General features: G+C 38.0%; 1 protein-coding gene and 1 long non-coding RNA gene across 5 annotated transcripts; one reads left to right on the top strand and one right to left on the bottom strand.

The window, feature by feature from the left end:
• Positions 1–54,407: 54,407 nt before the first annotated feature.
• Positions 54,408–245,754, top strand: LOC127942148 (follistatin-related protein 4-like). Its single transcript, XM_052537756.1, has 16 exons — positions 54,408–54,587; positions 72,572–72,704; positions 81,923–81,956; positions 133,098–133,325; positions 181,773–181,954; positions 187,854–187,974; positions 213,217–213,383; positions 216,458–216,578; positions 218,410–218,571; positions 228,632–228,766; positions 232,155–232,181; positions 233,930–234,048; positions 235,169–235,318; positions 236,274–236,381; positions 241,419–241,528; positions 241,693–245,754. Exons 2-16 carry the CDS (start codon positions 72,576–72,578, stop codon positions 242,393–242,395), a joined length of 2,496 nt encoding a protein of 831 aa, XP_052393716.1. The 5' UTR covers positions 54,408–54,587; positions 72,572–72,575; the 3' UTR covers positions 242,396–245,754.
• On the bottom strand, positions 66,191–69,905 carry LOC127942150 (uncharacterized). Of its 4 annotated transcripts, none has more exons than XR_008149269.1 (8): positions 69,461–69,905; positions 68,543–68,758; positions 68,334–68,417; positions 67,531–67,641; positions 67,347–67,444; positions 67,149–67,213; positions 66,834–67,046; positions 66,191–66,745 (listed from the first exon to the last, which is right to left on the bottom strand). It is a non-coding gene; the product is annotated as an uncharacterized LOC127942150 (long non-coding RNA). The 4 variants fall into 4 exon arrangements; XR_008149267.1 differs by having other exon boundaries at positions 69,471–69,904; XR_008149270.1 differs by having other exon boundaries at positions 68,543–68,639; positions 69,471–69,903.
• Positions 245,755–288,358: the final 42,604 nt, after the last annotated feature.

Here is a 288,358-nt window from a genome sequence, read left to right as displayed (position 1 = left end):
TGGAAAGGTTGCGCATTGGAGTGGAAAAATGCATCTAAAATCTCTATTTTAGAATGCATCCCTAAATCTTTTAATTTCTATCAATTTTTTTTCTGCATTTTAGTTAACTAAATCATTCAATAGCCTATAGTGTATATATTGTACAGAACATTTCCTTATTAACAAATTGCTAATCAAGGTTACAGTAAAGTCAGTCCATACAGTATTTGGCTTTCATCAATAGTATACTCTATTTACAAAAAAATGACATGGTAATTTATTTTGAATGACAATGAAATTCTGTAAAATCAACAACAACAGCAAACACTCGGGAGAAAGTTTGTGTGTTCATTGTGTATACATTGGGTATCAAGTCCAAAAGTGTTCAAATACCTTTTGGAGCCACTATAAAATTAAGTTTAAAATATTTCAAGCGCTTTTCTGTATTTCTTTCAGCAACAGTGCAATCAGTTTCATTAGATGAAGTGGCCGTCTGTTATTTGTGAAACATTCCTGTTGCCCTGTGAAAGAATGGAAAACTTTGGCCTTCATAGAGCAGCATATCCTGTGATTTATGATAATTCAGGGATTACAGAACCTTATTTGTGTTATCGCTGCAAAACAGTATCTCCTTCCCATTAATCTAAATCCCTATAATTACCCTGGGAATTATTAGCTTGCAATATTACTAAATGCACAGATGCAGGCACTGTTTGAAAAATAACACAGGCTCTTTCTAAAATAATAAGTGTTACCTTTGAAAACTGACATTCTGTTGACTTCCTAAATTTAAGCTGCTTTTAGGCCATGGGTTGTTTCTGCCGTTTTCTCTGTATGGTGAAATACTGACTCTGCGACTCAAATGTGAATATTTAATACGCACATGAATTATTCAGTTGATTGTAAATGGCTTCGGAAATCTTTTGTCCTCTTTGCTCGAGATGTCCTTGTTGAGGTGCTTACAGCAACACATTCACAGCCTACAGACACACTGCTGTATGGAGAACACCGAATGTGTTCATGTGATCTACTGCTGGTTAAAGAACATAGATGGAACAAATGAAGAATGCTGGGTAACACTTTAGTAAAGGCTCCAATTCACACTGATAACTAGTTGCTTATTAGCATGTCTATTATTAACATATTGGCTGTTTATTAGTGCTTATAAAGTACATATAATGCATGGCATCCATAATCCTACCCAATACCCTAAACTTAACAACTATCTTATAAACTATCAATAAGCAGCAAATAAGGAGCTAATTGAGGCAAAAGTTATAGTTAATGGTACAGTTAATAGTGTGAATTGGACCCTAAAATAATGTGTGACCAAATGCTGCTCGTGCACTGAAATTATATTAATAAACTTATGTCTAGCTTTAAAGAAGTGCACTTGTTTGATGTGTTACTAACATAATAAAGCACATGTAAAGTACTTGATTTTATTAATTTAAAAGTGCTTTATAATTAGTATTCATTAATCATTAACAAACATAATGTTCTATTAACTTATTAGAATACTTTTTCTACTAACCCTAACTGAACTGTCTACAAATATTCTAGTGAGAGTTAGTTGACATTGCAAAGTTACTTAGTTAGCAGAATCCTGAAAGTGGACTATCGAAATAAAGTGTAACCCCATATTTGGTTTCTGGATTTTTTCCTCCCTTATGCAAGTTTCAGTAAAAATGAGATTCAAGTATATTTTAGTTTGCCATAAATGCTCAGTACATTCAGTACATTCACTTAAGAAATACACTTTTACAATATTTCAATTGACAATAGAAGTAATTAGGAAATTAAATGCACACAAGAAGTTCAAGTAATTGCTTTTAATGTTTTTTGTTTGCAATTCATGTGCAAAAAATTATAAAGTACATTACTTCTGAATTAAATCTTTTTACAAGTATGCTAAGTTACTTTTTCACAGTACTTCTTTCTTCTATGGAACACATAATACCAAAGAATGCACTGGCACCTTATTTTTAGTCGAATTAACATTTATAAAAAGTTTACGGATCAGTTATGGCTGTTTCTCAATGAACAGTATAATTCTAACCCTAGACTTTCACATTTGTGTTTTGTCCACATGTTGATTTTATTGCTCCATGTGAAGCTCACCGGCTTACATGAAAGTTTAAGTATGTGTTTCTTCTTGTGAGGAAAGGAGATAGAGATGACCGAGAAGAAGCCAAGAAACTTGATGAAATACACTTCTGCTCCATTAAACAATTGGCAGCTTCCTGCTAGTGCTGCCAATTGATTTACTTAATGTTGGTTGCTGCAGTTTATTATGCAGGCCTGTCTTCGTGCATCTGATGTGCGGCTTCACTGCTGTTAGAGAAACAGATGGTCAACAAACCCAATTAACCTTTTTCATGCTGTGCTCTGGTCTAGCATACCCATCACACACACCCCAAACCTTGTTTACTTGAACAAAAACTTAATTATGTATATCTGTAACATGTAGTACATATTGTGTACATATTGGTAGGTGATTGGTTAAAAGAGCATGCAAAGTATTTACTAGGCAATGACACAGTGGTGACACTTTAGAATAGGTAACACCTATTAGTTGCTTATTAGTATGCATATTACTAGAATATTAGCCATGTATTAGTGCTGATTAAGAACATATTAATGCCTTATTCTACTTGACCTAATCTTACCTAATCTTACCCAATACCTAACCCTAACCTCGTGTTGAAACTCCTAATATGCATCACAAAAGTAATAGAAGTCATGATGCTCCAGGAAATCACTAATATAGATAAAGGTGTCCAGCTACTGGTGTAACCATAGACTGACTATGACTGGATAAAAAGAAAATAGAAACATTTTGACTGATTAAAAATGAAGATAATAAACACCAAAATGCGATAATATATGGTTTATCTGTGTTCTTCAAGCCATCTTGGATATTTTTATATTAAGTATATTTATAATCCATTGCTAATTGACTTAGACTTATCACAGTGGAGAATTTAGTTTTTGCCTCATTGTGTGATAAGAAGCCACATCAGATTACGAAAGAAAGTCTTGACTGATGATGAATAAAAACATGATATTAAAAGTTTTCTTTTGTTTGAAGACAGGTTTGTAAATGATTCTTATTAGGTTTGGGGGATGTTTGCTGTGTGTTGCTTTTTTAAATGCATGTTTTAAGAGACTAAAACTCATAATGCTTGCAGAGATGGAGTAGCATCCACTACGCTGTTTATTAATTAAACATCTAAAAAAAAGTTCAGCCTTTACCATTTAATAATCACACTAAACAAAGGTCACTAGGAGTTCACTGGGTTGTGCAATGTCCCCACTTGTGGTCCAAGAGCACCATCTCTGGCTGTGTCTGGCTGGGCATAGGCAGACCACCCCATCCGTTCTGGCCCCGGTCAAACCTGGCAGTGAGAGGAAGAGCAAGAGGCCCCATGACGGGCGACTCAGAGAGGGAGGAAGCTCCTCTTTGTGAGATGTTGAAGGTTGGAGAATATGGAAAATCTCGATGAGAGAGCAATTTTCTCTGTCCCTGGGTCCTTGGAGGGCACGGAGAGTTGCGGATGGACCAACATCATCACACCTCATCCTCCTCCATTGTCAGCAGGCAGCAGCGGGTGGTTCGAGAGCATCAACAAAGGCCCTACTCACGCACCCTCTGCCAACCTGTGGAACCAGGTAAGCATCGCATCACACACTCAGACCCCTCTTCGGTCCACTCACAAGTCACCCGAGTTGGGTCCCTGCATTCCATCTCGCTACCCCTCTTTGGGTACAGAGGTGGTTCCGCTGTTCCCACTTGCATGGTATCTGGGTACCTGGCTAGCACCACCCAGCCCATCTCGCTGGCTTCTGTGGACCATATGCCTCGGCTATGCTATGTTTGCCCAGCATCCCCCCAAGTTCAATGGCACCTGTCTTGCACTCCGAGATCACAGTCCTACTTGCGAAGAATGCGATAGAGCTGGTCCCTCCAGAAGGTATGAAGCGGGGTGTTACAGCCCCTACTTCACTGTACCCCAGAAAGGCGGTGGGTTATGACCAATCATGGACCAGCGTGTCTTGGGCCTTCACTGGTTATCTTTCAAGATGTTGACTCAGAAACGCATCTTCGGGTGCATCCGTCCCCGAGATTTGTAGCGATCGACCTAAAGGATTAGTACTTTCATGTGTTGATCCTTCTGCACAACAGACCATTTCTATTGTACGCGTTCGAGGGTCCTGCCATTTGGGTTGTCTCTGTCTCCCTGTGTCTTCATAAAAGTCATGAAGGGGGCTCTTGTTCCCCTCAGAGAGCAGGATGTTCGCATCCACAACTATTTAGATGATTGACTTATCCTAGCACAGTCTTGGGATCAGTTGTGTGAGCACAGGGACCTGGTTTTTCGTGTCAACTGGGAAAAGAGCAAACTCTCCCTGGAGAGGATATCTTTTCTCAGTATTGGATTCAGTCAAACAGACAGCATGCCTCACAGAGGAATGTAAACGTTCGGTGTTGGACTGCTTGAATGTCGTGGGGCCTGTGCGAGTATGCATTTTTCCCAGTTAGCCTTTTTGCACAGATGCTGTTTTAAGGTCAGAGAGGACAAGGAGCAGCTCCTGCTTGTGGAGCCGCATTGGCCCACTTGGACCTGGTTCCCAGAACTAATGCTCCTCGCAACAGTCCCTCCTTGACAGTTTCCACTGAGGAAAGATCTACTGACTCAGAGACGGGGCACCCTGTGACACCTGTGTCCAGACCTCCACAAAACTTAATGTCTGGTCCCTTGACAAGTCGCAGAGGTTTTTGGTGACTTACCAGGAGTTAGTGGACACCATCACTTCAGCATGAGCACCATCTATGAGACATGTTTATACCTTGATGTGGAACCTGTTCATTGAGTGGAGATGCCCGATCAGGGTCGTGCTTTTCTTTTTGCAGCAAGGGTTTGAGTGAAGGCTGTCTCCTTCCACCCCTAAAATCTATGTCGCTATGATTGCTGCTAGCCATGACCCCGTGGAAGGGAAGCAAGCATGACCTGGTCATTAGGTTCCTTAGGGGGGCGAGAAGGTTAAATCCTCCCCAGCCATACTCCATACCCTCTTTGGACCTGTCTCTGGTGCTTAAAACACACAGCAGGGCCCATTTAAGCCTTAACATTCAGTTGAGATAAAGTTTATTTCAATTAAATTTCTTTCTGCTCCTGCTTACACTGGCCTCCATCAAGAGGATAGGGGACCTTCATGCATTTTCGGTCAACGATTCGTGCCTTGAGTTTGGGCCAGCTGACTCCCAGGTAATCCTGAGCCCTGGCCTGGTTATGTGCCCAAGGTTCCCACTACTCCCTTCAGGGATCAGGTGATGAGCCTGCAAGCACTGTCCCCGGAGGAGGCAGACCCAGCCCTAGCTTTGCTCTGGCCCGTCCGGGCCTTTAGATGCTACATAGACTGGACAAAGCTTTAGGACCTCAGACTCTTTATTTGTTACGGAGGCAAGCAGAATGGAAAGGTCATCTCTAAGCAGAGGATGGCCCACTGGATAGTGAATGCCATCACCCTGGCTTATCAGGCATGGGGTGTGCTCTGCCCACTCAGGTTGTGAGATGACTCTACTAGAAGTGCTGCATCCTCCTAGGTTTCCTCCCCAGTTTAGTGTCGGCTTGCTAAAACTGCTCCAGAGTGTCCGTACTGTAGACCCTATCGAGCTCCTCTGTTTCCTCGGCAGCCAGACGTGTCCGGTTCCAGGCATTCACTTGATGAATCCTTGAGAACCGGTAAAAGGCTAGGTTCCATATGTTAGACCTGAGTGGATCCCATATGTGTAAATCCATGGTATAGCCTCAGAGCCATTTCCAAGAAGTTTACAGTGACCTCTATTCTTCTATTTGAGCCTAAACAGATGTCATATATGTTCATAAGTGCTTCTGAAACCTCCTTCAGCAACAATGGAGCTTCTGCAGCATCCCTATTCCAAGTGGAACATGTAAGTTTTCCCAGTGTAATCCAATCTCAGTGAGTGGGTAGTGCTATGGTCTCGGTTACGTATGTAACCCTCATTTCCTGAAGGAGGGAACGGAGATGTCTCGTCCCATTGCCACGGCTGCTGTACCACTGCGAGTCGATGGGTCACTGGCTCGGCTCCTCAGGGAAAACCTGGTATGGGTTGCACCTGCTGCCTTTTTATGCTCATGTTGTGATCAGCATCAGCTGGATGCAATAATTGCATGCCATTGTGCATTGGCTCGTTTAGTTTACACTCGAAGTAGACTGGTCTCTCTAAGCGAGATCACAATTAGTCGGTCACCGATGTGACGTCTCCATTCCCTCCTTCAGGGAGCAAGGTTTACATATGTAACAGAGACATTACTTTTTTTCATTTAAGTTAATTTTCATTCATTCATTATAATATCAATTCATTAATTCATATAAGTTTTCATAGAATTTTTAAGTTTTATTATAATACATTATGCATCCATCATAATGCTTTAAGAATAAACTTATAATGTATTATAAATACAGACTTCAATGAAAGTGTTACCCAAATATCCTTTATTTATTTAATCCCATTTTATTAACCGTGTCTTTGCTGCTGACCTTTGACAATCCAATTAAACCATACTAAGTGAAGAGGTTTGAACTCTTTTCCTGCGTCCTATTCTTCATGTAATCCAGAATAGCAGCACAGCTGAAAGGTTTGTTTGAGATGCGTAATGCAAGTGATGTAATGCATTACATTCCATAAAAAGTAACTTGCTTAAGTAACGTACTTAATAATAATAATAATAATAATAATAATAATAATAATGCTTTACAAAAAGAAAGGAGTGCAATAATTTTGGCTAAAATATTTGTAGTTTTTAAAATTCCAAGCCTACAAATAAGTGTATTTGTATGATAGCACTAACTATAAAGTTTAGCTTTCTGCTTTAAAAAGCATTCTTTTTATTTTAATAATTTAATGGATGAATGTATATCCCTTATCTGCACTCCTTAACTCTCACCATGGTATAGCTAAGATGATACCATACCCTGATTTTTGAGCTATAATAATTACATAAGCAATTATTTTCATATTTACCATAATGATATATTACATTTTACACACCGAACTTATTTCTAAATATTTATTAATAAAATATATACCAAACTTTTTTTCAGTATAAAATGAAAATCCTTTACAAAAACTGTGCATGCATTTCTATCTGAAATGTATCAATATTGTATGCTGGATAGCAAAATATTATTTACCAGTTCTTTTATATACCGGATGACCTTCATTAGTGCATATTGAGCTAGTAAATAGGATTATGCTTCTCCAGCAGCTGCTTGTTCCACCAGTTTCTCATGACCTGAGCGGGGAAAATAAAGGTCCGAGAGGCCAGAAGAAACGACTGCCCAATTATAGACTGGAAAGCTGCCAAGATGATTGATGATGCTTTGAATGTCCTTGATATCTCTGATAGTTCTGCCTGGGCTTTTCAACAAAGACCTTCAGTGAGCTTTGATCTCTGTACTTATCAGAGACTAACCTTTTTTGTACTACACTTGTAGCAGAGATTGGACAAGGGTCACCATTAAGACCAAATGATCAAGTAGATACCATATAGGGACCATAACGTTAAAGTCTTATTTTAACATAGTTCACTTCAATGCTAGAATGAACGTAATTCCAAGGTACATGCATTTAACAAAGAAAATATAGTTTTTTGGTAACACATTAGTATAGGGTCCAATTCACACTAATAACTATTTGCTTATTAGCATGTCTATTGTTAACATATTGGCTGTTTATTAGTGCTTATAAAGTACATATAATGCATGACATCCATAATCCTACCCAATACCCTAAACTTAACAACTACTTTTAAGTCATTCAAACACTGCGAGTGTATCAGAAGTCTTTCTCGTTGGCGTCAGTATTGTTGAGGAAGTAATCCTTTACCAGCTCTCAAACAGGTTCAAATACAGTACTCAACCTGAAAGGATAGAAACCTTGTTTATTGTCACTGAACTTCAATAGAAGGTGTGTATTTCCGAGCAAACCTAATGTGTTTCAGTAGGAAAGTGGGAGTAGTTTGTGATGTGCCACAGGATTGAGTAGAGATCAGGTCTGCTGGCACTCAGCATGAAGTGTTTTCCATTACAGTGAGCGCTGGGGGAAACATCAATGAGGTGAGACAGCTTCTGTGCACAGGTCTCTCTGCTCCCACCCAAAATCACCGCCGTTACATCAATGACCACACAAGGGAGAGGCCCACAGGATGTTGTTCTATTCTTTCAACTTATAAAAGCAATTGTTCTGCCAGTTCCTGCTCCTCTGTCTCTCTCGGCTCCTCCGAGTAAGCGTGGATACTCTCTGCTACGCTCCTCCATGTCCTGCCTTTGTCCTGAAACAACTCCCACGACACGCTGCAGGGAGACTGATAGACACCGGCTCTCTGCTGAGGGACATGAAGCAGTGAAAATAGCCTTCCTCCCATAAAATTAAGCCACTCTGGCAATCTGTGAGAACGGCTCCAGGGAGTGAATGGTAGCGGGAGATTGCTGTGGAAAAGAAGCATCACTCGTGTGATGGAGATTCAGGTAGCCTTATTGAATGAGAACACAACATACTGTATAGTCACACTAATTATAGAGGAATGCATTCATAAAACAGGGCAATGTTGTGCTGTCATTTATTATTATTATTTTTATTTTATTTTAAGAAAGTGTCTATAGTGTTCACATAGTATGATGTTGTGAGAATGTGGATGAAAAAAACATCTTAATTTTATTTAAAGGCCCAAAGTGAGTGAAATGCAATTTGGTGCCGATGCATATATTTACATAGACAAAAAGTGATATGCTTGTAATATAAATAAAAAAGATCCTTATAACAGATACTTGCATGAAATTATATAAACATCAGTCATCATTCTTTAACTCCTATTAATATTTCTAAGTAAGATGATATTAATGGTTAGCATTATGATCAAAGCTCTGTAGTTTCAAAACATACAATGCAATGCAATTCAGTGATGCAAACGCTCAGCATCAATATTATCTTTTTTTGCATGATAAATTGTTGGAAATATTTATGTCTCTGTCCTCAGATTACTCCATTGGCATGTTTTCTGTAATCTGTTCTAGTGGACAATTTGTACAGAGCTACGTGGCATATTTTCAATAATGCAGCTCGCTACAGTTTAAAAAGTGTAATGACATTGTAATTAATTTCATGAGCACTTTTATACTGGTCTAATCACAACACATGTTTTCCTGTTTAAACCTGTTCTGTTTTGTTTATCTAAAAGCAAATAACAGTCCCCATAGAAAAAATAAATAAATTATGCTTTGTTTTGTTTTATTCATTTTTCTGGTGTTTTAAAAAAGTTATTTAAATAAATTATACTTAGGTTTGTTGGTTAGGGTTAAAATAACTTTAAGTGCTTTCTTTCTCAGAGACAGGAGAAGAGATGTTCTGATCTTTACTGTGTACAGAATTTTCCAAAACTCAATGGAACAGAAAGTTTTAATAATCCAATTGAATCTGATCTGAGAAAGCAGTGACATACAGTATGAGATTATTCCACCACAGGGTGTCAGTGCACTAAACCACTAGCATTCAGCATCTTCTCTGTGTGTGTGTGTGTGTGTGTGTGTGCGTGTGTGAGACCAGATGAAAGAAGATCTGAAGAACTTAACCCTATTTATTCATATTAAATGCATATTTTAATTTACTATTTTGATGTAAATTACATTTATTCTTGATCCTGCAGAGTCTGACATATGAAATAATAGTCTGAAAATCAAGTTTTTACTATTTTACTACTATTTTGTCCAGAGTCCCAAACTGAGTAAAAATATGCAATTTAGTGCTGATGCTGAATAATATTGGCAAAAAGTGATGAAATGCTGATGCTTGTAATGTAGATCAGTGAGATCGGTTGCACTTTATTTTACAGTACATGTACTTACATATACTTATAGTATACTTACAGTGTATCTATCTAAGAAAGTTCTGGTAATACAGGGTAACTACATGGGGTAGGGTTAGGTTTAGGGGTAGGTTCAGGGTTAGTACATAGTTATTGTAATTACTATAATAAGTACATAGTATGTACATGGGCAACAAGACTGTAAAATAAAGTGCTACCGTGAGATCTTTATAACAGGTACGACATAAGTACATTGTAAAGACACTTAATATAAAGTAGGACCCTTAAATGGCTGCGATGCTTAACTGTGTTTTGTAGTTTTGTTTAAAAGTGGGGGTTTTTGTATGTTGTTATAAAAAGAAAAAAATTTCTACTGAGTAACAGTTTGACCTTCTGTCACCTTGCATGTCTTAAACTAGCAGTGCAGCTTGCAGGTAAATCTTTAGGTAAAAACTCAATCTTTGGCTACTTTCAAAACAAACTGTAATTAGTCTGGACTTCCTGCAGTCTTTGAATGACAAGGATAATCAATGGCTGTGTGGAATCAGCCTCAATGACTTATAGATTAGTGACCAGTTTAAACATTGGTTTTAATTAGCAGTAGTCAGGGAGCCTGGGGCCCGGGGACAAGGGACAAACGAGCATCATGATTGCACTCACAGCTTGCCAGGAGACCTACCGACAAAGTCACCTTAAAGAAAAGCCCTCCTGATTAGACAGTTACTCTTCACATCAAAGTCCTCTGCCATACACACAGTGTTTAAAAAGCTTTATATTAATGAAAATTTGCCAGTAAACTGTGCATTTCTATTATTATTTAGTGCTAGGCAATAACTAATCATGATTAATCGCATCCAAAATAAAAGTTTTGGTTATATATGTGTGTACTGTGCATATTTATTATTTATATATAAATACACACACATGCAATATATATAATTAAAAATATAGGTTAGTTGTGAAGTTTAGGTATTGGATAGGATTGTAGAATATGCTTTATAAATACCAATAAACAGCCAATATGTTAATAATAGGCATGCTAATAGTTAATAGTGAGAATCAAACTTTATACTAAAGCATCACCGCACATGTCAAATCAAGTCACCTTTATTTATATAGCGCTTTATACAATACAGATTGTGTTTAAGCAGCTTCCCAGAGTTAATGAAATACTATATAGTTTGTCAATAATGCAAGAGGTTAATACAAGTCATTTTACAAGTTAATGTCAGTTCATTGATGATTCAGTTATGTATTCATCAATTAATTCACAATTAAGTGTATTCTTTTAAAGTAGCTATATTATTAGTGTAATAAGTCCACTTTATAAAATATGCTAAATTAAACTTTTACACAAGGGTGTGTGACTCCCAGTCGTCGATCTGTCATACAATCAGTCAAGTGTGTAAGGAACAGGGATCCAATGACTTTGAAATCTGTGTAACGTATACCCAGAATTAAAGGGGGGGTGAAATGCTCGTTTTCACTCAATATCCTGTTAATCTTGAGTACCTATAGAGTAGTACTGCATCCTTCATAAATCCAAAAAGTCTTTATTTTTATTATATTCATAAGAGAAAGATAGTCTGTACCGATTTTTCCCGGAAAAACACGAGCGCCTAGAGGCGTGACTTGTGGGCGGAGCTAAAGAATCACGAGCGCCAGTAGGCTTTTGAGTTGAGAGCATGTGAAGCTGTGACACAGATCCAGAGGCTGAAATTTAACAAGAGCAGCATCAGCAAAGGCGGTATGCTATGTGGTATGTACTGAAACTGTATATATTTGCTTAGCGTTTTTGGAAAATGACTAAGTTCCACTTTATGTCGTCTTTTTTTTTTTTTTTTAAGCTGTACATGTGGAAAGTGCAGTTTGATGACAACATCGCATGTTGTTTACTTGATGTGCTTACGCGCTGATAGCTAAGTTAACAACACAGAGATATTTGAAGCAGTTTTACTCACCGCATGTGGTTCCAACACACAATCGTGACCCTTTTCCGTTGGGACTGCATTATCCTTAAGAAATAAACGATGTGCAATCCGAAATGCAGGGAACAAACAAAAACACTTGCACAACTCCGTTGATGCTCTGTAAAAATAAACTCCATCCACTGGTCCCTTAATGCTGTTTCTCTTTTGGTAATCTGTGCAGGGTTGTCTTGCCCTGGCAACCAAAAACACACTTCTTTTGTGACTTTTCGCGACGCTCTCGCTCTGATCAGTGATTGTCTGTGCTCAGCCTCTCTCAGTGCTCTGCTATATGGGAGCGCGTGCTCTTCCGGCAGAAGTGCCTCAGGACCCATATAAGGAAATTCCGCTCCATCTAACGTCACACAGAGCCATACTCGAAAAAAACTTTCCGAAACTTGTGACAAACCGGAAGAGGTTTTTTTGGAACAAAAATACTCCTTCAAACGTACAACTTAATTTTTGAAACTTTGTCCATGTTTAGCATGGGAATCCAACTCTTTAACAGTGTAAAAAACTCAGTATGCATGAAATAGCATTTCACCCCCCCTTTAAAGATAAAAATACGGGATGATACACTCAAAATGGTGCAACGCTTTGCTCGATAACACATCATATACAGATATAATCATAATTCAAAACAGTAGGCGTGTAATGATTCATTCGTTTTATCGATGCATCGATTACAAACCCTGACGATGCAGTGCATCAATCTTGAAACATGATTCTTTAATCATGAAAAGCCGATCTCAGACAGTAAACAATTTAAATGAATCAAATGAATAACGTCTCTGGCGCAGCTGATGTGTGATCTCTCCCCAGGACTTGTGGCCAGTAATACTAAAGTGAAGTAGTTTTACTTTTCTGTAGTTTTTCAATGGCTCTTTGCATCTTACCGACGGCGTTACCTGAGCAGTCGAAAGCTGCGTATTTACTGCATGGACGGAGCAGAACTGTAAGTGTCTAAAGTATACACATAGTTCCATTGAATGATAAATGTGAAGTATGAAACCGAAAGTATGAAGTATACTGTTAAATAACCACAGCATTAACAACAAAAAAGTATAATTACAAATGATTGATTATTGTCCAGCAGTGTATTTAATTAACTCATTGCAAATTCATATGTGACTACAGCCCTAACCTAACCCTAACCCTAACCCTAACCCTAACCTATACATAATATTTTAAAGATCTTTTTTTAAATCTTGGCTTACATAAATTTTATGTATGCCATGTCATGCCATAGCATCATTAAACTAATTTCCAACAATGGACAAAAGTGTTTTCTCACCTACGGTTCTCTAACCATAAAGGCTGCTGTGTAATTTGCCTCCTGACTAATCATTTAAATAATTTAAGGGAAGCATTTCAACAATCCTGTGAATGCACTTAAAGAATGCAGAATCTAATCATTATAATCAAACTTAATCTAATTTCACAAATATCATAAATAAATATGCAAACCAATCACTGAACCAAATAATTGTGTTTAAGTTACTAAACACTGGTGATGTAGCTGAGAAACATAATGTCATCATCATATCCAGAGACCTTCAGGAAGTGTTGATTCTGCAGGACAATAATATTTCCTGGAAGATGTAATGTCACTTCCTGTAATCAGTAAAAGACAAAAAATGTAAGTAATTTTCCCAGCTCTTATAACAACACAATACAAAATTAGATAATAATGTTCCCCAAACCTGTCTAAGCAAAAGTTCCCATGGCTGAAAAAACTTGTTTGTATCATAAATGTCAAATGCTTTATTGTCTCTGCCAGGTTTTATAGCATGGTGACCTTTCTGCCACACAACAATGCTGCATCTTCACATTCAGTGCTCTGTCACGTCACATTAAGCCACATGTGAGAGTATATCAGTGGAAATAGCTCACTGAGATACAGAAAGGCTGGCTTCTCATTTAGTATGCTAGGTAGCACTGCTCTGCACACTGACAAGTGCACGACTGCTCATTTGTCTCTCCGTCCATTCTTCCCTCCCTGTTTCACCACTGCAGGGAATTCAGGATGACTCCACACGTCTCACCTTTTTACACGGTCCATGCCAGGATACACAATTACATTTCCCTGCAAATATTTGTTTTATTAATGTTGCCCAACAGAGTAATTAATCTCCTCACAAAGGTACCATCTGGATGACCCAAAAATGCAATTAAACTTCCTGTTTTATGATTAAGATAAATACGGAGGCGAGGTAGGAAATGGCAAATGTGTGAATGGGGGTTGATATCACACATGAAGGAATCGGCTTCATTTCTTTTTTCCCTCTTTATGTTCTTCACAACTTGTTGTGGAGGAGAGGATGACTTACTGAGCTGATGTAAGAGATAGTCATTAATGAAAACGAATGGCCTTGCATGGAAGCCAATGCATTTCCATTATTAGAGCCATTGCTGGGGCCGGGGCCAGACATGCCAACTGGCAAGCTGTTTGTGTTGCTCTGGCATTCAAAAAGTCATATACACAGCTTTGGTTATATTCCAATCGTGTCAATCTTATGGGACTACACATGCAAGGTAGCAGCGTCCGCAATCAGTCAATCAACTTGAAGATTTCTCACCCAATTCATCCAAGATCAGACGATTTGAGCCGCACCCTATTCATTTTCGATTGCTTTATGCTCTTTTATACATTTTCAAAAGAATATATAATAATATACACTGGAAGCTGATACTCTCTTCAGGTTTTTGCACTAACATTTGCATACCCAGAAATGATAAAAAAAAAAAAATGGACCATGTGATTCTCACACTATATAATTTTTCAAAGTGTTTATTTTGCAACATTATAAAATGCAATAAATAATACAAGAATACTATTTATCTTGACTTTCCGCCAGTGTTCAGTGGTCTTTTTAAAGGATCCATATACTAATAATTTCTCAATTGGCAATTTTTTATTTCAGCTGTTATTAGAGAATATCCGTCTCTGTCTGTTGATTATGCTGCTAGTCACTATAATTAAAAATGTAGAGACAGTAGAGGCTTGGATCCAATTGGCAGCAGAAGTCTATTAACACACTTTTTTCTTCAACTACACATTTAAAAGGCACATTTAAAAACAGCTTTTCCCCATATTCCATATCCATGTCATGTGATTCGCTCTTGTGCAGCAAAATGTATAAGTATCAAATAGAAATAGGCCTTCTGTAACGAATTGATGCATTTTTGTAAGAATCCATATTTAAAACTTTATATACCACAATCTAGCTTTTGCTAAATATTGTACGCTCATTAATTCTGGCCGGTGCCGTAGGGGTAGCATAAGGTCTGGTGAGAATATGCTAGTCTCAAAGAGCAAAGTTTCCTTACTTTAGCAAAGGAAAATCAGTCTCCTCTTGGCTTATATCCAAATTTCCTAACAAAAATGCATTGATTAGCTACAGAAGGCCTTTATTCAACCCCCGGAGCTGTGTGAGCTACTTTTTATTATGGATGGATGCACTTTATTGGACTTCTTTTGAAGTGTTGAACAGAAACTTATACAACTACAATTATAAAGCTTGGAATAGCCAGGACATATTTAAAATATAACTTTGATTGTATGCAGTGCCGCTGCTAGCCATTTTGGTGCCCTAAGCATAATTCCTTTATGATGCCCCCCACCACGACCCCGAGAAAGAAAAAAAAAAACTTTCACCCACGCGATCAACCGGAATGGTCCATCCGGCATGGGGGGGTGGGGGGGCATAACTTTCTAGACTAGACTAGAGCAATTATTAAATATCTTTCTTGTTCCCCCTTTTTTGTTACATATACATGGCTAAAATGTGGCTAATATTTCTATATACTAATGAAATAATACCAGCATTAAAAAAAAAAAAAAAATTAATTAGCCTATTTTTGGTGCCCCCAATCACAGTGCGCGATGCGCTTGGTGGGAGCGGCGGCGCTGATTGGATTCATCTGAAAGAAGAAGGTCATCCACACCTAGGACGCCTTGAGGGTGAGTAAATCATAAGCTAATATGACAAGGTTTCAACATGTTTGTTACATTTAAAAAAATGTTTTTTTATTTAATTTGATTTTTTATCTGACATTGCACAAAAATAAACAAAATGAATGTTTAAGGTAATCATTAACATATCTGTAATAATTAAATATTATAAATGTGATAATCACTAAACTAATAAGAATAAATATAACACAAAAAACTAAAACTGCAAGATTTAATCACAGTGCCATTTGAGCATTTCTTATTAATAGACTTTGTTTCAGTTGACAAACCTTTAACGTGTTTGTTATATATATGCACACAAATTATTTGTTATTTTTGTTTTTGTTTTAATGTTTTTGTTAATCATTGACATATCCAAGACTGCATTAATCACTCTCTCTCTCTCTCTCTCTCTCTCTCTCACACACACACACACACACACACACACACACTGCTTAGCATTTAGTATAAGCTAAATAACTGATATAACAGTGGAATTATGAAAATAAACTGGTGTTTAAAGTGTTAAAATCATGAAAACATGAATGATGATGGTAGTAATGATCAAGACAGAGATGTTGGTAAAAAAGAGCTAAGTTAGTGAATGTGAAAATATATATATATATATATATATATATATATATATATATATATATATATATATATATATATATATATATATATTATTAAGGAACTTTTTTTTTTCATTGCTGCAAGGATTAATACAATATAGGAGTGAAGTTCTCTTGGGGGAAATGCACTTTGCTCTTTCCTTATGGAGCAGAACTATCATCTGTCCACCACAGATGGGTGCCGGCCAACAGAACAGCCAGAAGACCTTGTCATACACCTTAAAACACAGTTGTCCCTGGTTAGGACATTTAGTTATTTTGCTGCACCTATCAAAGAGCACTGCAGAGGCGGCAGAGTAAGTTGAGCATAGCCAAGGACAATCTACAGTATAGTTTGCTATTGACTTGTTGCAATGACCTCTAATAACCTTATTTGGCCCTGAAGAGCACCCACCCTCAACATTGCCATGCCTTCTGTTTACTTACCACCGTTATCACCTAATCAATAGTTCGCCACTCATTCAATTTGACAAGCATCTCCAAGAGAAAGGGCTAATCGTTTAGCAACAGTGGGTGTATGATATTGACTGATGGAGATAAAGTTTGTCCTACTCAATCATGCCAGAGGGATAGGGTTTGTGTTATTAAGGGGTCACATCAAATACAGCATGTCTGTGTCTTTTGCTTCACAGCTGTAATGTTGAGCACATGCAAAAGGGAACAATCAGAGTGATTTGCCCTAGCCGCTGGGAGAATGACACATGGGAAGGGATCTGAAGAACAAACATCTGGCTGATTATACACTGACAAGTGAGTCAGAGAAGATTATTTCCAGGTCAGATTTACTCCTGAAAGTACATGTTGTTTACCGCCATGTAGTTTTGAGGTGTTAATATCACTGTAAAAACTTGTACACTGGATAGTTCAATCAATCTTCAAAATAAAAATTAAAAAGTCAAATTCTAGGTAATTTAGTAGGAGTAATTTAAAATATTAAACCGCAAGAACCTATAATTTCCAGCTTGGTGGTGAGCAGCTGAATTTGATCACCATAGATGCACTTGAAAAATGTGTGGTTTTGGTGGTGATGAAAAAAAGATTCAGAATTTCAGAATTAATAATTAATGGATGTTTTGGCTCTGTGTAGTGTTTTTTATTGTATATATATATATAGTCATCATTTGTGTGATTAGTGTTCTTAAATTCAGCTTCTTCCTTTTCAGTGAAAATACACAATTAGTTTAGGTTTAAAGTAATAACTGAAGTGTCTTTAGCATTACTATTAAGATGATTTTCAATGTATGACCCTTAAAGCCTGAACCTAATCATTTATCAATATAAAACACTGTAGCACTATTCCAAGTCTTCTTAGACCAAACTATTGCTCGGCGTGAGGAACAGACCCAAACACAGTCTGCCATAAAGCTCAAATCACAAGCACGTTAACAAATGCTGCCTTAAAAAGCTTTACATCACCCTTAACTCTCCTGTGTTTTGTTGAACGATTGCAACATGCTGAATTTTCACTCTTTTTCTGAGAGCATAAAACAACCGAGAGGGGTTGTCATGGCCTAATGGTTAGAGAGTTGGACTTGTAACCCAAAGGTTTAAGTCTCGGCAGGGATTGTAGGTGTGGGGCGTGAATGACCAGTGCTTTCGTGCACCTTTCATGACTGAGGTGAGACACTTGAGCAAGTACCAAACCTTTAACTGCTCCATGGGTGCCACAGCAATATGGCAATATGGCCGTTGCTCTTGGTGTGTGTTTGTGTTCACTACTCGCTGCTGGTGTGTGTGTGTGTGTGTGTGTGTGTGTTCTTGGATGGGTGAAATGCAGGGCACAAATTCTGAGTGTGGAACAGCATTCTTGGCCACATGTCACTTTGACTTTCATTAACTAGATTTTATCCTGACAAATTGAAGTGATGTTTACTGCACATACCTGGCAACAGAAAAGTGGACCACACCAGTAATCAGGGTGATTGAGCAACCCAGCAATTGTGAGATTGGCCATTTCATGATTATTTTGACCATTACTGCTTATTGGCCTCTGTTGATTTTTGAAGGAGGACAGCACTCAATCCAGTTCAAATCTAGCTAGAAATCAGCTTACTGACAGACTGAAAGGTGAAAGCTGTTTTGAGCAACTAGAAGAATCTTCCTCCAATGGACTTTCCATTGGTTAGACTTAAAAGAGCAGATTATACTGTAAATGGGAGACTTTTATTAATTATTATGAGTTATCATCTAACAACATTGGTCAGTAGATGCAGACATTAAATATGTATTGATCTACAAGTCAGCAAACGTTTCAAAATATTAAATATATGCTAGCTAAAATATTAATACTGCTGATAATGCCAGTGTGCAAACAAGTATAAATAACAAAATATGTCATACAGTATTTTTGGAAAAAGAAAGAAAGAAAATAAGCTAAATGTGTGGTGACAAAGTAGTACATATGTACAGTTTAAATTATTGTATTGTGGAAATTTTATATTTCACTTATAGGGGTTGATTAAACCAGTTGCAGAAACATCCTGATGTTGAAAGTAACACGTGACTTCCAAAAGAAATCACTCAGTCTCGCTGTTCAACTGAATGAGAAGTCGAAAAACTAATTAATAATTTTTACGGTCATCAGATTTCTGATGTTAATATTCATTTAGTTGACTTGCAGGTTATATGTCATAGTGCTGGGTAGTAACTGATTACATGTCATCTGGATTATCTGATCAGATTCCAAAAAATAAGTACTTGAAATCAGAGTATATTACATCTTAAAATGCTCATAATCAGTACACTTACTTTTAATGGATTACATATTATTTATACAATTGCAGTAAGTTATTATAGTAAGTAATATATAGTAAGTTACTCTTTTAAAATTTCCTTTATTAAATCCTACATAGCATTTAGCTTGAACTATGTTCACAAGTGTCATCTAAATAAATATGCAAACCAAAAACTGACACAAATAATTCTGCTTAGTTACTAAACACTGGTGATGTAGCTGAGAAACATAATGTCATCATCATATTAAAATACATATTTATTTAAAATAACTGAGGAAGTTAATATTCCAATGATTTCATGATTTGCATGTTTATAGTATAGTTATTGTTACTAATCACATTGACATGCAGGTTAACACATTAAACATTTCTATTTTTAGTGTTCAAGTGTATAAATTATCTTTCTTTTACGTTTTTTTTATTATTATCAATTTGTTATATTTTATCAACTTTTTTTCTCAATGTCATGATTAATCAATGTTTTAAACAAGTTAGATAAAACGTGATCTAAAAAGTAGTCCGAACACACACACACACACACACATGTTTGTTTTTGTGAAAAGTGTGTTCATCCCATAGGCGTAATGGTTTTTATACTGTAGAAACTGTATATTCTATCGCCCTTCACCAACCCTACACCTAACCCTAACCCTCACAGGAAACTTTGTAAATTTTACTTTCTCAAAAAAAAACTCATTCTGTATGATTTATAAGTGTTTTGAAAAATGGGGACATGGGTTATGTCCTCATAAGTCACCCTCTCCTTGTAATACCTGTGTCATACCCATGTCATTATACAGAGTTGTGTCCTGATATGTCACAAAAACATGCCCACACACACACACACACACACACACACACACACCCACCCACACACACACACACAGACATTATTCACTCAAAATGATACAAAACTGCTTCAGGTGAATGTTAATTAGTGCACAATGAGCAATGCAAAACAGATATTTTAAACACATATTATATTCGTGCACGTTGTAATATAGTAATACTGAAATGAAACAATTGCTACACAGAGAACAAATTGTCTCATTACTTTGTTAGAAAATATGACTAAATGAAATCATTTTTAAGCTGTGGTTGCGTGTGAGACGCTGTCAGGTTATATGCGAGTGTGCTTTATCTATGCTTACTAATGTGCTTGCAATCTAGCAAGTAAGTGTTTTTAGTAATAATAAATGTGTTTATAGAACTATATTTTATATCAAAAGAGATATTGTAAAATACTGTCTCTTCATTTTAAATGGACAGCAATATATTCAAACATGTCTGGCAGCTAGACAAATGTGAGTTATAAAGTTATTATTACAGCTAAGATTGATTTATTTTGCTGTTGGAGGCTGTAAGGATCTTTGAAATAGCTTCAGTGCTTGTGCGCCTGATAATATTTTTTTTAAATATCCTTTTCTTAAAGAACCACCATTTAAAACTTTCCCTTTTAATTAGGGACAGTAAGGTTAAACTAAAGGCCCATTTACTGATAAATTAATATCTGACTGATGCTTAATGTGTGCCTGTGTTCATTTAGTTTCAGCAAAACTGACATTATTCATAAATGATTTATATTTTCATTGACTCAAGTGAGTTATGATTCAGTTCTTATTTTAACTAACTATTAAGGGTTTCCCTCAGTAAACTCTTAATTTGTTGTTTATTAATAGTTAGTAAGGTATTTGGGTGAATTAAGGGATCTAAAATATGCTCATTCGGAATGAGACATTAATAAGTGCATTATAAGTATTAATAAACAGCCAATAAACTAGTAATAGGCATGATAATAAGCAACTAGTTAATAGTTAACTAAACTATTTTCCCCAAAAATCCCAAAAGCAAGCATGAAACAGTGCTGTTATACACTCACAGTGTCAGTCATCTCATTTATTTTCATTTCCACTGAAGCAAACAACAGCAAAATCTGAAGACTAGATATCAGCGTCTCCGGCGAAGCTGAGGAAAGGGTCACTTTATGCAAATAAATAGCGATTTTTAGGAGTGCTCACATGACCCATATCCTTTCAAAAACTAATCATTGCTTTTAGCAACTTTGACCACAGTGACACTTTTAAGAAAAATTACGAAAAAGAGTCTCTGAGATCCCGAGTTTAAAAACTGGAACAGCCTATAAACATGTGTTTTGAAAACATGTTACATGTATGGAAGCAGACACAATAAACATCTTCAAATGTACTGCATAAATGCACTATATTAGTAAACTTACTACTATTGGACTAACAATTGTTATTTATGAAATATGTTGTATGACAACCAAGAATTAGGAAATCTATTTTAAATGTTAAATCTATCTTTAGCTCAGCGCTAAAAGCTGCAACAGTAATTATCTATGTATAAACACTCAAATATATATCAATTTTGGAGCATTTTAATATTTAAGCTAATAAAACATAGCACAACTGTACTATCCACAAAGAGTCTGTTGTGACATTTAAGGCATTTAAGTTAATGTTAATAATGCTGTTTCTTGTATATTGACATTTGTAAATGTTTTTTCATTAATGTAGTGGTTGCTTTTAGGAGCAGCAAAAATAAGTAGATGTATAGAGACGCTATTCATTACTCTGAGCATGCATGAGTCGCACAGATTTATAAAGTCTGATGACGGTTTAGAAAAAGCCTTCAGAAATGACTTTTATTCATCTGTACGGATGAGGAACTAGGTCATATTTCACATCTGCTTAACATGCAACAATAGGCACAATGGCAATAAATATATAGACGTGTATGCATTACAGTTTTCATGAAACAATAAATGCAGTGATGTGAATGTGCAGAGACACTGCTTTAACTGATGAGGCTCTCATTATGCACCACTCAACCACTGATGCTCTGTCTGGTGCTCAGTAAAGGATATTAATCATTAAGTTATTTCTACAAGGTCCAATCTCTCTGGAAGCCCTTTAGCAGACTCGTTTTATCAGATAAATCAAATGGATGAAATCAAAACAGAGCGGGTTTTTTTAAGTCTAACAGCAACATTAGCCAAACATGATTTTGTGATTTCCTTGAATATTACCTTTTATCAGTTAATATAGCACATATTGGCTTGTGTTTAATGCTTTATTTCAGCTAAAATGGCTTCGGTTGAGTTGATTAGATCAGTGAGAGAAACTTTATAATGTGGAATGAATTCCTCGATTTTATTTGATTTTTTTTTAAGATAAAAGAGCTTGATGCACATGAGGCGAACTGTACAGTACTTGATGTTCTGACCTTCTGCAAACGTCTGACACCACACAGATGACCATCTCAGATTACACTTAAACTTTCCATCAAGCCATCATCTTCTTAAAGAAGAACTACACAATCTGCCTGTTTCAAGAATGTGTGAAAAAGCTGTGAAATATCCTGCTCAGTGTATGAAATATTGCATTACACTTAATAAATCTGATCAGTGTTGGGGGTAACACATTACAAGTACAAGTAACTAGCAAAGCATACTTTTACATTTACAAGAAAAGAGTTTATTTTTCAAGTTGTGCAAGTGACTTGCACAACTTGCGTTTTCCCATTTACTCACTGACGCATAAGCACATCCTTCCTAACACTTGGTGTGAAAAGGGCCTTTACAGTTACAAAAAATATAACTTCATATCTGAAAAACTGGAAAAATATAAAAATATACATTACACAATTTTTTTTTTGCACAGGCACTACTCATAGGACTCAAAGCAAATCGACTGCTGTGTGAATGTGTGAAACACAGTATTAGGCCCAATTCAGATGGTAATGGTTTTCCTCAGGGGGATGCAAGCAATTTTCAATATTTACAGAGGTTAGTCTGTGTTTTTATTGCCATCCGAATCCAGAATGTCAGTGTTTTTCTCCCACTACCCAGGTAAAAATCCCCGGCCAAATTACCTACCGCTTTTTGACAAACACTATGGCTGTGCAGTAATATGATTAACATCTAAATTCACATCTCTGAGTTTACAAGAAGAAATCGCTTCAACACGATTGACCACTGCCGAACACCGTACTGTAACTGTTGCACTTCGCTGTAAAATGCATGCATATTTATTATTGAAATGTTGGAAGGTGTTTACAAGATTAATGTTTCATAACTTCTCCACCACAGAGAGTGGGAACTGTTAAGAACAAAAATAAAAAAGGGAAGAAAAGCATGTAAACGTGAAATGGGTCATTATTAAGGCTGCAACAGGAATACAATAAAATTATACAATAATAAAATTATGTTTACTTCATGTAAATAAGAGCATGCATTAACTTATTTCTAATAATCTCCATTTTGGGCTAAACAATACCTTTGAAACAAGCATATGCAGTAGGTTTGTATAATGTAGAAACAATTACAAGTCTTTAACAAGTTCTCTTTTTTTCCCCGGGAATCTGTAACACCTCATCTTTATCCTGAGGAAGGGACATGCAAGAACACGCTCGTTGACGATCGCTTCCCCTTTCCCGTGAAGCGACTCACACCAGATTAGGATGCAGTGGAGTTTAAGCACGCTAACAAGGAGAGAGACTCTGACACTTCATTAACACCCGTACCTGCACGCCGTCTAATGGGTTTCGCAGTGATGATGGCATGCTGACAAACAGATGGACTTACAATAAACAAGTGAAACCTGATTTAAAACATTACAACTGAAGTAGAAGTAAAACAAGTTACAACGTTTGAGCTGTTGGTGGGCGGGCTGCGACACATGTGCTCTATATATATACATCAAAGAAGACTGTATTCCTGTGAGACTGAAGTGCTAAGTGGCAAAGAAAAAATAAAACACTAGCATATGTGTTTTAAATTGTTACTTTAGTCGAAACTACATTGTTCTACCCAACCAGGGGAGCGTTTCCCAAAACCATAGTTGCTAACTAAGCTGGTTGCAATACAATTTCCCATTGCCAACCAAGTTGCTAACAGGTTATGCTTTTGGAAAACACACCCCAGGTGTATAATATCTGACCCATGCACAAAAAATGCAAAGAAATGCTAAATATATGTTGTAAACAGAAACCTTGATAAAATATATATTTGTAAACTGATTAATATATTTAGTTTCATACAGCAAAATACATTTCAAAATGTATTTCAGTGGCAAATACATTTACAGTATAGCCTACATTTATTACATGTTATATGTGTTATAGACAAGTTTTTATTCAAATGTGACATATTTAGTTTCATTTAGTATCAGTGAGATACTATTAATAGTTTTTGTAATGTTTAAAAAAATAATAATAATGTTCATGCTAATTTAAATTACAGTTTTAGTAATTTTGTTATGTGTGTTTTTGGATTTTCAGTAGTTTTTGTTGTATTTAAATATGTCTATAAAGGTTTTTATAAGTATTTTTCTAGAATTTAGTTTTAGTTATTTTAGTGCAAAAATTTAACTGAATGAAAATATGAGAAATGTTGCCTTGGAAACTAAACACACACACACACACACACACACTATTTCAGTTAACATTTATTTTATTTCAAGTAACAATTAGTTTTAATTATTTTAGTTTTAGCTAATTATAATTACCCTCATGTAAATGTATTTTCTTGCATTGAAATATATGGAGGGCAAAACATATAGTTAAACGCTTAAAGAAATATATTTATATTCTTAAGACATATTTTTGAAAATATACTAAAATATATTAACATGTATATTTACATTATATTTATTCTTGTATTCTTGTCAGTTTGCACTTGCACTTTACATTAACTCTATAGTTCAACTTATGAAAGATTTGACATGGTGAAAGAATTATTTACCCTGATTATCATCAGTAATTAATGTGTTTTCTTATAGCATATTGCTACTTCATTAAATAAATATTCCACACAGTTCCCAGATTAAGGGTTAAAGGCATGATTTTGGTTGACATGCACTGTAATGATGTATTTGTTACAAGTCAACAGAATAATCTGTATATCAATACAATATTACAGACTGGAGGAGTTTTATTGCTACAGTCACAGTTGAGCTGTGTAAAGATAAAACTCTGTCCTAACATGCCTTATTAGTTATCTGTGATAAACCACAACAGGACAAATGGCTGTATTACAACCACTAACCTCTCATTTAACAGCAGCCGCTCCCTCTGCTTTACTCCTGCAGCTAAAGCTTTAAGGCAAAATGCTTCTCGTGATGTATTTCTCGAGTGCAAACATTTCATCCATCACTGTGCGCTTGTGTGTATAACTAATGTGCGAGAGCTGAATGGCCTAGTTCAAATGGCCACGTCAGCATCCCCATTGCAGTGTGCTTGTGTGAATGCAATCACATCTTCATATAGCGAAAACTACATGCATCTTTATCATGGAGTCACAGTCCACACTACTGACACACTTTTCTGCACTGATCTTGGGAGGATATATGCAGAATAGAGTGAAAGATGGTAAAATGCCTTGAGTATTGCTGTGTTACTGGTAGATCAAATTATCATAACATAAATATTTGTGAAATTAAAATGAGTTACAAACTCATATTTGAAAGAATCTAACAGAATTCAGTGTGACGTGCTCAGCACCCAAGAACTGTGTTTCTCTAAGTGACCCTGCATGTGGTTTTGTTTTCAAGGTTTTCAAGTTTTTTTCGCCCACATTATTCACTTTTGGGTTTGTGTGTGTGTGTTTTCTCAGGAATTTTGTCATGTTTAATATAGTTTTTCGGGTAACAAAATGGTCATCATAATGGTACAGTCTGCATGTTGAGTTTTCTGTGGCGATCAAGTAAAAAAAAACTGAACATTGACTAATGTTCCTGGTATGAAATTAAATTAAATTAAATAATAATAATAAAATTTTTTTACCTGAAATTGTTGTATTTTTATTTCAGCTAGCCCCCAAAGTTTAACTTATGGCACTAAAATAACTTACATAAAATAAGAAGGTAAATAAAAGGCCTAAAATATAGACCTATTTATGAATAAATAAACACACACACACACACACACACACATACACTGAATATGCTGGCATAAATTGGGTTGCGAATAGCAATATACATTGAATTTAATGTTAAAGACTGGATTGCTGTATTAAAACACTGCTCTTCGTGTTTCCTCTTAGCCGTACCATTATTATTTAGGATTACATATTCAACAGTCGTAAACTTCTCATTGATCTGTTAAGTCTGAGCTTAGACTAGGCTGTTTTGCATGCCATTATTTGCAGTAAATGTAAATGTGCAGTAAATGTGAAGATGTGAAAATCTGTCATCTAATTTACTTCCATTATACTACCAGACTGAAGAAATTCAAATGAGGCCAGCATCCCTCACCATTCCTAATCCATTTGTACCCACTAATTAATGTAATTTACTTGTTAATACACTGCCAATTATGTGTGGGCTCTTGGCAGGAGTAATAGGAGGGGTGTTCAAAGCCTTGGGCAGAGAAATCTCCTCTCTTCATTGATTTCATTGTTTGTAAGTATGAGAATCTATGGTTGGAGGCTAAATGCTGAGATGACAGTATGTCAGTGATGGATGCTTGCCAAAGGCCTGATGGATCTTTCTGGAGTTTGAATATGAGGACATCTCAGGTCAACTTTATAGTCTGCCATTTGATTTTGATCAGCTCTCACTTTACACGCCTTGAGCAACTTCTATTTCATCCATTTACATCTGTCCCCAAAGTGGCAAGCTACTGAAACTTGACAAATTATGTTTATTTTAGAAAACTTTGCACTCCGCCTCAAGTTTCCAGGTCTCAACGGGCATTACGTTTAGTCAACACAAAATAGTTGTCTTCTTGCCTTGATTTATGTTAGGCTCATTTCTCAAAGTCAATGATTTAACCAACTTGAACATGTAAAGGTGACAATGAATGTCATTTAAGTGACAAAACAGGCTAATGAAGTACTGCAAAGCACCAGATCTTTCAGAAATGCACGCTCAATGAAAAAATTGTGCAATGGTGCATTTATTTTGGTTTCTTTATTTAACCTGGTTAAAAAAAATTGGAGATTAAAATCTTTGGTAACACTTTAGTATAGCGTCCAATTCACACTAATACCTAGTTGCTTATTAGCATGTCTATTATTAACATATTGGCTGTTTATTAGTGCTTAAAAAGTACATTTAATGCATGACATCCATAATCCTACCCAATACCCTAAACTTAACAACTACCTTATAAACTATTAATAAGCAGCAAATAAGGAGCTAATTGAGGCAAAAGTCATAGTTAATGATTAGTTAATAGTGAGAATTGGACCCTAAAATAAAGTGTGACCAAATCTCTTTTACAAGAGTATACAACATATAACTTAAAACAATTATGAGTCATAACATATGTGTAAATATATATAACATGTGTAAATATATATAACATGTATATATAACAATATTAACTCAAACATAAAATGAACATAAATGTATTTATTTTGGGGACCCATTCTGACTATATGACTTTTTCATTAATAAACTCCAAAAGTTTTGCTTATAAATAATTAGTAAGGTAGTTGGTAGTTTAGGTATGGAATAGTGTTAAAGGATCTAAAATATGATCATGCAGAATAAGATATTATGATATATTGTGTTTTAGTAATAATAAGTAGTAATAAACAACATATATGCTAGTAATAATATGCATAGGCAACTAGTTAGAATTGGTCTCTAAACTAAAGTGTTACAATATATTATTTACATAATATATTCAAAGCTCATCATCACAAACAGCTTTTCCCACATTCGATTTAAGATTATAGGATACACTTGTACTGAATAAGCTGAGAGACAAGTAGGAAGGAGTTAAACCATGGATGGACTTGTAAATAAAACAATCCCAGCTAAAACTTCTCTGCATGGACAGAGATGCTAAGCATTCATATAAAGCAAATCTCCATAATCCAATAATGGTAAAAAAGGTTGCAGCGACAAAATATTTCCTTGCTCTAAAATAAAGTTCTATTTCTCAAATAAAACCATAATTTGAGCTTGAGTTTAGAGATTTATTTACCAATATTAAGCTTAAAAGAGAACTAACAACCAAAAATAACGCCCAGATATTTAACTAGTAACATTCAATTTCTGTTCTTTGGAAGAATGTATTAACAGAAGGTTTCAAAGGTAGAGCTTTCAAAAATATAATTAATTTAGTTTTATCAATATTTAAATCCAGTTTAAGTTGGCCCAAACGAGAGTGTTTAATATCAAATGCCGACTGCAGGTACTGAAGGGCTTGTGATGCTGATGATGTGCAATAATACATAACAGCATAAAGATGATACCTAGCATTATAATTGTTTCTATCGCGTATTTTATTTAAATATGATGAAAATAAAATGGGTCCATGGACTGACCCCTGAGGAACACCAATACAATCAGGCAAGATAGAAGAAGTACAACCCGGTACACACTGAGTTTCCTGAGTATCAAATTGTTTTGAGATGTGCTGGACACTTTAATTATGGAGCATTCAGAAATCTGTCTGTAGAAGGGTGGCCATGTTTTTTTTTTATGACATCAGTGTAAGGTCACAAAAAAGAAACGTTTCCATATTTTCCTCCTTAAATTGGTTTTCAGAGACATAAAAAAAAAAAAAAATTACAAGGGCAAATTTTCTAACCTTATTAAATGTATGTCATCTTTCATATTAATTCATATAAGACTATTCATAAAGTACCATTTAGATGTGTTTACACAGACTCAGAGATGCTATGAATACATTAACACTACAGCTAAAATTGTACAAATAATGTTAGGAGATTAAAGTTTTAATATAAAATAGAATGAATATTGAACTCTGAAATCATACTTTAAATATGAAACTACATCCAAGTGATGTATTTGAATAGTATGCGATTTTAAATTTATCAGCTGTCTATATGAATGGCTTACTGAATCAATGATTCACTTATTTTGTTCAATAATGCTGAATCATGCATTACCATGCTGATCTGATACAACCGTTGGCAAAACGGAAACAGAAACAGAACAGAAAAGTTAACTTGGCAATAAATATCTAAAAAACAACACCATTTATAAATTTTACATAACATTACATTTATTCATTTAGCAGACGCTTTTATCCAAAGTGACTTACAGAGGAGGACAATGGAAGTAATCAAAAACAACAAAAAGAGCAATGATATATAAGTGCTATAACAAGTCTCAGTTAGCTTAACACAGTACACGTAGCAAGGGCTTTTAAATAATATAATAAATAAAACGAAAACAGAATAGAAAAATAAATAATAAGAAAATAGAAACACAAAAATATATATATTTTGAGAATAGAATTAGAATAGTAATTGCTAAAGATAGAGGGTCAAATAAAGATGGAAGAGATGTGTTTTAAGCCGATTCTTGAAGATGGCTAAAGACTCAGCAAGTCATATATTGTGTTTCTCTTCAAAGGTTTGTTGTATATTGCTATTTCCTATTTTATTTTTATTAACTGTGTCTTGTCACTGTCATTCTGTTTGAGCTGTGGAAGCTTTTGTCACAACCAATTTACAGTATGCACAAATATCTGGCAATAAAGCTGTTTCTGATTCTGAAAACATTCCATTTTGACAATATTTTGTCTATAAAGGAACATCACTCAATATTAACTCAAACATAAAATGGACATATATTTATTTATTTTGGGGACCCATTCTGACTTTATTTTTCATTAATAAAGTCCACATTTTTTGCTTATTATTAATTATTAAGGTAGTTGTTAGTTTAGGTATGGAATAGTGTTAAGGGATCTAAAATATGATCATGCAGAATAAGATATTATGATATATTGTGTTTTACAAGTAATAATAAACAACATATATGCTAGTAGTATGCAAGGGCAACTAGTTAGAATTGGTCTCTAAACTAAAGTGTTACCATATATTATTTACATACCATTGTATAAAGTATATACAGTAATAGCAATCTTAAAAGGAGGGCAAATGAGAGTCCAGCTCAAGCCTGTGCCAGTAGAAAAAAAAAAAAACTTCACCTTAAAAAATATGATAGCAACATAATGTTTTACATTCTTAAGTTCACAAATAAAACAAGAACATCTTTCATTAACTGATGTAAAGTTAATATACCAACCATTTGAAGAAGGCTACTAATATTTGTTTTGAACCATTTTAATACTCTGATAAACGCCCAAAACAGGTGGAGATGAGAAAGTCACATGATGAATCAAAGCTTATCACAAACAGCTTTTCCACAAGTTGAGTACAGAAACTCTTCTAGAAGGTGGGCTCAGTGTCATTCACACAAATACTAGCACACATTATACAATAAACATTCATTTAATTTAAACATTTAAACATTAAATGCAAGATAAAAGCCTAACGTACTCCTCTCACAATAAAAAAAAAAAACTAAGAAGAAAAATCATGCAGGGAATTCTGGGAGTGTCAATAAAACAAAAACAAATCCTATTGTAAATTATACAATTACTTTTTCTTTTTCACTTCCAAAAACTGTAATTTTAACAGTATTTTACATTAGCTTACATTAAATGTAATTACAGTTATTCACCATACATAGTTTGGAAACTTACTGTTAAAAAAATCATTGTTTTTTACTGTAGCATTTTTACAGTCTTTACTTTTAGTGTGGAGAATATGCAAACATCAACCTATTAGAAAACATTTTGTGGATCTGGGATTTTAGTGATTAATGAAAGACTTAATTCACAAAAAATGACCGTTTTTCCACTTGAGCAAGTGTTGCACCAAAAGAAATGAATAATACATCTGATGAATATGTTTAAATGAAGTGCACTCACATGGAGTGGTCTGATTAAAGCCTTTTTACTCTACATAAGGCTGGTCTCTTCTCATGTAGCTGTCATGATGAGATGATAACATGACCAGCTGAACGTAGATTACTTTAACATGAGTGTGACTTGAATTGCTCCTGTGTAACGCAGTATGTTTTATTCAGAATAGAGGCGAGGGCCTGAAACATTATTTGTGACATCATCCTGAAAAATGTTTCAGAAGTTTTAATGAAAAAAATTACTGGCTGACATGATGGAACGGAGAACAGTAGACATACTGTGTGTGTTTAAGAGACCAAGTGGATGGGGAGTAAGGAGCATCGGAGGAGGATGCAAGAACGTGCTACAAGTTCAGGTGATAAAAGATACAATTGGAAATGTGCTGACAAGTAAGAGAGATGGTGTTGAGAAGGTAGATGGAGTATTTTGAGGAACTGATGAATGTAGAAAATGAAAGAGAGAGAAGGTTTGGTGAAGTGGAAATAGTGAAGTACAGGGGATTAGTGAGGATGAAGTGAGGGCAGCTGTGAAAAAGATGAAGAGTGGAAAGGATGTTGGTCCAGATGAGATACTAGTGGAGGCATGGAAATGCTAAGGAGAGATGCGAATTAAGTTTTCAACAACGTTGTTTAATAAAATCTTGGAAAGTGTAATAATACCTAAAGAGTAGTGAAGAAGTGTACTGGTACAGATCTATATAATAACAAAGGAGATGTGCAGAGCTGCAGTAACTACAGGGGCGTAAAGTTGATTAGCCACACCATGAAGTTATGGGAAAGAGTAGCAGAAGACTGAGAGGAGAGGTGATGCCAGGAAAGAGCTCCATGGATGCAATGTTTGCTCTGAGAGTGTTGTTGGAGATGTATATAGAAAGCCAGAAAGAGTTACATTGCTTGTTTGTATGACAGGGTGCTAAAAGAAGAGTTGTGGTACTGTATGAGGAAGTCAGGAGCGGCAGACAAGTATGTGAGAGTGGTGCAGGATATGAATGAGGACAGTTTGACAGTGCAGGAATGACACAAAGTAAGGGTGGGATTGCATCAAGGATAGACATTTCTTGTTTTCATTGGTGAAGGACAGGCTGACGGATGGGATCAGGCAGGAACCCCCATGGACTATGATGCTCACGGATGATATTGCGATTTGTAGTGAGAGTAGGGAAAAGGTTGAGGTGAGTTTGGAGAGGTGGAGGTACGCACAGGAGAGAAATGAAAGTCAGGAGCAAGACAGAGTACATGTGCATGAATGGGATAAGCCCAGCTGAAAGGGCATGCATTTCCCAAAAGCTAAATATGAAGGCATTTTAATCTATGTATTTTGTGCATTCTCTAAAAGTGCTGTTTTTGAAGAGTGCACATTTGCACAAACACCCAAGGGAACGTATGACGCAAGAGGGAACCTGTGATGAATCAAACATCAAATAAAGGGAACAAAAATATTAAATTAGTCATCAGGCATATTCAATGCAGCAGCATCTTAGAGATGCCTAATCTGTTAAATAGCAGAAGTTATTCCTCCACCACATGCTTGTGACATCATTAACAATGGCCCTATGTTGCTGAACTAATGTGGTTCAAATGACGGAGATGCGACCATAATACATCTAAATATATTTTTGCTGTATGGGAATGAATAGTTGTATTTAATGTTGAGATACAGTTACAAATGAATTGCTCACTGTTTCAGTTAACATATTAACTAAAATAACTAAGCAGAGCTTATTGTAAAGTGTTAATAAAACCTCTCACAGCACCAATGATTTAGCTTTAATTGCGCTGCATAAATGATAACAAAATGACTGAGTTCTTCTTAAGTGTTGTTTCCCATCTGCTAGTAATGCATCTGCTTGACTTATCACCAGACATACAACATAAACACCATTTGTCAGACAAAAAGAGTACGTCCTCAAGCATAAGAGCACGATATTATAGAGATGTTATTACCCCACATTCCTCTGGGGATAACGAAATAAATTACAATGGACAGAGGAGCATGTTAGTATCTATTAAGGTGAGGTGTGTTGTGCTTTTGTGAGGTTATGAGGCTCTTTATGTCATTATGTGAATGGTGATAATGAGCTGTAGTGCACTGATGGTCAATATATCTGTCGTCATAAAGATGCGATTAGTATAACTATTGATCTGTTATGTTTTGAGGAGAGATGGGGGCTCTCTGTTCTCTCAGTCTTTAAGGGCAGTTATGATAGAACGATTCTTCTTTCAATATCTAATGCATCTGTAGGCGTGACATTCAAAATGGACCTATAAATATACCTTTTGGTTTTGCTAGTAAACGTACTGCAATTCTGGTGTGTGCAAGTCATTTTAGGAAACCTTTTTTCTCTCTCTCTCTGCAATGTCGTCTTTTTGTTAATGTGAAATTGTGATATAAATACATGTGGTTAAACAATTTTCCCTCTTGGAAGATAGAATATGGGTAATACTTTAGTTTAGGGACCAGTTCTCACTATTAACTAGTTACTTATTAATATGCATATTACTAGCATATTGGTTGTTTATTAGTACTTATAAAGCACATATTAATGTTTTATACTGTATGAGAATATGTCCCTTAATCCTACCTCATACCTAAATGTACAACTACCTTACTAAATATTAATAAGCATCAGATTTGGAGTTTATTGAGACAAAAGTCATAGTTAATAGTAAGTTAGCTAATATTGAGAACTAATCCAACTGTGGGGACCACATTTTCTATTTTCTAGGTTGTGGGTGTGATGAGTATGGTGTGCATTTTCATTTTGATCTTAAAACGTTAATAAAAAAAAAATAAAAAAAAAAAAATATATATATATATATATGATGACATCATTTTGCCTAAACTAACCCTTTAAGGAAGAGTGTATATTTCCTTTATATAGAGGGACAATAGTTTTAGATAAATTACGGGACGCCATTAAAGTGCTTTCATGTGCACCAGCCACTTGCTAGTCAGTCTTAGCAATCTGCTCAGATCGCGGCCGAGCTGAGGTCATGCGTACTGCACAGTTTCCCCGAAGCATCCCGGGCCACAGAGTCTCTTTGCTTGTCATTAGCTCAGTGCTACACTGATGAGTGCTGACAGACATCTCGACTTCAGCCCTTCATGTGGATCTCTCAAGTGCCTTTGGGAGTCCCACGGTTTGGATGCAGTTCCAGGTCACTAAGTCAAGGTGAGCAGCCCACGCACACTCACTGTCACACACACGTTACCTCCATGAGCTTGAGGAAATGTCAGTGTATCCCAAGAGGAGCTGGCTAATGTCAGGGCAGGCAGCTGGCACGACGCAGGCCAAACAGAGTTCTGGTCCAGCTGTGCCTGGTCCTGTGATTCGCTGCTAAAGGGGACTAATTGTGACGTTATTGATTGCTGTACCGAACCTCCACTTTTCCCTGGATAAGGAAGATTGATGGACTTGTCATTTTGTCATCAAGGTAAAAATGTCTGACCCTCCTGTTTTTTGTGAAAAAAAAAAAAGTGGGTTGCACTTTTGGAGCACGTACGTGTTTGAAGTTGAATCCAGAATATGCATATTTTGTTGTGTATTCATATGAATGTTAAGTTTTATGTGTTTCAATTTATATTAGGTTAAATTCATTGTTTGGTGCAATGTATTTTCTGTGTTATGTTGAAATGCAAATCACTTGCTGCTCTTGAGGCTGTATACAGCAAATTTTAGTGACAGGTTTGATAGTTTTGTTAGGTTTAAGGCTGGACGACAGTATATTTACAGATTTAACTACATAAATTAATTTCAGATGTAATTACATGCTGGTATATTTTAAATATGAGTACAATGTAAAAACATGTATGTGCACAATAAGAGCGTTCTATCAAATGACTGAGTAAGTACATGCACGTACAATATAAAGTGGGTCTGATTTGTGCATTAAAAAATTTAAACACATTATTGCATGCAAAAAAATAAAAAATAAAAAATATCTTGGTGATGTAATTACATATTGCAATATTGCAATGCATATTGCAATACATATTGCAAACAAGAAGAGACAATGATGCTCGGAAGACGACAATCCAAGATGGTGGTGAGGAGGTGAGGAATCCAGATGATGGCGGTGAGAAGGCAGCAGGAGAGGATGGCACAGGAACTGCTGGGAATAGAGCTGAAGGTAAGTGTTTGTGGCAGAGTTGAAGTGCGTAGAGTCAGTGTTGGGAAAGTTCACTTTCTACATGAACTAGTTCAAAGTTCAATTCACAAATTTTAAAATGAACTAGTTCAGTTCATAGTTCAAACTACAAAATTTTGAACTAAGTTCACTAAGTTCCAAAAATGAACTAGTTCATAGTTCCTTTTTTCCATATGTTGCTGCGAGCTATTATTTTTCAAAATTATTGCCACAGCCCATATAGATTCAGAGACAGCAATTATTTTATCAGTTTTAACAATGAAGCTATGCGTCAGACTTCATCTTCATATCCAATTTTGAATCCTTATCCAACCAGGGTTTACATTAGCATTGAGAGGACAGCATTTCCCCATTGTTGCTTTAATGCTTTGTCTCCCATTCTCATAAACCTTGTCATAAACATCATAAAATTCTTTTAAATGATCATACGCCTGGTTACTACATGCTGTTGTCGCCTCCATGCTTTGCTTTTTTTTTTTTTTTTTTGATGACAATTAACGGAGATGCCCACAAACTAATCAGTGCAGATGCGAAACACACAGACTTCACCACAAAGTGCAAACACAGTATCCCCCCCCCCCTCCCAAGAGCTCCCAGAAGGGCCTACCTGCTGATTGTATTCATCAATAAGGGAGTGATCCAATATGTCCCTAAGGCGGACTGTCACCGGACTAATGATCTTGGTGATAGTAAACGGGCCAATAAATTTGGGAGCTAATTTATTAGAGACGGAATGCAGAGGAAAGTTACTAGTAGAAAGCCACACCTTTTGACCCACGACGTAAATGGGAGGCTTTGACCGGTGGCGATCGGCCTTGGCCTTAGTGTGCTCCCTCACCTGGAGCAGAGTCTCGCGGGCTCTGGTCCCGGTGCAGTGGCACCTCTGGACAAACGCGTGAGCGGAGGGGACCGCGACTTCAGATTCCAAACTGGGAAAAACTGGTGGCTGGTAACCTAAACTTCACTGAAACGGAGAAAGGCTTTTAGCTGACACTGGCAACGAATTGTGGGCTCCACCATAGAGAGTTGTTGACTCCCGGAAGAAGGATTCTTGAAGACTAAACATCGCAACGTTCCCTCTAAATCTTGGTTGGCTCGCTCAGACTGTCCGTTACTTTGGGGATGATAACCCGAAGACAAGTTAACTGATGCTCCTAGCAATTTACAAAACTCTTTCCAAAATTTGGATATGAATTGAGATCCACTGTCAGAAACCACGTCTACTGGGAGGCCATGAAGCCGAAAGACGTGATCTAGGACAGTGACCGCTGTCTCCTTGGCTGTAGGTAATTTGGGCAAGGGAATGAAATGTGCCGCCTTCGAGAACCGGTCCACTACGGTCAAAACGACCATCATGCCATTAGAGGGCGGGAGGGCGGTGAGAAAATCTAGACCGATGTGGGACCAGGGTCTTGAAGGGACAGACAGCGGTTAAAGAAGCCCATCAGGAGTTCGGTTAGATTACTTACCACTGGCGCAAACTGAGCAAGCCAAAACAAAATCGCGGACATCACGAGCCATACGTGGCCACCAGAATCGTTGTCTAACCAACCCATTAGTTCTACTTATCCCTGGGTGACAAGCTAAACTAGAACAATGACCCCACTGGACAACCTCGGACCTTAACTCCTCTGGCACAAATAAGCGAGTCGGTGGACAACCGGACGGAGGCGTTACCCCTTTTAAGGCCGTCTTGACCTTCAACTCGACCTCCGATACGAGTGCTTAGACCACCGGGCAGGCGGAGGGATCAGACAGACGTGATAAAGAATCAGGTTTGATATTTTTGGAACCTAGGCAGTACGATAAAGTAAACTCAAAGCGACCGAAAAAAAGTGCCCACCGAGCCTGCCTGGAATTGAGTCTTTTGGCAGCTCTAATTTACTCTTAATTCTTATGATCGGTCCAAACAATAAAAGGAACCCCTGAAGCTTCCAGTCAGTGACGCCACTCCTCTAACCCTAATTTGACGACCAACAACTCTCTATTACCAATGTCATAATTACGTTCAGCAGGAGATAATCGATGACAGAAAAACGCGCAAGGATGTACCTTATCGTCCGAAGCAGCACGTTGGGACAACACTGCTCCTACCCCCACCTCTGATGCATCGACCTCCACCACGAACTGCCGTGTGGGATCAGGGGCCACAAGGATGGGAACCGAAATGAAGCGGATCTTGAGGTGCGTCAGACCACCTGAACGGAGTACTGGGAGAGGTCTCATAGGCTGTCAGAGGTGAGGCTAGTTGGCTGAAATTGTGAATGAAACGCCGATAGAAATTGGCAAACCCCAGAAACCGCTATAGGGCCTTACGGGAATCTGGAGATGGCCAATCTTTAATGAAAGTAAATAAACAAACAAACAAGAAGAGACAATGATGCTGGGAAGAAGACAATCCAAGATGGTGGTGAGGAGGTGAGGAATCCGGATGATGGCGGTGAGAAGGCAGCAGGAGAGGATGGCACAGGAACTGCTGGGAATAGAGCTGAAGGTAAGTGTTTGTGGCTGAGTGGAAGTGCATAGAGTGGATGAGGTTCCGGGAAAACACGAACATCCAACGCAGACAACACTGAAGCCGACAAACGGGGTAAAAGACATGAAACAACGATCTCACAAACACAAGACATGAGACAAGCCAATATATAGGGGATAAGTAATGAGTAACAGCTGTTGCTGATGACAATTAACGGAGACGCCCACAAACTAATCAGTGCAGACGCGAAACACAGACTTTTGACACAGACCCTCTGACCTTCGACAATGAGCAGGTTTTTCTTGGCAGCTCGGAGAATAGCTTGACAGGTGGTAAAACGAAGGGCGTTCAAAATCATTGTGTGGTCGTTCCCTCCATTCTTGTTGTCAGTATACACTCGATAAGCGAGCATTGTTTCACACTGGAGGCTGCCAAGGGAGGGAAACCACTTAGGGAGTGATTGTGTCAGGTATTGGACTACGCTAGACCCTTGCAGTCCCTCTTTTCAGCACGTGATTTAAATGTTGCACCATCGACTTCTGTCCTCCATGTCTACCAACTTAAAGGGGGGGTGAAATGCTCATTTTCACTCAATATCCTGGTAATCTTGAGTACCTATAGAGTAGTACTGCATCCTTCATAACTCCAAAAAGTCTTTAGTTTTATTATATTCATAAGAGAAAGATAGTCTGTACCGATTTTCGGAAAAACACGACCGGCTGGAGGCGTGACGTGTGGGCAGGGGTAAAGAATCACGAGTGCAAGTAAGCTTTTGCGTTGAGAGGGTTTGGAAGCTGTGACATTATCATGAGGAAAAAAACATCCAAAACAAACCATGGCTAACAGTCAGATTCAGCCGTTTATTTATGATCCAGAATCAGATCCAGAGGCTGAAATTTAACAAGAGCAGCATCAGCAACGACGTCTCTATGTGGTATGTACTGAAACTGTATATATTTGCTTAGCGGTTTTGGAAAATGACTAAGTTCCACTTTGTCATCTTTTTTTTTTTTTTTTGCTGCATGTGGAAAGTGCTGTTTGATGACAACATCGCATGTTGTTTATTTGATGTGTTTACGCGCCGATAGCTAAGTTAACAACACAGAGATATTTGAAACAGTTTTCCAACACACAATCATGACCCTTTTTCGTTGGGACTGCATCATCCTTAAGAAATAAACGATGTGCAAATCCGTCGTCAAACTGGGCCTTGTTTGTAAAACAAGCATCTTCGAAATGCAGGGAACAAACACAAACACTTGCACAACTCCGTTGATGCTCTGTAAAAATAAACTCCATCCACTGGTCCCTTAATGCTGTTTCTCTTTTGGTAATCTGTGCAGGGTTGTCTTGCCCTGGCAACCAAAAACACACTTCTTTTGTGACATTTGGTGACGCTCTCGCTCTGATCAGTGAAGTCTGTTGTGCTCTCAGTGCTCTGCTATACGGGAGCGCGCTCTTCCGGCAGAAGTGCCTCAGGACCCATATAAGGAAATTCCGCTCCATCTAACGTCACACAGACCCATACTCGAAAAAAACTTTCCGAAACTTGTGACAAACAGGAAGGAGTATTTTTGGAACAGAAATACTCCTTCAAACGTACAACTTAATTTTTGAAACTTTGTCCATGTTTAGCATGGGAATCCAACTCTTTAACAGTGTAAAAAACTCAGTATGCATGAAATAGCATTTCACCCTCCCTTCAAGCTGCATCTGTTGAAGTGTCGCATCTTGAGCAGTTAGCAACTTTGAGTTACCGTTAACATCTGATCGTATTTTCTCCATCTCCGTATTTATAGTTCCGATGCTTTCAGACAAAGTCATTAAGTGGGTCTGGATAGCACCCAGTTTCCCTTCCAAATCTTTACTCATGTGCTGCAAGATAGTCACGCTGTCTCTCCAACACTGCTTCAGCAATGGCTTCCATGTCAGACCGCTTGCCTTTGTTCTTGGAAGTATTAGATGCAGACTTTTTGGAATTATTATGAACAAACTGAACAAAAATAAAGCATTTCAACGGAGATTAACCAATCAAACGAACAATTCTGAGTGAGGATAATCAAACTACGCCGCCATTTTATCCAGCTGATCCTCTAATGTAATGTTACATAACTAAGAATAAACATTCTTAATACATACAAAATAAAAACTGTATGTTTTAAACTTTTCAAAAACATTCCTAAGTAATGTCAGAATTTTTTTTTGAATATATTTTTGTTAGCTTAAAGTTGTATTTTTGTTCAGTTCACTGTATTTTAATTAAAATGTTTGATGAAATTGCCTCCCTAGCCAAATTACATTAATGTAAATGCATGGAAGACATTGTGGTAAATTGTTGCAGTTCATTGCATACCTGGAATATTCCATTTAATTACTCATACTGCATGCAAGTACCAACTGTCACAGTGTATAAACGTTTGTGTAAACCCCAAATGAGCCTTGAAATGTGTGCATGCTCAGAACTGTTTGTCTACCCAATGATTTATACATGAGGTCTTTAGTGTTTAGTGAAGACTGTAAGCAATCTGCTCGGACAATGTTTGCAATTATCTAAGAACTACCTGTAAATATTGGTATATCCAGCCTATTTGCAATTATTGTAAGCAAATTACCCACAATCCGCCTATAAGCACAAACAAATTACTCTCCTTCATTTGGAATCATTTAACAAATCAGAGCTTTGAAGAGTTTCTGGATTAGGTTGTAAAAACAAAGCAGTCCTGGAGTGAGAAGACTCTAATGAACAGAAAGACATTCATCTCATGTTACTAAACTGAAATGCTAAATTGTTTTCTAAAAGGGAGGATATATCCAGAGGAGTTCAATTTGGTGGATCTACCCTTGTGCAATTTCAAGGAAAATGTAAGGAAAACAACATATTTACATATTTTGAAGAAAATGAGAGTCAGTGTTGTGGATGATGGAGTTGACCCGATGATTTTCACAGTAGTTTCTAACCGATTGTAAAGAAGAATTGTTCATGCTTAGTTCATGTTAACTAATACAGTTAACTACTGTTAACTAATTAACCTTATTGTAAAATGTTATTTTTCTTTCCATCTGGCAAGGAGGGAGTATGTACTCGCTTCTCTGTGATCACATGGGGTCTCATATATATAAAACGTTGAGTAAATTTCTTTCTAAAAGGATGCATAGACATGAAAGTTTTTAGATTTATAAACTGTAGTCAGTGGAAGATTGTGTGTATATGCATCCCACCCCGTCTTCAACCCAATATCCATATACATAGCTGTTCAAAAGTTTGGGATCGGTACAATTTTTTCTATTTTTCTAAATAAGTCTGTTCTGCTCATCTAGTCTGAATTTATTTAATCAGAAATACAGAAAAAAACTGCATTACTGTGAAATATTATTGCAATTTAAAACAACTGTTTTCTATTTTAATATACTTTAAAATATAAATTATTCCTGAGATGCAAAGCAGAATATTCATCAGAGATTACTGCAGTCTTCAGTGTCACATGATCATGTGAAAATATATATTTTTTCACCTGGCATACAATTTTTTTTTAGGATTCTTTGATTAATAAAAGTTAAAAGGAACAGCAAGTCTCATTATTGCATATTTCCATCTTGAAGTGGCACAAAAACTGGATCTCATGATTCATGAATATATGCAGATGTGGATTGTTCTGCAAACAAGCAAATGACAGTTTAGTTTTACAGCAAAAAATGGTTCGGAAAAAAGAAAAAAAGTGTTGAAAAGCTAACAGATTATGTTTACCTCCCGAAAACAGCTTATCAAAGCATCATTAAGCCAGTCAGCGCTCCCTCTCCTATATCAGGAGCTAATGATCCGTGTAATGTATCTGCTTTCCCCACGGATGTTTTTCTCTATGTACAATGCTATTTGGCATGAGATGTGCATCCAGACATGGATGACCTTTTATGAGGATTCAAAGTCCTTGCATGAAGAGCATGCCCTCTGTATTAAGTGCAGTGGTACAAAAGGAAAACTTGGACTGTAGCTTCTGTTTACAAATAAAATCAAGGCAAAAATCCTGAGCACTCAGTAGTACTTTTGAAATAGTGTGTATGTATTAAATAAAATCTTGACTTGTGAACTGGGTGTACATATGGTGAGAAAATTAAGCAATTAACCTTTTTTTCTTCAAGTGTGCCCTTTCACTGGAGTTGTGTAATTAGATGAGTTAGTGAGTGTGAAGATAAGGTAATCACATCACACCCCTGCAGACCAAATGCAGCAAATGCCACTGATTGCTGAGCACCTCTGCCACCTGCGCATCCACAAACTGACCCGCCTTCCATCAGCTGCGGCACTTTAGTTTGTTCTATGAAGAACATGTGGTCATTGCCCATGGCTGAATCATATTTCATATACATTTCATTTGAATTTCCTCTTGATGCACAGGGATATTAATGCATGGAATTATTCTGGCACTGTGTTGGGTATAGCAATGCATAGAAAGTGTTAGTGAAAATGCATTTTGTGGGAACTTACAAACAGCATTATACCATTATGAGGAAACATCCTCCATAAGATATCTGTGCTAAAACAGTAAGTAAACAAATCTTGATTGTCTAAACATGTAAAACGTAATTGTCATTGTCATGACATTGTACTTCAGAAATAATTCAAACCTCAAGGGATAGCTGACCAAAACATTTTTATTCTGTCATCATTTACTCACCCTAAAGTTCTTCCAAACCTGTATTAGTTTCTTTCTTTTGACTCTATTTTCAGATATAATACAATTACTCTCAAATAAAAACTGAAATGTCTGCATGCAACTCAGTTGCACATTACGTAGTTTTCACAATCACCTGTCTTCATGGCAAATTTATTCAAACATACATATATTAATAAAAGTAAATAAGCTCCTTCTAGTGTTTATTTTTTAATTTTTATGGCTTATTAATGAATTGTAAAAACAGGATAACTTTCCTGAGGTTAATGCGGTGGCGAGTTACACAGCCTATTGATCAAATAGTTTTGTACTAGCACCTTTCCGCAATGAGATGTGATATATTTCACTGAGTTGTACTGTAAAAAACCTAATTTGGACCCTGAATAATTACAGGATCATTTCAAAGTTGCCATTTCTATTAATTTACAGCATTCTTCTTATCTGACTGACTGTAACATGCTTGATTAAATATAATCAGGATTTTGGGCTTTTCACAGTACTGAGACTACTTTGCTAAAAGTAACAAATTATACTCTGTGCTGACAGGGACATCTTAGTTCTTTTAGATCTCAGTGCAGCATTTGACACAATAGATCACTCTATTTTATTAACCTGTTAAATGTCACTCACATTTTTGAACATAGACTTGAAAGTGCATGATCCAAACTTACATTATGTACATCTTGTACATTTTGTAACATGATTTTGATGTACCATTTTCATGGTAATGCAATGTTTGAATTTAAAATGGGTTTCAAAGGATGATTTTTGGGATTTTAAGTTTTCAAATGATATATCATTTCTGATGATTTCGAAAGTATGACAGAGAAAAAGACAACAAAGACGTTTTTTTTTTTTTTGACAAAGATCAGAACTCCTGATATGATGTAGGTTTTTGAGGTTTATGGAAATATATAGTTTGTCATGATTAGATTAGGATTTAATTGTAATATAAAGAAGTAAATGTAGGGGGCCCACCAAGGGGCCGGGTGACAGTTCACAGGTTAAATCATCTACAGAGAGTGGTCGGCATTCAGAGGGTTAAATTTAAGTTGGTTCTCCTCATATATTAAAGGTCGTACATTCTCAGTTAATAAGGGTAACATTATTCATCTTTAACACTGATCACACGTGGTGTCCCACAAGGTTCTATTTTGAGTCCTCTGCTCTTTTCTTCCTCTCGGCTCTATCTTTCAGAAACATGATGTCTCTTATCACTGTTCTGCTGACGATACACAATTATATCTTCCTGTCAAGTCTAGCAATGGAAACTCTATCATAAATCTTATCTCCTGTCTGGACAAAGTTAAAAGATGGTTGTCAGAAATGTCCTAAAGTTAAACGAAGACAAAACTGAGGCCATTGCTTTTGAATCTTCATTGTGTGTCGCAAATATTGGTAACCAACTAGGTTCCCTGTCTTTAACACTGCACAAAAGGGTCAAAATCCTAGGCGTTGTCTTTGATTCTGATGCATTATTTGAAAAGCAGATGAAAACTGTCATTAAATTAAGATTTTTTTTATCTTCGATCCATCGCCAAATTAAAACGGTTCTTCTCAAAGAAGGACCTTGAAGTAGTGATCCTTGCACTTATCATATCCCAACTTGATTACTGTAATTCATTGTAATTTGGGTCTATCTCATTCCTCTATACGTATATCGTTTGCAATTTGGACAGAATGTGGTAAGTTGACTTTTGATGAGCTCTAGGAAGAGAGAGCACATTACTCCTGTTCTCACTTCCTTGCATTGGTTACCAGTTAAATATGGAGTTGATTTTAAGGTTTTGCTGTTTGTTTATGTATCTTTGCATGCACTAACACCTCAGTATATTGCTGATCTCCTAAAACCATGTCAAGATCTCTCCGCTCTCATAATAAATTGCTTCTTTCTGTTCCCTAAACCCGTTTAAGGGTGACCAAGGTTTTGCAGTTTTGGCTCCTAAAAAGGGGAATGCGCTTCCAATTGCCGTAAAATCCTCGACCATGTTGGACACTTTTAATTCTAGATTGAAGACTAATTTATTCCATTTAGCCTATGGTGTAGCCTGAGAATACTTAATTTTATTTGAGTTTTTTATTTGTTTTTTTTTTATTATTATTTAATTATGTTTATAGTTTGTACAGCACTGTGGTACAATTTTAAATGTGCTTTATAAATAAATGTGAACTTGAAAGTGCAAAAAAATTTATCGCGAAAGTGTGTGCAATTCGTTTCTCTGCTGAAGACTGAGAGATTTCGTTATTAAAAATATTATGAATATAAATGCATTTACAAGGCAGAAATAAACACTGCTGAAGCAAAACTTTGAGAAGGCAATGGAAAGAAAATATATGACTATGCAAATACATCAAAAGAATTTAATTATTTGTTTAGTTTCACAAAGAGCTCAAAAGAAAAAATATCATACGTTTTGTCATTTTAAAAGTTTTACATATTAAAGCTTATCTATGTTTATAAAAAAAAAAGTAATCACAGCACTAATTGTTTGAATTTAAAGACAGAATACACACAATTTGAAATTGTTTTTTATCACTAGCAACAATGCTCTTTGCAATTATTGGATGGGAGGTGGCTAAAATAATGTTTGGTTTAGATAAAAAGAAAATGCGTATTTGGCAACCCTCGAATGAACTACTAATTTTGAATGACAGGATAATCGGCCCTGATCGTCCGCTGTTTTTCCAAGTATCGATACTGATTATTGCCGAAACTAATGTGCAAAGTATTAATTTTCCATTCTACGCATGTCAGTGGGGACCAACTGAACAACGTTTGTTGTTTTTTTTGTAAAAACATTCAGGTTTGAGGGTAAGAGTAAATTTTGACACAATGTACTATCCCTTTAAGTAGTTTAAATAATCATCCACAGTTTTCTTTCTGTAGAGGGTATATTATTCGACCAGAAAGAACTCGTTATGGAGTTCATAATAGCATTCATTGTGAAATATAGTACTATATGTTCAATGCTCTGTGTCTAATAGAAGACATTCTACTTTTCAGGGTTAGTGAGGTCTTTAAAATTGATAATAGCTAACCTTTATTTTCTATTTTCATTCTTGGCAGTACATCTTATACTCAATGCAATGTGATCGGTCGTGCAATACATCATTGGGTGAACTTTTTCAGTGATTTGGCATAATGACAAGCACCTCTCTTTACATAGGCATGGTGGAGCTTACCAAGACTAATAAGATGTAGTCTCCAATAAATACAGAGAATGTAAGTGTAACTAATGGTTAATTATATACTGACAAACAACATCATCAAGGCAATTAGTAATTAACTGCAAGTGTCTGTAATCTGCTTTCTCAGTTTTGACTGAGAAAAGATGGCAGTTTAATTGTTTTTATTTTAAAACATCACCATGTTATATTAGCCTGAAAATAATAATAATAATAAAGAAATTTCAATAGTTTTAGTATTTTCTATCTTTTTTGTTGTATTTGTTAGCTTGTAAGCATGCTGGATGAATGAATGAGGAGTCCTTTTTGTTGTTGTTGTTGGAAATAAAATGTGACATGAAATAGTTTACTTTTTTGGGGGGTCACTGTATATAAACTTTAAAAACAGGAACGCTGTCTCCTATTCCTTATTTAATGAAACTGCAACTCTACTGTCATGAAAAACCGTGTTAAATATGTTAGTTTCTCTAAAGACGCTTTATGGTGATATCAAGGAGGTTCATAATGAAATTGGATTATTTTGGGAAGCTGCTAGCTTTTTCTAGGTTAATGGCTGCTATGGGGAGAAATGGTGGGAAATTGAGAGGAAAAAAGAGAAAAGCAAAGGAAATCAGTAATGTGATGATGTGGGGCCGGAAAACAACGAGATATAAGCAAGCAGAGGCGAGTGTGCGTTAGGGCTGTTTATATGTGTAGGTCAGGCCCAGAAGGGTAGATCCTCATATCATCTATAAGACTGAGCCGCAGGAGCTGTCTGTGTTTCATCAGGCCCTTGCTTTCATCTCATTGTAATCTAGGGTCTAAAAGCCATCAAAATCAGAAAGGCAAAGCAAAAGAAACAAAAGGAATGAGGAGCATTAGGCAGAGACTGTGAATGTGCATCAAATCAGAAGATGGGGCTGATGTTCAGAGATGTCGTCCTTAAGCTTTCTGGCATGCCGCTGTGCTTTGATTACCCATCCCGCAGACGAGAGCCTTTTACAGCAGCAGCGAAAGACATATTTTCTGCCTGATTCTCAGTGTTACAGTGAGAGGGAGTGCTAAAACACACACAGACTACAGAATAATTGCTCAGTCATATAGTCAAGAAGATAGAACAGTCTTGGAGCTCAGTTTTTTCATATAAGGAAGCAAACTTGTAACAAAACATTTAAACAAATCAGTTTCATCCAATCACATATGTGAACTCAACACACAGTTCTGTTTCCATTACCATTTGCAATGTTCATTTAAGTCAAAGTTTACATAAATCAGGAGCAGTTTAAAGTTGCCTTCTGTGAAATCCAGTCATTTCAATGGGAACCCACACATATAATGCGATAAGTTCAAGTTGATCGCACTGATTTGACATGGACTGAACATGTAATAATCTAAAGGACTCTAAATCTAATCTTTTTCCATGATGAATAAACTTTGCGCAATAGAAATATTCCATGTATGTTAAAGGTTCTTCACAGAACCATAAATGCCAGTAAAGAATAAAAAACATTAGCTATGCTTACATGCAACCTATTAATTCCTTTATAATCGGATTGATGGCTCAGTAAGACTGAAAAGCCTTCATATAAACACCTCCATCCGATTGAGCATATTCTAAATTTATTTTGATCTGATTGAAAGGATGCTGTAATCTGTTTGACAGTTTTAGCCATGTTTACCCTTAAATCTGACTGTTTTCTTCTGACTGTCAGGGTTAAAAATACTTAATGTGACGATGTGTAATGGTTTTGGGAAAAGAGGGTTAATGCATTATTGCACTGCATTACAATATTGCACAACTCCATAAAAAAAGTAACAAATTTTGTTTAACTTTTATATTTTTTTGTCATTCGAGCTTGGCTTGTTCATTAATTTTTTTTTTTTTTTTTTATAAAAAATAAAATAAATAAATAAAATACCATGGAAGTCAGTCGCCACAATCAACTCTCTGGTTACCCACAGTCTTCAAAATATATTATTTTGTGTTCAGCAGAAGAAAGAAACTAATAAGAAGATTACTGAGCAAGTACAGAAAAAAAGAAAGAAAAAAAAACCCATCCCACCACCGTTTATCCGCTTCAACATCATACATTTTGTTTTGCCAAGTTGCCTCTATCATATCCTCCCTGATTTGGATTGCTTTAAAGGTGCCTCCTTTAATATCTAGGGATGTTACTGTAGGTTTGTAGCAATCAGTGTTTCAGTATTGTCAAAACAGCCCTTTTAGAGGAATTGGAAACCTGCGAGAAAAGTCCTCAGGAAAGTTTTGGGGCAAGGGGCTGAAAGTTTAGTAAAAAGCCTTGATGCCGAGGAAATGTCAGCGCAGACTGGTGTTTCTCATCAGCAAGGCTTCCTCTTGTAACTCAGAGAAATGTTGTTCGATTCAAAGAGCATTTCAAAGGGTTTTAGCTTGTGCACCTTGAACAGCTGTTGACTAACAGAAGAGCTTTGATCTGTGAAGGTTTTTCGGATGATGAGAACATTAATCCTTGGTTATTTTGGAAATTTCAAAGAACTATCAGGACTTTAAGACATTGCAAAAGAGATGCTTTGCTTCAGCTTGTCATGTACACGCAAGACACAAGTGCTGTCTGAGAGTTACAGTAAGACATCCTGCATCAATCTGACAGTCATTCCTTTACTGAATAGATCAGCTTCAGCTCTATGATGTGTGGTGGCTTTCACAAGTTGAATATTGGTTACAAGATAGCACTAAAATATGCAAGTAATACATCATTTGCATAAATAAGAAACATTAAATGTTAGGGTTTTTGTTAGCCCTTATGGTTGTCTCGCCATTCACAATCCCATATGGGCTATAATATATATATATATTTTTCAATTTGAGTCCCGCGGTGCGTGAGGACAAAAATTAACTTTTCTTTCTGGGTGCAATTTGTGGAAAATTGTTTAGGCCACAGCGATCTTATGCACTACTTCTGTCTGTAATCCTGAGCTTTGAATAAAAATGAAAGGAAATTAAAGGAATGTTTCCTCCAAAATCTAAAATTTGCTGAACAATTGCTCACCCTCAGGTCTTCAAAGATGTAGATAAGTGTTTTTTTTTTTTTTTTATGGGAGCAAAATTTGATAAATTTATCATTACATCTTTTATTATTTCCATCTTTGTCTCATCAATGGATGCTCTGCAGTGAATGGGTGCCGTCAGAATGAGAGACCAAACAGCTGATAAAAACATCACAATAATCCACAAATAATCCACAGCACTCCAGTCCATCAGTTCACATCTGGAGAAGACAAAAGATGAAACAAATCCATTAATGTTTTTTAACTTCAATCCGTGACTTCTGGCCAAAATTCATAATAACGCTTCCTTCTTTGAAAACGTCCATCCCCTGTTGTCTCTCACATCAATATCCACACATATATTTGTTTAGAGCTGTTTTGGCTTGTAAACAATTATTGATCTGTGCAGATTTCACTCCTGATTCAGATCAGACCACTTTTTCATTGGAGGAAGCATTACTATGAATTATAGACTCATATTTTGTCCAGAAGTGGCAGTTTGTAGTTAAAAACATTTTAATGATGGATTTGTTTCTTATAAACATGCAGTTTTTCACTTCTCCAGATGATAACTGATGGACTGGAGTGCTGTGGATTACTTGTGGAGTATTTTTATTTCTGTTTGGACTCTCATTCTGACGGCACCCATTCACTGAAGAGCATCCATTGATGAGCAAGTGATACAATGCAACATTTCTCTAAATCAGATGAAGTAACAAACTCATCTAAATCTTGGATGGCCTGATGGTGATTTTTTTGTAAGCTATTTTTATACCTTTTCACACCGTATGTACACTGTTAAAAAAATAGATAGTAAATACTGAAGAATCTATGATTGGATCATTACTGCAGTGATTACTTTTTTCTGGCATTGTATATGTTTGGCAACAGTTCTTTTGAACATTATCTGATGCAGTGTGTAGCTTTTAATTTCTTTGACAGCCAAATCTGAAGATGTGTCCAAGATTCATAAGGCTCAAATTGTGAAATAGTCACAACCCATAAATTTACCACAGAGCCATGACCTTAACCTCACTGACAGTCTTTAAGCTGTGAGAGAGTCGACTTTACTGGCTTTCCCATTGTTACTAACACATATTGGTGAAAAAGTAATGCAACTCTTGATTGATATGCATGTTGTTACGCTTGTTGAAACGATGGTACAATGAATGCACACAGTAATCAAAGATAAATGGTTAAACAAAATATTTGTCACAGTTATGCTCTGTTTCATGACTTTTTTAGTTTGTCAAACCTTGTTTTTCTCTTTTGTTCTGGTTTCCTTTATTTTCGCTCCTCATTTGTTGTCACAGTTTACAATTATGTTTCACACTTGTTTCTAGTTTCATTATTATCTGCCTGTGTATATTTGTTCATTTCCTTGTGTTATGTTTAACATGTTCTTCTTCATGGATACTCTCCATTGATTTTGTCTAATATTTTTAAAAAGTGCTACTGTTACATCCATTATTTTTATTATTTATTGAAAAACCACACAAATGTTTGGGGTTCAGTCATTTTTTTTATTTTATTTTTTTGCTTTTTAAATAATTTGGTACTTTTAATTAGCAAATACTGTACAGTATATGCAAAATTTATGAAGTGTGATAGTTAAGTAATAAATGTAGAAAATATTGTTAGAAAATATTTTCATTTAGAATTAATTCTGTTGTTTTTAACTTTTTATTCATCAGATAGTCCTGAAAAAAGTATCACAGGTAAAAAAATAAAAAAAAAATAAAAAAAAAATTCCAACACTGATAACAAATCAGCATATTAGAGTAATGTGACACTACAGACTGGAGTAAGGATGATGTATGCTGAAAATACAGCTTTGCATCACAGGAATAAATTATATTTTAAAGTATATTAAAATCGAAAACCTTTATTTAAAATTTTAATAATGCTTTTTTCCCTTTATTTTTGATCAAATAAAGAAACCTCTTTAAAAAAAAAAAAAAAAAAACATTAAAAATCTTTCTGATTCCAAATTTTTGAAGGGCAGTGTTCATTTCCTTCCAGAAAATTACAACTTTGGATCCATCAAGTTTCATTTCTGTTTGCTAATAGATTGATAGTGCTATGTTTTTTTTTTTTTTTTTAAGAGTTGCTATAATTAGAACAGAGCATTCTCAAGCCACTCCATTAATTAAGCTTCTTTTAAGTGTTTTTGAAACAAACGTCTAGTTTACGTTATGTAGCCCTCGTTCCCTGAAGGAGGGAATGGAGATGTTATGCCATCACCTTCAAGGAGTAACAGAACAAGCCAAAGTACCTTGGTCTGCAGGATTTGCATCGCAAGCTCCACCCTGCCGTTTGGGTAAATAAAAGAGCAGCATGAGCAACTCACATTGAAGTCTTTGCTGAGGAGCCAAGCGATGTGACCCGGCCGTTCAGCAGAACAGCGATTGTGGCAAAGGGTCATAACGTCTCTGTTCCCTCCTTCAGGGAATGAGGGATACATACATAACCTAGACGTTCCCTTTCAGTTGGTAATGTTCGACGTTACGTCAGAACAGAATGACGAATGGGGTCCCTTACAAAACGCCACAATGGGTCTTCCAGTGACCCGTGCAAATGATAGCACCCTGTCGTAAGGCAAGCACGAGCGAAGGGCTATACCGAACACAAGATGCAGTGGGTAGCATATTCCAGCTGGTAGTATGCTAACAAGGTTGCCTGTTTGTAGGAGGTTTTTAAAAAGCACATATCGTCATGAAAGCTCATCAGTTGCGCATGTTTTATGTCTTGCCAATTTAAACATTTAAAACAGTGTATTCAAACACAAGACACTAAAAAACTCAACTGATAGTTTGTGTGCCGAGTTCGGTGCGCACACGGAGAACCTTGCAAACACCAAACTGAGCATTTCTTCACTTCCTCGAGTGCCTGAACAAACAAATACACCTTGCCAGTTTAAACATACAAACACAAAAATACATGAAAGGCTTAATTCAGCACCCGTGCGCTGTTCTGTGCACACAGCGTGCATGCAGAGATCTGCGTCTCACAGCCCTTGAACACCGAATTGAGATTGGTCTCTTTTTGCTCTTGAAACTACACATACATACAAAAACTTGTCTTTGCGACTATCCTCTCAAAAATAGTCGGTTATGTCTTAAGTGAAAGTAAACAGTTGAGAAAGAAATCAGATGTGTAATTGAATCGCTTAGCCGAGCATGATTGTTCAGATGAGCCAGCAGGATGGACTGGAGAGCTGTGACCAGGCTCCCAGAAACTGGACCAGTGGGGTCAGGGGAATTACAGGCGTACCCACAGTGGGGCAGCGAGACAGAACAGACGGCCCGGACATGGGAGGTGTGGGGTCCCTGAGTGCGGGTGGAGTGTGAACACTCGTCTGATTCTGAGTCATGGCAAAGTGGGCGTGAGAAGGAAAATCGTTCTTGAATCAGTTCTGCCTGAAAACTGGCAAAAGAAGAAGGGGGATGAGAGCGGCAAGGAACAACATCACATACTGTCATCTGTGGTCCCTTGGGACCCGGGAGTAGAGGAAACAGCTCTTTTTTAATGTGTGTGTGTGTGGCCGTGGGGCCAGTGGTCGGAACAAAAAGGGAACGAGAACAAAAGTTTCTCCCCTGGCCCTACTCTGGGGGAAGGAGTTGTCCTGCTACCATCTGCTGAAGAGCTGATTTCCCCATCTCCGGGTTGCCTGTCTCAGGAACGCTGCTTGGGCAAAGTTCTCAACCACATCGCCGAAGAGGCCAGACTGAGAGATCGGGGAGTTGAGGAGATGAGTCCAATCGGCTTCCCTCATGTCTGCCAGGTTCAGACAAAGGTGGCGCTCCTGGACAACCAAAGTGGACATAACCTGACCCAAGGAGCTCGCAGTGACCTTCATTGCCCTGAGGGCAAGGTCGGTAATATTGCGTACCTCTTGCAAGAACTCTGGGTCAGCACCGCCCTCGTGCAGCTCCTCGAGCACCTTGGCCTGGTAGACCTGGAGTGTGGCAATGGCGTGCAGGCCAGAAGCAGCCTGTAATCCTTTGCCACAAGCGTTGATGAACTTACAGGCCTTGGACGGGAGCCCCACTGGTGGAATCAGTTAAAGTTGCCTTCCACAAACTGGTCACTTCCTGATGCACCTCCGGAAAGAAAGTAACTGGAGGGGGGCACTGGCAAGCGAGTGCAGCCCCCAGAAACCAGTTGTCCAGCCTCAAGCGTTCGGCTCAGCTGCCCAGGAAAGCATGGTTGTCAGCTCGGGATCAGACTCAGGCAACGCTGGCGCTCCGTAGGGAGGCAATGCAGCTGAATGACTGAATTCCACCTTGTGATGCACTGATCGACATTTGGTCATCCTCGGGAGCCCCGAATGAGACGTTGGGAACCTGGTGAGAGGATCTCACCCGGAAGCTCCTGTGGCTGCAGTGTTTGTGAGGGGGGTATGACCCGAGGAGACTGTCTCGTTGGGGAAGCCAACACCGTAACCCATAGATCACCCTGCCCACCAGCCGAAGTAGCCCTCTTACGGGAAGAGGAATTAGATCTGGGTGTGACAGAGGGGACTCTATAACGCTGAGATAGTCATGTCCCCACAATGAGAACGCGAACCATCCATGAACACAGCCTCAGTGTGCTGAAAGCCCAGACATGTGTCACAGTGGTCGTGGCCATCACGAGGAGCCATACATTGACCTCACCCAGAAATGCATGAGCGGAATGACATCAAAAAGACACAAAAGACAAAAGACGCAAACACAACCCGTATTCTCTTTAGAAAATCTCTTTCAGAGGTGTTGAAGCACTCACAAAGTAAAGAAGAAGGCAGGAATCTCTTCCATGAACTGCTGAATCGCGCCATCACATCAACAACTACTGAAGACTTGCTCTGAAAACAATCAGGTGAAACCAGCAGAAATATGTGCTCGGCTCCGAACGAAAGCTTGAATGCGAGTTGCTCGCGCTGCTCCTTACATACCTACTCAGCGTACCATTGGCCCGTTCTGTTACCGCTCGAAGGTGATTGGGCTCTCGAGCGAGACTCCATTCATCAGTCCGTTTTGACGTAGTGTCAAACGTGACAGACTGAAAGAGAACAGTGCAGCCTGTCATTTGCATCACTTGCTTTGCTGTTTTGAAGTATTTTATGTAATCTAATAAAGCTATTTTCTCTTTTGTGATGAATCTTACAGAGGGCATGAATATTTCAGGCAACTCTGATGGCTCACCCTGTGTAATCCCCTGTAACTGTGTCACCTCCTCTCTGCTTCTGAAACATGATGCTGAAGCAGGATACACAGTCTTATAGGGACACTCTTCTGTTGCGTGTGCACTCAAAATGCTTTTTAAAATAATTGTATTTCTCATATACCATGCCTCTCTGTACAGTTATTTATTTATGCCATTACTTGCCAATGATTTTATTGATGCGTTTGTCTTTTCTATTATTTGTGGATGTAGGAGACACCAGGCTATCAACAGTATATCTCAGTATTTACACACAACACACACACACACACACACACACACACACACACACACACACACACACACACACACACACACACACACACACACACACACACACACACACATATATATATATATATATATATATATATATATATATATATATATATATATATATTAATTTTTTTTTTGCTCTTTAAAGATTTTGTATTTTTGTACTTCATAATTGAATTTACTTTTAAATGTTGCAATTAAAAAGACTAGAAATGTTTATAATAAATTTGAAAAAAATTCATAAATGTCAAGTTGGCATTTGTGATTTATATAATTTTATACAAACTATAGAAAAGACAATTCCTGTTGGACGAAATGTTATATTTTTTGTTTTCATAATTGTTCTAACTTTGAATTTTTCCATTAAACGACATTATTTGATACATTTACATTTAAAGACACATTCTGGTCCACAACATGAATACGTGTGTATATATATATATATATATATATATATATATATATATATATATATATATATATATATATATATATATATGTGTGTGACGTCGCAGGCGGTGTGTGCGTGTGTGTGAGCGAGAGCAGAGAGAGAGAGAGAGAGAGAGATGAGAGAGAGAAAGCAGCTGAAATAGGGTGAGCTGGAGTAGCGGGTCACTCTCAGTTGAAGGATGAAGAGAGATCGGCTGTGTTCTTGCCTTCGCGTGGACTGTGAGGGTCTGTGAGTCTCTGGACATCTATAACGCGCATTTCACGCAGCATTTCAGTCTCAGCGCAGGAACACGACAGGTAACGAGCTACAGTCACTTTACTCGGGATGCTCGCGCGTCACGATGAGCACGAGCGGCTTTCCGTCTCAGTCGCGCTCTGCGTCTGAACTGGATTCACATTCTCGTTTTATGTCGTTAGTTTGAATCGAGTACGTCAACAAGAGTTTTCACCGGACTCCTGGTTTGTGGAGTCAGCGTTTATGTGTCTCTGCCTACCTAGACAGCACTTCTGGGCATCCGAGGCGCGCGGAGCTGCTGCGGGCATCGTTCGCACCGGCTCTGATGCTCAAACATGCGGTCTGTGAGACAGCTGTTCAAGCACTGGGTTCACGGTACAGCCGAGGTGACCGTGCTGTGCATCCGACTCAAACTCTCACACATCGGGCAGATTAGAGGTTCAGAACATCAGCGCTACACCAGTTATCTGTAGACGAGCAAGTTTTAATACAGCTCATGTTTAATCAGAATTGACCTTCATTTATTCTAGAATAAGCTGTTTATTTATTGTTTCATCACATTATTCGTAAGCATATAAAAGTTTATTATATATTGAACACATTCTTTTAGCTATATATATATATATATATATATATATATATATATATATATATATATATATATATATATATATATATATATATATATATATATACACATATATATAATTTTTATTCATATACTGTACAAGCTACTTCGGAAATCACATAATTTTGTGGCGGAATAGGTGATTTACTATTTGTAACAGAAGAAAAGATAAAAAAAAAAACATTATTTTCTATGTACATGTAGAATATTGTTGAATTGTTGTACAACAATAGTTATGACTCTCCTAAATAAAAGTAGAAGAAAGTAATCTCTTTCTAATTTCATGGAGAAAATCTGGTCTTTGCATTATGTTATTTAGTTTACTATGTTTATAGCCTGCGTCATTATTTGAGCTAGTATGATGGTGTTTAGTGTTTGTGTGGGATACACTTTCATCTGTCTTTACTTTTGCTGATATTGAAGTCATCATGTTGCCTTCCGCTGTACTGTGTATCTGTTATTATTATAGATTTCAACAGCTCAAATAGGTTAGTATATAGTAACTTTATATAATTTAAGGCACTAAAATGCTTGTAACATCATCATTTTATTTTGTAATGAAATGTTCTAGCACAGCTACGCATTTTCATCATAAATTGAACAGGAAAACATTTTTACAGCGTCTCAAAAGAAAGACAGTGTACGTTTGGCATAATGGCTAATGAAATAGTTTTTTTTGTTTTTTTGTGATTTTTATTTTATTGTTATATGCAATGCTATTATTACCCATACTAGTATTGCTTCTGAAACTGTGTGTGATGGCTCATTCAATTCAGCTTCAAAACACAGACTTTACACTGAATTAAACAGAGAGCCTGATTATTATTCTCAGTCCCAGTTCATCGCTTGTTTCAATCCGTATTTAGGATTGCTCAGCTGCGGTTCAACGTGTAATCTGCAATCCAACTGGAAGCTCTTGAAAAAGTCACACAAGTTATTTTCGACCTTTGTAATGCTATTCACGCTCCTGCTGCAATATTTAAAGTGGTTTGTTTGGATCCGTGGTCTTGTTTACATGAATACTGAGGAGCTTCTTTTCATTTTGTTCATTCACGATGTGTGCTAAACTTTTCTGCAAACCCTCTTTAAACTCAACCTGTATATGTTTCAGCTGTGAACATTGCAATCCCCCATTTTACATAATCTGCACAAATGTAGAGTTAATGTTCATGTTTATTTTGTATTTTATATTTTTATCTTCCTGATTTTATCTTTTATATTTTATCATGAAATCCGTTGGCGCTGTTGTTGTCATTTTTATGTCATTATCCAATTTGAGCTGAAATGTAAGTGTGATCATTTAAGTTATCCAAGCTGAAAATCTAGAATGGCATGGTTTTACACCAACAAGAAAAGACTGAAACATATTTCCACCCAAATATCCAGAAATGTAAAAATGCACATGTGCACTTCACATATGAATACCTACCGATGCAAATGAGGTCATCCTGGATTAACATACAAAATGCCAACAGACAAACAATAAGGTGCGACACTGTGCCATGTTTCAGTTTGTGGCGTGACTAACAAGGCTTCTTAAGATGAGAAAGGGAAACTTGAAAGTGATTTTCAGCTGTAGCATCCAAAGTTTGGTAACACATCTGAGATAATAATTAAATGCAAATGATTGGTAACCAAGTTTTAAACAAGAGCCCAATTCTCACTATTAACTATCAAGCATGTGTAGCCTGTTTATAAGTACTTATAAAGCACATATTAATGCCTTATTCTGCATAAACATTTTTCAGATCCTTTAATCCGTCCCTTATCCCTAAACTAACAACTACCTTACTAACTATTAATAAGCAGCAAATTAGAAGTTTACTGCGACAAAAGGCATAGTTAATGGTAACTGATTACTTTAAAACTTTAAAATAAAGGGTGACCGAGCTGGGCATTATAGATATTGTACATTTGATCATTTATTGTGAATGCAATTTGCTTAGTGGGCCGTGCACACGTTCTGGTACTTTCCTGAAGTTGTCCAAAAAAAATAAAAATAAATAAAAAATAAACCTACGATGTGTATCTTAAATGTGAAGCACATTCTTATTTACAGAATTATTTGGATTAAATCAAGGCCAGTTGTTTCTTATGTTGGCTAAGCTAAGCATGCCACATCCAGCTGTCAGAGACACATGTGACCACAGTGCAATGCCATTTTATACAGGGTCATTGTGTGTGCCACAATTATTTCGCTCAGAAAATATAATCACGAAATTTGGCATTTGACTAAAATATCTCAACACAGATCACTAAACTCCAGCTTACATGTTTTCTGCTGTTTCAGCTCATCATCATTTTTCTGTAATGCGGAGAGAGCGTGTGCACATGGTGGCCAAGACGAATGGGAAGATGAATTACTAAATTGAAAGAAACAAAAGAATTAAAAGTTCAGCCCTGTCTGAACTGAAGCGAAACTGAACAGACTTGATCAGAATGATGAAACTATCTTTAGTCTTTTAGTGCTGCTTTACTGCAGATTGTTAATCTCTCCATACAGTAGTTGGGTCTTGACTAGACTATAAATCAATACAGCATTAGTATAGCAATGGCTTGATCTTGGAGTACTTGGTAACACATGCCTATTATTTATAAATCATTATTGCAAAAACTGGTTAGCAAAGATTATCCAAAGTTTTGCTCCAGACTAAAACCATAACACAGCTCAGACTGAATCTTCCAGCTTTGTGTTTCACTACAGTCCAAGATAAAGTGCATGAGGATCTTTATTTTGACTGGGAGAACAGAGGTAGCAAAGACAAATCACCAGCATCAGGACTCTTATACACTTTATGTCACATTATCGTTATCATAATAAAGCCACAACAATGTCCGCATACTTTCAAATGCTGCTGAGTGCTGTCTGTATACGGGGTAGGTTAAAATGAATGCATACTGTATGATGTACAAAGAGAAGTGTATATCTTAACAGATTTTCTTGAATACAAACATTCCATGTAGTTTCATTCAGTAAAAAACACATGCATAATAATTATAATCTAGCAAAATGGTGTTTAACACAATTTTATGCATTCTCCCAAAAGCATTTTTTTCGTTTTGCATTAATCTTAAAAGATAAAAAAATTAATCTTTTTGCATCTCTTATGTTAATTTGTTCTGTATATTTACTAAAAAGAACACATCCTCTTATGTGTAGTTCTGTATTATTTTATACACATTTGCACGATTAGGTTTGTATGTATTATTTCTATAATCTCATATTAATTTATGCAGCATTGCTGATTTCAGTGATTGCTATCAGCCTCATCTGGGAGATTGTGATTAGTTCATTATAAATGACCTACTGTAGTTAAATACTTTCTTAGTGAGTAAATCATTTTATTTATTTATATATTTTGTAACAGTACATTTTCAGAGCAGACAGCTATCTAAATGGATTCAATAAAAGAGCAACTATTCGTTATTGATTTGTTTCTCCTCCAGGTATTGACTATCTGAGCTGCTTCAATTTCAAATACGACCTGTAGCATATTTTCAGTATTTCTACCCGATTTAACCCATTGAAATAGATTTGTTAGAATAAACTGAAGGATATAGGTAAGCTCAGTGATGGTAAATAATATTTTTGACTCAAATAATACCAGCTCTTGGACATACTTCCTTGGGAGTGAAAACGAGTAGCTTGTTACTGACAGCTAATGTGTTGTTAATAATTTTAAGAAGAGTTGTATATGAAAATATAGTTGATTTAAGGTGGTTATAGGTTGTTATATGTGCTTCTATGCCGCTAAAGAATCATGCACACAAACGGGGTGTGTTTGTGTTTGTCATCTGACGCATAAACCCCAAAATGTAAAGTGATTTCTCTCATGCTGACAGCAGTCAAGTCAAATTTATTGCCCTCTAGTAGTTAAAGTGCAAATCTATAACATTGTTTTGATCATGACATGAGTTGAGCTTTTTGCTCTGCTATTCTGCGCCGATGAATCTGATAGTTACAGATGATTGCTTTATCAAGTCAATAGCCCCTTTCACACATACAGTCTTGGTAATTACTAGTAAATTACCGTTTAGAGACCTTTTCAGAAATAGTGGTAAATTCATTTTGGCAATTTACCGGTATGAGAGGTTGTATCATTACCAGTAAATTACAGGTGAAGAGGTCATTTCCAGTTAATGATGTCACAGAATCTAACGGTATTTTGAAATTGATGTGTGAATGATGCTTTGCCGGTAAAGCTCCTTTCACATTTATGAATTTACCGGTAAAGTCGTTCCTGTAATTTCATGGCAATTTACTGGTATTACTGTGTGAAAGGGGCTAATGACAACATTCAAACTCTCAGAATTTATCACTGTTATATCACTGTTTTAAAGGCACTTTTTTCCACATTAAACATTTAATAATGTCACTCTGTTTGAATATTGCAGCAGGTGTTTTATATGCTCTCCAACTCAAAATGTATCTTTATCTAAAAATTAAAAACTACATTTTTCAACTGGACTAATTTAATTTATAAAATTTAATTCACACTTATAGAATATAGCCAATTGAAACATTTAGATGTGAACACTAATCACACAAATTCAGTTAAGACAATTGAAAAATTTGATGTGATCAGTCAAGAGTTCAGATATTTTTTACAGTGTGTATGGGATTTAAATCCTGCCATGATTCAAAACTGAAAATACAGTGCTGAAAGGTTGAAACTAAGTGTTCGAAAACTCAAAATCTTACAAAAAAAAGTTTCGCAAGTTCGAAAAATAAGATTTGCAAGCTTGCAAAATGTAAAAAAAATAAAAATATCTCTGCAAACATTATGTTGTTTTTGAGATTTCCTTCTTCAGAACTGCAACTTTTTTTTACGATGTTGCGCAAAGAATTTTTCAGAGTTTCAAATTTGTCAGTGTTCTCCCACTGTATTAGATTGTTTTCCAGGTTTGAAACCTTGTAAATGGTGATCTGAAAACTGGTGTCTGAATGTGTGAAAAAAAGTTTTGAAACTCTGAAAACAGAGCTTTGCAGGCTTGCAAAGTGGTAAAAAAAAATTTAATCTCTTCAAACATCATTTTGTTTTTGAGTTTTCCTTCTTCAGAAGTGCAACACTCTTTTTAATGGTGTTGTGCAATCATTTTTTCAGGGTTTCGAATTTGTCACTGTTCTCCCAGTGTATAGTTTTTTTCAAGATTTGAAACTCTGTAAATAGTGATCTGAAAACTTGTGTGCAAATAGGTGAAAAAAAGTTTTGAAACTCTGAAAACAGAGGTTCGAAAGGGCGAAATTTATTACATGACATTACATTTGCCCTCCTATGCAGACTATTTTTTCAGAGCCGAGTTTACAACACCCACTTTGCGGAGATACGCTCACACAGTTGTGAGTTTGCGACTCACGTGATTTGTGGCAGTGTTGTCACGCAGCTCTGCTCTGAAACTCGGAAACTCAGACTAAGCGAAAATGAAGCTTCGCAACCTCGTAACAAAAAAAAAAAAAAAAGCCTGGAGGGAGGGCCTTCTGCTCTTGGCCAATGCTTTGCTGTCTGCTGACGTACAGTCCAATCACAAGTCGTATTTATCTGAAAGGTGGGATTGACCGACTGCTCCGCCAATGACAAAAGCGCACAGGATACGCAAACAGAGAATGCGCAGATTTCTGGCCACAAGACGTCCCGGATGGCTTGCGGTCTGGTTCTAAAATAAGGTTACCAACTTTTCGCTGGAATTCACCGTACAATTGCCATCAGTCTGCGTATAAATAACACGACTTTACACTTTCTAGTTGCGTGTAATGCATACGCCAAATGCCATTTTTGCGTGCATATGATACGCCAATACTTCACATTAATTTCGGTGGAGAGCAGATGCGTCCAAATAACACGCATCATCTTCAGCGGCAGTGACGTCACCAGCGAGGCTCGTCCAGTTCACCTGATGCGCGTACACCTTCAAACAGGTAAGCAAGGGTAAACATCTTTTTTTTCTTCTTCTTTTTGTAATGATATCACGTGGTTAACCGTATTGTTTTCATTATTTCATTATTTCTGCATCACGTTAGACAGGGTCGTGTTTTAAAGGGCAGTTTATGCTCAAATTATGGGTCAGTGGGCTGCTCAGCTAGCCTACCATTGTCATTAGCCTAAGCTAACCTGTAGGCCTACTGTATATAGACCTGTTGCAGTTTTAAATAAATAATGATGTGACATGGGTCTTCAGCTTTTAGACATGACTGATACAAGCACAATAAAGCACCCAACCCAATATCGCGTGATAATCGTGATCGTGTAAAAAGTCCACACATTTAGCATATTTTTACAATACTAGTCTAACTTTTGCTTGACCACGTCATGTGTAGCCAATACACAGTAACTACAGCATATTTACCATGCTTCTCCTACTGTAACCGTAGTTTTACTGTGGTATTTGTAGTTACTAACGCACAATAACCACAACATTTACTGTACTATGGGTTTACCATAGTAACCATAGTTTTACTGTGGTATTTGTAGTTACTAACACACAATAACCACAGCACTTACCAGGATTTTACCACAGTAATTGTGTTTTTACTCTACACTATTTGTAAAGCACAGTAACCACTAAGTTTGCCATGCCTTTAATATCTTTTTGTGAAGTAATTGTAATTCATTGTTTTTTCTGTTTTGCAGTTACGTCGGATTACATGCTCCACAACAACCTGTAATCCAGCAGATCTTTAAAGAAGCCATCTCTTGTAAAATCTCTCTCTCTCTCTCTCTCTCTCTCTCTCTCTCTCGCTCTGCTAGAATTAACAGGGAACTTCAACTCCATGCTCCCAATGCTGATATTGAAGAAGCTGTCAAGGGGGCTGAACAAGTCCTTCAAAGGTTCAACCCCTCACAGGTAATGTTGAAGACTTTTAGTTATAACTGATTTGCTTTAATGAACGCATTCTTATATTATGTGTTAATCAAATATTTTGGTCACAGATCATTTTAACACACTGTCTCAACATGTTTATATTTCAGGAAGGCCTGTCATGAGATTCGAATTTGACCATCTTGTGCATTTATGAAGAAGACCAAAAGCTGCAAAGGCAAACACTTGCAATGGTACGTCTGTGCGTCTGAACACCTTGACTGAACCTTACTGCAGATACATTTTTCTCAGCATTTGATGTTTCTTAAATTTTGGTTCACATAGCCTATCAGGAAGAACACTCAACAAAGAGCATGTTGTAGTAGTAATAATTCATACAATAATCATATTATATTGCACAAGCGTACTTGTACAAAATTCTACAACTTTTACTCCTACTGCTGTTATTGGCCATTACCACAGCTCCCATCAGATTGTGCCCATTGTAAGAGTGTTTATATCATGAAGTTTAAATGAAGTCCATTGTATTCTTTATTAATCTTTACAAATTGGTGCCGCCTCTTCCTGTTTCAACAGTACATGATATCTGTCCACACCTCATAGTCTGCCTTTCTTTCTATGGTGATGTTACTGAACACATCTGTCTTAGAAGCAAGAGAATGGAAATCCTAGTTTAACTTTTCAAGTGCTACAAATCAGATCTTCAATGAATTTGGGCAAATCAGATCACTTAAAGCTGTTCACACAAAGACCAATAACTATAATGAGAAGTATTTTAGCATCCACACCAACAGAAGATACTTCTCTGACTACGTTTACATGCTGTTAAAATTTGGGTTATGGTCGGGTTAAGGTCACTATTTGGGTTTCTGAAACATTCATATATTCCGATGTAAACAGCGACGCACGGTTAGCGTCTGGAAGTAATACACAATATGCGTCATTTCCGATTCTTCTTCCTGTATCCAAAGACTCAAAAGACCAAGATTCCTTGCGAATAGAACATGCGCAGAACACACATTTTGATGGGGATATGCCGAAACGCGTTTACAAGACCAAATATTCGGGTTAGAAAAGGTGTACCCCAGGTATAATATCCCGGTTTTTAAATATAAGCATAATCCGGGTTTTTGCCGGTGTTTACATGGCCGTGCGCGACCGGGTTATTGCTAATATCCCGGTTTTTAACGGGTTATTGGCTGCATGTAAACGTAGTCTCTGTTTACTGTTGTGCACACTGCAGTTACAGTATGTTGTATTCTGCCATTTGTTGTTGTCAGGGTTTTTGTTGTTCATCATGTGATAAATTATCTTTGTTTCTTCTTGCAGGATTTCTCACAGATTACTTAATCATTCTTCATCAGCTCTTCACAATATCAGCCCATTCAAAAGCTTCCAGATCTTCCTCTCTTGTGTGACACATCTGCTCACAGTCCTTTACTGCCAACCTCCAGTCTTAGCATTTCTGCTTGTATAAATTTTTCCTCTACATTCATCACTCCCATCTCTACTATAAGCACTCCTGTCACTCTCACTATATATATATATATATATATATATATATATATATACATACACACACACACACACACACACACACACATAATAATAATAATAATAATTATTATTATTATTATTAACCATTTATTTGTTTTGCATTTATTCACAATAGAAGCAAACAATGATTACAGGATATATATTTTTAAAGGTGATAATTGTAAAATATTGAATCATTGTTCTTAATCATTTTTGCCTATTTGTTTGATAAAGGGAAAAAAATAATATATGTTTAACTGTAGCCTTGATTATTCTTTGGCATCTTTTGTCAGGATTTTTGTAAACAAATTTCCTTTTTATTTTTGAATATTAAATTTATGTTTTTTGCAGGGAGTTTCTGTTGCGATTTTGTTTGTTTGTTTTCACTTAGTTACCTCTATGCATTTTTTTTTTTATCAACTTTTTTTTCATAGTGGAATAAACTGGAGAGAGACTGTTCTGGGCACTGTGTTTGGGAAAAAAACACATGGGAAAAGTTTGACATATCAATAAACACTGTAAAATGACTAGACAATGAGTGATTGATGTCATGATGTTTTTTGTTTGTTTGTTTTCTATTCCTATAGTTCAACTGGTGGATCTAAGAATGGCAAGTTTTTAGGGTCCATTTCCAGGAAACGTAGATGTGATAAATTGTTTACCTTTAATACACTATAAATACATTGTAAATATTACAGAAGGAAAATTGAGTAGTAGAAAAATATTGTGTTTAAATAATATTCAGAGGTGTTTTTTTAAGCAAATGAAACATTTTGACATTTATTTTTCACACAGTATATGCAAACTTTTGAGTTTAAGTACTGTACACTAATATTATTGTAAACAATGTAGCCTATTCAATACAATGGGAATCATTATGCCTTCGTTAAAACACAAAACAAAAAAACACCTTTAATCAACGTATTTCTTGCTGCATCAGGGTAACTGCAGCTTCTGTCCATTCACTACAGGAACCCGGAAGCTCCCGGCATAAATGACCATATATGTACAAGTTAGTGTGACGCCTCTGCTCAACTGGGTTGCCATTGGCTTTGATGTTCCCTTTTCTCTCGCAGAACTCGCTGTGATTGGACTATCTTTTAACCCAAATTAAAAACCGCTTAATGTTGCAAAGTCCGTTTGACTGTAATTATTACGTCAGTAACACCTTCAGTTAACAATGCACTGTTGCTATGTCGTAAGAAAAATTACCTCTTTACCGAGATCGTAACCCTAACCCTAAGCACAACTCCAATAAACTACAAATACCAGCGCTAATATTTGTCGCGTTCAAACGATAGAATGGCAGAGGCTTATGGGTAATGTAATTTAAAATGTTTAATAATAAAAAATGGAGAAATGCTATATTTTTTAACAAAGGGTCATCTAAACATGTTCACTGTGTAAACATTAATGACATATTTAAGAGGCAGGCTGAAATTTGATATTTTACTAAGTGCACTTTTTTAAACACCTTTATACCACCTTTCCATATATGTTTGAAAACTCTGTCCAACATTATTTAATTAGCATAACATAAGTAGTTGTCCTGCCAATTTTTTCTTTGACACTATAATCAGACTTTGATTTACAGCCATTTGAAATTTACATTTTTTTTTTGCTCTTCTAGGGGACTCTACTGGGCCCTTGAAGATGGAAGGGCAGTAAAACATACACATACCTTTTCTCATCATGGACAAAAGACTGTGCTGAGTCATAATTTTTAAGACAAATTGCCAATATGTAAGTTGTAAGTCATGTTTATCTTAGAATAAGAATAGAACCATAAAAATATACATCAGTGCCTATTTGGAATAGGCTCCAAATATTTAATTATATCAGGTGCAAGGATACTGTATTTAAAGTAAAGAAAGACAACAATTAAAACAACCAATACATACTGTGACACTTCATTGTACTTTCACAGTGTCAATGTGTCATTCAGTAAGACAAGGTACAGAGAGTGTGTAGTTTATAGTGCAAAGCCATACAATTCATGCAATGCAAAGAATCATAATATTAAGAGCTAATTTGTGTCTCTGTGTAAAATACTCCTCATATTTGTCCTCCTCGGGTACTAAACATCAGTAATGTGCATGCTCATCTTGCTTATTATACAGTACTGGATTCATGTTGATCTTTCCCTTGTCCATCACCTTCAGTTGTGCATGAAATTCCTGCAGCATTATAGTCCATGCAGTATCTTCTAATGCAGCTTTCAGCCTGCCCTTCATCTAACTGAATGTCATTAATGTAACCAAATGTTCATTTCTTAATTAAAACACATTTATCTATTGTTTACAAAATTAAATGGTGTATTTACCAAACACCATTTTTAATATAGAATATTCACCCTACTTTATTATCCAACACCATGTGCAGTACTTTACTGGAGGATACAACATAATACGATATTAAATGATAAATTAATTTTTACGATATTAAAAATGGGTTATGTTAAAACCATGTTTTTCTAATCAGATGAAGCCATGCAAATGCATGCATGGTGAAATGTCTTGAGCACCAAAGAATCACATCAAGTTTTTAGAGCTCTCCTGCTTTTCTTCCTCTTCTTGCTTGTCCATGTCCTGGACATATCATAATCTTCCATGTCATACATTTTTTTGCAGTTGTTATGCAGCACCCTACAGCACAACTGATGAACAAAAGACATGTAACTAATTTAAATCAAATGTCTTTATTGTCACAATACAATGAACACAAGTATACAGGTGGTGAAAGTCTTGAGTGCAGACTGCAGCGTGACAGTATGGATGACAAATTAATTAATTCATGAATATATATGAAATACAAATTCTGAATATATATATGCAACATACATATATAAGGGACTCAATTCAGGTAGAGAACAATATGTTAAAAATTATGCTATACAGAGAGCATGAATTGAAAACAATAATAATCACAGTACACATACATCTCTGCAGTAAAGCACGGTATGAATTAGTGCAAACAGAATGTCAAGGTGCATAATAATATTGAGTCCAGTCAGCATAACTGATAAGAGTGCAGGGCATATGAGGTTGGTGGGGTGCCTATGGTTTTACTGGTATGAGTTCAGTTCAGTCTGATTGCCTGTGAAAGGAACTTGTCTCACTGTCTGCTGGTGTAGGTTCTGTGATAACGTCTGCCTGATGGTAACAGTGAGAGCAATCCATGGCTCGGCTGGCTGGAGTCTCTGACGGTCCTCCTCACACTCCACCTGGTCTAGATGTCCTGGAGGGCCAAAACATGTATTTAGGTTATGGTAAATCAATAAACAATATATAGTATTTTTATTTATAATTGTTGCACTGGACTTAACATTGATTCTTGTTGGGGATATTGGCCAAAAGAATCCCACCACAACTAGCTCTCGTTGTTTAGCTGTGATGTTTACTTTTACAGGCCTTAACATCTGAGCTGTCGCAGTAGAGCGGTTTGTGAATGCAGTCTTCACAGCAGATAACTGATGGGTTCAGGTAGCAGTGATGCACTCGGTGGCCATTCAATTGATATCTTCATCAACTGGCTTCATCTTAATTCAAACAAACAGACAAAACAATAAGTCAGCAATAACAGCAATAACCATTCTAGAGTAATAGTGTTGGTGAATACAGTTGCAGGTGTCAGTACTCACCATATTCAGTCATTTCCTTCCCAAATCACAGAGATGATGCACAGCTTATTTGCTTATTTTAGGAGCTATAAAAAAGATGTATATGTGAAAAACTATAACTGCAGACTTGAAAAGTCTTTTGAGAGATCAACATCAATGTTGTACCACACATAACTGCATTGAATTCAGACATACAAATGGAAATGTGAAACTTTTCACCTTTCTGTCTTTTCTTTTGGGGCACAAGAAGTCCATGTTCACTCCTCATTTCTTTAGGACTGGCTTGACTGATTTTCTTTTGCGTTTCTGGTCTTCAGCTGTAAAACAAGAAAATATTTATTGACCCCATGTTAAATCATTATTGTTGTTTAAAAATATAAATAAAGCAGTTATAATTATATACTTCAAGCACAAGTTCCTTGGCAACTCTAGTAGGCTCCTGAGTTCATCTGTACACATCAGATTCAGCGATCACATCAGATTCAATGCCATCATGCAAATTCTCAGTTTCTGCCTTACAACAGAGCATAAAAGAATGTGTGAGTGAAGGAGTACAGGATAAAGATGAAATGAGAAAGGCAGAATTTTGTGTATAAATTTAACAGAATGAGAGGAACATTTAAGAGATTTAAGAGAACAGTACTGTCTGTTGGTGTGGATGCTAAAATACTTCTCATTATAGTTATTGGTCTTTGTGTGAACAGCTTTAAGTGATCTGATTGCCCAAATTCATTGAAGATCTGATTTGTAGCACTTGAAAAGTTAAACTAGGATTTCCATTCTCTTGCTTCTAAGACAGATGTGTTCAGTAACATCACCATAGAAAGAAAGGCAGACTATGAGGTGTGGACAGATATCATGTACTGTTGAAACAGGAAGAGGCGGCACCAATTTGTAAAGATTAATAAAGAATACAATGGACTTCATTTAAACTTCATGATATAAACACTCTTACAATGGGCACAATCTGATGGGAGCTGTGGTAATGGCCAATAACAGCAGTAGGAGTAAAAGTTGTAGAATTTTGTACAAGTACGCTTGTGCAATATAATATGATTATTGTATGAATTATTACTACTACAACATGCTCTTTGTTGAGTGTTCTTCCTGATAGGCTATGTGAACCAAAATTTAAGAAACATCAAATGCTGAGAAAAATGTATCTGCAGTAAGGTTCAGTCAAGGTGTTCAGACGCACAGACGTACCATTGCAAGTGTTTGCCTTTGCAGCTTTTGGTCTTCTTCATAAATGCACAAGATGGTCAAATTCGAATCTCATGACAGGCCTTCCTGAAATATAAACATGTTGAGACAGTGTGTTAAAATGATCTGTGACCAAAATATTTGATTAACACATAATATAAGAATGCGTTCATTAAAGCAAATCAGTTATAACTAAAAGTCTTCAACATTACCTGTGAGGGGTTGAACCTTTGAAGGACTTGTTCAGCCCCCTTGACAGCTTCTTCAATATCAGCATTGGGAGCATGGAGTTGAAGTTCCCTGTTAATTCTAGCAGAGCGAGAGAGAGAGAGAGAGAGAGAGAGAGAGAGAGAGAGATTTTACAAGAGATGGCTTCTTTAAAGATCTGCTGGATTACAGGTTGTTGTGGAGCATGTAATCCGACGTAACTGCAAAACAGAAAAAACAATGAATTACAATTACTTCACAAAAAGATATTAAAGGCATGGCAAACTTAGTGGTTACTGTGCTTTACAAATAGTGTAGAGTAAAAACACAATTACTGTGGTAAAATCCTGGTAAGTGCTGTGGTTATTGTGTGTTAGTAACTACAAATACCACAGTAAAACTATGGTTACTATGGTAAACCCATAGTACAGTAAATGTTGTGGTTATTGTGCGTTAGTAACTACAAATACCACAGTAAAACTACGGTTACAGTAGGAGAAGCATGGTAAATATGCTGTAGTTACTGTGTATTGGCTACACATGACGTGGTCAAGCAAAAGTTAGACTAGTATTGTAAAAATATGCTAAATGTGTGGACTTTTTACACGATCACGATTATCACGCGATATTGGGTTGGGTGCTTTATTGTGCTTGTATCAGTCATGTCTAAAAGCTGAAGACCCATGTCACATCATTATTTATTTAAAACTGCAACAGGTCTATATACAGTAGGCCTACAGGTTAGCTTAGGCTAATGACAATGGTAGGCTAGCTGAGCAGCCCACTGACCCATAATTTGAGCATAAACTGCCCTTTAAAACACGACCCTGTCTAACGTGATGCAGAAATACTGAAATAATGAAAACAATACGGTTAACCACGTGATATCATTACAAAAAGAAGAAGAAAAAAAAGATGTTTACCCTTGCTTACCTGTTTGAAGGTGTACGCGCATCAGGTGAACTGGACGAGCCTCGCTGGTGACGTCACTGCCGCTGAAGATGATGCGTGTTATTTGGACGCATCTGCTCTCCACCGAAATTAATGTGAAGTATTGGCGTATCATATGCACGCAAAAATGGCATTTGGCGTATGCATTACACGCAACTAGAAAGTGTAAAGTCGTGTTATTTATACGCAGACTGATGGCAATTGTACGGTGAATTCCAGCGAAAAGTTGGTAACCTTATTTTAGAACCAGACCGCAAGCCATCCGGGACGTCTTGTGGCCAGAAATCTGCGCATTCTCTGTTTGCGTATCCTGTGCGCTTTTGTCATTGGCGGAGCAGTCGGTCAATCCCACCTTTCAGATAAATACGACTTGTGATTGGACTGTACGTCAGCAGACAGCAAAGCATTGGCCAAGAGCAGAAGGCCCTCCCTCCAGGCTTTTTTTTTTTTTTTTTGTTACGAGGTTGCGAAGCTTCATTTTCGCTTAGTCTGAGTTTCCGAGTTTCAGAGCAGAGCTGCGTGACAACACTGCCACAAATCACGTGAGTCGCAAACTCACAACTGTGTGAGCGTATCTCCGCAAAGTGGGTGTTGTAAACTCGGCTCTGAAAAAATAGTCTGCATAGGAGGGCAAATGTAATGTCATGTAATAAATTTCGCCCTTTCGAACCTCTGTTTTCAGAGTTTCAAAACTTTTTTTCACCTATTTGCACACAAGTTTTCAGATCACTATTTACAGAGTTTCAAATCTTGAAAAAAACTATACACTGGGAGAACAGTGACAAATTCGAAACCCTGAAAAAATGATTGCACAACACCATTAAAAAGAGTGTTGCACTTCTGAAGAAGGAAAACTCAAAAACAAAATGATGTTTGAAGAGATTAAATTTTTTTTTACCACTTTGCAAGCCTGCAAAGCTCTGTTTTCAGAGTTTCAAAACTTTTTTTCACACATTCAGACACCAGTTTTCAGATCACCATTTACAAGGTTTCAAACCTGGAAAACAATCTAATACAGTGGGAGAACACTGACAAATTTGAAACTCTGAAAAATTCTTTGCGCAACATCGTAAAAAAAAGTTGCAGTTCTGAAGAAGGAAATCTCAAAAACAACATAATGTTTGCAGAGATATTTTTATTTTTTTTACATTTTGCAAGCTTGCAAATCTTATTTTTCGAACTTGCGAAACTTTTTTTTGTAAGATTTTGAGTTTTCGAACACTTAGTTTCAACCTTTCAGCACTGTATTTTCAGTTTTGAATCATGGCAGGATTTAAATCCCATAAGTGTGCAGGTAATAGTTTAGCTTATATGCCGCTGTTGTTTTGACTTGTTGTAATAAAGAAAACGATACCATAAGAAGGGTTTTGCAGTGCTAATATTAAATATAAAGATTGCGATTCATATCAGATAATGATGGAAAGAATAACTAGGCAAGTCTGTTCATACATTAGGAAAACAGACCCTAGCAGTAACTGGTTTAGAAATTGTTTCCAACAGTGCATTGTTTTGAGAACCTAGTGAATGCAGAGTTGATGAAGACCCATAAATAATCATTATTACAATATCAAAGAATAATGAGTTTGTCATTGTCACGATCATTAGATGGAGTGCCCATTTACTTCAGTAGAGGGTACTCCACTCAGGACGATTCCACCCATGTCACGTGGGCCCCATTTACTGCATGGATTCCGATGTTCTCAGATCGGATTCAGGCCTCATTCATATGTTGTAATAAATCGGATATGAATCGGATACGTGCATTTGCGTGTGCCATGTAAGCAGACCAATCGGATATTCCCCAGTAAATGCGAGTCGCACGTAATCAAAAAAGTGACGTCAACTCATGTGGACACCACCAACTGAGATCACATGACTTATTATAGGCGTGATGGAGGACGAAGGATACACACAGTGGAGCAATGCCGAGGTTTCATGTCTTTTCAGTCTTTGGGGCAAAGAGATTGGTCAAAAATGCAGGGTTGTTACAGAAATAGAGCGAGATAGAGAGCTAGCCCTGGCTGCACGCTCACCGTCTTCAAACAACACGAGTGCTGTCTTGCTCTCTCTCCCTCGCGCATATTAATCAGTGGACACGATGGTGTCATAATCATTTAAAATGAGAATGTAAATCTGCTCTCCCCATTTTTGTTTGTAAGAAAAAATTTGATTAGATTTCATATCGCAATATATATTGTAGAAAAATAAAATATTGCAATGTAATTTTTTCCCAATATCGTGCAGCCCTACTGTATAATTTTATTTACATCTGCATCCATTGTATTTTGTGCTGTTTTACTTCTTTTTCCGGGTCAGAACGTCTACGTTTGGTAGTTTCAGCAGTGTATAGTGTAAATGCAAAAATCAGATACGGGACACTTTTAAAAGATGATGTAAGCAGGTCGTAAAAAAATTGGATATAGTCAGAAAATTTGATTTGGGCATCAAGACCTGCAGTGTAAATGCAGCCTTGGAAAGTAGCACCTCTCATACTGTCGCACCACACCCGAACTACATTCCCCATGAGTCACTGCATCACAATCACCTTGCCACACCTGCATCTCATTCATCAGCCAATTTCCTTGCCACACCTGCACCTCATTTACTCACACATAAAAACAGCACAATCACTCTCACTCACTGCGAAGTCTTGTTTAGCCTGTCTAGCATTTCCGAGCGTTTTCCCTTGTGTTTGTTTTTCCTGTGTCTGATCTTGGATTGTGTTACCGACTCTGATTCTCTGCTGCCTGCCCCGATCTCTGTTTGTTACTGTTAATGATTCTGGATATCCCTAACACACCTGACGCCGTTCCTGATTTCTGCCTGTATGACCATTCTCTTAATAAAATTCTGCACATGGATCCTAACACCTCTGGCTCCTTGTTAAGGTCATGATATTGCAGTTTCACCATCTGAGTTTTTTTTTAATATAATGTGTATTTACAGATAAACACAAGTATGTCCACAAGCATGAACAAACTAGATTATACAGTTATACTGCTAAATGAGCTAGTGTTGATGTGCTCTGTATGTTTGAGTGCTGGTATTTGATGCTTGTCATGTATACGTTCTTCTCTTGACAGGCTGATGCTGATGGGCTGGTTGGGCATTTGGGCTTTGCCTGTCCTGTTCGGATCTTCCCTATGGCTGGCTTATGGAGTCAGAGCCAGCACTGGAACCAGAACTACAATAAAGGAGGTTCAAGAGGGACTTCAGGTAGTAGTACATTTCATTTTCTTTTGTTCATGTGCTGGGAGCTAAAAAGTGTATTGTTTGAGAAATATTGCAGACTATGTTTGTCAAGCAGTGTAAAAAATCATTATATTTTAATTTAAAGTCTTTTGGAATTATATGAAGCTTTGTTTGAGGAACACACTGAAGTTTAAGTTCCTGATAATCTTTCTTTGAGGGTCTTGTCTAGACCACATTCACATTTGTTGTAGTGTTTCTAAATATTTTTCTGAAGCCTTTTGCACTAAGCTAGTTGAAGATATTCCGAGTTCCCTTTCGAAAGGGAACTCCACGCTGCATCCTCTAGAGGGCGCTAGGGGAACGCCTCCTGTGTGACCGGTGTCTGAAGCATGAATGATATAACGACAATGAACTTGACATTGGCAGGCGGAAGCTTATGACGTTAGCAAATGAGCGACTGCAGGTATATAAGGGGCCCTGTAGAATACGTCATCCTCTTTTTTTCCTTCAAGTCATGTGTATGGAAGCACGTGCGTTTGACTCACGAGAGAGAAGGATGCACTCACTTTTTGCATTCGCGGAATTACTAGAGCAGAGGTCTGTTACTCCAGTTTTTTTCAGTGTTTGCAGGAGCGCGTTTGCCTCTCGGTGGAGTTGAACAAGCTTAATGCGATAAATTCACGGCGGATGTGATTGCATTGAGAATGCCTGATTCTCTTTGAGGATTTAGTGCCTCTCACCCGCATTTCGCGTCTCATGGCTGCCGAGGCAGTTAATCAGGCCGATGATCTGATGAGGAGTGCTTTCTCTTCCAGAATTCTATTTTGTTTCTATTTATTTTACAGAAGAAGAACTGTGTATATTGTGGGATACCTACATTATTGGTGAAGGAGGCTCCTGACTTGGTGTAATAGCTAGTTTTTTAGTAGTTAGGCTCTTTTATGAGCCTTCTCTGAGCCTCTTCATCCTCTCAGCCCAGGTACATGTATTCCGGTCAGCATGGTTTCTGCTATGCTGAGCACTCTGATCCCTAGTATTTTTAGTTTAGCATTTATTTCAGGTTGTGAGGCTCTCTGTGAACCTCCCTGATCAGCTGTTCTTGAGCATGGTACCTCCCCTCCCTTTCAGGGTCTCTATGCTGAGATCACAGTTCCTAGTGCTCTCTCAACAGAGCTCTGTGGCTGTTAGGTTGTTAGGCTCTTGTGAGCTTTTGAGTACTCCCCTCACCTGAGGGCCTTTTTTTACCAATTACAACACTTAGGAGCATGGTTGGTACTCCTAGCTTAGTACTCTAGCTTTGTAGTCATTATGTGGTGGACTCCGCTCCCTAGAACTCCACTTAGGCAATACTATTAGTATGTAGGCTCTATCACTAGCCTCACTAACTGTGTCTAGCATTGAGTGTAGTCAGGTCTTCTCTTGGTTTAGAGAGTCATTATGCTGAGACCTCCACTCTTAAGAGCTCCTAGACTAGGACTGAGTGTTATTAGGCTTCCTCTCACTAAAGAGAGTCATTCTGCTGAATCCTCCGCTCTCCATAGCTCCGCTTAAACAGTACTATTGGCTCCTTTTTTGTGAGCCTCACTAACTGCCTCTGGTGCTGAGTGTAGCCAGGTCTACTCTCACTTTAGGGAGTCGTTATGCTGAGACCTACACTCTTAAGAGCTCCCCTACCATGGTCAAGCTTTGTTAGGTTTCCTCTTGTTTAGAGAGTTATCCTGCTGAAGCCTCCGCTCCCCAGAGCTCGGTCATTGGCTGTAATATGAGTTTGTATGCTCTTTCTTTGAGCCTCGCTAACTTCCTTTGGTGTTGAGTGTAGCAAGGTCTCCTCTCATTTTATGGAGTCATCATGCTGAGACCTCTAATCTTAAGAGCTCCCCTACTAGGGTTGAGCATTGTTAGGTTTCCTCTTGTTTTAGAGAGTCGTCCTGCTGAAGCCTCCACTCCCTAGAGCTCCACTTAAGAAGTTATATGAGTTGTAGGCTCTCTCTATTTTGAGCCTCACTAACTGCCTTTGACCCTAGGTGTGACTAGGTCTCCTCTCAGTTTAGAGAGTCATCGTCCTGAGGCCCCCACTCTTAAGAGCTCAAACTAGGATTGAGTTTTGTTAGGTTTCCTTTCATTTAAGTGAGTCATTTTGCTGAAGCCTCTGCTCTCCATAGCTCTGCTTAGACCGGGAACACATGCTAGGAGAAAATAGTTAGCTTGAATGCAATATAAGTCGCTTTGGATAAAAGCGTCTGCTAAATGCATTAATTTAATTTAATTTAGAAAGTACTATTGGGATGTAGGCTCCATTTTTGTGAGCCTCGCTAACTGTCTCTAGCGTTGACACTAGTCAGGTCTCCTCTCGTTCTAGAGAGTCGTCATGCTGAGGCGACCAATCTTAAACGTTTCTCTAGTAGGGTTGAGTGTTGCAAGGATTCCTCTTTTTTTTAGGAGGGTCATCCTGCTGAAGCCTCTGCTCCCCAGAGCTCCGCTTAGGCAGTAATGTGAGATGTAGGCTCTTTCTATTTGAGCCTCACTACCTGCCATTGGCTCTGAGTGTGGCTAGGTCTCCTCTAGGTTTAGAGAGCCGTTATGCTGAGGCCTTTACTCTTTAGAGCTCCTACACTAGGATTGAGTAGGTTTCCTCTTGTTTAAGAGAGTCGTCCTGCTGAAACCTCTGCTCTCCAGAGCTCCGCTTAAACAGTACTATTGGTATGTGGGCTCCTTTTTGTGAGAGGACAAAGTGTGGAGTTCCCTTTCACTGCGTCCCATTGCCATGCTTCTGCCATTCCTGCCTGCGTCTCCTCAGACAAAAAAAGAGGATGATGTATTCTGCAGGTGCCCTTTTATACCCGCAGTCGCTCGTTTGCTTACGTCATAGGCTTCCGCCTGCCAATGTCAAGTTCATTGTTCCCCTAGCACCCTCTAGAGGATGCATTATCTCGTACACTAATCTCAGTGAACCATGGTTACATGCATAACCTGAGATGTTTTAGAATAGGTTTAGACTTAACCAAAGTAAGCAAATCCAAGCCAGTTTACATTGGGCTTCACCAGACTCACTAAAAGTGTGCCATAAAGCTTATATCTGTATCTGTTACAATAGCCATTTTCTTCAGTAACGTATTACTTAGTAACGCATTACTGTAATTTGATAATTTTTTTTAGTAAAGGAGTAATCTAACACGTTATAATGTTCAAAATAGTAATAAGAGCATAGTTACAAGCCGTGGTCTCTATACGTTACTGCCGCGTTACATTGCTGACAGAGTGCCGTGTATTATAATTTAGAGATTGTAGAAAAGATGTAGCACACGCACAGTCAAGTCAAGTGCCAGTGGATTAAGAGACCTTCTCCCCTGAGACCCAATGCAACAGAGTGCAACACGTGGGACAAGACTTGATAGGCGAGTGCAGAGACTTGTGTGTGTGTGTGTGTGTAGGATTTGGGAGAATAAAATGATTCACGGAACGCCAGTAAAATAGAAATATCTAAATATCTAAAAGAAATAATTGCTATTCATCTATTGCACAAAAGCAATATGAACTAATATAAAATATAAACGATTAGCAGGCGCAAGTGTATGCAGTTTCTGTTTAGGCTATAACACGTCTTTGCAGCGTTGAGCAATGCAGTGCTGAAATTTGCATGCTCATGTATCCTCTCATTATAACACACGAATTGTAGACATTATGACATATGAATTATGCATATATTTATTGTGTTATTAAAGAGATTTGTGAGATTGCGATGAACTGAGATGTCTTTAAGAGATTATAAATTCAGCGCTTTTTGCTTGCATTCTGCCAAACCATGCATGCAGCAGCCGCTTGTTTTAGTGAAAAATAACAGTGTTCTGTGAATGTTGATGCTTTAATAACAATTTTTTTCGGGAGCATGTATGCTGGGATTTCATAAATTTCATAGAGAGAAAAAAGCTCTGACTATGATATATATTATGTGCAAAGAAAAGGTTAAAATCACATTACATTCAAGCATTGTAACATTGGATTTATTTTTTTTTAGCTGAAGTTAAATTCACTAAACTAAAAATGTAACTAAAAACAAAAGCACAAACTAATTGCATTATATTTTGATTACCTCATTACAACCAATACAAGTAATACAATTACATTACAAGTAGTAATGTCGCTGTTGGGTTGCTGTGGTAATGAGGAATGAAGAAATTTGAAATCCAAACGGAATTTATTGTATCAGCCAAGAATACAGAAGGACACTAATGCTAAAACACAGACTAGATCGTACAGAGAACTAAAAGACACAGGGAGTATAAGTAAGGCAACTAAACAAAGCAGAACTGAACCAAACCCAACCATGACAAGTCACCTTAAAGTTTATAAAAAAATACACTTACTTGTAGGTTTAAAATTCTACACATGGCACATTAATTGTCGAACTACAAACTTTTTTATCAATATGTATATTTTAGTCTGAATTATTATGCTCCATTGGCAGTCGTTCACTGATGTCTGCGAAGTTTAATAGAGACTCGCATGCAGAAGACTCATCCACTCCTGACAGCAAAATGGAAATATTTCTATGACTTTCTAACATTTACAGATGAAGCATATACCTGTGAAATTTAAGTTATGCACAGAAGAAAAGAGCACATCTCTAGGTTACACATTAAGCAGCTGTCTGTCAGTCAGTACTGTCTGTCAGTAGCACATGAGTCTCTCAGAGACATAACATATGCATTTAAAATATTCTTTAAAGGCTCTTAATATAAAGCATGTCTCATGTTTAGGACACACTGGATTATGCGCTTTCCCCAGGGAAGCTCACTCTGTGTCCTTAACTATTTTTCAGATGCGCTTGTATCAAACTATACTGATTTAAACGGTATTACCTTATTTAATATCATTTATACAAATTTATTGTACAAACATCCCAACTGTCATTTACATTTATGCATTAACCAGACGCTTTTATCCAAAGCAACTTGCAGTACATTCAAGGTATACATTTTTTTTTTTTTACCAGTATGTGTGTTTCCTGGGAATCAAACCCATGACCTTATGCGCTGCTAACACAATGCTCTACCACTGAGCCACAGGAACTAGACTACTAAAATGTAGTAATAATCTCATTTGTGTTCTTCCTTGTAACTCTCTGAATGGACGAAAATACCTGAACCGTATTAAGTATGCAGGAGTAGTTGTGCAAGTAGTCCATTAATCACCAACCAAAACCAGACATGCTTACAGGACAAACAGCACTGATATTTAATCAAATGATGCTGAACGTTTAATGCTCAACAGCAATTTTCAGCATTTTTGAAGGGCTAATAAAGCCCTTAATGAGCCTCTTCAGTCGGCAAATGTCATGTCTAATGTAGATGTGGTTGTAGGAATTGTTTGTCCCAGATGAGATCCTGAAGAGTAAATCATTCACCAAACACTGGGTGTCAAACTGATTGTGAGGCGTGCTGGGACTTTTATCTCTAATGACTTCTCAGTGCTGTAAGACGAAGACAAGAGGCATAGCTAAACACCAGCGCAGCAATTCAGGATCGATATGTGTTATAGTTCAGCTGCTGTTTAGTTTCAATCTAGAGTAATCTGTAACATAAAATCTAATTAAAATTTTCCCCAAAAAACTATTTCCACATGTAGCAGCATTGAGATCACCATATGTCTGGAACCAAACCATATAGGGCCATAAAAAAGGACATGTTAAAAGAAACATTTGTTGTAAAATAAACATTGTAAATAATATTTACAGTTACAGCCATGAACATTTTGGAAAAATAATATTTATGGCATATGTTCTGTGCAATTGTATTGATAGAGGGAAACGAGATACTTTCTAGTGTCAACATAATTTGTTCTTCAGACATTCATCTTTATAAGAAATCCACTGAAGTATTAGATGAATGCAAAGTGATCAACATTTAGTTTTTTAAATGTTTACAATTTTACATTTTACTCTTAGAACCATATTTAGATCCCAATATCTCTGAAACTGAACCATATAAGGTCTTAAAAATGTTGATACTGAATGAAAAGTTTGTTAAGGACCAAAATCTAAAAAGATATTAAGATGTCTTTAAAGCTGCAATATGCGATTTTTGTAATTGACCAGAAGAGGGCGCATTTCCAACAATAACAAAGGCGAAGCTTGATGACGCCATGAAGCAGGTGACGATGGGAGATGTCGTTTTTAATGCGTTTTCACCATAGCAATGTTTCTAAATTGGATAAACGAATCATGATCACGGATTAGGTAATTTATTCGTTTTTGTATTACCTGTATATCTGATCGTATTATTTTATGTGATACTCCTCTCTCCCGGGTCCTCTCTGACGCTCCTCGCACTGGGGCTCGAAGCCTCGAACCCGGGTCTTCGGCATGGGAGGCGGACGCACTAACAAGGAGGCTAAATGGCTACGTGTTTATGGTTAATGCCGTGTTGTTTAACGTGCTCAAACCAATCGTTCTAAAAGTAAATTTGAACGAACATTTGCAAGTAATGACTAAATATATTTTTAACAACGCATATTCGATTGTATTTAATTGTACTGCCATAATCTCGGTCACCACACGTGATAAAAATCCTTACCTTAGTACAAAGAGCAATATAACTTTGTTTATAAGTGCTATTATTGAAACTGAAACAGTCCATTTGCCACGTTATGTTATTTTCTCACAGGTAACGTTATTGATAAAAATAAATGCTACAGTGACAGAATGTACAGGCATGTGGTGTAATTCATATCTATTAAAATCATATTTACAGTAACGTTAGCTATTACGTTACTTGTACAATAACAAAATAAATAATTGATTTGCTTACCTGTCTATCAATACACTCGCGAGAGCAGAGTCTCTGTCAAGTCCAAGATTTTGGCGCATCCCATCTCGTAAACGCCTGACCGATATTTATCCTGGTTTTATTCCTCCGTTTGTCACACAGTCTCCGTGTATCCGAATATGGACGCTTACGTTTTACAATCGTGATCCATAACAACGACAACCAAACCATACGCGTGGCTATAACATAACCACCACTTCCGCATTTGACCATGTGATATTCCGGTGTGGTGGAACATCACATGGTCTACACCGGAAACAAAGTATAGAGCGGACATTGCGTCACTGCGAGGCGACATTTCTTTTCCGGGACGGCCAGTTATTTAAAATCAGAATTTCTCTGAAATAAAAAATCTTTGGAGACTTTTGAGATGTTGTAAGTACACAACTGGAGGAAATATATCACACTGTGCAAGTTATTTTCGGAAATTTTATTACAAAATTCCTCCATATTGGAGCTTTAATACAGACAAGCAAACTTTGGCATATAATGCAAAAAAGGGACTAATTCTCACTGTTAACTAGTTCTTTATTGTCTTGCATATAGTATATTGACTGTTTATTAGTACTTATAAAGCACATATTAATGTCTTATTCTGCATGATTATATTCCAAATAACTCAATCCAAACCATACCTAAACTTAACAACTACCTTATTAACTAGAAATAATAAGAAAATAAGGAGTTTATTTAATAGTTGGTTAATAATAAGAATTGTCCCCAAACTATAAAGTGACCCAACAAAGATGTGCTTTCTTCATCATTTATGTATTTCTTACACCAAATCTAATTTGAAGCTAGGGACCGGATGACCCAATTGTATTCATGACTTTCAGGTGGTGCAGAGGAAAGTCACTACACTAAGTTACACTACTTCTATAAAATTAGCGTCTACATTTACAGACATTGAGCTTTGCAAGAAATACTTATTTAAAACAGACTCACAGCATGGAAATAAACAGAGATCTGTAAGTGCTGCTGTTTGTTCAGTGGAGCGTATGCTGTGAAAAGCCCTTAGCTTGAACCCAGCACCAAGTCAATCTCTCAGCCTTTTAATGTACTTACACCATGAACAATATTTATTATTTAAGGTTATAAAGATATTAAATATGAATGTATTTATGGTGTCGGCACCCAGTGGTCATATTTGTAACCAAGTCATATGTTTTTAACCTAGTTTACATGTTTGTACAGTATGTTGCAGTGATGTTTGCAGCAGTGCTTCTCAATTGCTTTCAAGTCAAAACCCATATTTTACATCAAGTAGCGAGTGCAACACAACATGCAGCCAGAACCCTTTATTGCACAAGGGAAACTAAATATACCTGACAGTGCACAAGATTATTAACACAATATAGGTTTTGGCTGAACAGTAATTGAACTGAACGGCAACACATTTCTAAATGTTGTAAAAACAGTAACAGAAGTGAACATTTTAGTCTGTGCAATACTTATCTTTTATTATTTTAGCATTAAGCATTGTTTCAGTCTGTGACCTTATGAGAACACTGCTATATTGTATGCACAAAGTTTAATATAGTTTTGGAAACACACATATATTTGCAGTCCAGCTGATGGTCTACTAAATTTAATAAGAATTTTGAGAGTGATTTTGAGCAGTGAATCTTATTTACACATGTTAATTATTTTTATTGTTCATGGTAGATGTGCCTCATGTTGTAACCTTGTTGTGAACAAATTGGAATAATGATGATAAAAAAAAGTTATTTACACATTCATTAAGTCATAAAAACACTGTTGAAACCATCTTTGTGAAATGCAACTTCAAAGGTTTACTTCAAAATTGAGTGACATGTTCAATAATGTCAGCTTGCACATTGTTAAAACAATTATGATAGTGTCATAGACTGATAAATATCAATAGTTGCTCAGCTTAATGTGCAAACTGTACTTGTGTGGCTTCTCTTTGAAACAGCCTGATTTTATTGCTGAGATCTGCAGAAAACACATCAGATGAGCATGAAGCAAGTCCTACAGTGTTATCAGAAACAAATATGGCCAGTTCTGGTATCTGTGGGATGAAACTGTCTCACAATTAGTTACAAATGTATGCACAATTTGTCCATGAACTTGGTAAATATTGCAAACATGTCTTACTATCCAGAACCAAATGCATTTCAACTTGTGCAATAAATAAATAAATAAAAGGCTCAGATGTATCTAAAAAAGCCTCTTATTTGTTTCTTTGTTTGTTACTGTAATGTATGTGACATAATCTGACAATCACACATAAAGTGGTCTGTACGGTATATTTTAATTTCAGATTTTCTGGTGTACTACATGTAATCCTGTAAACTTTAACCAGTGAAATAGTTAGATTTGTATGGCAATCAGATGGGGCTGTTCCTACGTATATTTATGGGTTTTACCTTAATATTTTCCCCTTTTCTTTTGCAGCAGTTTGGAGGTGCTGAAAATAAGGTCAAGAAAAGTAAGTGCAACCTTGCATATTTTTGATGAGGATCTTTGTGCATTCTGGTTTAAGCAAGTTTTGGAAACTTCTGCTTTAGCCGTATGAATCCATCAGCTTCTTTATGTTTGTCTTAAAATCAGCAGCTCAAATGTGAGTGGCACCGTGCATGAGATGGCTAATGGAAAGCCAGCGGATACTTGAGGGATCTAATTAGAGATCATAGGGTTTTACTCTAGGGAATTCAGGTTGAATGTAGGTATTACAATGGCTGTTGTGAGTCTCAAACAGACCAGTGCTGCTCCACACATCACTTATGTGTCTCTGATTGTAGTGCTGTGCAGCAGTAATGATTTCTGTATTGATTACAGAGCGTGCTTTGACCTTGCCAAATCAAAAATAACCTTTGCACATCTTTGTGCCCATTGTATTGGAATGACATGATTGTCTTTGATGTAGCTCGCAAACTAATACATTCAAATACATGAGGGTTACAACTCTTCATACAAAATCTATGTGCATAAATATACTGAATATGCACATGTAATGTACTTCAAATCTAAGTGTGTGTGTGTACAGTGTGTGTGTGTGGATATGTGTGTGTGTGTATATATATATATATATATATATATATATATATATATATATATATATATATATATATATATATATATATATATATATATATATATATATATTAGTACTAAATTGCAACCTCATCAGTACAAATTTTTAATACAAATGCATTTTAATGCATGACATGACAGTTTCAATAGAAATGGCATTAAAGCTGCAATATGTGATTTTTGTAATTGACCACAAGAGGGCGCATTTCCAACAATAACAAAGACTAAGCTTGATGATGGGAGATGTCGTTTTTAATGCGTTTTCACCATAGCAATGTATCTAAATTGGATAAACGAATCATGATCTCGTTTTTGTATTACCTGTATATCTGATCGTATTATTTTATGTCATCATAATGAACTGCAAGGAACGTGAAACTATATGTAACCCCTCTCTCCCGGGTCCTCTCTGACGCTCCTCGCACTCGCGATGAGTGTGGCTCGAACCCGGGTCTTCGGCATGGGAGGCGGACGCACTAACAAGGACGCTTAATGGCTACAGCCACTAGCGTCTGTCGCTAGTGCGTCTCTTGAGATCGGGGAGTGAGGTTTACCTGCACAGCACTACTTGCTGGCCTCACGTTACATATATTATCCCCTTACAACTTACAGCTATTTGTTAAATGATTTGTTGGGTTAATGTTGTGCAGTGTTACGTGTTTATGGTTAATGCCGTGTTGTTTAACGTGCTCAAACCAATCGTTCTAAAAGTAAATTTGAACGAACATTTGCAAGTAATGATGATATTTTTAACAACACATATCCGATTGTATTCAATTGTACTGCCATAATCTCGGTCACCACACGTGATAAAAATCCTTACCTTAGTACAAAGAGCAATATAACTTTGTTTATAAGTGCTATTATTGAAACTGAAACAGTCCATTTGCCACGTTATGTTATTTTCTCACAGGTAACGTTATTGATAAAAAAAAATGCTACAGTGACAGAATGTACAGGCATGTGGTGTAATTCATATCTATTAAAATCATATTTACAGTAACGTTAGCTATTACGTTACTTGTACAATAACAAAATAAATAATTGATTTGCTTACCTGTCTATCAATACACTCGCGAGAGCAGAGTCTCTGTCAAGTCCAAGATTTTCACGCAGCTCTCTCCATCTCGTAAACGCCTGACCGATATTTATCCTGGTTTTATTCCTCCGTTTGTCACACAGTCTGCGTGTATCCAAATATGGACGCTTACTTATTACTGGCACTTCAATACTCGCCAAAGAGTAATCGTGATCCATAACAACAACAACCAAACCACATGCGCGGCTTTAACATAACCACCACTTCCGCATTTGACCATGTGACATTTGACCGGTGTGGTGGAACATCACATGATCTACACCGGAAACAAAGTATAGAGCGGACATTGCGTCACTGAGAGGCGACATTTCTTTTCCGGGACGGCCAGTTATTTAAAATCGGAATTTCTCTGAAATAAAAAATCTTTGGAGACTTTTGAGATATTGTAAGTACACAACTGGAGGAAATATATCACACTGTGCAAGTTATTTTCGGAAATTTTATTACAAAATTCCTCCATATTGGAGCTTTAAAGTATTTACGGGGAAGTCGTGGCCTAATGGTTAGAGGGTTGGACTCCCAATCGAAGGGTTGTGAGTTCTAGTCTCGGGCCGGACGGAATTGTGGGTGGGGGGAGTGCATGAACAGCTCTCTCTCCACCTTCAATACCACGACTTAGGTGCCCTTGAGCAAGGCATCGAACCCCCAACTGCTCCCCGGGCGCCGCGGCATAAATGGCTGCCCACTGCTCCGGGTGTGTGCTCACAGTGTGTGTGTGTGTGTTCACTGCTCTGTGTGTGTGCATTTCGGATGGGTTAAATGCAGAGCACAAATTCTGAGTATGGGTCACCATACTTGGCTGGATGTCACTTCACTTTCACTTTCACTTTATATTTCACTTTATATTTTAGTTTACTATAAATGCTTGTCAGTAAATTTGGCCGTACACCTTAACCTCATTTCAAAGAAAATAGAATTCATGATTACCAGTAATTTATCCCTTCAGCGTATAATTTGTAGAAACTGAAAATGTTAAAGGAGGAACTGCCTTTAATGTTTTACTGTAGCATGGTGATTCACAATTGAACTATATCTGCAAAGGATCTCTTACTTTTTTTGGATTTACACCTGGCTTAGCATAGCAGATCAAAGCTTAACAACAATCAGTTGGAGAAAAAGTTTCCCATCATTTCCGGACGGACAGAGAGACAGACGGTGTCTCCAGTGTGTCAGAAATATGCAAATGATGTGTTGATTTCCCCTTAGGGACTAATTATTCACTGGCTTCAGACTAAACTTAACAAAACACGCAGTGGCATGTTTGATTTCTCTTTCTGCGGCTGGCGTCACGTTACCTTCTCATGTGCGCGCGTCTGCGCATCGCTGCACATTATCTCACTTTCCCTTCCTTCCAGAGAGGCTTCTTTGTTGTCATGTCTGTGCGTCTCTCTTCCAAAGGCTGACATTAATCAGACTGCCCCAGTTTCTGAACACCACGCATATACCAAACCACCCAGCCACTTGAGCGGATGACCAAACGATAACAGGTCAGGCTGACAGCCTTTTGGCTTCCACACAATCATAAATAAATAACGTGCCGCAGGCAGCATGCCGAAAAGGTCACTCAAGAAAAAAGACAGGAGAAAGCTTGCGCTTTTGTGGCAGACACAATGCACAATCAAATCTCCGTCAGGATTCATTTGGCCTCGAGTGCTTGAAATTACAACTAGAGATTTGTTATTGCCCTGAATTAAATGATATCATGAGGCAAAACCCATTAAGGCTGCTTTGATTCTACACTAATTGAAAGGGAATTCGATAAGGCGCAGCACCTCACTTATGCGTCTGGGTCACGGCAGAGCATAATGGATTGAGAGTTCAGGAAAATGGAGGCATGGTCTTGTTAGTCTTAGATCCCAGCGCTGAACTAATAAACCAATCACATCCACATTACAACAGGACAAAATGTCTCTGTGATGTAATAAGGTACTAACTATGACAGCAGCTCTCTATATTCGCATCAAATGATGTCGTAAATGGAGAGCAGATAAAAACTGACCTTAACACCAACTATCTTCACAACCAGTTCATGACATTTGGGTCTGTTGAAGCCAACGTGAAAACACAACGCAGGCTAACATTTGTGTCTTATGTGAGTTACTTGACAATGTCTTTTTGAGTTATGTGGCCTTGAAATCATCTACGCAGGCTTTGGGTTTATTCCAGAAACATCCACCGAAGCTCTCCGACATTCAGGGCAACAGATATTACTGTGCAGTATCAGTCATACATCACTGTCAGATTACTGGAGAATAACTCTCCATAGGTGTGTAATTATATTATCCTTGGGTCCAATAAAGTTTTCACGGCTCACAGTCCATAAAATTCAGAAACCAAAATCAGCAAGCCATCAGAAACTAATCATAATGTTGAATTATGATGGCCGAAGTTGAGCTTGTGAGTCAAGGTGAGAATCTAAAGGCATTTAACTGTTCTCGTTCCACTTAATGATTCTTAGTGCACGATTTCCAATTCCCTTTGTTAAAACAGGACTCTGTTCTGAATGTGTATTTGAAACTAAATGTTGTCAAATTGACAACTAGTAAGTAATTAAACTCATTTATGTAAGTGAATTTGGAATGAGAAATTATAAGGAGCAGTTTGTGCAAATTACCATCATGGAAGGTAATTTAGGAGGCAAAACACATGGTAGATATGTTGCATGTACAGTACATCCGTCTCTCTCCTGGACAAGTTAACCCTACAAGGAGAAAATTCAGAAGTCGTTTCTAATTTCAGATTTAGAATTTAATTGGAACACAAAATGTTTTTAGACAACAAATTGTTTGCGAGAAAGGATTCAAACATCAGAAGGACAGAAGATGGTGACTGATATGCTCTGAACACAGTTATAAGCCAATATAAAAAGTAGTCAATAAAACATGTAGCTGCGAGCAGCAGTTATAGACATGTATTAATGTTTTTAATGCATAATCCAGAAAAACAGAAGACAGATGAATGATTTTACATGATCTCTTCATATGAGCTCATATAGCTGTTATTTGTTATGTTTTGTGTGCAGTGCCAGGATGTCACATACTGCTGTAAATTAATAAGAGAAAGATGCAGCCTAATTTCAGTGAGCTGATACATTACATGCTAATAGTTTGGTATGAAAAATAATTTGCAGGTAATATAATCAAAATTATGTCAGTTATTAGACCTACTGAAACCACTGGGACCAACAGGACCCCCAAAAAATTTAAGTAAATAAAAAAAAATAGGGATGCATGATATTGATTTTTTTATGTACAGTATGATGTATGAGCTGAAACTTGCAAAAGAAAATGCATATCTGCAACATCCTAACATTCTCTCTATGCACTGGATGCATGAAAGCAAACTTTGCAAATTGGTAGTGCGTGGACTCCATCAGAAATATAACGCCGCATCACTTTACTGTGTGCAACGCATTCAGTGACAGAATTGCTGATTATATTGGGATCTATGTATTTTGACGCAACATTGCACGCCATTCGCGTCTGGTGTAGCTGCCAGTTTACACCAATGCTTCTAGACTAGATGGTGTATCCTTTCTATATCCACAGAGCTTTACTTCAGCTACTTACTCAGCTTTCTGTAGCACAGCTGCCAAACATGACGTAACATTTTGACACAAATTGACGACATTATAAACACACAAACAAACATGCACACAGTAAAGATCTACTTACTTATGTTATTGGAGATTGTGTAATAGTATTTAAAACACATCTGATATTTTTTATTTGTCCAATCAAATGTCATGAATGTCTTGTGGCATTCAATTATGCATTTTTATAATTCTTTATTGGTTAGTGTGGGCTGTTATTTCTAGGCTAAATACATGGTTTTAAAATATATTTATTATCTACAATACATATATGTATATAAATAATACATATGTAATATATAAGAGGGTCAGTACAATTTTTTTTAATGGGTTTAAAAACAAATCTTTCAGCTCAGCAAGGCTGCGTGAGAGCGCGAGGGACCTGGAAAATGGGTAAGGGGGGCGCTGGCTTAAAAAAGGTTGAGAACCACTGTTTTAAGCCCATATTGGCTGATTTTGATAACTTTCCGATAAAATTGTGCACCACCACCCCTCCCCCCCCCAAAAAAAATAGACAATTAGATAATTTGAACATTTAAGACCTAAAAGACTATTCTCTATGTGTGTGAATAACAAGAAGTAAAACTAAATCACTGCTTGGCACCTCAATACAGAACTTAGATGTTTTGTTCATTGACAGGATGCTAGTTTTCTAAATCACATTTGGTCTTCCTCTGGGTCTCAGGGAGCGTAAGTCATGGCTGTGACTCTCATCTGTTGAAGTACTTTGCAGCTCTGTGTCATTCTGCAGAGGGCACACTATATTTGCATATCTCTGGGGCAGTGGAAATATTAATCAGAGACTGTCACGTCGGGTTACATGACTCAGTAAACAGAGTGAGTGTAATGCCTGTGCAGGTCTGACATGTTATCAATACCAAGTGCTGCAGCATTGAGCCATTCCTCACTTTTAGGTATAATACAGTGTACTTCATGAAAACAATGTTGGTTTATTGTGTGTGTGTGTGTATATATACATATATGCACTGAAATTTTATAAATCAGAAATTTTACTGACAGGTTTTTATTCTATTTTATTATATAATAAAAAAGTTGTAAAAGTTGCATTATGTGTTGATTAAAGGTTTGGGCAACTCGCTTTTTATTTGAGTTTTGATTACTTAATAAATTTTATTAATGAATTGATTAACTCTTTCCCCGCCAGTATTTTTGAAAAACGTTGGCAGTCACTGCGGCAATTTTGATGATTTTCATTCAGATTTGATGGACTCATATTTGAATATATTTGAATATTTGAAGATGCAGTATACAAAATAAAGATCATAGCCTCTACCTTTAAACAAACAAAACAAAACAAAAAAACGGTTATATTCTAACTTAAAGCATTCTGTTTTTATCAAAACTTGGTAATTTTCATAAAAAATTTTGGTCAAAAACTACATCTAGAAAATAGTCAGTACGATTATCAAAGCATAAATCCAGTTAATCGCATCCATCAATGCCTCCGAAGCTTGCACAGACATATAATACTTCCTGAATCAACATTTTACTCTGTGACCTTATGCAGTTTTTATTTATATTCTATTGTTGATGATCTCATAATTCTTAATATGTATCTGTTTACATAAGAGATAGCTTGTGTTTTTGTTCGGGAGGTTTTGTACTCATTCAGAAGATGTGTAATAGCGCCCCCCCTCCCCTTGGTATAACAGTAAAAACACGAAAAGCCGTAAAAAGTCTTCAATGGTGGGGAAGCACTGTCTTCTAATTGACGAGATAACTAATCAATGGCGGGGAAAGAGTTAAATAAAATTGGTGGATTAAGGGATCTAAAATATGATCATAAAGAATAAGACATTCATGTGCTTATTTTAAGTACTAATAAACAGCCAATATGCTAGTAATATGCATGCTAAAAAGCACAGGGGCCATGGCCACCCCTGTATAAACTCTGGCCACCCCTAGGATGATTTGCATTTGGTACTATTAATTTAAATGCAGAATGTAAATTCACAATAGTTTAAGAAGTGAAAAAAATGTGCAGCACTCGCTGCAGCCATGGTTTTGCGTCTCTGAGCAACATTAAATTGTTTCGTTCCTAAATGAATCAACCGTTTAAATGATTTGGTTCAATCGCAATGACTCACTTATTTACAATGACTCGCTGCCACCTATTGGCGGTTTTAATTTCACATTTTAAGTACCTTTTCATTTTTAAAATAATTTCAAACATCAATTTTCAATGTTTTATCTTTAAAATATCAAAACATTATTTATTCATTTGTAACTGCAGGTTAAAGTATTCCATGTTCCACAGAGCTGCATTAAACAGTGTGTAAAAACATCTAAATGGCACTTCAGATTCAGCGCTCTGCATTGAAAAAGATCAATTTTGTTGATACTGATTGCATTTGCTTGGTAACAGCCCAAATGCAAATATTTGACCTGAAAGATGGTGCACACTTTCAGAAACAATGGTGTAAAGGTAAAACTAAAAAAATCAGGAGTCAGCTGTCAGCACAATTAGAAATAAGACATCAGCATAATAACACACAGCAAAATAGTCTAATTATCGTTATCTATAAAATCCCAGAAATCACAGAGATATAACTTTCTGTCTGTATTGCAAACCCTTAATCTTTAATTTTATTTTAATGTGCCACCCCAAAATTTACTGTGGCCTCATCTGGCCACCCCTGTTAACATTTTCTGGGGGCGCCACTGAAAAAGCAACTAATTAATAGTGAGTATTGATCCCTAGACATAAGTGTTATTTTGTGAATTAAGACTGGTGGTTGGTGAGGTTGCGAACACTGCTCTGAAGGAATATTTTCTTTCCCAAACATACTTCCCATTGGTTTATCCTCCCTGAGGGAGGACGAGTCCAGACGACAGCATGTCAGACATGCACCACATTGACAGTGAAATAATGGAATAAAGTTATTGTCTTGTTATTGTCTTCTGTCTTATATGTCGATATTGCTCGAGCCTCATTATATCCCCCTGAAGGCATCCAGCATGTATTTGTGTTATTACAGGGTTTCATGGCTGTCTTCTAACACCTCTCAGATATGCAAATTGAGCAGCTGAATGCATTGTCCAGATGCACGCACAGCAGAACAGCCCACCTTTCATTGTGTCACTTTGTTCATTTCTATATTTGACAGGCAATTACCAGCATCTTCATTTGCTGCTTTAGGACTGCACTATTATGCATGTGCACTTGCAGCATTTTATTAGGCAGAATAAGTTACCATTGTGTTCAGTGTGTGAAGCAGAATGGAACAGCATTTAAATCCTCAAATTTGCTGCTACAAAGTTGTTGCTAAACATCAATCATTACCCTAACAGTGACATGGGTTTACTGAAACCATTACTGTACATAATTATAAATATTATTATTTTTTGTAATTATTTGCTTGAGATGGCACAACTGGCATTTATTGACATTGGATTTTTTTTTCCTAGCACCATATGAAACCATTTGAAATCTGTTTGGTACATCCCTCGTTCATGTTTAAAGACTTTGATAGGGTAGGGTATCTCAAATCCCAGTATCTAGCTGAGCCCTGCGAGCAGAGGAGAGGAAATCAGAGTGAAGAAACACTCATCTGTCGTTTGAGGCTCCTGGGAAATACCTTTGTTAAAAATGTACTTCATATTCAAACACAACCCGGGCAATTTGTGCAAATATCATGTGTAATAGTGGGCAGGATCGTACGGACCCATGAGAGGGGTTCTCGCCCCATCTCATCAGTTAAAGTTTCAGAAGTGGGTCAGCAGAATGAATTAGTTGTGTCATTGGATAAGGACACTGATGGAGGAAGTGAAAGCAGATGTTTCTCAATCATTTTCCTTGTGTGGTATGTATTCGGTTGTTCTCAGGATTGTTTGCTTCCTCATCAGTACCTAAGCAATTATTTTTAAGCTCTCTTACAATATGGTACTACATAATTACCATATTTTTATACCATGGTGCTGCAAAGCACATAAAAAAATATCATGGTGCTATTGTGTACAGAACCATGGTTCCCTTTCAGTCGGTCACTCTCGACGTCACATCGGTGACTGACAAATATGGGATATCGCTTCGATTGACCAATCTACTTCGAGTGTAAACTAAATGAGCCAATGCACATTCGCATGCAATTATTGCATCCAGCTGCCACTGATCACTGCGTGATTACAAGAAGGCAGCAGGTGCAATGCATGCCATTTTTTACATACATTACATTTTTTACTTACACCGCTCTGCCTATTACATATGAGACAGCTCTAGCACTGGCTTTATGGCAGAGTCCCGAGGTGGGTGTGGAAGCGCGGCACTCACCGGGTCCAACTTACACAGGCCTGTCGCCAAACCCTCACTCCGTACATCAACCGACAAGGTGGTCTGCGCTCTCGTCGCATGTCGCAACTCACCCGCCACCTCCTGCTTTGGAGTCAGAAGGTTCTGAGGCCACTTCGTGCCGTTCACATTCCAGGCCTGCTCAGTTGTCTCGAGCAATGCTCCCGGGAGAATGGTGACTCCATCCCCTGACGGTCCAGCTGATTTGGAGGCAGTTCGAAGCAGCTTAGGTAGACCTCTCACTGCCAGATGTTATACTCCCTGACCGAGGGAACTCTCGGCCCACGGGACCTATGCAAGTATGTGTTTCTCCCAGTGAGCCTTCTCACACAGACACTGTGCAAAGTCCAGGGGGACGAGGAGCAAGTCTTGCTTGTAGAGGCGTATTGGCCCACGCGGACCTGGTTCCCTGAACTAGTTCTCCTTACGACAGCCCCTCCTTGGCCAATTCCTCTGAGGAACAATCTACTGACTCAGAGATGGGGCACCGTTTGGCACCCGGAGGTTCTAGGTGACCTACATCACCAGCGAACAACATCACCAGCAAGAGCACAATCTACGAGATATGCTTACGCCTTAAAGTGGAACCTGTCGTCGAGTGGTGTTCTTCTCACTGAGAAGACCCCCGAAGATGCCCGATTGCAGTCGTGCTGTCCTTTCTGCAGCAAGGGCATGGAGCGAAGGCTGTCTCCCTCCACCCTCAAAGTCCAGGTTACTGCTATTGCTGTGTACCATGACCCCGTGAATGGGAAGTATTTGGGTAAGCATGACCTCATTGTCAGGTTCCTTAGAGGGGCCAGGAGGTTAAATCCTTCCCGGCCCCCCTGTATACCCTCTTGGGACCTGTCTCGAGTGCTTAAATCACTACAGCAGGGCCCATTCGAGCCTTTGCATTCAGTTGAGCTAAAGTTTCTTTCATTGAAAACTCTGCTCCTGCTTGCACTGGCCTCCATCAAGAGAGTAGGGGACCTGCATGCATTTTTCTTTTAGTCGATGATTCGTGCCTAGAGGTCGGGCCGGCTGACTCCCAGGTAATCATGAGGCCCTGGCCTGGCTAAGTGCCCAAGGTTCGTACTACACCATTCAAAGACCAAGTGGTGAACCTGCAAGCGCTGCCCATGGAGGAGGCAGACCCAGCCCTGGCTTTGCTTTGTCCCGTCATGTGCATTAAGGTGCTACGTAGACCGGACACAAAGCTTCAGGACCTCAGACCAGCTCTTTGTCTGTTACGGAGGTCGGCAGAAGGGGAGTGTCATCTCTAAGCAGAGAATGGCCCACTGAATTGTGGATGCCATAACCCTGGCTTATCAGGCTCAGGATGTTCCCTGCCCATTCAGCTCACTCAACTAGAAGTGTTGCAACCTCCTGGGCGCTGACTCGTGGTGCCTCGCTGACAGATATTTGTAGAGCTGCGGGCTGGGCGACCCCTAACACGATCGCTAGGTTCTATAGCCTTCGTGTAGAGCCGGTATCCTCCTGTGTTCTCACCTCAAATGGGTAGTGGCACTGAGAGGCCCCGGTTAGTGTCAGACCTCCTTCAGGAAGGATGGGGCTTTTGCAGCGTCCCGGTTCCAAGCGAACCGGGTACATTTTCCCAGTGTTATCCAATCTCATCCAGTGAGGTAGTGCTTTGACAATGGTAAGTGGAGCTACTTGTTCTGAACCCCGGCCAACACCTAATAGGGGTGCAGGCGGCTCGCACGGGGCACTGGAAGGGGCAGCACCCATAGCGCTTTGATAGGGATCACATATTCGTCGGTCACCGACATGGTGTCGAGAGTGACCGACTGAAAGGGAACGTCTCGGTTACGTTTGAAAATGAAAACTCTACATGGAAGCCAAAACTGAACTCTAAACTTGAGCTGTGGACACAATTCACTTGCATAAGTGTTTTTGTATTTTGTGTCATTATTTTAATAACGGATTGGAGCACTAAGCTATATTATATTTTATGTAAATGTGCTTTGTCACTCGCTAACTTGCTCTAGGGCCCTCTCTGTCCCAATCAGAGCAGTGTAAGGCTTGTGGAACATTTAAATTTTTTTTACAAGTACTGTATGTGTGTTCCCTGGGAACTAAATCCACAACCGTTTGCGCCACTAACACAATGCTCTACCACTGAGCCACAGGAGGGGAGGGATTTGCCCCAAACTTGATTGCGATTAATCGTTTCGTCATCATTGGCAAATTACTCTAATATTAAATGTTTATTCTTAGAAAATTACAATGTTTTCTTACCTTATGTCACAGTGTCTGGGTTGTTGTTCCCCGGGGTTCCACTAGATGTCCTCCTTCTCACGGTGTCTGTCCCAGATCACTTCCTGTTCCCTTATATGGTCACCTTCCTCCTTGTTACGTAATTGATTGTTCACCCCACCTGTCTCCTGTTTCCCAATTATCCTTCTGTGTATAAATACCCAGTCTGTCTTAGTCTATGTTACGGAGTCCTTGTTTAATGTTACGTATTATTCGTGTCCGTCAACTCTCGTCTTGCCTTGCTTTGTCTTGCCCTGTGTTCATGTCCTGTTTATGTCTGCTTTGGATTATGTTTGGTTCTGACCTCTGCCTGGACTGTTTACCCCTTTGGATTTTCCCTCAATAAACGACTTGCCTGCAAATTGGTTCCTTCTCCTGTGTTTCCCATAACACGTAACGTGACAGAAGGACTCCGTCACTAAGAGAACCAGCGGTATGTCATTTTTCCGCTCCCCAGCCAAGATGGCGGAGAGGCGAGCCAAATACCTGAGGTTAATCGCCCTCCGCCAAGAGGGCAATGAGGTGGGTGCCCTAGCTCAGGTGTTCTGGTCCTTGGCCGAGGACATGGGCTACAACGATGCAGCCCTAAAGGACTATTTTAATGACGGCCTGGATGATCCAGTGTCTCAGGAGGAGATGGAGCAGTTGGAGACACTGGAATTCTGGGAATTTGTGCGCTACCTGCAGTTTCGGTATCGGTGGGATGCCCCAGCCACTCCTGTCTCTTCCGGCAGGGTGGTCGTCAGCCCAGCACCACTGCCCAGGAAGGCCGTCAGCCCAACGCCACAGTACAAGATGGCCGCTAACCCAGCGCCAATGCCCAAATTGGCCACCGGTCCAGCGCCACAGTACAAAATGGCCGCCAGTCCAGCGCCACAACACAAGATGGCCGCCAGCCCAGTGCCACAGCGCGAGATGGCCGCCAGCCCAGCGCCACAGCACAAGATGGCCGCCAGCCCAGCGCCACAGCACAAGATGGCCGACTCAAAGCCTGAGTCTCCAGATAAGGTGCACGATGCTGTCCCGGAGGCAGAGGCGGTGCCCGATGCTGTTCCGGAGGCCGAGGCGGTTCCCGTTGCTGTTCCAGAGGCCGAGGCGGTGCCCGACGCTGTTCCAGAGGCCGAGGTGGCACCCGATGCCGAGGCTGTTCCGGAGGCCGAGGTGGTGTCCGAGGTCGAGGCAGTGCCCGTTGTTGTTCCAGAGGCCGAGGCGGTGCTCGATCCTGTTCAGGAGGCCGAGGCGGTGCCCGAGGCTGTTCCCATTGCAGTTACCGAGACGGTGCCAGAGGCTGTTCCGGAGGTCGAGGCGGTGCCCGACACTGTTCCAGAGACCGAGGTGGCATCCGATGCCGAGGCAGCGCCCGATGCCGAGTCGGTGCTCGAGACTGATCCGGAGGCCGAGGAGGTGCCCGAGGCCGAGGCGGTGCCCGAGGCTGTTCCCAAGGCAGTTACCAAGGCGGTGCCCGAGGCTGTTCCGGAGGTCGAGGCGGTGCCCGACGCTGTTCCGGAGGCCGAGGCGGTGCCCGACGCTGTTCCAGAGGCCGAGGCGGCGCCCGATGCCGAGGCGGCGCCCGAGACTGATCCGGAGGCCGAGGCTGGGCCTGATGCCGAGGCTGTTCCTGAGGAGGTGCTCGATGCCGTTCAAGAGGCCGAGGCACAGTCCGTTGCCATTCTGGAGGCCAAGGCGGTGCCAGATGCGGTTCCCGAGGCGGTGCCAGATGCGGTTCCCGAGGCGGTGCCCGATGCTGTTCCCGAGGCGGTGCCCGATGCTGTTCCCGATTCCGAGGCACAGTCCGTTGCCATTCTGGAGGCCAAGGCGGTGCCAGATGCGGTTCCCGAGGCGGTGCCCGATGCAGTGCCCGAGGCCAAGTCCGATGCGGTGCCCGAGACCGCTCCCGAGGCCGTTACCAAGGCGGTGCTTGACGCCATTCCCGATGCAGTGTCCGAGGTCGCTCCCGATGTCTTGACCGTGGCCCTGACCACATGGCTGTGGTGGTATTCCGCTTGGACCTGGGGGGCTTTCGTCCTGACCACATGGCTGTGGTGGTTTTCCGCTTGGACCTGGGGGGCTTCCGTCCTGACCACAAAGAGGTGGTGGTCATCCGCTCCGCCCTGGGGGACTCTGACTTTGACCACAAAGCTGTGGTGGTCTTCCGCTCCGCCCTGGAGGGCTCTGACTTTGACCACAAGGCTGTGGTGGTCTTCCGCTCCGCCCTGGAGGGCTCTGTCTTTGACCACAAAGCTGTGGTGGTCTTCCGCTCTGCCCTGGAGTGCTCTGGCCTTGACCACATGACTGTGGTTGTCCTCTGCTCCGCCCTGGTGGGTGCCTCAACATACCCTTCATGGACTTCTGTTTTGTGTTTTTTGAGTTCTGTTATGTTTCTGTCTGTTCCTTTTAGTTTAGTCTGGCCCTCCGTCCCTCCCCCTGTACCTCCTCCAGTCCTCCTCCCTCCTGGTCTCCCTGTTTTATGTATACATTTCTGGTGTTTGTCCCCCATGTGTTCCTTTTCTGGCCCTCCGTCCCTCCCCCTGAGCCTCCACCTGTCCGCCTCCCTCCTGGTCTCTGTGTCATGTTTTGTCTTGGAGCGTCTGGGAGCCGCTCCGTAGAGGGGGGGTACTGTCACAGTGTCTGGGTTGTTGTTCCCCGGGGTTCCACTAGATGTCCTCCTTCTCACGCTGTCTGTCCCAGATCACTTCCTGTTCCCTTATATGGTCACCTTCCTCCTTGTTACGTAATTGATTGTTCACCCCACCTGTCTCCTGTTTCCCAATTATCCTTCTGTGTATAAATACCCAGTCTGTCTTAGTCTATGTTACGGAGTCCTTGTTTAATGTTACGTATTATTCGTGTCCGTCAACTCTCGTCTTGCCTTGCTTTGTCTTGCCCTGTGTTCATGTCCTGTTTATGTCTGCTTTGGATTATGTTTGGTTCTGACCTCTGCCTGGACTGTTTACCCCTTTGGATTTTCCCTCAATAAACGACTTGCCTGCAAATTGGTTCCTTCTCCTGTGTTTCCCATAACACGTAACGTGACACCTTAGATGCACTTAAACCTGTTGTAGGGGACTCCAACACAATATTAGGATACTTTAAAAGACAACGACATAACCTGCTCTTTCAGAAAAATGTAGATGGTATTTTTTTATCATCTTGTCTCTCTTTAATGCATATTAAAGCAGAGTTTACAGTGGTAACCAAGGAAACGCTGTACCTGCTGTTCCATGAGCGCCACCTGCTGTCAGATAGTGAATTTGCATCTTATTCAGCCTGTCTGCTGATTTTTTTTCATTCAAATATGATTTATGGACAGTAGTATACTGTAGTTTCACAAAGCTCAAGTCAGACCATTCAGATTTCAAAATTATACAATGGCAACCTAATTTAAATCAAAAACTGCTCATGTTGCATGCAGCATCTTTGTTTGGACTGTGACTAAAATGCAGTTGTTGTCTTTCATTTTAAATGGAAAGAGCACAGGCAAAGCCTTAGTTTGTTTATATGAAGAGATTTCTTTTATTTGTGGTATTTCTATAGGATTTGCTTTAAATTTTCAGTTTAGTTTTGTTATTTGACATATTTCAATTTTGCAAAGAAATGTGCAGCTTTTTCCTTAATAATTAGAGAATAACAACATTTTTGAAAATCTTTTCACATTTTAAAATTAATGTTTTAAATATCATGAATGCCCATTTAAAACCCATTAATCCCATACCGTTATTTATGCAATTGTAATTGCAGTGTAAACACATTCCTGCCACCTCTGAATTTTCTGTTGAAATAGACCTAAATGCCAGCTCAGATCCAGCTTCTGAAAATGTCTGTTTGTTTGTGTGTGTGTGTGTGTGTGTGTGTGTGTGTAATGGGGGAAATCTCCCTAATTGCAATTTATTAACATGACATTGATGATGGGACATTAATTCATAATGGCAATTCACAATTCACAAGGATGTGACACACACACACACACACACACACATACATAGCTCTTACGGTTTGGCTGTATAACAATAATTTAGTGCCGAATCAAATATTAATCCAGGTGTCTGTGAATATTTCAATGCAGAGTTAGCATGCTAGAGTTAGCACATTCTGTTCACAGCGGAGAAGTGGGCTGGATTTCCCTCTGCACGTTTTTGCTGTGTTTACGCAGGTTTTAATTGATGAAACATTCAAGAGCTAAACTGTCTTCAAAATGTCCCTGCGGTGAACTGGATGAGCCTCATTAGATGCTATGGAAGAGCTGAAGCACGGGGAATGCAAACTTGCCACCATTCAGACAAAATTGACTTTTTGAATCAAAAATAGGTCATTTGTTTGATTTAAATGTAGATCAAATAGATCCAATCCAGTTAATCTCAGCATTTGATATGAATAATGAGTTGATCAGTTTAAAAAGGGGTGGTGTAGACCTGAAATAATTTGATCCAAAGCAAAAAAAAAAAAAATTGCATAAATGCTTGAATCAGACATTTTTCTCAATCAGATAAAAAAATATCTTGAGCACATACACTGTTATAATCTGTTTGTTTACAGATGTTTTTGTCAAACATATATATATATGTTTATTTACATACATTACTTAGCTTCTGTAATCTATGCAATTGATTTATTTTCTGCTCCATGCTGCCATGCATTTACAGACCCCTCCTCAGCATACCAGTGAAAGTCATGTGGTTTTCACACAGACGTCATCTTCTAACTAGCAGAACAGACTACTGTATTGAATTCATGCTCATGGATAACAGTGATGAGTGTCAAAATAAATCTCATGCTGGAGCGCTAGACACATCAGATGTCTTGATGTCTGAAGAGCTGCTCTCAGCACACTTGGGTCATCATGGAGGATTTATTCAGACGGGTCCCATTCCATTCATTACCAGACGTTTAATTATATTCATCTATAATTGATATCGTATCTCAATATTATTTAGTCAGGGACAGAAATATATAGAGATTTTCAGGACAGGCTATCTCACATGATTCATTCATGTAATTTTTCATGGCAGTATAAATATTTAAAATATTTGTCCTGTAGAGGCCAAAATGTGGGTTTTTTCCCTTCATACTTCCTCATTTTATCAATAGCGGGTGGAATCAGAAATCTTGCAGCATGTAACATTTTTTAAAAGTTAGAATCAAGTAATTGTGCAAAAATTAGGGCTTTATTAATCAAAACTGTGGACCTGTAAATCATACTTTTTGTGAAAAGGAATAAAAGTCGTTGGAGTTTTACTCCCTTTAGTGTTCATTTTGACTGGAATCTGCAGCGATTCATATGTATAGATACAAATTTTCAGTTTTCAGAAAAATGTTTAGAAGCACATATTTCATATGTCCAAAGTCTTCCAGGTCTGAAATATTTTTGTCCTGCAGAATCAACACTTCCTGAAGGCCTCTGGATATGATGATGACATTGTGTCTCACAGCTACATCACCAGTGTAACTTAAGCAGGAGTATTTGTGTCAGTTCATGCATATTTCTTTACATGACATTTGTGAATATAGTTCAAGCTAAATGGTTTGACACACCGTAGGATTACATAAAAAGTATTTGTAATTTAAAAATTGGCGTTTTATTTATTTATTTATATTTGTAATATACTCATATTACAAGTACTTAATTTTTGAAATCTCATGTAATCATGTAATTATGTAATCACTTATATTCCTAAGAAGAAATTTCTTCTTAACTCACAAGTTCTTCTTAAGACGAACATTCTTACCATTCTTAACATTCTTAACTTAACATTCCTAGAAATTTCTTTTTTTATTCTTTAGACTGTTCTTAAGACAAAACTTTATTTAAATTCTTGAAAACGATCTTCTTAAAAATATTTGGTTTTAATAGTAACATTTATAATACGACATAATCTTTAACAGTACTCAGCATATACAACCCTAACGGCACACAAATTAATGAAACAGATTGCTTCATCTTGAGACATGCTCTTTAAAAGTTACTGTTCAAAAACACAGTATATTAAAAATGTGAAGCCAAGCACCCATCAAGTTGGTTGCGACGAAAACCGTACATGCTTATTATGATTATTACAGTAATCATCAGGCAGCGCAAAAAAGACTATTCTTAAAAAAATTGTATCAGTGAAAAAGGTTTATCATTGAGCCTTCAGTAATAAACTCTTTATTCAGTCTGATAAAGACATCATTTTCCTCTTAAGGATATATATTTTTTTTATTAGTAACATATTGCACTTAGGAACATTCTTAAGAACTTCTTGGATATTTTCTTAAGAAGTGTCTTCCGGCCAAAATAAATCTGGCCCTTCACTATAAAGGAACATTTGTACAATGGAAAGGTTTAATGGAGGTTAAATGTTCTTTGTGGTACCATCAATGCCAATTAATATTTAATTTTATGAGTGAATATAATTTTAATTAAGACTATGAACTGGGTCTCCTGAAAAAGCCACATTAAGATAATCTTGAATAACATCTTGTCATGCAGCTCTGTTGGATTGCTGAAATCTGTAAGATAATTAAGAGTCTAGTAAATAAAGATTTGGGCAGGTGACTGTACACTTCCTAATTATGTGAAGATTACATTGACGATTTCAAGAACTTTTGTGAGGCGCTCAATGCTAATGAACACTGGTTCAGTGATGTTAACGGTGGATGTTTTACTGGATAAGCTGCACATCTATGGTGATCTGAGTGTGAAATAAATAGTTATGGTCTATTAGCTCAAGACAGATTGGTCTCTGCAGTGGAGAGAACATCCTGAGACGCAGCTTCTTTACTCAGTAGTGTCTCAAAACTGTCAAACACAAACTGTCTTAGTTTCTTTCTTTTTGGAGTTTGTGGAAGTTATTTATTTATGCATTTTTAAGAAAATTGCCAAACCAAAAACATTTGTTTGACAAAATTCACATCATTTTTTTAATTATTTTTTTTACGTGTTGTCTCCCTGCACAAAAAAAAAAAAATAATAATAAATAATATTATTAATAATAACTTGCCAGTGGTAACATTTCTGGTAACAAAAACTTTGAGTTATAACATAACATTGTTGTGTATATGTTGCCTAATCACAAGCTTGTTCAGAAATGGTGATGAAAGCTTGACTATTAAGAAAATAACATCTTTCTCCTTAAACGCCATTTAAATAAACATATATTTGAATATTATTATTATTATTTTTCAAATGCAATATTAAAAAAAAAAGTCCATCCCTAGCCCTTATTACTAGTTGAATGTATCGCTGCAATTTGGGGATGAAATGTCAACTGAGTGGCGTTAAAAGGTACTGTAGCTACAGTTACTGCAGAAAAGCTTGCATTGTTACTATTTTAAATTTAAGTATCGACTTGGTACTCAAGTAACGGTGTTAGGACAACACTACTTGCTTCTAAGTCTTTGAGATCTTTTACTGTGGCTTGTGTTTCTCCGGACCTGTACAGATGATATACTGAGCAAATCAGAAAAGCCATGCACATGGAGTTGGTGATGTGACACAAACATCAGAATGTATTCGATTACAAATAATGCATTATGGTAAAAGTGTTTTGAGGTCACGACATAACATTGTGCACAAAATAACTCATTTTTTAAATCTCAGCCTCTTTCATTATAATTTGTATGAAAATGAATAAAAGTTGTTTTATTACAGTTAAAGTTGTATACTTCTTTTTACTTTATTGCAGTAGATGAATAATAATGTTTTTGTTTTTAGATATTGTATGCTTAGATGTTTCTATTTTATGGGTGCACCGACCCATCAAGTCTTGTCCTGTGCCACACTGTGTTGCGTCGGGTCCCGCGGGAGTGCAGGTCTCTAATTTGGACAGCGTAGCTACTGTACAGATGCCACCCACTAGCTGAGGGAGACGCTGCTGGATTTACAGGAGGTCTTACAGATCCCCGCTGAGACAGACTGACTTCCTCTCTAATCCAGGGTTATTTTATTCTGTGGTTTGTAAGTGACAACGCTGTTAAGAACGGCAGATCAGAGGAGAAATCACAGCCATTACAGTCAGGTTCTTACAGCTGTAATAGCTTTCCAGTGCACTCAGTGCAAGTGTGTGAATGCAAATACAAGTTCAATTTCATGTGTCACTGGGATCTGTAACGTGATGCACTTTGATTACCTTATTGCAGTATTACATTAATTACTTAAATTAATTAAAGTATTGCATTAATTACCTTATTAATTTGTGTCTTTTTATATAATTTATGTTGTTTATATCCTGCCAGCTTATGTCGATTAATTATATTAAAAATATATATTTTCTTTCAATGTGTAGATATGTAACTCTTTGAATGCTATAATTTAAGCCTTTATTTTCTATATACTTTTTAACATTTATTATCATGTTTTCCCTGTATTCATTTACCATTTCATCTTTAGTTAATTTAAAGGAAAAAAGCGTTCTTCCGTGTCCATTTTCCCTCCCTTGTTCTTTCACTGTTCTCTCTATCAATTCCTCTCTCTGTCTTTTTCCCTCTTTCACTCTCCCCCCCAATCTTGTACCCCTCATCTCTCTTACCCGTTTTGGCTTGAAATAATGTTGTTGATTTTTTTTTTTTTTTTTACTTGAAAAGCCAAAGACTTGAATAAAGGACCACCACTGGGTCTGGTAAACAAGTCTCTGAGAAGTCACCCGGCTGAGGCACAGACTCCAGGAGCACAGTGAACACCCTGTACTCGGGTCTGTTAAGGACAGACTGTGACTAGGTCATACTCCAGTGACTTACTGAATATCTTTCTTTTTATTTTATTTCCCTCCTCACCCCTGCCCCCTAATTATCTGGAGTCGATTAACACGTATACCCGTTACGAGTCATTTTCTCCTGATAACCTGCCCATTTCAGTACCGGATCCTTCTTCTACGCAGCCATGGTGTTGTAATTGATGCAGTATGTGGTCTGGCATTGTCATGTTGGAAAATGCAAGATCTTCCCTGAAAGAGACGATGTCTGGATGGGAGCATATGTTGTTCTAGAACTTGGATATACCTTTCAGCATTGATGGTGTCTTTCCAGATGTGTAAGCTGCCCATGCCACACTCACTCATGCAACTCCATACCATCAGAGATGCAGGCTTCTGAACTGAGCGCTGATAACAACTTGGGTTGTCCTCGTCCTCTTTAGTCCAGATGAAATGGTGTCCCAGTTTTCCAAAAAGAACTTCAAATTTTGACTCGTCTGACCACAGAACAGTTTTCCACTTTGCCACAGTCCATCTTAAATGAGCCTTGGCCCAGAGAAAACACCTGCGCTTCTGGATCATGTTTAGATATAGCTTCTTTTTTTACCTATACAGTCTTACCTGGCAACGGCGAATGGCAGTGTCACAATTTGTACAGTGTCCCAACTTTTTTGGAATCTGGTTTGTGTATAGAATATGTATAACTCATTATTTTAACAAATTTCAAAAACTGAATAATCAATCAAAGCCTACTAATTAATCAGTGAAATAATCAACTATTAGTCGATTATTTTTAATAATCATTAGATTAATGGATTATCAAAATAATAATTTGTTGCAAACCTGTTCTGAAGTCAAGTGATTAGAGAACTCCAGGTGTGTTAGAACTAGATTTTGTTTCAGAGAGCTATATATTTACACACACACAGACACACACACACATACACACACATACATGTATTGTATATATATTTGGCGCTCTCGATCTGCTCTGCTGCAAGTTGCTGTCTTTTCTATCCTGCCAACAGATGTTGAAGGAAAATAAAGAGCCGTCCATTTGATGGAAGCCATTTGTCTGGGATGATACCAGCGCAGCAGTCTGTGTCACGTCTCTCTGAGACAGTCCGTTTGTGTGATAACTGATATTTATAGCAGTTCCAGCGCTCTGCGTTTGGCACGTGCATCATGAGCTTCTGTGCATTTCACTCCACACTGTTTGCTTTAATGACGCCTCTCTGGAAAGGTGCAAACTTTATGTGTCATTGGCACCATGTATTGTGCTGAGCTCAATGACAGACCACAGCGATGGAAAACAGAAAGACCGAGAAGATACAGGCAGAGAGGTTGGCAGTAGCTGGTTTACATCTAATTTATGATAGTCCTGGATAATCACATCACTCTTAGTGAGGATAAAAAAGCACTAATCTGCTCGAGATCTTCAGAAAATAGATCTGGATACTGTCTAAAGAAATCTCTTTGCAGATCTAGATCTCCAGAAGCCTGCGGTCACAGGGAGGCATAATAACACTTTGATTATACATGCAGCTCACTTGGGTTGGTTTAAAGCATTATGAGTGGAGTCTGTGAATTCTCTCTCCATTTTCAAGATGACGCAAGTATACAGATTTTGTGTGGATTGTCAGTACATTTCTCACTAGATCTAGTAAATTGAAAGCAGTGCTGAGTAGATAACTTACAAGTTGTATTTTGTTACTGATTCTAGGTTACATGACAAAAATTGTAGTTTCAATGTGTAAAGTAATTAAATAGTAGATGGAATTAGCTAGAGAAATGTAAAATACTGTAGAGATTCAAGCTAAATAATAAATGACAGGGTTTTAGAAAGGAAATTTAGAAATTTTACGATTTAAATCGAGAAATTATTAATAATTTACTGCCATTTTGTAAATAGCATCTAATCATGTAATCCATAAAAAAACTGCAATCTAATTAAAAATTTAATTAAATTAATGCATTTAGCAGACGCTTTTATCCAAAGCAAATTACATTGCATACAGGCTAACAATTTTTTCCTAACATGAGTTCCTTGGGATTCGAACCCCCAACCTTGCGCTTGATAACGCGATGCTCTACCATTTGAGAAAAAGAGAAGGAGATCCCATAATGCATTGCAGTGAGCTCATTGAAATAATTTTAACACCAAAAAGTAGTGAAAAATGGATTTGGCTCAATTAAAGATAAGCTGTTGTATCAATATGTACAGTATATTTGTATGCATTATCAGTAGCTTTGCGAGTCAAGTGTGTGTGTGTGTGTGTGTGTCTGTTAGCGTGCTGCTGCTGCCTGTGTTGATCACTGGGTTTTGAACAGACTCGTATTGGTCTTAATTATATGAGCATTGTAAAGACTGGCACACAGATCAAGAAACACAAAGCAGTGCAGGCTCCTCAAGACGAATGGCAGCCCCTCCAGCGCTCTCAGGAGCTACGCTCGGCCCACCTGAAGGTCAAATCGATGCGAATGTGTGGCGCTGTAGAGACCTGACATGCAGCGCTCTTTTGGGGAAACAGGACAGGGTGTCTGCTGATAATATCTGCTCTTATCACATGTCACACGCTCCACTGGAGACCTATTGTTTAGAGTCACGTGGCCCATCTGTCTCTGTTGCTGTCCTATAAGAAGATACGGATCAGCCCACGCCATGATGAGGCATCTAAAGGGGCCGATTAGTTGAGGCCGTCATGTACTTCATATGACTGGGGCATAGTTTGCAGAAATGAACTTTTAATACAATTCTAAATAGATTTTTACATTTTATGTCTATTTTTATATTTATAAGGCAATTTTTGGGCCTAATTAAATGTATGTGTAAAATTATTTAATTTTATCAAAAAAATTCAAATAGTAAGACACTATACGGCTGTTACCAATCAAATGAAATCACTATCAACAAAATTTGTGTTTGAGGTGGCACAGGCAGTTTAATGCAATTAACTTACAGTTACAAAAGCATAAATACCATTTTGAGGTCTTAAAACAAATTATTGAATACTGATATTTAAAATGATTTTGAAAAAAAAAAGAGAGAGGAAAGTATACTTTAAATATAAAATCAAAAATAGCAAACCACTGCATGAGTGAGTCATTGAGTCATTCACTCAACTGATTTCTTCAAACGGCTGATTGATTCAGTAACGAAACATTGTCTTGTGCTGCTCAGAGACACAAAACACTTCTGCTGTGGCTTTGTTTGAATGTAAGTCACTTAATATTAATTTGATGAACAGTTCAATAAACATCAGATTTGCAATCATGCTGATATTTGGAGAAATAACATTACTCTTCGTGTGATATTAACTATATCAGATGATATACATTTATAAGATTTATTCTCTACTTCCCTTTCTTTTTCTTTTTGTTTCTTTCAAAATTCTTATTTTTTTCTGGATTCCGATTTTTCATTTCATTTTTCACATTTTCTTTACTCCTTTTTAATGGTTTAATTAAATTTTTATTAAAAGCATGTCAAAAAACATGTCTAATTAATTAAAATAATAAAACATATACATTTTAACATGTTTTAGCATGTCTAATTATTGAAATGGAATTATTAAAATTATTTAATGAAGTTTATTAAAATAGCCTTATACATTTTTTCCCCCTCAGAAATTCTGTAGTCTGTTTACAGTTTTTTTCTGGTGATCAGATGAAGGCACAAAATATTAATTTAATTTATATTATCTTATTGAAAACTAAGCAAACTTTATTAATTTTTTTGGTAAACAAAGGGGATTTACTATTAAAATTAAAACATGGAAGAGATGTTGTGTGATTATTCGTTAAAAAATAATGTTTGTTTCTCTTTAGTAGTAGTAGGCTATGTACATTCTGTTGAACAATATTAATACATTTCTGGCAAATACTTGTCTTTAAATTAATTTATTTTGACGGATTGTCGTGAATACCTTTACAGTTCTGTGTATGTAATATGACGTTAGTTTTATTCAAATCAAACGGTCAAATTCTCATGAAGTCACTCTCAGAGCAGTTCTGGGGATGTTGTTCTTGTGTTTACGTCCTCATTTAGTGAGACAACGTTTTGACAATAAACTCGCACTCAACATCCAGAAGACCAAGGAACTGATTGTGGATCCCTGGTGGACTAAGAAAGACCACACACACACACACACACACACGCACGCACACACACACACACACACACACACACACACACACACACACACACACACACACACACACACACACGTTTGTTTTTGTGAAAAGTGGGTTCATCTCATAGGCGTAATGGTTTTTATACTGTACAAACTGTATATTCTATGAAAATTCAAAGGAAACTTTGTGCATTTTTACTTTTCTCAAAAAAAAAAAGAAAAAAAAAAGAAAAACTCATTCTGTATGATTTATAAGCGTTTTGAAAAATGGAGACATGGGTTATGTCCTCATAAGTCACCCTCTCCTTGTAATACCTGTGTCATACCCATGTCATTATACAGAGTTGTGTCCTGATATGACACAAAAACAAGAGCACACACTCACGCACACACACACACACACACACACATAGCGTGTTTCTAGTTTCAAATACCTGGGTGTCCATATCTTTGTACAATTACAATAAAGTTTAGAATCTAATCTAATCGAATAAAAGTCATACAAGTCATCTTGAATTTATGGGGAATCCCGAATGTGTTTTAACAGACAAAATCACACAGTGAAAGTGTGAACTCTAAATGTGCTCGTGCAGTAGTCTAACCTACATCATGTAGCGTAATGTAAACAGTGCATCATGCAGCTGCTTTCTTGGTGACTTTTCAGGGTGTCCAGATAGTGAGCATTGCATCTGTAGTCTGAGAACGAGATAGTGTCAAAAAGGTAATTTTTTTCTCTTCTTTGCTGTCTTGATCATTTTGTATCTGCCAAGTCCATCTGTGTTTTCCTGAAATCCTCCATGCTCAGTGCAGATGGCAGACGAGGGCCTGGATCTGAGTCCATGTGTGATGCAGCGGCTGACGGGAACGCTCTCCACTCACAGTCACGCTGGGAAATGTGTAATGTGTGCTCTCGGCTCGACTCCACAGTGTTTACCGCTAAGCTTTTGTGCTTATTCTGATGTAAAAATGCTCAGTTTTGCTTTGATAAACAAGTTGTCGTCCTTCGGCTGTGTTTTTAAAGGCCATATTGATTTATTCACATCTGCATTAAGCATTATGAACCCTCTCTCTGTGCCGCACAACATCATCGATCGTTTCAGGCACCACAGGGGGTCTTTAAACATTTTAAGGGGCCCTTAGTGCAGATACAAGACACTTTAAATCTGACAGCTCTGAATAAATGCAAATGCAGTATTCCTGAAGTCATGCCACACTCCCGTCCATAGGATGTAAAGCCGCGTTTTTCTTAAAGGTGAAGTGATTGCGTGGAGACATTCTCAGTCTCAGTACAAAGTACATACTCAAGGCTGTGTTAACATCTGTGGTAGTCAGGTAATGAATATTAATGCAGACAGTTCATTAACAAACTGTCACATTTTGAGAATTTCCCTCAAGGCTAGGAACACATTTGTGGCACATGAATAGAGACACACTGGCTGTGAGTGTAAAGCTGCAGTTTAGAGACGAGTGTCATTGTCTTCTGGCATTTTCTTATGTCTACAATACTTTCAAACATCTTTAAATGGATGCTAGAGTCAGTTTGTGCTTGACTTCACTTTTCATTTCTTGTGTGATGAATGAATCTTTAGGCCAGGGACTTATGTTGTGTAAAATATATAATATGATGTTAAGTGCTGCATGAGTACAGTCTTCTTCTGTACTGTAACATGGAAATTGTGGACAGAATTTACTGTGAATTTTGGATCAGTATTGTATACTTAATCAAATCACATATTAAAGCACAAAATCAGTGTAGCCTGTAGAAATCACAACAGTTATGCATTTTGACTTCAAACATGCAAAACTATTTATTTATGCCATGGTCTGTCTGAATATTAAATTAGTATTGGCTGGCAGGTGTGCATTAAAAACATTTAATGCACAGGTAGTTTCAAATCATTTTAATCACCATTCTAAATTAATGCAATGGTTTAATTGATGCGCACACACACAGAAACATTAAAGCTGCAGTCGGTAACTTTTGACGCTCTAGCGGTTAATAAACAGAACTGCTTGCGTCTTGTGGAAGAACATCGTAGCCGGAACTACTTCTCTCTGTTTATGTCTATGAAGAATCACAAAGGTACTGGGTTACTCCGCCGCGGTTCCCCCGAAGCAATCTAAAATAGTCCGAATATAAACACTTATTATAGGTGCACCCTAGTGATTCAGGACAAGCTAAAAACACGGTTTGGAAAATGGATTCATGGTGTACTCGCTTATTATATACATTTTTCTACATTTTGAACACAAACAAAGTTACGGACCGCAGCTCTGATTGGTTGTTTCTTAACGGGAGCAATGGACCACTGGGAGGAGCCAGAGGAGCTTGATTTTTTCACAGACTATCTGTCTCATATTCTACTGTCAGGAGATAATGACAGGTTTAACAAATATGTAAAAAAAATATTTTTACAAAAGTTACCTACTGCAGCTTTAAGGAGCACAGAAACTTGCTGTAAACACTGCCCTGCGACTAGCTTCTACTGTATACTAAATTGCTAAATATACCGTGTATGGAAATATATTTCTCAACAACAAGAAAGGTAAATCTTTTTTATGATGTAACTAAACTCACAGACCAAGGTAATTCACACACACAACTGTCATCTCTCTCTCTCTCGATAATTAATTCAAATAAATGTGATCTTACTGCACTTCATCTCTGTGTCTGATTTGAAGTGTGCAGAATGCTAGAGCTAACGATCCATAACTGATGAAAATAGCTGTCATTTTTACCTTTCTGCTCAAATATTGCACTGCAAGCATCTTCAAATGGATAGTTCACTTTGAAATAAAATTTTGGTATGTTTTAGCTTACCTCAAGGGAATCCAAGATGTAGGAGTCTTTGTTCCTGCAATAGTTTCCATTTTGATATTTTTAGGTCAAACCGTTCTTCAAAGCCTCAAACTCAAAGAGCTTGCACAGAGGAGTCCAAATTAAACAATTCCCCACCGTAAGTACACATTGATTTATTAACAGTATTTATATTGTTTTTACCTCTTGTACACAACCACGTCCGACTGATCTGAGGGCGCGTGTGCTTTCTGGTGTGTGACGTGTGCGCGGGCTCTGGCTTAGTCTGCGCAAACACGGAAAGCACTGGAAGTGATCTCTCGCGCGTGTACATCACTCACTGTTGACACAGATTTCGGAAGTGTTACCTTTTACTGTGAAGATCTAAACATATTTAGACGTACAGGATAACGACTGTTAAGCGCCACACCAAAAAAATTCACTCCATATTTATTTGAACCAGAATACACAGATCAAGTACTCAGAGCAATGGAGGAAGCATCCGCTGCAGCAGCACAACTTCAAGCCACAGAGAGACAGAGATCTCTTTGAAACTGGCGTTGTTTTAGTAGCAAGTGTTGTGAGATGCCAACAGAAGTGGAGAGCATATGTTGTCACGAATGGAACATAGCAATGCCACAACTACAAGACGACGACTAGGACATTGACAGTATCGCATCACACACCTGCCTGACTGAAGATCCTGAGTTTTCTCCGCTGTTGAGACGCAGTGTTTTGCACATTGTTTTTAGTTTGCCACGCATAAACTGGAGGCGATGTCCAATGCCAGAGGGACCCAATGGCACGCTGTCAATAGAGTGAGGCCATCCTTAAAAATATTTTGGTTTGCAGTAACACTAAAAATAAAAAAAGGGTCGGTAGGTAGGTCTATATTTTTTTCTGTCTATGAGTTTCAATGTAAAAAAAAAAAAAGTAAAATTTTGGTGATGGTGCTTACGTAGGTATGAATTTAGACAAATTAGCATATTGTGACGTCATTGACTGGATCTTCAACCCGTGCCTTCGGGCTCATCATTGCAAACCTCATTTTGATGCAGGCTATATAGACCACAAACAAATTGAAATCTTTGTCAAAAACATGTTTATTGCATGAATTTCAGGTGAGAAGAAAAAAAGGGGGTACTGTTATACTGTTTTACTTGTATCCACCGCTAGGTGTCAATGCAACCTACAAATGAGAGACCGTTTACTTTGCTTTCTTGGGTTGTCACTTTGAAAAAAATCCTGTTTGATTTGAGAAACAAGTTTTCATTGAATCGATTGTACAATTAAAGTTGAATGTTTAGATGCATTTTATACGGCAAATAACACCAAATATAGGTAAATCCACAGACAACAGGCAGGAGGAATGTAAAGATTCAATATATTGGTAAAGACAAATATTTCTGATGATTTATTGGTGTGAAGTTACGTGCACAATGACAAACAGGAGTGCAACAATCTCGAAAAACAATAAGCTGATTGGACTGTCATAACTCAAAATATTTACTGTAGGCTTCAACATGGCTGTTTACAATTAGAAATGTAAAAAACAAACAAAAAAACATCGCATACGTAGGCGATTCTAGCCCGAATATGTATCTGTATGCATGAGACTATCTGAACACTGGCACATTTCACATTTCTGCTGTAAAAAGATAAACATTGTGCAGAAGTATTATTTGCTGTTATGCGTGTTTCCGAAGCTGCGGCTGCTGTGTGACGCGTGTTCCAAAAAAAAAAAAAAAGAAAACTGGACGTGCTCAGAGAGAAGGCCGTTAAAATAAATTTCCTATTTTTGTTTTCGAGACTTGTGTTGGTTGATCCAATCAATTCGAAATCAATTATTTTGGAAAATATCTGGGCACAGTTTTTCCAGAACTTCGTGTCGAGTTAAAGCGGTGTCAAGTTGTATTAATGAATTTTTTAGATGTATTATGGTGCCCGAACCCGTATGACTTTGAAAAGTGGCCGCAAACATTTTGTTTACTGCAGAAGCAGCCATTATTACCAAGCGCGAACCGTTGACTCTGACACTGAATGAGACAAAGTGAACGCACAGGCCATTGTGTGACATCCGTGTAAACATAGATGACGTCACAGGTTTTTTTTTTTAAAGGGGGGGTGAAATGCTATTTCATGCATACTGAGTTTTTTACACTGTTAAAGAGTTGGATTCCCATGCTAAACATGGACAAAGCTTCAAAAATTAAGTTGTACGTTTGAAGGAGTATTTTTGTTCCCAAAATACTCCTTCCGGTTTGTCACAAGTTTCGGAAAGTTTTTTTCGAGTATGGCTCTGTGTGACGCTAGATGGAGCGGAATTTCCTTATATGGGAAAATATCTTCTGCCGGAAGAGCGCGCGCTCCCGTATAGCGAGGCTGAGCAGCACAGACATTTCACTGATCAGAGCGAGAGCGTCGCGTAAAGTCACAAAAGAAGTGTGTTTTTGGTTGCCAGGGCAAGACAACCCTGCACAGATTACCAAAAGAGAAACAGCATTAAGGGACCAGTGGATGGAGTTTATTTTTACAGAGCATCAACGGAGTTGTGCAAGTGTTTTTGTTTATTCCCTGCATTTCAAAGATGCTTGTTCACAAGGCCCAGTTTGACGACGGATTTGCGTATCGTTTATTTACGCAAGGAATATTTACGCAATATTTACAAGGAAAAAGGGTCACGATCGTGTGTTGGAACCGCAGGCGGTGAGTAAAACTGCTTCAAATATCTCTGCCTCCTTGTTCGTGCGTCCGCCTCCCATGCCAGAGACCCGGGTTCGAGCCCCACTCGGAGCGAGTCGTTGCTGCTGCTGCTTTCGTTCAGTTTCAACCTCTGGATCTGATTCTGGATCATAAATATACGCTGAATCTGACTGTTAGCCATGGGTTGTTTTGGATGATGGGTTTTCCCTCACGGTAATGTCACAGCTTCCACATGCTCTCAACGCAAAAGCCTATTCGCGCTCGTGATTCTTTAGCTCCGCCCACACGTCACGCCTCCAGCCGGTCGTGTTTTTCCGGGAAAAATCGGTACAGACTATCTTTCTCTTATGAATATAATAAAACTAAAGACTTTTTGGCTTTATGAAGGATGCAGTACTACTCTATATGTACTCAAGATTAACAGGATATTGAGTGAAAACGAGCATTTCACCCCCCCCCCCCCCCCCTTAAGAAAGAACGTAGCCTTCGACTGTATGTAGGCCAAGGCAATTTATATATTAACAATACTTACTAAAATATGATTAATATTATTTTATTGCTTTTGTATTAGTTGTAAAAAAAAAAAAAGATGTAAAAAAAATAAATAAATTGGTTGGTTGGTCAGTCGGACTAAAAGCAACAAAAAAAAAGTCCTAAATTGACAGGGTCGGTCGGGTTACAGCAAACAAGAATATTTTGAAGGATGGCCTGAGTACCGTATTTTTCGGACTATAAGTCGCACCTAAGTATAAGTCGCATCAGTCCAAAAATACATCATGACGAGGAAAAAAACATATATAAGTCGCACTGAACTATAAGTCGCATTTATTTAGAACCAAGATCCAAGAGAAAACACTCTTGGTTCATGTCAAATTAATTTTGATAAATAAGTCGCACCTGACTATAAGTCGCAGGACCAGCCAAACTATGAAAAAAAGTGCAACTTATAGTCCGGTAGGGTAATGTGTTGTATTTTTATTATAATTGCAACGATTATAGGGTGCATTATAAACCAATTAATTAATTACAATTACTACATTATATTTCAGACAGTGCAGATTGGTTGCGTATCGTGTGTTAAACAGTAAACAATGAGTGATGTACATGCGCGAGAGATCACTTCCAGCGCTCCGTGTTTGACTAAGCCAGAACACGCACACACGTCACACACCAGAAAGCACACGCGCCCTCAGATCAGTCGGACGTGGTTGTGTACAAGAGGTAAAAACGATAGAAATACTGTTAGTTTATAATAGATAATCCACGGCTAGCTGCGCAATAAATTATTTTGTGAGATGTGGTAACCATTTAAGCGGAATAACTCCGCTCTGTTTTGGGCCGCATCACTACATCGACTGTGCAAAACTTTCTAATAAATCAACAGCCCATTGTCAGTTATTCTTTACTTAATGCATAGCCATGGATCCCTTACTTAAAGAAATTATAGCCTCTTCTGGTTTAATAATCACACTCAGCTGTATTGCGATTCCTGTTTTTCCATTCTCAAATTAAGATCTTATAAATTGTTACACAGCTTATGATATTTAAGACTTTTCAAGGACCTTCACAGACTTTTTTTTTTTTATTCTAGTTACTTTTAAGATTTTTTATATCAATTTTTTTATGTGCTCCTAATGCATTTTACTGTTCTATTTTAGACGTAAATGTGAGTGAAATACTTGCACTGTTGGCTCAGCGAGGCTCCGTTAGGAGGACGAAACATGCTTTGCTCTCTCCTCGTCTTGAATAGTTCTCAGTCAGACGGGCCGGTCTAAATGCAGTCAGGCGTTCCAGGCATCGGCAGTAATTGAGCTAATGCTGTAACGCATGTGGACAGCTACACGGAGGGGCCTCCAGGCTTATTTAAACTTTATAAGACAAGAGAGTGCCGCCCCCCTAGCCTTCTGGATGAATTATGTTTTTGCTCGCCGGTGCACTTCTTTTAACCCTGGTTTCTTCTGCATTATTGATGATCAACAGGGTCAGAATTTGCTTTTAGTGCTCCCTGATGATGGCTTCATCCGGGAAGCCACGGCAAGTGCTCTCATAATATCATGGCTGCAAGAGAATAGACTGGAGGTTTCTCAGTGACTTTCACGAGTATGTGTGTGTGAGACACACACAGAACAGAAAGAACTGGTGTTGTTTGTATTTTTTTCCATTAGAGATTCTCTCTGTCACTCTTTCAGCGGGGTTTGTAATGAGGAAGCTTTGGCCTCAGACTGCCTTCATGTCATGTCACTGTGATCACATTTATGTGATGAACGCACATGAATGATGTCATTATTTAGCAGTGGGAGAGATGAATCATGTCGAGGAGGGATGGCCAATTTTTTTTCCCGAAAGACCTTGAGAATGAATGGAAACTTAACTTGTTTTTTCATAATAAAACTACACAGATTGTTACCTTTAAATTTAGGGCCCATGAAATTTAATATATTCTGTGTTTTCCATTAGATTTTTTTAATGGGTTTTGTGTTTTCGTGTTTCGTGTGTTTTGGTGAAAGGCAGGTGGTGTTACAGTTTAGTTCTGCCAATCAAAACTCATGTAATTAAATAAATTCTCCCTATGAAGTGTCTCTTAGCAGATTAAGATGAACTAAAATCTTGACAAAACACACACGCATAAACACTAACCAGCGGCAAGTGCTTCAGTGTTTGGCCATTTGGTTAAGACAGCTGTAGCTAATTTGCAGCTGGGGCGTTTTTAAGTAATGGCCAATATTAGGACGGTTTTTCATGAAGTTTTTTGTGCTCTATGAAATAATTATGCAGGCCAAAGAAAAGTAAATCATCTGTGACTGATGACAAATGCCTTGCATTTGCTGAAAGTATTCATTTCAATAGCGTCCATTAGTAGCATATGAGCACCGTCCTCTTTGAAAGCATGTGTGGTCATTCATTAATTTCCTGTTTGTTTGGCCTGAGGTTTGTTGTGTCTGACTTTTCTTTTACAGCCCACTCTGGTCATTTTGGTTTTACACTAGGGAACGGCTTCTTTTAGATTTCCATAGAGGTGTAATGCTCTCATGCTGATCTCTCATCACTTATTTACCGTCACATCAATTATGGATTGTGATTTGATTGAGAGAGAGGGAGAGGGAGTTCACGTTCTGCTGGCCCTCCATGAACCCGTAAGTAAGTTTGCTGATGTGTGGAAGAGCACAATGTCTTTTGACAGAGAGCAAATCGTGAACTATTACAAAAACAACTTTTAGAAACTTTAACCCTCATTTGATCTATAGAGGATATTCTTTTCCCAGAAAAGGCTAGTTAATGTTTAGCATTGGGCTAAAACGTACTAACTTTGCTCACATAGGGTACAACTTAAAAAAAAAAAAAAAGTATATACAAGTTATAACTTCAAAATAATAATAATAATTATTATTATCAATTATTTTTGTTTGTTTTTATTGTTATTTATTTTAGTGATTAATCTCCTTCCCGTATCTTGTTTCACTTGTGGTGTGAATGGTCAAAAATGACCGGCCTACTTATACATTTCTTTCAGTAAGTTTCACTCAGAAATTTTCACGAATAAGTACAGTACTGGCAAAAAATGGCAAGTAACACATTGAATTAAAACATGAAATTAAACATGAAAAAAAAAATACTATGGAAGTCAGTGGGCACCAGAAACTGTTTGTTTACCAACATTCTTCAAAATATCCTCTTTTCTGTCTATTTAGGGATGTAATAATTCACTCAACTTACGATGCTATACAATGTTAGTTTTCACAATACGATTTTTCAAATGAATCATTTTCATTCTTCAAAATGAGAAGACCGATTATAAAATGAAAAGGTGCCATTTTATTATTTCTTAGCCAAAATGCTGCACCTTTCTGGTCAAACTTTATGTCCAGTTTTCACTATGAACAAACCATTAACTATGATTTCTAGTCAATGAATTCCTAATTTTCTGCTTATTAATAGTTTCTTATGTAGTTGTTAAGTTACGGTATTGGGTAGGATTAGGGACATATAATATAGTCATGCAGAATATGTGTTTTATAGTTACTAATAAACAGCCTATTGTTAATAATAGGCATGCTAATAAGCAACTAGTTAATAGTGAGAATTGGTCCCTATACTAAAGTGTTACCATAAAAAAAAATATATATATAAAATAACAACTAAATTGAAATTTTAAAAACAAATCACAGATCAAATAAATAAAATAATGCAAGTAAAATAAGTACTTTCATATAAACAATCCATGCTCGTTCCATGTAAAAATAAAGACAACCACTGTATTTTCCTCATGATCCAAAAAGCATGCAACATGAGCATTTTTTGAGTTACATTGCATAATTTCAAGTTTGAAGCAAAACCAGAAAGGTCTGACTTTAGCTTTGTGGAACTATACTATGTAAAACATATCTGCATGAAACAGAAACACCAGACAAGCTGAAAGAGTTGCAGATTCACTCTCTGACAACAGGTGGCGCTTGTGGAACAGCTGCAATAAAGCATTTCCTTGTTTACCGCTGTCAGCAAAGCAGCACTGAGCTTATAAACACTACCTTAATATGCATTATACAGAGACAAGATGAAAAGAAAATAGCACCTAGACTTTTCTGAAGACAGTCAGTTCCCCTCGAAGATGCATTCAGATAAACCGCCACTACCAAATGTATCAAGATTCATTTCACATCTCAACCAACTTGAATCGATATGTATTTTTACCATTTTTAAATCGACTTGGCATGCATCATGACATCCTTCTCTTCAACAGAAGAAAAAAAAATCATACAGAATTCATTTAAAAAGCTATTTCTACCAGTTCTTACTCATGAAAATAAGTTGTGTTGGTATATAGGCTGAAATATTCAAAAATATTCTTATTTTCTGTCCTTTGCATAAATATGTTGGTTTTGAAAGAGAGAAGGATAAGTGTTTTGTGACATGCTGCAGGTGCATTCATCTGAGAGTGCAGTGCCATCCGCTCATGGCCCAGCTGCTGCTAAAACAGACATGAACTCTGGCTGCTTGTCCCTGTGATGCAGCGCTTTAGCTCACTCAACAGCAGCCGCTCCGCCGCAGGAGCCGAGTCTCAGCTGTGCCGTACCGCTGCCAGCACACATCAGCCTCCTGTCTTAAGGGTTAGATTGAAATATTCATCATGAATACAACACAGCCATACACGTAAGTCTGGACGACGTCAACCTACAACAAAAGTCAGTGCTGCACTGGAGAACCAAACCAAAAAAAGTCATTTTCACCACATTTCCAATTCTGCATTCGATGGTGGACCAGGCAACACCGGCTGAGTGGCATCGAGGAAAAAAAAAAAAAAAGAAATATAAGTTGCGGTGAACATTTATCATATTTAGAAATATAGAGATGTATCCTCCTGTGTTGGCAAAGGTTTATAATTGATGATGGAATGATGCACATTGTTCCCAGATGAACATTAAACACAACTCAGACTCACAGCATATGCAAAGATAGAGTCAGAGAAGAAAATCCCACTGTAAACAATCAGTTAGTAGTACCAGTAGTACTCAAGGAGTTAGATGTCAGAGTTTGTAATCATAGGTTTTAACTGAATATTTTAAAGTGCTTATGAAAACTGACAGAGAGAGATGAGAGATTCTATCTTTAGTCCAGTGGAATAATTTATAGGATATTACTCACTGAATCAGGTGAGCAGATCACAGTCTGCAGTGTCCATTGTCCTCGAGCAGAATAACAAGAAAAAGCCAAGAAGTGCAAAATTTTGGCTACAAAAACAAATGGTTGCACTTTACAATAAGGCTCAATGGGTTACCTTTAATTAAGACATTAGGAACACAAACAGTTTTTGCAGCAATTGTTAATCAGATTTTTTTTTTAAATCATAAATATACTTTTTATTGTTAATTTGTGTTTATTGCAATACATTAACTGTTCATTTATACAACTTAATATATGTTAAGTTTATTTGTTAATTTCCACATATGCTAAATTTTAGAAATGTAACAGATTTAACAGATTGCACCAGATTGCACGTTATATATGCTATATATAATTTTGTATTTGACGAATACAAATCTTGAATCTTGAATCTTGAAATCATTCTGATCGACTTAAGTACGTGTTGTAATTGTATGTCGAGGTGAGAGGAATGAATGCATAGAGCAAAATGTGAAGGATCTCTGTTACTGCTTGTGAATGGAATGTTAGCTCTGATGTTTTCTATTCGTAATTGTGTCTTTTATGTTAGTAAATTCAGGAATTTCAATGAATTGTGTATCAGCCACGTCAGAGAGTCGTGGGACGGTGGGACAACTCCCAAAAAAGTGGGTCATGGGAGCTGCTGAAAAGATAGCATAATAGCATATGCATTTCCCAGTGGTGCAAAAAAGAGAGGACAATTATGAGTGACCAATCCAATCAAGCCACAACACAGTTTTCCCTCGGTGGTCTGCCAGAAGATATCACTGCTTCAAAACATGCACCACCAAACCTTCTGTGCTCGAGCAACAGGAACAAGAGCTCGCCATCGTTTGATGAATTACATCTGCTGTTCAAACACACATTTCATATTCACACATTTTTCTGTTAGCATAGAATGCAGTGTTAATAACAGAAAAGTGAAGGACCTTTGTGAGTAAGCTGTAATCATATTTGGTCCTGATTTTTAAAAGAGGTGTGTTACAGCAGCTGAAGTACAGTGTAGTTTAAATTATTTTCATAATTCAGTTTTACTCACGTTACTGATTTGAATCAGTAAAGGACATATAATACTTTATTCTGCATGACCATTACCATGTAGTAAACATGCATCATATAAAGTGAGAACACAATTTTTGTCTATAAAAAAAATGAATTTTCCTTAGTTTTTGAGGAAAATAAAAAGAAAAGGAAAAGAGGGGAAATATTTTGGTAATAGTCACTTGAATGTAGCTTGCGCCAACAGTACACAGAAGCAGTTCCGGGGAATGACGTATGAGGTCAACGTTTGTTAACAGTAGCAAAGGAAGCTAAGTTTCCTTACTTTAGCAAAGGAAAAGTCTCCTTTTGGCTTATATCGAAATCCTCAGATATTCTTCTTTACAAATCCTCATTTTGTACCTCTAATTATGAAATGAAAAATTATAAACGCAACACTTGTTTTTGCCCCGATTTTTCATGAGATTAACTTTTTTCTATGTACACAAAATAATCTGTCTAAATCTGTGTTAGTGAGCACTTCTTCTTTTGCCGTGATAATCCATCCACGCAGGTGTGGCATATCAAGATGCTGATTAGACAGAAGGATTATTGCACAGATTTGCCTTAGGCTGGCCACACTAAAAGGCCACGCTAAAATGTGCAGTTTTATCACACAGCACAATGCCACAGATGTCACAAGTTTTGAGGGAGCATGCAGTTGGCATGCTGACTGCAGGAATGTCCACCAGAGCTGATGCCCATGAATTGAATGTTCATTTCTCTACCATAAGCCATCTCCAAAGGCGTTTCAGAGAATTTGGCAGTACATCCAACCGGCCTCACAACCACAGACCATGTGTAACCACACCATCCCAGGAGCTTCATATCCAGCATCTTCACTGCAACAATCGTTTTGCCTAACCAAATAAATTTCTTACAGAAACCGTCTCAGGCATATGTTATGGACAACGAACACAGGTGCATTTTATTGATGGCATTTTGAATGCACAGAGATACCGTGATGAGATCCTGAGGGCCAGAGAGATCCCCCCCCCCCCCCCCCGGAACCCCCAATACAGTAAAACTACACAATTCAAAGCAGCCTTTTATTGTGGCCAGCCTAAGACACACCTGTCCAATAATCATGCTGTCTAATCAGCATCTTAATATATGATCCATGTGAGGTGAATGGATTATCAAGACAATTTTTCAAATAACTCTGTCTGGATTCGTCTGAAAGAAGGAAGTCATATACACCTAGAATAAATTCAGGGTGAGTAATTTATGGCCTAATTTTTATTTTTGGGTGAACTAACCCTTAAATGCATTAGGTACCACAAACTAACAGGTCACAATTTTACAGCATTTGTTAATCAAGGTTAATTTCAATTTAGAAATATACTATTCATTGTTAAATTATGTTAATTCATAAATTAACTGTTAATTTATACCACATAAAATGTTTTTGAAATATTATTTTTAATTAATAAATACTTTCTAAATGGTTGTTCATTTCTAGTTGCCTATAACTAATTTAAATGTGTGGATGATACATGTTTTTTTTTATTTTTATTTTTATTTTTTTACATTTTTATAAAAATAATATATTTATTAGCGGTTAATCAATATAGAATTGTGTTGATAATGATATTTTATATGGTATCAGTCAACTTCTAATATATGCCAATATTATATACCTATATAATATTTTGTGCTGCCAAATGATTAATGATTAATCACATAAAAAATAAAAGTTTTTGTTACACAATAATATATATGTGTGTGTAAATACACACACATACAGCATCTATTTTGAAAAGATTTACACATATTCAAGTATATATTTATTCACATAATTTATATCATATATAAATATATTTAATATATAAACATTACATATTTTTCTTAAATATATACATGCATGTGTGTGTATTTATATATACATAATAAAAATACACAGTACACACACATATAGTATGTAAACTAAAACTTTTATTTTGGATGCGATTATTCATTTGACAGCAAAAATAATATTACATAAAAAAAAATTATAGGAAGATTCTGATAAAAAAAAAAAAAAAGAAAAAAAACCTTTGTCGCCCACTCCTACCAGAATGTAAAAAAAAGAAATCATTGATTTAACATGACATGAATTTGCTGGTCTACATCCCACAGGTTTCCATCCACCTTCAGAACCAGGTTATGCATTAATATCTTTTATGCTTACAAGATCAGACACTGAAACACATTTTGGGCCAATATATAGTTTGCTGAAGTCTGTAAAAAGAAGTGCAATGCTGTTAATTTCTGTGAGAGAGTGAAAGGCTGGGACACAGCTGCCTCTGCGGCTGCTCTCTGGACTTGTTTACAGAACAACAAACCTCCACCGGTCATTCGCACGCATGACCCGCCGTACACAGAAAAAGCATTTCTCATTCTCAAAGCACATAGTCTCATTTCTTATCTGTAGCAGCATAACTGTATTATAACGATTCAGTGATTAATAAAATGAAAATCAATTATATTCTCTCTAGCTCTCTTCTTTCCAGAGATGAGCCACCCCCTCAAAATCTGTTCTCTGTCTGCGGAGGTTATTTATTTAGAGTTATAATTATAGGAAGCTGTCTTACCTTCTGGGCTTCTGTAAGCCATCTCCACGTATTTTTAGCAACGGTGCAGGAATGGAAATGGTATCACTAGAGGAATTCTGTAACATAATTATTACAGGAGCACAGAGAATAATGAGAAAAGATATGCTAGGGATCACGGTACCTATGAACCGCTGTCTGCTGTTATTAATTATTGTGAGTTCTCTCTTAAGCGCTTGGGGAAATGTCATTTACGAGGGACTGCGCCAACATTAATGTGCACAGACAGTATGTGGAGCACAAAGAGGGCGACTCATTAACATAAGTGAAAATAATGGCTTTAAGAACATTAACAGTGCTGATGCCAGCTTTTGCTGCCATTCTAAACACATGAGTAGAAATCCAGTAACATGTTGTTTTTCTTTTCTTTTTTTTCCTTCTTTTTTTTTTTTGCTTGGTCCCAGCCTTGTGCTTTCCACGTGACCTTCTATTTGCACATTTTGATAAAAAATATTTTTTTTTTTTAAAGTAAAAAAAATACAAATAATAATAATAACTTTAAAAAATAATTATAACTTTTTAAAAATGAAAATGACTAATTAATTACATGATGTGTTGATTAATAAATCAGATTAACCATGAATTAATCACACACTAATTTGGGCTGAGAAAATAAATTAAAAGTCATTATTGTGTTAATTGAGAAAATCATTGAATGGACATTACAACAAAAAGTAGCTTTAGAAAGGAATATTTTTATTCAGCATAGAATGTATTGCACAAACTGAGATTTAGAGGTTTATTAATATTTCAACTAATAATGAATTTTTTTATTTTCTTTCTTTATTATTATTATTATTATTATTATTTATCAAATGTTGCACTAAATATGAAACTTAAACCATCTGTAGGTGGCGGAGAGTCACTCTCTTACTGAGTGAATCATTAAAGTGATTCATTCAAACAAAGCAGATTACTGTCTTGAATGAGTCACTAAATCATTGTTAAAACCTGTGAATTCATTCATTTAAATGTGTTAATCATTCTAACGCATTATTTTTCCATTATTAATCGCATTAAATAATACTACATTGACAGCCCTAATAAATATATTTTATATAGTTATGTATATTCTTTGGTTTATTGTACCAGTTTGAAATATACATAAGAAAGAAATGTTTGGAAATAAAATAAAAAGATGTTTCAAAAGCAAAGGGTGATCACGCTTATTGATTCTGATTGTAGTAGAAGTTAATAATAATAATAAAAAAAAACTAAAATACTTACTTTGTGAACTTTTTTCATTATTGCGTAACATCTCCAGGTTACATATGTAATGTCTTGGTTACGTATGTAACCCTCGTTCCCTGAAGGAGGGAACGGAGACGTTACGAATGGGATCTCGCCCGAGAGCCCAATCACCTTCGAGTGGTACAAAACGAGCCAATGGTACACAAAGTACCTTGGTCTGCGGAATTTGCATTGCGAGCTCCGCCCCGCATATAATGAGCAACGCGAGCAACTCGCATTCAAGTCTTAGCTGAGGAGCCGAGCCAATGTCCCGGCCGTTCAGCGGAACAGCGATGTGTCAAGGGGACGTAACGTCTCCGTTCCCTCCTTCAGGGAACGAGGGTTACATACATAACCAAGATGTTCCCTTTCAGTCAGTCAAGTTCGACGTTACGAATGGGGTCCCTTACAAAACGCCACATGGCTGTCTTCCAGCGACCCGTGTGAGTGATAGCACCCTGTCGTGAGGCCAGCACGAGTGAGGGCCTATAGCTCGCACAGAATACACTGGGTAGCATATTCCAGCAGGACATATGCTAGCAGATTGCCTGCCCGTGGGAGGATTTACAGAAAACAGGTATCTGCGCCCAGGTGGAAGCTACGCTCCTAGTTGAGTGAGCTCTCACCCCTAGGGGGCATGGCAGGTCTCGAGCCTGATAAGCCAGGACAATAGCATCCACTATCCAGTGGGATAACCTCTGCTTGGAGACAGCCTTTCCCTTCTGCTGGCCTCCGTAACAGACAAAGAGCTGGTCTGAGGTCCTAAGGCACCGAGTTCTGTCCACGTAGGTGCGGAGCGCACGTACTGGACAGAGCAGCGCCGGGGCTGGGTCTGCCTCCTCCAGGGGCAGTGCTTGCAAGTTCTCCACCTGATCCCTAAAAGGAGGGGTGGGAACTTTGGGCACGTACCCAGGCCAGAGTCTCAAGATAACGTGAGAGTTAGCCGGCCCGAATTCCAGGCACGCTTCGTCAACTGAAAATGCCTGCAGGTCTCTGACCCTCTTCACCGAAGCCAAAGCCGTCAGGAGCGCAGTTTTCAAAGATAAAAACTTTAGCTCTACTGAGAGCAAGGGTTTGAAGGGAGCTCTCTGCAGTGCTGATAGAACCACTGCGAGGTCCCAAGAGGGGACTTGCTGAGGGAGAGGCGGATTGAGCCTCCTTGCTCTTCTCAGGAACCTGATGATCAGATCGTGCCTCCCAAGAGACTTACCTTCAACAGGGTCATGGTGAGCCCAAATGGCAGCCACATAGACCTTTAGCGTGGGAGGAGACAGCCTTCGAAAATGCGCTTGGGCGTTAGCATCTTGAACGGGATTCTGTGAAGAGCTCGGTTCAAGGCACGTAGGTCCAGGATTGGCCGGAACCCACCTGTCTTCTTGGGTATTAAGTAAGGGCTGTAAAAGCCGGACTTCATGTCAGCTGGAGGAAACCGCTCTTTTAGAGAAGGTTTGGGTACCACCGGCCGCAGGGCCCGTGGCAGAACAAAAAGAAAACGTGAACAAAGGATTCTCCCCCGGCCCTCCTCCGGGGGGAAGGAGTGGTCCTGCTACCATCTCCTGATGAGCTGACGTCTCCAACTCTAGGTCGCCCGTCTCAGGAACGCTGCTTGGTCTGGTGTTTGGCAGGTTTAGTGGCAGAGACGGGTTGTGCCGCCCTTCTGCGACCATCTCCTCACTGCGGCCGGGGTGAAGGCTGCTGCTGTGGCCGAGCGGGAGTGGAGGAGGCCGCAGGGGGGCGCCCTTGGCGACGAGCAGGCTGAGGTTGTGCCGGCGGCGGGGTGGAAGCAGCAGTGGGCTGCCGGGGCAGGATGTGTCTGATGGCCTCAGACTGCTTCTGGGCGGCAGAGAACTGCTGGGCAAAGCTCTCTACCGCGTCGCCGAAGAGGCCATCCTGGGAGACCAGGGAGTTGAGGAGCTGAGCCCAATCAGACTCCCTCATGTCTGCCAGGTTCAGCCATAGGTGGTGCTCCTGGACCACCAAAGTGGACATCCCTTGACCCAAGGAGCGCGCAGTGACCTTCGTCGCCCAGAGAGCGAGGTCGGTAGCAGTGCACGCCTCCTGCAAAACCCCTGGGTCAGCACCGCCCTCGTGCAGCTGCCGGAGCAGCTTGGCCTGAAAGACCTGAAGTGAGGCCATGGCATGCAGGGCAGAAGCGCCCCGCCATCGAGGGCAGTGAAGGCGGAGGAAGAACCAGAACGGTTTCAGGCAGTTAAAGGTGCCTTCCATGAACTAGTTACTTCCTGGTGCCCCCAGGAACCAATCATCCAGCCTCGAGCACTCGGGACAGGGTGGAGGATTCCACTCAAGCCCGATGCTCTCTGCTGCCCGGGAAAGCACGGCCGTCAGCTCGGGATCGGACTCGGACAAAGCTGGCACTCCCGAGGGAGGCAACGCAGCCAAACCCTCATCTCCCAAGGACTCAAGCCCGCCTTGTGATGCGGCGATCGACATACGGTCCTCTTCACGAGCCCCGAATGAGATGTCAGGAGCCTGAGAGGGTCCAGCACACTCATCCGAGAACTCAACTGGCTGCGGCGTATGTGAGGGGGGTGTGGCCCGAGGAGGTTCGCCTGTCGGGGAAGCCCACACGGTAACCCTCAGATCACCCTGGCCACCAGCTGAAGTAGCACTCTTACGAGAAGAAGAGCTTGAACGGGGTGTGGCAGAGGGGACTCTATACCTTTTAAGTTAATCGAGTCTCGATCTCAACGCCGAGATGGTCATGTCCCCGCAATGAGAACATGAGCCATCCACGAACGCAGTCTCAGCGTGCTGGAAGCCCAGACATGTGACACAGCGATCGTGACCGTCACGAGGGGTTCAAAAGACGCAGATCAAAAATAGGAAGCAAACCTTCAACCTTTCTCGGAACTGTGAAGTACCGGCTGTAGAACCCAGACTCTGCTACGTCCTCAGAAGGTGTGTACTACTGTTCTATTACCAGAGCCTGTTCGGGACCCACCAGAGTCGGGGTAACCCCTTTGAACAGAGGCAGAGGATAACCAAACTGGATTCTATAGCCTCTCTCTACAGTGTGTAGGACCCATTGAGACACATTTAGCAGTAGTTTCCATGCTGCTAAATAATCTACTAAGGGAATCAGTGTCTCGACAAAGTGTGGACTTTGAATCACATGTGTTCCCATAGTGTTTTCCGATGCAGCTCGAGTTCCTGAAGGGGAATTATATTTACTATAGTCAGAAGGATTCCAAGCATCTTGAAAAAGTAGCAGTTTCAGAAAAGTTGCAAATTCTTTATTATATTTATAGAGTATAATACAATGTACAGTAAGTGTTATCAGGATTTATTAAAAGCAATAAGCAGAGCTCAATGTAATGCAAATGAGCAACAAAGCCATGTACTGACTACCAGAAAAGGTAATTCTCTAATTTATTACAGGCAAATATAATATTTTTTTTATAGTTTGTTTATATTAATATTATTTAATAGTTTGGTTAACATCAAAACATGTTTATTATTTACACACATACACACACACACACACACACTTACAAATGTATGCAGTGTATAAAGCAAGTCAGTATGTTTTCTGCACATCAACATTCTGCTGTCAAGTCAAAATATTATTTAAACAAAATTATTTATCTTTTTTAGGATGTAATAGACCTTATAGGATGACATTTCGATTGCCAACTAAAAATAGGAATTTCAGCCTGTCTGCCTTCTGTTAAATACAAGATTTCAGTAATTCCTGGTGTTCTGTTTGTTGTATTACAGTAACAAATAACACAGATTTTATTGTTATAATGCAAATATCCTATTCTTGTTTTGAGTATAAATTTGCTAGATATTACTACTATGATTAGTAGTCAGCAAATCATTATTCAGTCTATTTTTACTATAGTGATTATCTTGTCTCTGGAGCTGCAGGCCTGCAGTCTTTAATATCTGCATTATGATATTACTATTATGGAAAGGAAATGCATCATCATGAGCTCACACCCGGGTCAGAGGTGCTACAGGAATGTGTCCTTGGTCTCGGCTGCGTGGGACAGGTGATTTGCGGGTAGTTTTGCTTTTAGATAGAGGAGCTGCTGCATCAGCACTGCTACAGATGAATTGATATTAAGCGACAAGCCAGTTTACAAGGACAAATATATAACTATGCAGACATTATCATCAAACATCTACAGGTTAAAAGCAGAGTGAATTGTTAAGTCTATACTGTTTATATAATACAATTTCTAGCATATAGTTTGTGTTTAAGCACATATAATAAAGTCCAAGCAAGTTTTGTGCTCCAATAAAACAGGAATGAAGCAAGAAAAAAAAAATGATGCATTTATTGTGTTAAATATTGTTAATTTCGACAGCCCTAGTCACACCACATCAGCCAAACATTCACATTATCTTTCTGCTTGTGTGGCCAGTTGAAATAAGATGAGAGTGTTCTGTTAGAGATTCTTCTGTTATCTGAAGAAGTGGCTGAAGAATTATTTGAGGAAAAATCTCAAAAACATTAATAATGTTGTACTTTTATACAGAGAAGCACGCTGGATGATAACAGAATGAAAGCAGCACATGCTCGGAGTGCCACTGCATTGATATTCAGATATCTCCTGTGCTGTCAACATCATTTTGCTGTGGCTGGTCTCAGAGAGAGATTCAACCATGACATGCTGCCTTACAATCACGCTCATCTGCTTCACAATAAATCCAATATCCCTGAAGACTTGATGACGAGAAAGAACTGTTTTCTTTATTTATTTGTCACAGTTGCTTTGAGAGGGCCATGTCATGTGACCAGGATATCTCCTGGGCCCAAGCAAGGTGGGGGCCCATGATTGGCTGTGGAGTATTGACTGGAGCACCAATTTCGAAATGAGCGCTATTATTAGCTTATTAGCGCTATTATTTAGTGGAATTTTGCTGTAAATTCCATTTACTACCATTAGAGACTGAAACATCATATTTGAATTTGGTTTACCAATCAAATGCATTTTAGATTAGATTAGATCAGATTCAGCTTTATTGTCATTGCACATGTGGGAACAAGGCAACGAAATACAGTAGTACAAGGGAAAGAGATACAGCATAACATTAGGAAAGAGAAGAGAAAAAAACAACACCCAGACTATGCTTCTTTGGTTGCACAGTGTGAGAACAGGAAAAACACCTCAGCACAAAAGCACATAATCAATACACAATAAACACATGACTTTGCAACTGGGGACGGAAATTGGGGGGTCTAGGTAATCCAGCACAGGTAATCAGTCATCCGGTCCAACAGCCATTTATTCTGTGTTTGACTTTTGAACGAACTGTACACATATCTATTAAGTGATCGCTGCACCTGATGTCCGCATTCACATCCACTCTTCACTTAGTTCTGGCATTAACCTGGAAATAGTCATGTAAAGAACAATCTTTGATTAGTAAAAATGTCAGCTATTCTAAAGCATATGTGTGAGAGAGGCTCAAAAGAAATAGAAAAAATTAAAAAAACAAACCACAGATAAAACATAGTCAGTAAAATCCCCAGCTATCAGGTTATTTTACTAAAGCTGATGATGGAGTAGAAGTTGTGGAACAGCAAGTGGACCAGGCACATGGAGCAGATAAAAACACAGCTTCATCATCCACACAGATTTTAGGTTAGTTTGATTATTACCTTGATGGATGTATTTGGCTTGTAGTGTTTAAACAAACTCTACATGTTCGCTTAAGGGTTGGGAAATACCCCCGTAGAAAAATGTCAATCATTTTGCGCGTCATGATGCAAGTTTATCAGTTTAATGCGTTTCAATCATTGTGGTTTAAAAACAAATGATTTTAAACTATACATGGACATAACGCAGCGGGGCATAATTCTTGTTGGTAAATGTGTGCGTTAAGATACACACGGCGTGCAACTGCTCGTACAGCACCTGACTAAACTTGAGTTCTTTTATTCGCCTTGTTTTAAAAAGTTCAGATACACATAGTTATGTGTCAAAATGCCCATCTTTGCGATTATCCTCATCAACACAGTAATTTGTGTCTTACATAAACTTAACATTTTAAGATAAAGCAAGTGTAGTAGTAGGCAATATGAGATCTGAGATTTTTTTCAAGTAGGTTGATTTCATATGTATCTTTCTTATATTATAATTTGGTAACACTTTCCTTCCTGAGTTCTGTCTCTTGTGTTTTGGATAGACACATTCTGTGTGAATGGCCTCTTATTCTGCATGAGCATATTTTAGATCCCTTAACCCTACCCCATACCAAAACTAACTATTAACAAGCACTAAATTATGAGTTTATTGAGGAAAGGTTATTGCTAATAGTTAGTTAATAGTGAGAACTGGTCCCCAAACTAAAGTGTGACTGAACGTTTTAGTACACAGTTCTGAAAATAAGCATTTTTTCTTAGTGTGAAGGAATTTTAATATCATTAAAAAACTTTTGTTCAGTGGAAAGATTCCATGGATGTTAAAGGATCTTCATGTTAGTATTCGGTGGGGGGTTGGTGGTTAATGACATTTCATCATATGAGAAACTTGACAAGCCAAATTCTGTCTGGCAGAACTTTACAATTCATGTGCCCTGGAGGTTGGAGGGTGGTCTGTGGTTAATGTCAGAGAGGAAGTTGTTCATATGATGTAAGCTTTTAGGGATTACACCACTGTCGCTCTTGTCTGCATGACTCCCTGTGAAAGGAATCAATTAGTCACATTTTCTTGATGACAATGGGATCAGATCCAGAGCAATCCACGGCCGATGAACAATACTTGCAAACTGTGGATGCCTGGGTGATTCCAATGAATTGTTTGAGCATCTGTCATCCAGGCCTGGAGCGATTGCTGATGGACCAGCAATGACTTTCAGCTTCTTAACAGTCCCAAGAATGGTCAAGATAAACAAACGCATTAGCTCTACTGCTGATCGGCTTAGCTGAGTTTGAGAGCTTTCGGAGGAACCTTTAAGACTCATGTATCAACATTGTCTCACTGCCCACACTGAATGGATTACAAATCAACTCTTTAGCTTCTTAAGTAAATCAGAGTGGAGTGCAGTTGGGAATTGTCAGCGAGCGCATGCCATGATTGCAAAGAGGACGACATCCCTGCAGAATTGCTAATAGTGCTGTAAAAGGAGCTTTTGTATTTTGGACCAGATTGTTTAACTTGGGGCAGAGAAAGAGCTGGGAAAGGCAGGAGATGTTCGGACAGCAGGCGTCCCAAGAAAGAGGAAGTCCTTTTCACAGAATCAGAGCTCAGTTAAGCACTTAAGCTTCAATGTTCAGGGAAAACAAATGATCTGGTAATTGTCTGCAACCTTGACATGGAGAAAGAAGGTCACGATGTTGGGCTGGGTGTTCATGTCTGCTGTTGCTTTATGGATGTGCGGTAAATAATTAGGAAACCAAATGACAAAGGCTGGGACCTTAAGGGGAGGCACGCATTTTTTGCCCTGTTGATCAGGTTTTATTATAACTGTTAGCCATACTCATTTAAAACCCAGTTTTAAAAAAAAGTGAGCATTTAAGGTCACTGTGTGTGTTGTTGTGTAAAAATCAGAAAGCACCACATGTGTTTTTCTTAAATAAAGTTAACTTTGGCTGCATGTGATGTTATACCAAATAATTCCAGCTGAACAAAACTTAACGCATGGATGAAGCCAATTTGCATCCTAAGTTTAGAAAATATTTTATGGAGGAAATAAACCAAATCTCCTCAAATTTTTCTGATGCCATTTAAGACTCACACTAAATTGAATTACACATGACATATATATATTTTTTCTTTTTTTAACCATAGTTTGTCAACAGTTCAGTAAGCTTCAGTAAGACTCTTTCAATCGCCCTCCTTATGATCTTAACACTAACCCCATTTGATATTGGCGAAACATATTTGGCAAAAGCTCCAGTGTGCAATTGTGTTCAGGAGAGCCTCAACTGTTCACTCAGCACTCAAAACGCTGAGATTTTGTCAAGTGCTGAGTTCTGTAAGCTTGTCTTCTCATTATAACAATGTGTAAATAAAAGATTCATTGAGCAGTGCAGACAGCTTCATTAATTAATGGAACGTCGTGAGATTGTGATGAACTGAAGTGAATGACAGCTTTTAGTGATTATTCTCTTTCTAGGCTGTATAATCCTGTCTGTCTCAGAATGGATATATTCTCTTTAGAGAAGAAAGTATCGTGTTTTGTGTCATGGTTGTATTTGTCTTGATGTTTGAAAATGACTCGCTCCTAATCTCTAACAGTCAACACATTCTACTGTCTGATTATGTGTACTGTTTAACTTCATTTAACTGCATGTAATAGAGAATAGGTGACACCGATCCAAGTTTGATGCCACTAATAGGGAATCATTTCCTGCCTATCAGCTGTCGCCCAAAGAAAGTACTAAAACTGGCATGGACATTGCACAAGCCCAAAATCCAGCATGCGCCTCCAACAGAAGTTTTCCCTTACTGCACTCCTGCAGCGCTGGAAAGAATATCCAGATCTCAGCAGCTTTTCCAGTGCCAATGGAGGAATCATCAGGGAGCGAGCTTTTAGACTTGGCTGGAGAAACTTTAACATACTATCTGGGATCGAGTGAACCAAAGTGTGTCCAAACTGCTTTACAAACATGCTGTTCTGTTTTTTGTTTTTCTACTACAACTCTGGTTCATTTTGTAATGTGAGACCCAAAGAGGATGTTCAGAGGAAAATGTGATGGGATTTATGTTGGTTTGTATGTTTTTTATATTGGGGTTTTATAATTAAGGGGCAAACTAAGATTTATGGTAAATGTAATTACTGTAGTTGGACTTTATGCATACTTTAAAATAAACAAACGCATCAGAATTTACATTTTCAGTATGAGTGTGTAATTCACATTGTATTATAAATGTACATCTACGACAGACCTTGTTTCACTCAGAAATAAAAAAAAATCCCTATTATAAAAACCCATATGAAAATGTTGAGGGATCCCACAATGTAAATTGTGACATTTATAAAATTAACAGAATTAACAGTAAAAAAAAAAAAAAAAAGCAGCTGTGGTTGGCAGAAAGGTTGTGAAAAAAAATACAGTAGCAAAATTTTAGGTTTTACATATTAAACATAAATGTACAGTTAAAACCTATATTTCGTTTAAAGGTAATGTAAAAAACACAAAAGCACCACCATGGTTACACACATGACACTAAAATAAGCAATAAACAGTCTTTTAACAACATTAGATGTCACATAAAACCCTAATGTACATAACAGGGGAAAAAAACTAAGAAGAAACATTTAAAGAAAAAGCATAAAATGTGACCGTGAATTTTGTCAATTAATGTTTTATCAATTAATACTTGTTCTTTTTCATTTAAAAATGTAAATATAACAATATATGTATAGCAATACACACACTGACTGGCCACTTTATTAGGTACACCCTTTTGCCTTCAAAACTTCGTGGCATAGATTCAACAAGGTGTTGGAAACATTCCTCAGAGATTTTGGTCCAGATTGACATGATCGCATCACGCAGTTGCTGCAGATTTGTCGGCTGCACATCTATGATGTGAATCTCTCGTTCCAACACGTCCCAGAGCTGCTCTACTGGACTGAGATCTGGTGACTGTAGAGGTCATTTGTGTAAAGTGAACTTATTTTCATGTTCAAGAAACCAGTCTGAGATGATCTGAGCTTTAGGACATGGTGCAATATCCTGCTGGAAGTAGCCATCAGAAGATGGGTACACTGTAGTCATAAAGGGATGCACATGGTCAGCAACAATACTCAGGTAGCCTGTGGTGTTTAAACAATGCCCAGTTGGTACTAAGGGGCCCAAAGTGTGCCAAGAAAATATTTCCTGTTCTGATCTGACAGGAGCGGCACCCGCTGTGGTCTTCTGCTGCTGTAGCCCATCTGCTTCAGGATTTGATGTGTTGTGTGTTCAGAGATGGTGTTCTACATAATTTGGTGTAAACTAGTGGTTATTTGAGTTACAGTTACCTTTCTATCATCTCTAACTGCTAATCTGTCCATTCTCCTCTGACCTCTGACATCAACAAGGCATTTTCATCCACACAACTGCAGCTTACTGGATATTTTTTTATTTTTTGGACCATTTTCAGTAAACCCTAGAGATGGTTGTGCGTGAAAATCCCAGTAGATCAGCAGTTTTTGAAATACTCAGGCCAACAACCATTCCATGTTCAAAGCCCCTTTCTTCACCATTCTGATGCTCAGTTTGAACAGGTGTACCTAATAAAGTGGCAGTGATACGGTGTGTGTGTATATATATATATATATATATTTAAGCTTGTATCTATTATATAGTATGGCACCTTACTCTTAACCAATTAATAGGTTTTTACCATAGCAATTTTACAGTCTTTTCCTTTTAATATCATAATGATAATATATGAAAGTTTCATAAAAGCTAAGAGGGATTGATGACATTGTTTCACAGGCCGGTAAATCTCACACAAAACCATGTTGATTTTAACATTTAGCCTTTTCTCTCTGCAGATGAGGGTCCATGCAGGAGGACATACTGTGGCCGGGGTCGGGAGTGTGTGTTCAGGGAGGTAACAGGCCGTGCAGAGTGTGTGTGCCAGGAAAGCTGCCACACTTCGTTTGTGCCTGTGTGTGGCTCTGACGGACGCTTTTATGAGAACCACTGCGAGCTGTACCGCACCGCTTGCCTGAAGCGGAGGAGAATCTATGTGGTCCACAGCAAAGACTGCTTTTTCAAAGGTGAGATGCATGTTCCTCACTGTAGCGCTGCAATGCGTGAGTGTCCAGTGCTTGTGATTGATGTGCGGTCAATACATCGGCTGCTACTCCAAATGCATTTTTTTTATTTTTTTTTATGGGGGATGTTCTGAGCTCAGTCCAACTTAATTTTCAATGTGGACGTAATAAATTCTCTGTGAATTATGATTAATTATCCACTATAGATAGAAAAATAATACAAAAGTGTGGTAAACAGTAAAACTATTTATACAAACCATTATTATAAGTGTTACTGTTGTTGTTTGTAGTAAATAAAAATGTAATATTTTCATTATTTTAATATGAAACAAATTATTTTTTATTTTTTAAAATATATATATTTTTTAAGATGATATTTTATTCAGAATACAACATAGATGATGTATCAAATGTTTAAACTGAGAAAATGTTTGAGGGGAAAAACAAGGACATGTTTACCACTGTGTGCATCTCCTTTTCTTTTTATAACAGTCTGCAAATGTCTGGGGACTGAGGAGACAAGCTGCTCAAGTTTAGGAATAGGAATATTGTCCCATTCTTGTCTAATACAGGCTTCTAGTTGCTCAACTGTCTTAGGTCTTCTTTGTCGCATCTTCCTCTTAATGATGCACCAAATGTTTTCTATGGGTGAAAGATCTGGACTGCAGGCTGGTCATTTCAGTACCCGGATCCTTCTTCTCTCGGTGTTGTAATTGATGCAGTATGTGGTCTGGGATTGTCATGTTGGGAAATGCAAGGTCTTCCCTGAAAGAGACGGCATCTGGCTGGAGCATATGTTGTTCTAGAACTTGGATATATGTATCACACAAGTAGCCATGTAATTTTCAACCACTTACTGTCTTAAAATACCTTTTGTTTGTGCAACCACTTCCTTCCACCTCAGTAAATAAATGATGACAGAGTTCAAATTTTTGGATGAACTATCCCTTTAAAGGCGCAATATGTAATTTTTCTGATTTTAAATATAGCAGAAATCCCTATATGTATGTTATATATATATTTTAGTTGTGTACTTGCATTATCCGACAGTTTCCACGAACTTTCAAATCCAGAGAAAATTATAGTTTAAGTAGAAGACACGGCACGTTTCATTATTTCAGTTTTGTCGCCCGTCTATGACGTCATATAAACTTTGACCCCTCTAGTTTATCTAACTTCCCGCGGAACCGCCAAATATTTTATATTTATATTGTTTATATTAGTATTTAAACCTCAATCAATAACTTAGTTATGGATCATGATTATGCTTTGCCTGCACGTTCTGTGAAGCGCAAACGTACGGGTGAAATAAATGACCCGAGATGGTTTTGGGACAAGATAAGAAACAAGACACAGATAAATATTGGAGTTGCATTTCCAAGATAGAGTTTCGTGACAAGCTGAAACTACATAGAGATGCCGAACTCGCTTGCATTCTGATAAACAGGTATGCACCCATTCAGCTAACTTTATCTACGATAAACGATGATGTCTTATGTAAAATGCAGACGGACTAGCTCTCATGTATAGTATAATGTAAATCTACATTTGTTCTATATCTAGCTGGATAATGTAGCTTCAAATGCAGTTCACTATCTTGTTCGATATCATAGTATAAACGTAATTATAATTATTAACGAAAGGCGACCGTGTTTTTTTTTAAACATATTTCTACTAGCTAGATGAAATATTGATTTGATAGGGGTCTCATAATTCATATATCTCTCCGTTGGAAAAGACGTGATTGTCAAAATACTAAGTTAGAATGAGTGAAGAATAATAGCGAGCGACAGAGCGCGTGTTCCAATGAACAATAACTCCCATGAGCCTACGCTCTTTCCCGACGTCATCAAAGTACGTCTTATGTTATTATTTTGATTGAGTGACCCCTGGTGGTCAAAAATCCCATACTGTACGTTTAACCTGTTGGCACGACTATGCTTTTATTATAAAACAGTGATCGGGAGATGAATTCATCACAAATTGTTAAAGCAACTATTAAAAACATCCAATAGCACACTGGGTCCCCAAAAGCATTGAATCCATGAAATATTGATTATCAACTGTTTATTGAATCCCTTAATCGTTCCAAACCTGTTAGCCATTGACTTGAACAAATTAAAAATACTATGGAAATCAATGGATACCATCAACTGTTTGGTTACCAACATTCTTCAAAATATCTTTTGTGTTCAACAAAAGAAAGAAACTCATACAGGTTCACCCAAACCTTACATTTCTGGGTGAACTGTCCCTTTAACATCATGCCCAAGTCTTATTTTCAGGATATCTGTGCTGGAAATCAAGACACAAATACAAGCCATGTTCATAACGATTCACCATATGAACTCATCTCAGCTATAACATCACAAACTGTATTTATGTTAGGTGCTCGTCTCTAGACAGCACATATAAGATGTGAGTTGTATTCATAAGCTACAGATTTGATCTGTAGTGGTGTCATGTAGGGAATATGCCTTGTGATAAGACAGTCAAGGTTTATGGCCTCTAACTAAATGAAGGTCATTCTAAAGCACAAGAAGCACTTGACAATGTTCCACCTCATAAATAATAATAATGCACAGTGCCTTTGTGCACAGCTGAGGTGTGCGGTCTGAGGAGATCCATAAAGTATTTCACATTGAGAAGGAAAAGAATAACGTTGACACACTGCACCTTTAATCCAGTTTACAGAGAACAGGGAAATCACAAGGAATGCCTCGCTTATGTATTCCAGCATGTGTAAACTTAAGGAAAGGAGTCTTGTGTGTATATTTGTGGAGGAATTTATACATCACGCCATGTGTCAGGGCTTGGTTTTATGGTGATTTTTAATCCTGAAGGTTAAATTCAGTTTTTCTGCTCATACGCAGTCAAGATCACATTTATAGCTCACAGCTCAGGAGATTGAGGGAGCTCTGGGTTACATCTCAATAGTTTTATGTTTTTATTCTTTTATTTGTTTATTTCTTTCAGTTTTGAAGTCTTCAGACGTGATTTAGACACTGAGAGTGTATACAATGATTGAATAGCAGTAGAGATTGTATATTCAGTATATGTTTAAATCTCTGACTTCTGATTGCAGATGTTGACGAATCTGAGCACAGTTTGAGACATTATTGAGATCCAACCCGATCTCATGGCAATTCTTACATTTTTCACAAGGTGGCTTATTCGTACGAATTCGTACGACCACACTCGTACAAATTCATACGATTGTTGCCAAATCGTACGTATTTTACGATTTGCACAATTCGTATGAATTTGTACGAATGACCTACACCTAACCCCACCCCTAAACCTAACCGTCACTGCGGTCGTATAAAATCGTACGAATGAGGTCGTACAAATTCGTACGAATAAGCCACCTCGTAAAATACGTACAAATTAGTCATGAGATAGCGTTGTGAGATCTCACAGGTGAGATTACTGGGGTATTTTAGGGGGAAACATCTGAGATTCTCCATTTGTTCATGATTTGGGTTTTGTTTGCTCTGTCTGCTCAGTCTTTAGGTCATTGTGGGGATTTTTTCCCCCTTTTTTTCTCTCTGTGGTGTTGATGGCTATGAAATAACTCCAGGTGTCATTTATTTTTTTAACACCATATTTTATATTTTCTCATACATATACATCTGATTATCTCTCGGCATGAGGAAACATTTCTGTCTTTCAGTTTATAAGAGGCCGATTCGCTGCAAAGTGTGAGTTTGCAAGTGTCATTACAGAGTAATCTGATGGACATACAGTACCATACCCAAAACAGAAAGCTATTAAATGCAGATATATTCCCTCTACACTTCGGAAACTGTGGGTTTCCACACAGAGGCTTGTACACATCTACCAGTTAATTTTGAGAGAAAAAAAATCAGTCTTTATAGATTGTTTATGTTGCTAAGGATGTTGTGCAGTGATTTACAGAACCGTTGAGTGAAGCGGTCATAGCCTTGCTTTATGAATAAAACAGCTGTTGACCAATCAGAATCAAGGACTGGAACTGTTTTTTTTTTCATTTATTTATTTTTTCTCTAAGTTTTATTATTTGTGGAGCCAGAGCCTTCATAATTTTGTACATATCATGTAATTAGGCATCTTTAAACACCTTACTGATGCTTGTGAAGGATATCCTTCTCTCTGCCCACATGGAAAAAACCTATATAAACATATATGTTTCAATATATGTTTTGATATAGGTTTTTAATATATGTGACATGTATAAAATTGGCCGTTTTCCTTTATTTTATGTAAATATATGTACATATATGCACACATATATATGTGCACATACATATATGCACACATATATTTACATATATGCACACATATATGTACACATATATATGTGCATACATATACCTACATAGGTACAATATATGCACGTATATATGCACCTATATGTTCACCTATAATAGTAAAATTAAAATCCATAGCTGCTAGGCAACAAAAATAAAAGTCCAAAATGTAGAAATGTACATTATTTATTTACTCAAGATCAATCAGATAGTACAAAACAAAAATATGAGCTAGGCATCATGTATGTTAGTCAAAAATGACCAGATCCTGCCATTAGCTATATAGAAGACATATCTTGTATGTATAGGGCTTATATGTGAATATGAAGAAGCAATACAGGAGACCTATATTCCCTGTATATGCAAATACCTCAATTTTTCCTATATGTGTAATATATATGCATATATGCAGCGTATATATTATCATATATGTGCATATACACTGCATATAGGTTTCATATATGCGCATATATCCACATATAGGTTCTTTCCATGTGGGTGTTCATGCCTGTCATTAAAAAGAAAGACGCTTCCTCGGGTCACTGTTCAGCTCAACTTTGATCCCAACTCTCTCTCTTACAACATACAAACAGCAGCACAATCACACTGCGCTGGAGAGGTGTCTTTCATCTCTGCAGGCCGCCGGAGTGCCACAACAAAGCTTGAGAGCGTTTGACTGATGCTTGGCGCGCAGCGGGACGCCTCTGCAGCTGGGAGAAACTTGAGCGTGTCCACCATCAAAACACCAAGAGGTGTACAAATGAATCTCTGGTGGTTGGAGGGATGCTGGGAGGAGTTTCTGCAGTGTCAGTGACAGAACTCCTAATGATCCCTCTCTGCTCGTGGAGACATGTTTTTGAGATATATGAAGTGACATGTACATTCACAACATAAATACTATCACATTGAACTACAGAATCAGCACTGTGTCCTCTCAAGACATCAGCAGAGTACTTTTTTACAAGACCCTATATAACATTGTTTTATTGGGTATTGTGGACTTTTATAAATATTTAATCTCCTGTCAGTGGTGAGAGCCCATGCACTTATACTTATGTACTGATTAAATGAGTACTTTTGTCCATGTAGTGCATGGCCACATACACACTGCAGGTAAATTCAGCTTTATTTCACCTTTTAGTGCTTAATTCTGTTCTGTACACACACAGTTTAGTCATTTACAGGAGTGACAACTGCATTCTGCTGCTGTATTGACTTAAAAAATGCAGGTAGTGGCAACCGCTTTTGCAGCAAACTAATAATGACGTATTTAAACACATTTCAGAGATGTTTGTCTCTTGTGTATGCACGGTGCAAGAATTCACAGGTAAAGTACAATTTAGACTCATTAATATTGCCAGATCTTGCTATTAAAAAAAAAGAATAAGCCTATAAGAAACTCAAATTCAAATGTTTTATCTTGAAAATAAGCCACATACTAAATATCACGATCTGCACTTGGCTGCTAAAGATCTGCTGTAGTGGACCTGCACCTGCCTACTAACTCCATAAAATGGATCGTTTTGTGGGTTTAGCACAACAATATGCACAAAGACACTTCAAAACAATAAGTGGACATGGCAGCACCTTTCATAAGTATGCTTTGTGAAGCATCCTTCCAAACATAAGCGAAACACACGGCTCTGTTGACAGTGGTTTCATTAAAATCACAGAATATAATGAGTCTTCTGTCACTGTAATATTACTTTGGTCAAAAATAGTGGATAGCTAATGCACGAGATGGCAAAACGTTTCTATGATGTCAGTCAGGTCAGTTTTGAGAGGGTGTTCTGATTCAGAGTTTAAATGCGGTTGTAACTCCTTTTTTTTCAGATGGTTTTATGAAACACACTTCCTCAGTTTTGTATGGTAGTTTAGAAATTAAAGTATCCCCTTATGCTATTTTAAAGGTTCCTACTCTGTTTTGGAGGTATTTTACAATATGTTTATATGCATCCAAGGTCAAAAACACTTGAATGAATTTCTTATTCTATATGTGTCTGAAACATCTTTACCACTGACTTTTCACATCCTCACCCTTTACATTAGCGACTGATTTTTATTAAAAAAATTAAATATAATAATAATTAATAAAAAATGTTAACTCAAAACTAAATATGCATACAATGTAGTTTTGGATGTTTTTTATTTATTTAAATACATTAATACATCAAGTCAAGCTTACTAATGCCTCCAAATCTGCATAAAAAGTTGAATTTTGAAAGAATTTTTGAAATTCATAAGAAATATGAATTTTGGCAGAGAACAGCTTATAGAAAATACTACCTGCCTATTGCATGGCATGAATTTTTACTCACTGTTTTTACATTTACATTAACATTTGTCTCCCTGGACCACAACGCCTGTCTTAAGTCGCTGGGGTATATTTGTAGCAATAGCCAAAAGAACTAACAAACAAAAAAAATATATATTGATTTTTCTTCTATACCAAAGATCATGTTCCATGAAGATATTTTGAAAATTGCCTACTGTAAATATATCCTTTTTTTTATTTTTTATATGCATTGCCAAGAACTTTATTTTGACAACTTTAAAGGCGATTTTCTCTGTATTTTTATTTATTTTTTGCTCCCTCAGATTCCAGATTTTCATATAATTGTATCTCAGACAAATATTGTCCTCCTAGCAAACCACACATCAATGGGAAGCTTATTTATTCAGCTTTCAGATGATGTATAAATCACAATTTCGAAAAATGTACACATTTAGTAATTTAGCAGACGCTTTTATCTAAAGTGACTTACATTTGAGGACAATGGAAGCAATTGAAATCAACAAGAGGGCAACGATATACAAGTGCTATAATGTAGTACACGTTTTACAACATGCAACAACAACAGAGAAATCTGGACCTAACCAGAATAAAGTCAGATATATATATATATATATATATATATATATATATATGCATATTGTGCATTATTTTCAATGTGTTTATTGCTAGTGCAGCAAAAATAGACAGAACACAACTTACTGTATTCACATGCAATGCATCTGCTTGCCATGATAAACTCACATGCTTGTTGCTGCTGCTCTGTGCAGTCATTGTAAAAACACAGAGTGTGAATTTGTAAGTTTAATATAGAAAAGCTAAATGTTTTTGAAAGTGTGACGGACCAAATCGACTGGCTTGGTTTGCTTAGCTAGGGTTACTTGTAATGTGTTTACTTGTAACACTGTGCAGGAAATAAGCCTTGAATCATTGACGACTCACTTCAGGCAGTTCAGAATCGATTCTTTCTTTTGTGAGACTAACTCCATTTGTCATGCACTTTGATCTTTGACACTTTGCAGACGTTTTCCACTGACAACAGTTATATTACACACTGCGTGATATAATAGGGGCACTTTAACACGGACATAAAGTGCCACTTAAGCAAATATATAAGAGACAGCATGTTGTGTTGAATTTTCCCTTAAAGTAATATATCCAGGTTGGTCAACTTGCTTTTGTTTTTATTATTAATGAGCCTAAAAGCATCTCTATCCTTCTTTCACGATGGTGAATAAACAGGTCACATGGCCATTAACTTTATTGCTCCCATGAGATGTGTTGCATTAAAGTGTTTGCTATTTGAAATGGATGCCATGTTCTACTTATAAATGTCCCCTGTTCCCACTTAAGTCCCCTGCCACGTAAACATCACTCTCATTTGCAAGAGACTCGAGAAAGCTCAAATGTGATGCATATGTATGCACTAGAGTGGACCAAGACTGATAAGTAGCTGTTGCTTATCATAAATGTTTCAAGAAAGCTTCTCATTATCATATTTATGCATATTCAGAGTTCAAAAGACAGCAATCCAATGAAATGTATTTGCAGTGTGTGTGTGCCTTTTTCCCCTTATATAGTGCTGAGATATATTGTAAATTAAACAAGGAGAGAAGTGAAATTATATTTTTTAACTTGCATTCTACGCTGTTGGTGTAAAATATCAGCTTGTGTTTGCTTTTTGCAGCTCCACTTACTCAGAAAACTTCAGCCGCTCTCGAGTCACTGATGTTTCTACTTGTGGATTCTGGCCTAATTAGTAAATTAAACTGCGTGTGAATAGTTTGCATATAAATCCAAAGGACTAATTTTAAGACAACTGTTTTCTATTAGGCATTGTTGTATATTAGCATCATTTGAGACTTGAAGCCTTCAGTTGCATGAATAGAAAAGGCTGAGCCTGAAGGGCCAAACAGAGCATGCTCATTCCAGACTGTCGCTTTCAACAATCAGCTCCAAAACAAGCTAATCTGCTCTGAAAGCGCATCCTAACATCCGCTTCAGAGACTTTGACAGCGCTTGTATAATGCGTTTATCTCTCTCTATGCCTCTCACTCATGACGTATCGGTCTGGATTTTCAAGTGATGGCGTTCACCCAAATGAGCTCTAATACTTCAGTCTCGGGCTATTTAATTTGAAACGCTAATTTACAATTTTGAACGGTGAAACTAAAGTGCTATTTTTAACATATATGTTCCTCTGTCATCGAGTTTCCTCTGTCTTTCTGAAGTCTTTGAAACTGATCACCTACAAGACCTTAGACTATAAAGTTATAAAATGAATGTGAGAATCATTTTTCATTCTTACACTGAAGAAAATTTATTAAAAAGAAATATGCTAAATGCTAATCTTGTTTTTGAAAATAAAATAAAATATATAAATGGTGCCGTCGAGCGATTAAACTGTTTAGTCTCATTAATTACATGATTTGGCCATTAATGAACTGAATTAATTGCACATAAATTTTGGCTGAGAAATTACACCCAAAACAACATTTTAAGTCATTATTTGGTCACACTTTATTTTCAGGTGTCCTTATTGCAGTGTAATTATACATTTAAGAACTGAGAAATATTAATTAACTAAATCTACTTACTATGTGGTTAAGGTTAGGATTAGGGTTTGGCTTAGGGTTACTTGAATGTAATTATGCATAATTTATAGTTGTTATAATAGTAAGTACATGTTATGTGTAACACCTTAAAATAAAGTGTGACACATTATTGTGTTAAATGAAAAAGGATAGAACAGACATAACAACAACAACAAAAAAGATTTAGAAAGACATGTTGATTCAACAAAGAAAAAAATAAGATATATAATCGCATATATGATTTAAATGATACTGTAAATACAAAACTAAAAGCACCAGTAGGAGGCAAGTCACTCTCTCAATGAGTGTATCATTTATTATCTGATTCTTTCAAACGGCTGATTCGTTCAGAAACAAAACAAGTGAATCTTTATGAATGAGTCACTGAATCATTGGCTCACTTTATTAGTTCAACACTGCTGATTCATTCAGTAACAAATCACCATTGTGTGTTGCTCATGGACTTGAAGTTTGTTTGGAACTATTTACGTTTGCAAAAAACAGACAATACTGACAATTTTGTGTCTAAAACAGTAATAACTTCCTGTTTATTAAATTTTTTATTTAAAATCAATGCATGCAGATATTGAGGAAAAAATACAGCACTCTCGCTTGTGATATTGCTACTATTTCATATGATATAAATATTAGACAAAAACCCATACAAGGGCTTTTTTTTATCATGTCTTGCATTTTAGTGCATATAACTGCATTCTATAAGCTCAATCAAACAAGTTCATCAGTAACTGCATCACTGTGAGATGACATAGAGATCTAGTCAGCTGCGTTAAATGCGTTAATCATTATAATGTGTTCTTTTTTTCAGAATTAATTGCACCAACTGTGCATGTTAGATTGACAGCCCCAATTTAAAAATATATATTGCATAACTAAATCAACCTAAATACATTCAAAAAAAATTTTTTTATGAGTTAAATCAGGTACAAATTGCTCTTTAAAGTTACGAACGTAGGTTTCCACTTTTTACAAAGTTAAAGATTGTGATCGATCCCAGTTTTGGGTTGTTTACATTGCTGTACAGTACGTCTCATTTATAATCCAGAGTGCATCACATAAAGAACAAGTGCTGTTGTTCTAGGGAATATCACAGGTTTGTCATCTCATAAAGGTTGTTTCTCTATGAGTCTGACAGTTGCATATGAGCACTTTCACTCCTTTCATTCATTTGACTTGCCAAATATCAGTCATGCAATAAAACACAAAAGGTGAAAGCATATGGCAAGATGAACAGCACAGTTGAAAAGTCTGAGCATACTAAACAGTAGATATCTGACAGGCTTTGATTTCATTTAAAAGTTCAGAGAGAGTCAATTTTGAAATTCTGTTGCTTTGTGTTATACGGCAGTCTGTTAAAGTCATTGCATACTTGACTGCCCGAGTCTTTTGTAATGCTGCGTTTCCACCGAAATTACCCTGAACATTTGTACCAGGAACTCTTTCCCCTCAAGATCTGTTGATTTCTGCATTTCCACCGCGGTGTAAAGTACCAGGAAGATTAGGCAAATAGACTGGTTACGTAGCTCTGCGTGCGTTTCTCAATACAAAGTATGCTGATTTTGGACGTGCATCCTCGGTAGTTCAGACTTTGCGCATTCGACTCGGGAGTGTGATGTCCGCGACGACGCAAGTCTGGTAATACTGCAAACAGCAGCGTACTTGATAACATCAGTCAGCTCGTCTTGGCTACTGCAATTTTCCTGTCTGTATATTTAAAATAAAATGAAATAGGATATCAAATACCACTGCCTCCTTTGGTTTTCATTTAAACATAGTAACAGCTGCAGAAATGTACTTAGTTCAGGGATATGTGTATATATAGTCATTACAATGAAACGAAATATTATATAAATTTGCCTTTTTTATTTTCATTTTAACATATAGATAAATTGAATACAGACCAAAGATAACCTGTTAGATTTACCCCGCGGCTGAATTATGTTATGTTTAACCACTAAAGAGACATCAGAGCCAGCGGCACACATCAGAAGGTCTATCCGAGGTGAGGCTGCTTCTCGGCGGATACATGAGGACTGAGCTCCCGCTGATCGAGTGGAGCTCACCGTCTACGAGATCGGTGAAACACATTTTTAAATAGGCGCTGTCTTTATAAACAAACCACAGATTTGAGTATTAAACAACTACATTCTCGCTTGAAATACTTTTCAAATTACATTTCATGACACATTAACAGTAATATTTTGAAAATGTTGATCTGAATAAATGGTGGTTGAACTCAACCAATGCTGCGTGAACTCAACCAATCAGCATGTTTAGCGCTCAAGTCCCGCCCCCAAAAGTTCCGGAACTTTGAAAAAGTACCACCTCGCCAGCAGGGACTTTCTGAGGGGCGTTTTTTTACCCGGAACTTTATTTAGTTCCTGGTTCCTGCGATGGAAACACACCAAGTACCAGGCCAAAGTCCCTAGTTCCTGGGTAAAGTTCCTGTGGTGGAAACGCGGCATAAGTGACTCTTTCTATAGGAGAAAATAAACCTCTCACTATCTCTGTCCATCTTTTCTAAGGGATTTAACTATGATATTAGATCATGCTATTACATAGCACAGATCCACCAACTGTGAGCAGATAAGAGAAAATAGCTCATTCTCTTCCACAATCTACTTCAACATCAAACCAGCATTAACCTTGCACTTGTGTACTTCAAATCTTAAAAGTATAACTTTACATCCAGATAGAATAAAATTAATGCTTATAAATTTAACACTTATGTTCCTTTTTAAAAAGTGCACTTTGTAATAATAACAAATTCAAAGTTTACTTTAAATTACATTGTGCTATTTAAAGTAAATCTATCATTTTTAATATTTTGTCATGCTATATAGCAGGATACTTATTTTGATGTGTTGTCTAACATACTAAAGCACATGTATAGTACATGATTATAAATTCAACTGTTGTGTTATTTGATATTACATTTTAATTACAGATGTGCAATTGCAAATATAATTAAATGCATGACATACAAGTTCCAATAGACATGACATTAAATTATATTTTAGTTTACCACAAATGCTTGTCAATACATGCATCCAGTGTAAAAACACTGTTAGGTTTAGCTAACTGCATATAAATTAGGGTTAGGGTTATGTTATCTTTATTGGAAGATAAACTGAAACTAATAAGGTGAAGAAACCTGTCATGCATCATACAAATACATTAGTTCAGACAACTGCAAAACTTACAACTGCATACTAGTATACCAACCTTACTATTTTTAGCATAGCTTTTAATGTCAGAAATAACGATAGTAGTCTACTCGTTCATGGTTTCCTGGGAAAGTATCCTACACTGTCAGCTGTGCACAAAGGCTGTATCTATAAAGTGGGACAATTCTGACTTTGCAAGGACAGCCTAGATTCTGACTCACAGCCTGTAAGTATGTTTTTTTTAAGATTTCAAGAATTTGCCACTGACGATTCAAACACAAGTTTTAAGCAGTGTAGAGTAGCGCTTGTTGTTTCTCCAATCACAAATGCAGAGACGGATTTATTTCTATGCGGCTATAATATAATCGCTATAATCAGTAATTGTGTCCCCACTGGATGCAACAAATGCCTTGTTGGTGATGGGTTTTAATGTTTTTGTCCTGTCGCGTTAGGACACGGCATCACAGTATGATGAGGGGCATAACATTTCCGTCATCACAATACACTGGATAGCTGGCCAATCAGAGCACTCCTCGCTTTTCAGAGCAATGAGTTTGTAAATATTGACATGCTTCACAAAGGCAGGGAATAGAGGAGAAACAATAATGTACAGTATATGGAATTATTATTATTTTTTTTTATTATTACCTTAAACTGCATGAAAACATTTCATTACACCAAATAAGTATTTATTTATTTTTCTTAATTTTAGCAATGTCATATTACCCCTTTAAGACAGTGGTTTTCCGGCACCTGCACCAGCAATGTAAATGCATTCATTGTATCTCTGAGCTACATTAAACATTCTGTGTAAATACATCTATACAGATGTAGCTTCTGTGCCATTTCAGCAGTGCAAAGATAGATTTCGTTGACTGATTTCATTTGATTGATATCAGCCCTAGTGTCTTTATTTAAATTGCATTTATTGAGTAAATGTAATAATTTACATTTAAGATTATGTGTATATTTAATAAGATTATACGGTTAGAAAATGTGCCCTTATACAGGTAATCAATGCCTGGGAAAATCATTCTCCTTAATGGAAATGTTTATTTCTGTCACTGGTTTAGGATTATTTTTCTTCAATTATGTTTGTCTTGTAAGTGTTATAGAAATGACAACCCTAATGTCTTTTGTCTGTGTGCATCATGGCGTTCTTGTCTGTCTTGGGAGAGTACTGTAATTGGTCTACCGTATCTAGTTTGGTTTGCACTCTTCACATGACACACTCCTCAAACAGTGAGAGATCAGCACAGAGTGCTAATGCCTTCCGCTGAGAGAAGTGTCGCCTCACCATTCCTGACATCCATCCCTACGGGCCCAGCCAGAAAAATGAGCACTAATACCTGGTGACATTGTGCTCTGTGTGCTCATTAGCAGGGGGCAGCGTTTCAATCACGCTCTCCATCTGAGCATGAGCTCAACAGAATGCTTAAAACAGCCTTCCTCTGCCAAGCCGAACAACACAGTCTCTGGGAGGTTTTGTCTTGTTGTTTTCCTGCGCTCCGGTGACTTTCATACATGCTGCCGAGCGTCTGGATGCTGCATCTTCTTGCTGTGATGCAGAGCACATGCTGCTGTTTGCTGTGTTTTTCTGATAAAAGTAATTAGGTATTTTTGGTTATTTCATTTGTCCCAGTTACAGTATGTAACTGAGATTAGTGTTCATATTTCCTGAGAGTGTGTTCAGCGCCCTGCAGGGCGACACATATTGATCAGATGTTGGACATGCTGCCTGCATGAAAAATAAACTGAAGCCATGATTAATCTCATGAAAACACCTTACTTTCCTTGTCATTAACATGTGACCTGAATCTGTTGTCCCCATCCTCATCAGAAAGACAAGTGTAAATGCATTATGAGCCCTCAACAGTCTGCTCCTCCTCTCTCCAAATGGTTCACAAAATGCTTGCAACACTCAACTCACTTTTGCAGAAGCCATTTAAAAGAGGTTTTCTCTCTCTAAAACTCTTCTTAAAGGGACTGAACACAAAAGAAGAGATTTTGAAGAATGTTGGCAACTAAATAGTTGATGGTAGCCATTCACTTCTGTAGTTTTTAATATATATATATACAGCATTTTCAAAGACTGGGTACAATGAGGTGACATTATTATACACACTCTTCAAGAATCAAACCTTAAAAGGAAATGTTAAAGTATAAAATCTTTACAATCACCAGATGATGTAAAACACAGTAGACTCTTTAGGAAAAGGATCATCTTCTGTGTGGTTGTAAGAACAACAATGATGTGCAACTGTAAATGCTAACAGTAGAGCACATGTAAAGCCTCTTTAAGACAGATTGCTTGTGGTTTGTGAATAGGATGCATGCTTTTGTGCAGCAATAACATATTTGTTTTGTCAATTCACCATTGTAAGTTTCATTGCTATACTTAAGTTACTGTTGTAACATGCTCAAAAGATTCAATTTCTGTGGTGTAAAATATTAAATGCTTTATACCTTGAAAAGAACAACAAAAAACACAGATTTGCAATGCTGGCACTTTCAATAAAAAAATAAATGGACCAAATCCCTTAAAATATTCTCTAAGCCACTTCCCTCACTATTCCCAGAGACTGCATTTGCTTTTCTCTCCTAAACCTTAGTCTGTTTTTACTACCCTCTCAACACAGAGAAACACAAACACACACACACACACACACACACACACACACATAACCCCCACCACACACACACACACATCCACATTTATGGCCCCAACAGAGGTGGTGGACATTTTTGCTACCTTTGCTATTCTATTTCAGATTTTTCCTTATTTTGCTATTCAGCATTTTATTCTTGATATTTTCTTGCAAATGATTTTGCCAGTTATCTTAAAGTGTAATGGCATTGGCACATCTGGTTATGGGCTGCCACACTAATAAAAACAAAAATTTATTTATAAATATATATATATATTATATTGCACATATTCATGTAATAGAATATATTGATCTATAAATACATATACAATACCTATCTTGACTATACAGCTCTCATTGGTGAAGTGTATAATGGCAAACATTTTCCTGAATACTTCTTCGGTCTGCCATTGATCAGACAAACAAATAGTCCTGCTATAGACTAATACCATTGGTTGAATCAGTGTTAATAAATCAAAATATGTTCTATATAGCATACAAAATATGTACTTTGAATGTGCTACATTTGCCATGTTGTCATTGTCATGTGACCTACGCTGGTAGTTCAGAATCTCAGCAGAATTTGTGTTTGTGTTTTTGTTTTTTTGTTTTTTTTTCTCAATTATTTAATTAAATAATTAATTTATTTTATGAACACTGTTTTAGCTATGGTTGTGCGGTAGGTATATCCGGTCGTGCTCAAGCGACTGAGTACCAATGATGTGATGATGTAAAAGTGTCAGTGTCTTTCTCTAGAGTCATATTCAGATGTATTTTGCCCTTTTTACATCACAAACCCAAGTTTTTGGAGCTTGGTTTGAATATTGCAGGGTATTTTAGTGGAACAATAATGTGCCAAATGATCCATGAAAATATGCTTAAGCAGACTTGCAGCATTAGTCGTTTGGAATATGTTTACACTGTTTTTGTTGTTGTTTTGGTCAGCCTTTGCAATAAATTGCTACTGCACATGTTTTATTTATATTGTTGAGAAGTGGTTAGGTGTAGGGCAGGGGTGAGGTAAGGTGCGCAAAATATCTGTTAACATATACACTGCCGTTCAAAAGTTTAGGATTTTTTAAAGTTAATTTAAAGAACTCTCTTATGCTGAACAAGGCTGCATTTTTTTGTTCGAAAATACAGAAAAATTGATTATTGAGAAATATTATTAAAATTTAAAATAATGGTTTTCTATTTTAATATATTTTAAAGTATTATTTATTTATAATGAATTTATCAGGAGTGCAGCAGGCATGAGTAGTGAAAACATGGAATGGAGTTTAATTTATATGGACTCTGATTGAGCCATGTGGAATGGATTTGAGGAAGCATGGAAGTCAAAACGTGGAATGGAGTTTAATTTATTGGGGGATTTCTCAAGTGGAATGGATTTGACTGATGGTGCATTGAAATGTGAACAGACATATGTTCATATGACATATGAATTATGCTGCAACACATGGCATGTTGTAATTACTGTTATTTTTTAGATGACAACACATGACGTTCTACTTGGTACAGTTCATACTCTTGGACTTGAACATGCAACAGCATCAGCCACATGAGTATTTACTATTTTGGGGGAATCAGACTACAAATGACTGACTGACAAGTGTCTTTGTATATTTAACTGGGGCAGGAGACAGTAAGGGCTGAGCAAAATAATAAAAAAAAATTTCCCCATGTCATAGAATAATATAAATGCTTAAAACAAATGCATTAATACAACTTCAACAATTTCAATTTTTTTTTACAGAATTTCTTCAGGTTAAATAAACTTTTATTTTGGCGGATTGTTGAGAAGGTCTGTGAGTTTCAGTGTGTGTTTGATGGTAGTTTTGTGTAAAGCTGGTGCAGTGACTCTCAGAGCAGCTGTGGAGATGAGATTTGTGTGTTCATGTCCTCATATACTGAAACAAGCATCACATGTGTTTGAGTTTGTGTATCAGACGCAGTGGCAGCTCCAGGATTATTTTTGTTGGGGTGCTAAGGGGGGCTTAATAACTGTTCAGAGGGGGTGCTAAAAAACTAATTAAATTGAGAGAATGTAATGAATGCATAAGCTTCAGCTATTTAAGCATGCAAATTCAGTTTTTTATATACAGCTACTTCGAAACAAGCATAGGCCTTTTTTATTTGTATGTTTTGCCACTGTTATTAGTAAATGGACCAAAATGGAGACTTTTGAAAACGATGGCGTGGCTGCCCACATTCGCTCTGCGTATCCTTGATGACCGGGTAAACAATAACATCATGCTCATTGTTGTACCTGCATGAATGGTCATGTGATGTGTTTTTCGGTTGTGTATTGTGGATGGAGATCATTTCTGAAACGCATTGAAAACGCAAGTGTAGACCAGTGTTAATTTCGTTGACTAAATATTTTCGTCATTATTTTCGTCACGAATATATTTTTGCGGACGAAAACGAAACGAAAACAAAAAAAAAGTCACTGATGGAGACTAAAACTATGACTAAATTGATTGACATTATCGTCAACGAATAAAGGACGAGACGAAAATAGAATGTGACGAAAATCTAATCAGCAGACTGGAGAGATGCGAGGAATCAACAAAAGAACCGGCAAAACAGAACAGACTGCATGAGAGAAGAGAACCAATCAGAGCCTGACTTATTGAGACGTGAAGCGAAGGTATTCGGTTTTTGACTGAGCTCCCGGGAAGACGGCATTCGATGCATTCGAATAGGTGATGTCTAAAAGAGTGACAAAATGTCCACAGCTGGGAAAAAAGAAGGGGAGACTTGTGGGCTTCACGTGTGACGACGAACAAAACAAAACAAAGTGTAAAGCATGCGGAGCGATCATTCGTGGCAAGAACACAACCAATTTGAAAAGACATTTACAGACGAGCCACTCTGACATTTTCTCAAAGGTAAATTCACAACGATGTTCTTTTGTTTATTGAGCTAAGCAAGATTGGAAGACTGCTGTGCATAAATGTTGTAGCATTAAATATTACGAACTGAAAAGTACTGTAAAATAGCCCCTTCTTCAAGTTAGATGAGAGCACCATACCTATACGTAAAATTATGCGACATACATTTGATTAATTCTAATGTTTAGTATATTTTATAATGTTCTACTTGTTGACAATATCACAAATATTTCTAGATTAGTCATGTGAAACGTGACTGTTCACATCCTATCATTATACATACTAATCTAGCAATATTGTGGTATTTAAAACATACAATATTGCTAGACAAATGAATACCTTATAAAATCTTGTACTTTTTTTAATCCACCTATAGCTGCCAACTTATTAAATATTTACTTTAAATTAAAAATGTTTGCACTTTTTTTCCAGCTCAGCTGTGAGCTTTAAGGTCCTGGACCTAACTTTATTTTTCTTTTATTGATGGTCAATTGGCAGCTAGTAATTGTTTACATTATCATGACAGTGTTTGTTGCTGCATAAAAGCTTTTGAATTGAAATAAAGACACAGTTGTGTTGTAATAAAGTTGAATTTGTGTTTTATATATTTTGGTTAAGTTTGTTTCCTATACCAGCAGTAAAAAATGGTCTAGTAAATCGGTTATTGATTTTAGTCTTATTTTAGTCGACTAAAATACCAAGGAATTTTAGTCGACTAAAATAAGACTAAAATTAAAACAAATCAGATGACTAAAACTTGACTAAAACTAAAAAGAATTATAGTCAAAAGACTAAGACTAAAACTAAATTAAAATTTTGTGTCAAAATTAACACTGGTGTAGACGAGGATCGTTTTCATTTGAAATGAAATTAAATAATGTCAGTTGTTTATAGACAGCATATGTCCTCTTAGCAGCTGGTTGGGGAGCAGATTAAATCTTATAAAGGTTAAATACTGTTATGCATGATAATGATGTACCTCTGAGAATCAAAGTGTTTTTGAGTCCATGACTAGGAATGCTGTTGGAATAACTGCTGCCAAAACCCTGTGAATAAAAATTGCAAATACAATTTACTATCAAGATTTTATTTCTGTACATCTCTATTACAAATTCTCAATGCCTCCCATAATTTCAATTGGAATTATTCAGAATTGTTCTTAGCCTGATGAGGTGACACTAATGTTTATGGCTACACTTAATCATGCAGCAGGAGATGCTCGCCGTTCCAAATCCATTCCGATTTGCCTTTCTGTCTGAACATACTTAATTTTGAACGCCAATTATTTTTGGCGGGGGAATAAAATAGTTACCTTTGAACAACCTTATTTTCCAATTCAGATAGCTTTATACAGGTTCATACACAAATCCCACTGTGGATGACCTCATGTTTAGAAGATCTTTGTGAGAGCAGAGCCAGGGCAAAAATCCTACAGGTTTCTCCTAATGAATCTCAAGTAACTTTGCTGTAGCATTTGCAATTCACTGCCAGATCCTCCTCTCCAGCAGTTTAGCTGCATAGAAAAATGGCATACAAAACACAACAGCACATTGTTAGTGTCTGATGTTTTTCCCTTTAAATCAGGCTTGGCGCAATGTACAGGTTTAATATTAGGGTTGGGGTAAAATAAATAAAAATGACAAATACAAAACAATATTACTAAAACATTAACTAAAATGTATATGAAAATGAGCATATAAAACGAATAAAAAAAATAGATAAAAACTATAATAGCTTCTTAATGCTAATAAAATAACTGATAAAATATGTAATAGTAATAGTCTAGTAATAGTAAAGGTTGCCTCCTTCTTAGCTCCTATTTGTTTTTGTTTTTTTGTTTTTTTATAAAATGCAGGTTTAATGCAGTGGTGTTCAAACAAATGATAAGAAAAAAGGAAAACACTTTTTATAATGCATTATGAAGATACTCAAAATGGCACTCTAATACATTATATATTTACATATATAATTGTAACCAAAGTTATAAGGCATAATATTGTAATAATATAATATTGTAAAAAAAAAATCCATCTGACATTGGTGTTTGCCATATGTTTTAATGCATTATACATTCAAAAGGTGACTGTGGTCATAATTATCAATGAGATCATATAATGCATTGTAAGGTGCATTACAAGGCATAATTAAAATATAATTCATTATGTGAATTATAATGTGTGTGCGTGTGTATGTGTTTTGGAGTGGTACTGTACATTTCATGAAATATATGTGAAAAGGGTTTTTGGAGATGATTTATTCAGTGTTTGTCACATGGTGTTCTTTATGTTAGTTCTACTGCAATGTACTGTACAGCAGTGTTGGGTATAGTTACTTTGGAAAGTAGTTAGTTAAGTTACAACGTTACCATCAATTAAAAGTAATCAGTTATGATACAGCGTTACCTATTCATAAAAGTAACGCGTTAGAGTACTCATGCGTTACCAAAAATTAAAAGCCGTTTGCAGCGGCTCACACATGACAGACACAGCCCCCGGCCCCTTTAAATGCACCTAAAAGTCGTGACTACCGACAATGAATAACGTCAGTCATCCGACTAAATTAACACTGCAGGATAACAATAACAGGAAAGACAGTCAGCAATCGGCTATTCCACATGGCGTTTTATTTATTTATTATCACAGAACATATTATTAATCAAAATTCGCACCTACCCAGCCCGGGTAGCCGAGGCTAATGTATATTATGAGCACCACAAGATAACTCCTGATTTTTCTTTAACTTTACATAATGCAGTTATCAAAGTACAATTATGCTTACTTGTAAACACAACCTTAAACAGGCTTGCAGATTTAAATCCATTTAGAAATGATGAACAACCAGCCAGCCAACGATCTAACAGAAATCCCTTACGAAAAATAACCATGGTTTTATTATAGTAAAACTGTAGTAACCCATGGTTTTTTGGCGTATTGACTGCCATTTGTAAAACCACAGATTTACTACAAATACCATGGTTAAACTATGGTTAATATAGCAAAACCATGGTTAATTTGTGGTTACCATGGTTTAACTACAGTAACCATGGTTTTTTGGTTTTATTTGTAGTTAAACCATGGTTAATTTTCGTAAGGGATTAACAGCTGCCTGTCAAACAAAAATGATAACAAACCGAATTAAATCCTTCACTGCCACACAGGCAAATGACAAATCGCTTAATAGGCGAACTAATTATTATTAAAGTGCCACTCACAGTCACAAGCCTAAATTCGCTTTAACACAGTCCTCTTACATTTACTCTTCAAAGTAGTGATTAAAACGTAGCAGAAGCAGATTTTCGAAACGTTTGTCCGACAGTCGATTTCTTTTTCGTTGACAAATTGAAAATAATGTGCGTACTTCCATAAACCAAACGCTGTCCTCTCTGCTATCTTGCCCCCCCCCCACACACACACGCACACACACACACAGGGTCAGGCGCAGGGCACAGACGCATCACAGCCATTGACTTTACGATAACAGAGCTTCGGCTCCGCTGATACTGTACATCCGCAGGTGGCACAGTAGACCTAGGACTACTGTCTGACAAAAAGCAGGCTGCAGTCGGGATTTTCCTTTCCTTAAAATAACGGATTACTTTTTTAAAAAAATAACGAAGTTACTGATTACTTACGCACGAAACTAACGCGTTAAGTTACAAATTTCAGGAAAAAAGTAATTAGAGTACTCTAACGCGTTACTTTGTAATGCGTTACCCACAACACTGCTGTACAGTAGCATCAAAATCTACTAACTAACACTTCTGACAGCCTATATCTCTGCCGGGCATTGTACAGGGCACTTGCAGGAAAACAGTGTTATTTGAGGCAGGGGAAAAATTAAAGGAGAGATAACAAGACCGAGCGCTATGGTTTGAATAGATCATAACCGTATGACATTTTCTGACCTTCTTAATTATATTGTTTGATTTTTTAATTACAGTTCCCAAAGCGAGTCAACGAAACAGGCAGACTTATTTTAGTCTCTGCATGAATATGTTTTACAATCAGGATTGTATCTACCGTTTGAGAGGAAAATGTTTTTCTCCGATTATGAAAAGTATATGGAGGAATCCTCTTCAATGTGATTACCATCCTTGAAGCCTCGATTATTATAAAAGGCCAGCAGTATCACTGCATTAGGAATTTTAATTTCCCCTCTGAAACCTCAATTTATTGTATGATTTATCAGGACTATCAGAGGGAGTGCAGGCGAGAGCACCAAAGACATGGAAAATCATCGTTCAGCAAGGATCAAATAGATCTAACACATCAAATAGACTGCATTTTGCTTAACGGCGATGTTAAAAAGAACACAGACTTGTGGAAAATGTGCCATCTTCTACTTGTCTGGGGTAAAAGCTGTCTCTGTGATCTTTTGTTCTCTAGATGTGGCTTAATGTGCATCTGTGGGATTTTACAGCAGGTGAATCTGGTAGGGTTACATGGTCAAAAAATATGATCATTATTGTTTGAATTATTTGTTATTTCATCAGAATTATTGCACTTTCACGTTAGCTCAGATCAGGAGAACATCAACTTGCATGATTTGCTCGCAGATTTAATTGCAGCAAATGGCAAAAACAACCATGTGAAGGAAAACAGTTGTATTACACTTTCATTTGAGCAGAATATCAATAGAGATCACTAAACTGCAGATTAAATGTGTGCTGGTGTAAAAGCGCTATATCCGTGCTTTTACCATAATGTAGAGAGAGCTTGTGTGCATGGTTGCCATGGCTGGGAAGATGTAGTAAAACACTGAGCTGAAAATCGATCTATGAAAAAAAGCTCTGATTGGGGGATTTAAACTCTTGACATCTGGCAACCGCAACATGAACGTTACCAATGCAAGATAATGCAAATACCCAATTAAAATGATTTTTTTCATATATGCTTAATAAATCGAGAATGGCAGAAAATGTGATTCAAATATGATTGATAGTGCATCTGGTCAGTTAGTAAAGAAGCAGCACACAACCCTGAACAAAAGATTTGAGAATTTATTCCTGTTTGGAGCACAAACAAGTCGATGCACATACTGAACATTAAGACATAACTTGAGTTTTTAACACATTATTATTCCTAATTAGCTATAGTTATGAATACATGTAATGTAGAAATATAGCTGAATTTAAGCTAGTGTCGGTTACACAAATCAACAGTCTGTAAAAAAAGCATTAACAGCATAGTGAGGATGTTTTGTAGTTTGTGTGTTCCAGCTCGTCTAATGGAGAACACTTCCTCTGCAGCTCTCCAGAGGCCAGACAGGAGTGAAAAACACAAAGGTTTAGGAGATGGCCTCAATATGTGACCTGCTTCTGGCCCGAGGCTTTCATCCCTCTTCCAGAAGCGGCTCTGGCCCAGTCTGGGTTCAGATGGTCCAAGCCAAGACCAGCGCAGGCAGAGATATACTCTTCATGTGCTGCTCTATGTATTATTCATGGCTGGGTGGTTCTAAAAGGGACAAGGTTTTTATTAGAGCTGGTAATTTAACGCTTTAATTAGATTAATTAATTATGGAGAAAAATAATGCATTAAAATTATTAACACATTTGACACACTAGCCCTCCCTAGACCTATATGGATCTTCTGCCATTTCATACAGTCGATTGATGACTTATATGAGGCAGAGCAACAATTTACTGTGTGATGGAGCCTAGAAAATGTCCCTAAAATTCAAGATATAGAGCAAAATGGCCGTTTGAGATTGAGTCTCATATTTACATCACATAGTTAAGAAATATTACACGAGCTGTAGGCTAAGTGCAATATCTCACGAGTGCAAATGTGATACTCATCTTTTACAACAGTTCATTAAGAAGTTAATATTGTGTTATTTTAGACACAATGTTGTCTGTTTTGCTCAATTTTGCCAACCAGAAGATAAAGACAAAACAGAACTGTTCATCTCTGAGAAACCCACAACAGCATTTCAGTATTATTACTCATTACATTTCTTATATATATACTTTAAAAGAATACACCAAAGTGTGAACTGAATTTTGCGCTTTCAGACACTAAATTGCAATTTATTGCAATTAAATGAACATTTATTATTTATTAATTATTTATCATAGTATACTGCTGGATGAACACTGACAAGCATTTATAATAAACTAAAATATACCATAATTGTAATTTCGATTTAAACTTGTATTTCATATATTTAAATATATTTGCAGTTACACATTTGTAGAGAAACTACAAATCACACTAAAGTTAAAATTATAATGAAGTACTTTACATCAAAATAAGTTAACTTCTATATAACATAAATATGATTTCAAAATATTAAGTACAATGTTTATTTCTGACATTATTATAAAGCACAGTCTTGAAAAGTGTCATGAAAGCATCTCTCTTTAAGTGCACTTATGGTGTTTTATTTCATATTATATTATATGGAAGTACAGTTTTTTTTTTTTTTTTTTTTTTTTTTTTTTTTAATAGTACAGTGTTTTAAATATATTTTAAGAAAATGATGCACATTCAATATAATTAAGCACAGTTATTTTTGCACACACCAACATCAGTTTAATGCAGCTTTACAATGTACCCAATACCAAACTTCAAGCAAGTTCTTTCTCATCGTGACTTGTCTGTGTATCTGTCTCTGTTTTGCATCAGTTACTCACTAGTAGTGCTGTCACTGTCAGTGCATGCTGACTAGTAGCTGGAACATCTGCACGCATGTGTCTGGAACAGCTGCTTCAGCGCTGCATGTTGTTGATCACTAATAGACTTTCCTACAGTAATCATGGCATCCATAGTAATGCTTATATAACGTGTGAAACCAGTCCTGACATGAAAACTATACTGGAGTGGGAAATCAGATCTGATGACATACTGTATGTAGTAGAACATATATATTTGTAATTGTTTAAATGTGTTATTTTAACTCTATAACTGCTGCTGATTTTATTGCGGTTCTTCTAGAGGCCTGACAAAAACGAAGAGAATTGATTTTGTTTTTACTCTCTCTCAAAGCGTGCCTTGGCAAGATGTCAGCCCTAACCATTTGCCGATATTTGGGATGGGTCTGATCACTGGGACATCCTGTGATTACATTCCTGTTGTGTTTGAGTGCTTTGAGTTACACTGGAGAATTACTCATCAGTGGGAATATTGTCATTGTTGGTCAAACACTTTACTCATTCTAGATTGGGATCAATACTTCTGTCACTTTTGCTACAATCTGTCTCCACTTTTTCCCGAAACGCTCTGCGGTTTGCCATGAAGGCCGCAGTAATTACAGTGATCACATGTTCCCACGGCTGGAGAAAGTGCTTGGTGATGGATGTCAACACAAAAGCCTTTATTCTGTTTTGATTCAGCCTCTGCTACATAGATAATTGGGATCACACGGTTTCTTGTCACTGGATTTAAAGGATTGTCTTCCAATTCAACAGCAAGTCTGAGAGAAACAGTAAGAACAGGAAGACTCTTTAATGCTGCTGAGAAATATAATTCATCTCAGATGAAGGTGTCACTGCCCTTCAGAAGGTCACAGAAAGGGAATTAAAATGGTAAGATTATATATATATATATATATATATATATATATATATATATATTATGCAGAAATTCCAAAAAGAACCCACAGTTACACTGTTAAAAATGTATTGTATTTTTACAGGAAACTCCTGGCAACTAATTGCCATGAATTTACAGCAAACAATATACAAGAAATATACTGTTGATTTAATACAATAAAATTTTGTGTTTATACAGCAGTGTTGCTGTGATTACAATAGCATTAATACAGTAAAATGTACGATATTAACCATGAATACAGTGTATTGTTGTAAAATATATTGTAAAATTACATCAATTGCTAGCGGTGTACCTCTGTTCTGACTATGTAAGACTATATGTTGTTTATGTAGTTTGGAAAATGGATAGAGCTTCTGACAAATCGTTCTGAAATACAGTTACAGAACAATTACTTACCTATTCATAGTTTCACGTAATAAAAAAATGACATGTACTATTACAGTAAAGCACTGTAATAGTCAACGCTCATAATGTTTCATCATAATGTAATGTGTGTGGTATTATGTTATATTGCACTGTTTAAAATAAAACAATTCGGCACACCATAGGCTCCAAAAATGCAAAACTATTTACTAATGGGCTTCACAAAGTGAAGTGAATGTCCATTATTAAATATTTCTGCAATTTCGGTGCCTATCATGTGCCAACTTTGTTTTTATTATTATTTTCTTTGCCAAGCACAATTTTTAAGCATTTTCATGCCATTGATGTTCATGCTTTGGTTCCATCTTTGCACTCTTTAAAACAACTTTTAATAAATATTCTAATTATTATGTCTGTTTTTATCCCATATGTTTATTTTTGACCCATACAGTCTGTAAAGATTGTGTTGAACAAACTTTTCATGTGGCAAACATCTGGATTTGTGGTGAACCAATCTATGCAAGGAAGGGTGAGAGCAGGAGACTGCTGAATATCTGGGGAATCCCGATGCCCTGGGCGACACTGACGTAAATGCCATAGGCTGCCATTCCCTTCAGGTTTGTCTTGAAAAGAAGGGGTTTGTGTGAAATAGCACAGACTGGCCGATGCAGAAACACCCTGGAGAGGCCATCATTGTTCACAGTGGCACGGAGAGCTATATCCATAAGTCTCTGGAAGTTGGCAGGTGCCTCATAAACCCTGAAGGGAAGAACTCCAGTACACTGCCAGTGACCTCCTGCTGTACTGAAAGCTGCCTTTTCTTCTGCATCATCTGAAATCTCGCCTCACATAGTCTTTCAGTCATCTTATCTTAAGGCAAGGGCTGACTGTCAGAGACAGCTGGTGTCACTTGGTTTTTGGATGTAGTCAGAAAAACAGAAGGTGCCATTGGGTTTCAGAGCTATGACTATGAGGCTGAACCAAAGACACCTTGAGTGTCCCAGTTGCTGCGTATTATCTCTGATTACTTCAGCACTTCGTAGTGATGCTGCCCCATGGTTGCTCTAGAATATAATCATTATTAATTTATTTTAATCTGCCCAGAGAGGTGCAAGAAACCACGTCCTTGAGATATTGGTTAAATATAATTTTCTTTAACAAGATGGTTAAATGTAAAAAAAAAAAAAAAAAAAGAGAATGTTCCTTAGAATTTTAGGTTGATTCGTTTTTTGTTTTGTTTTGTTTTGTTTTTCATCTTAATCATAATCTTATAATCACTATTTTTAAGTAGTCAAACATTCTGGAAATGTAAAAAAAAACTTAAAAAAACACCATATTGCTATAAGCCTTAGGCTTACCAGGCATCAAATATATTTAAGCATAAAAATGTCAGCATAAAATCAACTTCTACTACTCATTTAGCAGTATCTCACTGGAAATAAGCCCAGAGATCTTGAGATACTGTTTTCAAAAGTTTAACTACTTGACATGCCGTCTTAAAAGCACAGAGCTCACAGAGCAAGACTATGCAACAGAATGGGCACATTCTCTTCTCCATGACGCATATCTACAGAAACCAAACGTTTTTCAATGTACAGTGCTTTGTGCTGCCAGAATCCTGTGTGCAACATCTGCATTCAGTGCAGTGCTTTACCAACAAAGCAAAACAGCTTGAAATACTAAGCAGCTCTGGAATTAAGGCAGATCATAACGTCAAAGATGAATCTTAAAGCTGTTTACTTGCACTCGTAAATGAAAGCAAACAAGCGTGACAACTAGATGCATCAGCAGGTGTACAGGCATCTGGTCAAATTCCCTCTGGGTCCCAAGCACATTACTTATTGAGACATGCATTATTCACTGGTGTGTGTGTGTGTGTGTGTGTGTGTGTGTTGTCTGGGGTTGGCACAGCCCCTGCCATCAGCCTGGCAAAATGCTGAATTCATTGGGAGGAGGAGATCAGTTTTATCAAGAACACCAGCAAAGTGAAAGTGTCATCGCTTATTAAATCCCGCGGTGATGTGCCGCTACGATCAGACCCACGTTCTCGTTCATGTTCATGTAAGGTGACAGAGTTTGAAAGCCACAGCTGCTGGAACAGAAGGAAATCATCATGATGTCAGACATGAGAGGGCAGAGATGACAGGCAGCCGTTGCCCTGTTGTACTGCACGATTGTAGAAAGCCCTCTGTGTGTACTAGATCACACACCCTGATCCATACTGTGATTCTGCAAGTGTTCAATGAGGTCCAGCCTCTCAGTGTCCTTCACAGCAATCATAACGCACACTCTTTCATGAGCCGCACAGCTTTGAATAAGCAACATGTTCAATGCAGCTATTAACGGATGTCAGATGCTGAATGCAGTTTCAGATTTCTATATAAGGTGTCTCGAGGTTAATTTATAAAGACTGCAAGTTTCTTTTGCCCCAAAAAGTCTAATATTTGTAAAACAATTTACACTAATTTACACTCTCTGTGAAATGCATTCAGTTTAAAGGGGTGTTTTCTCATGCAGTAAATGCCTACTGCTGTGATTGGCTGTGTTTTGATACTCGAGATGACAAGAGCTGGCATAAAACTGCAATGTTTGAGCATGAGGCAGAAGAAACTGAAATTAATGTTTTGTGCTTACATAATTGTTTAATTTTCAGTCATTTTAGATCAAACAAATCTTTCCATCAAAGATATTATGAAAAACCATTAGCATGTTTAGAATAATTTACATATATTTATAAATACTTAATGTAAATCTATTATATATATATATATATATATATATATATATATATATATATATATATATATATATATATATATATGCACTTATATATATTTAAGTTGATTAGGTGATGCAATTATTATTATTATTATTATTATTATTATTATTATTATTATTATTATTATTATTTATAAAACCAGATAATTTAGATGTTTACCATTTCTAGGTTAGCATTTTTCTCAGTGTAATATAGTAAGATTCTTTTGAACACACAGTACATTTAAAATTGTGTCTTATTCCAGTGTTTTATCAGATTATGGTTCTTTATTCCTACCCAGGCTTATTGGAAATATGTGTCTGCAAAAACTGTAGGCCACCTATATATATAAATCACTGCAGCTTCCAGTTGAGATGAACATTATGGCAGTAAGTCTCCGACAGATTCTATTCCTTTTCACACAAATTTTGCTAACAAACTGTGCTAACGTAATAAAACGTGTCATGGTGACATATTGAATATGTATTTCATCGCCACTCATTAGTTATTTCTCTTTGAAAAACTGACAACTTGCAGTAATGTACATAATATCTGTGTTGTAGAAACGTCACTAGAAGCACATATTTCCAATGAGAGTCTTCTTGATGTTTGCTATTTTATTTAGTTTCATTTAGTTTTGCTCTGCCTCGGTTTCAAAAGATAAACGTGCAGATCTCCTCCCTGTGACTAAGAGCATCGCTGAGCAGAACGTGAAGCAGAATAACACATTTGACAGACCTTTTCATGTGTAATATTGCTCAAGAGACTGGCGATTAAATTCTGGCGGTTCTGCTCCATTTAGAGAGGTCCAAAGCACTCTTGGGTTTGACGTGTGCTTATGTGTATGCAGTCTGTCCTAGCTTATGTCCTTGCTCGTGTGATCTGCTCAAGTAGGACATGTTCATGGATCACCATCACCTTTCACTCTAACAACAGCATTCCTGTGAGAAACAATATATTTTCAACAAATTCACAACATTTTAGTGCACAAAATATCATATCAGTCCTCACAAACAGATGGATTTTGCATGAGTTTTCTCATTGCAGGTAATTTGAAGTCCAACAATAATTGTCTTTAGATTTAACCCTTGTGCTGTGCTAAAAATCCTTCACCTAATTTGGTCAAAAATGACCTGGCTTTTAAAATTGCTTGCCATCTTAAATGTTAATGCATTTTGAAATCTGTACATTGTATTATTATACTGTATGTAGCCACATATCTAGAGAAATGTTTTCGTTTATTATCTTTTAAATACTACAGGGTATATCATAGCACACTTGAATTACCAATTACCTAAATAGGTATTTTAGTACATTTAATATTAATGTTTTGTATAATAGTGTATAATAGCGTGTGTTAGTAATAAAAAAATTTAAATACATTAAAATTAAAATTAAAGATTATTCTAGAGTTGCACAGTTGATGCCTATTACTTACTCTGCTAAAATGACTGTCAATTAATGCAGAGCTGGCTTTCTCTTTCAGCTTCATTGATCTTAACCTGCAATGCTTATCTGACATCAATAAATGCTTATGTTGGCTAAAAAGCATCCAAAAATTTAACATTATGTCATCATTTACTCTCCCTCAAGTTGTTCCAAACCTGCAAGAGTATCTTTCTGCAGATACAAAAGAAGATATTTTGAAGAATGTTGGCAAACATAGTGTTGACAGTAGCCATTGACGTCCATGTTGTTGTTTTTATTTTATTTTATTTTTCTTACTATAGAAGTAATTGGCTACTGGCAACTGTTTGATTAACCACATTCTTCAAAATATCACCTCTTGTGTTGAATAGAAATGAAGAAACTCATGCAGGTTTGAACACCTTGAGGGTGAGTCAATGATGACAAAATGTTCATTTTTGGCTGAACTAATGCTTTGTGCTAGTCGATGTCAGTTTCAATGTAGGGCTGTGCAAAAAATCGAATGCGATTTTCATGCACATCTCATCAGTAAAGATGCTCCTGTAATTAGAAGTATATCTCCAGCACGTGCGTTCAGATCAGGGTTGCCAGGTTTCACATCAAATCCTGCCCAGTTGCTTCCTAAAACTGGTCCAAAACTAGCCAAATCGCGTTTCCGGGAGGTTCCCAGATAAAAATTGCTTCCCAGGGTTAAAATATACATTTTTTGGAAGGGTTGCCTTGGTAAAATTCACATTTTAAGGGCTAAATATCACGTTGTTGGTATTGGGGTTGCTTCAAACCGCGGACATGGAAAAACAATCGCAGACTTGGCAACACTGGTTCAGGTGGAGCAGCAGTTACTACACAGAGCCGTAGTCTACCGACAACTAACACAAAATCTTTTTAAAAATCGTCAAAGAATCGCCTGCGATTTTAACATCGATGTTGTGTAGATTGTCAGTGAATTACGGCTCGGTGTAGTAAATGCCAACCGGTGTTGCCAAGTATGTGGTTGTTTTTCATGTCCGCTGGTCACAGCGACCCCAATACAAATGATGTGATATTTAGCACCTAAAATGCGAATTACCATGATAAAAAAAGGTATATTTTAACTCCGGGAATCAATTTTTTATCGGGGAACCTTCTGGAAGCCTGATTGGGCTAGTTTTTGACTAGTTTTGAGAAGCAACTGGGCAGGATTTGTTGTGAAAACCTGGCAACCCTGATCTGAATGCACGTGCTGGATATATACTCCTAATTACAGGAGCATCTTTACTGATGAGATGTGCATGAAAATCGCATTCGATTTTTTGCACAGCCCTATTTCAATGTGTTTGCTATTATTAATATTACACATATTTATATGAGCTTCTTTACTCCAAAATCCTGTAAAACGAGTTCTCTGTTCAGTGTGTTAATTGGATGTGTGTTTTCACGTAGTAAGTTCCCTTTGGAATAATTGAATGAAAGCAGCAGTCCTGTGAGACCGACTGTGGTGAAGCAATTGACAGCCTGTCGAGAAATCCAGGGCCGCAGGAAGCTTGTGAAAATCAGAAGAGACTGAGTTTGACATTTGTATTTTTGTTCTAGCACTTCATTTGTTCCATCACTGTGACATCTCACTTTAGGAAGGTCTATGAATGTGTATGTGTATTCCTGCAGCTCTCTAAGCTATAATAGAAATAATGTTTACATGCATCCTAATAATCTGCTAATAATCAGACTGATAGCTCAATCAGACGAAAGCACTTTAGACATTAAATATAATGTAAATGCTTCAAATATTTGCTAAATTCTGGGTACATACAGTATAAACAGTGCACTTTATCAAGTCAGATTGAATTCCTTAGGTATTTCATATGTTTAGTATATTTTGTTCTTAAAGCATTTCTTTTAATATTAAAAAATATGTCAAACATAGGTGTTAAGAAAGTCTAATACAATTAATTTAATAGTCATTAAACCAGATACATTTTTAAAATGCATCTCATTTCCTATTAAATAAAAAAGAAAGCATTTTTTTCCCATGAAGAATAAAGTGCTAAGGACACATCGAACACATCATCCATTGTTTTAATGTGCAATCCAGGATTACAACTGAATAATTATGCTCATATAAGCTATAAACCCATGTAAAATGCCAGTTTGGGTACTTCAAGTAGATTAGTATACTAGTATTGTCTCTTATAAGTTGAGTTTTGATTCCTTTCCAGTGTATAAATGTCACTGAGCCAGTTCTAGTCTTTTATTAACCCTAAGCAACGCTTTACAAAAAAACATTGTTATGTATAATGTTTACTGAAGCATTGACATGAGCTCTTCAGAACTAGAGGTGAAACAGTATGAAAATATTACATCAATATTATAGTGACCAATGATCACAGTTATCAATATTATCACAGTATTGTTAAAGTATGCTAAAAAAGTACACAAACAACAAATAAAATTAGCAGCACTGTACTGTTTTCTTTTTTTAAAGAAAAGGTTGAGTCAAAATCATGAATTATAGGCCTTTTATCTGCTTCATTAGCTGTTCTAAGGCTACCTTATAATCAGAAGTGTTGAGATTTTTATAATATACATTATCTTGTTTTCAGTCAACCGCTTTTTTTGCATTGGTCTGAACAAAAATGTCAGACGGGCTGATTGAGAACTCAAATTCATCAGGTAGTGCTTCTCCGGTAACTTCTGTAAACAAAGCAGCACTGCACTTATAAACATTGCTTTAACAGGCATTACACGGAGGGAAGATGTACACATATATTACGTATCCCTTTTCCTGGTGCTGTGGTATAACTTTCTGCAATATTTTGCTATGAGTGTGTCTTTGAGAGCATGAGGGCTCCTTGGTGCTTTGGGGACCTTGCATAGTTTAAATATAAGGATGTTGCTTATCCCGCACAAGTTACAATAAACATGAATGACGCCTGCAGTAACGATTACTTACAGATGTATGTTATCAAAACCAATCCTATCCCAGTAGGGCTTGACTTCCTTGGCTTTAGTTTCCTTATTATTTCCAAACAATGGCAGTATAGTGAAGTACTTTAGCAGCTATCTAATGTTGGTTTTTAATGGCATGTGTGTGTCTTCGCTCAGCTTCTTTCATTCCAGCCTAATGGAAGAAATGAGAATGAGATACTTTTGTCTGGATTTTAATTAAGAGTTCCGTCAATGGATCCCAACTTCCCTCATTGTGTTCAGATTAGCCAGCCGACTGAAGATGAGAATATTGGGAGATGAAGCTGGCTCCAGGGGAAACATGTGTTCATATTATCAGTCAGCGCACATTTCCCCCCTCTGTCTCTCTAGGTAATGGAGCACACTTTGCAGCATGATATTAATTGAGGGGAAGAAGCTAAAAAAAGACATAAAATGGAGGTATTGGCATAACATTTGCACAATGCATAAATTCAGACCTTGGAGAGCGTCCTCGTCCTGAGTTTACAGCTCGACAGGCGACTTTAAAACATGTCATCACATCTGACGAGACACAGCTAAAGGAGGGTCTCTCAGCGTTATAATGTCCACCTGAGAGAGTGAAATGGAGCCATTGGGTTGAAATGGCTTAAAGCTGGTAACAGGGTGACTGTGAAATATAGGAGTCTCCCATTCTCTATTGACATTGCTTTACAATCGCTGTTTAACAGTTCTGACTATTCAATTATTAGACAGAATATTTAATAAAGTAAATGGTATGTGAAAGTTTTTTTACATATGCCAAACATATAACTTTTATATTAGGTCACACTTTATTTTAGGGTCCAATTCTCACTATTAACTAACCATTAACTATGACTTTTGCCTCAATTAACTCCTTATTTGCTGCTTATTAATAGTTTATAAGGTAGTTGTTAAGTTTAGGGTATTGGGTAGGATTATGGATGTCATGCATTATATGTACTTTATAAGCACTGATAAACAGCTAATATGTTAATAACAGATATGCTAATAAGCAACTAGTTAGTGTGAATTGGACTCTATACTAAAGTGTTACCTTATATTAAAACAAGCAGATAGGAAAAAGAAATGCAAAAATATCATAACTTAAAACACAATACTTTCTATAAAAATTAACTAACAAAGTTAGATACATCTTACGTTACTTTTAAAAGTAACATTTCTCAACTCTGAAAAAAGAACGTTGTGCTCCGTCAGGCAAATAACCTGTTCAGCTTCAAATCTCTTCCATTGTGCTAATTCATAACTGTGCTTGTAATGAGATGTCTGTGAGGATTTGTCCAACACCGAGGGACAAGTTTGACCCAGATACAGTAATGAATGAGATTCCTCATCTGCGTGTGAATGCTGATTTATTAATTAGATCGTTCATTAGTTCTGCTCCCCAGTCGGTGACTTTCACTCTCCCTGTTTACCTGAAGGAGTCTGGAGCCGTTTATCAGTGTAGAAGCCTCTGAAAACATGAATACCCGTGGCTCCTGAAGATATATTGAGTTCTTATGAAGCAAAACGATCACAAAACGATTGTTTAGACAGTGTACATACATGCATCTAGAGAACATGGTTCACACATGCTCATATCTGCGACTCATCGGTCTTCTGTCCGAGTCAAACTGTTTCCTCAGTTCAGGGACTGTTGGAGGAACTGGAGTGCTGAATGATTCATTCATCATAGGATAAAAAATGCAGATATTTTGGTCTCATTTCATGTTGGAGTGAGTGTCAGGCATCTGAAAGTAAGTTTTGATTGAATAACTTCTGCTCGAGCCACAAAGACACTTCAATTTGTTTTAGTGAACTGTTCATGTAGTTCACTAAAAACAACCTTTGGCTGAGGCTCTGGATTACAGGTAATAATGTTTTTAAATAATGTTTAGTTTCTTGCACATACCAATCGTTTTGCTTCATAAGACCTCTGGATATGATCAGGAGTTATGGGGATTCATTTTGTGTTCCTCAATATGTTTTTTTTTTTTTTTTTTTTTTTTTTTTTTTTTTTTTTACGCTAAAAGTAACCAATAACCACTCTTTAGCATTAGCGTTTTATTTTTGCATTTTTCTGTAAAAACAAAATTCTAACCGTTCTGAAGAAAAAAATTCCCCTACATCTCGCATGGCCTGAGGAGGAGTAAATTAACAGCAAATTTTCATTTTGGGGTGAACTATTAATTTAAAATGCTTCAAGAGTCTTGTGATGGGCTTCTATTTCACTTGTACAGTAACAGTAATTTCTATACTAATATACACTACTATGCATATAATTATTATGTGAATATTATCACTGAATTGCATTGCTTTTCTTATTCACACATACTTTATCTAATTGTATTTGATGTGCACTTGTAATGAACATCATTTGTTTTAAAGTATACTTTTGGTAATACAATCAGCACTTGCAGATCATATAAAATTAAGGAAATAAAAGCATATATTTTCATAGCTGTTTCTTAACAAAGCGTTTAATGAAAAAATAAAAACTTTACTCTAAAGTACATTTTAAATCATTGTTTTAATAATTGTTGTTGTTAAATACAGTTAAATAATTGTAACTGTATTGTGTTATTTGTTATTGCATTTAAAGTTAATATGATGTACTAAAATTTACAAAAAATGTAATACGTGATATACATTAATAAAGTATATTTTAGTCTAAAATAAATATATTTGTCAATAAACATATAGCTATCAAAAAAAAAAAAAAAAGATGTACTTTAAGCGAATCTGAGGCCCCGTCCACACGGAGACGGAGCTTACCCCAATCCAATCTTTTTTTTCCTCATCTCACGAAATATCCGCGTCCACACTAAAACGCATAATGATGTAGTATACATGCCAGACCAGTATGTGGCGCTGTAATTCTGCCACAGAGATGCACTAAAAACAGAGAAGAAGACTTGGACTATGCTCATAAACCTTGCGCGTGGTACACAAACGAACATGGAACAATACATTTATGAATCAGTGTTAATGTTAGTTAATAAAAAGACAATCGTGACGTAGAGGCGTCTGACCAGGGGGGAGATGTGGGCTGATGATGTCATCGTTTCAGAAAATATGAAAAATACGGATTAGCCGTCCAGACGAAAACGCAAAGATAGCGTTTTCAAATTTATCCACTCTGGGACCCGGTTTCAAAAAATAGCGGTTTCACCTTACGAAAACGCCGGATCCGTGTGGACGAAACGCCTATCTGATAAAAAATTTGTGCGTATTCACAGAAACGTGTCTCCGTGTGGATGGGGCCCGAGAAAAACACTCAGTTAAACATATTGCATTTAATATAAATGAACTGTTTCTGAAAATATTCTTTTTACATTTTAATATTTTCTTATAGTATGCTAAAGTGTAGTCTCACAAGGACACCTTGCCCCACTCTCTCATATTCTGGCTTGTGAATTCAGCTTTGCATTATGATTGAGGATTTGGATGGTTTCTTGTGCACAGAATGAGCCGATGTGTCCAGCAGCTGCTGATAGTCCATTTTAAACCCAGAAGTCTCCCAAGGCTAAAGGCTGAGTGCTATTGATTGAGCCCTAGAAGCACTGAAGTACACACACAGTGTCCTGCAGCAGCACACACTGATGCTGTGAATGTAATCAAGTCCTGCACTGTTGCTCTTAATCCATTTAGTGTTTGACAGCCATGCAATTGTTCCCACCAACAAACAGTCAAACCTGTCAGGTGACAGATCTGGGGTCAGGAAACTGCCAGGTGAGTCTAACTCTGTGTTTGGGGGGATCAAGTGGAGTTGTGTAATCAAGTGGAGAAACACCTTTGTTTTAGCATTGCAGGATAGCATGCAATACTCAGGTGTAGAAGAGAAAGGACCATTTGTATATGGTATTTATTATATACTTTGAACACTTGAAGTCGCAAATAATGCGTTTTGATCTTAAATGTCATGCCTGACAGGACAGGATAATAGCAACCTCTAGTTGAGACCTAAATACTTGCAGCTTGTGACATTTTTATCCACAAGGATTAGCCGTATTGCTTATAACCTTATAAAGGTACAGAAACTGAGTGTCTGTCAAAGGCCAGATTCTCTCACTAATATACTGAACTAAGTGGATACATAACACTAGTGAACAGTTCCTTTTCTAGCTTCAAGAGGATTCGTTTTCACTAGTACGTTTCATGCTTTGCTCTCAGTGATTATCACTGGAAAAGCTTTTTGATCATGTTACCATACAGACTTCAGAGACATTGCCAGCACTGTAAGGAAAAAGATTGTCAGTTGACTTCAGAAAGGGCTGGTTTTATTCAAGTTAAAAATATGATTTTAATGTGACTGAATCAGCCTGATTACTCTGGGTTGCAGCAGTGGAAGTCATTAAGGGCAGATCAGGTAGTAATAGCTTCTCAAGGTAATGACAGCACATTTATTATTGTGTCCTTACATGATATGAAGAATATGAAGGATTTGGATTCATTAAATCTACCATCTCCATGCAGCTGGATCTATGTTGTGCCACTACATACTTTTTAGCTACTAGGGACCCACTTTATATTAAGTGGCCTTAACCACTATGTACTTACATTTTAATTAATAATTTAGTACAATGTGCTTATTGTGTACATACATGTTTTTACATTGTACTTATATTTAAAAAAAAACTACATGTAATTACATCTGTATTTAATTCCTGTAATTACATTTATAATTACACTGTTGACCCATACTTTACACCTTAACCCACCCTTAAACTTACCCATACCTCCAACCCTCTCCCTAACCTTACCCCATCCCACCTCAATAGCAGCAAAAGTGTTTTACAACACAATATAAACATAATAAGAACATTGTACTTATTTTTTTTTTATGTAAGTACATAGTAGTTAAGGCCACTTAATATAAAGTGGGACCAGTATACCTATTTTTAGATACTAGTACCTAAAACCATTAGATAGTACTTAATCATTTGATGCTCATACTTATATATATATACAGTCTTGTTCAAAATAATAGCAGTACAATGTGACTAACCAGAATAATCAAGGTTTTTCGTATATTTTTTTATTGCTACGTGGCAAACAAGTTACCAGTAGGTTCAGTAGATTCTCAGAAAACAAATGAGACCCACCATTCATGATATGCACGCTCTTAAGGCTGTGCAATTGGGCAATTAGTTGAATTAGTTGAAAGGGGTGTGTTCAAAAAAATAGCAGTGTGGCATTCAATCACTGAGGTCATCAATTTTGTGAAGAAACAGGTGTGAATCAGGTGGCCCCTATTTAAGGATGAAGCCAACACTTGTTGAACATGCATTTGAAAGCTGAGGAAAATGGGTCGTTCAAGACATTGTACAGAAGAACAGCGTACTTTGATTAAAAAGTTGATTAAAGAGGGGAAAACCTATAAAGAGGTGCAAAAAATGATAGGCTGTTCAGCTAAAATGATCTCCAATGCCTTAAAATGGAGAGCAAAACCAGAGAGACGTGGAAGAAAACGGAAGACAACCATCAAAATGGATAGAAGAATAACCAGAATGGCAAAGGCTCAGCCAATGATCACCTCCAGGATGACAGTCTGGAGTTACCTGTAAGTACTGTGACAGTTAGAAGACGTCTGTGTGAAGCTAATCTATTTTCAAGAATCCCCCGCAAAGTCCCTCTGTTAAAAAAAAGGCATGTGCAGAAGAGGTTACAATTTGCCAAAGAACACATCAACTGGCCTAAAGAGAAATGGAGGAATATTTTGTGGACTGATGAGAGTAAAATTGTTCTTTTTGGGTCCAAGGGCCACAGGCAGTTTGTGAGACGACCCCCAAACTCTGAATTCAAGCCACAGTACACAGTGAAGACAGTGAAGCATGGAGGTGCAAGCATCATGATATGGGCATGTTTCTCCTACTATGGTGTTGGGCCTATTTATCGCATACCAGGGATCATGGATCAGTTTGCATATGTTAAAATACTTGAAGAGGTCATGTTGCCCTATGCTGAAGAGGACATGCCCTTGAAATGGTTGTTTCAACAAGACAATGACCCAAAACACACTAGTAAACGGGCAAAGTCTTGGTTCCAAACCAACAAAATTAATGTTATGGAGTGGCCAGCCCAATCTCCAGACCTTAATCCAATTGAGAACTTGTGGGGTGATATCAAAAATGCTGTTTCTGAAGCAAAACCAAGAAATGTGAATGAATTGTGGAATGTTGTTAAAGAATCATGGAGTGGAATAACAGCTGAGAGGTGCCACAAGTTGGTTGACTCCATGCCACACAGATGTCAAGCAGTTTTAAAAAACTGTGGTCATACAACTAAATATTAGTTTAGTGATTCACAGGATTGCTAAATCCCAGAAAAAAAAATGTTTGTACAAAATAGTTTTGAGTTTGTACAGTCAAAGGTAGACACTGCTATTTTTTTGAACACACCCCTTTCAACTAATTGCCCAATTGCACAGCCTTAAGAGCGTGCATATCATGAATGCTGGGTCTTGTTTGTTTTCTGACAATCTACTGAACCTACTGGTAACTTGTTTGCCACGTAGCAATAAAAAATATACTAAAAACCTTGATTATTCTGGTTAGTCACATTGTACTGCTATTATTTTGAACAAGACTGTATATATATATATATATATATATTCGTATAGTTCTTATTAGAAGCTACTTTTTTATTACATATGAGTAGTACACATGAACTAACAAAAACATTCTTGTAACGCATTTATTAATCTCAGTTCATATTAAGTACAACATTTACTATTACATTATTAAAAAGTTATATCTTTTAATAATTATTAATTGACCTGAGCTAACATGAACTACGATGAACAGTTGTATTTTTTAATATTAACAAAGATCGATATTGTAACAAATGTAATGTCATTGTTAGTTAATATCAGTCCCTCCAGATAAACACAGATTTTTTTTGTGATTGTTACGGGCAAAAATCCTTGATTTTGCGGCACGTTTTCTTAAAAAAATGTGATGGAATATGCGGGATGTTTTTGCAATTTTATGCGATGAAATTGCGTGAACTTGCAAAAACTGCGGTTTGATGAAAAAGAGAAAAAAAGGTGATTCCCCCAACAACTTTTTCTCACTAGGCTACTACCTTAAATGTAAAGAGTAATTTCTAATTACTTCCTATGATAAGCGAGCATACTAAATCACAGAATATTTAAGTTGCAATCTCTTACTGCAATGTAAATTATTTTACATACTACTAATATAATTACAACTGTAAGTTTTTGGTACTGTTCGGTAACAAAAAAAGTGCAATCTTACAACTGTAAACTTCTGAATGAAACTACAACAGTGTTAGTAGCCTAGTGAGAAGGGGGTGTTGGGGGAATCACCTTTTTTTCTCTATTTCATCAAACCGCAGTTTTCGCAAGTTATCGCAATATAATTTGGCTCCACTGTCATGTAACAAATCGGGAAACTGCTTCGCGCGTTCTTTTGTGCTTATTTTTGTTGGCAAATAAGAATAATTTGCATGCTTCAAGTTTCACCCTGGTTTCACCGCGGGGTTTGCAGATGATGTTCACGTCACGTAATTATGTCACTTCATAAGGTTCCCAGGCAATAGGGGGAAAATGGCGCTTTACTTGTGTGAAGGAAACACAACATTTTTCAACTTTCTGCTAATATATATGTGAGTTTTTTGCAACGAAATTACAGGGATTATGAAATCATGCTAGCCCCGCATATTTTGCTTTCTGAAATCGGCAATTTATGGGGCAAAAGAGCGGAGTATTTGAAAAAAAATGCGACCCTGCATAAATATGTGGCCTTTGGCTGATTATGCATTAAATCAGGCAATCGCATAATCACATTTTTCTTGAGGGACTGTAATATTAGTTTTAATACTAGTCAATGCATTAATTAATGCTAACTAATGAACCTTGTTATAAAGTTTTACCGTATTTGCACTAGTAAACAGTTGTGAATAATAAGATAAAAATTGTTACCATAATTTACGTAATGAATATATACTAGTATCTATTGAATAAGAGCTAGTATCAGATAAAAAGGTAATAGTATCTAATGAGTAACTACTCGTATCTAATAAAAAAAATAGTATGTAATGTATAAAGATATTATACAGTAATTACTAATATCTTTAAGAGTTACTAGTACCCAATGGACTAGTAGCTAATTTATAAATACAAGAAACTAATAGAATAACTAAAAATACAGTAAGTACTAGAAAATAGATGAATATAGATGCGTTTTAAGAATTAAATGTTAAAATTACTTGTTTGAATCAATGTATTTACACTAACTGATTGATCATGCATGTCCATGCATTCATACATATAGTTTTGGATGTACTCCATCACTGATCAGTTATTAATCACAGCATGGCTTCACGGGCGTCCCGTACGGCTTCTCAAACACTCAGGAACAGAAGAGCTTCTGCTGACCGCACTGTGAAACCTGCTGTTTGATTAGATAACACATCTCTACAGTCCTATCAAGTCTCTATTAGTCACGCAAAATACCAATGAACTTTTCTTTCTTGGTAGAAAAGAGATGTGAACAGAAATGAGTTAAAGGTCAGAAGGCACAGGTTCTAAAGCTCCAGAGAAATCAGACGAGCTTGTGGTCTCTCGTTCTGGATAGTCTAAAGGCCACTGGGCAGCAACAGGACAGAGATGAAGAGAAACGGATCTGACTGAACCTAATAGAGCATTGAATCGGTCCCTGCTGTTTCCAGAGGTTCAATGTTTCAAACTGGATCTCTGTCAACATGCCATTGTAGAGTCTGCTCAGCTTTGTGATTTGACCTTAAAATTGAGGTGAGTTTATAGTGTGTTGAGTTTGAGTAGAAAAATTCAAAAACATGTTATTAGTTGTCATGCATATTAACATTTGCATTGACCGCCAATATAATACTGACAGTACAGTCAAATGAATAAGCTGAAATTAAATGAGCCCTTAGTAAACACAATGTTTAGTGAACATCCGGTAACACTTTAGAATAGGGAACACTTATTCACTATTAACTATATCTTTTCTCTCAACAAATTAATAGTTAGTGAGGTAGTTATAGGTATAGGTAGGTATTGGGAAGGAAAAATAAAAGATCTGTGAAGTTGCAAAGATTAAAGTCTCAAATCCAAGAGATATTTTTTATAAAAGTTAAGACTTGTCTATGCCCCCCTGAAACCTTAAACCACATAAACACATTTCATTACATCAAATACACAAAATAATGTTCTTTTTAACAGCATCATATGACCCCCTTTAATATGTGCTTAATTAGTACACATACTGTAAATGGCTTATATTCTAGTAATATGTTTGCTAATAAGCAACTAGTTAAGAGACCGTGAAATTAAATGTTAACAAACATTCATACATAAAAATAAATAAAAATAAAATAAATCAATGCAATGTAGGTCATAAACCAGTATGATTGCTCTCTCTGAAATGTGCTTCATGGTAGATGTGCGTGTGTGTGTGTTTGTGTGTCTGTGTGTGTGTGTGTGTGTGTGTGTGTGTGTGTGTGTGTGTGTGTGTGTGTGTGTGTGTGTGTGTGTGTGTGTGTGTGTGTGTGTGTGTATGAAAGTGAAAGTGAAAAAGAAGAAGAGCTATATAAGAGACCTGTGTAAGAAAAAAAGGAGATATTTGAGGATTAACTCAGATTTATGGCATGTCATAACAATTTGTACGTTTCAGCACTGACCTTTCCCTCAGCACTCGAGTGATAGATGTACTTCATTACCATGTTTGAAAAGTACCAAATGGAACACCTTTCTGTCAGAGTCGTCAGTGATTGATCAGGAAGGGATTGAGGTGTAAAAAGAGCAGCTTTGTGTATAGAGATGACCTTGATGTCATGTTAACAGACGGGCTGCAGAAAAACCTTTGTATTCTGTAACAGAATAATTTCCCCCATAATGACAAAGAAAAAAAAAAGCTCTAATATGTCTGTAGCTGATGTAATTCCAATAAATCTATACAGTGTGTAGCCATGAAATGCTTTATGAAATAAGAGAATTAGTCACAGATTTAAGGTCATGCAGAGAGTAAAAAGAGTTAAAAGTAAAAATCAGCATTTGCGACTAAATGAAACAGTGTTACTTGACATTTAACTTTTTTTTTTTACTAATTTTAAAAATGACTGAGAAAGCGATATGGCTTAGTGCGACTGTATTGTAATGATCAAAATATGTAATCTGATGTTTTAGAGTTAAAAGCTATGATATCTTTTTACGTGAGACGCTCAAGATAACATCATTTTCATTTTTTTAGCATTAGAAAATCCAACAAAACTTCTACAGTATGGCAAACATCTTCCCAAGTTTGTAATTCACATAAATTATAAACATGTTGTCAACAAAAGCAAAGCATTTCAAAAGTGATGTTTCCCTGAGCTTTTCTGCCAAATTAAAAGCTCCATGAGCTCTATACTGTTTTATATAATAATTCAAATTATTATTATTCAATACTTTACAGGTCAGAATATTAATATTTTATTGATTAGTTTAAATAATAATAATATTTGTCATAAGAAAGAATGCACATATTGAACTTGAATTGAATTAAATGCCTTTATTGTCATTATATTTTCTGCATACAACAAAATTAGGAGCACTGCTCCTGACTGTTGTTAGAAAAACAAACATATAACCACAGACAATAAGATTATAAGACTGTACAGTACAATTTTACAAGTAAATACAACAAGTGGCTGAGTCCTGATATTCACATTAAATAATCTGAGTAAAGTGACCATTTATAGTATTGCACATTGGCTTTCACATTGATATTCATAGTAAATACAAAAGTACAATTTGAATGAGTAGCTGTGTCGATTTAGGGATTAGAGAGGGTATTGCACATTGACATAGAGTGTATATTATTGCACATATTTCATTGCAATTTTACCACAGACATAGTGTTCACATTTAGTAACCAGAAGTTATTTAAACTTGACATACTATTTAGTGCATAGTTTGAAGTTCTGAAAAATAAAGTGTTCAGACAGTGGTATTGCAGATTGACATGCTCCATATTGTACAATATTGTATATTGCATGTTGTATAGCAGCAGTATAGACAGAAGAGGTTTGAATGAAATAAGTGACTGTAGATAAAATACTAACTTGGTTGAAATAGTATTTGGCATAAGTGCATTTATGATTTTAAAGTGCTGATAGCAACTGGGAAGAATCTGTTCTGTAATCTAGTGGTTTTTGCTCTTAAGTATCTGAACCGCCTGTTAATGGCAGAAGATTAAACAGGTTCTGTCCTGGATGGGATGTGTCCTTGATGTCATAGTTTTATAGCTGGTAAATAGTATTTATGTCTGGTCAAACTCACTGCCCATCAGAATATGTTGCAAAATGTTAGTTTTAGGCCCTGTGACCATATGAGAGTATTTATTTCTGTAAGCACATCAAATTTAACTTAGCTACTTAAAACATGCCGTCACAACAGTTTATATGATGGGCATTTTGTCATGTTTTTGTGTGTATCTGACCGAATTAAGCCTAAAGTATACTTCACTTGTCCATGTTTCTCAGTGTGTACGCACATAAATCTTTGTCGAACAGCATGTGAGAATCTAATTGAGATCTCTTTCACGGCTGAAGCGTTTATAATATCAAGCTCATCCCACAGTTAAGCAACAGAATTCTACATTTTACGGCAGTTTTATTAACTTTATCAAAATGTAAATAATTTTTTTTATAAAAAAAATAAACTTTTAAACTTTTATTACTGCCCATCCGTATGTCACGGGTTACAAACAGTAGTTTCCCTTCAGTCAGTCATTTTCGATGTTATGTTAATACTATATGGAGTTTCCCTTGGGAGATCCAATCATCTCTGAGTTGTAGAAAACTAGTTTAATTTGCATGCCCATCCAGTCCCCTGTACACATGGGTATAGAACAGGGTTTTGCTTTGGGGCTGAATGGTTGCTGCTATATGTGCTTCTTGTTTTCTCCAATCACCTGCGGGAAATTCTCTTCACTGGACACTTCTGTTTAATGGTGCATTCAGTTGTGTTTTGTCAGTAATAGCACAGTTAAGTGCTGGGCACTCTGGGATAAAATAGCAGTTTACCTACATTTTCCTCTTTTTTTTTTGTGAAGACTCTTCCTCAGTGCGTTTTTGGATGAAGTCATTTCCTGACCCCCTCTGACAGTCACAAATTGTTGTCTCATATGTCTGGGCCTTAAGCATGCTGCAACTTCATTCAATGGTTGATGCCCTCATTGTCAGCACATGTCCATGGCAACTTTGAGATCATGGCTCTCCCTCCTTGTGAGGGGCGAAGTCCCCTCAGCCGCTCCTTGGCCTGGGACTTCTGGGAAGAAAAAACAGAACTTTTGTTGAGTTGGTTTTCTGTTTCTTCGAGTGGTACCCAAATTGTCAGTGAAAGAGCAGTTTCCCCAGTCTGTGGGTTATACCTGATGTAGTCTGGCAGTGCACAATGCTATGCTTTCCTTTCTCCAAGCCTTCTCCTCTCCTTTCACCACAGGCCAAGTGGTTGCACCTTGAGGACACACAGCATTCTCACACATCCCTAGCTGGCCTTTCATGGGATCCAGGGAGCTGGGTAAGTGCTATTCCTCACTCATCTCCCTACTCCAGGACATGTTGCCACCCGGTTTGGGCCCCATTGCTCCCCCTCGCTGCCCCTCCATGGGTGCATTAGTTGTCCTCTTGGTACCGCTTGTACAGAGTTTGGAAGCCTGGCTAGCACTTCTCAACCCATCACAGTGGCTCATTTGGACAATCAGACTTGGCTTTGTGATTCAGTACACCATGTGCCAAGTTTTCAGATCTGATGCTCTTCGCAACAGCCCTTCCCTAGAGAATCCTCCTGAGCAAGGACCTTCTTTTTCAGGGACAGGGCACAATTTGACCCCCGCATCTAGATCTGTAGAACCTCCACAACTAGCTCCTGTCTGGGACACAGAGGACTTAAGTGGTCTGTCATAGCCAATGATAGCCACTAACACTCAGGCCAGATCTCTCCGTACTAGGCAGGCGTATGCCTTGAAGAGGAGTCTCTTTGCTGACTGGTGTACTAACCCCCGGAGATGCCCGATCAGTGTTGTAACTTTTTAGAGAGGTTGGAGTGGAGGCTGTCCCCCTCCACCTTGAAAGTGTATGTGGCGGTGATCACAGCACATCAGGATGCAGGTCAGTGGGAAAGCACAATCTAGTCATCAGGTTCCTGAGAGGCGCAAGGAGGTAAATATCGTAGGCTATGACTTAACCCATCTTGATCTCTCTCTGTGAACCTTTCTGGGCTGCAAAGAGCCCCTTTTGAGCCGCTGGAGTCAGTCCAGCTAAAGATCCAGTCTCTTAGACAACACTCCTGACCTTGAACAACGAATTCAGACCAGCTGACTCTCATGTTATCCTGAGACCTTGAGCTGGATACATAGCCAAATTTACCACCACATCTTTCTGGGACCAGGTAGTGAACCTGCAAGCACTGCCCTTTTAGAACCAGACCTAGTCCTTGCGTTGCTGTGTCTTGTTCATGCCCCGAGCGTTCATGCACTATGGGAAGACATTTTATCTCTCCAGGCATGTTCCTCCTCTGACAAACCCTGGATTGAGCATCCTATAAGCACCCTTTGAATTCTGCCCTCTGGCTCAGTGCTTGCATTATATGCCCTTTTGGTCAGCCCATGTACTAAGCTTGGTGCCCCGTGTAATGATTCCCTTCTGGTGATCCCTTGTATGTATTCTTCCATGGTATGGTTTCCCTGTTGGTAAGCTTTTATCTTCCCTTGACACTTATTTCTGTCAAGTCTCTGTTGGTAGGAGTTCCTTCCTTTTTTAGGTGGGATCTACAGCAGATTTATAAATGTTGTACTGCCCTGTTGGTCAGTCTATATGTGCGCTCTCCACATGTTACCTCACTTCGGACAGGATGTAGTCTCTGTAGTATCCTTCTTCGGTCTGACTTAGGCTCACTTCCCAGTGTAAGTCAATTAGTTGCGGCTGTACCATCATCAAATACAAAAGCGCACAAAGCACTCTTTTCCCTTGTGATTGGAACAGTGAACTCAAGGTTGAGGAACTGCAGCTGCAACCCTCCTCACTGTCAGCACTGCAATTTCTGTCCCTGTCCGATACATAAGACTTCTGGCTTGCAACAAGGTGCTGGGTAGATTACAACATGAGTCTACCAGCATCTGCATCACCGAAACTTGTGACATAGTTTAATGGTTGTGGCATTTTCCATAGGGACCCCATACGTCTCAGTTACATATGTAACCCTTATTCCCTGTAGAAGAGTATGGAGACGCTATGTCACTCTGACCACAACCCTGGGCTACACAGCTTAATGGTAAATGTTTAATAAACATGTATCACAGATGTGTGTCTCTTTTGGATGCATGGTGCAAGAAATCACAGGGATAAAGACACGATTTAACTCATTAGTGTTGCCAGATCTTGCTATAAAAAACACCAAATAAAAACAAGCACATAATAAACTCAAATCCAAATGTGTTATCTTGAAAATTAACCACATGCTAAAATATCATGACTTACACCTGCCTACTTTATTGACTCCATAAAATGGATATCAATTTTGTGAGCCAAGCCCTAACAAACAAGCCTAAAGAAGCTCATTAAGAATAATAGGTGGACATAACAACCCTTTAAGAAACACGCTTTGCAGGACATCCTTCCAAACATAAACGAAACATGCCAGCTCTGTCGACGGTGGTTTAGTTCAAATCACTGAATATAATGAGTTTTTGGTTGCCGTAATATTTTTTGGCCAAAAATAGCAGATACCTTACTCTTGAGATGCATTGCTATAGTGTCACTCCTGTTTTTAAATAAGGGGTCACTCTTAAAACTTTACAGTGTGTATGTGCTCATTGAAGCACATTGCAGCCTAGTCATCCTGATGTATGTTTGAGATTATTCAGTTCCCACTGTGGGAGACAGCGCCATTTACTGTTTACCATGGTTTTCTTCGTTAGATGTAGTCAGACTCCTCTCAGTGGGCGGCTCTGATCTGTCATGTGTCACCTGATGACTTATTAATACTATATTTCCTCCTCTCATCAGTCGAGCAGAGCTTTGTATACACTTCTGCGCTGCCTCCGTGCCGGATACAGAAACTATCTTCCTCCCACTCGAGGGGTCTTAAAGAACAGCTCAGCGGGTGGGCTGTGTTTGCATAATTTTATTGCCAGTAAGGAATAAACAGTCACTACCACACTTGATTAATCATGGCTCTCATTTTCCCACCGTCTATTATAGACATAAGTGCTGCGGAGCCACATGGGAATTAACTTGACAGTTTAAAACATGCTTGCTAATCCCTCACTGCAGAAAGAAGCTGCGAAACAGCTAAAGTGTCTAAATGGGAATGTTTACCTTTTGTCTTTCGGCGTAAATCGCAGGATTACAGTGAATTTATTGGGGACCCCTGCACTGAACGACTGTCCAAAAATGCTAATCGCAAACAAGCGTCCGTGCACAAATGCAAATGAAATCCTTGCTGCCTTCGGTTATATCCAGCTAATTAAATTCCTCTGTTGTGTCTTTATAGGTGACACGTGCACCATGGCAGAGTACAACAAGCTGAAGGGCATGCTACTGGACATGCAACCCAGGACCTCCACGGATGGGCAAGCAAATGCCATGGACCAGAGGAAGATCCTAGTTGACACAATGTTCAAGTATATAGACCGAAACCAGGATGGTCGTCTGAGCAGTGAGGAGCTGGCAGAGGTGAGGGAACTTATAACATTGCAGGGCAAGAAGATATGGTGCGAAATAAGCAAGAAATAGTGTTCTTTCAGCTGGTTATTTCACTACACTCTACTTTGCTATAATGACTGCCAGAATGCATATTATACTGAATATTATGTTGAATATTAAGAAATATTTCAGAGAGGGTTAAATTTATTTTATTTTATTTTTCAGGCCCTTATGTTCAGGGGTGCATAAAACAATAATATTATTGCACTTTTCTAATAAAATAATAAACAAAATAAAGTGTAATAAAACTATATTTTAAAATATAAAGTATTAGAAATTCAATTATTATTTTGTACTATTAAAAATACAGTGCTAATATTTACATTTTCACTTTCTTTTATTTCTTTTTTACAAAAGTGTATATGCTAATGATTGAATTTAAAAATATTATAGTTTTGCATTCTGTTGTGAAACTGGCAGGGCATACAGTAACCTAGATGTATGCTTTTAGTTTAAATGGAAATCTTATACAGTATTACAATCAGTTGATTTAAAATGCTGATTGTGCATTAACAGCTGTTAATTAAGCGAATGAGCAGTCTGAACTTATTTACTCAGTGCATTTTTAATTTTGGTTGTGCATGCGTACCTGCACACCACTTATGTGCAGCCCTGCTTATGTCATTCCAAGCCAATAATCTGCTCTTTTTCTGGGGAACCCAAAGTAGAAGAATCATATTTCAAATTGAAGTCAGTTGCTTCACAGCTACTTACCAAATAAATTAATACGGTTGAGTTATACAGTTTTACCTGGATATTATCTGAAAGCATCCACTAAAAAGAAATGTAATGAATGTGCACTTGTATTATACATTTTAAATGTTTTTTTTTTATCTGTATCTGTAGATAGAATATTAAATTAATTGTAATAATGTCAAATTAAACATTTTACTTTAAAGTTGTTTTTTAATCAAGACGCTTTAATCAACTTTTGTCATACTCTAAAGAAGTACTCTTGTTTTGATATGTTGATTAACATAAGCACATGTAAAGTATTTTATTATAATTTGTTATTATAAAAATGTGTTACTTGATATTACGCATTACATATTACAAGTTAATATTACACACACACATATAGTTATATATATATAGGGTTAATATGGTTAATAAGTGTACTGAATTGCAACTTCATCATTTCAAATGTTTAATTAAAATATATATTTATATACATGATATACACATTTAGAAATTACATTAAAGTATATTTTGAATGTACTATTAATTCTTAAAAAAAACACTGTAGTTCAAGTTATTGCATTTAATATATATATATATATATATATAAACTATTATACTTTTTATTTAAATCTAAATAGTATGCAATTAATGTAACATTACATTTATGTATTTAGCAGACACTTTAATCCAAAGCGACTTACAGTGCATTCTACACACTTTTATACCAGTATGTGTGTTAACTGGGAATAGAACCCTTTTGCGCTCCTAACACAATGCTCTACCAATGAGACAGAGGAACACAAACAAAAATTCATTCAGTTCAGACATTTCATGTTAACGGGAGTAGTTTGTCAAAAGAAAATTATAATTTTTTAAAAATGTGTTCATCCTCGGGCCACCAAAGATGTAGATGAGTTTGTTTGTTCATCATTCCATCACTTGCTCACCAGTGGATGCTCTGCAGTGAATAATGGGTGCCGTCAGAATGAGAGCCCAAAAAGCTGATAAAAAAAACATCACAATAATACACAAGTAATCCACAGCACTCCAGTCCATCAGTTAACATCTGGAGAAGACAAAAGTGAACTGTTTCGGTTGAACTGTTCCTTTAAAGCTGCAGTAGGTAACTTTTGTAAAAATAAATTTTTTACATATTTGTTAAACCTGTCATTATCTCCTGACAGTAGAATATGAGACAGATAATCTGTGAAAAAATCAAGCTCCTCTGGCTCCTCCCAGTGTCCTATTGCCATTTGCAGAAATCCATCCGCTCCTGGTAAGAAACAACCAATCAGAGCTTGCGGTCCGTAACTTTGTTTGTGTTCAAAATGTAGAAAAATGTATATAATAAGCGAGTACACCATGAATCCATTTTCCAAACCGTGTTTTTAGCTTGTCCTGAATCACTAGGGTGCACCTATAATAAGTGTTTATATTCGGACTATTTTAGATTGCTTCGGGGGAACCGCGGCGGATTAACCCAGTACCTTTGTGATTCTTCATAGACATAAACAGAGAGAAGTAGTTCCGGCCACGATGTTCTTCCGCAAGACGCAAGCAGTTCTGTTTATTAACCGCTAGAGCATACCGCAGCTTTAAATCAAGTTTTTATCTTTAATAAGGACTCTTAATAAAAGTATGCTAATATGTATTTCTTTTTCACAAGGGAAGAAAATGAACACTGTTGCAAGTATTGCAGTTTATCAATACACAAATCCTCTGATTTAATTTTCAATGCGGAAAATAAGAGTATGAAAGACTGAAAGCACCGGTCTCATTATCCTCCCCTCCACTGAAGCTCATGTTTAACCCACTTCAGGTTCTGCTGACTCAGTTTTTGCCATTATTGAAATACGGATTGCACACTGGTTCAGAATGATATGAGGATGAACAAATAATGACAGGTATTTCATTTTAGAGTCATATAATGTCAACCAAACTGTTCAAGAACAGAAATGTTGTATAAATAATTTTATGTAACCAGTGGTTGTATAGATTATTGTCCTTTACTGATTACAGATTACTTGATGGAAACTGTAATCTAGGTTGCTCATTTTAGATGATGTATTTTGACTACTTTTTTGAATTTATTTAGCAAACTTTATCAAACAAAAAAAGCAGACATTTAATTTTTTATATTAATATCATAAAATACATTAAACATTACGTTACACCAGGGTTTAACAATAAGTGCTTAATGTAAGAACTGCAGTGGACTTGTGTGATAAAATAAAAGTAATGATTAATTGAATCATACAAATGTAAAATAAAGCTATTTTAAACGCTTGTGCACTAAAAATTGAAATATTTTATTAGTTTTTCTGTATGTCAATGTGACCATTAACTGACATCAGAGAACTGTAAACATGCAAGTTGTTAAACTATTGAAATATTAACTTCCTCAGAGATATTGGAGTAAATATTTTATTTGAAGAAGTTTATTTAACATAAATGTTTGTGAATCAAAAAATGTATATATAATGTGCAAAGTCTTCCAGGTCTGAATTTATTATTATTTTTTCCTTTTTTTTCAGAATCAACTTTTCCCTTTCAGTCGGTCACGTTCTACGTTACGTCAGAAAGAGAATAACAAATGGGGTCTTGCCCGAAACCCCAATCACCTTCGAGTGGTAACAAAACGATCCAATGGTACACAGAGTATAAGGAGCAGAACAAGCAACTCGCACTCAAGCTTTCGCTTCGGAGCCGAGCACATCGCTTGCTGCTTTCACCGGAGTGTTTACAAGCGAGTCAGCTGAGAGATGCTTTTTCCATCTCTGAAAGAGTAAATGGGTTGAGTTTGCATCTTTTTAAAGATGTCATTTCGCCCGTGTGTTTCTGGGTGCGGTCGATATATGGCTCCTTGTTACAGCCACGATCGCTGTGTCACGTGGCTACTTCGGCTGCTGGCCAGGGTGATCTGAGGGTTACCGTGTGGGCTTCCCTGATGAGCCACCCTCCTCGGGTCACACCCCACTCACAAATGCCACAGCCAGTTGAGTTTCCAGATGAGTTTGCTGGACCATCTCAAGCTCCTGACATCTCATTCAGGGCTCGGGAGGAAGATCTAATGTCGATCGACGCATCACAAGGTTGGCTTTAGTCATCGGGAGATGAAGATTCAGTTGCGTTGCCTCCCTCGGGAGTGCCAGCGTTACCTTACCACCTCAGGTGGTAGCTAGCATCACTTCAGCTAGAGCCTTGTCTACCAGACATTCCATTGCTTTGAAGTGGATCCTATCCGTCATTAGGTGACTGTCTCCTTCCACCCTGAAGTTCTATGTGGCTGCCATTTCGGCTTACCATGAATCTGTTGATGGTAAGTCTCTTGGGAAGCATGATCTGATCATCAGGTTCCTCAGAGGGGCCAGGCTAATAGACATCTGTAGAGCTGAGGGCTGGGCGACACCTAACACATTTTCAAGATTTTATAATCTCTGTGTAGAGCCCGTGTCCTCCTGGGTACTCCCCCCTTAAGGCCAGTAAGGACCTGCTCGGTGTCAGTCTGCTTGTTGCGCCATTCCACTTCATGGACTGGATGCGTGTGCTATTCCCCTCAGGTGAGTTCCTCAGTTCAGAACCCTGGGCTCCTCCAGCACCGTTGATGTCCAGCACTTGTGGCATGCCCTATCGGTCAGCTCTGTGTGGGACTAGGTGCCTCCTTGTGTTGAGATTCCCATTTTGGGCAATCCCACATCTGTATTTCCACAGTTAGTCTCTTCGTAGCATGTGTCTTTCCCTTGGCAAGCACCTTGCCAGCTCTGTCGTTGAAACTTCCACCTTGTGGAATTGTTCATGTGAATCACCAGCTTTTGGTTGATACATGCCTTTGTAAGTCCTCCTACGAGCAGGCAGCCTGCTAGCATATGTCCAGCTGGAATATGCTACCCAGTGTACTCTGTGTCAGCTATAGGCCATCACTCGTGCTCGACAGGGTGCTATCACTCACACGGGTCACTGGAAGACAGCATTGTGGAGTTTTGTAAGGGACCCCATTCATCAGTCTCTTTCTGACATAACGTAGAATGTGACCGACTTAAGCCGAGTTCAGACTGCACGATTTTAGCCCAGTTTTTGGCTCGCCGACAGGTTTTAAGAAATTGCTGACAAATGCTGAAATCACAGGCAAATCTGTGCTCATTCACGCGAGTGACAATCACTCAGATTCAAAATCACGCTGAAAAAGGCTTTCTTCTCTGTCTATTTGGACCCATGAAATGGAAGATAAATTAGTATAAATTAAGCAGGAGCACCCGTGTCTGTGTTTGACATTTCATCTGAGCTATGGCAGTCTCACGTGAAAACTCCGGTCTTGCACGTGTGATATCGCGTTGTTTTCTTGTCACATCTCGCGGGTGTTTGGTTGTGAAATTTAGTTTGCGTGAGTTGTCAAGCAATGAGTTGTTGACGATTCTTCCTATTGTAAAGTCATGCAGTGTAGTGTCGTCGATCCATCGTGCAGTGTGAACACAGCAGTGACTGAATGCTGGCTAAGATAGTCATGCAGTGTGAAAAGAACCGTGACCCAACTTCTTTGAAAATCGTGCAGTCTGAACTCGGCTTTAAAGGGAACATCTAGGTTACATATGTACTTGTGCTGCTCCTTATATACCCACTCTGCGGGGTGGAGATCGCGATGCAAATTCCGCGGACCAAGGTACTCTGTGTACCATTGGCTCATTTTGTTACCACGCGAAGGTGATTGGGCTCTCGGGCGAGACCCCATTCGTCAGTCTCTTACTGACGTAATGTCTCCATTTCCCCCTTCAGGGAACAAGGGTTACATATGTAATCTAGACATTATCAGTAACTTGCATAATTATTTGTTTCATACATGGTCTAACAGCTTGAGAGGTGCTTTTTTCTGGCCAAACTCAGAAGCATTGACTGCATATTTACTTGCATGGCAATGCTAATGAAACACAGAAATATTTTTAGAAAATAAAATGTTAAAGTGAAAATTAAGAATTAGGGAGAATCAATAAATTATGAATAAATTACTGCCATTGTAATATGTAATCATATAATTCATAAAAAGTAACTGTAGTCTGATTAATAGTATTTTAAAATGTAATATACTCTAATTATGAGTACTTACATTTTGGAATTTTATTACATAATCCAGAATAAATGTACACAGTTACATGCAGCACTGTAATTTAATTGAATTCTTCCTGTTATTTTACAGATTTACGTAAAGGAGCATTTGGACAATATCTTACTGGAGTGCACCATGCAAGACCTCCTGCGTTACGACGATTACAACAACGATGGTCACCTGACCCTTCAGGAGCTCTACACAGCCTTCCGTGAGTCCTACAGTACAAATGAGCCTCTCTCACCATGTGGCAAAAATTTTTAATAAAAGATCTGATGATTTTTTTTGTCTGCCAAGAACCATTACGTGAAGCGCTTTGCACATTTGCAGTGAAGCAAGCACCTGATCCTTTGGGCCAATGAATGCTAATCAAGGCCCGGTGATGAGAGATGAGTGCTTTTGGCTGAAAAAGAGAGATGAGATGGCAAGCCCAGATTATCTCGTATCATCCATCGTCCCACACCGCATAAAGCAAATGCCCTCATTTCATTCGTTTCAGGACTTGCCAATGCAATTCACAGTCCCAGTTCCCTGAATGAGCAACTGTGACTAAAATTATCCATCCATTCCACTATAGATCAATCAAAGCATTAGAGGTGCCGTGTAACCCTTACCTTAAGATTCAGCTACTGGGGCAAAAACACGGCTCCATTAAGTAGCGCCAGTCGTTAACCTTGCTAATAATGGTTTTTTGAGCGGACTGCTTATTGTCATTATACAGTCCCATTGCTTGTGTGTGCAGTTGGCCAGTGTTGGTCCTCAGGTGGGAAGGTTGACTGTATGAGTGTCAGTGTAATAAAACATTGCGCTGGTCAAGCCCTTCCCAAGGTTAAGCGTGATGCTGCAGTGGGATTTTGGAGGATGTCATCTGGAATGTGGGGGGAAGGATCACTTCTGAAATTGACCGACTGAGGTGTTTCATACAAACAAACATCCCTGAGGAGATTCCACTCCACACTCCTCTGTTTGATCGGTACATTTCAGCCTGTTGGGAAAGACACAAGTGTTTCTTATAAATCTTTGTCTAACAAAATCATTTTCATGCTTTGTTATGTGCTTCACACACATTCACACTGTCTGTGAGCTGGAAGGGAAACATATGCACATTCACAAGATGTTGAGTTTCACAGAATTGGTGAAACTGTAGATTAGGCAACACATACTCGCTGTTTTCCCTCAATAAACCCCCAATTTGCTGCTTATTAATAGCTAGTAAAGTAGTTGTTAGTTTAGGTATGAGGTATGATTAAGAGATCTAATATATGCTCTTGCAGAATAAGTGCTTTATAAATACTAATAAACAGCCAATATGCTAATAATATGCATGCTAATAAGAAACTATTTAATAGTGAATAGTTTTCCCTAATGTAAAGAGTTACCAAAGAATTCTTTAATATTCTTCTTTTAGATTTCATTATTATGTTAATTAAGTTACTTTTGCATGTATTGTCTCAATTGCTTGCTAACAAATATAGCTTAAAGAGATAGTTCATCTAAAAATGAAAATTCTGTTTTCGTTTAATCCCCTTCAAGTTATTGACCCCTTATTGACGTCCATAGTATGAAAAAGGAAAAAAAGAAGAAAAAACATGCACACGCATACACTATGGAAGTCAGTGGCTACCGTCAACTGTTTTCTTATCATCAATCTTCAGAATATCTAATTTTGTGTTCTGCAGAAGAAAGAAAGGAAAAAAGAATTTGGGTGAACTGTTCATTTAAGATGGTATCTGGTGTGAGTGTGAGAATACTTTCATTGTTGGTTATCTGGTTCTTCATTAGCTGGGTTTCCAGCAGGTGCCTTTTCTGTTCAGGAAAGGCATATTTTGACATTAGCATCTTGCTATTTTTGTTTAAAAAAAAAAAAAAAAAAAACCTTAAATGAACATGAAAATCCATGACAAATATTAGTAGCTACTAAGATTACAGTTAATGTTTTTATTGACACTTTTTGGTTTTGGTATCATTTATAAACAGCATTTTTCTCAAATCTTTTGAGTTAAGAGTTCTTTCACTGAACTTGTCATAATGCATTCTGGGATTTATTTCAGGAATACATGTGATACTGCCATAGAGTTTAAACTAAAGCAGGTATCAAATTACTCTGTGTAACCAAATGTTTAGGAATAGGCAACGTAAGCATCTGGAGAGGACATGGAAAGTCATGGGCATACATCAGTCATGAAGTGTGGGAAGATTGTGTCTGGGTCATTCACTCCTAATTTACACTGTACATTACAGTTTATTCAGATGTGATGTTTATATAAGCAGGGGGTGTTCCATAAAGCAGGTTGTGTTGCATACCCTGGTACAGTACAGACCACAAGTTTGGACACACCTTCTCATTCAAAGAGTTTTCTTTATTTTCATGACTATGAAAATTGTAGAGTCACACTGAAGGCATCAAGGGCTATTTGACCAAGAAGGAGAGTGATGGGTGCTGCACCAGATGACCTGGCCTCCACAGTCACCGGACCTGAACCCAATCGAGATGGTTTAGGGGTGAGCTGGACCGCAGACAGAAGGCAAAAGGGCCAACAAGTGCTAAGCATCTCTCTGGGAACTCCTTCAAGACTGTTGAAGACCATTTCAGGTGACAACCTCTTGAAGCTCATCAAGAGAATGTCAAGAGTGTGCAAAGCAGTAATCAAAGCAAAAGGTGGCTACTTTGAAGAACCTACAATATGACAGATTTTCAGTGGTTTCACACTTTTTTGTTATGTATATAATTCCATATATAATTCCACATGTGTTAATTCATAGTTTTGATGCCTTCAGTGTGAATCTACAATTTTCATAGTCATAAAAATAAAGAAAACTCTTTGAATGAGAAGGTGTGTCCAAACTTTTGGTCTGTACTGTATGTTTAAGGGTAAGTTGTTTAAATAAGCAGATAAACTCAGCATTTGGTTCCAAAAAGAAGGTAATTCTAAGTAGACATAAATACTTATTACTCTGTTGTTTCAGGTTTAGTTTACTTCAGAGCTATCAGTAAAGATTAAAGATGAACATTCGCCTACATCGAACGACCAGTTTGGACTACAGCCCCTCTAGTTCCTGCAGTAATGACGTCACTAGAACTGTTTTTTGAGGAACCTACGTCCACAGGAATACACAAAAAGGGGGCATGCGTTTGTGTTTGTCGCCATGTCGTTGAAACGCTGTTATTTTCATCTCGGAGTCCAATCAGCTTTGTTTGGGCTTCCCAGGGACACTGTACTTGGAGATCAATGGTTACAATTTATGTTTTACTCGTAAATTGAGATGGAGATAATCCACATGTAAAACTATCTGCAGCACATTTTGCTGAGGACAGCTTCCTCAATCTCAATCAGTTTAATGCTGGATTCGCACAAAGATTATTCTTGAAAGATGGAGCAGTTCCCTCTTTGTCTGGAGAAGGTGTTGTTTATGGACCACAACCGGTAAGTGTATTTTATTATTTAAGTTGGTGCATTTAACAGTTTCTGAAACTAATTACACAAAGAGCAACGCTGTTTAGCTTTGTTAATTAGATGGTAGGGCTGTGCAAAAAATCGAATGCGATTTTCATGTGCATCTCCTCAGTAAAGGCGTTCTGTGATAAGAAGTACATCTCCAGCACTTGCGGTAAGACCAGGATTGCCAGGTTTTCAAAACAAATCCTGCCCACTTGCTTCTCAAAACTAGTCCAAAAGTAGCCCAATCTCGTTTCCAGGAGAACAATCATAACCCGTTACGTATTTCTGAAGGAGGGACTTCATAGAACAAGGAAGTCATCAGCCCATTTTTATGACATTGAAAACAGCGGTATACAGATAGGAGAATTGTGTGAAAAAAATGTTTTTTACACGCGAATGATGAACACGTTATATTGCACACTGTAAACACAATCAAAGCTTCAAAAAAGCACGAAAAACAGGACCTTTAAATAGGCATTTTTGGGTTAATCAACAAAGAGTTTAGGGTACATGCAATGGTAATTTTACCCTGGAAGACAACCCAAATCATGCAGCAAATAAATATGTGTAAAGCTCATATAACATTAATCTGAAAAGACTGCAGTTTGAATTAATCTGACAGTGCTGAATTTCAGTGCTTTCACCAAAAATAAAAACTATAATTCTGGGACAGAAATACAACAGTAGAAAACTAAAATTAGAATAATAATAATTATTACTGTTGATCTAAGGGAGGGTTAGTGATTTGAAAAAACTCTTTAACTCTAACAATGCTGGGCCATAAAACAGGTGAAAAAGATACACAGATGCACAATGTAGAAAGTTAATTATCTATTAACTAGGACTTAAAAATCTCCTAATTTGCTGCTTATTAATAGTTAGCAAGCTAGTTCTTAAGACACAGTTTTCACATAGTGGCTATTGTATGTTTATGCAACTGATCACGGAAGATCAGCAAGATGGTGAAAATCCTCCTATAAACCAGCCAGAACAGCCTTGCAATGACCTAAGAAAATTTGAAGCCGCTTTCAATCAACAAATCAATTTAAAATGTTCACTTATCAGCTGGAGAACACTGTGAGCCTGTTACTAGGTCCCCAAGCTGGGATCAATCCCAGGACATGTTTGTGTTCACAATCATATCAACTTGTGGAAAATTATATGACCCCTTTAACGGTGGTTATAAAGACATTTAGCCACGCTGTCAGTGGCTGTCTATTTTAATCCAAAGTCTGCATTGGAACCAAAAAATGAGACCCCAAACCCTTCACTAGTGACTATCCTGAGCTGTAACACCCAAGACAGGACAAATATATGATCCTCCAAAAAATAATCACTGCTACCTGCTAAAACTAACCAGCTGAAGCCTAACCAGCAGAGATAGACGATCAGTGATCACCGACCAAGAGGCTGCGATAAAGAGCAAAAAGGTCCCGCTGAGAACAGGGCTCCTGTGGCTGACAGCCGGGCTGAAGGTTACCACGTCTCTATGTCTGTCTCATCTGACTGATCTCAGCTGCGTGGTTTTTGCAGATCAGAGCGGGTCACAGGTCTCTCTAGGGGTTAATTTACTGAATCGGACTAGGAATTAATTAAACATGTTGAATGGAGACATTAGCTCTGCTGTCCGCAAATCACTTACTTACTGAAGTGAGCCTCATAAGTGACTTATTTGAAACAAAAGCAGTTTCTTCAAATGCCACTGGATTTTTTTGTGATTCCAGTGGAGTCTGATGTTAGCATGTTGCTTAGTTAGCTGATGAAGTTCTCTATTAATGGCCTTTAATATATGCTAAGTGCAAATATTGCATCTAATAATGCATTTTTGTTAACATGAGCATACATAGCTGACATTTTATCGTGACTAATTTTTAGGTTTGGATGAAAATTTTGTTTCATGGAACATTTTGGGATTTCTTTTTTGTAAGTGATGCTGGTTAAATGAGGTGTATTAGAAGAATGCATCATGTTTTTGCTTACCTTTTCATTAAGAGTACACCTATGAAGCCTCAAAATACTGTCTAGATAACCCTTGTGAAAAAAAGTACACTTTATTGCGTAACTTTAGCATAATATACTTTAAAAAATAATAATAATAGAAAATACACTTAATTATATGTATGTATGTAATTCTATGATTACTTCTATTGTCTTTGAAATATGGTTCAACTGATTGTACTGCTGAATGTACTGACAAGCATTTATACTAAACTAAAATATAATTTCATGATATTGATAAATTTGAATAAAACTTGTACGTCATGTATTTAAGATATATTTGTAATTACACATTTGTAATGATTAAATTGCAAATTACCACATTTAAAATTTCATAACTTTAAATGTAATATAAAACAACACACTAGAGTTCAGATTATAGCTACAATAATAAAAAAGTTTACATGTGCTTTAATATGTTAGTTAAACACATCAAACTAAGTGTATTTTACCATGACAAATTTAGAGAAAAAAATATTCATGAAAGTGTCTTTCTTTAAGTCACTTAAGTGGCTTTTAATTTCATTAATTTATTATTGCACAATTTATATATATATATAAAAAAAATTACTACAGGTACACTTTAAATACAATTAAGCAGACTTCTTTTGCACCAGGGACTGTAAGCTGTTTTTGTTTGTGAATAAATGTAGTGATTACAGTCCAGATGCATGAAACACAAACTGGGTTTGAGGCACACAAGTTTTTTGTTGCTTTAGGAAATATTCGTAGAGTAAAGCGCATGTGTGTTCAATCTGGCAAGCCGTGAAGTTCTTGTTCTTTGAAGTTGTTGTTTACCCAGTTCAGCTTTTGTGACTAATTGCACCTGGATGGTTTTCGTGGCAACTAAGGATGCCAGTCACGCATGTAATTAATTACCGCGTGTCTTGAAACAGGTTTAAGTTTTAATGCCCTTTTCTCCCTATAACTGATGGACACAAGCCGCCGCTGTCATTACGATGTTGTCATGTCCTGTCCTGCATCCATTGTGACTCGATGTGAAGAGCCAGCTGTCATGCAGAATAAAATCAGCCATGCGTTCTGTTATGCGTGCCACAGTGTGAATCATCCAAAAGAGTCCGAGCCACCGCAATCTGTGTAAAGATCTCATTTGTGTGGATGAGGAGTAGATGTAAATGTGTGTCTGGGAATCCTCCCAAACCTTAACGGGTTTCAGAGGCTGGCAAAAGGTTTGATCAATGCATTTTTGCAGCCTCTTTGGCGGGTTTGATTCATTCATGAATGATTCCTCAAATCATATGTCTCGAGGAGAGACGTGCTGCTTCTTTACTAATTGATCAGACGGACAGTTAGGAAGAGGTTATACAGCATCTCTTAGTGCATGCTTACATTAGTTAAAATGAAATATAATTCAGAGTGAATCGAAAAAGAAACGCTGACTCAAATATGAAGTGCTGTCATTGGTAGCTTCTAACTTTTCCAAGTCTTCTTAAATCACACAAAAAGCCAGAGGTTAAAGGGGTCATGAAATGAAGAATCTAAATATTCTTGAGATTTACAAATATGAGAGGTTATGCTACAGTACAAAAAAAAAAAAACACTACTAATTTCAGAACTCAAAACCAACTCCCCATTTTAAAATAGGAATTATTATTTTTTATCGTTCTGAAACGCATGGATTTAAAATCTGGTCAATTGGGACAAACCTCGAAAAACATGATATAAAGGTCACATTTTATTTTAAGGTCCATTTCTTAATATAAACTATGACTTTTTCCTCGATAAACTCCTAAGTTGCTGCTTATTAATAGTTAGTAAAGTAGTTTTTTCTTTATGTATGGGGTGCATTAAGAGATAAAAAATATGATCATACAGAATAAAAGTTTCAAAAAAAAGTAATGCATTACAATATTACTACATTAAAAAGTAACTAATTGTGTTACTTAGTAAATCTTTATGGAAAATAATGCATTATGTTACTTCACGGTTTTTATTTTTTGTCACCTGAACATGCTGAACACTGAACACTTGCTTATGTACTTTCTAATGACAAAAAGCCAAATATATATTTTTTTTTAATTTTTTTTTGCCAGCTGTATAAGCCCTTTCACACCAAAAGTGAAATAATAAGCCTCAGGCTGAAGGATGCGCCTCTTCCTTTGCACATCTCACTCCCAATTTCTCTCAACATGGGGACAGGAGTCGTGTCAGCGAATAAATGGGAAAACAAAGTAACTTGCGTTGCTCAGATATTTCATTGTAAGTTCAAAAGTAATCCATTATTTTACTAGTTACTTGGGGGGGGGGGTAGTCTGATTACAAAGCTCACATTGCTTATAATGTGTTACCCCCAAGTATGGTCATTTGTACTCAGAAAATGCATGTAACTACTGATGCCAAAAGCATGCTCTGGTGTCTTTATTGCAATGCAGCCTGTAAACGGGGTGGTGTTGGTGCAGTGGAGAAGACACATGCCTTTGGTGTGAGAGACCCGGGTTCGAATCTACTGTGAGACAGCAATGTGTCCCTGAGCAAGACACTTAACCACTAGTTGCTCCAGAGGCTTGTGACCTCTTACATATGAGCAATTGTAAGTCGCGTTGGATAAAAGCGTCAGATAAATGTAAACCATTGCTTTCAATGAGAAACCTTTTACATATGGCATTTTTTCCTCATTGTGACATATTTTGAGTTAACATTCTCGAATGAGAAAAAAAAAAAAAAAGTAAGACAGGTCTTGATTTTGTCCACCAGGAATTGATGGTTTCATTAGATCAGTGTTGTTTTCTATTACTGTGATCTCATGTGAGTGACAGGCTGCTGAAGTCCTCACATCATCAAAGAAAGCAAGGAAAGAGAAAGCAGATCTTTTACAAGGGCACATGAATAATAATAATAAAAAGTAAATGACAATAATAATGGTCACACTTTATTTTAAGGTCCAATTCTTAATTGGACTTTTGCATCAATCAACTCCTAATTTGCTGATTAATAGTAGTAATGTAGTTGGTAGTATAGGCATAGGCTGGATTAAGCAATCTAAAATATGCTCATGCAGAATAAGTTATAAATATGTACTTTCTAAGTATTAATAAACACCCAATATGCTAGTAATATGCATGCTAAAGTGCAACCTGTTAATAGTGAGAATTAGTCCTTAAAATATTATTATATTTGCAAGATCTTGATATGATTTTGTTTATTGCTCAGCCCATAGCCTCTGCCCAGGGAGCCATCCAGAACACTCTAGCATCATGGCCATGAGTTATGCATTGGAAACTCGCATATTTTTAAAAAAATATTATGTTTTCGAATTTTTTATTTAATTTTCCGAGTTAGTGTATCTGCCAGCACCAAAGTGGAGGCCCGGTTTGTAATTCTGTCATGTTCTTGATTAATCCAGTGCTCCTCTTTAATATTTTACATGTGAGCTTTGGCGGCGCAAAAGAGCATTTAGCGGAAGGAAATGCAGTTTCTCATACGTTTTGCATTTGTACACGCACAAGTGCTGCTGCAGCACTCCGATGACGGCGGAGAGGCTTCCGACTGTTAGCTGCTCTGCATGTGGGCTTCTTTTATCTCAGCCTCCAACATGGAATACATGAAGGAAATAATTCATTACCGTGGCTGCATTGATTTATTCCTTCTGCAGGCCTCAGCTGTAGTCTGACTTAAAAAAGTGCTTGAGGCGATGGACTGTTCAGCTCTTCCCAGTTCTGCCACCTTCACACACACAGCCACACACTGGCAGCAGTGATCTGCTGAAAAGCTTCAGTGTTCAGCCTCTTGAAATGCTAATGAAGCGGTTTTGTATACAATTGCTTTTCCTGGTTGTAAAATTTCAAATGATTTTCATCTATAATACTTATTGTTATTGAGTTGTTGTTTAATTACCTCATATGTTCAGGATTTAAAGTAGGAATAAAGGATTTGTTAATGATTTGTTAGAAGTAAATACAGTACTTCCAACTTTAGATTAGGTCATGAAATTACTTAAACGGCTACCTTTATTAGACATTAATTGCATTAATAGTTAGTCATCCTAAAATATTTACAAATACATTTATTTATAAATTAATTAATGGTCAAATTCACTTTAAACATAAACATTACTTTACATTTCTTGAAATCAGTGTAATATTTATGTATAAATATATTTATGCAGTTTGAGACAAACAGATAAAAAAATTATCAAAATAAAGGACAAACCAATGGCGTCGGTGTAAAGAAGCAATAGCAGCACACTGCATTCATACAGGCTAACAGGTGTCAGTATACATTTACTATTTGGGTGAATAAGAGCCACTGAAGCATTAGCAAACACTTACTGACTGTATCTCTACAGGTGCAGCTCTTTTTTTCAATTTATTGGGTTTTTAGTCTCAATAGCAAGCAGCTGGAGAGGAGCATACTGCTGAAAGGCAGAGCAGTTGACCATCTGCCTTCAGTTAGTGGTTCATCTCCTCCTGATGTTACACTATACTACGGCTGAGACGTAAAGCCAGGTCCTCCCTGAACAGCACGATTCCTTCTTAGTCCACTCCTTTATCTGTAAGATAAGAAACTAGTGTTGTCACGATACTGAAATTTCTAACCTCTATACTCTACTGTAAAAAAAAATATATCAGTAATCGAAACCATTTTCAATACCATGGGAAATATTGCCACAGCATTAGGGTAAAACATATTTTCTATTTCAAATGCATGTAAATGTGCCTGATAATGCTTTATATTTTGTTAATTTAGCCACTGTATTAATTAACTGAGGTTGTGTTTGATTTCGTCTTTTCAAGAGCTGAAAAGTAAGCAGATCTAGACGTTTTTAGAGCTTTTCTATATGTAGAAGTACTTTTCCGCCATGCAGTATGAAATACCTCTAGTTTTGTTTTCTTCCAGCTGCACTCCATTCTCCAGGCTGCTCTCTTTAAGGCGCGAATGTGTTCATTATACCACAGTGTCTGACTTTTTCCTTAATCTTATTTAAGCTGCCATATCTAAAGAGCTAGAAAAGAGAGAGTCCATAGTTTCTTTTACAACATCAAGATTTAATGAGCTATTGCATTTACTGAGGAATTGAGACACCTCAGGAAGCTTTGTTGTTTTGTGGTAGAAGTGATGGTTCTACCATATGTGTAACAAGGAGTTTACGGATTGGAGAATAAATCATAAAATAAAAGTTTCATAAAAGTTTGTGGCTGACTAAATGATTGCAGAACACTTTTTTATTATTTCTTCCTTTTTATTATTATTATTATTATTATTTATTTTTATAATTATTAGAATTATTTATTATTATATTTGTGTGTGTTTTTTTTTTGGAGATCTATTGCTCTAAATGGTGAATGTGCTGTGTAATGCCAGTGTGATGTTACTATGACCAACATCTGTGCATCATATATTATCATCATCATCAGTCTTAAAGCATGAGAAAATTGTTAACAGTTGTTGCTGTGTGTGATGCTGATGTCACCCATGCACAGGTTGAAGATGCCTTTAGACAGAAATGATCACTGAATCCTTGCATGGAAACGGCTTAAGTAAATCAGCAATCAGTCCAGCTTGATTGCACGTGAAGAGAAAATCGAGAAGTACTTTGCTCGACTGATTATTCCATAATGTAGCCATTTTGAGCAATGATTATCAGCTGATTAATGGTGCAGTGTTCAGACTTACAGTGTGGGTTTGAAGTGTTGCTTTAATTGGGCCACTGACAGTGCAGGAAAAATCACATTCATTTTCTCCAGAGAAACAGATTTTTAGCTATAATGTATCAAAATTTCAAGAGAGACCTACAATGAGCTCTAATTACCAATGACAAATCTTTACTTGCCCTCACTTTACTTTTTACTTTTTGTTATAAAGTACTGTACTGTGCAAAGAGTTCAGACTTACTTTTTTTTGATGATTATTTTATTTGATACATCAGGATTTCATGGCTCATATAGTATGATATAATGAGAATATGGGGGACAAAACACCTCAGTTTTATTTTAAAGTCCCAAAGTGAGCAGAAACATGCATTTTGTTGCAGATGCTGATATTTATATGGACAAAAAGTTATGATATTCTGATGTTGATATGTCAATTTCCTTCTTAAGATCTTCATATATGTCTTGAGGGTAGCAAATATCACCTAATGTATCCTGCTGACATATAATTAGGTAAAAACCCCAGGCCGCTCATTATCCCATTATAGCTGTGAATCTGAATACATACTGCCAACGGGTCTATAATAGCTTGTCAGACCTTCTGATAGCTTTTGACATGAGTGCGCTGAGATGTCAACATCACTTTCATTGCCGTCATATTACCCTCCTCCACATGACTGCTCATAAATCTCTTGAGTCCAGGGCCAAAATTGATTTGACTGTGTTTTGAATCAAATCATATTTTCACAATATAAAATCAGTTAGCTTCAGATTTCATCATCGTTCACATTGCTTCATAATTGCACTGGATTATCTTTGGACATCAAGTTTCATCAAACTTTGTGCATATGTGTATGGGTTCAATCTGTTGACACAACATAAAAATGGCACTTGGCAACTCTTGGACCCAATGACTTAGACATCGGCATGCAATTTCTTTGTTCGAGGTGCCATCACTAGCTGTGAGGACATTATAAAATCTTGAAAAACATGGCCGCCATCGGCCAATCAAATCAGCAGCTGTTAGACAAGGTTAACAGTCCAATTGGAATTAAACTTGGTGAGCCTGTTTGATTCATGGTCCTAGTGAGATGTGAGAAATAATGTTTTATTTTTTTTCATTTGGTAACTAGCGCACTATTACGTTTTACATGCGTGTAAATGATTTTATATTATGCAGTGTTTCATTCATTCACACAATATGTTAGATCTCCTCATTCTGAGCAACTCTGCCTCAGTAACCACTGCTGTCCTTCAAATTGTTCGTTAATTAATTGAGATTACGTTTTTCAATGAATCATAACAATAAACAATGCAGTACAAATTGCTGGACTACCTACATCAATAATCAAAAAATATTGAACTTTAGTATTTGTATGGTATGGTGCGTCCTAAAAAGCTTCACTACATTAGTTATGCAGATGCAACACATTCTAAACAAGCTTAAGGGGCTGTTCACAGAACGCATCTTTCTAAAAACACGAAATGCAATGCTCAGGAATATGTGAGATGCTGCAAAAGATGCGAGCGCTATGGTCATACACATCCATCTAGCATGTGTTCACAAAGAAAAACGATTAGAAAGTAGCGTTAAAAACAGTTAAAAGACACTATATTTCTATGGAAAATTACCTTAAAAAATAAATTTCCATCACTTTAAACTTGCTGAAATAAAATGCGTAATATCTTTTAATGCAGGTGCTTAAAGACATAAAAGGGCTTTGAAGGGTCATGAAATCCTTTGTTTCAGCAGCGGTTAGTTCTTAGTTCTCTGAAATGCATGCTGCAGTTCATCATTACATGCAACAAATGAATATTTTACAATGTTTTGCACAGCTGTTTGCATTGTATTTTGCATAGGATATATTTAACGTGCTGTTGCATGTTTTATAACTTTAAAGGGTTTATTTGGAGTGTTTATATAAGCTGTTGATCGGTTACATCAAAGAGCTGAAAAGACTGGTTACATTTAGTTGTTGATTAATTATATTTGTGTTGAAGACGATGCAATCGTCGATGTAATGTGAATTTATGCCATGCAGAAACTGTTTCAAAGCAAATCCAAAACATTCACTTGTGAATGTGATGCTTGAAAGCATCAGCTATTATACCCAGTCTGATGACACTTGTAAATGTTTTGCAATACACCAAGAGCAAAGTTAAGTACAAGCCTCCAGTAATATAATGTGTGATCATGCCTCATAACACGAGACCACCAGTGAAAATGCTTCTATGTTGAGTTCTTTTTTTATTCATCCCAGAAATTCATTCTTTACAAAAGCAAAAACTTGAATCAGCATAACAAATGGAGTAAAACATTAACATAAATTTTATATTTTCTCAGCATTTGTTGCAACTTTTTTCTACTTTACTGACATTATCTGATCATGAATGATTTGTCTACATGATCTGAGATGGAGAGTGGAGTTCTTCATTGAATTCAGTGATGTCATCTCTGTTCAGTTTAAATAGTGTCTGTGCATTCATTTGCAATCAAGTCAATGATATCGCTGTAGATGAAGTGACCCCAACTAAGCAAGCCAGAGGCGACAGCGACAAGGAACCGAAACTCCATCGGTGACAGAATGGAGAAAAAAAACCTTGGGAGAAACCAGGCTCAGTTGGGGGCCAGTTCTCCTCTGACCAGAAGAAACCAGTAGTTCAATTCCAGGCTGCAGCAAAGTCAGATTTTTTTCATGGCTCTGATCTGGACACAGACTGGATCTGGTGGCTACGGTGACCTCGGAATAAGATTGTCACGGATCCAGCCAACCAACCAGCGTCAGACCCTACAGCTCAACCTTCCCGTTCCTGCTCACCTGAGTATTAAGTCATTGCACCTGCCGCTGCCCAATCAAGACGTGCATATAAACCCGCATTCACAGACTCCTAATCGTCTGGTCTCGTCTATCGCGTATGTGAAAGTCTTACCCGACTCCTGATCTCCAGTTCTCAGATCCTCTTCGTCCTCATCATCATCGACGTCATCTTCTGCCGTTGGTCAGTTGCCTACCATTCTCCTCTGCCCTGAAGTACACCAGGACTTGCGTTGTGGAAGTTTCTAAGTCTCTCGGATACTGGGCTTTCACATCCGTTCATCTCTGCGGAGTTTCCCCAATCAAGTATTATCTCTTCATTAAAATTCTGTGAATTCTCATCTTGTCTCCTGTGCTTCAGTGGTGCGTGACAAAGATAGAAACAGACTAATATTAGCGTAGATGCCATTCTTCTAATGACGTAGCAAGTACATCGGGTGTTATGTGAAGTGTTTCCGGTTCCGGTTTACCTAATTAATGCAGCCTAAAAATCCTTTAACGGATTTGGATATTAGAAGCATATTAGTATGTTATGTGTATGCCAGGTTAAAGAGATGGGTCTTTAATCTAGATTTAAACTGCAAGAGTGTGTCTGCCTCCCGAACAATGATAGGTAGATTATTCCAGAGTTTAGGCACCAAATAGGAAAAGGATCTGCTGCCCGCAGTTGATTTGAAAACCATTCAGGGCTTTATAAGTAATAAGCAATATTTTAAAATCTATACGATGTTTGATAGGGAGCCAGTGCAGTGTGGACAGGACTGGGCTAATATGGTCATAATTCCTGGTTCTAGTAAGAACTCTTGCTGCTGCATTTTGGACTAGCTGTAGTTTGTTTACGAAGCGTGCAGAACAACCACCCAATAAAGCATTACAATAATCTAACATTGAGGTCATAAATGCATGGATTAACATTTCTGCATTTGACATTGAGAGCATAGGCCGTAATTTAGATATATTTTTAAGATGATTCATCAGAATTGAAGCAGCATCAGAAATATCAGCATATGCACCAAATTGCATATTTTGGCTCAAAAAAAAAAAATTTTGACTATGAAACCTTACTCTGTATATTGAAATGAGCATTCAGTGTTGCTAATTTCTGCTAATTGTCTGCTGTTCATCTTCATTTACACTTCATGCAGTGACTCTGGGCCAATATCGATTAATGCAGCATGTTTGCGCTAGAAGCAACAAAAAGCAATCTCCTTTATTTCAGTGTATCCAGCTTTGTCATTACATCTGAGTCCAGCACTAAGCCGGACGAAAGACGGGATTTCTGCCATCATATTGCAACAAAATGGTTTGTAGGACTTATATTTGATCAAAGAGGAAACTCCTAAAGCAAGGTTAGATTGACCTTTTTTCATGATATTGCTTTTTCCAAAAACTGATTTATTGTGGAAAACATCTCGCTGATTTTCTGATTACAGAGGGTTGCTGCTGAACGAACATCTCTGATCGAATGTGTCTGTTTCACCAGAACAATCTGATGCATTCAGATCCTCAAACATGCTTTGTCTAAATACTGTAGGTCAGAAAAAAATCCCTGAGCAATCACACTAGTATGATCATAAAGATGACTGGAAGCCATCTGCCATCTGTACATGTCACCTGACTGCTACTGTGCCATCATGAGTGATGACACCTGACACGACAAGAATTTATTACTTCATTATTTTGTCCTATTATATATATATATATATATATATATATATATATATATATATATATATATATATATATATATATATATATATATAATTTGGTCTGGAAGTCACTCAATGACTTTGCATTGTGACCTTCTTCAGATAAGGTAAAAAGAATTGTCAATATTGTTCCTTTTTAATGTCTTGTAAAGTGGTGCATGAATTAAAAATGAAAATTAAACAGGATGCAGGGCAAACAAGTATTACAATAAAATGGGAATACAGCACACAGTGAGATAAGCGACCAATTCATTATGAACTATACTGTATATTCGCTTATATATGAGCATTGAACATGCTACTTTTTGTTTTGTTGGTAATACAAGTCTTTATTATGCTAGCAACGGTTTATTAGAGTAGGAAACGAATGAATCAGTTCATGGTCATTCAGCGCTGGTTTGTGAACAAATGGTAAACATAATTTTTGCTTAGTGTCAGACCAAGAGTGTTTACGATACAATAATCAATGGTAATTTGGCAGGAGTCTGCTTTCATTTGCTTGAAAAGATGATGGAACATCTAGACTGTAATTGGCCTGTTATTGGAAACTGTGGAAGTATGAGCTACAGTTCAAGTCATGTCAAATTTATTTGTATAGCGCTTTTCACAAATCACTGGTCAGTTTTGTCCAAAGAAAGAGTAAGCGATACTAAACTAGTAAACAATTATCAGAAAGTATTAAAGATGTATGGTTAGAAGAGACAAACAGCCAGTAGTCAAAGAGTTTGATGTGATTTGGATTTGATTTTTTCACATTTAATTAGCATTAATTTAGGCAATGATGTTGAGAAATAGTCACATATATCCTGTTCTGTGTCTGGTTTTGGGATTGTTCGTCTGTTTATTGTTTTAGTTAATAGAAGTACACTGAAAAATCATTCAAATACATGCAAAAAAATTTATGTAAAAAATAAAATCTTGTGCACAGTGTTGTTGACACAGCCATTTTTTTTTTTCTCACTGAGATGAAACATCTTAGGTAGCGTGACATTAGTATCCCGTATTTAATTTATTTAATGCTGAACATGAGCAAGCCAAAGTCAAAAAGCATTTATGATTTTTTCACAAGAAAAAGAGGGCCAGAGACAGAGACCCCTTTAAATGAAGGAGCAGAAAACGCAGCCAGTCGTCAAACCCTGCCTCAAACAGCGGAGATCAGCAGGTAAGATAACGAAGGCGATGCATGTGAACAGAGTAGCAGTACTTGCCCAGCAAAGAAAAAGCAGAAATCCGGAGTAAGGCCATATAAAGATGATTTTTTTGAAGTTTGGGTTTGTCAACTGTTCGGAAGCAGTCCGTGCTGCAATACAATGTGCGTAATATGCGGTGAAAAGTTGGCAAATGAAAGTTTGAAACCAGCGTTCGCTCCATCGGCAGCAACACACACACACACACACACTCGTTCGCTCCATCGGCAGCAACACACACACACACACACACTCGTTCGCTCCATCGGCAGCAACAAACACACGCATTAAAGTTCAGTGAACATGAGCCTTGTCTACTGTCACACACACGCACACACTTTCAGATCAATAGGATAATTGTTTTCCTTCTTTTTCCTTATTTTTTGCTTTTAAACAGTTTGTGTGAGTGTGTGTGATTTTGGTTGGGTGACAGTTTGTTACTTGTTCTGTTCTGAATATCACATTTAAAGGATTTGTTGTGGAATAGCCTATGTTTTGTGTATTTTTTAAGCATGCAGCAAACGATAGTAGGCTTTTAATTGGTTAAAATTCTTAAAATGATGGTTAATGGTTAACAGGTTAATGAGCATCTCATAGCTAGATCAAATTAGTGCAGAATCAACTTTGCATTGCAATCGCGTCAATGATCATCCAGTGCACGTGCATCATCAAAAGCGGTTGTTATTGTTATTCTTATGCTTGGTTTAAGAATAAGCCTATGGGTCGCGTAAAAAAAAAAAAGGGTCGCTCTTGAAAAAGTTTGAAAACCACTGGTCTATACTACTGTTTAATAACTGTTTACTTCCACTTATTGTAGGGCAGGGAATGGAAAGGGAACATATGGTGCTTTTCCACTACACAGTACCAGCTCGACTCGACTCGACTCGCCATTGTTTGGTTTTCCACTGTGTAAAAGTTGTACCTGGAAGTAGTTTTTTTCCTTTTAATGTGACGTAAAAAAACACGGCAGACTGCTGATTGGTCAGAGAGAATCATCACTATTCACTGCATCATCACTGCACGTGGCAGACGGAGTATCCTGAATAACCTCGCCAGCAGTGTTTTGTTCTGCTGCCCTCAGCCTCTCCAGAAACAACGTCTGCCTTCTTGCTGTGAGAATCAGCCACATCCGAGGATCAAAAACAGCATTCACTCAATTTCCTCCATTGTCCCATGTGTGTGGGTAGCGGGTGCCAAGAGCAGGAAGAGCCAGATGAAACTCCAGAGGCCACAGTGAAGTCGATGGCAGGAGGAACCATGGTGGAGATATGGCTAACCCCACCAGGGGTCAACTGAGGGGACTTAGCTGATGGAAGAGGAGCCAAGGATGGAGCCAAACATACAGACAGCCAGGACGACAGAAAGGATCCGGAGGGCCAAGGCGGAGCTGAAGGCTCAGGCGACCAAGGCTGAGGTGGAACTGGAGGGAAGGAGGAGTCTGACAGAGCCAGAGGGATGGAGTGACAAGGCAAAGCCAGAGGAGTTGAGTCTCAAGGTGGCAGATGATCGATAACTGACCAAGGTGAAGCCAGAGGGATGGTGATATGACAGGTCATGGTAGAGACGAGGGAGTTAGTAGCCAAAGTGGAGAAAATGGTTCGAAGGCCCGAGGTGGAGTCCAGGGCTCGGAGGTTGGAGGCGGAGACAAGGAATCCTCATGCCAAGGCGGAGCTTCAGACTGTAGGTCCCTAGGCGAATCAGAGTACCCAGATGGCACTGATAGAGGACTGACAGGCACCAGCAGAGATGGGGCTGAGGAACTTACTGGTCTTGTACAAGGAGGAGGAGAGGGAGGCTGGGAGGGGACACTGGAGGACAGGAGGGGATATCCATTCTGGGAGAGGGGAAAAACAAAACAAATGAAAAAAAAACGGCACTAATTTTACTTTGAGGTCTGCTATTCTGTTCCGTAATGGCTACTGAGGTGGAACAAGGAGACGAGGAGAGACAGGCGTAAACTCAAAATGGTCTTTAATCTTCACTTCGGCGAAAAACACTCATGTAGCATACAAAGAAAATCAACATTAATAGCAGACAAAGGAATATTGGAGAACACCGGTTTTAAATACTGGGAACGTAATCAGGGAGAAACAGAATCAGGTGATGAACTGATTAATTAATCAAAAACTATGGAAACTAATAGACTAATGGGGACTCAGGGAAATGTGGAGGCAGAAACAGAACATAATCGTAACAGTAGGTTATTGCCTTGAGTATTTCCATGACCTATAATCTAAAGCAAGAACTATTTACTTCTAATAACTCATTAACAAGACCTTTACTGCTGTGACATTTAATGAAGAACTCACTTTTTGTGGAAAACCTATTAATGTATTAATAATGCTGAGACTAGAGTTTATAAACTGTGAATCCACTACAAACGTCAAAGGATTTCAAAGTGCTTTGTTACTACTATTATAAAATGTTGCAGATTTTTTCTTTATTAAAATGTTTTGTCTGAATTAGGATCCAGTCTCCTCTCACTCAAGTACAACCTTGTCACAAACAGAAGCTATGGATTTAATTTCAGTGGCATTTCTGTTATTAAACAGAATTAATATCATGAGATTTTGTCCCTTGCTGTGCTTGGAATTTGTTTATATTATGGTAAAGATTTTGGGTAACTTTTTAGTTTGCTGATCAATTCTCACTATTAATTAGTTGCTTATTAGCATGCATATTACTAGCATATAGGCTGTTACTAACTATTAATAAGCAGCAAATTAGGAGTTTATTGAGGCAAACATAATTGTAAATAATTAGTCAATATTGAGAATTGGTCCTCAAACTAAAGTGTGACTAGATTTTGGTTAAAATGACTGTAAAAGTAATCTGCTAGGAAAGGAATAAATGCAAAACAGTTAAGAAAAAAGAGTCTAGTGTCGTCCATTACTGATGTTTCTTTAGCTGTGTGAAACTTTCTCAAAAGAAGCTTCAGTCACAATTTGGTTTGCGGACCAATTCTCACTGTATATTTTTTTTTTATCTGTAATTATTATTTATAAATTATATTCTTTGTTAATCAATTGGTGCACTGAAACTGAACTGATTTGACTGTATTTTACAGACTGGCTGTTTGCTGAGAACATGCCGTTAGTCTGAGCACACTTTTTTTTCCATTTACAGGTTAAAATTTGGTAAGTGTTCCAGACTGTCCTGGTTGAGTAAACAGCCGTCAGGCAGGTAATTAATCACAGTGTGTGCCCTTTACGTCCCGCTGCGGTCTACAGAGAGCAGGTGACATGCAGTGCTAAGCAGCATTCTTTATCTCAAAGTGTTTGTTCTAATGCATTCAATGGCAGCTTTGAATTTTATGTTGTTTTAAATTGTCGATAAAAAGCTTGAAGTGTATGATAGAATTGGTTTTTACTGTGTGAAGTCATCAGTGTGTGAAGTTCACGGTTTTGTTAGTACATCGTAGAAGATCGGCAGATAATCAATCTTGATTCAGCAGGTTTTCACAAACTGTCCAATCTTTAGTGATTAATGATTTTTAATTATCAGATCGATTTGCAAATGAATATTTTAGACCCGTTTAATGCTTTTTACACTGTGCTTAACAGCATTGGAGGGGAGATGCCAAATGGTGAAAACATGAATTGGAGAAAAGAAGAGACCTTTTAGGAGTGTTTTATTCTTAACTTTATAATCTTAAAAAATCAATGCAGGAAAAACTTGATAGCAGTCTGCAACATACAAGAAATGTAAAGTGTGAAACGTCAGCTTGTGAATGCACATAATTTAAAATCTCTAGTTGGGCTCATTTGTTAAAAAAGAACAGATTCTAAAAATGATTAATTGTGTGTGTGTGTGTGTGTGTGTGTGTGTGTGTGCTACTACCTTTCAAAATTTATACTTTCATTCAGCAAGAATGTATTGAATTGATCAAAAAGTGCAGTAAAGATATTTGTAATGTTTCAATGTGTATATTTATACTGTATACGCTGACCTTTTTTTTATGGAGTTTACTTGATTGCCTCTAATTTTGTAAACAGATTAGTTCATGTTTTGAGTTAAAGCTTACTGCCACTTTGTAGAGGCAACTTGTTTATTAGTAGTTTACCACCCAACTAAAGACATAAACTAAAGACTCAAATAAATTAGTTGTGATACAAAGATAGACAAAAGAGTGTAGGAGAGCATTTGCTGGGGAGTGTTATTCATTATTTCTTTATGGACAATTATTAAACTGTTCAAATAATTTGTTAACTAAATTAACTAAATTAAAAGAAATGATTAAACCAAACACATCAGTTTCGTAATGCATGAATTAATGTAACCAGCAAACAGAAAACACTGCATTGACAACTACACAGCTACTGACTTTAAAATAAAGTAACATGCAACATAATGCCATTGTTTTTGGCCCGTCCTTGACATAAACACAGACTCTACTCTTCAGTGCAATTGTAGCCCTACAAATCTCAGACAGAAATAGAAACCCTTTTAAATGCCAACATAACAGAATCTGTATATTTTCTGTAGAGTTGACTTTTTCAGGACAACAACATTTAAAAAATATATAGATAGATATTTCCAGTTTGTCACTGACTATAGGATCCCTGTTGTGTTAGTCTATTTTCTGTTTCTCTGAGGCATGAAATACTGAAACTGAATGTTGTAGCAGGATGAGGAACAGCATCGTGTTTCCTTATCAGTCTTCACCTGCTGCACTCATATCAATGCTTTATATTACTGAGAAGAGAGAGAAGATTAAGAAACAAGAATGAAAAGTAGTAAAGCATTTGAAGGGATCCAGCTGAAGACATTTATTCATATACATGTGTGTGTGTATGTGTGTGTGTGTGTTAGGGTTTAATTATTAAATAAGTTTATTATTATCATTATTATGAAAGCCCATTGCTCCCTGGCTCTGAACTTGCTTGTGATTACAAGTTCAAAAGCACGTGAAGACAGCAGAGAAGCACTCTCGCTCAGCAACGTGCAATGCATCGTTTTGTTAACTTTGTAATCGTTTTGTGATTAATTATTTTGAGTCGTTTAGGATACGGTGACACACGTCCCACTCACAATATATATACGCAATCATGCTGCACATATCAGAAGATCTTTCAAATAAATAAAAAAATGCACAATACACTACTTTTTAATTCATAAGTGGATTTTGTGCATAACATTGTGATTAATCGTGATTTAAACATTTGATAATTGCCCAGCACTAATATATATATATATATTTCATGGGATGGAAATTAATTGTCTCTGTAATGGAGGTTGACCCATCAGGGCAGGATGGTGGAACCATGTCAACATTCCTTAAATGCAGAGCACGGCAGAGCCATGGTGAACCTGTGGCCTCATGCACACCCGTGCATTATAAAAGCCAATCTAATCACAAGTGTGATATTCTCCTGCCACCACCTCAGAGCCTTTCTTCAGCTGAGACAATAACCACTTCCTCACGAGGATCTCTTGCTGATAATTATTACGGCACGTCTACCACTCAGAGCTCCTGTGTTTCCAATATATTTACCATGAACATATAAAAAAAAAAAACAGTAACAGTCTTGTTAAGTAAGGCAAAACATACAGTCAGATTTCTGTATCATTCATGTAGTCTAATCCCACGCAGCAAAAATAAATAAATAATGTCAAAATGTAGTGCCATTGTGCAAAAATATTTAACCGCCCAGTGCTACAACTGACCAATCACAATCAAATAAATCAAGTCAAGTAGTGAGATGTTTAAAAGTTATTACTTTCTGTTGTATCAAATGGAAAGTGTGTGTGCTTCAGATACCTCAGCATGTTCATTTCCTCAGGGGCATGAACGCATATTTTGATCTACTCACCTAGCTATATAAAGAAATAAGAGCAGTTTGGTGTGAAAGAAGTTGTTCTGTTCTGCATGTGTTAGCAGCCTGCAGTTACGCTGTTTGCACTCTTAAGAGTGTTTGCAGCCAGCAGTGTTGTGCTTTATGGAGGTGTTTAATCGTATTTTAGGCACAATGCACACTGAGACACCTTTAATAAATCCACATGCCATGTGAGAGATCTGACAGCCACTGTGTGTCACATGAGAACTGGTATAAACACTTGGAAGACAGATAATAACCTAACACACTCACTAAAACTGCTTCAGGTCTGTGCATGCAAAACTCAATCCTCTCCCTCCTCCCATTTCAGTCATGAAACGCATGGAGGTTTTTAAATCAGCTGTTCTAAGCATGTTCCTTACATATCTTCCTCAAGTTAGTTAATTTTTTTCAGGATCATTAATTAATTTACAACTTTTTTTTCATGAAACTTTCCCACATTTAAGTATTGATTCAAATGCATAAAACTGATTTTGTTTAAAAGCAGATGCTCTGTTCTTTGTTTTTGACATATTGCATGTTCAGATATTCTCAAAACAAAAAACTTTTGTGAAAATGCCGGCGGTTGTTGGCCACAAAAAAAAAAAAAAGAGTAAAAGGCAAATATCAAAAATATGCACATATACCCCATCTCTCCATATAAAACTAATCCCGTCCAATTAAGACCGCAAACACACGGCTGTAAACAGAACATTAGCATTATCAGTTCAGAAGCTGAGCCATAGTGGAGAGTTGCTCAAAGACATTCATCTGTTATAATGTCATATATAAAGACGCTATGGCTGTTGATGCACTTTCTTCTCCGATTGAGGAGGCATTTTTAGTGCTTTGTGTTTGTCTTAAAAAACCCTGCAGGATGCTTTCATTTAGGTGGGAAATAAGCACTCTCGCCTTTGGCTGGTGTCGGCAATAACACCTAGCTTTGATGGATCAATAGTTTGCAAATCCTGGGCCAGTCAATTACTTGTGAGAAAGGGCTATTTTTGGACGAGAGGGGAACACAAAGAGTCATTACAGAGATAATGTCATGTCAACCCTATCCAGCAGGAGGGCCACCATGGGCAATGGATATGTCATCCGTCTGTCTACATCTCTGCTTCAGAGACTGTGTGTGTGTGTGTGTGTGTGTGTGTGTGTCTGGGTGGTAAACAATCTCAAACCCGACCTCTTCTGCTGGGGAAAATCAACACGGTGCCAGGAAAAAGGAAAGTGTTTTCATTGCTGGAGGCTAAAAATGAGAAGCCGAGCGACGAGGCATCTGCTGAATCCTGAAAGGGAGATGCTAGGTTTTATATTTGCTGTAAAATATGAAGCTGTTTTTGGGTTTAGGGATTGAGGGCTGAGTCGGTTCGTGGATGCATTCACTTTTATACTCCTGTGAGGAGAAGTTGTCTACGCTTTTGTGAAACTTCCTCCTCTGATGTGCTGTTCTAACGCTACGTACACCCTGGTTTGGTTAAAGTTATATTTGACAAAAGAAATATCATCACCTGGGGATGTAATAATGAGCTGCTGCAATTAGTTATGCTGTCTCTTTTGAACTGTTCTCTCTCATGACTCTAATGAAATTGTTACCACCGGATCAGAGAAAGCTTTTCAAGATATATGCTAATTGGTGGAGATGCTGCTATTTATGTGATCAGAAAATAAGTAAATCGATGAGATCTTTATAACACTATAACAGATACCTTCATTCAGTTATATAAATAATAGTTGTCAATCTATATCTCCAATAATATGTCTTAGAAAGATGATATTTAACACAGTTTTGTTACCAAAACTTATAATGTAATGCAATGTTGACTGAAAGATGAACAAATAAATAATGATCATATTTCTAAAAAAAAATAAAGTACCTCACAAATAAAGTAAAACAAATCTGCTTCAGTCCAATTAGTGTTCATCTTCAAAGCTATTTTTAATTTCACTTTATATTAATCAGTAAAGATTTCATAGCAAAACCACACATGAAGCACACACTGAAGTCGGATGTTTGTAAAATTATATAGACCTTTTATTTGCTAAAAAGCATAAACTCTCAGTCAGACAACAAGGTTTATTAGATTTTACGTCAAATATGATATAAAATTACTGCATTTGGCAGTCAGTCCTGAACCTGCATACATTTTAAACTAATGGCTGCAGTTTGACAGGCAGGTGCAGGAACTCATTACCTCTAACCAGGACAAATCAATGTGTTCAGCTCCGCAGTGATCTCTCTAAACATCACCTAAATTACCTCTTTTCATTTGAAAGAATTAAACCCTCCTGTACCCATCAGGAAATCATGCAAACAACATGTCTGTGCCGGAGACACCAACTGTAGCAGAATGAAAAAGGACACGAGTGTTCAAGTCACCAACACTGTTATTTTCAAGCTAGCTGTGAAGTGACTGGTCTGAAAGCCAGACTGTTATTGACCCGAGGTCAGTCGGAGACATTTGCCATGTCTGGGCCGTTCTTGTTTGCTCTCCTCAGACGGACTGTTCATCAAATGATCAAATGTTTTATCAAGTCAACTCAGCTTACTTTTATTTCTAAAGTGTTTCATATAAGACAGTCAAAGCAGATAATTTTAATAAACAGGAAACTAACAGCGACAATGAATGAAAATAGGGTGAAATCAAATAGGGATAATTCACATTTTAACCGTGATCAAGATTTCTGCTTCTTTCGATTTGATAACCCTTTCACTGGAATTTTTTTTCTCTCCGTGATTTCAGTGTTATACAGTAGCGCGCGCTATTATGCATCTTCTAAAAGAGTACAGGATATCTGGATCAATAAACTGGCAAAGAAGCAGCAGAAACATATGCATGGGTAACAAAATTGCAATAATGTTGTTTTTGTCTTGCAGAGGTCATTCAGCTCAGTCTAGCCGAAGACAAGCGTCTGAGCATCACAACAGTGACCGTCGGCCTGAGCGCTGTGCTGTCCTGTGCCATTCAGGGCACCCTGAGACCGCCCATCATCTGGAAGAGGAACGGCATCATCCTCAACTTCCTAGATCTAGAGGATATAAATGTGAGTACTTCGATATCACCCTGTTGAACAACAGCATTATGTCTGAGAATAAAGATGCAGTTCGCTGACACGTTTTGAAGACGACATGATTACTCACTGCTAGAGAATCAACCAGATTCCACTGTATGAAATACAGACCAGTATTCGTATGGCTTAAATACATAGATATGTTTTGGTTGTCTGACCAAAGATTCATGTATTTTAATTGCTAATAAAATTTCAGTCCATTTGGATTACATAGTTTAAATATAAACTAATAAACGTTATTTTTGTCAAACATACATGGATGTAACATACAAAAAAAAGCAGTTAAGAAGCAGGCGTTAAATGTTTTAAAAACACATTAACTAGGATCGTATATGTATCATCAATCTAAATTGGACAGGATTAAAACTCACATTTTAAACATGCTTTTTTTTTAAACATGCTCATTGCTTTTTGACAAATCTGAGCCAATGAATAATGTACTTGTTTTCACAATGCAAATTTACTATTTATTTTAAATAAATAAATAATACTGCAGATGCAAAAATCTTCATTTAATCATTTTAAAGTGTGAGTACCGTATAAAAAAGCATAACTTCAATGCTAACGTCACTAGCATCACCAAACTGAGCTGCACACATAATGACAGTTCATCTTGCTGCCTTGATTTTTTGAGTGCAGAAATCAGACTTGTTTAATTTATGCATGATTGAAAAATATGCTAACGTTTATTACTTTGTTAAAACTGTGTAATCCAGATGAATGGAAATATTATATGCAATTCAAATACGTAAATCTTATTGAATATCGAGGCTTTCACAGTATTCTGGTTTATAAGGGAAAGCTCAAGGTGAGGAACCCTGCAGAGCTTCTTTTCTGATCTGAAATGATTGCTTCCTCCTGTTAATTGGGCAGCTGCTGAATATCTGGTAATCATCCAGAACACAAAGCTCAGTCAGGGTCCTGTTGCATTGGTTTTTTACCAATTCATCAGTATGATCTAGAATAGAAGCTCATGCCAACACAAATTACAAATGTTAATGTTCATTATCAGGACACAAATGCTTAGTATTCTGAGGCTCGTGCTTTCTATTTCCAATTACTAAACATATTTGTGTTCCTGCACTTCATACGCGGTCTCAGGAGTTGGGCCAGGAGCCGTGCTGATTTCAAAGGACTTCAAATCGCGTGTAGATTTTGAGAAGCAGAAAAGCTGAGGGTGGGAGTGGGTGGGTGCTTAATGAGGTGTGTCACGCTTGTTTAGCTCACCTGCGCTCCTGACAGCATGGGGTTGTGTTTACGCGCTCGCTCATTACAATACTCTAATTGCATGTTAATGAAGTGTTGCAACACTGACCCAGTCAACAACGGCATGTGGGTCAATGAGAACCAGTGAAGAGTGCTGAATGACAATCTCAGCTTCATAAGCAGCCAAAGAAAGAATCAGAAGACTGACGCAGTGCAGACAAAATGAGAAACTAAATAAATACACAAATGTGTCTTGAGCCAGAAAACCGAAGCATCAGCGTTTGTAATTAAGCTTTGATTGTGAGGAACACGTCTTTTGCATTGATTGGCTCTGATTCCTCAGACAGATCATTTATAGCACCCCAGGGGAAAAGATAAGTTTACTCTACAAGATTTCTCACTGTTGACTGATCTTTAAAACGAAGGCATATGGCGTGGTTTAGTGCTGGGTGCATTCAGTATTTGTCAGTTTCTGTCGCACTTGTCGTCAATATAGCATGCTCATTTTTATCAACACTTCGTCTCCTGCTTCTGCTCTTCTCTGGTTTTCTCAGTCAACTTCTTGGCTGATAAAAGACTGTTAATACAGTTTTGGGTACCAGACACGACTTGCTGTTAACAGGTTTTGTGCAGTATCATGTAAATGTCATGGTTTATGAATATGGCAATTTTTGATCATTCACATCTTAACTCCACGATATTTCATTAAGGCTTGTATCATTCCTTTCCTAATTTACTTGCACTTCATGTGTTTCATTATACTCTTTCAATAATATTAATGTACAGGCCGTGGTGAAGTGAAGGGTTCAGAAGATAATCATATTCATATACCATTTATACAGCGTTTCAGTGCATTACCAAAAAACATGCCATTAGTTTAAACAGTGTCAGACGGCTCCTTTATTTTATGTCTTTCTCTCCTTAAGAGATGAATTGGCAGAGTTGTGCAACAAACTGTTATCTCTGATTAATTTCAGAGAGGAAATGTTGCCATTTCCAAAACCAATGGCAGCTTAATTTCCCTTGTGTCTTTGTGTTTTCCACTCTTTTGAATTAGTGGCTTGCTAACTGTATAGTCATTGTGCTGTTCTTTCAGTAAAACCTCATCACAAGACATTATCTTACAATAGATTTCAAAAATTAAATGACAAACTCATAATTAGATTTCTTTTGAAAGTGTCAGCCAATACAGCTCCAGTGATGAAACCACTATTTTATGCGGCATAACATCAGCCTTATAGCAGAGATGAGGTACTATCAGTCACATAATCTTTATTTAATAAAAAAAGAGTAATTCGTTTTTGTTGTTAGGTTTCATCATGTCCTTGGAAGAGAGTCACTTCTGCCCTCTTCATCCTAAAACTTCAGCACTCGGAGGCAAAGTCGTGTTTTTACGAGAGCCGATCATCCATCTCGCTGGATTAGTGACGACCTCCTAAACAAACAAATCGCTGTTTTGTTCCCAGTACGGCAGTCGAGCCCTTTTTTGGCATGCGCCCTATAAAGCTGCAGGTGTGTTAGGGTTTAAGAGCGGGCTTCCGTGTCCTTAAATCATTTACCCTCTGCAAACTCATATAACTACAAAACAGTTTAATGTTTTAATCCCCCTTGAGACGGCCCCAGATGAGGGGATGCATCCTCACAAAACCACAACCGGCTTCATTAATCACGCTAATGCTGGCTATATTTTTAACCCTTACCATTTATCAGCCCGAGAGAGCACGACAGTGAGGAACAAACCTGTGTGCCCGCGCGCTCATGGGACACCACTGATGCATCGGCTATTCATCCTGTGACTTCCTGCTGTTTTATTCTCTGTGTCTTTCTTCACGTTCAATTAGGACTTTGGTGATGACGGCTCGCTCTACATTACTAAGGTGACTACGATTCACATGGGGAACTACAGCTGTCACGCGGACGGCTATGAGGAGCTGTCCCAGACCCACGTGCTTCAGGTGAATGGTTAGTAGTAGAATCTTTCATATATGCCTTGACCACGTTACACAATTTAATTATCGTATTTTTCGGACTATAAGTCGCACCTGAGTATAAGTCGCATCAGTCCAAAAATACGTCATGACAAATACGTAATGAAAAAACATATATAAGTCGCACTGGACTATAAGTCGCATTTATTTAGACCCAAGAACCAAGAGAAAACATTACCGTCTCCAGCCTCGAGAGGGCGCTCTATGTCTTCAGTATAGACTACAGGAGAACTTAGCAGCATAGAGCGCCCTCTGGAGGCTGGAGACGGTAATGTTTTCTCTTGGTTCATGTCTCTTAGTTCATTTCTCTTGGTTCATGTCAAATTAATTTTGATAAATAAGTCGCACCTGACTATAAGTCGCAGGACCAGCCAAACTATAAAAAAAGTGCGACTTATAGTCCGGAAAATACGGTTTAGTAATAAGCAGTGTATGCATTACAAGTAACACAAGTTACAAGTCACGACCTGCAGTAATTAATTAAATATGTAAAATAACACAAATATCCGTTGTTTTTAATCCAGTTTTATTAACCAATGTCTTTGCTTCTGATCTTCAATGATCCAGTTCAGTCGTACTTATGAGCAAAAATTACTTTAGATAAAGATAACATTTGTTTAATTTTTTTTTACAGAAGAGAACTAAAAAAAATGCAAGCCTAGCCCAGATCAGAAAAAGTAACGCAAAATTAACATTACACATTATTTTCCATAAAAAGTAACTAACATCATTTGTTACTTTTTTAGGGAGTAACACAAAATTGTAATGCATTTATTTTAAGAGTAACTTTCCCCAACACCAGTAATAATGAGAGCAAGCATGGCAGTGATATCATTTGCGTTGTACTAAAAGGATAGTTCACCCAAAATTAAACATGTGCTTTTAATTTACTCATCCTCAGGCCATCCATGATGTAGGTGACTTCTTTCTTCAGTAGAACAGTAAAGGTTTCTTAACGGTTCATTAAATGCGAGTCTGCAGCTACAATCATGTTGAGAGTCAAAAAAGCTTATCAGGCAACAGAAATGTAATACCGATATATTGAGGTCTTATGAAGCAAAACAATCGTTCTGTGCAAGAAACCGGACATTATATACATGATTATTATTAAGATTGTTTTGTTTTTCCACCGAAAACTCACAGATGCACTCCCAAGTGGATAGATTTCATGTTGTAGTGAGGACTATAAAAAAAGAGGAAGTCAAAAATGATGACACAACAAATTTCACACACATACAAGAGCATTTGAAAGCAGCCGCCTATCAGCAGGTACCAGAACGACCCGGTACTGTGGAAAAGCTGGAATTATTATGTTTTTAAAAAAGTATTGGCTTGGTACCGACAACACTAACCCCTGATATAAAGTATAATAACTGCTACTGAACAAAAGAGCCATTTGATTGCTTTCAATCCTTTTGAAATTGTTGCAAGAGAAATTGTTGATCATTCAACCCTTAAATTTCAAGGCATCGTTTTTCATCGCATCATACTAAAGGAGATAAAGGAGATAAACACTGTATTAAACCAAAGATAACAATCCAGTTTCACTTGCTTGTATTGTAAAAAAATACTGGAAGGATTTTCAATTATCGGAGACAATAAGCATGATTGTTGGAGAGCTTGTTTTGTCTAATTAAAGATGCATACATCCACGTGAGGAAAGCTCGATACGGGACGCAAATCTCCTCACTTCATGACCGTTTCTGACTGACACAAGGAGGGGAATCCAAAACAAAGCAATTGTTTTGGCCTTGAATCACTTTCTCTGTTGTTCACAGTCTGCTTCTGTCTCTTTGTCCTTCCAGTGCCTCCAGTAATCCTGGTGTATCCGGAGACTCAAGCCCAGGAACCCGGCGTCGCTGCCAGCCTGCGCTGCCATGCAGATGGTATTCCAAACCCTAAACTCACCTGGCTGAAGAACGGCCTGGACCTGCAGCCGCACGGATCCAAGCAGATTTCACTTCTCGGTATGATCCCCAGCCCTTGCTCTCGGGAAGCAGATAAAGGCAGACAGTCACATGGATAGATAAACCGACAGATGTGTAATGGGCAGATCATGTAATGAAACACATGAAAAATTTCCTCCGTATGACCCTTTGACGCAGCAGTCATTGTTTCAGTCGTTGCTGGACGCCTTTGGTGCAGTGGGACTGAATTTGTTGCTCCTTGTAAGGATGATGATGATAATAATAAAAGCAGTCCATGAAACGACGATAGCGGACCCAGGAAAAATGGGCTCGTTTGGAGGGACCTCTCGATTCTGGCGCGGTGCTGTATTGTTTATAGAGTAGCCCTTTATTAGAAAGCACTTTATTGGTTGAGTGCAGTCCATTACACCCCGTAATAGGCTGTTATTTGGATCAGATGTTTGTGCTGCTTAAGTTCTGTATGAAAAGACAAGACCGTCAAGGTCTCATTTATCTCATTTATTTGTTTCAGCTCAATCGTTTTTCAGAAGCTCTGCTTATTTATTTGTTCTCTGGAGGTTTAATGTAACAGATGGTTAAGTGGTGAAAGTTTGGAGCATTTGTGTTTCTCTGGCATGTCTTTCTGGCTTTCTTTTCCCTCGGTTTTCATGCACTCCTGTTTCTGTGTTTGTCCACAGAAATATTTACAGCATCAAGATAATAGATGATTTAATCACAAAGTCTGAAAAATTCACTTTCGTGGGATGACAAATAACAGGCTTAGCTCAGCGCGGAGACACAGTGTGTCATTTTGTGTTGACTGATTTTTGTTTTCTGCTGTATGGAAAGATGGATAGACGTATAAGCGCACTGGTGATGGCACAAAACTGACTCATGATTTATACCCATAGACAATGCAAGGTAAACAGCCACAATCCAGGCTTCCCACCTGGGGTTCAAGCTAATAATTAAATGAATCGTTAAAATTTAAAACTGAATAAATCATTTTGGAAAGACTTAAGCCTTTATAGATAATGCATGTTAAAAGTATAGTTTTAATACATTAAGGCTTAAAGTAAAGTGTCACCGTTATTTTAAAACAAAACACTTGAGCACTGAAAAAGATTTGTCATGTGCTAATTACTGCAAAGGTGTTGTTAAATTATTAAAATATATTTACTTAAAATCTCTGGGAAACTTCAAATAAATATTTGACTCACAAAAATGTCCATAAACGTGAATGCAAAAAAGTGAAGTATCGGGGTTGTTTGGAGTTTTCCAGCCAGGTTGGATATTTGTACTCCGTATAAAAAGATACTGCCATTCATAGTTTATGATGAGTTTTCATAGTTTAAAAGGCAAAGTCTGCCTCTGGGATGAAAGTAAAATACAATAAAACTGAACATAAAAGTTATTTTAAAAAAATAACATAAAACATAACATAAAAGGCATGTAAGTTTCAAAGTTTTAATGTAAAAAAAAAAAAAAAAAAAAAAAACCTTTGGGACATATAGTTGAAGGAAATTTAGACTTAATTAACCACTAGAACACAGCTATGCCCTGGGATGTTTTTTCAGCATTACTACATGGGGTTAAACTGAATTAATGTATATCCTTAATATCAGTACCTGGAAATAATGGCCATTTATATTTTTCACCTTTTTGTCTTCTTTAAGTACATTTTGAAAGGCCATGCAGCTGAATGTTTTACAGTCTCCGAATTAACAAACGCTGCATGCTTCATAATTCTACTAGAATTAGAAAAAGGCCACTTACAGTAATTGCAGTTCAGCATGTCACGCCACATTCAGAAATACATTTTGTTAACCTTTTAGAATAGGGAACACTTGTTCACTATTAACTACAACTTTTCCCTCATTACATTTCTAATTTGGTGCTTATTAATAGTTTGCAGAGTATGTGAGCGGAGTGGAGTGGGAGCGGAGTGAGGAGTGGAGCAGTGTGATTTTGCCTTGAGCTAGAAGCAGATTTATTTAAAGTTGTATAGTTGAGGTTTTCACTCATTCTGCAAACGCTCCACTACCACTCTGTCACAAGCACAAGTTATGCCAACTCACACATTAAACATAACTAGTTCCCTTGACAGATATCACAGATTACATACGAAGTTTAAAATGATGATGAACGGGTGCGGGAGGTTAAAGCATGTTGTAAATAGTACAGTTTGTTAATCTCCGCTCAACCTAATGTACTGCTATGCTGCACACAAACAGAGCACACAAGCTTGTGCATAACGTACAGATTGCACGCATACATTCAGCAATAAACTTTAGTTATTGGGTAGGATAATGAATGTAGAATAATGCATTAACATATGCTTGATTACTACTAATAAATGGCTAAAATTCTATTAATATTCATGCTAATAAACAACTAATTAAGAGACCTTAAAATAAAGTGTCACCCACTTTTATTTAGGGACCAATTCTCACTATTAACTAGGGTTTGAACAGAACACAGATGTCATGGTTAAAGGGTTAGTTTACCCAAAAAGAATCAATTATGTCATTAATAACTTACCCTCATGTTGTTCCAAACCCGTAACACCTCCGTTTATCTTCAGAACACAGTTTAAGATATTTTAGATTTAGTCCGAGAGCTCTCAGTGCCTCCATTGAAAGTGTGTGCATGGTATACTGTCCATATCCAGAAAGGTAAGAAAAACATCATCAGAGTAGTCCATGTGACATCAGAGGGTCAGTTAGAATATTTTGAAGCATCGAAAATACATTTTGGTCCAAAAATAACAAAAACTACGACTTTATTCAGCATTGTCTTCTCTTCCGGTCAATTGTGAGCGTGTTCACTGCAGTGTAGTGATATCCGTTTCGCAAACATATCACTCAATGTAACTGGATCTTCTTGAACCAGTTCACCGAATCGAACTGAATTGTTTTAAACGGTTCACGTCTCCAATACACATTAAATCCACAAATGACTTTTAACTGTTTTAATGTGGCTGACACTTCCTCTGAGTTCAAACAAACCAATATCCCGGAGTAATGCATTTACTCAAACAGTACACTGACTGAACTGCTGTGAAGAGAGAACTGAAGATGAACACCGAGCCGAGCCAGATAACGAACAATAGACTGACTCGTTCACGAGTGAAGAACCGGTTGCATCGGTTGTCGGATCACCAGTAGTTCTTTCTGACAGTTCGATTCAATAAACCGGTTGAAGAAAACGGTTCACCGGTTCTTTTGCCCTCGACGTAATGACGTCATTGGCGATTATTGCCCTTGATTCAAGCCTTCGGTTTACCTGGGCTCATAAGACTAGCACAGAATCAGTTCAGAATCAATCACCAAAAGAATCAGTTCGGTTCAGACGCCCTGTGTGTCGGTCTGCTTCACACTGAATCACACATGCGCAGTATCATCAGCTCCTCGGTTCACGAATCGGAAACGTCTGACAGAAACAGTTCTTGACTCAAAAACGAGTCAATCTTCGTTCGTTATCTGGCTCGGCTCAGTGTTCATCTTAAGTTCTCTCTGATTTGTTCATGAACCGGATATCACAACCGGACAGTATACCGTACACACAGTTTCAATGAAGGGACTTAGAGCTCTCGGACTAAATCTAAAATATCTTAAACTGTGTTCCGAAGATAATTTTCCTTTTTGTGTGAACTAACCCTTTAAGTGTCTTAATTGTCAATTTTTTAAAAAATTTAGATTTATACATCATCTGAAAACTGAATAAATAATATTTCCATGTATGTATGGTTTATTAGGAGTACAATATTTGGCTAAGATTCAACTATTTGAAAATCTGGAAACTGAGGGTGCAAAAAAAAAAATCAAAATATTTAGAAAATCGCCTTTAAAGTTGTCCAAATTAATTCTTAGCAATGCATATTATTAATAAAAAATTACATTTTCATACATATATTTTCAGTAGGAAATTTACTAAATATCTTCATGGAACATGACCTTTTCTTAATATACTAATTATATAACTACTGCATTTAATTATCATTATCACACTGGACTCATTATACAAAACATTTGTCATTCTATTGCACCTAATTCATTTTAGATTTGATCAAAAATACCATTTTTATTTAATTTTTATTATTTGTATTACATTCTTATATTTATGGACATATATTTATTCATTTTATTATTTTCTTTTTCTTTCATTTCTTTCTTTCTTTTTGAGAGCAGTTGTAACATGGAAAGCAATTTCCCCCAGGGATTAATAAAGTTCTTTGAACTGAATTGAATTTCAGTTCATTTTTGTGACAGGCTTCATTGGTTCACAGAAAGGAAACTCAAATGACAGAAAGTGACATTCAATTTGTCGCCTTTATTTTTAAAAAGCACAAAGTTTTGTTTTCATTGTGAATGTACTTAAATAAAAGCAGGCCTTTATACAATGATGCATTATTAATAAGACAATAAGTGTTTAAAGTTGATTCTGCTGGTGTAAGGTAACAGTTGAAGTGATTGCACCGCGCACACACACACACACATAAGTTTCAGCATTGCTAACTTGACAGCACAGCTGGTTCTTTATCAAAATAAAATACAGTGAACCAAACATCAGCGCGCCTGCCTGTATGTCACAACTGGAACGCGACTGAAACACAAAGCCTAAAATGTAAAAGGATACACAAGCACAAAGCTCCATTTCGCAAACAGTCATCAGTCTGTGAGAGACACATTCAGACGCATGCACATGGTCACTGTCTAATGGGCTTTGTTTTCTTTGTTTCTTTGTATAAATACGACGGCTTTCTTCCTTCGTGAGGGGTTTGGTGCCACAGAATTTTTGTTTCCAAGCATAACATTAAAGAATGTGACGCAAACGTCTCTCGGAAATCCTGTATAATTCAACCAATCCGATGATGACCTTCTGCATGAGCATATTTTAGTTGATTGAGGCAAAAGTAATTGTAAATAGTTCGTTAATAATAAGAATTGGTTCCTAAAATGAAGTGTTTCATATCTATAACCCATTTGCAGTACATGAATGTACTCAATATGCAAATATGCAGCTTCACTGAAAGTGTAAATCCACATAAATAGTATAACATTTGGCCAGCGGTGAGAAATTGTATTTAGATACTATATCGAATGAGATCAATAGGATCAACAGATGGGAAAGGAGAGTAGTGGAGATGACAGAATGAAGGTGAAGTGAAAAGGAGAATGCTTTTATGTGATCTCTGACACACTCATGAAAGCATTCACATTCACAAAGCTCCAAAACACACACAGAGCAGCCGTCCTGAGATGTCACACACACACACACACACATACCTACACACACACACAAAATGTCAGCTTCTCCTCTCTTTGAGAATTGTGTTTTATCCTTAATGCTGTGAAATTAGCTTCATGCTTGTCATAACTGCAAACACAGATTCTTGACAGAATCCTATGGAATTACATTTGGTTCAATAAAAATGAACGAAACTTTATAAAACTGAACGTAACTTTTTCAGAAACTATCAAAAATATGCCATTACAAAAGAAGAAAAACACAATGAAAATGAAAAAAAAATGAAATTTAGTAGGCTCTTCAAATATGCTTCATTCTTTGTTAATGTTTTAAGACTTGTTTTCGCTAATCGTGGATTCTGAATGCATTGCCACAGATTTCACTTATGCTTCGCTGTTTTTCGTTTGGTGTTTTGACACAAACTTCTCGTAGAGTGGGGTTAACAGTAATATTTTTTCATTTTCATTGTGTTTTCCTTTTGTAATGGCATATTTTTGATAGTTTCTGAAAAAGTTACGTTCATTTTTATTGAACCAAATGTAATTCCAAAGAATCCCAGGATCTCTGAGGTGATGTCATAATAAATGACTCTGTAAAGGTGATCTCATCAGTAACCGCAGCTGCAGTATTTTCATTGTGATTTCAGTAGACACTGATATGTACTGCATGAGCTTGTGTAAATGCTTTACCAAAGACCAGTCACAACAATCCTATAGCCGACACTCACGTATCTCTAAATGGAGAAATTTTGTTGGAGACCTTTTTAATGACTGAAAAATGATTTTTTCATGAAATCCATTTGCTAATAAAATCAAAGTCATTTGCGGTGTTTTTATGGCTGGATTTAATTAGCATCAAAGCTCAATAAGAATATAAGTGAAACACCATCAAAGTAATATTGTGTGTATGTGGGGGGGGGGGGGGGGTGAGTGCATTTGTGGGGGTGGGGGTGTGTGTGTGTGTACGAGAGAGAGAGAGTGTGTGCGATTCCACAAACATCAAAACCAGCCTTCAAAAATCACACTTTAACTACTATGTGCTTGCATTTAAATGGTAATATTACTTTTTATCTGTAGCAGAAATGAGTCAAATCAGACAAATCAAAGAGTCTATCAGAGCTGTGTGCATTGAAACATGAGCTGAATTCCTCAGGAAGTCATAAATCAGTTCTAGTGCCACAGGAGCCAAACAAGATAACCAACCAACCAACTTGTTCACACAACAGCTTTCAACATTAACACCAATAGAACAATTATTGACAATTTTAATTCAAAGAAGAGATTGTCAAATTTATTGTTCGTGATTGGAATGCAACGCTGGACATCACATGTAAACCCAGGAGATCAAGTTAAATACTTGCATTGACTTCCCCCCCAGCCAGTGAAACCAGACTGAAATTCCTAAGGGGGAAGGGCTTTAAACCTTTGTCTTCACAGAAAAGTCCCTTTGCCAGAGAATGGCAAAGAAACTGCTTTTTATACATTATATATGGACCAGAATGAACTCAAAAAAGACTTATGAATGAATCATTCCATTGCCTAACTCCATATTCATTTACGTGTAACCCACACATTTGACTATCATGTATAATCACTTATTGTGTATGTCTTTTGATAACTATAGGATACCTAGTCATGTCTAGTATTCAAATAATCGCATTTTCTTGCTTGATATTGTCCTGACAATCATTTATTTGTAAAATATATCATAATCATGTTATAGGAATCATGTCCAAAATTAGACCCTGTGAGGCAAGAACCACATGCTTGGTAAGATAAACAACTGATTTATGATACCCAAGACTCAAGAACATATCTGATTGGTCAAGGCAACATTTGAGGGGTGGCCAACAGGAAGTTTTAAATACTTTGGACACGATGTAATTTTTTGCTTTTAGTCATGCCTTGCTTTTAGTCTGCTTTTAGTTCTAGTCTAGCTGCTGCTATTAGCCATGTCGGCTTTTAGTCTAGCATTGCTTGTGCTATCAGTCATGCCTGCTCTTAGCTTTTAGCTTGTAGCTTTGCTACCTAGCTTTAGCTTTTAGCATCTAGCCATGCGGTTAGTCATCAATGTTCTTTGAGCGCGGTTCCAGCGTGCCTGCCTGCTGCTACTATGCCACGATGAGAAAGAAAACAACCTAGTCTCGTCAAACTTTATTTCTTTTCTTTTCCGTTTGAGAGTTTCGTGTTCTGAGTTAAGTTTTGTAACGTCCATTCAACTTCAACCAGCGAACACGACTCTGCACTTTCAGCAAACGCCCAACCACGGGCTTCCCAAGACGTCACTTCAGCCACTACTGAACTTCCAGCCAATCAGCGACACCGGGATACCCCTTTCAACTGGAGTCCCTTTCACAGCAAACGAAGGCAACGTATTCCCAGATATTTGTTGTGCTGGTGTATCTAATATAATTTTAACCCCATTGAGGAACTCAATGCGAGCGCTAATTACGTGATTGATGGTTGTTCATGTCTATGCAATGTAACGTATTGCTGTTAACTTGGGATTCCATATTTCCATTCTCTTAAACTCATCTTTCCCTAACTTTCGACCTTCCTGCAACTTGTGTGAATGTGTGTGTGCGTGCGTTTATGTGTTAGATTAGTTTATATGTCTTAGATTTATCTAATAAAGCCTTATTCATATTGAAAAGAGAAGTATCTTGTGTTTTGTGCTTACAAGTTAATGTCTTAAACTGCCGATCTTGTTACTGTGCTAATTGATAGTGTTTCACTATAGTTTGGATATTAGTATCCAGCGCAGATTTGATGTTAAACGGCTCGTTCACTGAACCGCAGGCGCGTCTCCGTGAACAGCCGTGAAACAGTGATTCTGTTCAAATTCCCTTTAAAATCTTAAATGATTCCCTTTGAGCTAAATTGACCTGTTTCCCTTACAATCTAAACAAGACTTTTTATTTTGCCTGTATCCCCAAATCCATGTAATACAGCATTTGAAAGCTGCTTGCTTTTGCTTTCAGAGAGGTAAGAAAAAGGTGGTTGCATGTGCCCCGGCTGACCAGGACGCAGCTCCACTCATACACTCAGCATGCTGAAAACATTTCTGTCCCATTTTCCATGGTTCATATACTGTAAGCAGAACATAACTATCCAGTCACATTCAGTGTCTGACAGATAAATGGTGAGACAAGCTTGATCTACTGGGATTTTCATGTACAACCATCTCTAGGGTTTACAGAGAATGGTCCCAAAAAGAGAAAATATCCAATTAGCGGCAGTTGTGTGAATGAAAATGCCTTGTTGATGTCAGAGGTCAGAGGAGAATGGACAGACTAGGTTAGAGATGATAGAAAGGTAACTGTAACTCAAATAACCACTCGTTTACACCAAGTTATGTAGAACACCATCTCTGAACACACAACACATCAAATCCTGAAGGAGATGGGCTACAGCAGCAGAAGACCACAGCGGGTGCCGCTCCTGTCAGATCAGAACAGGAAACAGAGGCTACAGTTCACACAGGCTCACTTAAATTGCTGCAACATTCAAATGGTAGGGTCAGAATTTGGTGTAAAGAACATGAAAGCAAGGATCCATCCTGCCTTGTCTCAATGGTTCAGGCTGTTGGTGGTGGTGTAATGGTGGGGGATATTTTCTTTGGGCCACTTCATAACAACTGAGGATTGTTTAAACACCACAGCCTACCCGTGTATTGTTGTTGACCATGTGCATCCCTTTATGTCCACCATGTACCCATCTTCTGATGGCTACTTACAGCAGGATAATGCACCATGTCCTAAAGCTCAAATCATCTCAGACTGGTTTCTTGAACATGAAAATAAGTTTACTTCAGTTTACTCAAATGGCCTCCACAGTCACCAGATCTCAATCCAATAGAGCAGCTTTGGGATGTAGCAGGAGATTTGCATCATAGATGTGCAGCCGACAAATCTGCAGCAACTGCGTGATGCTATCATTAAGGCAGTTCTGAAGGCAAAAGGGGGTCCAACCTGGTACTAGCAATGTGTACCTAATAAAGTGGCCAGTATGTGAAATGAGTCTGATAACACTAAATGTGCCGTCATGACCTTGAAAAATGACTTTCACTGCTGCAAGCTAGAATAGATTGATTAAACAATATTAAAGTTGCATGTCATTTTTAGACTATGCTAAAGCATAAAATACCATAATATGTTTGCAGATAGTTAGGAAACAAATTTATTTGAAAAACAATGCTAATTTCTTCAAAATCTATATTCAAAAGAAGAAAGAAACTCATACAGGTTTGGAAGAACTTGAGAGTGATTACATGACAGAAAACAAATGAGTTCAGATGTTATTTTTAGGTAACCTGACTCTATATATATATATATATATATATATATATATATATATATATATATATATATATATATATATATATATATATATATATATATATATATATATAATTATTATTGTTACATTTTATTTTACAGTTTATGTATTTGAGAATTATTCATGTCGACTAACAACTAGAAATTCATATTCTGACAACTTTTTATTTTCTTCCTTTGGTCATTTTTTTTTGAGAAATCCATTCCTTCTGAGAAAAAAAAAAAAAAAAAAAAGACTCAATAAATCCGAGTACTGGACTTCATAACTTCGCAAAGTATTGGCAGCACCACAGGGAAACCTTCATGGGCTTTAAGAATGCCTTCACCCAAAGCTCAATCAATGTTATTGGTCAACTGTTGATACAGTACAAACACCTCAAACTTACTTTTGAGATTTGTGTTATAGCCCTGTAGTTGATTGCTGGTTTTGTTAGAGGTGTTTTTCTATGGTGTGTGTGTTGATATATAGGAAATATAGGAATTATACTGGAAACATACTGAATCACCTGCCTGTTGGTTGTTGTATTTCTTCAGCGAATGGCAGTGAGCTTCACATCAGTAGTGTGCGTTATGAAGACACTGGAGCTTATACCTGCATCGCTAGAAATGAGGTCGGTGTGGATGAAGACATCTCATCTCTGTTTGTGGAAGATTCGGGACGCAAGACACGTGAGTGATGATACTGAAGCTGTTTCAGCACAGACTGTTGTGATTTTGTGAACTAGGGTATATAGCAGGGGTCGGCAACCTTTTCGTCATGACGTGCCATTTTTTATTTTTCAGGTTAACCACTGTGCCAACAACCAGTAACCACTTTAAAATGGCTTTTTGGTGGCTTTTAGTCAGAAATAGGGCTGGACAATATACTGAACGATATGATCATGTGCATCTCGTCAGTAAAGCCGGTTCAGTGATTAGCAGTAAATCCCAACACACATACAGCAAGATAACATAAATTCACTTACCTGTCCTATTATAAATTCCATTTTTATAACTGGATTTCACAATTGCGTATTGCATTGTGAAAATTATAGAGGCCTAGATGTGCTGGTAGACTTGTGCACACTTTAATGTGGGATGTTGGTCATTACTGGCAAGAATTTACAAGCCAGCTCACAAGTCATGAAGTCACCCATGCAGAAAGGACAGTTTGTCATTAATAAGGTTTTTATGGTCATACAGTAATAAACATCTGCAGATGTGAACAGTCCTGTGGTGTCTGTGCCCACATGCCAATTCCTGTTTCTGAAATTACACACATTTTCTGGACTGTTAAATTTACAGTGTTCAATTAGAGTGAAATGAAGGTCTATAGATCTCAATGTGTCCAGAGTGTAAATGGCAAATTCTTTTCTGTCCACTATAGTGCCATTTTAAAAACAATCATTCTGGTTTTAGTAGATAGATTTTCTTCAGTAGAAGAAACTGTTGTCCTTGGTGATTCATAAAATGCATTTCAGTGGCCGCTTTTTTTTTTTTTGAAAAAGCATATCATAGAACAAAAAAAAAATGAATCCTTGTGGGTCCTTATGATATATAGAGGTTTCATGAAGTAAAATGATCGTTCTGTGCAAGAAACGAAACATTATTTACAATGTGATTACCTGTAATCCAGAGCCTCAGGCAAACAGTGAAGTCCAGTTCTTTTCCACAAACTGGTTCTTTTGGACAGGTCTAAAACAAATAAAGTGAATAAACTAGTCTTCCTCAACTCACCTTTTTACATAAACAATGAGAAACCATTAAAAAAAGTTAATTTGGCCCCTTTATTCAAGTGTTTGGTTCACGCATGCTCATATCAGAGACTCGTCGTTCTTCGGTCCGAGTTGAACTGTTTCTTCAGTTCAGTGACTGCTGGAGAAACCTGAGCACTAAATGAGTTCATTCTTCACAGGATCAAATGAAAAGGTTTTTTGACTCATTTCTAGTCAGATTGACTGTAGGGCATCTAAAAGTAAGTTTTGATTGAGTAACTTGTGTGTGCTACTCGAGCCACAAACTGTTTCAGATGATTAAGTACGATACATTGATGCTGAACTGGTTCTAGTTCACTAAGAAGAAGCGGTTCAAAAGAATGATTCGTTCGCAAACCAGACATCACTGTTTGCCTGAGGCTCTGGATCACAGGTAATAATATGGGAAATAATGTTCTTTTCCTTGCACAAACCAATCATTTTGCTTCATAAGACCTCAATATATCATAAGAAACAACGTTATTCATTTTGTGTTGCTTGATAGGCCTTGTTTTTTTACTCTTAAGGTGATGGTACCCACTGACTTTCCACTGACGGTTTCAGCTAAAAATCTTCTTTATTCTTCTACTGAAGAAAAATATAGTTTCAGTCTTTCAAGGCTTTTGTGAAGTATTACAATACAACCCTAACCCAACATGATAACTGAAAGCGATGTAAATCACAGTTCAATACCTTCCTCTTGTGATTATTGCTTAATAATAAAAGTGTTACAGTAATACAAGACATGAAACACTTACCTGTACATGAAGAAATAAGGGTAGTGATCCTTGTCCAAAACACATATTCTGTCTATGAGATCCACAGTACAAGTCTTATAATAAATCAGCCATATTTTCTCTAACCCAGTGTCTTCGTTGAATATAAAAGGCCTAATAAAAGACAGGTGACAAGTCCCATATGAAGAGGACAAAGGCTGGTTATTTTTGCATTTAAATAATCTCAAATAAGACCTTTGAATAAGTCTTTTATATGTTAATCCTCACATTTGGGGCCTGAAAGACCTCAAGGCAATTTTAATATCTCTTAAATTTAAATATCAGGTTGATATTTCATGAGTTTATTAAAGTTAAGTATAAAATTTCACTTTGATAACTTGCATCAACCGTCCCTCGTGAAACATAGCTTGTAGTAAGTCTGAGTTTTCTTAATCCACATAAAAACATGAATAAATTAAATGCAAAAGATTTTCGGACTGCTGTTTACAGTGTCGAGAAACACTCCTGGGGGTTGTTTCTTCGGATTTATTTTTCATTGTATTTTTCAACTATCTTTCTGCTGATCAAAAATCACTTGAGTGGATACAGACATATTTCTGAAAATTGCACGTCCACTGTGTGGTTAAAGGCTTCAGTAATATCTGCCTGCTGGGTTTCTGTCAGCTCAACCCATCCCATCTATCAACGCTTACAATTATTTATTTATTTTTTTAACAATTGCGATTTCTGGTTAAATATTACGATTGCAGTTTAAAATGCAAATTTTTGTTCTTGTTTGCAATGCTGCATAATTTGGCTCAAACTTAATATATCAATATGACTCATAATAATTTTTATGATTATTAAAATTACTAAATGAAAATATGAAAATAAGTGTTGTAATAACACTATTTAATTATATAATAATAATAATAATAATCATTTATTTTGAAGAAAATTGATATTTTACGAAATATGCAGGGGGACCTGTTACCATTCCTACAGTACAACTATAAATCATTAGGAAGATCTAAGGTTTTATTAAAAATATATTATATTGTTATGATAAAAATCTGTGACAGCAATGTCTTAATTTGTGTCAGGAGATATGAAAAATTAAAAATGGTGTCCATGCCTTTAATATGAAATATGAGTTAGGAGTATGAGAAATATGAATATGAAATATGAGTCTCATATGAGATGAAATATGAGTTACTGTATGCATCCTCTGAAATACTCTGAAACCTCTGAACAATGAAGAGAAGCATACAGAGTTTCATAAGCAGTGCAATAATATGATTTTTCCTGTCTTCTTCTACAAGAATAAAGTATATTTATAATGCAGTTATCAAACTGCTGCCCTTTATGAAACATATCAGACTGCAAAAACATCAGACTTTGCGATATCATAATTACACTAAACCAAATCGTGATTTGCATCCCTCCAGTAGCCCATCTCCACCTCCATGGACATCATTTCTAACATGACTAATTCTTTAAGCTTTCCAGGGGATGGTATTAATGTGAAAGCTCTCTTATTTACACATACAGTGTGTTTCTCTGCTGTTCACTAACTCTCCTCTGTGTTTCCTCGTGCTGTCCATCTAGTGGCCAACATTCTCTGGAGGGAGGAAGGTAAATCTGCTTGAGACTCGTGTCTGATTAATGTTCATGTTACAAAAACAGTAACAAACCTTTTGAGAGTCACTTTGATAACTTTGTGTGGACTAAATTTCTTACTGAAATGAATCCAGGCATATTTGAAGCATGCATTACTGTAACGGTAAAGGCACTTGAAGCTCATGACGTTATTACAGCACAAATCATAAATCAATAATATAGGCCATATATAAATCTTCTTATTGAACATTGATGGAACAACACATTTTTGTAAATTATATGAGTGCTTTGTTTTGTTTTGTTTTGTTTGCACGCTGAAATAAAATGTTTACTTTTTTATATTTTGGTCTATTTCAGTTACCATTCATTTTAAGATTTAAGTTTCATCTTTACTTTACTTTTTTTTTTTGTATGTTAACTGTAATTGCACTGTCTAAATCCAACCAACAAATAAAAAAAGCCAGGGATCTGATTATTGTCATGTAAATTAATGTGCCTTTGGTCCTAACAGCAGAGGTGCTTTTTACCCCAAATACCACACTTTTACATATTCTTCAATTATTGAACAACTCTTGATTTAATCTTGCACAAAACTGAAATCAACAAGACCTCGGTCTCAGAATTGCTAACTTGATTGACTGTAGTTTGCTACACAAATCGGTGTTTGACCCCGATGCACCTTCAGCTCTGTTGTGACCTGTGTGTGACATTTGTTTAGTCTCCAGCTTAAGCTGATTAGATATTAAATCTTACACAGTATTCACAACACAGTCTCATGACAGTTTTACATTTTTGCAAACTGGTAGTGATTATGACCTGCACACACTCCGCTCCCAAGTTCAGTATCATGCTTACTTTTTGATACAAATGATACACATTTCTACAGTACATGCCCCCTCGAAGCCCCTTTCCACCTCTCAATAAATAATACAAAAGGTAACTTTTAATCTCATAGTTTTTACTTTTACATTATGCAGTTTTGACTTTTTTTCTCAGAATGTTTTTTTCTTTTGATTTTTCTATCCTCTGTGTAAACTCACGATTGTTATAAAGTTAGAAGTTATAATTGTTATGATTTGTCAAGTCACAATTGTGTGATATAAAGTTGCAATTGTGTGTTATATCGTAAGAATTGCAAGATAAAAACGTCACAAAAAAAGTCACAATTGCGAATTATTTTGACTTTCATTCTGACCTTTTCTCTCTCAGTTGTGACTTTTTCTCAGAATTGTGTTATAAGGTCAAATTTTGAGGGGGGGGGGGGGGGGGGGTATTATATTATCTTAAAATTGTGAGTTCCTATCTCAAAATATAAACTTACAATTCGGACTTTATTAAAAGTCAGTCTATTCTCCTCAGAATTGGACTTAATCACTTTCATTAATGAGACTATATCTCACAATTTTGTAAAAAGAAGTCAGAATTGCGATATATAACCTGTAATTGCGGGGGGGTGTGGGGGTCAGAATTGTGACCGCCAGCACTGATCACATGCAGCTCACCTGCAGCTGTGTGTTTTTACACCTTCTGCTTTCTGACAGCATGACAACTCTCCTCTGACGTGACCACGCTAATCAGCAGCTGTTGTTTGCTGCCAGGTGACAGACCTGCAAATGCACTTTTTGGAGTGGTTTCAGGAGATTTTAATAGTCTCTGCTGTCTGACCGTATGACAGCTGCATTGTCTGACGCCGTGGCACGCCGTTCGCTGTTGTTTCCTCTGAAGGAGGAGTGTGTGTGTGATGGCGTGTGTGATGCTTGCAGGGCTCAGTGTGGGGAACATGTTCTACGTGTTCTCGAGTGAAGGGATCACCATACTCCAGCCCGGCAACTGTGAGATTCGCAGACGCATCCCGCGGACACAGAGGATTCTGGGTAGTTATGTAAGTATTGGCTCAAACCCAAAATAAAAAACAGAGATATGAGTATTTATTACGCTTAATGCCATTGAAGCCGGTTTGTTTGTTAAGATTATTTTCACATTCTTCCACCCCATTCTTCCACTTCCTATTGCTGCAAAAACAAAACAGTATTATTAGTATAATATACTACTGTTCAAAAAACAATAAAGATTAGTAAGAGTTTTGCGTAATTCTTTACTTAAAGCCTTTATGTATAGTGCATTATAAAAGTGTTTATAATTTACACTGTAATGCATTACATCTTCTAATAATTAAGTGTAGCCAGTTTGATTGCATTATTGCAGTGCATTTGAAGGTTTGTTTATCATGTGTTTTAATGTTTAATACCTCCTAAAATATTATAATGTCTAACCGCGGTCATAATTATTAATGATATCATAATAAGGTGCATTATAAGGCATAATGCATTAAAAATATTTATAATGCATTAATATGGCTTTCAGTACAGTGTTGTTGATTTATTAATTAATAATTAATATTTGTATTTATTTTAAACTTATCCAAAATGACAGCAAAGACATTTATAATCCATCTGTGAATCATGAAAAATAGAATGTATTACAGCTTCAAAAAATTTTTTTTATAAAAATGAAGCAGCACAACTATTTTCAACACTGAAGACTTTAGTAATGATGCTGAAAATTCAACTTGGATCACAGAAATAAATTACATTTTAAAACATATTTTAATAGAAAACATTTTTTATGAAATAAATGTAGCTTTAGAAAGCAAAAGAGAAACAAAATGGTAGTGTATCTATATCCAGATGCTTTGTTTAAACAATATCATTGGCCTAAAGTAGTTCTTAAGTTCTTAGTTCATTCTTAAAAGCGAGGTCTCAAAGGGGTGTTGATGTAATAGAAGAACCATTTTTTTGGTCCTTCTAGTGAATGGTTCCTAAAAGAACCATTTCTTTTTAAGTGTAAATCACGTTTTAATAATCTAAAGGACCTTAAGTGAAAAGAATCTGTTGTGCAATGGCCATGTTCCAAGGATGTTAATGGTTCTTCATGGAATCATTAATGCCAATAAAGAACATTTATTTTACACAAACAAGCGCGTGTCCATATTTTCCCTGCAGGACGAACTGTGTCCCAGAAGCACAGGTGTCTCTCAACATGAGTGTGTATGGGCGTCAGTGGTCAGCGTGAGGGACAAGTACGTGTACGTGTCTCAGCCGCTTCAGAACAGACTGCTGCTGATCGACACACAGACGCAGAGAGTCGTGCAGGTGAGGATGAGACCGTCTTCAACACAGTGACGTGTGTGTGTGTGTGTGTGTGTGTGGATGAAAGCGTTTCAGAAAGCAGAGCTGCCGCTAGCAGACAGCAGTGTGTCATGGGTCGTGTGGACGTATCACAAGGTCATGGATAATAAAAACCTCTAGCATGATCACAGGAGCTCAGTGAAGAACAAACTCCAACAAACTACAAGTGATAGCAACAGTCATTCAGCATTGCTAGGTTTTATAACTAGTGATGGAAGTGCTGCATAACATTCTTCTATTCAGTGCTTTGAATGTTATTATCTGTTTATCTGTTATTTCCATGATAATGCATCATCCCTTAAGAAAAAAAAGCTAACTAATTGCAAGCTAGAGCTTAAATCCTTTCAGTTTACACAGTAACTTTTGCACACACATCTGATGCAGTGGTACCTAAAATAACAGGAATAACAACATAAGCACTGAACAGCCTTAATTTTAAAACACACCCATTTATGACATGAAAACAGCTACAGTATGTGCATTTGACCACAAAAACAGAACCCCATATAAATGTCTAAGATAAGTGAAGATTAATAAATAAGCGGCAAGGCTATTCCCATCAAACATAACCTCCTTTGAACATTTACTCCCAATCCTGTCCTATGCTTTCCGAGCTCTACCTGATTTAACCCGTGAAAATGACTTTTGTTGGTATTAATTAATGTTAATTGGATCAGTGATGTTAAATAATCATTTGAACTTGAATAAAACCAGTTAATTTAGATTTTACCATTTCTCCCCACTTTTTCCAAACAGAAATGAGTTAAATAAACTTCAGTTACATATTTATTGAAGTAGTGTTTAGAGTTCGCAGTGAAAGTGCACCTTTTATTATGACATAGCCAAAAAATAAATCACTCGTAACAGTTGCTCTTGACAAGCAGAACTGAATGAATTCCCCTCTTGTGTTGAATGACAGGCTGTGGAAACGGACGCCATGCCCGTCAAACTCTTCTACGACAAATCTCACGATCAGCTGTGGCTGCTGAGCTGGAGAGACCTGCTGAAGTCCCGCTCTACACTGCAGGTGACACTCACAGGGTGGAAATACTGCTTCTGCTTTTGATTCGTCCAGTTAGTTCCTAAAGACTCTCAAGCAAGTTAGACCGTTCATTCATTCATCATGCCTGAGTGTTCATTCATTGGGGTTATCTGCTAAAAGTCTGTATTTTTTTATGTTTGGTGTTAATGTGTGATGTGCTTGACAAATGCATTTGTGTACCGACTGCAGCTTCAAAACACATTCAGATCCAATATTTTTTTCCTAAAATAGATACATAAAAATGTCTAAAAATGCTTCGTTTGTAGTAAGGGAACAAAACTTTACGAATTCTTTAAGACCCTCAATATACCCTTTTGTTGTTGTTGTTGTTGTTGTTTGTTTGTTAATTTTTACAATAATTATTTAAGATATATAACCAAAAGGTAACATGTTTCATGCTCTGGTCATTTTGACCGGGTATGGAGTCAAAACAATTTTTAAAAATGATCTATGAAGTTATATTAGTGTCAAACAATATTTTTTTTTACTTTTCCCCAAATCTCAAACAAAATTCAGTGCCAAAAGTGTGTTTGTTCACATTTTTGATAAACATAAATATGATCCCTTCTTCCATCTGAAAGTGAAAAGGTTTATGCAAGTAAAATTAATTTATTTAGTTTGAAAACTTTTAAGTGTGATATTTAAGTTGTTATGATTTTATTTTGTTAGAAATAAATATGTACAATTCATGAATTTGCACAGTTTTTTAGCAATCTTGAGTAATGAATTGAACTGAATTCCATTTAATACTGGTAAATCTATATATACTGCATCACATGTTTTTTCATTAATAAAAAAGGGGATAAATGCAATAATAACATGGTAACATTCACTTTCACTTGTTAATGAAAAGCTGCTGACTGGATACAATGATCTTTATTAATCTTTGAATCTTAAGTTATGACTGTTTTAGAAAATGAAGATTGTTTGGGTCCAAATAGACCTGAAATGTGAAAATAGTATACAGATGTTAAATGCATTATGAAGATTAATTTCATAATGTAAAAAAAAATAATAGTAATAATAATTATGTTTGTTTGTTTATCTTTTTAAACAGATTATTAGAATGTCTTTTCAGAAAAATACAATTTCAATTTTTCTACTTCACAATTTCACATTTAACTCTGTGGTATTTGACATTTCTTTCTAGTTGTTTGTAAAATATACTTGCAGTTTCTGAATGAAAATCGAATGCAGTTCAGTGTGAGCTAGAGCTCCTGACTCGGGCTACAGGCGAATAAGACGCTTTCTGCTTCATGAAGAAAATTTGCCCAGTTCCGGCTTTTTTCTTTGCCAGGTTTGATCCTGGCTGTCCTCATGTCAGCACACGCATCTGAGAAACACACAGCCTCAAAGACAGAGCAAATGAAAGGATTTTTATTTAACAAACAATGTGCAATTCCAGCCCCCATACACATGAATAATTCATGCTTCATTAAATAGCAGGAAAGTCCTCAGGTGTGTTTGCTTGTTCAGCGTGCCCACAGAGCGCCAGCCGCACAGAATAATGAAGGCGCTCACTACGAATCACTTAGAAATGCTAAAGAGCACTTTTAGAGGGAAGCTGCATAATCGGCTGCAGGGGGTATGGATTCACACCACAAATAAACGGCTTGATAAGATTTGACTCATTTCGAATGTGAGTAATTGACCCGGGCACGGACGATTTGTCTGGTCCGGAGGCAGTGCTCAACTCGAGAGGTGAAATATCAAACCCATTTTTTTAATAGCTCAATATTCTGAGTCAAACATCTGAACCTGTTTGTCAGTTCATTAGATTAAACAAATGAGGGGAGACAGAGCCACATGTGTGCGCTTGGCTCTGATCCTGCACTCATCACACACACATTCACAAATTAAGAACTCATCGTTTGCATTCATAATCATCTACACTTGTTATGAAGCCAAAAGTGGCCTTTTTTAATCAACTTTCTAAGCGCTTTTACTTCAATCATTGTAAACACTTAACTTAACTTCCAGTAACATCAGATTTTTTTGGTAGTATCTTATGGGTAACAAGTGAAAGTACCTTTAGTAATATATAAGGTCTAATAGCTATCCCATATTTACTATCCTATAACACAAATGGCATGGAAAATGCCTTTATGAAAATACAGTAAATGTGTTGAGCACTTATAGTGTACTTAAAAACATGTTTACATTTACCTTTATGCATTTAGCAGATGCTTTTATCCAAAGCGACTTACAGTGCATACAGTGTTTAAACAAAAACTACTAGAAGACATTAATGAAATGTCTGTTTCTTAACACTCCTAAGTAGACTTTTAAAATGTGCACTTTGTAAAAATGCGACCCTGAAAAGAAGCTAGGTGTCACCTTCCGTATGATACATGATAATTAACTGTGAAGTGAGTGGGGAAAACATTCTAGACATAATAAACTACACTACAGAAAGATATACAGAAAATGCATAAATGATATAATAGTTAACAGTAAATTCATGAATGCTGTTATATATATATTTTTTAATTTTCAAAGCAAGAGACATTGAAGATCTTTGATCTTTGTTGGTTTAGTCTAGTCAGATTTAGGCATGGTTGTAACCATAAAAATAATACATTAAAACATTAATAATAATCAATAATACAAATTGCAATGATTATAATTAAATTCAATGTTTTCCCAATTTTTTTCTGCCAGTTTTTAATGCAAATTAAAATTGCACATACAGTTTTGCACATCCTGATTTTGCTGAGTTAGATGTGTTCCTAGGTCAACATATTTTGTTGACCCTGGATCAACATTTTACTCCAAAAATATATTCTTGACCATATCCCAAACAGAGCTCAGGGTTTTTCATGCATCTTTCCCAAACACGTCCACCGTGAAGGAGATGTTAAAGACACTGAGAGACAACAGTGGACAGGATATCTTTCCAACACTGGTGGAAATGATAAGAACTTATGCAACAATTCCAGTGTCGACAGCAACAGTGGAGAGGTCATTTTCCAAGCTCAAACTGGTTAAAGACACACTCAGAAGCCTATGCACCGAAGAAAGGCTTTCTGATCTCCTCCTGGCTATTGAGAAAGACATTCCTGTAAACCACAGTGAAGTTATAAACATCTACAGGGACATGGCCCCCAGAAGGTTGCCGCTGTAAGGGAGGAAGGAGAGACAACCAGGGAATGGAAGTAACAGATTTTATTTTGAAGTAGAAGACCCTTTTTTGTAAGAATTTTATTAAGTTGCTGTATTTTTGTATTTTTTCAATTTTTGCAGTGATTTTTTCAGTAAAGTTAACAAGTAGCAACAACAACCCTCTTCAGTTTAGAGTGAATATCTGTGTTGATTTAAAAGTGTTATGTGTTCTGATAACACCAAAATAATTAAAATGATGTAGTGCCTTGTGCAAAAAAATAAACAAATTATTAGTAAAACACACCCCTCTGCTTGATGCAGTTATTTTGGTTATTCTAAATATATACTTGAAACTAGTAGCATAGAAAATGTTTTCAAAACATGCACATTGTGGGATGCTTTCCTTCGCTGCTCTATGAACCTAGTACTCTGCTCTATAAACACTTTTAAAAACAACTCCACTGTGATCACTTCTCTTGTCCAATGTTTAGAGGAGGTGAAATTATGGCTTGCCCAAAATTTCCTCTTCTTAAACGAGGACAAGACCGAGGTAATTGTTTTCGGTCCTAATGATAACTCTCAGTGTATAAGCCCTGAGCTAGAAAGTTTATCCATTTTTAGATCCTCACGGGTGAAGAACCTAGGTATTACTATTGACCAACACTTAAAATTTGATAGACATATCTCTTCTGTTATTGGATCCAGTTTCTATCAGCTTCGTTTACTGTCTAAAATTAAAAACTTTCTCACTCCAAAAACTCTAGAAATGGCTGTTCATGCATTTGTTACATCGCGTCTAGATTACTGCAATTCTTTATATTGCGGTATATCTAAATCTCAAATTGCACGACTTCAGCTTGTCCAAAATGCTGCAGCCAGACTTCTTTTAAACTGTCGTAAACATGAACACATAACCCCAATTCTCAGATCCCTTCACTGGTTACCAATTTCTCATAGAATAGACTTTAAAATTCTCCTCTTCATTTATAAATCCATTCATAACAAAGCTCCTGTCTATTTATCTGAACTTCTTCAACCTTATACTCCATCAAGAAACCTACGTTCCTGTGACCAGGCTCTGTTGGTGGTCCCTCGTGTTAGGCTAAAGCGTAGAGGGGAGCGTGCATTTGCAGTGGCTGGGCCACGACTCTGGAATACCCTGCCTTTAGAGATCAGACTGGCCCCTTCCTTGTCTATTTTTAAATCCTTGCTAAAAACTTTTTTATTTTCCTTAGTGTACTGACTACTGTGTTATGCTACATTTTGAAATGGGTGGTTTTAAATTTTTGTCTGTTTTTTTTTATTTATTTTTTTTATGTATGTGTAATATTCTTGTAAAGCACTTTGGTCAGCCAGGAGGCTGTTGTAAATGCGCTATACAAATAAATTGAACTTGAACTTGAACTAGTGAATACTAAGGAGACCAGGGTTTCTGTGTGAACTGATTATTTTGTAGACATCTTTTGAAAATTAGAGTTTGAGGAGGATAAAATGATTTAACTTTTTTAATTATTTTTTTTAAAAGGAAGTCAGTGTTGCGTTAATATATATACTTTTTTGTTTCAAAAAAAGAAAAAAAATACGTAATTATGAGAAGTGCCCTTTTATTTCACTTGAGCCCCTATCCCTCAAAATGTCTGTGCACGTCCCTGCCCTACACCTAAACCTAACCTTAACCATGGGTAATCCCTAAAATCAGAGGAAATGATAGATGATGTAGAGACACTGATGTACAAGCACCAAACACTGATTTTAAGCATAAACTTCACAAAATCTATAAACTGGTTCTTCAAATCTCATTGGTTAATCACAATGTTGTCCCAGGGACATGTCTTACTTGGTAAAATCAGGTTCTGCTACACTTTCACAGCTTTCATAACTTGGTTGTAATGTTCTTTTCCCGTTTTTCCATTTTTTGAGGTGATCACTTCTGCCAGCGCGGTGGAGCAGCGTCAGATCGTCCGTGCTCCGTTTGAAAGAGTGGAGGACTTCTACATCCCTCCCACCAACCTCATTATCACCCACGTAAGGTACGAAACGATCGCCGCTGCCCAGCGTGCGTGACCTCTGTCAGATTTTCCACATAATTCTTCCAAAAATGGGAAGCAAGCAAATGACGGTTGTAATTAAAAGTGCAGCACTTAATAAATCTGCATAAAGATCATTAACCTGCCTTTGGCCATTGTCATCTCAGGTTTGGCTTTGTCTACTTAAAATCGGAGCCTGCGGTGCATAAAATCGACCTTGAGACCCTCCGCCTCATCAAGACCATCAGTCTGAAGAACTACAGCTGTATTCCAGCCAGCATGGCCTACACTCATTTAAGCGGCTACTATTTTATCGAGTGCCAAGTCGAGGACCGTTCGGGTCCGAGCTCACAGCTTCTCATCGACAGCGTAAGCGACGAGGTCATTGGACCCAATCCCAACATCAACGGCCAGCCGTTCATCTCTCCAGATGGCCGCTTCATCGTCTCTGTAGACAAGCGGCGCGGAAAGCTCCAAGTCCAGACCATCTCCTTCAGCGGCGAGCTGCGGACGAGTCACGAAGCGGACGTCTCGATTCCCCTCGCAGACTTGGTGTTTCAGCCGTCCTTCACAGAGGCCAACCAGTACATGATCGTGGCCTCTTCGGCGCAGGGCTCCAAGCTGGTTTTCTCAGATCTGGCATCAGGAAGAACGAAAGCCCTCGAGAACGTCAAGGATCCAATTCCGGACACCAGCTGGCCATGGGGAGACGCCAACAGGGTGGTGGTCTCCAGCGGGGTGTTTGGACGCTACTTGGTCACGTCGTCGGCCGAGTCCCTGTTCGTTCTGGACGGCAAACAGAGCAGCCCTCACTGTGAGGTGTCAGACGTCAAGAGAGGGAACACAGTGGTCTGGGTGGGCGAGGTATGAGCGGCGTACCGCGGGCCGGTTCTGCAGAGGATTGCGCCGGCCGACTCGGCCAAAGCTTGGGAAATCCTTTAAGGGATGCCAATGGACTCGATCCTAGTAGTGAGTTAAAAGAACACATGCGGGTTTCTGTATACTGTAGGTACACACACATTCAATGACAAGAAACCTTAAACAACAAGGGAATGAACGTAGACACCCTTCAGTGCAACAGTGAACTAATTTGAGTTTTTTTTGCACTTCCTTGTTAGCAGAAATAGTGTTAGGCAGCAGGCCGGTTAGGTGATGACTGAACTATGCACAATGCTTTTTAAAGTTTGAGTGATTTTCTTTTTTTTCTCAGTGTGTTCACTATAGTCACTGCAGGAAATGTGTCCGCATCAGCATCATGTCTCATTTTTGTCAGTGTAGAAAGCTCCGTTGTTTGCCTCATCCCACTGTTTCCAGAATTCAACAACTTTTGTTTTACAGTAATTAGTACATCTCTTCATAATAATAAACATCTTACCATTTTCCTTTTTGTAATGAGGTGAGTACTTTTGTCGTCCTCAAAGATCTCTATGTGTGTGTTTGCATTTTTGTGGAGCTACATTTTGGGTACACAGTCATCCCCAAATGTTTGCTAAAGGGACATCATATAGGACAAATCCTACAATACATCTTTGTTTTTTTATTTAAATTATTTCTTTTAGAAATAGGATTTGTGTTAGTGTGTGTTGTTCAGGTTTTCATCAAATGTCCCCAAAAGGATAAAAACCCATTGTGTGGAGCAGGAAAATGGTTTAATAAACCTACTACATTATGTCTTAATGAAAATGCCAAAATGCAGAGGTTTGTGTAAATGTTGGGGGATAGAAAATATCATTAGCTCAGTTTAAAAACAATAAAAGTCAATGGAAACGCCTGCAATAAAAGAAAAAATGTGTGTGGATCAGTTTTGCATCAGTTCTATCTGAGCACAAACTTTAGTTTTATTAAAGTAATCCTACATTGATGTATTACATTAAAATGCGAAGCCTGAGAATAGAATAGCAAACAACAATAAAAGAAAAGTATATTCTTGTTAAATAAAAATAGACGGGCAATGGGTTCAACTGTGCAAAAAAAAAAAAACTTATCTAGAGCATGAAAAGCAACAGAAAACCTTCAGTACATTGGACACACATGAACCAGATTAGAGCACTGTTGCACTGAACAGACTATTATCACTACTGAGACAACCGCAAGCACAGCTTTAAATCATCCTGTTCGACACAAAATGGCTAAACTGGTATTTTGAATGTGCTTTCAAACTCAGTCAGATATGCATGACTACAATATTACTTTAGGAAGCCAGATGGTTAGACCTCAATGAACATTAAACTGGACACAGATCCGACCAATTTAAGGCCCAAACAAATTGAATTAAACTCAGTGGGCTAACAATCGCTGAATAAATGTGCCCTGCATACAGTTTATTAACCATAGAGCGATTTGAGTTTGTGTCCTCTATGTCTGGCTTTTAAAGGGATAGTTCACCCAGAAATTTAAATTTGCTGTTAATGTACTCAAACATGTAGGTGACATTTTTCCTCAGTAGAACATTATGATTTTTAATCGAAACCACAGTCCTTCATGACTCATAAAATGCAAGTAAGCGGTTAAGAGTTAAAAAATAATTTAGGTGAAAAAGATCAGTCTGTGCAAGAAACTGAACATGTTGCGCCTACATCTTGGATGGCCTGAGGAGGAGTACATTAACAGCAAATTTTCATTTTGGGTTGAACCAGAAAGCTGAATTTATTCCCAGCCATTGTGTACTCAAAGCAGTGTGAGTGGAGGAAATTAATTAAAAAAAAATGTTGTGGGAGGATTCTCCATTAAAAGTTTCAAAATCATGTGACATAAATCTGTTGTTTGTTCAAGACTAAACTAGCTGCACACATTTTGTACAATAATACAGTATGTCCTGCACATAATATGCCGTTATTTTACAATGTCTGCATTATGTGTGTGTGTGTGTGTGTGTGTGTGTGTGTGTGTGTGTGTGCCTGTATTATTTGTTCACAGTTCTTTTTAGCACTGAAATGCCAGCCTGACTTTTGCCAATGAGGCAGAAATGAAGCATCTTGTGCCTCATTGAGTCACATTTAAGTCCACATCCATTTTTCTTCATTATCCTCTTGTCCTCAGACAGTTTCAGCCTGTTCTTGTGCTCGTCATGTACATTTGTTTTTTAGTGTGTTACAGACTTGTTCAACACCTTAATCTCTGTTTATGTGCATCATTAAAACACTTCTTATTGTGTTTACCTGAACTGCTGGCAAATTTGAGGCACATGAAGTGCTGCGTTTGCAGTTGTTAATCAACAGGTCAAGAACCAAAGGCTTTATTTGTTTCATTTTTAACACTTCATTTAGATTAGATTTGTATTTATCTGATTTATTCCGATATTTTTCTTAACTGAGTTAATTTTTAAATGATTAATAGTATAGCTCTCATGATGTTGGTGTATTTGTTCTGACATACACCCTCATGCTGGCTTTTATTGCCTAATTCTGTATATGTGTAAGATTTGTTTCTCCAGAAGTACATTGTGTATGGTGAATAAAACCTGGTCCTTAAGTGTGTGAGTTAGCACCACTTATTCTCATTAAATTCACATGAATATTACACCAAATGATCTTTCAAACATTTCCATTTCAATCGTGACAAAATGCCAAGGGCCTAAACTCATCAATGAAAAATGATTACATGTGTGTGTTTGTTTATATGAAATCATCTTTAACAGTCTTTAGCTGTCTTTGAGCTGGTTAATCTATATCTCTATGCAACAAATTTTTCAGCATTAAGGCAATAACTGTTGAAATATTGATGTTTTTCAACGGAGTAATTATTATTTTATTTTTTGATGATGATTGATTGATTGGTTTTGTCTTGTCTTGTAGTGTAGCTGACCACACCAACCAGCAAAGATCTCATCTAGTTCTCAGCTTGTCTAGTGGTCAAGCAGCACCATGTTCTGTTCATTTGTGTGCGTGTGTGTGTTATGTACTTTTAATTTAATACATCGTAAAATTGTGAAATGTTACACTTTTCAAAATATAGTGGCTTTACTTAATTCACAGATGTGCTTCATGGGATGTAGAACACAGTCTACTAAAATTATTATGACCATGAAATTTCAACTAAGTATCTGTTAACCTGTAACAAACATAAAAAAAATAAAAATAAAAATTATCCAACAGATTCCTGAGATCCGGATACAGCCAAGTGATTTATTAGCAATGGTTGTATAGATACCTTTATTGTATAATGTAAATATAGTGTTGCCTGGGATATGTATATTTCTTCCAGTTTTACAATAAAAGATGAGACCAGAACGATTTGCAGTGTGTGGCTTTAATGAAATTAAAATCTTTACTAGGAACAACTACGCTTAAGGAAAAAAAAAATGTCACACAGTAATTACTTTCACTGAAATGAGCCTTTCGTTCTTTCACAGTGTACTTTTTTCTCAAATGTAAGTTATGTATAAATTTCAATTCTATGAAACTGGGTGTTGTACTCATCCACTAAGTGAACTTACAGTTAAATAATAATAAGTTATATTTTTTTCTTCAGCAGAACCGTAAAGGGTAACACTTTATAATAACTTCATGCTATTAATCATTAGTTAAGCATTAGGAAACAGTTAATTCATTATTTATAGAACAGTAATAGACACTTATAAGCAGTTTATAAATACAGATATAAATGCTTTATACCTGATTTAAAAGCATATTTATAATGTATTTAATAATTGTTTTTTCATACTTTATTAATGATCAATTCATCATTTCTAAATTAAGTATAGCATTATTAACACACCAGTTATTAAGGAGTTGTCAGTGGTTCATAAGATCACTTAGAAATTGTAAGTAAATGATTAATAAACTATTTAAATGTGCATTCATACATCTTTTTATTCAGACATATAGTAATAGTTACTTATAGTGTTAATAAATGGATTATTTACATGTATTTCTACTGTAATTCAGGGTTAATTCAGGTAGTTATAAAACATATGTAGTTGTTAGTTAACTATTTTTGTGAGCTCATCTAAAGTGAGGACTATTTATGCCTTGTAAAGCTTATACAAATGAGATTTAAAGGCTGTTAATATTTATATGTTCTGTATCACTGTGTTGTGTTTGTTTCCGTTTTTTGTTTAGAAGATAACTGAGCCTTTAAATATCCTTTATAAATGCTTTACAAGGCATAACTAGACTCACTTTAGATGAGCTCACATAAATAGTTAACTGACCACTACTAAATGCTTTATAACTACCTGAATTTACTAAATTTCTTGTGATCTTCTGAATCACTGGCAACTCCTAAATAACTGGTTTGTAAATAATGCTATACTTCATTGAGAAATGATAAACTGATCATGAATAAAGTATGAAAATACAATTATTAAACACATTATAGATATGCTTTTAAATCAAGAATAAAGCATTTATATCTGTATTTATAAACTGCTTATTACTGTCTATTAATGCTTTATAAATTATGAATTATCTGTTACTAATGCTTAATTAATGATTAATAGTGTGCAGTTATTATAAAGTGTTACCCAGTAAAGAAGGTTTAGCTGAATTTCATAAAATGTTATTTAGTAGCTACTGACACTTTGAGAGTCAAAAAAAGCATTTCAGGCAAGAGTTTCATTTTTCTTTGTTTCTTTTTTGTAGTTTAAGCTAAAAAGCTTCTTATCCGTTCTACAGAAGTCCCCTACATCTTGGATGGCCTGAGGGTACGTGAATTAAAAAAAAATTTGGGTGAACCTTTAAGTGACTGATTTCCCGTTAAGGGTTACAATCAGACACTATAGCCTCATTGACAAAATGAATGTACAACAGAAAATCTAAACTTGAAATTTATTAATATTCACGTGAACGGTGGCTATGATCAAATCTCATGTCTGGTCTCAGCTCGTTTACGCAATTTTTTTTTTTTAGCCTGAACTTGCGCGCAGCATATAAATCTGGTTAAGAATTGTAGAATGACAGCATTTTGTTAATTTAGGTTATTTTTCTGACCGACACTCGTTAGCCGATCACTGACCAATAAGATTAGAATGTCTTTTGTTTTATTCACAGGCTTTAGCTTTAAATGCTTGAATAGCAGTATAAATAATAGACCATGAGGATTCACACATTGTCACATCATGCACCTGCAGCGCTTCTGTGTCTATAGTCTATAAAAGGAATAAAATAAACAGGAAAACAACAAAATATATAATGGGCTATAATTAACAGATTAACAAAAGGGAAAAAAGTATAGACTACGCTCGTTTTTGTGTCACTCGTAATCCTTTGTATTTATTTTCTTCATATATTTATTTGTTTTGATCTGATTGCACAGGTGTCTGACACTGACACAAACAACATTAGTTCTAACGTTGCCTGACATTTCAGCCATTATCATCAAACTAAACATCAGTCAACCAAACATAAACGTTTATTTTAAAAGGTTCACATTGTCAGCGTGCAACACCCAAACAAACATTTTTTGCACATGTGAAGGATATTACCTGGATATTAGAACATAATTGAAGTGTAAAGCCTGGTTTAGGCTACATAATGAATAATAGTTTAGCAACCAAATGTAACAAATACGAAAAAAAGGAAACATTTGGATTCTTCTGGAATGAGACAGGCTGTGAGCTCAATGCCGTTTATGTTCCCTATCTGTCGGTCACTATGAGTTATGTCAAATGACATATGGGGTCTCACTTGGGAGGCCAATCATCTCTGAGTTTAAGAGAAAACGCGAATGAAAATTGGCTAGTGGATTTAACATACCTGAGCCACTCCAAATGCCTACATGTATAAATAGGCGACAGCTGCATCCACTCATTAAGGTTTTACGCTGAGGAGTCGAGAACATGTCCCGGCAACAGCAAATGGTTTAAGGTTGTGGCATTGGGACATAACGTCTCTGTTCCCTCCATCAGGGAATGAGGGTTACATACATTTCCGAGATGTTCCCTATCTGTCGGTCACAACGAGTTATGTCGAACAACATATGGGGTCCTATGGAAAATGCCACAACCTGAACACCGTCACAACCCTGTGGCACTGCAATTTTGGACAAGCCGTAGCATGTCACAAAAGCTATGCTTAAGGTCGCAACCTTCCCAAAGCCCCAGCGCAAATACACTGATCTTGGTACCGGAAGGCCATGCTGCTGTTCTGTCCACAAAAAGTTAGTTGAAGGGATTTCAAGCTTAATGAAAAATGGTTCAAATCTTCCTTATTTGTTTTTTCCACTTGGCAGAACAATGGGGAAGTGAGCCTTATGAAAAGGTTGCTACAGAGCACATAGGAGGAGGCCACACTCCGTGTGGAGTGAGCCCTCACCCCCAGGGGGCACAGCTCGCCTTGGGAATGGTACACCAAGGCGATGGCATCCACTAACCACTGGGCCAACTTCTGGTTGGAGACCGCCTTCCCTTTTTGCTGACCTCCATAGCATACCAGGAGCTGCTCAGAGCTTCTGAAGCTCTGGGTGCGGGCCACGTTTATGCGAAGCGCTCTTACGGGACATAGCAATGTCAAGGCTGGATCTGCCTCCTCCAGGAGCATTGCTTGCAGTTTCACCACCTGGTCTCGGAAGGGAGTGGTGGGAACCTTAGGCACATATCCAGGCCAGGGTCTCAAGAAAACGTGAGAGTAGGCCGGCACAAACACAAGGCACTCTTCACTAACCGGAAATGCTTGGAGGTCCCGACCCTCTTGATGGAAGTGAGCATGATCAGGAGCGCTGTCTTGAGAGACAGGAATTAAAGCTTGACTGAATCCAGTGACTCAAAGGGACCAAAAGTCCAGAACAATAGAGAGGTCCCAGGAGGGTATCAGGGGTGTCCTTGGAGGATTTAACCTTCTGGGACCCCTCAGGAACCTAGCAATAAAGTCATGCCTCCCCAGGGACCGGCCGTCATGCCATCGTGATGGGCTGCAATGGCAGCCACATACACTTTCAAGGTGGCGGGTGCCAAATGGTGCCAAGCCCCTGAGAGAGGAGGTTCCTTCTCAGGGGTAGTGCCAGGGAGGGGCTGTCACGTGGAGCATGAGTTCCAAAAACCAGGTCCGGGTGGAATGTAAGGCACAACCAAAAGGACCTGTTCCTCGTCCTCCCTGACCTTGCACAGTGTCTGTGTGAGCATGGCTCACTGGGGGAAGTGCATACTTGTGTAGAGCCTGAGGCCAGCTGTGTGCCAATGCATTCGTGCCCAGGGGGGTCTGCCGAGTTGCCATGCCTATCTCGTGACTCGGGAGTGCAACCAGTGCTGAACTGGCCTCATATGAAGCAATCCGAGCGGCGAGACTGTGGCTGAGGATACCATATGCCCCGGGAGCCTCTGAAAGTGTTTCAGTGGTACCACTGTCCTGCCTCTGAAGGAACTCAGGCAGTTCAGCACTGCTGGTGAGACGAACATGCCCAGTTGTGCCCAGTCCCGGAGGAACTGGCCAGAGATGCCTGGAGAGGCGTTGCATCTCTTGACCAATGGCGAAAGGGGGCGTCGTGGGTGAGAATGAGGAGGCAGTGTGTCACTCATTGTCAACCCATGAGCTTTGCAACTCAGAGGAAAGGGAAATTGCTCTTTTATTGAAAAAGTGGGTGCCGCCAGCCGATGGACTAGAGGTGGAACAGAAAGAAAAGAAAACTGAGGATTCTCCACCCGGCCCTTCTCTGGGGGAAGGAGTTGCACTGTCTCCGCCAGCTCCTGAAGAGCAGTCTCCCACATCTCAGAATTGCCCGTGCCAGGGCCGCTTTGTCGTCTTCCTAGAGGATTTTGTGGCCTTGAAGAACTCTCAGCGTGGGGCGGAACTGGTGTGGAGGATTCAAGGGGATGGCCACGACGGAATGGTGGAAACCAGAGGATCACGTCGGGACAAGATGTGAATGGCCTCTGTCTGCTTTTGCACCGCCGAGAACTGCTGGGCAAAGTCCTTGACAGTGTTGCCGAAAAGGCCCACCTGGGAGATGGGAGCATCGAGAAAATGTGCTTTGTTGACGTCTCTCATCTCGGGCTAGGTTTAGCCAGAGATGGCGCTCCTGCACCATTAATGTGGACATTGCCTTTCCGAGGGACCGCGCCGTGACTTTCGTTGCCCGTAAGGTGAAGTCAGTCACCGTGCACAGCTCCTGCATCAATCTCGGGTCGGTACCACCCTCGTGCATTGCTTTTAGCGCCTTTGCTTGATGTACCTGCAGGATAGCCATGGCATGCAGGGCAGAGGCAGCTTGGCCCGCAGCACTGTAAGCCTTGGCAGCAAGTGCCACCGACAGCTTACAGGCCTTGAACAGGAGACACGGACGATTCCTCCAAGTGGCGGCATTTTGCGGGCACAGGTTCTGAATACCGTTAAATTTTAAATATTTGCTGTAGACTGAGGGGAACTAAATAGGCTATACTGTTAGAAATATACTTTTTGGATTGGCAGCTTACAAATGTTTCATGAATCACACACAATCTCTGTCATAAGTCTATTTGTGCATACGGATCTGCGCTCATTTCTACATTAGATTGATAAATGAGGCGTCAATAAAACTATGAGCACAAATGCATTGAGGATCATTCTGACAGTGATTACCTGAACATCTTGACTGATGAATGGCTTCTGCACAGAGGTCAGCATTGACAACCTGCTAAAATTTCACTTCCTTTACTGAAGCCTTCCTTTACTCCAGCTCAGCTTAATCTATACGCTTTAGTGTTTGACACACTCCTCAGTCTGAAGTAATTATTCACAACATCTCACAAGTGAAAGATGCTGTCAATAGGCCATCCATCACTTTCACTGCGGACACACGAACCGCTTTCTTGCAAATAAGTCTACAGTCTTTGAGCGTTTTCACGTTAAGATTGTGTACTTTCTCTGATCAGCTGAGAAAGTACACCAAAAAGACAGATGGCATCGAAGTCTTTAACTCTTCACATCAAATGTTACTTTGATAGTATTTTGCTTTTAACAAAAATGGATATAAATAAAAAGTAAATGAAGACTACTTCCCTGACAGTTAAGCACATTTCCTTTCCAGAGTTTAAATGTACATATGCGTGTCATATTGCATATTTAGTAAATAACATGTATCAAAATAATTTTTAAGAGATTTTAAGTTAGTTTTTAAATAAGGTTCACTTTTCTCTGTGATATTGCCGGCAGATATAAAGGAAATTTTGTTCTATTTTACAACTCATTAACAGTAGTGAATCATATGTTCTGTCAATGCACACATCTGCCACCCTCACACGAACATAAAACAGCCTGAATTAGACTTGAATTAATCTTCTGACTGGAATAATAACATGAGATCAACGGCATGAAGGCTTCTATTGGACTGATTCACTGACTCAGAAACTCAGTGAATGATGGATTAATGCAGGATTCTCACACACAACTGCAGTTTGTATTGTAATGAGCTGTGACTGTGAGCTCTGGTTATCCACCCCCATCATATAAGCAATCAGAAGACATAGCATTTGAAAGTTATACACATAAAAACAAATCAGTGCAACTACAAAAATAAAAATGCATTCATGCTGCAGTGCATGCTGGGATCCAGGATACTACTGTAGAGATCACATTATTATAATTGATGAGCAACGTGTACGATATCAAACCACTACTGTTAAAATAACTGTGAAAGTGTGATTACTAGCAGCTACAAAATGGCATGTCTATTCACACTAAATGCAAACAGCCCCCATTCTGCACAAAGGCGATTTAGACTAACTCACCCTCCAAGAAACCCATTTAGTAACAGGATTAGTGTCTTGAGGAGTAAAGATAGTGGATTTAGCTTTTATTGCAATCGACCTAACTTTGGATGCACCTTTTTTGATCTCATAATAGCTCAAAGGGTGATTATTTTAAAGTAAAATTAGAAAAATGGCAATAAAGTGCTTAACGGGTATTCAATAGACCTATAATTGAAATTGGATGTGGTTTTCTCATGTTGATCATGTTGTTATCATGCTCACCACGTCGATCCCTTCCTGGACCTTAGAGGACCTTTGCTAATCAGCAGATTCAGTATGGTTAAGGGTAAGGGTGGACTTTTTTAAAATTAATCTGATCATATTTATTGAATATCATTCTATTATCATTGCATAGTATTTTATACACTGAGGTGCAAATAGTATCGGTCACTATATAAATAGCAACAGCATCGCAACAGCATAGTTTAATACAAAGGGACGAAAGCCTGTCGCACAGAACTTTCATTTAAAAACATAAGAGCAGTGGGATGGGAAAAAAAACCTGGCATAATATCTCAAAACATTTTATTTAAAAGTTGAACTTACAATAATTTTACATGCCTTTGTAAACATGCGGCTCTTTTGTGCGAGACACGAGTGCAGCTGTGACAGATGTCCCTCTAGAAAATGAGTTCTATGTGAACAGCTTGGAATCAGTTTTGATGTAAACAAGATCTTCTACACATTGATGTTCTCTTTTTCTGCAATATTTTGAAAGAACAACGCAGCAGTTCGGCATCTGTTGGGTTCAGCTGGATAGGCTAACAAAAACATGATTATAATGCATCGACGCTTAAATCATCATCACATCTTGTGCGCCACTGATAAGGCTGTCTGATACACACCTAAGATTGTGAATTCGAATCTGGATTTTTATCTATAATTCAACAAATATACAAAATTAGAATATTAATTTGACAGCCCTAGTGTGTATGTAGTGAGTATATTTAGGCCTAAAATCATTAATTAAAATTAGGAGCTGTGTGGAAGATGACAACTTTCTTTTTTGTAAGAGTGCAGTACCTGAGCCTGTTAATAGCTTTCTGAATAAACCGATTTGAACAGTCGAAGTTGAATCATCAGGAGCCATGGTTATTAATTTTCTGTTTCCTGATAGGCTTTTTGTGACTTATTAGTGACGTTAGCCTCTGACTTGCATTTTATGAATCACCAAGGACCACAATTAACAGCAAATCTTCATTTTAGGGTGAAATGTCAGTGCATTTTTAGATTGTATTTTTTTTCTTCAAATCATGTAGATTGCTGTATGTTGGCTTTGAATGAGACCAGCTGATGTTAGTAGTACTGTTGTGCTAGATAGATGTAAATCGGATAACGCAAAAAAAAATAAAAATAAAAAAATACAGTATTACTCAGTCCTGAGATATACAGTAGTAGGCTACACCAAAATGAGAACTGCTCAAGTACAATGAGGCATGCAGGCATATTTTACATTAATCATAAACAGATTTCAGGTACAGATACTTTAAAACTTCATTAAGTGACAGGCTCTGAAAAGAAAAAGAAAAATTCAAGAGTAAATACATTATTTATGGCATGTGCTACTTGTTGCGGAGACAGGATGAATAAGAGTTTTCTGCCAAACTTCTAATTTCAGCTGGTGGCATAATAGTGTTGTGAAACTTGCCCCAAATTATTAAAAAAGTAAGAAGTGAAAAAGTAAGGAACAGCACATGGATCCAATAGCTGCAAGTGCAAGCGTTCTCCTGAATTATGCTATTTGTTTTTCAATTCTAAAGGCCTTTGAGGCTGCTTTCAACATATTTCACAAGGTCCCTAAAGACAGAAGGAAAAAAGAAAGGGGTGAGAGAAAGTGTGTTGGTGCAGTGGAGACTGAGTAGTTTGGGGGCATCATGTTTTCCTAATGGAGTAGGCTTCATAGGGAATTCACTTCCCACAACTCTCAAAGGCATCTTTCTCTCCTTTTCTCAGGGCCAACATGCATGCATATGCATTAACAGCAGTGCATAGCTGGTGGACCTCTGCAATGAAGAGGCAAAGTTCATTTGCTGCCTTTGGCTTTTAGTCCAGTTCGATTTTTACACCATTTCTGGGTTAAAAACCCTTGGAACAGCATTTACTTTACACTATTTTAAATATGGTTTCAAAAACAATAACCTTTATAGGAAAAAAAAGCAGATTTCTTGTTTTATTTAACTGTTGTTGTTTGCCTATTATTATTAGGCACCATATTCTTGAATTATTTACCCTAAAATCCTCTCTTAAAAAGATAGGGGGGGGGGGGTTGAAAACTTTTGAACTGGGTGATGGTGTGTAAGTTCTTATTTTGTTTAAAGCATTTTAATGAACGGTTATTACAAAGCATAAAAAGAGGCATGGAAAATTCAGGTATAAAAACAGTACTAAGATTAAACTTTTGAATGGGATCATTTTGATAAATTAATTTTGAATGTTAAAATAATTTGGTGGCAATTAGTGGCAATGTTTCTGCAACACCGATATTAAGTGCTATGTTGCATGTTTCATGGCAGCGTCAAAGGTAAATGTCCAGGGAGTGGTGCTAAAAGTTTAATGCTCAATCATGTGGGAAAATAACAAACCCTACACCAAACCCAACATAACATTGTGAAAGGATCTGTGTGAAAATTAAGCTTTCTTTGTTTGGAACTCTGGCCCTGTAAATAATTCTTTGTGTGGAAAGGAATAACAATCATCTGAGTTTTACTACCTTTAGTTTTAATTTCAACAGGGAACTGCAGTTATTCGTATGTATACAGTAGGTACATTTTCAGCATACAGTAACTGTAAAGGGGATGTTCTAGTCTACAGAGGATTGCACCTGCACCAGCTGCCATTGACGAGTGTTAGACATGTTTATTCTAGACATTTTTTAAAGTCTAGAAGTCTATAGGATAGCGCGGGTTGCGAAAGATCCATCCGTTATTTCCTTCATAGTCAAAGAAACGAAGGATGCATTGCAATAGGTGTAAAGTATTTGAGTAAATGTAATTACTGTACTTTAGTATCTTTTTGGTTATTCTGTAGTTTTACTTAGTATCAAAAATATCAGCAAATTGTACTCTCTACTTCACTACATCTTTAAATAAGTATCTGTTCTCTTTACTTCACCACATTGGTAATGAGTGTTGCAATTAAACATGACATTTTTTGCATGGCTCTAGCTTTTTCTGCAGCAGTTTATTTCTGCTACGAAAGAAGTGATATTGCAACTACAGGGCACTGAAAATACAACTTGTGTGTTTTCCCTTACACACCCAAACTCGTCAACAAGGCACCTTTACAAGAAGTAGCAAGTAGTTGTGAATCACAGGTGTTTTATATATGCAGCCAGCAATGAGGCTGAAACCAGCACATCCAGTGCAAGAAAGCTTTGACCTTTTAATTTTACTAAACACCATTTAATTTATGCGTAATACTGAAGACACCTTTTTGAAGGATATTGTTTAGCTTTTTTGAGGTGTTCAGTTTTGTTTTGGTTTTAGAAAATAAATGTGATTGCTCTCCTAACTGTCACACACAGAAGACTACGGAGACAGAGATGGAATCAAAGCTTGAACTGTTTATTGAATGGGTGAGAGTATATGGTAGATGAGGGATGGATGGCAGTCCAGATTTAAGCCACAGTCACACAGACACATTCCAGAGCCACCAGTTGCAGAAAGGTAGTTGGTTATCCAAAGTATCCAATTGACGACGACGAGAAAATCCTCCAAGAGGTAAGAAAGAGTCAGGATTAGTCCACACAGTTACTCTAGATAACATAGACAAGACCGGACAGTGACTGGATGATTGTGGCTGGCTTTTGTATTGAGTGCTTGATGAGGAGTGACAGGTGCTGCAAATTAAGCTGCAAAATTAAGGTGATTGTGATCGGGGATAATTGGTTGTGGGTGCTGGAGGACCTGACAAATCCGTGACAGTACACCTCCCCCCAAACCCCCCTCGAGGGTCCGCTCCTGAGGACCATTGAGATCTCTGATGCCGGAGAGAACAGCCTCTGGGTCTGGGGGCGGGTTTACCAGGTTGGGCAAGATGCAAGTCCCGCAGGAGCTCTGGATTAAGGATGTCGTCCCAGGGTACCCAAGCGTGCTCCTCAGGACTGAAAACCTTCCCAGTCAACCAGGTACTTCCGCAGTTCACCCTGATGGTGGTTGCCTCGTCGAGAGGGGGAGCTTCTTCACCAGGTCCTGTGGGGGAAACAGAAATGACAGGTGAGTGACATGGCTTAAGTTGTGAGACGTGAAATACACCATTTCTGGGTTAAAAACCCTTGGAACAGCATTTACTTTACACTATTTTAAATATGGTTTCAAAAACAATAACCTTTATAGGAAAAAAAAGCAGATTTCTTGTTTTATTTAACTGTTGTTGTTTGCCTATTATTATTAGGCACCATATTCTTGAATTATTTACCCTAAAATCCTCTCTTAAAAAGATAGGGGGGGGGGGGTTGAAAACTTTTGAACTGGGTGATGGTGTGTAAGTTCTTATTTTGTTTAAAGCATTTTAATGAACGGTTATTACAAAGCATAAAAAGAGGCATGGAAAATTCAGGTATAAAAACAGTACTAAGATTAAACTTTTGAATGGGATCATTTTGATAAATTAATTTTGAATGTTAAAATAATTTGGTGGCAATTAGTGGCAATGTTTCTGCAACACCGATATTAAGTGCTATGTTGCATGTTTCATGGCAGCGTCAAAGGTAAATGTCCAGGGAGTGGTGCTAAAAGTTTAATGCTCAATCATGTGGGAAAATAACAAACCCTACACCAAACCCAACATAACATTGTGAAAGGATCTGTGTGAAAATTAAGCTTTCTTTGTTTGGAACTCTGGCCCTGTAAATAATTCTTTGTGTGGAAAGGAATAACAATCATCTGAGTTTTACTACCTTTAGTTTTAATTTCAACAGGGAACTGCAGTTATTCGTATGTATACAGTAGGTACATTTTCAGCATACAGTAACTGTAAAGGGGATGTTCTAGTCTACAGAGGATTGCACCTGCACCAGCTGCCATTGACGAGTGTTAGACATGTTTATTCTAGACATTTTTTAAAGTCTAGAAGTCTATAGGATAGCGCGGGTTGCGAAAGATCCATCCGTTATTTCCTTCATAGTCAAAGAAACGAAGGATGCATTGCAATAGGTGTAAAGTATTTGAGTAAATGTAATTACTGTACTTTAGTATCTTTTTGGTTATTCTGTAGTTTTACTTAGTATCAAAAATATCAGCAAATTGTACTCTCTACTTCACTACATCTTTAAATAAGTATCTGTTCTCTTTACTTCACCACATTGGTAATGAGTGTTGCAATTAAACATGACATTTTTTGCATGGCTCTAGCTTTTTCTGCAGCAGTTTATTTCTGCTACGAAAGAAGTGATATTGCAACTACAGGGCACTGAAAATACAACTTGTGTGTTTTCCCTTACACACCCAAACTCGTCAACAAGGCACCTTTACAAGAAGTAGCAAGTAGTTGTGAATCACAGGTGTTTTATATATGCAGCCAGCAATGAGGCTGAAACCAGCACATCCAGTGCAAGAAAGCTTTGACCTTTTAATTTTACTAAACACCATTTAATTTATGCGTAATACTGAAGACACCTTTTTGAAGGATATTGTTTAGCTTTTTTGAGGTGTTCAGTTTTGTTTTGGTTTTAGAAAATAAATGTGATTGCTCTCCTAACTGTCACACACAGAAGACTACGGAGACAGAGATGGAATCAAAGCTTGAACTGTTTATTGAATGGGTGAGAGTATATGGTAGATGAGGGATGGATGGCAGTCCAGATTTAAGCCACAGTCACACAGACACATTCCAGAGCCACCACTTGCAGAAAGGTAGTTGGTTATCCAAAGTATCCAATTGACGACGACGAGAAAATCCTCCAAGAGGTAAGAAAGAGTCAGGATTAGTCCACACAGTTACTCTAGATAACATAGACAAGACCGGACAGTGACTGGATGATTGTGGCTGGCTTTTGTATTGAGTGCTTGATGAGGAGTGACAGGTGCTGCAAATTAAGCTGCAAAATTAAGGTGATTGTGATCGGGGATAATTGGTTGTGGGTGCTGGAGGACCTGACAAATCCGTGACAGTACACCTCCCCCCAAACCCCCCTCGAGGGTCCGCTCCTGAGGACCATTGAGATCTCTGATGCCGGAGAGAACAGCCTCTGGGTCTGGGGGCGGGTTTACCAGGTTGGGCAAGATGCAAGTCCCGCAGGAGCTCTGGATTAAGGATGTCGTCCCAGGGTACCCAAGCGTGCTCCTCAGGACTGAAAACCTTCCCAGTCAACCAGGTACTTCCGCAGTTCACCCTGATGGTGGTTGCCTCGTCGAGAGGGGGAGCTTCTTCACCAGGTCCTGTGGGGGAAACAGAAATGACAGGTGAGTGACATGGCTTAAGTTGTGAGACGTGAAATACCAGGTGAATCCTCTGATGTGGAAGGAGACGGAGTTGGATTGACCTCCTTGATGATGGTGAATGGTCCAATGAATGTTCTGTGTTAATAGCCAGACCTTGTCCTCGACCTTGAAGTTGGGTGTCGGGGCATGTCTGGCGTCCACCTGCCGCTGGTGACGAACAGCTGCCTGTAGATGTTGGTGCGCTGAGTCCCAGACCATCTCACTCTCGTGGAACCAGTGCTGAACAGATGGAACTTAACTGGATTACGTAGTCCATGGGAACATGGGCAGCTGGTAGCCAAGCACGCACTGAAAGGGGGAGATGCTCCACCATTGAGTACTTTGTCTCCCGGGGAAGAAGCTTCCTGCTGTTATAGGCAACTGGTTTTAATTGTCCTTGTTCATCCTGCAACAGCACAGCTCCCAGGCCATGCTCTGAAGCATCAGTCTGCACAGTGAACAGTTTCTCAAAGTCAGGACTTTGAAGCACTGGTTCCTTACATAAAGAGTCCTTCAAATCTTTAAAGGCCTTTTCACAGTCCATAGTTCAATTCACCTTGTTTGGGAGGCATTTTTTGGTGAGGTTAGTCAGGGCAACTGCCTGGGCTGAGAAGTTTGGCACATACCGTTGGTACCAGCCAACCAGTCCCAAAAAGGACCGTACCTGTTTTTTGGTCACAGGTCTCTCAGCATTCTTAATGGATTCGATTTAACCAACTTGTGGTCGGATTACACCATGTAGTAGTACATAGCCCAGATTTTGGGTCTCAGCCTTGGCCAGGGCACACTTATCTGGGCGAATGGTCAATTCAGCAGTCTTTATCCTTTTTAACACCTCTTGCAGATGCCCTAGGTGTTATTCCCAGCTCTGGCTAAAAATAATAATATCATCCAAATAGGCTGCAGCAAACATTTCTGTCCCCTGGAGAATCTGATCCATCATTCTCTGAAATGTCACTGGAGCCCCATGAAGCCCAAATGGAAGAACCCGGAACTGAAAGTGTCCAAACAGGGTCTTAAAGGCTGTAAGCTCCATGCATTCTGGCTTCAATGGAACTTGCCAATATCCCTTGCAGAGATCAAGAGTGCTGTGGTATTTTGCTTTTCCAAGTCTTTCAATCAGTTCATCCACTCTTGGCATGGGGTAAGGGTCAAACTTACTGACACTATTGAGTTTACTAAAGTCCAGGCAGAACCGGATCGTGCCATCCTTCTTGGGTATCAGCACGATAGGGCTGCTCCACTCACTGGTGGATGGTTCTAATACCCCCAGAGTCTGCATGGTCTCCAACTCCTCTTTCATCATTGGCAGCAGCCTTTCAGGCACATGATAGACAGGCTGTCGGATAGGTTTAGGGTCATTCAGGATGATAGAATGATAGATCAGGTCTGTCCTACCAGGTGAGTCCATGAAAAGCTGATCAGGCAAGCATAACATTAGCTGTTGTCTCTGGTTCTCAGTCAAGTGATCAAGATTCAACTCACTCTTGCCTGGATGTCCAGGAATGTATTGCTCCTCAGCCTTCTACCTCTTCTACTGCTCTCACAAACATAGCATTATCAGCTACTAGGACTGGCGTGCCCTCAGCCATATTTGCTGGGGGTATGCGGGAATGCCATTTTTTAGCATGTTGATATGGAAGACCTGCAGTGGCTGGATCCTTGAAGGAATCTCAATTTCGTAGGTCACTGGACCCGCTTTCCGCTTCACTTTATAGGGACCTTGCCACTACACCAACAACTTGTTTTCTGATGTCGGCAACACCAAGAGGACCTCTTCACCAGACTGGAAACTGACAAACTTTTTTAGCATGAATTTGAGGGTCTGACTAAAACGTTCAACCAGACCATCAGTCTGAGGGTGAAACGGGGTGGTTTGCACTCTCTTAATCCCTAACAGTTGGTATACCTGGTGTAGGTTATGGCTCATGTCAATGTCAATGTCAATTTCACTTTTATTTATATAGCACCATTCAAAAAACACATGTTGACCAATGTGCTTTACACCATCTCAATAAAACAATACAACAATATTAGGACAAACTGATTAAAATATATAAATAGTAATAATCATTGTCATCAAACGAATAGATGAATAAGCCACTTGTCCCAGTCTTTGCCTGTTTCAGAGACAAACTTTTTTAGGAAAAAAGAATGGAAGAATGTATTGGACTGGCGTCAGACGAGTTGGACCGTAAGATATCAGAGGCTATATCTATAGTAACCTTTGATGGGGATAAAGACAGAGAAATGGGGTAAATCTGTAACATTTAGAGGCAAACAGACTCACAGTGCAAACTTCGGAGATGGTTACATCCACAAAGAAGACCCCAACAAAGAGAAAGTGTGCCCAAACTACTTATTTCATTGGAGGCATCGAGATCTGCAAGAATACTGTTCTGCTTCTTATGGGGTGAGTTTCCATAAACATCAAAGTTTGTCATTTTGTGTTCATTCTAAGAACACGTACACGTTATCTCATGTTTAGTCCATGTTTAGACCTTCCCATATCTACCTATTGTTATTAGCTAGCTCATAGCTCATCGGTTATCACAGAATCCTGTTAAAAAAGTCCTAATGCTACACAATGAAATCAATTCACCAAGTTTTATGTAGAAAAGCAAATAACAAATAAAATTAGCATCAATATGTACTTTTTGTTTACATAAACATTAAAATAATAACATTAAAAATGATGGCCACATTGTAAAGATTAAAGATTTTTTATAAAATTCAAAAAAGATAAATTACTGACATTTACAATGCACATTCTCCTTTATTATTAATAGTATGAGGTCCGATTTTTCCCTTTGTGTCTGTCGTTGCTATGCAACCATGCAGCTTTACAGGGGGAGCTTTACAGGGGGTAAGGCTTATCTAAATGAGATGTAAATGAGCCCCATTGTCACTTGCAGCAGTGAGAACAGGTGAGAACTGCACAATCTTTAGATGCTATTTTCTGCTTTTTGAGCTTATTTGAGTGCCTACCTTCAAATGGACACAACTTCTCCAAATATTATCAGATTTCCATGTGTTACACATCGTTGGAAAGCTTGGAGACTACACTTTCAGAATCTGTGAATAACTCAAAATGCCCCAAAACCGACTTACTTTCCGTGATTGGTCACAAATTACTAAAATGAATCGGTTCCCTGCCTGACTTCTCTCCAATGGGCCGACAATATCCACTCCTATCCTTTCAAATGGAGAGTCAACAACAGACAATGGTATGAGGGGGACATAAGCAGGGGTATGACCAACAGCAACCTGATACTCAGGCCATGTCTTACAGTACTCCTTAACCTCTTGGCAATCCTCATCAAGGTTTTCATAAATCCCTTTTAGGCCCAAGGGATGGAGTGTCCTAGGTCAAATATCTCCCTTCTCTGTGTCTTTGGTACAACCAACTGCATGCCATCTTCCTTACTTTCTCTGTACAAGACTCCATTACACAGCACAAATCTCTCACCTAACATAACATTCATCCTTTCCTTCTCCCTTACCTGCCTAAAACAAATAACATTTAACAGACAAAAACAAAACTAACAACTTGAGATGAAAACTGGGAATTCACAACAGCAAAATTAGTGCTACAAACATACAACTATACAAGGATGGTATATATTTTGCCGGCATTTAGTTTGTATGTGTAATGGTGGAAAATGTTTGTTGTGTGCACATGCCCATGCTCGATCCCTTCACAATAAAAGTCCTAGGTCACAGTCAGTCTGTGAAAGTAGCTATGCAAACTACTTGAGTGGATTCATAGAAAAATGTATATATATATTTTTTTAGATTATCATGGATATCATGCTCAAAACTTAATTGCATGCATTTTAAAGCCATTTCAATTTAAACTTCTGACAAAGGGAACAAACTGAACAATGACATCTATCGTGTGGCTGAATGTAATAGAAAAAAAAATTCCCTCCCTTTCACACTTTGGTGGTGCGTCATTATCGCCATCCCCTGATGCTTATGATTTATGGGGAGTGGGTGGATTTTTATCATTACAGGGTGGTCGTTTACACACATTTCTGACATACATTCATGTTCAAGCACATTGTAAAATGTAATTTTGCATAATAGTTCCCCTTTAAAAACGATTCTCTTTTTTTCTTTTGGACTCAAATGGAATAAGTATAAATAGTACTCATAAGCATTGGTTTTAAACTTCATTGTTCCCCATCGAGGGAGAGACGATGCGTCGATAACGCTTTGGGAACGCATTCTGCGTGAGTGCGTCTGAAGCATCCATGTCAACTAGTCCAATGGCGAGAGTGAGCGTCAGGAGTGACGTCACGACCAGGAATTGATAAAAACCCCAACCGGAGCAACCGGTGTTAGCTTTCTGTGCCTCAGCAAGCGATCTGTGTCAAACCTGTCTGTCATATTTACTGTTGTCTTGTGCAAAGTTTATATACTATGGCTAAGCAACTATTCAAACCGTGTGCTTCTCCCTGCCCGCGTTATTTAACGGGTGGGGATACACACGAGCTTTGTGTAGTTTGTTTGGGAGTGGAGCATGCGTTATCAGCCTTCGAGGAGACTGATTGCCCGCATTGTGAGAAGCTTTCGCTTCGCATGCTCCGCTCCCGCTTGTCACTCTTTGATGAGAAGAGCGGCGAGCCTCGCGCTCCTCAGGGTGCAGGACCCGCTTCTGCCGAGGCAGATCGGAGAATGCATTCCTGGGGTTCGCAAATGGATCTCTCAGCGGGGTTGGAGACGGGTCCGAGGGCTCTTTCTCCTCCCTTACCTGGGAGATCCATAGCTCAAACTCCGGTGTCGGAAGCCCGCCCCGCGGCTTCTTCCGCCCGGGGGGAGAGCCCATTGCTTCGTTGCTCTAGCTCCGAGGAGTTAGATGTAACGGGCAGTGAAGGTGACACAATCAGGGGGGAAGAGGATTCGCCATCTCTTTCCCCAGCATATGAGGAGTTGGTTGATGTATTAACACGAGCTGTAGATAAATTACATATATCTTGGCCATCTGATAAACAGAGCGCTCGTCCTAAAAGCAAATTAGACGAGCGTTTTCTGTCTTCTAAAACATCGCCTACATCACGGGGTCTCCCTTTTTTCCCTGATCTTCACAGTGAGCTGTCTAGATCGTGGAATAAGCCATATTCATCACGTCTTTTCAGCCCTCAAGTGCGCATTTATTCTGATATAAGAGGGCTGAAAGAAAATGGTTATGAGGCGATGCCCCGGGCGGAGCAGACGCTCGCGAGCTATCTTTCCCCTGGTTCAGCGTCATCTATTAAGAACCCGACTTTGCCCACGAAGCCTTTAAAGATCACATCTAATTTAGTGGGTAAAGCTTACACAGCAGCAGGTCAGGCTGGAGCTTGCCTTCACTCGATGGCTTTGCTTCAGGCTTATCAGGCTGAGCTGCTGGGGGAGTTAGATAACAGCGAGGGAGTCAGCCGTGACGAAATTCGCGAACTTCGTCGGGCTACGGATTTATCTCTCAGGGCGACTAAAGAAACAGCACGTGCTATTGGTAGATCTATGGCTGCTTTGGTTTCTACAGAAAGACACCTTTGGCTTAATCTTTCAGATATTAAAGATAAAGATAGATCTTTTCTTTTAGACGCTCCCATTTCTCATGAAGGTCTGTTTGGTGATGCTGTGAATGAAGTGGTTGAAAGATTTCAAGAAAATAAAAAGCAATCTGAAGCTTTTAAAAGTTTTCTCCCTCGCCGTTCTAATCCTGATGCTGCTGGGCATGCAAGGCAGCCCCAGCCATCATGCTCCTCATATCGTGTTTTTCAAAAAGAGAGTGTTGCGTCTCGCGCTCCTCCTCAAAAATCACGGGGACCGAGCCAGCACTCACAGCCAAAGCAATCTAAGCAGAAGCCGGATCTGAGGACCGTTCTTCTCGCTAAGAAAGCTTCGGCTCAGAAGAAAAGGTCCTGACGCCAAATGGGTCAGACCTGTGAGGGCAGCCCCAATCGAGACGGTGCGGTGTACACCTCAGTATACGGTGCCCGTCCGGTCTCGGTGCTCTCACGGGGCCGTCCTGCCAACCCCGCCACCCTTGGTGCCTCGGGGCGCAGCGGTCTCCAGCAGGTCTCTGGCGCTGTGTCTCCCAGACGCTGCGTCAGGCTCGCTCCCTCTGAGTGGGGTCCAAGAGCAGTTAGCTCGGGTGGTTCCTGCGCTTCGGCTTCAGGTCCCCGAACTAGCTGTTCAAATTACACCAGAGGCCAGCCTCGAGAGGCTGGTTCCCTTAGTAGAATGTCTGACAGAATGGAAAAGTCTGCCGAATATATCTCAATGGGTCCTGCAGATAGTAGAGAAGGGTTACAGAATCCAGTTCGGTTCTCGTCCCCCACGCTACAACGGGGTGTTGCTCACAGTAGTGCATCCCGAGCAGGCTCTGGTCATGGAGCAAGAAGTGAAATCTCTTTTAGCGAAAAATGCTATAGAGCAGGTGTATCCTCCCGACAGGGCATCGGGTTTTTACAGCCGTTATTTCATTGTTCCAAAAAAGGATGGAGGGCTGCGTCCCATTTTAGATCTTCGTCTGTTGAATCGTACAGTTCAGAAATTAAAATTCAAGATGCTGACACTCAAACAGATCGTGACTCAAATCAGATCCGAGGACTGGTTCGTCACAATAGACCTAAAAGATGCGTACTTCCATATCTCCATCCTCCCTCAGCACAGGAAGTTCCTAAGGTTTTCTTTCGGGGGCAAAGAATACCAGTATCGGGTACTTCCCTTCGGTCTAGCTCTCTCACTCCGCACATTCACGAAATGCGTAGATGCAGCTCTGGCCCCGCTCAGGCTGCAGGGCATACGTATTCTGAATTACCTGGACGACTGGTTGATTTTAGCGGAATCAGAACAGTTGGCGGTTCGGCATCGAGATGTCGTCCTCGCTCATATGCAAAAGTTGGGTTTGAGGCTCAATACCAAGAAGAGTGTGCTATCTCCATTACAGAGGACCACTTTTCTTGGGGTGGTATGGGACTCGGTCACGATGCGAGCCTGTCTTTCACCCGCTCGTGTAGCCAACATCCTCGCAGCCACTTCGGAGCTAAAGCTAGGTCAGTCACGCACTGTAAAACAGTTCGAGAGATTGTTGGGTCTCATGGCAGCAGCGTCCAATGTGATCCCCTTTGGCCTGCTGGGCATGAGACCTTTACAGTGGTGGCTCAGGACCAGAGGGTTCTCCCCGAGGGGAAACCCACTTCGTACGATCAAGATCACGCGGCGGTGTCTCCGCTCCTTGGTCATATGGAGAGAACACTGGTTCCTGTCCCAGGGTCCGGTATTGGGAGCTCTTTGTCATCGGGTTACCATCTCGACAGATGCTTCCCTTACCGGCTGGGGAGCGGTAATGGAAGGCCGCTCAGCTCAGGGTCTGTGGGAGAGCCATCATCACTCTTGGCACATCAACTGCCTGGAGATGATGGCTGTCTTCAAAGCTTTGAGGCACTTCCTGCCAGACCTGAGGGACCATCATGTGCTGGTCCGCACAGACAATACATCGGTGGTCTCTTACATCAACCGTCAGGGGGGTCTGCGCTCGCGCCCTCTCTGCAAATTAGCGCACCAGATCCTCCTGTGGTCTCTGGGGAAATTACGCTCTCTGAGGGCGATGTATATACCAGGGACTCAAAATATTGGAGCAGACACCCTGTCGAGGCAGGTGCTGAGGCCAGGGGAATGGAGGCTTCACCCGGAGGTGGTGGAGCTCATATGGGAAAGTTATGGCCAAGCAGAAGTGGATCTGTTTGCTTCTCAGTACACGACGCACTGTCCACTATGGTTCTCCCTTACTCATCCAGCCCCCCTGGGGTTGGACGCTATGGTACAGACGTGGCCGAGGCTACGTCTGTACGCCTTTCCCCCTGTTGCTCTGCTCCCAGGAGTTCTGGAGAGAGTCCGCCAGGACGGAGTAAGTCTACTTCTCGTAGCTCCACACTGGCCGAGTCGAATCTGGTTTGCGGACCTGATTCATCTCCTCGACGGTTCTCCCTTGGAGATCCCGATCAGAAAAGACCTTCTATCTCAGGCCGGGGGCACTATATTTCACCCCCGGCCAGAGATTTGGAAGCTTTGGGTGTGGCCTCTGAGGGGGCGCAACTCATAGAGAGTGGTCTCTCAACTGAGGTTGTGGAGACCATTCTTAGCTCCAGAGCTCCAGCTACGAGGAAACTTTATAGACTCAAATGGAATGTTTTTTCTTCTTGGTGTTACCAACATCAGTGTGACCCCGTCCACTGCTCTGTTGGCTCAGTTCTTGAGTTTTTACAAGACCGCTTCGCTTCTGGTCTATGTCCATCCACCTTAAAAGTTTACGTGGCAGCCATCTCGGCTTTCTATGCCCCAGTGGGTGGTGCATCTCTGGGTCGAGACCCTCTTATCTCTCGTTTCCTTCGTGGCACCTTGAGGCTGAGACCTGCAACTCGTTCTAGAGTGCCGGCCTGGGACCTGGCTATAGTTTTAGAAGGCCTTTCTAGGGCTCCGTTTGAACCCCTAGATTCGGTCTCTGAGAAGTTTCTTTCGTTTAAGACTACTTTTCTCCTTGCTATTTCGTCCCTTAAAAGAGTCGGAGACCTTCAGGCTCTCTCGGTTTCTCCCACCTGCCTTGAATTTGCACCTGGGATGGTCAAAGCATTTCTCTACCCGAAGCAGGGATACGTCCCTAAGGTACCGACCGTTGTTCCGAGACCTATTGTTCTGCAGGCTTTCTGTCCTCCCCCGTTTGCATCATCGGACCAGGAAAAGTCTAACCTCTTGTGCCCGGTGCGAGCATTGGACACTTATGTTCATCGGACTTCTTCTTTTCGGAAATCCGATCAGCTGTTTGTTTGTTTCGGGTCACCTAAGATAGGTCTTCCTGCCACTAAACAGACACTTAGTAAGTGGATAGTTGGGGCTATCCTTCTTGCCTATGAGTCTTCTGACCTACCGTGCCCTTTGGGGGTCAGAGCTCATTCTACTAGGAGTATGGTGGCCTCTAGAGCCTTATTATCTGGGGCCTCTCTTCAGGATGTTTGTGATGCGGCAGGCTGGTCCTCGCCACTCACATTCGTCAGGTTTTATAGCCTAGACCTGGACGCTACTCCCGGGTCTCAGGTTTTTAATTCTAGAGGCGTTGGGTTTTCTGTCTGACACTCAGGCACTTGTAATATGGCGGTTTGGGTATTCTCGTTCCCAAAGCGTTATCGACGCATCGTCTCTCCCTCGATGGGGAACGTCTCGGTTACGTCTGTAACCTCGGTTCCCCGAGAAGGGAACGAGACGATGCGTCTCCCTGCCATACTTCCTTCGTTCCTGTGATCGACTTGCTTCGGCACTGTCGAAGCTAACACCGGTTGCTCCGGTTGGGGTTTTTATCAATTCCTGGTCGTGACGTCACTCCTGACGCTCACTCTCGCCATTGGACTAGTTGACATGGATGCTTCAGACGCACTCATGCAGAATGCGTTCCCAAAGCGTTATCGACGCATCGTCTCGTTCCCTTCTCGGGGAACCGAGGTTACAGACGTAACCGAGACGATTTCCTCAAACGGTTTGAGTTATCTTAAATTATTGGGTTTTAACTAACTGTCCACATTATAAACAAAAACGATTAAAAATATATATATAAAAAAAAAGACTGGAAGACGGAGAGCCCATTGATTAAAGTCCAGCCAAATCTACATGAAGAGAATACGCTCCAATTGCGCATAATGAAAAATGCAGATGCACTGTTGAACTCCTTGTATTTTTATTTGAATTGTATAATAGTTATTTATAAAAGTATAATTAAAAAGCACTTTAAAGGAGTTTTTCTGTTCCTTATAACTGGATGCAGAAACTCTTACGTATGTTATAATTTAATAGTTAATGTGACACTTGAGTATGCCATTTAAATTACAACTGATGTATGTCATTAATTAAAGGCAAAGCGCATTTGTCTCAGATTAATTTTAGCATTTAATTCAGTGCAGCAGCGATTTATTTTTATCATACACAGCTGCAGAAATAGAATCAGGGTCATCTTGTGTCTAAGATGACACAAAGAAGTTCCCAATGTTCCTGTTTACTATCCTTTATTTTATCAGTTGAAGTTGGCAACTTCTGGATACTGGAGCAATCGACCTCCAAAAAGCATGCTGCTGTATGGTTCTTTAGTTGTTTACCAGCAGGACTGGTATAGCTAGTTAGGTAGCTGTGCAACACAGAGGCACAGGACAGTTAAGATAGATGATTTGTGTTGGTGCTCATGTTATGCTAAATGAAAAATCTAATCTAACATTTTAGAAATATCTGGGACTATTATCTGTCTTGGGCTAGACTGAGTGTGTCTGAATTCGACCCAATGTTCTTTACTTGAGGAAAACAGATATTTAAAGATAATTGATGATACATTTTTGAGATCTTCTGCTTTATTCCTGAGTTAGCGCAGAGGGGCAGTGGAGATAGACGTAATGAGGTATTGATTTTCAGATTTGAAGATGAGGAGGGGGTTTATAAGATGAAATAAAAAAAAAACATTTGACAAAGAGCTGGAATTACCCACTTACACAAAGACAGAAAATAAATTTGATTTCTGTCTCTGTTGTTTTTTATTAGTATTTTATTGCATGTCCTTCCTTGACTCTGTTAAGGTTACATGTTTATGTGCTCAGAGTTGTTAGACATCTCAGTTACAATGAAATTTAAATGGATGAGTTTTGAAATGATACGTTTTGCTTGATTTCTTTTGTTTCAGCCTTTTAAATCTAAATCCTCAGAGCAGCAGAATGGGTTTCTTGGCACCTGTCTCTATACACAAAAGAGTGCTGGCGATTTCATGATGTCTCATGGTCTCAGTAATTCATGTACCATTAGTGACAGCAAACTTAATTGCAAAATAATAATAATCATCATCATCATCATTTTTAAATAGGTTTCTTGAATGCTGATTATCTATCTATCTATCTATCTATCTATCTATCTATCTATCTATCTATCTATCTATCTATCTATCTATCTATCTATCTATCTATCTATCTATCTATTCCCAGCCCTGTGTGGAGGACAGATTCTAGGGAATGAATTTCGAGGTCCAGTTCCAACTGGTTAGATGTTTTTGGAAATAGAAGGGAATTCTATATTTTATTCATTCAATAGCCTAAACATTGCACAATATACAATAATAAAAAGAGGATATTTATGTAAATGGTTAGTTGCATAATTTCACATATTTGTGACTGCAGCCAATGGAAATGCTTCCCTGTCTGTGCGTGTCTTGTTTCTCAAAGCACAGATCGTGAAAGCAGACCACTTCAGGTAAATTATCTAGGATAAACCATGATATTGCTGAACATTTTACTTCAACAGATGCAGTAACAGAAAATTGGATATGGACAAAGCTGTTAACGTATACCTGTGTTAATGTTTGAGTTAGACAGCACTGAGTTTTTGTCCAAGTTTTGCAACATGTAGACACAATGTAAATAAGAGATTTTTTGTACAGTGTAGAGAGCTTCAATGATTAAAATGGACGTTTGTGAGATCGTGATAAACTAAATGAGTGACAACATTCAAATGATTATAAAGGGGGTTTACAAATGTGATACTTATTTTATACAACAGTTCAATAAACAATAAGTTAATAATAAGTGACTTACAGTTTAGGACCACAGTCCAGCAGTTCAAAACAAATACACAGCTCAGCTTCTGTGCAATCCGAAAGAGAAAACAGGGTTTCATTAATGAATGATAGTGAATGATAGATTTTTGAATAATTATTTTACTTTTATAAAAAAAAAATAATAATAACTTGCTTCACTCCTGAATGAACCAGCCATTTGAATAAATCGGTTGAATGAATGATTCAGTGACAAAGAGGTGGTTTGTGTTTAATTTAATTTAAGTATCATTTCAGTTTAAATAATGTAATATTTTATATCTAAAACATTAATCTTGTGACATTATTATTTTGTTTGAAGGCATTCACCAGCTCTGAGCTTCATTAAACAGTCTGTAAATGTACTTAAATGCCACTTTTTTGCTCTTCTGTGCACCTCTCTAGTGCAAAGATTCATTTTGTTGATACTGAGTACAATTTATTGGTAACTGATTCTTCCTGGTTGTGTTTTATTTTTCAATTAAATTTATTGTTTTCATATATATATATATATATATATATATATATATATATATATATATATATATATATATATATATATTTAAGTTTATAAGTCTAAATTTATAAATTTGACATACATTTAACATGAAGCATAACATATTTTAAATATTTAAAAAAAATTATATCACCTCATAATGTGGAGGTTATTTTTCCTCATTGATCAGAAGGTGCTCCTAAATGTTTTTAAATTAAGTAAGTTATCAAGTGCTCATTCTCCCTTTTTTATTAAAAATAAGTGTAATTAATATGGCTTACGTTATTATTAGAGTCCCCCCAGTAAAATGTTTTAATAAAGTCTCTTCTGTTCACCAAGGCTGCTCAAAATCAGATTAATAGGTCAGTTACATGTACATTTCTACTACAAGCACTCAAGGACAGCATCATGCTCATGCATTATGTTTTAAAGTATGTGCCCACAGATAATAAACATTTTTGATAATAAAGTGCTGATATATACTGCATGCTATCTTCACTATTCAGGTATTTTTTCCTGAGTATTATCATCAGGATCTTTCCACAACCTTCCAATAAAATGTAAGTGGTCTGATTTAGCATTGCTATTATAGAAACTACCAAAGCTTGTAATGTTTATCTCCAAATCAGAGGAAATAAAGGTTGTAAACCTGTCACTGTGCAGCTATGGCGAACGCAATAACCTCTCAAATGCAGTGAAACAGGTGCTAGACCATCTGCATTCACTTTGTAAGTTACCCTAAATCAGAGAGATTAGAATGTAAAACACTGTGAATGTTGTGCTGACATGTTTATATGTAACAGAAGATAGTTATAAGATTATAAAAATTATTCATCAACATTTTGTCTTATTTACATAACTAACCGTCAGCTTGAACCCTCACATCTCATGTCTCACACCACATACGTATTTATTAGGGGTTCCACAAGGTTCAGTGTTCAGTCCTATTTACTTCTTATATAAATACAGTCAGGGGTGACTCTTGAAAGGACAAAAAGTTTAAATTCTTTACAAATATAAGTATCAAAAGAATGTCCTAGCTTAGTGAAGGGCTAAACTGTGTCCAACAGGCAATGCATCAAAACAGTCAATAATAACTTAAAGAGGTTGCCAACATGTACTTGACAGCAAACTAGTTCTGACTCTTTGAACTTTCTTCAATGCTTATTTGTGATGCTTCCTGTTTGTTGATGGCCTTTCATTTTTCACTTTACCCATTTTACTGCTTTTCTGATGTTCAACAAAATACAATGAGGCATTTTCATTTCGTTTTCCCTAACCAACGACAGTAAAATGATGTGGAAATTAAGTACATATATTTTCTCAATGCAGCAATATAAATACATATTTTTAAACAGTAAAAATTACTAAATTAATACCACTACAGCTACAGCTGATCACTCAATAGCTTGGGACAATATTATCTAGAATGACATTTCATCAGAACTGACTTTGACATTTATCTCTCTTACTGCTAAACACAGATATACTGATGTTTTAGAGCTAAAAATACGTATCTCTGTGTACTTTTTGTTCAACACAGTTTTTACATACCTTACCGCACGTTTTGCAGCAGTTTCAAAGAGAAATGTCCGCTAAGTGTAGCTAAAACATGGATTCAATATGTGAAGACTGGCACATTAATTTCATGTTTTTATTATGTTGCTTCTGGTACGTATTGCAGGGGTTCAGAATTCAAATATCCAGGGACCGCCCCTTAAAGTTTTAAATATGCCCTACATAAAAACTAAACTTAAACCCACCCGATAGTGTGAACAATTGCAAAACTGATATTAAAATGCATTTGTTTGATGCAATGTAATTTGAACTTCCTTATATGCAGATTTGGTCTGTTTTGTCAAACCATTAGTGGTGGGAGAAAAGCTCGATGCATCGATGCATCGCGATTCGTTATCTAACGATCCAGAATCGATTCTCAAAAATTCAGAATCGATTCGGTGTTCAATTCAAATGTGAGCGCTGTCAAGACTCACTTGACCAAACAAAAAAGACGGTGATGGACGACCGTTCATATGCTGGTGAATTAGCTTCTTTTAAGATAAAATGGACAAACTACGACCTGCACCATCTCATTTAAAATCGGATGTGTGGCAACATTTTGGATTTTCTGAAGACACCGAAGGTGTCGTTGATAAAAGCCATACTGTGTGCAAAGTCTGTAGCGCCAAATTCAAATATTTCGGCAACATGACTAACATGAAGAAACATATTACGCGGTTCCACTTCCACTCTTCCAATCACGAACACTCCCGCTTACATTCAAAGGACCCTGGATCAAGTAGCAAAGCTTCCACCGAATTCTGAAAAGGCAAACGAATTTCCCGATCATTGGCGGGTTTTATTGCCAAAGATCTGCGCCCGTTCTCCGTTGTGGAAAACCAAGGATTTCGCACGATGTTACAGGTACTTGAGCCACGATACACTTTGCCCTCACGTCGTTATTTTAGTGAGACGGCTGTCCCCGCACTCTACAGTGAGTGTAAAGATAACATCTTAGAATCCCTAATTTCCCTGTCATACAAATTGAGAACTGTTTATTCTTAATGATTGTTCATTGCAATTGTATGTCTTACCATTCATTCAGAGTTTGTTAATCCTGAAAATAACTTTGTTAATAAATTAAAAGTATTGAAAAAGAAATATTGATAATCATTTTTAATTTGTCAATACTGTCAAACAGATATTCTAACTATATAAAAAGCATAGTAACTCCAATTTTGGTTAAAATAAAAAGTTTAGAGTATTTTTTGCACAGCAGGATAATTAATTAAGAATCGTTTTGGGAATCGGATCGTTCCTCCCAGAATCGGAATCGGATCGAATCGTTAAGTGCCTTAAGATTCCCACCTCTACAAACCATGCTTACACAGGATTGAAAGCAGAGCTCCTCGCCACTCAAATACGTCTACATACTCCGTGAGCTTCCGAACAAACATACCGCCTATGAAAACCCATAGATATTAAGCTGGAGATGTGCCATGCTAACGTTCATCAGTTTTCAAATCTCCCAGCATACTAATATTGAAAAATAATATTTTGTATCTCGCTAAAAAGTGCCCCCAGGTATATTTATTCCATAAGACCAGGTAGACTTATTACTTGGTTTTATCACATTGACTGCCAGGCAGGATAGCACTGGACAAAGTCTGAAAATAATTCTGGTGTGAGACTTTGATTTGATCAACACAGAAGAATGAAAGAAAAAGACACAAAATGCAGAGACAAGGAGATGATTAGACCACGCGCACTGGAAGAGCAGCTCTAACAAGCACCTATCACATCTTCAGCTGTAATGACACCTACATTGTGTGTTTCTCACACAAACATACACAGAACAGCCACGTCGTCTAAAAGTTGAAGTGAATATTCAACACAGAGGCAGGTTTTTACACTCTTTGCTCACAGTTGAGGTGCTGACAAAGCTTTCAGCATCTCTCCCTCCTGAAATCCATTTTAAACCATTGTTAAAGCTACAGGAACAGCAATCTGTCTGCCCAGAGATCAGACAGTATTGTGATTATTCATTTCTTACCACACACCAAAGACAGCACACAATTAAAAAAAAAAAAAAATTAATAAATAAACTGGCAGCTGAATACTGGCATAAAAAAAAGATCATACGGTGATCAGAAATCTAAATATTTAGTGTAATGAAATTGGTATATTTTAAAAATAACAAGTTTTTGGTTACCTTGACCAAAAACCTAAAGGCCTTCCTAAAATTCTGACTATGAAGTGGTTGCTTATTAGCATGCAAATAACTAGCATACTGGCTTTTTATTAGTACGAATAAAGTACACATTAATGTCTTATTCTGCATGACAATATTTTAGATCCCTGAATCGTACCTCAACCTAAACTTAACTTCCTTACTAACTAGTAATAAGCAATAGAAATGGAAAATCTTTCAATAAATCAATGTTGAAAGTAAACTGGAAACAAATCAATTTGCGATCAATGTGTTTAGATTTGGATACTGAGAACTCTGAATCTTTTATTGCTATCTAACATTAGATAAGCTGAACCACCACAGTTTACAAGGGTAATTAATTTGTATCTTAATTTATAAGGGTGCCAATGGTCAGAAAGGGACCATGTTTTTTTTACTTTTCTGATTGCTCAGTTTTGTGGTTTGATAAGCAACCTCACACCTGAACACAAACATATGTATATTTCTCTTGACGACTTGGGTGTAAAGAAGTCATAAATCAACAGTCATAGCATAAATGGCTCCTACACGATGACTTCATGTGAACTAACACATGCACAAAGGCACTTTAGTTCTCATGAACGCTTCCTGTCAAAGCACATCAGAATAACTTTGCTATTATCACTTTCATGTCAGGCTGGTAAAAACAGCTGTTTGCATGCTAACTCTTTTCATGGTTTATTCATTTCAGCCATTACTACCTTCGTTTCTGTTATGATCATTCAGTCTGGATTGGATCCAGACACGGAGCAAGCGATAGAGCCGATAATGTTCTGTGCAGAACTTTGTCTTCTACAAGATGCGCTCAGACCTACAGGATGAAAGAAGAGTGCTTTATGTTCCCAAGCTCCACTTTTCGACCCCTCACTGTGAAGCTGAAGCCATCGGCGCAAGCGACTCTGACTCTCCTTGAGGTGGCTCTGACATCCAGCTTTTATTTCGTTGTACCTTTATCTCTCTTGTCTAACTCTTAACAGGATGTAGCAATCCATTAACGCTTCTCTTCATCCACAAAGTGACCCAGTCGACCTACTTTCTTTTCCTCTTACTTTGTGCTCCTCTCTCCGCTCTCCTGCAATGCCCACTATGAGTAACCTTTTAAGGTTTTGACCCTGAATGGATGTGGATTATTGCACAGCCCACCCTCCCTTTGAGTCCCCAATCAGCCAGAGACGCTCAAGCATGAATGAGGAAATGTCAGCTAAAAATGGGTTGGCTATTACAGATCAGATATCAGTTACTATCTACAGTACAATATCTACTAGGTCTATGAAATGTAATCTTTGATATAATCTTTATACATTGAGAAATGGTCTGCATTCTGTTGTGCAGCCTTCAAACTACATTAACATTGTCAATAAAACCGAAAATATTTATAGTATTATTATTATTATTGTTATTGTGGTTGAAGGTTGAAATAGAAAAGGAATAGTTCTTAAAAACTGCAAAAGACAAACACATTGAATATTCCTACAGTGAAATTTATTTCGCTGATTTATTTTAATTTAAAATTTCCATTTACTCATTTTGCAGAAGCTTTCAAATCAACTTATGATTGAGAAAAATAAAAGCAGAAGAAACTACATCAGTAGCGAAAACCAGAAAACGATTTAAATTAAAACGATTTAGTTTTATGCTAGATAAACAAACAAACAATGAAAAATAACTTTGAGGCATTAATTAGTCAAAGTTTATTTATACATTTATTAACACATTATTAAAATCAAAAGTTACAATTTGTTAAAATAGCTTAATGGACATGAGCTGATATGAACAAACAATGAACAGTTGTATTTTTTTTTTACTAATGTTAACAAAGATTAATGCATACTGTAAGAAATGTGTTGCTCATTGCTAGTTAACTTTAGTGAATGCATTAAAAGGATAGTTCACCAAATATGATAATTCTGTCATCATTAACTCATCCTTAACTTGTTCTAAACATGTATGAATTTCTTTCTTCTGTTGAATACAAAGAATATATTGAAAAATGTTGGAAAACAAACAGTGAACCAGAGAACATTATATAGAGCAGTGGACAGAACTGTCATGTTCGGGAGTATCCCGGTACTAGTTGGGCATCATTGTAAAGTGTTACTATAAATTATTTTGTTTGTATATGAGTTCACAGATGAAAACAGTGTCTGAATCACTGAAATAAACATCAAATTTTCACACCGAAAGAATCATTCTTCAGTATGTGGATGTGAAGAAAAGTTGTGAAAATGAATTTGTTTTAAATGCACTGAATGAAAAAGGTTTGATAAACTAAAATGTGTAAATTAGGAAAATTATACAACACATTATTCATGTGTAGCTCAAGTCACATCCATTAATTAGGAGAAGGGCTGAAACATTACTCATGTTTGCATGATCCAGTGCAATTAGCAGTTAGTGGAAGTTACATCACACCACCTAAAGCTATTAAATCTCTCTGTGATCTCTGACTTGTGGGAAAAGACACTATAAAGAACAGATTAAAAGTGCATATTTCATCCCTGCAAAACACCAACCTCAAAAGCATAATAGTGATTTTTGGTCAGATGAGACACCTAGAACTATAATTTAAAGCACTTGTGCTTCTTCATTACTGAACCTTTTGCTAAAACAAGAAACACAAAATCAATAAATATGCTAATATTTGTTCATGGCCACACATGCACAAATGCATTTTGTGATATGAGGGGATTGTGACTGTTGTAGACATGACTTTACATGGTAATGTCACAATCAGGGGTGCCATACTCTCATTATTTTTCAGGGGACACAAGTGTGTGTGGGGGGGGGGGGGGCGTGGGGGGTGTCACAACAGCACTTATGTTTTATTTATTTTTTTCCTTTTTATCCGAAACATTCCCAAAAGCATTAACAATATCATTAAATATCTTAAATCTCACCTTGATTATATGCAATGGTCAAATAGCCTAATAATGTAATCTATTGACTATGAATAAAAACCGTAAGCAACAGATATGGGTTTAACATTGAAAGTTAATGTGAATAAAAATGTTATAAGTTAGGCTACTGATCTTTCATTGTACAGAAAGAGAGAAAAGAATATTTACATTGTCAAAGGACATCTTCACTGACAGTCTAGAGATCAACCACTCTTAAAAACTCCCATTAAAATCACTCAATCTGTAAACACTGTGAAATCAATATCTTACAGATTCGAACAAATATCTGCCCTTTGATGTTTCAGATGAAAGACTTCACCAGAAAGAGGTATTCAGTCTCTGATCACAATAATGAACATGACATAATAATTATTTATCATTCAGATTTTAAGAATGCATTTGAAGAATACTTTATCATCCCATCATCCAGTTAAAATGCATGACAGCACCATAAACTGTGTCAAAGAGGTGCACGCACACTGATGTAAACAGGCATATTCACACTATAACTGCAGATGGCGCTGCAGGATCAGCAGACATGGAGCCATTACTGCAGTAATCCTGCAAACCAAGGGTCTTGAACCGGTGGTCCGCAGCAGTGCTGCAGGGGATCTGCCAATTAATGTTTGATCATAAATATTTTCTCATAAGAAAAGAAAAGGAAATAATAGTTAAAAAAAAAACATAAATAAAAGTAAACTGAAACAAAATCAATAGCACCCACAGTGAATGACTGTGATGATATAATATTATTTCCGAAACCAATTTAGCCAATGCTCGATTGAGTTTTTGAGTATGCGCTCTAGAGAAAAAAAAAGGTCCTGTTTACAGCATGTTTTTTTCAGCATTGAGAAATGTAGCCAATAACTGACATGCTTGTTGACCTCATGAATGCACTGAATCAGAGGTTATCTGCTAACCACATTTAAAATATAGATATAGGTAGATGCCTCATTCAACAGCTCCAAACACGTAGACTTGTCCACCATCTTGCAACGGTCAACTTGACGTCAATCACCATAATAATCGACAAATAATCGAAAATGCCCCAATCCTGCTCAGCCCATGGTTGTAAAAACAGCTGGGATTTAAATTCCAGATGAAAAGGGATAACCTTTCATAAGTGAGAATTTATGTTTTTAAATGTATTAACTCAATATTACAAGTTTTGAAAAATGTGTAACTTATGTTACTTTTATGGTGAATGACCCCCCAAAATAACTGTATTGATTTTAAAGGGACACTTAATCCCAAAATGAAAATGTTGCCATTAATCTCTTGCCCCCATGTCGTTCCAAACCTATAAAATCTTAATTCATCTTCAGAACACAATTTAAGATATTTTGGATGAAAACCGGAAGTCTTGTGACTGTCCCATAGACTGCCAAGTAAGTTGCCCTGTCAAGGTCCAGAAAAGTATGAAAACCATTGTCAGAATAGTTAATCTGCCATTGATTCAACCGTAACATTATGAAGCGACGAGAATACTTTTTGTACACTATGATGAGTGGGGTGGGGCCAAGAGCTATGGGAACAGAGCGAGGCCGGTGGTGTAATTGATAATGAGCTACACCTGCACCTCACTGGTCTTGAGTCCCATGTAGGAACTTCAGAAGGATAAAAGGAGGAGTAATGACAGTAAAAGACAAGAGAGGACCAGGCCTGGACTTTATTTTATGTTTTGGTTCTGTTTGTTCAAACTGTGTTACATTGGTCCTGAAACCCGGGAAGTAAGAGGCGGGAACCGGCGAACATTTAAATAAAACTTTAATAATATATATTTTTTAAACTAAACAGAGTGACGGCCCCTAGCAGACGACTGTCTGTGATGCTGTGATTTGAAAGAAAACAGCACATCCTTGTGGCACAGCTGATACAGAAGAGCATAGGCTGAGCATAGTGATGCGGACAGACATCAAAGAGACGAATTGTTGAATAAATTCAACTGTTGAATTTTGGCAGCAAAAGTATTCTCATCGCGCCATAACATTACGGTTGAAACACTGATGGTAGATGGACTACTCTAAAAAATTTTTTTTTTTTTTACTTTACTGGACATTGACAGAGTAACTTACTAGGCAGTCTATGGGACCATAACAAGCCTCATGGTTTTCATCCAAAATTTCTTAAAAGGTTTAATACCAAAGATGAACGAAGCATTTACGGGTTTGGAACGACATGGGGGGTAAGTGATTAATGACAAAATTTTCATTTTGGGGTGGAGTATCCCTTTAATGGAACATTGTGAGATCGCCAACTGAGATTTTTAGTGATAGTAAATTGAGTGGGCTTTCGCACTTTTGAGGCGATATAGATATAATCTGTTAAATAAAATTATTGTTTGGAAGTGACATCTACATATAAATGCATGAAGTAATTCAGTCTGAAGGTGCACTTGACATACTGATACTAGCAATGGACAAAAACATGGCATGCCAAATAGATGTAAATGCAGAAAAATAGATTACAAGAAAAATATTCTTGTTAATACTTTTTTTAAATTCAATTCCAATTATTTGCAAACGTAATGCCTTAATCTTAATCTTAAATGTCTTTCTGTACATTGCTATTCTTGTCATGTTGGAGCTGGTGCTTATACATTGCATCTGTACTTTATTAGAAAATACTCACTAATGTCAGATAGTCATTGATTTGATTCTTAATTGTCCAGCGCACAGTAAAATTAAACTGTTAGGTTTTAGTAAATTTTAAATTAAATTCAAAATATATATTTATTTTTCCATCTAACAGTAAAATGAAAATGTGAATTTTAATACACTTACAGCTAAAGTTCAGGTTAATGTATTGTAATGTCATCATGATTTTTGTTTTTGTTTTTTAAGTTGCAAAAATCTAAAATTTAATATATACAGGCAGCGATACATGTGCAACAACAATAATGTGTTTAGTTCTGATCTACTGTCTTAACAATATACATATACATATATTCTAAATCATAATACTGCAATTTTATATTCATATTGAAGGCTATAAGCTTAATATGTATAGTTCTGCTTGACACATTTTGGTCACTGCTCTATCTCTATCACCTAAGGGGTTCTTGCTCTGAAAAATGCTGAAGACCCCTGCTGTAAACAAAGGAGCTGCTACTTTCTGTTTCTGAACAGGATGTAAATGTTTTAAACAGCCATTCAGATTTGCAGTGTTGTTTGTCACAACACCAAATAGCAAATACTTAGACTCAAACGTAAACATTTTTACATTTTAATCTGGACTACAACATACCCATAATGATTGAAAATGTTTACTAATGAGACCTTATTGTAAAGTGTTACATATTGTTCCCTTTCAGTCGGTCACTCTCGACGCCACGTCGGATGACCGACGAATATGGGATATCGCTTCGATAGACCAATCTACTTCGAGTGTAAACTAAACGAGCCAATGCACATTGGCATGCAATTATTGCATCCAGCTGCCGCTGATCACTGCGTGAGTATAAGAGGGCAGCAGGTGCAATGCATACCAGCTTTTCGCTTCGGAGCCGAGCGTTAGTATCGCTCTGCTCAACTGTGTCTGCTGTGAACTAAGAGTTCAGCACGCTCTCGGAAGCTTCGTGTGTTGGCGAGACGGCGCTTCAGCGGCGGTCGTTCCTGTGTCGAGTGGATTGCACACTTCAGGTTGCACTACCCCTGTCGTGTTGCAAGCGGCCAATTCCCCTGTGCGCCTCAGCACTAAAAGAGCATTTCCTAAAAGAGCAAATTTCTCTAAAAGAGCTTCACGGGTGCGTCTTTATAAAGACGACGGATCGTCCTTATAAGGATGCCGTTTCACCCGTGCGTTTCTGGGTGCGGTCGTTACCTGGCAACGGGTGATGGTCACGATCGCTGCCTCACGTGTCTGGGCGTCGAGCACGCTGAGGTGGCTTTCGTGGATGAGTCATGTTCTCACTGCGGGAATATGACCATCTCGGAGCTGCAAACCAGGCTCCGCTACCTTCAGGGGGGCGGAGTCCCGTTGCCGCGGCCGCGATCTGTGACTCGTTCTGGCGGCCGACAGACGAGAACCACTTCCGGCAGTAGCGCGAGTGGTTTGAGGGTCACAGTGGTGGCAAACCCCGCAGGGAACCAACCCTCTGGGGACCACCACTCCTCTAGCACCTCCGATCCAGTGGAGCAACCCAAGGAACGCGCTGGGCCCTCTTCAAGGAGCGTACCAGCGGTATCCAGTGGGACTCCCCTCGACCAGATGTCGATCTCAGCATCGGAGGGAGAGCTGTCGGATGTCGGGATGGTGACAAAGCCTGATTCGGATTCCGAAGTGGCAGCTATGCTTTCCCGGGCCGCCGAGAGGGTAGGGCTCGAGTGGAATCCCCCACCGCGTCCCGAGCCCTCACGGCGGGCAGCTGCTGCTATTTCTACCCACCCGCCGGCTGCAGTGCCCCAGCCTGCTCGTTGCCGAGGGCAGCCCCCTGCATCCGCCCCTGTTCACGCATCGCATCTGCAGCAGCCTCCAAGTGGTGCCATTGAGCTGGGCGCAGGCAGGCTGCCCCTCCCGTCCTGGCCCCCGTCAAACTTGGCGGTGAGCAGAAGAGCAAGAGGCCCTGGGACGGGTGACCCAGAGAGAGGTAGCTGCTTTCTGGGGGATGGTGAAGGCACCTCTCCCTCCCCTGGAGGAGGGCCAGGCGGAGAATCTGGAAATCTCGACAGGAGAGTAGTTTCCTCCCTCTCTGGGTCCCAGGAGGGCACGGAGAGTTGCGGACGGCCAAGCACCGGACCTCACTCATCCTCCTCCTTCGCCAGATGGCAGCAGCGGGCGGTTCGAGAGCGTCAACAAAGGCCCTACTCACGCACCCTCTGCCAACCTGTGGAACCAGGTGAGCCCTGCACCCCACACTCGCACCACACTCCGGCCTGCTCACAAGCCGCCCGAGTTGGGTCCCTGTGTTCCACCGCGCTGCCCCACTGCGGGTACAGCTGTGGTTCCGCTGGTCCCGCTGGTATGGTTCTTAGGCGCCTGGTCAGCGCTACCCAGCCCGTCTCGCTGGCTTCTGCGAACCATCAGCCTCGGCTATGCGATTCAGATCGCCCGGCTTCCCCCCAAGCTCTGCGGTGTCCGCTACACTACTGTGAAAGCGTCCGATGCCCCTGTCTTGCGGAAGGAGATCGCAGTCCTACTGGTGAAGGCCGCGATAGAGCCGGTCCCTCCAGCCGATATGAGGATGGGGCTCTACAGCCCGTACCTCATTGTACCCAAGAAAAGCGGTGGGTTACGACCGATCTTGGATCTGCGAGTTTTGAATCAGGCCCTCCATCGGCTACAGTTCAAAATGTTGACACAGAAACGCATTTTCAGGTGCGTCCGTCCCCAAGATTGGTTTGCAGCGATCGACCTGAAGGACGTGTACTTTCATGTGTCCATACTTCGGTTTGCGTTCGAAGGACTAGCATATCAGTACAAGGTCCTGCCCTTCCGGCTGTCCCAGTCTCCCTGTGTCTTCACGGAAGTCACGGAGGCAGCTTTCGTTCCTCTCAGAGAGCAGAGTGTTCGCATTCTCAACTACTTAGACGATTGGCTGATACTAGCACAGTCTCGAGATCAGTTGTGCGAGCACAGGGATGTGGTGCTCTGGCACCTGAGCCTGTTGGGCCTTCAGGTCAGCTGGGAAAAGAGCAAACTCTCACCATTGCAGAGGATCTCTTTTCTCGGTATGGAGTTGGATTCGGTCGAACAGACAGCACGCCTCACAGAGAAACGTGCGCGGTCGGTGCTAGCCTGCTTGAATACGTTCAAGAGCAGGACAGCGGTCCCACTGAAACTCTTTCAGAGGCTCCTGGGGCATATGGTGGCCACAGCGGCACTTACACCGCTCGGCCTATTACATATGAGACCGCTCCAGCACTGGCTTTATGGCCGAGTCCTGAGGTGGGCGTGGAAGCGCGGCACTCACCGGGTCCAAGTTACACCGGCCTGTCGCCAAACCCTCACTCCGTGGTCAGATCTGACATTCCTTTGGGCAGGGGTGCCCCTAGAGCAGATCTCCAGGCATGCTGTGGTTTACACGCATGCCTCCACCACCGCCGGGGGGGCCACGTACAACGGGCATGCAGTCTCAGGGGTTTGGACGGGCCCGCAGCTGCAGTGGCACATCAATTGCCTAGAGTTGTTAGCAACGCACCTTGCCTTGAACCGTCTCAAAGGTTTCTTACGAGGCAAGCCGGTGCTGGTCCGATTGGACAACACTGCGACTGTTGCGTACATCAACCGCCAAGGTGGTCTGCGCTCTCGTCGCATCTCGCAACTCGCCCGCCACCTCCTCCTTTGGAGTCAGAAGGTTCTGAGGTCACTTCGTGCCGTTCACATTCCAGGCCCGCTCAGTCGTACAGCCGACGAGCTGTCTTGAGCAATGCTCCCGGGAGAATGGCGACTCCATCCCCTGACGGTCCAGCTGATTTGGAGGTGGTTCAGAGCTGCTCAGGTAGACCTGTTTGCTGCTCCAGAGACCTCTCACTGCCAGGTTTTCTACTCCCTGACCGAGGGAACTCTCGGCACGGACGCACTGGCACACAGCTGGCCGCGGGGCCTACGCAGGTATGCGTTTCCCCCAGTGAGCCTTCTCGCACAGACATTGTGCAAAGTCTGGGAGGACGAGGAGCAAGTCTTGCTAGTAGTGCCATATTGGCCTACTCGGACCTGGTTCCCCAAACTAGTGCTCCTCTTGACAGCCCCTCCTTGGCCAGTTCCTCTGAGGAGGGATTTACTGACTCAGAGATGGGGCACCATTTGGCACCCTCGTCCAGACCTTTGGAATTTCCATGTTTGGTCCCTGGACAGGACGCGGAGGTTCTAGGTGGCCTACCCCAAGAGGTAGTTAACACCATCACTTCGGCAAGAGCACCGTCTACGAGACACGCCTATGCCTTGAAGTGGAACCTGTTCGTTGAGTGGTGTTCTTCTCGCCGAGAAGACCCCCGAAGATGCCCGATTGCGGTCGTGCTATCCTTTCTGCAGCAAGGGTTGGAGCGAAGGCTGTCTCCCTCCACCCTCAAAGTCCAGGTTGCCGCTATTGCTGCGTACCATGACCCTGTGAATGGGAAGTCTTTGGGTAAGCATGACCTCATCATCAGGTTCCTTAGAGGGGCCAGGAGGTTAAATCCATCCTGGCCCCCCTGTATACCCTCTTGGGACCTGTCTCTAGTGCTTAAATCACTACAGCAGGCCCCATTCGAGCCTTTGCATTCAGTTGAGCTAAAGTTTCTTTCATTGAAGACTGTGCTCCTGCTTGCACTGGCCTCCATCAAGAGGGTAGGGGACCTGCATGCATTCTCGGTCGACGATTCGTGCCTAGAGTTCGGGCCGGCTGACTCCCAGGTAATCCTGAGGCCCCGGCCTGGCTACGTGCCCAAGGTTCCCACTACACCCTTCAAAGACCAAGTGGTGAACCTGCAAGCGCTGCCCCTGGAGGAGGCAGACCCAGCCCTGGCTTTGCTTTGTCCTGTTCGAGCATTAAGGTGCTACGTGGACCGGACGCAAAGCTTCAGGACCTCAGACCAGCTCTTTGTCTGTTACGGAAGCCGGCAGAAGGGGAATGCCGTCTCTAAGCAGAGGATGGCCCACTGGATTGTGGATGCCATAACCCTGGCTTATCAGGCTCAGGATGTGCCCTGCCCGTTCAGGTTGCGAGCTCACTCAACTAGAAGTGTTGCTTCCTCCTGGGCGCTGGCTCGTGGTGCCTCGCTGACAGATATTTGTAGAGCTGCGGGCTGGGCGACCCCTAACACGTTCGCTAGGTTCTATAGCCTTCGTGTAGAGCCGGTATCCTCCTGTGTTCTCACCTCAAACGGGTAGTGGCACTGAGAGGCTCCGGTTAGTGTCGGCTTGCTAAAACTGCTCCAGAGTGTCCGTACTGTAGACCCTGTTGAGATCCTCCATCACCCTAGGCAGCTGGACGCGGCGGAACGTCCGGCGCCAGGCCTTCATGATGAATCCGTGAGAACCATGGAAGGCTGGGCTCCATATTGAGACCTAAGCGGTACTCGTATGTGTATAGTCCACGGTATAGCCTTAGAGCCCGTGTTTCCCCGGCAGACTTCTGCCTTCCCAAGAGGGTTTTAATCACCTCAAATTTCTCCGTATACTCCTAAACGGATGCTATATGTGTATTTGCCTCCGAGACCTCCTTCGGGAAGGATGGGGCTTCCGCAGCGTCCCGGCTCCAAGCGGACCGGGTACATTTTCCCAGTGTTATCCAATCTCACCCAGTGAGGTAGTGCTTTGACAATGGTGAGTGGAGCTACTTGTTCTGAGCCCCGGCCTACACCTAATAGGGGCGCAGGCGGCTCGCACAGGGCACTGGAAGGGGCAGCACCCATGGCGCTTTGATAGGGATCCCATATTCGTCGGTCATCCGACGTGGCGTCGAGAGTGACCGACTGAAAGGGAACGTCTCGGTTACGTATGGTAACCCTCGTTCCCTGAAGGAGGGAACGGAGACGCCACGTCCCGTCGCCATGGTTGCTGTACCGCCGCTGAGCTGCCGGGTTCCCGGCTCGGCTCCTCAGCGAAAAACTGGTATGCATTGCACCTGCTGCCCTCTTATACTCACGCAGTGATCAGCGGCAGCTGGATGCAATAATTGCATGCCAATGTGCATTGGCTCGTTTAGTTTACACTCGAAGTAGATTGGTCTATCGAAGCGATATCCCATATTCGTCGGTCATCCGACGTGGCGTCTCCGTTCCCTCCTTCAGGGAACGAGGGTTACCATACGTAACCGAGACGTTCTTTATAATCATTTTGCACTTCAGTCCATTTGAAACATTTGTTTACTCTGAGCATTTCAAAAACATTAACCAAAACACTGTATAACCCTTTTTGTTATTAGAAAACAGTTGTTGCACCTGTTTGAGTACAACAACACTTTTTTCACAACTTATTTGAATACTAAGATGAATGCTTCAGAAATTATAGCAGCATGACATTTACATTTATGCATTTAGCAGACGCTTTTATCCAAAGTGACTTACAGTGCATTCAGGCTACACATTGATTTTTAACAGTACCTGTGTTCCCTGGGAATCGAACCTACAACCTTTTGCACTGCTAACACAATGCTCTACCACTGAGCCACATTTTGATACCATGAATGTACCGTATTGCTTCCCCAGCAGTTTTACTGGCAGGAGGTGCTTTGTTGCAGATATGCTAATGGTGCTCTAACAGTCAGGTGCACAGAGAATTAGTATGCCGTTCACTGCTTTTTAATGTCAATTAAAACCAGGAGTGTGACAAGACCTCCATAAAACAACTGCTCCATGACAGGAGCTGCTCTCCACAGCTGCTCTGTGGCCCTTGAATGAGTTATGCTAATAGACAACAGAACTGGCCAAAATGCCATTTTGATTTGCATATGGCACATTTTCTCTCTTTATTGATTTTGGGATGGAAGGCTTGACTGGATTGACAGTTTGTTTGATTGGATTGACACTGTATGACATTATCATTACTTCTTTTTTGCACCATCATTTTCCCTTAGCTCAAATGATTGCAGTATACCTGAAACCGTTTTAAAAGTTATTTGCAATCAGGTTAAATTAATTAAATCTCATGATGGACATGTTCTAGAGGAACCTTAAAATGAACTGCAAATGTTAAAGAACTTTTTTAACTGATTCAACCCATAACTTTTTGTTATTGTTGTCGTTGTTGGTATAAATAGATGTTTATATACTACGGTCCAAAATTTCGGGAGATTTGTAATATTTTTTGAGAAATATTTTCTGCTGATCAGGGCTGCATTTATTTGATCAGAAATGCAAGCATATATGTGAAATATTATTAATATTTTAAACAAAGGTTTAAACATATTTTAACATACTTTTAAATACATTGACAAAATTATAAATGCAACACTTTTGGTTTTGCCCCCATTTTTCATGAGCTGAACTCAAAGTAAATAAAAATCTCATCTTTCAGAGCAAACATTGCTAAGCATGTCCCAGCCATGTTCGTGGTTCCCTTAAATTTTCCTATGTGGGTATGTGCAGCGCGTTTCAGTTTTTTTCTGTTTCGACAAATTGATAAAGATGTTTTCTTAATATGCAGGTGTTTTCTTTTTCATTTGCGGCGGGCTGAGCTCACTCAGGCACCGTACGTAAGTCATTACTGAAGTTCGTGAAGCGGCTGAACTTCTGATCTTAAGTACTGGACAGATTGAGATGCATGCTTTTGGAGCACATCTGGCTGTGCAAAAATCCTCAGAAAAAAAATATATTCATTACTCCATCTCCTCACCTCCTCCTCAATCCAGGGACGGCGGCTGCCACCACAAGAACGAATCAAAGATAGCGTTAGCCCTCCTCCTCCCACAAGAGGGGAATCTGAGAATGAGACACACTAGATCACACATAACGGTTTGATATGTCTGACTTTCACACCTGTGAAGTGGGAAATGGTGCTCCGTAGCCGACTGAAGGTGAGATTAGGAAGTCATTTTGATTAATGTTAAATCACACACTGTGAAGTGGGAGTAGAATCAGCTCAGCACAAGGAGTGAGAACAATGTTACACAATCCCTTACTGCTACTGAGAGCAAAGAACTTCTTAAGGGAGAGTTAGCGCATCTACTGATGAAATCAATTTGTCAAAGCTGCTCGGATGCTTTTGAATCCAATCTGTGAGGAGAGTGTTTCCTATCTCCCTATCCTAATGACACAGTCATATTTAAAGAGAAGAGATGATAACGACCTTTCACAGACTAAAACAGCCTTATGTAACCTGTGATGGGATCAAAACAGCAAAAAAAAAAAAAAAAACAGATGCGTATCCACAGAAATGCTAACCAATTTTTATGTTTTCCCTTTTCAACCACATCAGATGCAGCCAGGCGACACATGATCTGGCCATCAAACAACAGCTACCATTTATTGTGGGGAATTTTTACCATGCCATTTTGTCCCAAGCCTGGATTTTTTTTATCCCCAGCCATTTATGAAAGCCTTTCTGCAGTTGTACATTCAGCTTGTGCATATATGTAATGAGCATATTTGTACAAAGCACCAGC

Source organism: Carassius gibelio, chromosome A21 (genome assembly GCF_023724105.1).
Source record: "Carassius gibelio isolate Cgi1373 ecotype wild population from Czech Republic chromosome A21, carGib1.2-hapl.c, whole genome shotgun sequence".
NCBI classification, from domain to species: domain Eukaryota; kingdom Metazoa; phylum Chordata; class Actinopteri; order Cypriniformes; family Cyprinidae; genus Carassius; species Carassius gibelio.
Note: the sequence above shows the minus strand (reverse complement) of the source record. Positions and strands in the feature narration are given on the sequence as shown.

What these genes read in the sequence shown, in the direction of transcription:
- LOC127942148 (XM_052537756.1), top strand. Translation starts at nt 72,576, where the DNA reads ATGCTGATGGGCTGGTTGGGCATTTGGGCTTTGCCTGTCCTGTTCGGA. An exon ending in TGAAAATAAGGTCAAGAAAA is followed by an intron (nt 81,957 to 133,097) that starts GTAAGTGCAACC and finishes TTCTCTCTGCAG; the next exon opens with ATGAGGGTCCATGCAGGAGG. An exon ending in AGTCCCGCTCTACACTGCAG is followed by an intron (nt 236,382 to 241,418) that starts GTGACACTCACA and finishes CCATTTTTTGAG; the next exon opens with GTGATCACTTCTGCCAGCGC.